General features: G+C 39.3%; 3 protein-coding genes and 1 long non-coding RNA gene across 19 annotated transcripts; 2 read left to right on the plus strand and 2 right to left on the minus strand.

Moving 5' to 3' along the window:
- The first annotated feature begins 2,640 nt into the window (after nt 1–2,640).
- LOC122230489 lies at nt 2,641–5,643 on the plus strand. The gene is made up of 2 exons (XR_006207468.1): nt 2,641–2,961; nt 5,404–5,643. It is a non-coding gene; the product is annotated as an uncharacterized LOC122230489 (long non-coding RNA).
- Nucleotides 5,644–50,519: 44,876 nt separating this feature from the next.
- Nucleotides 50,520–97,938, minus strand: CD47 (CD47 molecule). 8 transcript variants are annotated; one of them, XR_006222072.1, is made up of 12 exons: nt 97,729–97,937; nt 85,455–85,802; nt 77,164–77,253; nt 74,673–74,726; nt 64,436–64,543; nt 62,949–63,041; nt 61,583–61,675; nt 60,670–60,762; nt 57,816–57,862; nt 54,713–54,744; nt 53,300–53,324; nt 50,520–50,767 (listed from the first exon to the last, which is right to left on the minus strand). XR_006222072.1 is itself a non-coding variant. In XM_042998624.1 (12 exons), exons 1-12 carry the CDS (start codon nt 97,772–97,774, stop codon nt 50,763–50,765), a joined length of 1,020 nt encoding a protein of 339 aa, XP_042854558.1. In that variant the 5' UTR covers nt 97,775–97,938; the 3' UTR covers nt 50,520–50,762. The 8 variants fall into 8 exon arrangements, 4 of the variants coding, with proteins under 4 accessions (XP_042854558.1, XP_042854559.1, XP_042854560.1 ...); XR_006222074.1 differs by lacking the exon at nt 53,300–53,324 and adding an exon at nt 54,352–54,444; XM_042998624.1 differs by lacking the exon at nt 57,816–57,862 and adding an exon at nt 52,656–52,688 and having other exon boundaries at nt 97,729–97,938.
- Nucleotides 97,939–97,999: 61 nt separating this feature from the next.
- On the plus strand, nt 98,000–182,439 carry LOC107181218 (basic proline-rich protein-like). Of its 9 annotated transcripts, none has more exons than XR_006222075.1 (4): nt 98,000–98,860; nt 153,809–153,860; nt 161,273–161,413; nt 182,188–182,439. XR_006222075.1 is itself a non-coding variant. In XM_042998628.1 (2 exons), exon 1 carries the CDS (start codon nt 98,137–98,139, stop codon nt 98,557–98,559), a length of 423 nt encoding a protein of 140 aa, XP_042854562.1. In that variant the 5' UTR covers nt 98,000–98,136; the 3' UTR covers nt 98,560–98,860; nt 161,273–161,413. The 9 variants fall into 9 exon arrangements, 6 of the variants coding, with proteins under 6 accessions (XP_042854562.1, XP_015400423.1, XP_015400421.1 ...); XR_006222077.1 differs by having other exon boundaries at nt 161,273–161,382; XR_006222076.1 differs by lacking the exon at nt 182,188–182,439 and having other exon boundaries at nt 98,000–98,114; nt 98,720–98,860.
- On the minus strand, nt 175,483–227,567 carry IFT57 (intraflagellar transport 57). The gene is made up of 11 exons (XM_007098584.3): nt 227,239–227,567; nt 224,596–224,758; nt 223,654–223,772; nt 221,176–221,266; nt 216,845–216,913; nt 200,410–200,532; nt 180,885–180,956; nt 179,840–179,971; nt 178,417–178,479; nt 176,677–176,743; nt 175,483–175,683 (listed from the first exon to the last, which is right to left on the minus strand). The coding sequence occupies exons 1-11, from the start codon at nt 227,448–227,450 to the stop codon at nt 175,505–175,507; spliced, it is 1,290 nt and encodes a 429-aa protein (XP_007098646.2). The 5' UTR covers nt 227,451–227,567; the 3' UTR covers nt 175,483–175,504.
- Nucleotides 227,568–257,214: the final 29,647 nt, after the last annotated feature.

Consider the following 257,214-nt stretch of genomic DNA (forward strand, 5'->3'; position numbering starts at 1 on the left):
GTTTTGTGAACTTAGTGCTTTCACAGGGACAGGCTGAGCCCTGCATGACGAGACAGCCTCAGGCTCCAGAAAGATCACATCTCCCAGGTCAGATGGACCTGCCCCACAGCTCTTACCTAGATCTTGGGCAGTGATAGCAATGAACATTTGCCAAGCCCTTTCAGGAAGCCAAAGGCTTTGTGAAGTGCCTGAGACCTCACATTAACAAGCCTGTGAGGTAGGTTTTGTCCCTTCCATTCTACAGATGAAGAACCTGCAGTGGGGGTGGGGGACAGGTTACACAGCCAATGTGTGGGGAAGCTGGGATTCAAACCCAGGTCTCAGTGGTTCCTCTCATAGTGAACTCTTGGAGCTTCCATTTCCACCTCCCAGTCTTGCTGGGGATTTGATGAGACTCTGGAGATACATGTCCTATTTTATGTGTCTATTCCTATCCCCAGGAATGTGGCCTTCGGCTCTCTCCATGGGTCCTGTGTCAGCAAGCACTTCTGAGGAGACCATTCGTGATAAGGTCTCCTCCCCACTGCAACTCCCCACCAGGATCTGCACAGTGTGCTGGTCGATACCGCTGCCTCCTGGTTCTGGCAAATCATCCTAGTCCTGCACCTAAGAGGGACGTCAAAAGACTTGAAGTTGTTTCTGCTGCTGGGTAACTTTTCCCTATTCAACCTGCATTCATTTCCAATGGCTGCTGTAATAAATTACCACAGATTTGGTGACTTAGTGGAAATGGATTTTCTCACAGTTCTGGAGGCCCAAGTCTGAAATCAGGGTGGCAGCAAGGCCACTCTCCCTCCAGAGGCTCCAGCGGAAGATCCTTCCTTGCCTTTTCCAGATATGGTGGCTCCAGGCATTCCTTTGCTTAAAGTCATGTGACTCCAGTCTCTATCACCATCTTCAAATCGACTTCTCTTCTGTGTGTCTATTTAATCTCCTTTGGCCTCACTCTTCTAAGACTACTTGTGATGGCAGTTAGGGCCCCCCAGACAGTCCAGGTTGATCTCCTCATCTCAAGATCCTTAATTTAGTCATGTCCACGAAGACTCTTCTCCCCGAATAAGGTAATATGCGTATGTTCCAGGGATTGGGATGTGGCCATATGTTTGAGGACACCATTCAGTCCACTGTATCCCTCCCAAGGGAGGAAAGAAAAGCAAAGAGATATTTTCTGCTATCTTTTCCCAGGAGCATATCTTTAGACACGGGCTTTTCTCCTTCATTCCGTAGCATCTTCCTTCTAATACCTTTCAGCCAGCACCACCAAAAAAATCACAAATCCTGACACACACACTAAACAGGTGGATATTGACAATTACAGCTTTTGGTCTTCTTTGGTTGAGCAAAGTTCACAGACTCAGTCCTTGTTTCCAGTTCAGGCCAAACAACACTGCCTTTAGCTCCATTGTCAAAAATTCCTCCATGGTTCTCACCTCAGAGAAACTACTCAAGTTAGTCTCCTCCTTTCTGGTACTCTGCCCTATAAAAAACAGAAGAAAGATTTCTCCAACTAATTTATTCCTCTCTGGTTTCTTTTTCCTGGACTTTATTTCAGTAAAAACTTCTTCAGTATTCTTCAATTTTGGAATTGTGTCACGTAAATGGGATTAACATCCAAATTTTCTGTTTCCTTCCTTCCAGATCTCCACGTCTTGCCCTGCTCCACCCCCCAACATTCACTACATTTTCACTTCTCACTGTTTTCCCAGGATGTCATTAATAAAAGCATAAAACACAGGCATTGGATGACTTGGTGATACTGTACTGGCCCAGGAAGAAAGGAGGTGATTACCCTTCATTCTCACACAGTATTTGGGAGAGGGGTGGTCTCCACTCTCTGAAACTTCAGTGGAAAGATGATCAGCAGGCTTGGTTCTCTGCTATCTCCACCTGGAGCAAAGGACTGGAGTCAGTTGGCTCACCTCTCCCTATGTGGGGTTGATTCCATGTGAAATAAGACTTGCAAGTTCTCACAGCTTGGCTCCCAAGCTGAAGTAGGGGTTCCTTGCTCTGTTAACCATTTGGTAGATAGTCTCCTTCACTTTATACCAAGGACCTGGTCTCTTGATTCTCATACATCCTTTGAACACCATTTGAAGAGCTTCCATTTGTACAGCACTTCTAATTTTGCAGAACTTTGCACAGAGATTCTTATTTGATCCTGACAACAAGCCAGTGAAGCAGGTGGCTGGATGTTACTGCCCTCACTTTACAGATTAAGAGACTGTGGTTATGTGATTTGTACCAAGCCACCAGCCTATAAGTGGCAAAGTGGCCTGTAAGTGGGACCCCAGGGTAGGAACTGTGGTTATAAAAGTAGTTTGCTTTCTGCTCCTGGCCTTTTCCTCTTATTCTTCCCCTCCCCCTTCTTTTTCCTTCTTTCTCTTTTCACCTTCTCCATGCCCTCTGACTCAGTTCCCTACTATTCATCTTCCTCTCTATTCTGATTATTTCCGCCAGTCTCCTAAACCTGAGTTTCTATACTAACTTCTTTACTAATAACTGTGTAACCTTGGATATATTTCTTAACTTCTCTGAGCCTCAATATCCTCATCTGAAAACAGGGTTAATACTGACTTTCATGCAGGGCCATGGTGAAGCTTAATAAGATTTTATACATACATACATACACACACACACACACATACACATGCATGCGAGCACACCCACACATATCCATAGAGACAGAGAAAGACAGAGAGAAATTAATAATCTGGCATTTGGTTGGTAGTCAACAGACATTTCCTTTCTCTCCTTTTTTAGTAGTGTGGACACATAGCTAAGATTGTACATGCATTCTTGCCCCCATTCACCTGTGTCATCCTTATCATAGAACTGTTGGATTTGATTTAACAGAAGACCTTCGCTGTGCATCTGTGACTATGAACCGTGGCCAAATGAGAAAAGCCTGATAGATGTGGCTGGGGTGATTAATAGCAGCCTGTCCTCAGAGCTCTGAGAGTGGTGAGTGAGACGCATTGCCCTGGCTCTTCTTCTAATTCTGTGTTGTCATGTGCGGCTGTTTGCCCAAGAGGAAGCCCTGTGTCCACAGCACGGCTTCTGGCTGCAAGCCCTGGATTTCTTGGGTCATCAAGACAGATTCTCTGAGTGGAAAAGAAAAGGATACAGAGCAGTGGTATTTACCCAGAGAAGGGTGTGAACACAGGGTGCGTGTGCGGGTGGACTTTCATCCCTGACCAATCTCATCACTGAACAAAGTAGGACCCAGAGAAGACACAACAGAGCCATGCCTGTGCTGGTTTGCCCCCATTCCCATGATGCCAGTATCTCCTGCTTTCCCAGTGAGAAATTCATCATTAGGACAGAATGCCTAGGAATGGAAGAGCCCAGAGATATGGCTTGTTTTCAAACGTGCTATTTACTGATCTTCACCCATCTTCTGCAAATGAGATAGTGTTATTTTGCAAAGCCAGGTACTTACCTGCTTCTCTTCTGCATTTATCTAACTGCCTTAGCACAAGGAGGTTTAAACAGAAAGAATCTTGGGCTGTGTCATCGTTGCCTACTAAAGTTAGGATTTTCTCCCCCCACCTATGTGTTTTGAACATTGTTGTCAGGCTAGAAATAAATCTTGAGGCAGAGCATTGATTCCATTCAAGGGGAAACAACAGTGAATATGGCATATTCTTTCAAAGGCCAGTTGTCAGTTTCTAAACGGTACTTCCAGGGCTGAGATCAGCCAGGAATCGGGAAGCGGGGGTCCTGGTCTGCTGGGCCAGTGTCCCTGATATCAGCCTCACTCTGGAGTTGGATAAAACCCACAGTTCCTATTTGAAATTGGATAGTTAGATGATGTGTCTCTTGGCTTCAACTCTGAAGGCTGGTGCCCAGAGCCAATCTTTGGCAAAAGGGAGAAGAATGAAGTTTGTTTCTCCCTCAAACTTTCCCAGCTTCCCTCTCCCTCCCCTTTTCTCCTGTTCCTCTCCAAGTTCCCAGGACTTTGTCCCTCTTGTACCCCATCCACATGTGGACTCTGAGAGGATCTGAGGCATAGTTTCTACATGTGCAAGTGGATGATATCATCCAGAGCAGTGCTTCACAACTTTAAAGTGTGTACGGATCTCCCACATTATTAACATGCCGGTTCTGGTTCAGCAGCTCTGGAGTGGGCTCTGAGATTCTGCGTTTTTAACAAGCTCCTGATGATGTCCATGAAGCTGGTCTGTGGACCACACTTTGGGTAATGTGTAGGGAAAACCTCCAATCCTCCTCTTTTGTTTCTTCATTACTCTGACACCACTACCACACTGACAATGCTTCTGACACCAGTTGTGTGGGCTTTCCCCCCACCACCAGGCAATTCTGCGACACCAGCTGGGTGTTCTACAGTTTAACTCAATTCTACCTGAAGATAGTGTCCGATCCCCCAGGGTTAAGCACTCAGTTCCATAACACTGTCCCCTCTCCCCACCTGATATGCCTCTCACAAGTTGTGGGTCCCTAGGTTAACCACAACTTCTGTCCAACTTGGCTACAAACTGGAGGTTCCCATGACCTCCTCCCCTTTGGATTCAACACTTTGCTAGAACAGCTCACAGAACTCAAGAAACACTTACTTATGTTTACCAGTTTATCAAAGGATATGAAAAAAGATACGGATGAACGGCCACAAGAAGAGATACATAGGGTAAGGCCTGGGAGCTTCTGGAGTGCAGAACTTCTGTCCCTGGGAATTGAAGTGCATCACTCTCCTGGCATATAGATGTGCTTACCCACTTGGAAGCCCTCTGAACCCCACACTGCTGGGAATTTTTTGAGGCTTCGTTACAGAGACATGATCAGTTATTTATTCCATTTCCAGCCCTCTCCCCCTTTTGAAGAACGGAGGGAAGGGGCTGAAAATTCCGAGTTTCCAGTCATTACCTTGATCTTTCTAGTGACCAGCCCCCAGCCAGGAGCCCACCCAAAGTCACCTCACTAGAACAAGAGATGATTCTCGTGCTCTTATTATTTAGGGATTTCTAAGGGTTTCAGGAGCCCTGGTCAGGAACTGGGGGCAAAGACTAGTATATATAGATATTTCTTATTATTTCACAAGGACCAAAGCCTTAAACCAGCCCTAAGGGGAGATAACAGGAATGGAAAAATTCCCTCCTTTTCCTTTCTGGTTTAGGGAAGAGTGTGTGTGCGTGTGTGTGTGTGTGTGTGTGTATTTCTCACATTTCCTAGTTATTAGGTATATCTGTGTGCTTTTTTTAGATCCTGCACAACAATTGGTTTGCTTGATCAAAATTTTAAAATTAATTGTTCAGGTCAGTTCTCATTGATTCATACCCACGATAAATATAATTTTCACCTAGAAACCTCTCAAAATACCCTGATCTCTCATTTTGTTAAAGATCAATTAAATTTAAACTAAGTTCCTTACAAATTTTGTTTCCACAGTGTGTTTTCGGGGCAGGAGTTAGGAGGGAGGAATCCAGAGATGGGGCCAGTGAAGATGGCCCAGCTTATGCCTTACCCACTGCTACAAGTTAATGAATCTAGTGAACCGCCAGGGGAAATGATTTGCCTGAGAAACCGAAGAGCCTGAAGGTGGGAACTCATCTTGGAAGAATCCAGCCTATAAGCCAGACCCAGAACCAACACCTTAGTTCTCAATAAATGAGATGGGTCCTCATCCCAGCCTTCTACTGACTCAATATTCAAATCACTCTGTGAGCAAATACAAAACGCTATTTTCCTGAATTATTCTTTAAGAGATTAGCTTTGCCTTTTAACAGAATGGAATGCATAAAGGCAGAAGTCAACCTCAGGGTCTCCCCATCTCCACTGCCCTAGCAAGGGTACTCACCGAAGCTGAGCAGGGCTTGCCCAGGCTGGCAGAAGTGCCCAGCAGAGGCAGTAACAAGGCCTGTGGGATTTAGGAGCACATTGCCTAGAGCCCAAGGGGGCAACAAGGGCAGGAGGAGAGGGGAACAGACTGCATACAACACAACAGGCACATGTAGGGAGCTGAACGATATCAGTCATGATCATTGAAAGAAACTCTCTGGAGGCTTCCAAGAATATGAGGGAAGAGGTGCTGGTGAATGGGGATTTGGCTGGGGGCCAAGACTCTGCATTACCAATAGGAATAAAAGCTGAAGACCACTAACTGAATTTATGCAAAATCCCATATGTTTAGGCCTCTACTGTGTAATCTATAAAACCAGAACCTAGGACATGATGAGTGGTTGGGGTCTACACTCATGCTTTGGTCAGAGCAGCTCTGTTCTTACCTGTTTCCTCTTCTTTCTTTTTTCTTTTCTTTTCTTTTCTTTTCTTTCTTTCTTTCTTTCTTCTTTTTTTCTTTCTTCCTTTCTCTCCCTCTCCCTCTTTCTTTCTTTCTTAAAATGTTTTTATTTATTTATTTTGAGAGACAGAGGGAGAGGGAGAGAGCACAAGCAGGGGAGGGACAAAGAGAGGGAGGGAGAGAATCCCAAGCAGGCTCCAAGCTGTTAGTGCAGAGCCCAACTTGAGGATCAGACTCATGAATTCTGAGATCATGACCTGAGCTGAAATCAAGAGTCACCCAGACACTTAACTGACTGAGCCACCCAGGTGCCCCTTGTCTGTTCTTTCTTATGGGGGCATCCATATGTGATTTTATTTGATGACAGAGTTCCTAAGCTCGAATCCCTGAGCAGGATGCTCCCTAAGGGCCCAGCCAGCACTAGGACCCTCCTGCTCTTCTTCTATGAGTAAGAAAGTAATAGTGGATGGTTTGATAAGGTTTCAGAACACACAGGGCTTCTGGGAGCCAAGACCAGGCCCGGGGAGGTTGTAGCCAGAAGGGATTCCCAGAGTCTGAGCCCTTGTTAGATTAATAGCTCTAAATGTTGACCAAGTCCAATTCTCTGTAGACACCTGAGCCATTTAGCACAGTTGTGGCAGTGTTTAGGGCCAGGGGAGGATCTTTGGGACACGAGCTGAAATCCCTGGAGAAAACGAAGGTGGGCAAAGCCCCAGACCTCACAGGCTATTTTTAACCAGGAATTAAAAAGCTCTTGCTCACATTCCTAGCTTTGCAGTGTTCACATTCAGGCCCCATCACCAGCTGGCCTCAGAAGCTCTGAATGTCCCCAGGGAAGGAGGCCATTTCCAAATTAACCAGGATCCAAATCAGAGACCTTATTCTACCACGATTGAAATGTTCCGAGTAATAGGATTTTGGATAATTTAGTTATTCATCATGAGAGAGGTATTACAGATAAATACCATACCTCATTGCTATTCCAAGCTGTCCACTAGTCATCTCCTTTAAGGAGAAAAAATAGAAGAATTAACATGGTTCTGAACAGTGATCTGCTTAATGATTTCAAGGTTTTTATCTGGAGAAGATTTCAATAAACTACTTTAAAAGAAGTGGAAGCCCAAAAAAACCCCAGAAAACCCCCAAAAAACCCCTGTGTGAAGGGCTTGTATAATTGCTGAAAGGTTGGTTCTCTAGAGCTAGAAATCAGCAAAAAGGGTGAATGTTATGGAAAGATTTTTAAGTAGTTATTCAGAAGAAACTAAATAGAAAATCAATCAGGAAAATAAAAAATTCATAAATCCAATTGCTTCTAATTGGCTCCGAACATAGTACAGAATTCAAAATGTTTGCCTATGAACAGCTCTGTCTCTTGAAATTATGACTCTTATCATAGGAAAGAGCATTTAGGTTACTTTTTTTTTTTCTATCAAAGAAAATTCATCAAGGCCAAAGCAATCCTGCAAATGACTTGAGCTGAAAAACTCTTCATTATGGCTATTTATGGAGAAATTCCTACCAAAGATTTACTCAGACTAGGAAGAACATACTTTCATTTCAAGCCTTTAAACATTTATTAAACCCCTACTATGTACACACCACTAAGCTGGGCCCTGTGGGAGATAAACAAACTTATGAGCTAGGATTCCTGAGAATTCACAATTTCAAAGGGGAAAGAGATGAATGCTTAATTTAAAAAAAATTTTTTTTAACGTTTATTTGTTTTTGAGAGAGAGAAAAACAGAGTTTGAGTGGGGGAGGGGCAGAGAGAGAGAGAGGGAGACACAGAATCTGAAACAGGCTCCAGCACAGAGCCTGATGCAGGGCTCAAACTCACAGACCGTGAGATCATGATCTGAGCCAAAGTTGGACACTTAACTGACGGAGCCACCCAGGCACCTAGAATGTCTAATTTTTAAAAAATGTTTATTTATTTCTTTTGAGAGAGAGAGAAAGATATAGACAGAGAGCAAGTGGGGGAAAAGCAGAGAGAAAGTGAGAGGAAGCAAGAGAGAGAGAGAGAGAGAGAGGATCCCAAGCAGGCTCCACCCTGTCAATACAGAGCTAGAACTCACAAAACATGAGATCATGAACCTCAGCTGCAATCAAGAGTCTGAAACGAAATGGACTGAGCCACCCAGGGGCCCCGAGATGAATGGTTAATTAACTTGAGGACAAGCATTAATACAGTAAGGGTTTAATAATAGAGATATCACCACACAGTGTAGGAAGAGAGAGGGGCACGGATGGTTTCTGATGAAGGAGATCTACAAAGGTTTCTTAGAGGAGGTGAAATAAGAATTAAGAAGATACTTCACACAGATAGAACACTCTGAACGAATGTCCAGTGCAGATGTGGACTAGGCTTGAGGAACACAGAATATTTTATAATAACTGAGAAGAAATGGTACAAGGTAAAGTCCTGAAGAGTATGATATTTATGTTTAGCACTATATTCTCTGCCTCTCCCTCTCAAACTTTGGGGGGCAGCCATAATTTGTGTCCTGCTCTCATTTCTCTTGTTAGGATGAAAATTTCCCAATAAACATATACACTCTTAAATGTTACTGACTTAATAGGTTACCCCTCCCAAGGAGTATTTGCGCTTTAAAATAATTTTAATTTTTTATTATGTATTTATTGAAGGTATAGAAGAATTCAAGATATGGAACTACTCTTGATTGCTGCAACAGTAAACATACCCTTAAGAATATTCTGTTCCCCTTTTCTTTATCGTGAGCATTTTCAACGTTCCAAACCTTGCTCAGTGTTTGTTTTTAAAACAGGCGCATAAGGAAAAAACCACATTCTGTTCCAAGGTATTATCTTTCCTCTGGTAGAGTCATTTCAGGCATCTGTGTGAAGATGGTATTTTCAGGTGGGAAGATTTACCTAAGAAAGCCCTCTGGGCCTTACTTAGCATTGTGGTATGAGCACATGTTTTAGAGACAGAAAGTCCTGCGTTTCACTTCTAGCTATGCTTCTTAGAACGTCAAGCCTGAGGCAGACAGTTCTGCCAGGACTTCCATGTGTGCAAACGGGAGTGCTCTCTGGCCATTATCAAGTCCAGAGTGGGGCATAATATTCCCTTCAAACCACGACAGCAAGTCACCCCTAGCACAGGTGCAGAGACAGTGAGGGGCCGATGGAGTCCCCAGAACAGGTATAGGCCACGAGGACCTCAGGACAGCTCCCATAGCCCTCTCCCACTGCCCTTGCTGACACCCACACTCTCTCTTCCCAGCCAGTGTCTCCTAGCTGGACTGGGCATCCTTCAGATCTCAGAGGAAAATTATTTCTTCCAGGGGACTTTGTCTTATCGTCCAGAGCCAGTCTCTTGTCATTCGTGGCAGCTTCTAATTTACTAACATTTAGTGTCTACATTCCTTGCCTGACTGGAAGATTCATGAGACCAAGTATCAGATCGCTACAGTTTACTGCCTGGCCCCTGGTAGATGGCTTCAAATATTCTTGAATTACTTAATAAAAGAAAGAGAAAAGGGAGGGAGGGAGGGAGGAAGGAAGAAAGGGAGGGAGGGGGGAAGGAAAGAAGGGAATGGCAGACCCTGTTAAAATTTACTCCATTATAATCAAATTAGCCATCTAGAGGACTGAAGAAGGGTGCATTCAGACTGATGTGGCAGCCACTGAGGAAGAATTAGGAGTAGCTCCCATTAATATGCTATGATCTTTCTGAGAGAACAAAAGGCAGCACTGGGGCCCACTCATTCTTACATATGTCAGCTTTGCTTTCAGCGCTATTCTTGCTAATGTTTAAATGCCAACATCATGACCCTGGGGCCTCATGAACTGCACATGATAAATTCCCACGAACTGACACTCTTCTACGGCTTGGCAGAGAACTTCATAATATCTTTCACCTGATTTGCAAACTGGACCTCTTTTACTGAGTATAGTAGATGAATATTTTAAAAGAGTCTTTCAAGAAAATATAATAGAGTATTCCATCAGAAAACATTCTGCTTCTGTTTGAAATTCAAAATATTTTATGGGGTATAGGAACGGAAGATTTGGATTATTCCTTTCATTCTTATCTTGACTTCAGATAGGATTCTGAAGAGAAGAGTTATGTTAGAGAGAAGTAAGGGTGCAGTGATAAGAGCTTAGCAACGGGATTTAGCATTCAATTCAATGCAAGGAATATCTATTAAGTACTTATTGAGTTGAGTGTTCAAAATAATACCAAGGGTCAGACACTGCACTAATAATTAAAATGTTTCATGCAGTTATGATGTCAGGTAATAAATTGTTTCATTTAATCCTATTGGCTCTATAGTTGGTACTGTACTACTGTTTTCCCAACTTTATAGATGGAGATAAAGGCACAGAGATTAAAAACAAAAACCAAACAAACCAATGAATTAAAAATAATATCCCCCGGGGACACATAAACATTAAGTGGTGAGGCCAGGAGTCCAACAGGGAAGTTAACTTCTCAGTGTGTACTCTTAGTCACTACAGAGAGGGGCAGAGTGGGGTCTGAATGGGAAGTGTTGGTGAGAAAAGATTTTACTCTACCCTTCAAGATTCTTTGGATTGGTCATGAGACAGATTAACAGGAGAAAATCAAATTTAATTGCATATGTACAGGGTCCATAAGAATATGGAAGTCCACAGGCAGTCAGGCAACTGAGGCTTATATGACATCCAGAACTAAGAAGAAGGGGTCAGGGGCCTGGAGCCTCAAAGAGAAGGAAGACAATTCATAGAAGATGAAAAAGAGTAAATGTTTCATAAACAAATGCTTGCTAGGCCATTTAGAAACAATGAAATAGAGAACTTGCTAAGTTCCTCCCTGTCTACCTCCCCTAGTTCATATCATAATGTTGGTATCTATGGTGACAGATTCCTGTTGGAGCAAGTCCTCTATCTAATCTTCTAGGCAGTTAGGGGCAATGTCAAAGGTTCTTCCTGAGCCTTCTGTTTCCTTTTTTTTTTTTTTTTTTCTCTCTCTCTCTGTTTGTTTCTTTTTTAAATTTACATCCAGGTTAGTTAGCGTACAGTGAAACAATGATTTCAGGAGTAGATTCCTTAAGCCCCTTACCCATTTAGCCCATCCCCCCCTCCCACAACCCCTCTAGCAACCCTCTGTTTGTTCTCTATATTTAAGTCTCTTATGTTTTGTCCCGCTCCCTGTTTTTACATTATTTTTGTTTCCCTTCCTTTATGTTCATCTGTTTTGTATATTAAAGTCCTCATATGAGTGAAGTCATATGATATTTGTCTTTCTCTGACTGACTCCTTTCACTTGGCATAATAATACCCTCCAGTTCCATCCCTGTAGTTGCAAATGGCAAGATTTCATTCTTTTTGATTGCCGAGTAATACCCCATTATATATATATATACCACATCTTTATCTATTCATCTGTTGATGGACATTTGGGCTGTTTCCATACTTTGACTGAGCCTTCTGTTTCTTAAAAATAAACAGCCTAAAATAATCTGCATGCCAAGGAGACACATTTTGGGTGGCAAAGTTTGCTCCCATACAGAGAACAGAGATATTATGAGGAGACAGAATTTCAATCATTGAGAGGCTTGCAATCCATCAAAGTGTCTCATAACAAAAACCTAGATATCATCATCCTTTTAAAATTTGTTTAATTTTTTTTAATTTTTAAAAATATTTATTCATTTTTGGGAGAGAGAGACACAGTGTGAGTTGGAGAGGGGTAGGGAGAGAGGGAGACACAGAATCCGAAGCAGGCTCCAGGCTGTAAGTTGTCAGCACAGATCCCGATGCAGAGCTTGAACTCATGAACTGTGAGATCACAACCTGAACCGAAGTTGGATGCTTAACTGACTGAGTCACCCAGGTGTTCCCATCATGTTTCTTTAAATGTTTTTTTAATTTATTTTTGAGAGAGAGAGAGAGCACAAGAGTGCGTGTGGTGGAGGGGCAGAGAGAGGGGGACAGAGAATCTGAAGCAGGCTCAGCACTGACAGCAGAAAGCCTGATGCAAGGCACGAGTTCACAAGTCATGAGATCATGACCTGAGCCAAAGTCGGTCATTTAACCGACTGAGCCACCCAGGCCCCCTTCCATCATCTTTTTAATACTTCTTTGTAGTTAGAAAGTCCTCCTTCTGGAGTTGGAGACAAGTCTATTTTGTCTGCACCTGACATCCACACAACTGCCTCTGTTTACCTGATCCTGCCATCATGCCCATGGCTGATCAGAACACAGATGCAAAGGAAGGAGACTACTTTCTAGGAAGAGAAAAGAGCCTCTGAGAAATCCCTGGTATAGAATTTTCCAGGAACTGAGAAAATAGTGGTATATAGAAAAAGACAGAGACAGACAGAGAAAGAAGAGCAAGAGGTGAGCAAGGCTGGACTGAATCATGTCTAGTCCTGTGGTCCAATACGTGGCACCCTTTAAAACTTTGTTTTTTAAATATTTACTCAACATTTGTTTATAGGAGAAGCTGAGAGCTCTGCTTGGGAAAAGGGCAGAAGAAGAGGCTGTGCTCATTTGCTCATTTGCTCCATTGTCACAATTTAGCTCTGACCCCAACCATTACATCCAACTCAGCCAAACAGAGGCTCTAGGGTAACTAGCAGCTTCCTACTTCATATCGTCCCTCTCAACTGACCCCAGGTCTCATTCTAGCCATCTTCTGTTACTTCTCCAGCACACTCCTTGGGGTGTCATCCTCTCCCCACCGCCCCAGAGGGTCACAATCTCCCTGATCAGCTCCGGTCAGGATCTTGAAATATTTTAAGATCTCCAAACACATGCCATAATCTCTAAGAGGGGATATTTCTCTGGTAACGAGTTGGTGCCTGGTTATATTTTGTTGTCTCCCACAGAGAGCACTCCAAGCCTGTCCTTGTTTCTGAGATGAGGATAGATGATCTGCAGTGTCAAGTTTATAATCCCACGGGGCATTGTCCTAAGGGCATTGGGAGCATTGGAGGGTTTTATGCAGAATGAAGCAGCTTGTGTTCTAAGAAGACTACCCTGGAGGCAGTGGACAGAATCCTGCACAGGCCGTGCTTGGTGGGTCTGGAGAACTGAGGATGGAGAGGGCTGACGGGGACGACATTGGCACTTTTCAGTCTCCAGTCTGCCCAAGTCCCCCAATCTGTTCCTTTTTCTTTTCTTAAAAGTAGTCATTATTGCCATTGTGATCACCTTCATTATCATAACTTGCATGGCCCAGGATAAAATAAAAATGCATAGTCCCTTGTTTAACAGTTATTAAGAATTTCAGGGCAAAAATTGCAAGTTGAGAGTTTTTTTGAGCCCAGTGCTGTGAGACTGCACAGGTCACACATCTGTGAAGCTGGCCTTGCTGGTAGCCACAACTTCTCTGTTCTAGTATTTTCTATGACAGGAACCCAGCTACTTACTGTTTCAACTTCTTCTTTGACTCTTTATTGACTCTATTTTTTCTGCTTAATAGTTTCTGCTTGCTGTCTTCTTTCAGTATGTCATTTGGCCTCCATCCTGCTACTGACTAATGATTTTCTCTGAATATCCTGTTTTCACACCCCACATAAGAGGGTCTGATAGGTTGAAATAGATACTATCTAGGAGAGATTGTTTTTGTTGGGAAGAGCCCCATCATAATTAAACTCAAGGTCATAGGCTGACCTTGACTCAGGTGTCCACTTCTGGCCAGGCTGGCAGTGACACGTGGACAGAAGGGAGCCCTGTGTAAGGCAGGCACAAGTGTATAATAGATTCCTCTCCAATAAAAAAAAATGTAGGGTTGAACCCTTGTTCAGGTTCTAGAACTATAAAGAATTATAGGAACCATGATAGAGTCTCTCTTCCTGCACTCGCAGGGCTTATAAACTTACTGGAGGAAAAGGAGATAAAAACCTACATCACACTGTGAAAAACCTTACAGGACTGTGATAAGAAATACACCTCACTGGTTACCTGTGCCCCCATGCCCCTTGCTCTCCCAGTGGTAGGTGGGGAGTCAGATTGCCTGTATGGCATTCCTGGCCCTGCCACTTGATTGTTATGTGTCCTGGGGCATGTTCTTCTTTGTGCCTCAATGTTCTCAAATTTGAAAAATTAGGACAATAAGAGTACAGTCCCAATCTCAGAGAGTTTTGTGAGATTATATGAGGTCATCTATTCCTGGTAAATAATTTGGCCTAATACTTTCTACCATAAATCTTTCTCTTCTTTGGGATGCCTGGGTGGCTCAGTCCGTTAAGCGCCTGACTTCGGCTCAGGTCATGATCTCACGGTTCATAAGTTCAAGCCCTGCGTTGGGCTCTGTGCTAACAGCTCAGAGCCTAGAGTCTGCTTCGGATTCTGTGTCTCCCTGTCTCTCTCTGCCCCTCCCCCACTTTCTCTCTCTTTCTCTCAAAAATAAATAAATAAATAAACATAAAAATATCTTTCTCTTCTTTTATTTATAAATTTCTCCTCCCCCTCTCGGACAGGCAAATCATCTCTCTATTGGTGCTGAAGGCCCATGCTCCTTTCTGATCTTATCATTTTGCTCAGAGTATTTCCACAAGAGATTTATCTTCACAGGCCAGCTTAAGTCCCAAGGCCTTTATGCAACTTTTCTTGATTATTTCAAATCACATATGGAGACTCAGAGAAGAGCTGAGTGTTGAAAGGACTTAGAACTCAGAGTGCTGCACCTCTTTACAGCTCAGGAAATTGAGGCTCTCAGAGCCCCTCTCTCTTTCCTAATCTCCTACTTACATCACTCATCTCTGGCATCCATAGTCCTAGGACTTCAACGTCCACTTCCTCTGGTCCTCCTGCTTCCTCTCTTAGCCTATAGAGCACAGTTTGAGTGACTCTTCCTTATCCTTCCTCTCCCCAGAATAGGTTAATCCTACAGACTGCCTTTTTGCTGAGCTGCCTGTTCTTCCCCTTGGAAGACTTCATTCAAAAGGCAGTTTAGGAATTACTACTGTAGTTAGTGGTTTAATACTCCTTCAGTCACTGGAATGAAAGCTTTTTTGTTTGTTTGTTTAATCAAATATTTGCTGGGTGTCTACCATGTGCACGGTGGTATGCTGTCTGTTGGAGATTTAATGGTGAACTGGACAGGTCTGGTCCTTGCCTTCATGGATTTTAGATAAAGCCATCAGATTGAAAAGTGAAAGGAGCTTCTGGAACTTTTGGGAGCTCTCATGGACTACATGTGGCTAAAGAAAATGAACAGTACTGGAAATTTTATCCCTGCTAAACGGAAGCAAAATAGTGACGTTATTTTTACAATCAAACATAAGCTAACAGAAATATCTCAAGTGATCCGAGTAGCACAACAAAGAACAATGTTTTGAAATGAAATACTACCTTCTTTAATCTAGAATCCTCTTTCAAAGGCCAAGAATCAACATTTACTCTAGTCTTAGTTGTCTAAACCACTCTAATGCTCTGTTTTTTCCAACTGTTTGTTTCATAAAACCAATCTAGTTCCTTGTCACACAAGTGGCATGAACCCTGAGCACCTGAGCAGTTATCTTCCTTTGCAAACTAATCTCAGTGCAAACAAAGCCTTTCACTTGAAGGTCAAGAGTTTCTTTTGTCCTTTAAATAAAAAAAGGAATCAAAATCTGGTGAAATGACACTAACTTGTAAACATTCAATCCATTTAGGGTGAGACTAGTAATTTTCTAGGCTTCAAATTGTCCACTTAGGGAAACCACCTTCTGCTAGTCTGTTTGAAAATACTCTACTTAGAGACTACAACGTTCACGCCATCCTTTGAATGTTAGGTTTCAATTGCCTAATGGGCATTTCTGCTTCACTGTCTCATAGGCTGTTCAATATCAACAAGTCCCAAATTGAATTATGATCCAGTCACCCTCTTTTTATTCTTACTATGTGTTAATGACACCTCTGAACTAGAAATCCAAGATTCAGTCTCTTATTCAAAAACAAATTCTACACTTTTAACCTAAATGTCTCTTGAATTTGCCTCCCAATCCCCCTTGCCATCCTGCCTTCTGCTGCTGCCTCAGGTCTTCACATCTTCATCAAGCCTTCACTGTACTTGGGCTGTGGCTTCCTAATTTTTCTCAAGCCATCACTCTCCTCTTCCTGTATCTTACATTCCCATTGCACCACAATGAACTGTCTGAACTTCCCCTCCGGTCATTTACCTGTTGCAACCCCATCAGCGATTTTGTATTATTACCACCAGTTTTTCTCAAGATGATGGGACTCTTTTGAAAGTTTTGGAGGGACAAGAAATTCTTCGTTGTGCTGGACAGTCCACTGACACTGTAAGACATTAAATGTACCTGGATGCTGGCTACTAAGTGCCAGTAGAAACCCCCTGGTCTTTGTGACAACCAAGAAATGTACTCAGACAAGCCCTGGTATCGGCCCTGTTGACAGTCACCTGTAAAAGAAAAGCCTGTACTTCTCAATGTGGTCTAGGAAGCCCTCAAAGACCCAACCCCTCAAAGACCTAGACTTCTGGCTGCTGTACTTCTGCACACTGGGTTCTCTTACACTGATTGCTGTGCAGTGTCACCTATGTGACATCTTCTCCAGCCTTCTTATCCAGTTAAGTCCTCGTTCTTGAAGACTCAGTTAAGGGTCTCCTCCTTCCAGAGGCCTTCCATGAATATCTTCCTTTACTTTGTCTCTCTTTGTCTCTTCCTTTTGCCCCACCCCCATTCCAGCACCAACTGGACAAATGCTCCTCCTTTGAGTGCAGCCCACACCGTGGGAATACTATCCCAACACCGATCAAGTTACAATGAACTTTCCATGCTTGACTGCTCCATTAATGTTTCTGTGCACAGGGTGGAAGAGACAGATGAACCTTCCAGGTTCCCCTATATTTGTGTCCTAAGGCTGCTGAAACAAATTCCCAAGGACCAGTTGGCTTAAAACAAGAGACATGTATTCTTTCAGACCTCTGGAGGCTGGAAGTCTGAAACCAAGGTATCAGCAGGGCCAGACTCCTTCCAAATGCTCTAGAGGAGAATCCTCCTTGCTTCTTCCAGCTTCTCATGGCTCCAGGTGTTCCTTGGCCAGTGGTTGTATCACTCCAGTCTCTGCTTCTATCTTCACTTGGCCTTCTCCTCTTCTCTGCCTCTTCTGCTCTTCTGTCCTTTATGTGGACACTTGTCATTGGATGTAGGACCTACCTGGATAATCTGGGATGATCTCATTTCAAGATCCTTAACTTAATTACATATGCACAGACTCTTGTTCCAAATAAGGTCATAACCACAGATTATGGGGTTTTGGAGGTGGACATACCTTTTTCGGGGAGCCATCATTTAACCTGCTGCACTGTCCAACTGTGAGAAGTCTGTTTGGCAAATAGCCTCAGGCTGTCAGCTTTTTCAGGGACTGAGGGATCAGTTCCATTAGGAGAGCTCTGTCACACTCAGATACCACCTCACGCCAGTCAGAGTGGCCAAAATGAAGAAATCAGGAGACTATAGATGCTGGAGAGGATGTGGAGAAACAGGAACCCTCTTGCACTGTTGGTGGGAATGCAAATTGGTGCAGCCGCTCTGGAAAACAGTATGGAGGTTCCTCAGAAAATTAAAAATAGACCTACCCTATGACCCAGCAATAGCACTGCTAGGAATTTATCCAAGGGATACAGGAGTACTGATGCATAGGGGCACCTGTACCCCAATGTTTATAGCGGCACTCTCAACAATAGCCAAATTATGGAAAGAGCCTAAATGTCCATCAACTGATGAATGGATAAAGAAATTGTGGTTTATATACACAATGGAATACTACGTGGCAATGAGAAAAAATGAAATATGGCCTTTTGTAGCAACGTGGATGGAACTGGAGAGTGTGATGCTAAGTGAAATAAGCCATACAGAGAAAGACAGATACCATATGGTTTCACTCTTATGTGGATCCTGAGAAACATAACAGAAACCCATGGGGGAGGGGAAGGAAAAAAAAAAAAAAAAGAGGTTAGAGTGGGAGAGAGCCAAAGCATTAGAGACTGTTAAAAACTGAGAACAAACTGAGGGTTGATGGGGGGTGGGAGGGAGGGCAGGGTGGGAGGGAGGGCAGGGTGGGTGATGGGTATTGAGGAGGGCACCTTTTGGGATGAGCACTGGGTGTTGTATGGAAACCAATTTGACAGTAAATTTCATATATTAAAAAATAAAAAATAAAAAAAAAAAAAAAAAAAAAAAAAAAAAAAAGGAGAGCTCTGTCAGACCAGGTTACCTGATCATAGCAAATTGGGATGGGTCACTGAGAATTAGGCCACCTTATCACCTGGCACTGATTGGAAACACCCATAACCAAATTCTTTCTTCTTTACTTTAATTTCCTTTTAGAGTAGTCTCCTCCCAACACCCCATGCCCGGCAGTTTCACTTTCTGTGGTTTCAGTTACCCGTGGTCACTGTAGTCCCAAGGCAGATGATCCTCCTTCTGACGTATCATCAGAAGGTCAATAGTAGCCTCATGCTATGTCACAGTGCCTATGTCATTCACCTCTCTTCATCACATCATGCAGGTACTTTGTCATCTCACGTCATCACAAGAAGGAAAAGTACAGTGTAACAACAATATTTTGAGAAACAACATATTGTTATAATTGTTCTATCAGTTGTTGTTAATCTCTTGCTGTGCCTAATTTATAAAATCATAGATGTGTATGTACAAGAAAAAACAGTGTATATAGGATTTGGTACTACCTGTGGTTTCAGGCCTCCACTGGGGGTCTTGGAACATGTCCCTTGCAGATAAGGGGGCTGCTGTACTCATACTCACCAAGTTTCTTTCAATGAAGGTATTTGTGGAGGGCCTTCTGAACCTGACACAGAATGAGACACTGAGGTTGCTACAGAAAAAGCCCCCTAGATTCCCTTGTCCTCCTGAAGCCAACCTTCCCATAGGGTAGATGGGAAGCAGGAAGAACACAGGCAGCTGGCGAGTAAGTGCCATGAGGAATGGGAAAGTGGTGACTTCTGAGAGGAGGCAAGGTTTGGGCTCTGCCAGCCTCAATTTCTTGAGCTGTAAAGAGGGCTGCACTCTGAAGTCTAAGATCTCTTAACACTCGTTTCTGCTCTGTGAGTCTCTGGATATGGGTTGAAATAATTGAGTAAAGTTTTTTTAATGTTTATTTATTTATTTATTTATTTTGAGAGAGAGAGAGAGAGAGAAGGTAGGGGAGGGGCAGAGAGAGAGGGGGAGAGAATCCCAAATAGGCTCCACACTTTCAGCACAGACCCTGACATGGGGCTTGAAGTCATGAACCGTGAGGTCATGACCTGAGCCGAAACCAAGAGTTAGACACTTAACCAACTGAGCTACCCAGGCGCCCCTTGAGGAAAGTTTTATAAGGGCCTTGGGACTTAAGCTGGGATGCCAAGGGTAGGTGGGGCTTAAAGAAGAGGGAAGTGAAGGGAGGACAGCCCAGCCTGAAGGAAAGGATGGGGGCAGGAGAAGCATGGATATCTTTAGGGAGGGGCGTAGGATGTGCCTGCCCCAGAGGAGGAGACACGGCCTGGGAGTAACATCAGGGCTTCAGATGTGAGACAGCAGGCAATGAGGATGGCAAAATGGGGCCCATGTGCAAGGCCTCAAAGGCCAGTTTGCTGACAGTGAATGGCCCTTCACAGAGCCATTGAAGGAGTTTCAGAAAAGAGAGGAGCTGAGGTTATAAAAGTAGTATTTTTCTTTTTTTACACGTTCAAGACATGGTATAGGTGAGAAAATGTGAGAGACCAAACACCGGAAGCCAACTCAAGATGTTGTGGTAGTTGCCCGGGTGTATGACAGAGTGGGATTGGGAATTAAGGCATCGGTACTATTAGAAACCCACATGAGTTGTAGGTTTAATTGCTATGAACTTTAAAGAGAGAGGAATCCTAAGTGATTCCAAAGTTAAGATCCTGGGAAACGCCCAGAAGTAAGAACACTTGGGAGTACAGATGAAAAAGACTCTGACCTTGCTTTGGGACATGCTGAGTTGTGGTAATGTCAGGACATTCAAATAGAAATGTCCGGCTGTTTGTTAGAGATGCCTCATTGCGGCCCTGTCACTGCGGCAGCACTGTCCTGTCACAGTCTGTCCTAATGGGCATTGCTCCTGGGAAGACAGCCTCCTGTTAACTCCACAAAGGCATTCTCTGTCTTATCTTGAATGTGACCTTTCCCTCAATGTGTAATATCTCCTTCTGGATCTTTTGGTGTGTTAGCATCCGTTTTCCAGTCTCTGGTGGCTGAAAAGAGGCAGAGGAAAGGAGGTCAGGGCAGCATCTATTTATTTGGCCAACAGGTATTTATTGAGCACCTCCTGTGTGCCAGGCATGGGCCTCTGACAGGAGTAAAACAAACCGGGTCCACGTGGGGGTGGGGAAGACAGATGGTAAATGAAGGTGAAGAGGGCAAGAAGGAAATTGTAGGATTCTTTGAAGTAAGGCAGGGAGGGAGGCCTGGAGAGCCCCGAGGGGTTATGAGAGTTTCTAAAGGAGCAGCTTTTAAGCAAAATCTCAAAAGGTCCTCGGGAATTATTCAGGGCAGGGCTGCACAACCACAGGGGGTGCCTTTCACATTGTACTCTGTGTAACTGAACCCCATGGAGATAAACAAGAAACTGGTACAGGATGAGGGTTGGGCAATGTGATGGGGTGGGGGGCGGGCGGCAGGTGGTGGGATGGGACTTTTTTAGTTAGAAGAAAATCTTGGGGAATTTACTGCAGCTCAGTTCTTGCAGGGACCCTGAGCTGATCAGAGTTAAGATACTGACTCATGCTAACTAAACTCACAAGGCATTAATAAATATAAACCAACATAGCTATTTGCTCATTTCCATGAGAAATTAGAATATATATCTGTCACGCAGACCGGAGATTGACAGCTTTGAGGTGCTGATTCATGCTAACTAAACTCCCAAGGTATTAATATATGCAAGCCAGCATGCCAGTTTGTTAATTTTCTGTGAGAAACAGAGTTGATCTGGCAAGGAGACTAGAGATTGACAGCGTGTCCTCTCCTTATGTGGGGGGCTCCCTGGGAAGACCAATTATCCCAGGGTTTCGTGGAGAGCCTGGGATCAGAGGAAAGAGCAGTTAGCGACACAACTTGAAGACCTAAGGGACCTCGGGCTTTATGTCTAAAGTGTCCATCTCTTGTTGGGGACAGGCTCAGTGGGTTTGTCAGGGGAGACGGGCAAGGTAGGGGCTCAGCCTACCCTGACCTCTTTGCACCTCTCTGCTCCAAAGCTTATTAACCTTCCTGACCCTCCCACTCTTCCTTTAAATGTGTGACTGCTAACGGTAGCTTGGGATTAACCCATTTACTGCATAACTTTATAAAATCAGCCTTTCATGCGGGTTTCAGTAATTTAACTCTCTGGTACTCCCATTGTTCAAGTTCTCAGTGTCACCTTTCTGCTGTCCTCAATGCACTTTTACAAGCCAATTTGGTACCTTGGATTATTATAGTAACAGTACAGTAGTCTGTGGTTTTAGGGCAAGCTGAATGCAAATCAGCCTTTAATCAGGTGAAAAGCAGGATAACTTTGGGGTCTAGGTTAAGTCACCCCTTCATTATAAGAACTCACACTTGCTAATTTTGGCTCCACCCTCTTGTGGGTGCCTGTGCAGGCCTGGCTAAGCACTGCCCTGCCACCGGAAGCTCGGGCATGACCTACACGGGCTCCTTCTCAGTCTGGATACTCAGCGTGAAAGGCAGAGTCATAGCCCCTCCAAAAGATGGCCATGTGACCATGTCCCTCCCACAGCCAAGGAACTGACACAATTGAGGATTTTGAGATGGGGATTTGGGGCGGTGGCTGGGGATTGCTGTGGGTTATCCGAACCCAGGGTAATCGCAAGGGGCCTTATGGGGAAGACGGGAGGCCAGAGAAGTGAGAGAAAGAGACGCATTGATGGAAGCAAGAAGTCAGAGAAAGGGAGAGGTGGTGGACTCTGCTCTGCTGGCTTTGAAGATGGAGGAAGGAGACCCCAGCCAAGGAGGGTGGCAGCCTCTAGAAGCTGGAAAGGGCAAAGAAGGACTGTCCCATGGAGCCTCTAGGAGAAACACAGCCCTGCTGGCATCTTGATATTAGGATTTCTGATATACAGAACTGTAAGACAATAAACTTGTGTTCTGTGTGTGTGACACCACCGAGGTTGCGGTCATTTGTTGTAGCGGCATTGAGAAACTTATATACTCAGCTTTTCTTGTCTCCAGGACCTACCTGGCAATGTTCCTCCTGCGCTTGAGAGCCCTGAGACGGAGCAGAATATGGGACCACTTTGGCGTGTGGACTATTTTGAGCTGATGGCAATCTTAAGTCCTAATAGACTCAGAAAGAGTTGGGTTTTTCTCTCTTTCTACCTCCCTCCCACCCTCCCATCCTTCCTCCCTCCCTTCTTCCCTTCCTTCCTTCCTTCCTCTTTCTTTCTTTCTTTCTTTCTTTCTTTCTTTCTTTCTTTCACCTCTCCCTTAACTGCTTAAAAGAATTTAGATTAAGGGCCTATACCAGGAAGAGAGCTATTCCCAAAGATAACTTTTTTAAAGTTTATTTATTTGAGAGAGAGAGAGAAAGAGAGAGAGAGCACCCACAGGGGAGGGGGGGGGAGGGAGAGAATTCCAAGCAGGTTGGGTATGCACTGACAGCACAGAGCCTGATGCAGTGCTCAAATTCATGAACTGTGAGATCATGACCTGAGCAGAAACCAAGAGTCTGGAGCTTAACCAACTGAGCCACCCAGGTGCTCCCAGAGATAATTTTTAAAAAATGTTTATTTTTGAAAGAGAGAGAGAGAGAGAAGCAGAAAGAGAGAGGGAGACACAGAATCCAAAGCAGGCTCCAGGCTCTGAGCTGTCAGCGCAGAGCCTGATATGGGACTTGAACTCACAGATCATGAGATCATGACCTGAGTCGAAGTCATATGCTTAACCGACTGAGCCACCCAGGTGCCCTGAGATAACTTTTTATATCTGCATGGCATGCAAACATGTGTGTATCAAGCATTGGCTTTTCCCAGCTTTCTGTGAATTGTCTTCCTCCCCTGTGAAGTCCCAGATCCCTACCCCCTTTACCTCAGCTCAAATTGTATACAAGCCTCAGCTGCCTGGTTATCCGAGAGCCTCATATCTTTGGGGTTCCCATACATATGAAATTAGCTTTTTTTTCCTCCTGTTAATCTGCCAATTTAATCACTAGACTAGCCAAAGAATCTAAAGAGAAGAAAGGAAAAGTTTTCCTCCCCTACAGCCCCATCACTCAGGATACATCTGAGAGTTTGTTGGTGACAGCCAAGTACCCAGTGTTTATGTAGGGTGACAGTTATGCTTCTCACAAATAGTACAGCATTAAAACCTCCATCTCGCTGCTGCCTGTTGGTAAGTGGTGGTCCCATGCCCTGGGCCCAAAATACAGTTGCGCTGTCCCTGCCTGTGCTGATTCGGCCCTCCTAGGGTGCTGATGAAGACACTGGCTTCCTCTGCAACTACTTGTTCAAATCAGCTCTACGGGGGCCTCAAGCAACATGAGAAATAGTTCCAAGATTCTCATCATGATGCAGGTTTTGTATCAAAAATGCACAATCAAGCAACTGGAACAGGAAATAATTAATCAGGACATTACAGAGCAGTTAAGTATAATTAATTCATACAAAAGAATGTGAGTGTGCAGTTTTAGCTGCCAGAGTGATTTTATTTCCCTGCAAATTTAGTTCAAGATAAACAAACATCAGAATAATCTTTTCAGGTTTTTCATGACTCATGGGTTATTTCCTTCTTTCTAGTTACCAAAAATATTATTAAACTCGTACACTAATAACACCTCTAAATTGATCATAATCCAGAGAAAGAGCTCCTTGCTCCTAGGAAATGAGAAATTAACCCTGTAGTAGAAATCGCTTCCTGCATTTGTGTGTGTGTGTGTGTGTGTGTGTGTGTGCGTGTTAGAAGGTGGTGCTGAATAAAAGCTGGAAGGAAATTTGATTTCTGCCCAAGCATCTTAAAATCTAAGCAGGATGCCTAAAAGATTTATGTTGTGAAAACACCATCTAAGAAAGTGACTTAATCTCAAGGGTAAACTTACTGATATTGTGTGGATTTTCCTTTCCTCTTATCCTTTTTTCCCCCCCTGGCTGGGAGTTCTTTATAAGGAAAGAGGTAAAAAATGTAAGGCAGTGTGAGTTGGGTGCACAGCAGTGCTTCAAGTCATTTCTCCTGTCAGAGTTGGGGCATTAAAAAACCCAAAAAGACAAGACCTATAAGCAGGGTTTTATTTAGAGGTGGGAGAATTTATCATGCAGGAATATTGGAGGGAATATTTTCTCCCCTTTTTGGCTCCAGAGAGCACAGTGTGCCCTGTAGAGCTAGAACAATAGAATTGGGTCCATGTGATGGATGGTTATTGTTTAGAAGTGCAGATCTGTCACAGAAGCAATAGGAGAGGCCGGGCTCCAGATGCGCGCAGGGGCGGTGGGTTCCTCTCCCTGATAGACTCACTGCTTGGGTCAACCTAATCCCAAGTGACAACCGAAGAGCTGTCTGATCACCTGAGCTTGAAATAGTAGCGTCCTGTTACGTGACAGACATAAACATGCTCTAGCTTCTGATCCAATTCACAGTGTAATGATATTCCAGTCTCTTAAGAGTCTTAATTCTTACATTTGGAATCAGTCTAGCTCCCAAGAACTTTACTGTCACGCCCTGTGATTTCCACCTCCACTGCAGGGTTATAGTTTTTAAGATGAAAGTTATGACCCATCAGTGGGTTTTGAAATAAATTTGCTGGGCCACACCCAGCATTCTTTAAACAAAGGCATAGGATTTAAAAAATCAGAATATCTTACACAAAGCAAGGGTGATAGTGTGTGAAACTTGAGTCTGAATGATTGTATGTGTGTGGAAGTGTGTGCATTTATATATCTATATCACAACATACACTCACCTACATACCTTCATGTTTGTGTGTACTTGGCCGTGATAAAAATTTATTAAATAGTGGTCAAAAAGTTTGGAAGTGTCTGCTATATGTATTGGGCATTCTAATGGCCTGTCTCGGCCACAGAGATATGCAGAGTAAAGCCTAACGAAGCTAGTCTATACTGGCAAGAGAAGTGCACAGAGCCAAGAAGAACTGAACACGCACACTGGGGGGCTACTCTGGTCCCTGCAGCTGCCTCAGACCCAGCTGATGCCCCTGGGAGGTCTGCTCACACACTTGGCGCTTTCCCTGCATGCCTGTAAGATCCCCATGTTTCTTATTGCTATGTGTGTGTACACATGAGTTTCATATGATAAACGGAACATCACATGACTTGATTAACTAGGGGACATGCACAGACTCTTAAGACCAATGCAGAAGTAGATAATGTGGGCACAGGGAAGGACCTGTTGCTTAAGAGTATCAACCCCTTTGTTCTGCAGAGGTGAGGGAAATGTGTAAGTGTTACATAGGCGATGGCCTGTGACATTATTCTTGAGCAAGAGTCAGATGGAGTCCCATGCTGCTTTTTTATGTGAACATTTAAGTAACCTAGCTCTATACTTGAAACTATAAAGAGTGATTTTGTTATAGCGATTCTTACAGTCCCCAACGCTCTCCCCATTAAAAAAAAAAACAAAAACTGAAACACAAGTTTCCATAATGCTGTTTTGTTAGGGGAAGGTTGCCTGGGTACTGGACTTTCACATGACCAGAAATGACTGTGCTTCTGTTATTTGGGCCAACCCAAAGGAATTGCTTTTCCTTGTCATCAAAAGAATCCAAGACTGGGCTGCCTGGGTGGTTCAGTCAGTTAAAGGCCAGCTCTTGATTTCAGCTCAGATCATGATCTTTTTTTTTTTGTTTGTTTTGTTTATTTATTTTTGACAGAGAGAGAGACAGAGCATGAGCAGGGGAGGGGCAGAGAGAGAGGGAGACACAGAATCTGAAGCAGGCTCCAGGATCCGAGCCGTCAGCACAGAGCCCGACACGGGGCTCGAACTCACAGACCTTGAGATAGTGACCTGAGCTGAAGTGGGATGCTCAACTGACTGAGCCACCCAGGTGCCCCACTCAGATCATGATCTTAAGATTGGTGGGTAGGAGCACCAAGTTGGACTTTGCACTGACAGTGTGGAGCCTGCTTTGGATTCTACGTCCCTCTCTCTCTGACCTTTCTCCACTTGTGCTCTCTTTCTCTCAAAAAAAAAAAAAGTTAAAATTAAAAAGATTCTCTCCCTCTCTGTCCCTCCCCCACTCATGCTAGCTCTCTCTCTCTCAGAATAAATAAAGAAACATGAAAAAAAGAATGGGACCTAAGACTGAACAGGTAGCATATCCAGCATCTCAGACTCATTATTTTTTATGGAATATTTTTGAGGTAGTTTTAGTAAATGGAAGCCATTTCAAAAATGCTGGTCACAACTTAATGTTATGATCATTAACAACTAATAATATCCAAAGATAGAGACAACCAGGCATTATGTACTTCCTAACGCAAGTACCAAAAAAAACCCCAAAAACCAGAAAACCAAACTAAGTTTGTGCAAACCTCCTGCTCTTAGTACCTCTTTACAGGAAATACAGAAGAGAAGGAAACAAATTAAACAATGTCAAGAGGGTGTCATCAGCAGAATCCAAATCGTGGGAAACTACCAGACAAAGATAACTCTTCCCTTCAACAACAACACAGCAAATAAGAAAACAGGAGTATGCACTTTATTTGGATTCTGAGCAAAGGAAATATGAAGAAATAGAGAGAGAGAGAGAGAGAGAGAGAGAGAGAGCAAGCGAGTACAAGGGGGACTATTTATAGGATAATCAGGGGAATGTAAATACTGAATGCATATTCCATAATATTAAGGACTTATTAGTATTAATTTTAAGGAGGTCTGATGATTGTTAGAGAGGTGTGATAATGCTATCATCATTGTTTTAAAAAGGGTAGTCCTTGTCTTTTATAAATAACATGTGGTAACATTTAGCAATGAAATGCCCTGGCATCTGGGATTTGCTTCAAAACAATGTGGGGCAGGGAGGGAGCAGAGCAGGAAACAAGATAGGTCAGAAGTTGAAAACTGTGAAGCTGGGTGATGAGAGTTCATTACAATACACTATACTTTGGTATACTTTAGTATATAAATTTTTCCTATTAAATAATCCAGTGCCGGGGTGCCTGGCTGGCTCAGTCAGTGGAGTATACAACTCTTAATCTCAGGGTTGTGAGTTCAAGCCCCATACTGGGTGTGGAAATTACTTAAAAATAAATTCTTAAGGGGTGCCTGGGTGGCTCAGTGGGTTAAGCCTCTGACTTCTGCTCAGGTCATGATCTCCCGGCTTGTGAGTTTGCCTGCGCCTGCATAGGCTCTGTGCTGATGGCTCGGCTGGGAGCCTGGAGCATGCCTCGGATTCTGTCTCCCTATCTCTCTGCTCCTCCCTTGTTCATGCTCTGTCTCTCCCTCTCTCTCAGAAATAAACATTAAAAAATAAAAATAAAATAAAATAAAATAAAATAAAATCTTAGGGGGCACGTGGGTGGCTCAGTTGGTTAAGTGTCCGTCTTTGGATCAGGTTACAACCTCACAGGTTCGTGGGTTCAAGCCCCATAGTAGGCTCCACTCTCAGTGAGAAGCCTGCTTCAGATCCTGTTTCCCTCTCTCTCTGCTCCATCCCCACTCTCTCTCTCTCAAAAATAAACATTAAAAAAAATTTTTTTTAAATCTTAAGAAAAAATTCAGTGCCTATTTTATTGAGATATTGGTTCTTTTAACAACATGTATTGAAATCCTATTGCACATACAAAATAATGGGGATATTAGAACCAGTTTGTGTTCTTCTGGCCAGGCTTATCATTACTTCATATTTCTTCTTTTCTAAGATTAATTTTAATTAATTTTAAAGACACACAATTGTTTAGACTGCAGCTTTTGAATTCTCCCGACTTGCAGGTCAGAGCTCAGTTGGGGTGTGGGAGGAGAAGAAAAAAGATTGTGCCATCAAAATCACACACTGATTTTAGGGCACACCTTGATTTCAGAGTATCCAAACTATGTATCTTGGAATAAAGGAAGAACAGTAGTTTTTATCTCCTTTTGGATCTCTAGTAAATATTTGGTTGTAAAACCTGAAGGTTTCCTAAGACAAAATATGATTGTGTTCAGTATAACTGTGGGTTTTGTCCTTTATGGACCTTTTTTTCTTTTTTGTAAGTGTGTCAGAATCCAGCCATCAAGTTGAAATAGGTTAATCTGGTCTTATCACCAGCAAACTCATCTCAGTCGTCTGGAAGAAGATGCCGACATAAGAAGTAAACTACAGGTATGCTCTTTAGAAACTGTGTAGCTGGTTTAAATGCTTCCGGTGACTCAAGGTGAATTCAACAGTCTGAGACCAAAAAAGCTTTCTCCAGCACAGCCTTCCCAGGTACAGCTGCAAAGAGCAGAGCTGGGGCTTCGAGCCAGAAAGAACTGGATTGAAGCCTGGCTGAAGCAGTTACCAACTGGGTGGCCTTAGGTGTGTCTCTTACCCTCTCTGAGCCTCACATGCCTCTTAAAGAAAATAAGCTGGAGAAACCTACTGTTGAGTGCTTCAAGATTGAAATGAAGTAACAATATATAGAAAAGTGGTAGGACATAGTAGAAACTTAAGTTCTTACCATTTTTTTTCTGGAACCCAGTTCAGGCTCCATTGGTACATGTGTGGATTAAAGTTTTTTGTGGTCTTTTGACTGGTACCTAAAGTTAACTGGTCATTCTGCAAAGCTATCATTTGGTGAATTCATTGCCAAAGAACAGAGTTTGGGTGATGTTGTTGCAGGATTCTTTACCACAATACCTGGCATTCTTTGTCTCACTGCTTTGAAGAATGAACTGGTGGACATAAAGTGAGTAGCAGGCAAATGTTTATTAGAATATAAGATTAGAAAATAAGAGTAGTAGGAAAGTACTCTTTACAGAGAGGGGACATTGGAAAGTAAATGCCCACCGACAGTAGGCAGAGGTCCTTGTTTTATAAGGTTCCAGTCGCCCCCCGCACCCAACCCCATCCTTTCCTCCTCGTTCCTTCTCAGGTTTTACCTTTATTGGCTGGATAACTCTAAGTTGTCCACTCCTGACTGGCTCATTTCCATTGTATGAGGGGTGGTCTAGGGCCATACCAGTTCCTTGTGGGTCATATGTTTTATGGTCTATTTATTTTTAGTTAGATTTTTTGTCAAATTCTTGAAGCAAACCTCAGGGCGAGTCACTTGAGGGGGTTGGCTATGGTCAGACATTCTCAGCATTGTTTCAAAATATGTCTTTCCCCACCCAGGGGCCTCAGGTCCTAATCCTTTAGCTCTCTGCCTATTTCATCCTATTTTTTTCCTATCATATTCTCCCCTCTGAACATGTGACTCTTGAATGCTGTTAGGAATTGGGGTGATGATAGATCTTAACTGCTTCCTGGTGAAGGGAGGCGATGATGGGGAATGGCAGTCAGGGCAGGTTCAGAGGTCATCCAGAGGTCCTGTATAATGGGAGGGTGTTTGGAACATCTGGGCTATCAGAATTTTCTTTGATGTCTTATTTTTCTGGCATATACAATGGCATCTACGAATGACATATAAAGAGAATTAGGACCAACAAGCATTAATATTCCAAATGCAATGCCTTTTAGGGAGGAGGTCACACCATAAGAAGGGAAGTTAAATTGTAGCCATCCAAAAAGTCCCTGACACATCTGGTGATATTTTTTATTAATTTAATTATAGTCTTTCCTCCCTCTTCCATACTTATTTGGATTTGTGTGATGTTGATTAGAATAATTAAGCACCTGAACTAGTTTTTCATTCTCAATCCTCAATTTCTCCTTTGGCCATCCAGTTTCCATAGGAACAACTCCATAAGGCATATTTAGTTCTACCTTGGGAAAAGATTGATCTTCGATATCCAGATTACTATAAGTTTAGGCAATTGTTTATCTGTTTTGGACCTACTAGCACTATCATCCCAAACTTAGTCATAATGTCCCTTCCTAGCAAGGGAGTGTGGCTCTCTGGCATTCATCAAAAAAGAATGTGAAAATACCAAGTCTCCCCATATGCACCCCAGAGGCTAAGAGAAAAATTTAGTCATAAGTTCTCCAGAGATGGCTTTAATTATTATACTGCATTTGGATAGTGGTCTGGGAGTAGAAAGGAGGACTGAAAAAGTGGCTCCAGTGTCAAGAAGCATATCAATCAGTTTTCCTTCTATTTCTAGTTACCCAACTCTCTGGGTTTCCAATAGACCGTTGGTTCAGGGGAGCCATTGAAAAGAGCCCCGGGCCCCATCAATCCCTTTCAGAGACATTGGTTATCTCAGCCCTTGCAGATTGAGGACACTGAGGGTATTTAGATCTCTAGTGATGGTCTCCACACAAGGGGCATGCCTTATGGGGTTTCAACATTGGTTGTCCCCTTTGAGGACATTCTGGTTTCCAGTGCCCTAAATGGCCACATAAATGGCACTTGGTGCCAGAACCTCAGGAAGTCTAGTTTGAAATAATATGTAAGGATGCGACTAAGGCCTCAGATTTTTTTTCTTTTAAAAAAAATTTTTTTTTTAATGTTTATTTTTGACAGAGAGAGACAGAGCATGAGCAGGGGAGGGGCAGAGAGAGAGGGAGACACAGAAACCGAAGCAGGCTCCAGGCTCTGAGCTGTCAGCACAGAGCCTGATGCGGGGCTTGAACTCACAGACTGCAAGATCATGACCTGAGCCGAAGTTGGACACTCAACGGACTGAGCCACCCAGGTGCTCAGGCCTCAGATTTTTTCTTAAGCTTCCTTTCCTGTTCCTTACTCTCCTCTTGATCTTGGTTATAACATACCCAAGTGACAGCTTGAAAGAGCTCCTCCAGGATCCCTTCCAGACCTACAGCCAATTTTTGCAGCTTTCTCTGAATATCTGGGGCAATTGAGATTCTGTCCTTCAGAATCAGCTAGGCCTCAGGTGTTAGAGGAGATGGCTGTATATTTAAGGAGAGCCTCCTTTAACCTCTCCAGGAAGGCCGCCAGGTTTTCATTCTGCGTCTGTAAAATAGTGGCTAATTTAGCATAATTTATTATTATTATTATTATTATTATAATGTTTTTATTTATTTTTGAAGGAGAGAGAGACAGAGCATGAACGGGGGAGGAGCAGAGAGAGAGGGAGACATAGAATTTGAAGCAGGATCCAGGGTCTGAGCTGTCAGCACAGGGCCCAACATGGGGCTCGAACTCACAAACCGTGAGAAGCAGGGAACTGGAAGTCCCACGATAACGAGTTATTCATCCCCATTTCTTAGCCGCTGCCAGAACCCCACATTTCTCTGTCTCATTGAGTCTTGATTCAACAAAAACATTATACATTTTCAGGTCAATTAAAAAACGTACATAATACACTTCTGAAAGACCTCTATATACTTAACCAGATCAGAAAATTTACTTAGATCGCCTTTTATCTTTCTTAAATCTTGTAAACATATCATAGTGGTGCCTCCTTAAATCCCTTCTGCTGGCACTCTAGCTTCTTGTAGAGGACACATGACTGTTACATTACAGGGAGGGCCTAAGGTGGGCAGCAGGGAGCAGAAGTGCACGTACTTAAGTCTGGATCTATGGATCAAGGACCCGAGGAGGAGGAGGTGGAAGACTTCTTTTCCTCCTTCTCTAAGTCTGCTTTGGGTGCAGGCAAGGAGCCCTTAATTTCCCCTCCTGATTGCTGGACTTTAGAAAGGGTTGGCATTAAATTACGATTAACCTTACATTGCTTACACATCTCGTTGTTTTTTCTTAAGGCCCCAAAACACTGAACATAGGAGCCTTCTCCCCATTTTCCCTCACATTTGCAAAATAAGTCCAATTATAGGATAGTGTTATAATTGATATTTCCTGGGGGCACCTGGGTGGCTCAGTCGGTTAAGTGTCCAACTTCGGCTCAGGTCATGATCTCACGGTTTGTGAGTTCAAGCCCTGTGTCAAGCTCTGTGCTGACAGCTCAGAGCCTGGAACCTGCTTCAGATTCTGTGTCTCCCTCTCTCTCTGCCCCTCCCCTGCTCCTGCTCTGTCTCTCTCTCAAAAATAAATAAACATTAAAGAAAATGTAACTGATATTTCCCTCTGGCATCCAGGTTTCCTCCTATCCCAATTTTTCACAATGCATTCCAAAGGAGTACTGAACTTGGTGGGGGAATTGCCCATCTATAGGTAGAAGGAAGAAAGGTGTCCCTTATCTCAATTTCCTATAGCTGGACAGGAGAAACCTCATCTCCTGACCCCGTGTTTTGACTGGCTATGCTACTGGCAGTCAAAAGTCCTGCCAGTCTCACGAGGTGCTGGTAGTAGTCACTCTAACCGAGGCTTGATTCTACCTCTGCAAGAGCTGATTCGTCTTCCCTGATGTCTCCTATGCCTCCGTTTCCCACCTGCAGGACCTTGGGAGTAAGACTGTGACCAAGCAAGATTCCCTGGTTGTAGAAGGATGTATTAATTTTATTTTGGTCCAATAGTAATTTACATATCAATCAACATCCATTGAGGGGGGTGTTAAAAGGGCCAAAATCAAGGTCTATTCCCCTGCCGTTTTCAGCAATGCCCATATAACTATGTTCCAGCTAGGTGGATATCCATTTTTGGCATACACTGGGCTAAGTTTAGCAAAATGGCGCCCATGTATCTTAGTAAAAGCCTTTCCTATATCTTCCATCCCTTACATGGCACAGGTGTCCATTCCTCCGCTAAATAGGAACAACACAAATGTGGAGCATTTGGAGGCTGGTGCAAGGGTATTGCCACCAATTCCCCAGCTTTTGGATCAAAAGTAGGGGCAATTTTAATCTTATACCAGTGTACTTTAAAAAAACAACAACAACTTTTTTTAAATGTTTATTTATTTTTGAGAGAGAGACAGAGAGACAGAGAGACAGAGCATGAGTGGGACAGGGAGAGAGAGAGAGGGAGACACAGAATCTGAAGCAGTCTCCAAGCTGTCAGCACAGAGCCCGACACGGGCTTGAACTCACAGTGAGATCATGACCTGAGCTGAAGTCAGACGCCCGACCAACTGAGCCACCCAGGCGCCCTACCAGTGTACTTTTAAAATCCATTTCATTTTAACCTTAGTCCATCCTGACCACACATAAAGTTCCTGTCTAAAGATTTCCCTTCACAAACCTTCTACAACTTTCCTTTGCATTCAGATTTTGTCCCAAGCCATTTCTCTCCAAACAACTAGTCTCATTTAGGACAAAATTACTTTCTTTTACCTTCAACCAAAATGTATTTCCATTCCTTATATCTTTTTTACACATCTACTTTTTTACATACAGAATTGCTCTCCTTGTTTCTGTCAGTCTTAACTACATTGTGCAGAATTTTAACTCTTAGAAACCTTAATCTACAGTGAAAACTGTAGTAACCAATTGTAACCAATTGTAAACTGTTACACCAGAATTTTTAGATGGCAAATTTATGAATTAATCAAACACAAAGCATGTTTTCCCAACAGATCCAAATATCCTTAGTTTCTCTGCAATAAGTCAAAAGCACAAACCTATGTTTAGTAAGCCATGCTTTAATTTAGCATTCCATCCAATTTGGAAAAGTCCTAATGTTCAATGAATTTAATCCAGTTTATCATCCAAGCAAAACTTTAAAGTTTCAACAATTACCCATGAAAACTTTGAGACAGACAAAAGTAACCATCATTTTAAGTCACCTTTTTGTTGACAAATTGCAACAGAAATAACATGAGTTTCCTTGACCTTCAGCAAATCTAGGTAGAACAAGTTTTATATTTAATGCTGATAACTCTAAAGACATGTCTATCTTAATTAAACCAGACTTAAATTAGTTTAAATACCAATATGTTCCATCTGTGTCCATTTAAAAGTCAATTTGTTCTCCATTGTCAGGTTTACCTGGGACACCAGTAGGGAAATCTGAACCTGGGCCACCAGGGTGGTCCAAGTGGTGTGCTCTTCCCTCCCAGAGTGAGGGTGGGAGGAGGAGCCAGTGGTGCCTGAGGCACTGAGGATGTGCAGGAATCAGTTTGTAGGCCCCACCCAAGGTGGTGCTGAAACAGGAGGAAGAAGGAGAAGGCTGATGAGGTAAGGTGCCACCAAGAAGCCTGGAGGCAGATAAAAGTCCAGAGGGCAGAGAAAGAGGTCTCCTGGTCCTAAAGCCTGTCACCTCAGAACAGATGAGAAGATGCAGATGTTCTCTCTTTCTTTTCTTTTTTTTTCTTCCCACCAAAAAGTGGAAATGGGTGATCCATGTTGGGCAGGAGAGGACAGGGAAATTCCCTAAAACAAAAGGAGTTTCTGCAGCTGTTTGGGAATATTCCTTAAAGTCCCCATCCCAAGGCAGATTAACCAGAGATGGTTGGCTCTAATTATCATCTGCATCTTGTGGGAGGCTGCCAAATGTCTTCTCTCCCATCCCCACCGTGGGCATCAGGAGGAGGGTGAGCCCAGAAGATGTCGAAGTAAGTCCTGCTCTCCACTCTGCAAGAGGCCTTTGCAAATGAAAGGTCCAAAAAATGGGGACCTGGGAGGTGATCCAGGCCAGAGTGTTAGAAATAGAAGCAAGCAGAGGGCCATCTTCCACTGTAGTTGGGACCTGTGAGGAGGACCCCTTGGTAGGTCCTGAGTAGGTCACTCAGATCACTCCTGGGAGGATATCTGAGGGATCAGTTTGAGCTTCTCTACTCATTTCCCAAAGGGAGAGGCTGGCCAAGACAGAAAAAGAAAATTCCACCAGATACCCAAATGGGATCAGGTTCTGCCAAAGCCTTCAGGCATCCAGAGTAGAATTGGTCAGGCCCTAGAAGTTGCTATTTCTCCTCCTGAGTTCAGTGCATCCGGGGGTTTTTCCTGAAAGGAGATTGGGACTCCACCACACCAACGTTCCCAACTGTGATGGGGGATCAGCTGGGAGGAGATTCAAGGAGCCTGTCACCCAAGACTTGAGAATGGCAGTTGCGCTATTTGCTCTTAACTGGCTGACGGGTGCCCATTGTTTGGCTTGAGAGCTTTATTTAGGATAGAAAGAAAAGATGGGGTGCCGGCTGCTCTTTACTTATGGCTAGAAGATGTTGATATCCTGGACAAGCCCCAAAAAATGTTGCAGGGCTCTTTATCACAATACCAGGGATTCGTTGTCTGGTCACTTTGAAGGATGAAGAGGTGGACACAAAATGAGCAGTAGGCAAATGTTTATTAGAATATAAGATTAGAAAGTAAGAATAGTAGAAAAGCTCTCTTTGCAGAGAGGGGACATTCAAAAGTGAATGCCTACCAATAATCGGCAACGGTCCTGGTTTTTTAAAGTTGTGGTTGCCCCCCACCTCCCCCCCACCCCGCCTTTCCTTTCCCCTTGTTTCTTCTCAGGTTTTACCTTTATTGGCATGATAACTCTAGGTGCTGCGTTGTCCATTCCTGATTGGCTTGTTTCCATTGTATGAGGGGTGGTCTAGGGCCACACCAGTTCCTTGTGGGTCATAGGTTTTATGGTCTACGTATTTATAGTCAGGTCTTTTTGCCAAATTCCTGAAGCAAACCTGAGGGGGAGTCACTTGAGGGGGTTGGCTGTGGTCAGATACTCCCAGCATTGTTTCAAAATATTTCTTTCTCCACCCAGGGGCCTCAGGTCCTAATCCTTTCCCTTTCTTCCCATTTTATCCTATTTGTTTCCTATCATAATGTCTCAGTCACCTTGGGCTGTTATAACAAAATGCCAGAGACTGGGTGGCTTAAACAACAAATATTTATTTCTCACAGTTCTGGAGGCTAGGAAGTCCAAGATCAAAGATCTGGCAGATTCGGTATCTGGTGAAAGCGCTCTTCCTGATTTGCCTTTCCCTTTTTATAAGGCAGTTAATCTCATCATGAGGGCCCCGCCCTCATTACCTATTCTAACCCTAGTCACCTCCCAAAGGCCCTACCTCCAAATACCATCATATTGGGTAGGGCTTTGGTATATGAATTTAAGGGCGGGGGGGCACATTCAGTCTATAGCTGCTGAATTGACTGCTTTAACACTGACTTGGAACTTCAGACACAGAAGCCTCAGAAGTTAGTCAGGATTTTCTGCAGATCTCACTCATGCTCGGCAAATATGCTCTCCTGTGGATTGTGTGGCCTTAGCCGGGGATGCTGGGGAAACTGTGTCTGTCTAGGTACCTAGTACTTCGTAGGTTTTGTACATAGTAGGTGCAGAGTAGATGCATATCACTATGAATACAGTAATACACAGTAGTGCGTAGTAGGTGCATATCAATAGGGACTGAGAGTGTGACTGGAAAAAGGACCCCTGGAATCCACATCCAGGGTCGTATTTTTGCCCCGTCAGTGCCAATGCAATGAGTTGCTCTTTCTTTAGGATGTTTATATACACTCCAAGTCCCATGATATTACTAAATCTTGCTTCTCTGCATCTTGGCAGAGTGGTCTCAGCTCCATTTCTGAGCTCAGATGAGTGTTTACCCCTTTCCTGGTGCTCTCCCTCCTGAGACCTGAGTAGCACTGGGCAGCCCTACATAGAAAACTAGGAGACCTTCTGGCCTGTCCTTGTCCACATGTGGCCAGGTGCTCTGCTGACTCCAGGCCCCTACTCTTCATGGTCAGGCCTGCTTGGGGTGGCTGGAGTGGCTCCCCCACAGGCAGCAGGCCTGCGGCAGGCAGACACCAGCTGGCTCCTCTCCCCGCACTGCCCCATCTGCTGGATGAAGGTGACCTTGGGGGGGGGGGGGTGGAGATACTGGGTAGTTTACAGCCTGAGGGCTAAGTGTGTGTGCTGGGAGAAGAGAGAAGGAGGTTGTGGGGGAAGGGCACCTTGCTTCCCCTGGAGAAAGGAGCAAGAAAACCTCCTTTCCCCACACCCCTTCTAGACCAGCTGGTGCTAGAATTCCACCCTCTCAGCAAGTTACATACCTGTCTGAGCCTGAGTTTCCTCATCTGTCTGAAAGACAGGGAAGATCATAATGGAAATTCATGTTGTTAGTACTTCAAGCAAAGAAGCTAAATTAGTTTGCCAAATTCCCACCTGTCTTAAGATGAGACTTAAGTCTGTGGCAGGTGATGAAGCAAACAAGGGCTAAGGACAACCAGAATCCTGCCAAGATCAGGTGCCAAGGCAATCCTGCCATGACCTTGAATAACTCCAGAAGAGAAGGGCTGGACAGAAGTTGCAGGCTGTCTGCAGATTTCCATCCTCCCAGTTTTCCAGGGAGAGGACAAGAATAAAATGCCTTTAAGAGCCAGGCCAGGTAATGCAAACGAGTGGAGTATGTCGGGGATTGCACAGAAAACACTAGCCACGTGCTGCACTTCTACAAAGATGTGTTCTTGACTTGCTGATAAAGCAAATGGTCCTCTGGGTATGTTTTATTTTCTCACTTTTTGTGGATTCATGAGCTCAGAGAAATTCTCTACCACAAGCAAAATACTAAAATACAGGCCCAAGTAACAGCTGTGGAAAGAGCTATAAAGACCTGGGGAATGTGTGCCCCCCCCCAACCCCCCAGAAGAGCAGAAGCTGGTAGCCCAGGCTAATCCATGGGGGGTGAGCATGTGGGCTCAGGGTGGCCAGATCTCCTTTTTTAATTTAACAGAAGCTGGAAATCCAGACTTTTTAAAATCTGGAATCTCCTGTTGTTTGCTGGGATTTTTCTTCTTTTCTTTTAATGGCACAAATGTTGTTTACAACTTTGTACACACCGAATAAAACCCACCTGCCTGTGGTCCATTTGCATCCCACCTTCTACATAGTCTGCTGAATGTTGAAGTGTTCTTGACAAATTACTCCAAATTTGGCATTCCTGGGAGGGTTTGCAGCTGGGAGGGCCATGTCTTTGACCTTGAGTTGGGCCTTGTATCCTCAGGACATTCCAGGGGGCTGGGGCAGGCTGGACAGAGGGGCAATCTCCTTTTGTCAGCAGAATTTCTTTCCTGGTGTCTTTATGTCACCCTAAGGTAGTCACTGGGGCACCAGCTCCTTTTGTAGGCCACCTCCTGACCTCTCCTTGGGTGGATATTAAAGAAGAAACACTTCCGATTGTCCTGATCAACTTCACAGCAGAGACAACAGGCCAGCAGCGTTGTGGGGAGCCCTGGTGGCCTCCAGGCCCAGCCCCTCATTTTAAGCATATAGAAGCTGAGATGCAGGAAGCCCAGCCACCTTGCTGGAGCCCCCAGCTCCTCAGTGACAGCTAAGAAGTGAGTTCCTAGGCTTCCTGCCTCATTGTCCAACAACCATGCCATTGCCACCCCCACCATGGACACTTAGCCCCTTCAGGCCTTCTGTAGAAGTTACCTGGACATTGGAACAGACTAAATGGCCAAACTTCAGAACTGAGGCTGGGAAAACTTGGGAAGACCAGAAGAAGAACAGGCGTCTCTGCATGTGGGCAGAATTCACCCAAGATCCATCCAGAAGAAAGGTGTGTTGATTATTTTGTTACCAGGATCTGGGGTCACCCATGCCCTGGAACTTACTGGACCATGATGCCAGGCAAAGCCAGCAGGAGGGCAGGCCTGGAAGAGGCATTTCCCTGGGTCTGCGCAGGTTTTCCCAGAGCTGCTCCCATGGGCGGGTCAGGGAGGCAAGCTAAGGCTCTCCCTCCACCCTCCTCTCAGAGGGCTTTACACCTGCACACTTTTCAGTCTGGTGGAGGGTTTGTGTCTTCTGATGGAAGGTTTCTTGGAGGGAAGTGTGGCCAAAAAAATTGTTCATCCTATGATTCCTAACCTGTGATCTGCTATTTGATCTTAAATCACTCACTTTTAAAAATCAAGAGCTTTAGCGGCACCGGGGGTGGCTTTGTCGGTTAAGCATCTGACTTCGGCTCAGGTCATCATCTAATATGAGTTCGAGCCCCGCATCAGGCTTTGCCCTGACAGCATGGAGCCTGTTTGGTATTCTCTCCCTCTCTCTCTCTCTCTGTCGTGCCCCCCCAACCTCTCTCTCTCTCAAAATAAATAAACTTTAAAAAAATATCAAGAGCTTCGACTGTACCCACCAACAATCTTTTTGAAAAAGGTATAAATTATTAAGAAATTGGAAAATGTATTGATTTAGATTTTATTTCTTTTACTGCCTATGATTGACAGGGGTGAGTAACATTAATTCAACCCTGGTTATAGTTCCCTGAATACCTTTGTATACCTTATTTCATGGAGTATTCAAAGCATGTCTTGAAGGTGGGATTCTTATTTTTTACTTTTATTCTTTTCCTATGTACCCTTTGGGGGAATCAAGGCTCAGAGACAGTAAAAAGCTTATTAAATTATCCACCCCAGCTTAGAAGGTCTGTCTGTCTCATTCTGGCTGCATCCTCAGGCTCTGACATGGTGCTTACGTGAAGCAGGTGCTCAATAAGTAGTTGCTGATATGTAATTCCCCAGGTGGAAGTGCAAGTGGGTGATGAGACTTTCATGAACGATGAACAAAGGCCTCATGGGATGAAGAAGAAAAGAAAGAAGTTTGCATAATTAAAAAAAATTTTAATGCTTATTTATTTTTGAAGGAGAGAGAGTGTGTGAGGAGGGGAGGGGCAGAGAGAGAGGGCGACACAGAATCTGAAGCAGGGTCCAGGCTCTGAGCTGTCAGCACAGAGCCCAATGTGGGGCTCGAACTCACAAACCAGGAGATCATGACCTAAGCTGAAGTTGGACACCCAATGGACTGAGCGACCCAGATGCCCCAAGAAGTTTGCATAATTAATCTTGAAATAAGAAATGACTTTATATGTCACAACTTCTTTCTCCCAAGGACTTTGAGGTGTTTGACAGGTACCTCACTTGTCTGTCCACCCATCCTGGCAACATTTCTGGCCAGTGAGGAGACACAAACCCAACATACAGTGATCTCCTGCCTCTGTTTGTTCCTGCACTGCTGGAATCTTCAGGCATCTTGAAGGAGAGGCCCTTCACTGCCCCATCACCTAGGAGTGGCCATCACTGATTTCAGCAAGGAAGATTAACTCAAATGTCACCTTGGCCTCTTAGTAGGTGTAGAGAAAACAACTTAACATTGATCGTGGTAGGGTATTTAGAGAAAGCATGTGGGAACAATTCCCGAAATCTGCCTTCCACTCAAAATATGACCTTTAATGGATACTGTGATTCCTAGAACATTGCAGGAGATAGAGTTGAAAAGAAGCAAAACCTCAAGTAAATGCAAAACATTTCGGTAAAGCTTTTATTATCAGAAAGCAACATACTTCTAATTTTAGCTATAGCTGTAGATATAAGCTTTGCTTATATTAATTCGTCCGATATGGTATCTTTTCATCAAAATCACAGAGAAAAAATAGGGGAAGTGACTTTACAGTCACAATATTCCTGGGATATTTCTATGTCCAAACTGGAGATACAGAAACCTGTAAATTGCACATCGTGGGAAGTTCACATGAGACTCCTAAATTCACCATTGCCATGACCTGTCTTAAAAGTTGGTATGAGACACAGAAGTCTCGATTACATGCAGATGACAAGGTGTCCTGAGTTGATTTTTCTCACTTAACATTAGACTTTCTTAATTTAAGCAGCTCAGTAAGAAAGAAGACATAATAGAGTGTCTTGCTTTTAATTAAACATATAGATATATATTTTTTAATTTACTAGTTTCACTGAGATATTGCTTAATTTCCATTAATGCTGTGGATTTTTTTCCCTTTCCATAGAACACCATTCTTATTAATCTTGCTTGGATACAATTAGTTGTGCTGTGTTTATCTTCCTGGTTCCACAGTTAATTTCAGCATAGAACAAATTTATTTATATTTTTCACTGCTCAGAACATCCTTCCCACCGAAAATTCATTGATAGTGGCACAATTCACGTTGTACTTTTATTTTGGGTGGAACAAAGCAAGAGATTGGTTTGGAGGAAGAAACGAGAGGGAGGTGTCTATAAAATGCTCTTCATCCGGTAGCATGGAATAGCAATGTTCCTAATGGAGGATACTAGCGCCCACTTCTTGGTGTAATTATGGTGCTGTGATCGGCCCTCTGCATCACTTTCTGTTCCCTCGGAAACAGATGACAGACTAAGAAAAGACTCCAGTATAGTTATTGCATTTCTAAACACCCAACAAACATAAACAGCGAAGCATCTTTTAACAGACTGTGACATATTGATTCACCACACATCTCTTGCCAAGTTAGGAGTCAGGAACTAAAACATTGACATAGGACAGCTCAGATTCGCTCTCTATGGAGAGTGTATAATACTGTAAGCATTCAAGGCTTAATAGAAAACCAGGTCTTCAGATGTATCTGGGGCCTTTAACCAAGCACTGTGTAAAGCAAGTTTCCGCACTCTGCTCAAAGGACAGGCCGTGCAGCCTCACTTGGCGTCTGATTCCCCCTTGAACTGGGCATCATCCATGGCCATATGAGTAGGCGGAGAAGAAGCAAATAGAAGCTACTTCCAATTCACAGCATGTCTCCAGCTGCCTTTTTTGCTTTCTACAGCCACCCAGGATGGAGCGAAGACTCTCATCATTTTAGAGAATGGGCTGATTACAGTATAACCTAAGCCTTATCAAAATCCCCCGACTGCAATCCTTGCATTTGTCAAATAATATTTACCAGGACTCAATATTTTCAACATTCATCTTCCCTCCTATATACTTGGATTTAGTTTCTGCTGGTTATTAGCCTAAAGGCAGCTCTAAGTTCTTAATCTAAGTCTTCTATCTAGAGTGATTGGAGGGCCTGCTCTTAACACATTTCGAGAAGTCTTGAGAATCAGCCACTGACACGAATGCGTAAATGGATGAGCTGAGTAAAAGTGGCAGGAGTAGGGCTCCAAACACCCTCCCTGTGCTATAGGGACAGGATCCTCCTCTTCCATCTTTGCATTCCAGGATGGGGAATTCCTCCTTGGCCAGTGTTTAATAAGAAGAGGAAAAAGAAATAGTTTACAGTTCCTGGGGACTCCCGGTGGGTCAGGTGCTGTGCTGAGTACTTCCCATACGTGATCTCTTTCAATCTTCACATTTCATTTTTATCTTGCAGATGAAGACACATAGGCACTGACAAGTGAGTTCCCTTGCACGGGGCCACACAGCTGGTGAAGTGCAGGGTGTGGGGTGCTCTGACTCTGCACGTTGCCTCTCCCCTAAGTGCCTGTTCTACCAGGTGCTTGGATGGGACGGTGTGTAGAAGCAGAGGAAACCTCGCTACTCCACAGAAGAAACTACGAACAGGAAACCAGAAACCTCTGTGGCTCTCTTTCAAGAGTAAGAATAGATGTGCTGAACTATCCTTCAAGGCACTAATGACTGGGCTGCTGAACACTGTCATGGCTATTATTGTTTTCTAGGCTGACACTTGGCCCGTTCTCTCTCTTCTTTACTTTCAGGCTAATAATTAGATTTAAATCCCTGATAGGATTCTAACTTTGGTCACCCTGGGGGGTTCCAGATTTCTTTACTATTGCTTGCAAAGATTTTATTTAAAAAAAAAAAAAAAGCCCTTTGAAACTAAGTACGTTACACTCAGCAACAGCTTTTTAAAAAATCTATTATCTTGTTGGGTCTTTTGAAGAACACATGCTGCTCTCTCTCTCTCTCTCTCCTCTCACCTTGAGATGTCAACCCCTATTTTTATCTCCCAATACAAAGAATAAAAATACTCAGGAGTACCAGAGAAGGCAGACTCCTAAGACACTGTTTTCATCCATGACTGTGTTACTGCCAGGTTCATTTGGACAGCATCCAGGCACTTGGAATCTGTTGACTCAGGAATTTGTTTTTTTTCTTTTTTTAAAAATAAATTTGTTTTCTACATATAGTAGGACTTACCGTGGTGGTTTTGCCTCTCAGCGGAAAAATAAGGAACTGTTCTTTATATGAATGAATGAATCTCTTGGCCTCTGTGCCCAGTTACTTTGAGCAAGGGATTTAGAGGCATAGTTTTGCATGGAGCTGTTTACCCACCACCGGACACCCGTGCCGATTTGTGGCAGCTCCCAAGTGCTCGTGATCATGAAAGCAGCTTTTCTCTATGTAGGTACCTGACCCAAAAAGGTATGTTAAGTACTTTGAGGAACTAGATGGAGTCCTATAAATGAGTAGCTGGCTCGGGAGGGGATCACCAGTCTCATTAACACATGTTAAAGCAACCGAGTGGCCTCCCAGGGGATCCAGTCACTCAGGAAAAATCTGTTCCGAGACCTTCTCATTGCTATATGATGGCTCCTTCAGAGGATCCCAGATGCTTTTGAGGAGGGAGCTTGTTGGTTTCTCTACTGAGTCTACTCAGTTCATACAGCAAAGAAGAAGGATCCCAGCCAGAAGGCACAAGGATGAGGTTTGGTAATTCTTCCAGTCAAGCCCTTCAGCCGGATGTTTTCCAGGAGACTGTATTTAATACTTTGCCAGAAACATAAAAATAATACAAGAACATTTAATTTTACTAACTGGGATGCTTTAAAAAAAAACTTAGGGGCAGCTGGGTGGCTCAGTCAGTTAAGTGTCTGAGTTCAGCTGAGGTCATGATCTCACGGTTTGTGAGTTCGAGCCCCGTTTCAGGCTCTGTGCTGACAGCTCAGAGCCTGGAGTTTGCTTCAGATTCTGTCTCCCTCTCTCTCTGCCCCTCTCCTCCACTTGTGCTCTTTCTCTCTCTCAAAAATAAACTTAAGAAAAGACTTTAAAAAAATTGTTGTATAATTTTGTTCACAATTTAGGCAATGAATGAATGCCTCATATCAGGCTAAAGCAATGAACTTAAAGCATAAAGAAAAATTCCATTAATTTTCTGACAACTTCCTCTGAAAGTGAAAACAACTGATACTTGTTGATGTGTTCAAATATATCCCTCCATAGGTCCCACGGTAATATTTTCTGTTCCGATTTAGTAACAGTTGTTACCAGAACAATCCCTGTTGATAGCTAGGTATGTAGCTAAAGATAGGAGGAGATGTGGGCTCTATTGAATCCAGGATAATCAAATTAAAAAAAGATCCAAGATATATATACCCAACCAATTCAATTGTGAGAATTGAACACTTGATAACAGTGCAATACAAACGTTTTTTTCAATTAACCAAATATAGGCATCCTCTAGCTTGCTAAAATGGGGTTTATGAACATCACATTCTAAAAATGTCTGGTTGAGTTGGGGGTGGAAATTCCCAAAAGAGTGAGAAGCATTCCTGGGGGGTGGGGTGAGAGGCCTGCCACCACCCAGCTCTCACCCAAGGCGGTGGGGAAACTAGTCCTACAACTGGCAGGCAATGAGGCAAGGGCCAAGATTCCAGTACTTTCCAGTTGCCCTCAGCACGAGAGCTATCTCCCCACACAATCTGTTATGTATACTGAAATTGCTAAATTACTCTATACTTAAAAAGTAAGTAAGTAGAGTGCTCCCACGGAAGATATACTCCATATCTTAAGCAAACAACACTTATATTTTGCCAACAATCCATGTGTTTAGACTGTCTATCAGCTTCTTTATCATGTCAGTTTAACCTTGAGGAATTTCGCAGGCAATTCAAAGAAAATTAGGAAGTGAAACGACAGTTGTCTTTTCTGGAAGGCAGGGCTGTGATCAAATAAGATTATGTGAAGAGGAGGGTCCCTAGCCTCGTGCCATGCCGCCAGTGTGACAGCATCTATAAGGGAACTGCAATTTTGCAAACGTGCACACCTTGCAGGCTACCTGGCACTGAGACTGACATGGAATTGCGGTTTTTAGACTTCTAAATCATTTCTCTCCAAATTGGACTCCTCCCCAAGCATACTGCTTAGGAAGCATTTCTCATTGTCGCCCTTGGGAAAAGATACCCGGCCCTCCACGGGTGGCGGGCTATTCTCAGAGCTGAAGCGCTCCTGCATTCCAGTCAAACAGCTGACTAAAGGGATGGGTGTTCGCTAGAGTTCTAATTTCTAGGTCCACCATCACTTCTGTGCAGTCTGTACTGCTATCTTCGACATGAAACCATCAGTCCAATTATCCAGAACTCAGGGTTAAATACTTTATTTCCCCGATTCGAGCATGAAGCTTCTACATGCAAAATAAACACTGGGTGCAGAGTTCCGGCACGGCCTCATACTTACTAACACCAAGGCTGTCGAGTGTGCTCGAATCTCTGAGCTTCTGGGGAAATCATGTCCTACATAGATGGTGTTACCATAATCCAGTATTTTCTAAAGCTGTCAAACTTGAAGCCTTCAGCTGGAAAGGCGCCGTGCAAAAATGAAATCGAGTTGCATCTGGAAGGCTGCACCTCCGTGGGAGTCCTAATCAGGTTGAGTGCAATTCCGTGCTATCCAGAGCACCTTCAGTGCAGGAGGTAGGCCATTTGAATGCTTTGTGAACTCCATTAGTTACTCCTGCTGAGAGTGAAAAAGTCCTCATAAATGCATAAAAAATTAAATTGCCTATAAGGTAAGAAATGAGATGGTACCTTGCTGCCAAATATTATTTTCCATTCAAATAGTCTACAATCACACATACAATGCAGAATCATAGAGCACATACCTGTAAGGCATGTGGCGCTGACTAGGAATGCTGTGCTGGAAAAGCTAGTGACATCTCATCACCTGGTAACAATCCCCCGACTTGACTTCAAGTTTCCTTCCCCTCAGTCCCCACCCCCATCCCAGATGGCACTCCCAGTCTCCATTCCAGGCTCAACATGGGGGTCAGGCCAGCCCAGGGGCAGTGTCAGAGACGCCTGGCCTAGATGAGTGCGAGAAGGAAGCCCAGACCCTGTCAGAACTGCCAAGGTGCAAGCTGGGGTGCATGGGACTTCTGAGAGAGATGCACTCTTTTTTTCTTCCCTCTTTGTTCCCAGACCTTGGCAGAAGGTGTCTGGGACTGCAATTGCTGTTTCGCCATACACGTGCAACATGTGAAGGTAGGCAAGAGCTAGCTGGAGAGCTGGCGAGACGCTGGGTCCTTAAGACACCGTTCTGAGGCCCAGTATCCAGCTATGCATCTGAATTTTCAGTAACATTAGCCAATAAACCCCATTTTTCTTAGATACAAGTTTTCTTTCACTTGTAATCAAAACAGTCCTGACAAACAATTGAAATGGAGAACCGTTTTAACTTACATGTATCTTGGAAGAGTTTTCTCTCATTCTGCTGGTGAGGAGGGGCACAGAAACGTGGGGTGGGGTTGTCAAGTTCTGTTAGTTAGCAGTGTAGATGGGACCATAACCCAGGGTTCTTACTTTCTCATGGGATGTTCACACTAGACCATGGGAAAAATTCAACACAAGGGACTTGCTTAAAACTTTTAGTTAAACCTTTGCTCCAACTAAAAGATTACTTATTGGTGGAGTGCCTGAGTGGCTCAGTCCGTTAAGCGTCCGACTTTGGCACAGGTCATGATCTCACGGTTTGTGGGTTCGAGCCTCACATCTGGTTCTGTGCTGACAGCTCAGAGCCAGGAGCCTGCTTCAGATTCTGTCTCCCCCTCTCTCTCTTCCCCTTCCCCGCTTGCATTCTCTCTCTTAAAAATAAACATTAAAAATATGTTAAAAGATTACTTATTGGTTATTTTCTTTAAAAAAGAACTTCTAAATTAGTATCTTAACTGATCCTTTGCATCGTTACCTCGAATACGGACAACTTGAAAATACAATAAATTTCTTAGAAAGGTGCTTGTGGCCTGCTTTAACAACAATAGAAATAGCCCAACAAAATAGCTTAAAATGTTTTATTAAGTATATATAATATTACAGGGTAATATTTACAAAGTTATGTTTTTAAATAAAAAAGTATCTTGGCAAAGATTGCAGATATTCAAAGCTTCAAACGGTGATAAATTGATTTAATACATATAAAAAAAACCTTTAACGGTAACACAGCTGTAAAACAACTTTGGTCTTTAAATCACTGCAAAAAATGGCTACTGACAAATAGCACACCTTTAATTGCTATGGAAAAAAGCCCCAAGAGAGGATCTTGCACATAGCAACACTGGAGTTTTTTTTATTTAGAAATGGTTAATGGATATTTATATGATGTGGGATCTAAATCTCAACAATGGCTTTTTATAAATAATGCTCCATTTAATAAAAACAGAAATGTTTCTTTCTCTCATCAACCCTGATAACAACACTTTTAAGATTCCATTGATGTCGCCTTACAGAGAAGCTTATTACAAATGCTCTCTTTTTTTTCAAAAGGCTAAATTTATGGGAAAGCTGGTCTTAAATGATAAGTAAGAGCTGTCAAAAGCCAAAGGCAGGAAAACTTCCTGCTCACTGCTTATCTCTTAAAAGTTACCTGGATTATTATCCCTATTAGCCACAGAAAATGACTTAACAAAGGACCCCACTGGGTGATGGCAGTTAGTGATTTTGAAAATATGACACATGTAAAACTAAAGTTTCTAAACAAACTCTCCATCAAATAAAACATAATAAAAAGATAAAGGGTTGCCCAACAATAATTTCTCCAGTTTCCAATGGCAGGTAAATAAAGGAGTATGCATTTCCATACACATCCCACAGGTCTGTTGTTGAATACCCCCTTTAGGACAAAAAACATTTAGAAGGTGATACAGAGCTTAATTCTTAATGAGATGGAGGAGTTGAACATACCACTTTTTGAGCTTTATTCATTCAAATCACAATTTGGTCATTTACTAAATTGACTGTAGCATCCCAGAATAACCAAGACTCTCAAATTTGGGATACCCCATTATTTTCATCTTGACATTCTCAGAAATTTAAACAAAATGGACCTGGAGTTTCCAGGTGAAAAATCATCACCTTTTAAGGTTTTCGGAGCATGTGAAATTTGTTGGAAAAGAAAACTATCTAGATCACTCTACTGAAAATAGTAGGGCATCTACACACAGCCAACTCTCAATCATTGAACCTATGTACTGAACATCTAATGTATGCAAAACACTGCAGGAAGAGAAAGGAAAAAAAAAAAAGCTCTTGCCATAACAGAATTTCAACATCAAGTGAGAAGCAAGACAAAAAAAACCCCACTAGAACTCAGCAGACACACGTGAAGTATTAAGCAAGGTGTTAGATGAAAGAGGGGGGTGGACTACAGAGGAGAGCCAGCAGGGGAGGCAGGGCTCGATGAGAATGTTTTGAAGGAGACGGAAAAACCAGATTTGGCCAAAAACATTGGAAAGGTTGTTGCAAAAACGACAAGGGGTGTCAGAGAATGTACAATAAATAAAATTGAGTGGAAGAGTCGGTGGCAAAAATTGGGATCACTGAGTTAAAAGCAGGTTGTGTGGGGGAGGAACAGATACGTGATGCTCAAAACTAATGTTAATTCTAATTTGGTGGAACAAAAAAAATCGGGAGCCCACTACACGTCTGATTTAAAGAGAATGACCTGGCCCAATGATGGCCAAGCAAGAGGGCTCCCGCTGATGTGGTCCCTTTTCCAGAGAAGCTGACAACTAGTAAGAGCGAGAGTTGAGGTCACCTGGCATCTCTCCTGCTTCCTCTGTGCGTTGTCTAGGGCAGTGAGTGCCTCAAAAGACAGGCAGCATTAAAGAGAACACAAAGGATGGGTGGGTCCCAAGACTGAACCCCAAAGAAATGAGAGTTTATTGCATATTAAAAGGTACAACCTTAGTTTATAAAAAAGTTTACTATAAAGGTTTTCATGCCTTTCTTTTTCTTAATAGAGAGTAGGTATCTGGATGGTTTTCAAGTTCATCTGCTTTTCTCCTCCCTTCATCAAAACTGACTTCTAAAGTAACAAACAATATAGTAAAATATAAATATTTTCAGAGGGAAAAAGAGCAGCAAGAGCCATCAGATTTATATAAAGGAACACAGCTCCCTCTACATATGGTAATATTTTGGACAGCAACACAATTAGGAAAGAAAAACAAAAAAATTTTTTTTCAAGAAGAGCTGTCCTCATCGTTTGTTCGGTTTTCTGAGAAGCATCAGCAGGTCATAAAATTGAGGTTTGCCATGGGCAAAACCATTTGGTCCCAACATGAAATATGAAAATTAATTTGGCATAAAAGAGGCACATGGGAACAGTTAGTGGACTAAGAAATAACTATTAGTAATGTAACTACAGATATGAATGTCTTATTAGACAGACGGGAAGAATTACTAGTATTTTTAGAAGGTATTGTGAGCAGTCAAAAAGCTTGGCAAATTACCTAGAAGTTTTTGAAGTTTTAAATGATCAAATATTCGCATCAAATATAATTCCATCCAATAAAGATCTTTTTAAATGTTTTTACTAAGAGCATGAAATTAACATTTGCTCTCCTGTGGGTACCCACTGTCGTCCACACAGAAGATGCACGTGCCTACCTTATACATGTGCACACACACACACACACACACACACACACACACACACACACACCCACAGAGGGAACCGAGTGCTAATAATCTAAGAGTACTCCAGGTGATCACAACGGTCAGAATGTTAGTTTTCTTCTAATGGGGGTAGGAAACGTGGGGGTTTTGTTTTACTTTCCAATCTTAGGGTAAGGGGCTTACGGAGGCAGGACTACAGGAGGGAGATGATGAGTGTTTATCATGCAACACAGACACAACAGTAACAAAACCACCCTTCTGAGGGCTGGCTTGTTGGCCTGACGGTGACACGTTATATTGCCATGCAGGAGACTCACAGTTCAAATCTCAATCTTGGTTTTTCATGCCCCAGATCAGAAAAGAAGTGAAGAAACATTGTAGATTGTGCCTTCAAATCCGAGGAAGGAAATACATATGTTACAACCATCGCTACTTTTGCTGAAAAGTGTGAACATAGTTCTCTGAAAATAAGTCTGGCTCCTTTCTGCAATGATGCTACCATGTCACGTGTCACGGGACCATGTTCAAAGAGGAGAAAAGGTGCTACATCTTGTACAGCAGAAGCAAATAACAGGAGGACAAGACAGGGTTTAAAGGGTTGTGTGAATAAGAGATAAACACATTCATCAATAAAATTACCCTAACTCTGAAAAGGATTCATCACACGGTATGCTGAAGGAAGAATGTGTGAATGGCAACCCCCAAGAATGAAGACCATGGTCTCCTGCCGGAGATGTAGGCGGCATTCAAGATGTTCCCAACCAAACTCCTATCTGTACTTAAATTTGCTATTCCTTTGACCCAGAAGTTCCAGAAACCTTACTCGGCTAACACCAGCCATAACTGCCAAAGTGGCTGTGAACCTGAGTCTGCTAAGGTTCTGTGGAAGCCACTGTTCTTCACAGATCTCTCTGGGAAACCAACAGGTTAGCGTCAGGTGATTCTCAACCTCGAACCAATTCAAACTGGTAAACTACAGTCAAGAGGCCCTAAGATCTGAAAGGCATCATTCTTGGAAATTAGCCACTCTACCCTTGCCCTTTACTGAATAAAAATAACAACAAAAAACTGGATCTCAATTGGGCACACAACACAGATAATAATTCTTTTATTAACTAAATTACAAATGCTTTGAATAAAAACTTAACTGTAACAATCATTTAAGGGTCAAAGATTTACTTTCTCCCACAGATGAGAACCAGTAATTTTTCTTGTTTTCTTCTCCTGAACAGTGAATCAAGGCCATGGTGCTTAAACACAATTGTATTCCTTTCATGTCTTACTACTTCCCAAATCAGAGTCCATCACTTCACTTCAGTTACTCTGGAAAATTGAAAAATGAACATATAATCATTATTCCTGTCCATTTTCTATGCATTAACAAGTTGATGAATTTTTAAAAATTAAAAGTTTCAGATATACAGCATCTAAAAATAAAGAAAAAGTGTTTAATCTTAGATTTACAAAGGTCACAGATGTAAACCGGGTAAATCATTAGCCTTTTTAGTTGTAGTAACTAAAAGGCCAATGCCAAATGAAAATAAAAATCAACAAAGTCTGATAATCTCAGTTGGCTGGGTTGGCTGAGAAGCCAAGAGATGTTGGTTTTTCAATGCAAAAGATATTGACCACAGAATAATATTCTATCACATTCACTTTAGACCTACATCATTCATTTGATGTAAGTGAAATAAACATGCGAGTAGGTACAAGTGAAAGAGAAAACGGGATTGTGGTCCTTAGAAAGACAGTCTGAAACTGACGAGGCAGACACACTGTGAGGGCCTGGAGCCCACCAGAAAGATTTAAAAAAAGGTTAAAAAAAAGAAAAAAACAAGAACAAATTCTGAACAGCTAAATATTAGCAAAATTAAGGGAATTTCAAAGATCATCATAGACTTTGTATGCTATGAACACAGAAAAACTGCTGTATCTACTGACATGGTGGTTCCAAAAAAAGTCACATGAAATTAATAAAGGAAAATGCACTTGAGGTTCTTATACCAGTTTTCTGAAAACAGAGAAAAGGAGTTTCATTTCTTTATACAACTACAGAAGAATCACATGGCAGAAGAAAAAGAGCAAAGAAATAAAAACAAAACAAAACAAGAGAATGTAAACATGGACGAACCATGCCACAATTCCAGGTACCAGTTCTTTTTTTGAATGTCACTTAGTTTATTCCTACCAACTGCAAAATTTTTTTTTTTATTAGGAAGGTGGTGGTTGGTAAATAAAACAAACATTTTTGTAGTAAAGGCTGTGACTACAACACAAACCTACAAAAGTGGAATCGTTCTGTGATTCCTTGTTGAACACAGCCTAACCATTGTTTTAAACTTTGTCCACCAGTACACAATTGGTGTGTTTTTAATCTTATGCAAAAATTAATTGCACTCATGGGAATATAGCCTCTTGTGTTAAATGCTGCACTTTGCCACAGAGGTGAGGAGGTTAAAGCAGTAAAATAGCACACTATTTACATGATCAAGGAATGACTAAATATCAAAGGTATGAAGAAATGTTTGATAAGATAAAAACATAGTTATTAAAATATTAACAGAATTGAAGTATCATAGCATCTTCAAGCAAAATCAAAATGAATACTCATAGCACTCAATATGTCCGACTTACTTATCTTTAAAAACTAGCAAATGTCTTTGAAATATTCAATACAAAATAGAAGTGATTAGCCCAGAGTTCCAAAACAAGAAGCAAAAGCTGAGTGACTAAACATTTCTTTTTAAATCCTTTTTCAAATGGTTACAACTGAGTCCCTAGTTGGAAAAGCAGAGATATTAAGTCCCCATGAATTAAATGCAACAAATCACCAACACAAGCACAAAAGAAACCCTGTCAAGATGATAAAGATTTGTGCCAGATTATCTATGTGTCTTCTAAAAATCATTTTTAAAAGTTACAGGCACCAGACATTGTAGCTGAAAAATGTTTTTAAAAAAGCAGTAATTTCTCTTTGCTACAAGCAGTAAGACTGGAAAGTCTGATTAGTGACACCCTACAGCTTTTATATCACTGGTTTTGCAACTTTTAAGAGTAGCTTTAAGTTTTATAAATCAAAAAATGTAGACCTTTATGATTTGACAGTGTCCCTTTTATATACAAAAAAAGCATACTTTAAAGAAGCCCTTTTATTTCTTTTCAATGTTCCTATTTTAATCAATCTATAATTGCAGGTGCATTTTACACTTACCATCATTCATCATTCCTTTTGATTCTTTAAATGCTAAGAATTAGTAACAAGCCAAGCAGTTAGTAAGGTTCAACAATTAGAAATCATTTCTAAATAAATATGCAGTAATATCATGCTAACTATTCCACAGCTATGAAGACAAATTAATTTTAAGTCTATTACTTTATTACAAAAGCATGTCTGTGGCTCATATCCAGACTCTCAAAGGAAACAAAGTCAGTTGGGAACATAGATCTAGGTTTAAGGAGAAAGAAAGTGAGATGCTTGGGTCTCACTACATGATGACAGTCTGTATCTGAATTTGTAAATCAGAAACTGAAATTAATTGAGATTCTTTTCTATCGGCTAATATAAGGCAATGGTCTTCTTGCCTAAGTATTGCTTGGCCAGTGCAAGCAAGGACTGGAGAGATACTGAGGAGTGCGTTTTTCTTAGAGATAAGAACATTACAATAGTAATACTCTTAATTATTATTTTAATTATTATATTAATTATTATAATCAAGAAAAGAGAGGTCAGGCAAGAAAAAAATGGGATTTTTTTCCCCAGGCATAGATGGAGCATTCTAACTGCTTTGGGGCCAGTTCAAATTATCATCTGGTAATGGATCAAGAAGAATATACAAGTTTGTAATAACCACATACCATTAAGGGGTTCCTCTACAGCTTTCTGGAAAATATTTAAAATATATTTACGTAAAAATAGAATTTATTTCATGTCCTTTTATACTAAAATTTATATATGCTAACATTTAAACTCTATAGTAAAGAGTGAATCCTATAGGCTAAAAACAAAGTAAGGCAATAAAAGTTAAGGAAACAAAGATTGCCAAGTTTACCTGATAGTTTAATAATAACTATTAGTCTTTTAATATTTTTCTACACAGAATTTCCCACCCACTCTGCCTCTTTCAGTTCAAGAAATTCAAACTTCTCAAAAAAAGTGCAAACATAAATAGCAACACAATAATAGATAATACAGTTAAACAAGGGGGGAGACAAAAACACAATCATTTTCAAATCATGCAAGTTTGAACTCAGTAACAAGGAAAGAAAATGTGTTAAGATTTAAGGGTCCAATGGTTGGATTATCTCTAACAGAGGCACTTTAAACACTGCTGGCTGTTGGTGACCAATGTAGCTACAGCCCCAATCTTTTCAGAATAAACACCCATGGAAAGATGCACCCTCAGGCCCTCCTTGCCTATTAGGCATGTCTGTGGAAGCTTGTCAGACTCAGGAGTATATGTAATCTTCACTTCCTGCCACAGACAAGAGTCTCAATTTTGGCATTTCAGATAGAGCTACTATTATTCCTTCTAGGAAGGTGAGTACAGTATAGTCCTCTCCAGGTCTTCTTTCCATAAAATAGTTCTTGGGCCTGTCACATGATAATTCTCTACACGGGTTTTTTCACCTGCTCATTTATCTGGTTTATTTCCTAATTTGTTCCTTTTCTTGGAATTTTCTTAGATAGTTTTTAAGGTATCCAAGATAGAGCAAAAACTATAGTACAGTTTGGAGGAAGAAAAATGCTTCTAAAATGAGGGAAGAAGGGAAATTAATCATAATTCAGAACAGATATATTTCAGCAATATGTACATTTATTGCATAGATTATTATTTTTAATGAAATCAATTTCATACAAATCTCTCGCTCTCATTTTAAAAGCCTGAAGTAACATTTTGTATACCTACATCAAATGGAGCCAATAGGTGAGGCAATATACTGGAATCAGCTTCCTTCAGCAGAGATAATAACCATTATTCTTACACAGAAACTTTCCAGTTCTGAGAAAGTGAGAAGTCACTTGAGAAATTATTAGCACAATGTTAAGGAATCACTGATTCTGTCCTACTGCAACTAAAATGACCAGATATATTTTAAAGTAAGTTGGATCTACTCATGCAAAAGTCATGAAATTACTTCAGTGTTCTCTTAATCTGATGGTATACACTGAACAGAGAGCAAAAGGCTTTAGTATCTATCTCAATTATCATTTCTCAGTCAAAACCATCAACTGATCATTCCAAATTCATTTAAGAAAGTTTAACTTACCCTAGGAGGTTGTATAGTCTTCTGATTGGAAGCTGATATAATTAAAAATTGAGAAAATAAATTTAATACGTTAAGGCAATATAATGTTTAATCTCAATGACTATTAATGGTTAATTTCAAATGATTTTATGCATTGATAGAATATCATGATCAAATGACCCACCTACATCAAATAATAAACCAATACATTCTCTCATTTGTACAGGCTATATTTCTCCTAAATCAGCCATTTGTTATACTTCTTGGTGAAAAATGCTGTCTATCATCTATTCATCCCCACTGTGGACTCTATACCCCTCCCCACTCAACCCAGCCAGAATGTGGACAGAAGGTGGCAATGACCAATCTTCACCTCTACTCCACTGCCTGCCCTTATTAGCTCACTGTTCTCATTCCTTGTGACCCAGTCTTCTCTTCTGCTTCCATCTTTCCAGTTTTCAACGCTCCAAATAGCTAACAAACTGAAAAAAAATATTCAGATCCCTCAGAGTTCAATGAATTCTCCCAGCAGTTAGTTTTAGCCACAATCAACCTCTTCTCCAAGTATTCTTTCTCAGTTTTCCAAGTTACCCTTTGCACTGTTTCTGAGTGGACTGGTTAATGAAGGAATACAGAAAGAGACAGGGGAAAGACATTTACTTCAGTTGCATAGGGAGAAAGAGAAAACTTCATTACAAAAGCCAAGTGAGAAGGACCCAGCGCAGCGGAAGCCAGTCCTAAATCAGAGTCCTATATGTATGAAAGCATGAACCAGCAACATCCTGTGAACAGGCTGGTGGGAGGGTAATGCTATGGGATAGTCAATTACATTATCCTTGGGCCTGAGGAAGGCTGGAAGGCTGAATTTGCTTGTGAGCTACTGATGCAGGGCCCCAGAACCGCTCTAGTGTTCTGTGCTCTTTACTTACTACCATTCCTCCTCCACATTCACCCTTACCAAGCTTCCAAAGCTGATGGGCAATGGGAGTGAGACCCCACGCAAGGACAGCCAATGTAGAAACCAGCCAGAAGCCAACAGGCTCTCTCAAACAGAGACCATGGTGACTAACTAGCCTGAAAAGTTTTTCTCTCCTACTGGGACCTGAAGAGGAGAAAGAGAAAGTAGACCAGAAAGTTGGTGATGGAAAGGAAGGTGACAAGGAGACAGAAAGCAAGCTGGGAGAGAAGCTCAAAGATTAGAGACAAACATAAGAGAAACTACCAAGGAGAAGACAAGAACAAAATATAAGATGAGGCCATAAAGAAGAGGATGAGCTCTTAGGGGAAGAACCAGAAAGGAACTCACAGTATAATCTGCAGATGAGCACTGACTAACTCTTGTTACTCAGAGGGCAACACGATGATTCAGTTTGTAGAGATGTATCAGAACTTTCTAATTCCTAAATGGCTTACTGTCTCAGCCCCTGTGAGGTCTGGTTATATCTCAGCTCTCAAGAGATCCCCATCTCTGCTAGTGTCACGTGTGGCTTTAAAGTAAATCTCCCTTACAGGAGGCACGGGGGCAGCGGTGTGGTCCTTGCAGCCAAACAAAGAAACCACTTTCTAAAGTAGTATGGAGTGAAATGGGTTGGGAATATGGGTGAATCACATTTAGCAGCCTCTCAAAAGAAGCCAAGCAGAATTACAGAACTTCATTAGGGATCATCACAGTAGTTACATATATATACAAGTCACTTCAACTAAACCATGACTCTATGTTCTATCAAAGAAAAGAAAACTGAACAGCTGTGCAAATTTTTGACTGGTAGCGCGAAGGATCAGAGGTAAGATTTTAGAGCTATATTTTTGAAATCATAAATTTATTTACCAGGATTAACATTAAGAACTTCCAAGTAACTCCTTTTCTATCCTAATAATGTGTAAAGAATAGTTTCTGAGTTCCAATTCTCAGGTCCAAGGAACATCACATTTTGGCTAGACCGTTCTGGAAAATAAGAGCTGTGCTCTCCCTAGTAGTAGTATAAAACCCAGAAGTGCAAAAGCTAATTTGAGTTTTCACTTGAGTTAATTCTCTCCCACACACATATGACCGAGGTGACAAAATGGCTGTGGTTTATCTGTTCTTACCATGCCTAAGGCACTACACACATACATACATATGTGTATATGTGTGTGTGTGTGTGTGTGTGTGTATGTAGTCACATATATATGTAGTTTAAATACGTATATTTATTTATTTTTAAGCCACAAGCTTTAAGGATTCCATATGAGCCCCCTTGCAAGGTTTCTTCCTGATTTGTTCTTCTCTCCCTGAAACATCTGATGACATGACACAAATATATTTCTACGTTTTGAATTTTCAGAAATATTTTTCCTAGTGATAGCAGACCTACCTCTTCCTAACATCCTAACAGTGAACTATAAAATATCACTTATATATATTCATTCCATGTCATTCTAAAACAAGTGATATGTTGTGATAAATCTGGTTTTTGATTACTAGTAGGTTGATTTATAACAAAACATAATTATATGTCTTTATACTGAACTGGTAATGGCTTAAAAAAAAAGGAAAACAAAATGAACAAGTATGGACTCTTATAAATAATGGATATAAATGCCCCATATAATCAACAAGCCTAATTCTAGTGAGTTTAGTTAGCAGTATTTAATTTTCTATGTGATTCACATTATTCTTGTTTCCAACCCCAATTCATTTTGTAAAACTTAAATACTTCCAGTAAAAAAAAAAAAAAAAAAAATCCAACAGCTTAAAAAGACCATAAAAAGTGAAAGTTAAAATCTTACTTCTAAAGTAACAATTAAGGCTACAAATTTAAACTTGGAAATAATAAAAATAACAAAGTTAAAATTCTCATAGGGCCATTAACTTACTCTTAAAAAAGATAGCTTGGATTTTAACAACAACAAAATCTGAGAATTTTATTGCATTTAAGTCAAGACACATTCATTAAGCTTTTCCAAAACAGAGCACAATGAGTAAAATTTATTTTGGAAACACAATTACTTGCCTCCTGATAAAAATGCTAAAATTTGCAACCTTAATGTTACATATACTGATATTTACACACTCAGATTATATAAGAAAAACACACTAATTTTCCTATTCTACCACATTATCTAAAGAGCAACTTTCCTGTACCTTTTCTCTTCTTGCCCTTCAACTGACCGAAGGTGTGCCTCTGAATTCTGGCATTAGACAAGTTGATTTGGAAAGTTAATTTAGAATATTCTCAAAATGTCAATAAAATTGGACTAAATTCTTAACATATAAATATTTATATGCTAAACTATGATAAAGAAAAAACTGGGGGAACTCTTTTAGGATTTTACTTTCACTTCGATTTTTCACATGAGAACAGTATGTGTGTTACTACACTGGTTTCCCAAGCTTCTTTGGGAGATAAGCTATGGAGAAGGGAGAGACAGGACCCAGGAGGTGGTAGCTAGACAATGCCTATTTCCACCCGAGTCGGCATTGCAGACCTGTTGGCAATTCTACTGAACATCATTCTTTGTCAGACATGGAAGGCATGGGGAGCAAGGCAATAAAAGGGGAGGATGATCCAGGGGTGCCTGGTGGCTCAGTCGGTTAAGTGTCTGACTTCAGATGAGGTCATGATCTCACAGTCCTTGAGTTCGAGCCCCATGTCCGGCTCTGTGCTGACAGCTCAGAGCCTGAAGCCTGCTTCAGATTCTGTGTCCCACTCTCTCTTTGTCCCTCCCCCACGCGCGTGCGTGCTCTCTCTCAAAACTAATAAGCAAACATTTAAAAAAAGGGAGGATGATCCAGACAATGAGGAATAAACAGAACAAAGAGCCATCAAAGACACCTAATACTACATCATGTTGTAGGAATACTGAGGAGAACATTGTATTCTCAAACACTCACACAGAGCAATGTAACTAGCAGTATCAACTTCAAGAACCACACAAATGGGGACTGGAATACTCAACAAAAATAGAATATGTATCAACATTCATAATGTGATGCTCATGATAGCTACTACCATTGGGCTGAGAGGTCTTCATTGTATTTTATGGACCTGTGAGTCATGAACTAAGAAAATTTCATTGAGGAAACAACTCTGATTTATGAGAACACATAAACCAAAGATAGGGAGATTTTAGTTAAGTATTTTGTTTATCTAACAAGCATTAACTAGATAGGGACAAAAGAATATGTAACAAAACTGAACTCAATGATCAGTCAGCAAAAGCTGAGGTTAAGAAACACAGGTAAAGTTTCTTTGACAATATTATGTAAGCCATATGGAAAATTATTTGACTAACAATTCAAGGTTCATATAATTTTTGAAACACAGTAAAGTTCACCTAAAGCAGAACACTGATTTTTTTTTTTACTCTATTATTTGGCAACTTTTAATTATTTTGACAAATTTTTAAGAGTCTGGTTTACTGCTTAAATTAAAAAAACCAACTTTTTTAAAGGGATACTAATGTAAACCAATTGCAGGGAACATTTTTAGCTTAAATCAGACAACATACTACCTAAAAGCATCTGCCTCTATGTATAAAAAATAAGAATTTATATAGACATCTGTTATTTGAAAATTGGCAGATTAAATATGAAATTCAAAAAAATTAGCTAATTCCAACTTACTAACCATTTATTTTAAAGGTAGTAAAAACAACATGGAAGGATCCAGAGTGTATAAATGCTAAGTGAAATGAGTCAGTGAGAGAAAGACAAACACCATATGATTTCACTGATATGTGGAATTTAAGAAACAAAAACAAAGGAAAAAAGAGACAACAAAAATAAGATTCTTAATTATACAGAACTGGTGGTTACCAGAGGGGAGGTGGGTGGGGGGTGGGGGAAATAGGCAAAGGGAAGTAAAAAGCACACTCCTCATCATGAGCACTGAATAATGTATAGAACTATTGAGTCATTAACATTGTGTACCTGAAACTAACATAACACTGTATGTTAATTATACCGGATTTTAAAAATAAATAAATAAATAAATAAATTAATTAAAAGGTAGCAAAAGCCTAAATTTTAAAGCTCCATGTTTTTATTATATTCGTTTCATTGCTGTTGTTGTTGTTTTGGGAGGTTTTATTTTATTTTATTGTATTGTATTTTTAATTTTATTGAAATCCAAGTTAGTTGACATATAGTGTATTAATGGTTTCAGGCATAGAATTTAATGATTCATCACTTACATATAACACCCAGTGCTCATCCCAACAGTGCCCTTCTTGGTACCCATCACCCATTTAGCTCATCTCCCCTATTCCCCTTCCCTCCAGCAACCTTCAGTTTGTTCCCTATATTTAAGAGTCTCTTAAGTAAAAATATTTTAAAGTCAAGTAAAGTCAAAAGACACTGTTCTTTTAACAAAAGTGACAGATTTTGAATTTCAACCTGTCTACTTAGGGGAGCCAAGGTCTATAAACAATCTGCAAGAAGAGCAAGTAACAAGTAGGTCTCTCATAGAAACAATGGGACAATTAAAAATCTTTTTCTATTAAAATGAATCTTTGCCCCACTTCAGGCTCTGTGCTGACAGCTCAGAGCCTGGAGCCTGTTTCAGATTCTGTGTCTCCCCCTCCCTCTGCCCCTGTCCTGCTCACACTCTGTCTCTTGTCTCTAAAAAAGTGGGTAAACGTTAAAAAAAAAAAAAAAATTAAAAAAATAAAAAAATAAAACGAATCCTCAACATTCTCTCCCTTTAGCTAGTATAGTCTATACATTCTAAAACATAAAGCCATTTTTTAAAAAATAGTTTATAATCTAAAATTTTCATTAATTCATATTACTTCTACCCTCTTTCATTACCTCCAAATCATTCCAATTTTATTATTTAAGAAATACAGCTGCATTCATGATATATTCTCGTTTTTGGGAAAACTGAGAAATTTCTTTAGTCAAACCGTAAGAGCCAATCAAAGCATTACATTCATTATATTTCAATTATATAACTGAAATTCTCGGCACAGGCTAACAAAAAATAAGATTGACTTACCAACAAGTTTCATATAAACTAATCCAAGTAATTCTGCTAGAGCTATAATACCCAAACCTGAAATCAGAAGAGGGCCGTTCACTGGGGTGCACTCTGTAAAAACAAGTGAGATTTTACATTAAAAATCTACATGAAATAAGTTATCTTTTTAAAAGAACAAACAACAATAAATCAAGTTTTAAGGAGAGTAATTCTTTTTCTAATTATTAAGAAACAAAAACTACCTACATATATTCATCATTATTAACTCAGTGAAATGCCTCCAAATTATTAAAAGACAAAAGATTTTGTTTGCATAACATGTGCCTTATCACATCAAGACTAATAGAAAATAGTGTGTAAAGCCTTAAGTTCCAACCAATTAGAGGCTGGTTATTTAAAAAATTCTCCCACAAATATAGGCACAGCAGTTTGGCTGCTAGAATAATCAGCCCACAAGCCATATACAGCCAATATTCTCATGGCAATATGGAAAGCACTATTCTCAGTGGGGAAAAAATGAGAGTTAAAAAAAGAAAGCTCACAAAGCCCACAACACCAAATGCTGGCAAGGATGTGGAGCAACAGGAACTCTCATTCATTGCTGGTGGGAATGCAAAATGGCACAGCCACTTTGTAAGATAGGTTGGCAATTCATTACAAGCTAAATATGTTCTTAACATAACAACCCAGCAATCACACTCCTTGGTATTTACTCAAATGGAGTTGAAAACTTATGTCCACACAAAAACACGCACATGGATGTTTATAGTAGCTTTATTCTTAATCATCAAAAACTGAAAGCGGCAGGATGTCCTTCAATAGGGGAATGGATGAATGGATAAAGAAGAAGAAGGAGAGGAGGAAGAAGAGCTCTGTCCAAGAGAAATCTGTAGTAAGAAAAATTGGGATGAGAGAAGAACGTAACCCTTACCTGAGACACAGAGGCTTAGTCCAACCACAGAGAGCACATAGCCCAGTACCTGAAGGATCAATATGGCGATGGTGAAGGAAGACATCCAAACACCTGAAGAAAGAAAAAGTGGGTTGAGAGCATTTAAGAAGCAATCATACCGACTTGTATTTTGTGCAATCAAAAATAATATCCGGTGACCATAGACTGACTCTGGATTTCCTTATGAGATGCTCGATTCTTTCCCAACGATCTAAACTTTGCCTTTTCACACAAGTAGTCTGTTCCAGAGTCACACGTTCAGCAGTCTTTTATTTTCACAGTGAGCTGAGCTGGACTGGTGCTTTTTACCCCAAACCTTAGAACAATGCTGCTTTTACCACATTTGTGCATTTTACAGTATGAATGGCTATTATGCGTGACTTCACCACATGCACATAAAATTACTCTAGCAAAGAGAACTATTATGCAAAACATGCTGCTGTAAACATCGTAACCTCTGTCTCGTGTGCCTAGATCCGTGATTTTATAACAAATTAATAACTTTCCAATGTACACCAAGCCAGAGATAAGCTCAAAGACCGAGTTAAATGTGCAAATAGGAAAAAACAGACTGTAATAATAACAAAAATATGTTAGTGATTGACTCCAAAAATGCAGTGAAGATTATACCAATTACAATTTGGATACCTGCATCATCTTTTAAAACTACAATGTTGAGATTTGCCAATAACTAAAAAAGATATATTTCTATTTATAATTGATAACCCTAATTTGTAGAACTATTTTTTAAGACAGGCTTAGCACAAGAAGAGAAAGGGCATGTTTAATGTCTACTTATAACTTGAAAAAACTGAAATAAAAATATGAAGATAATCATTAAGAAATTATAGGGGCGCCTGGGTGGCGCAGTCGGTTAAGCGTCCGACTTCAGCCGGGTCACGATCTCGCGGTCTGTGAGTTTGAGCCCCGCGTCAGGCTCTGGGCTGATGGCTCGGAGCCTGGAGCCTGTTTCTCATTCTGTGTCTCCCTCTCTCTCTGCCCCTCCCCCGTTCATGCTCTGTCTCTCTCTGTCCCAAAAATAAATAAAAAACGTTGAAAAAAAAATTTAAAAAAAAAAAAAAAAAAAAAGAAATTATATAATTTTAAAAATCCACTGGCTAGCATCAAATATATATGAAAATTACTTTTTATTAAATAATAGAATGGCCTGAAAACCTAAGCTACCCTTAAAATTAATCCACACAGGGAAAGTGTTACTAAGAACATAAGCCGACTTTTAAGTTGTGAAAAAAAGAAAAAAAGAAAATCATACAAGAAATATTTTAACCAAAAATGTTTTCAAAAAGAAAAAGGTAGACAAAATCATGCTATAACATATACTTACCTATCATAAACACACAGTACTGAAGTAATATTAAAATCACTGTAGGAACCACAATTAAACCAAGTCCACAAGAATTCTTTGTTGAATATTCACCTGTTAATAAAAATAACATTAAAAATATTATCCTGTGTACTTCCTACTTTACAGGAAGTTAAAGTACTCAAAGTTACGAAGTGTATTAATCTCAATACTACTCTTACAAACTGCAAAAGGTTCAAAAATATATTTCTCCCAAAACTTCACACAAAACAACTATTTTTTAATTTTATGTTTTAATGTTTTATTTATTTTTGAGATAGAGAGAGAGCGTGAGCAGGGGAGGGGCAGAGAGAGAGAGAGACACAGAATCCAAAACAGGCTCCAGGCTCTGAGCTGTCAGCACAGAGCCCAACGCAGGGCTTGAACTCACAAAACGTGAGATCATGACCTGAGCCGAAGTCAGACGCTCAACCGACTGAGCCACCCAGGCACCCCACAACTATTTTTTTATTAAGACCAAACTTAAAACATCTACTAAATGTCAACATCTAAGTCTCAACATGTGGAAACCTTGACTTGGCTTTGCCTCAACTACCCACAGAATTCCAGTGAGAAACTTGGGAGTCCCTCTTACTATTCCCTTTACTTGCTGTGTTCAATCTGTCCCAAAGTCAAAACAGTTGTTCTTTCAAGTTATCTTCTCAACTCTTCTCGTCCTCCCGGTGTCCTAACTCCAGAGACAAACAGAGCTGCCAAATTTATGTTCCTAAACAGTACACTGTACTGTATCTAGCTCCAAAGCAATGACAGATCTCTCCAGTCTGCACTGTGGGTCCCAGCTCATATCTGCCATCTTTCCATGTGCTGCACTCCCTTTCTTCCCCCTTCCACTCCCATCTTCCAAAAACAAGTGGTTTCAGATAGAATTGTTTCCTACACCCATCCCCATTTCCAGGTCTTGGCAAATGAAGTCTGCCTCTGCAGTGGGGTGAATGATGGCCCTAAAGATACATCCACCTCCAAATCCCTGGAGCCTGTGAATATTAACTTCTATGGCAAAAGAATATTACATTATATAGCAAAGGATGATTCAGTTAAGGATCCTGAAAGGAGGAGTTTATCCTGGATTATCCAGGTGGGCCCTAAATGTAATGACAAGTGTCTCTGTAAGACAGGCAGAGAGAGATTTGACAAAGACACTACTGAGGCAGCAATGGAAATTATGGTGCCATAAGCCAAGGAGCTATAGAGTGCCAGCAAACATCAGAAGCTAGAAGAGGCAAAGAATGGTTTCTCCCCAAGAGCCTTAGGAGGGATTATGGTGTTGAGGACATCTTTAGTTCAGCTTTATGGCCTCCAGAACTGTGAGAAAATTTCTACACTTTTAAGACACCCCCTTTGTGGTAATGTGTTATAACAGCCCTATGAGCCCCCGCCCCCATCCCCCAACCGCCCCCGGGTCCTCATTTCCATCAATCCTGCCTCACTCATATAACTGTGTATCTTACCTGGGACAAAAAGAATGGCTCCAACAATGACAGCTATAGTGAGCACTAGTCCACCAACAAATAAAAGAATGGTTTTCTCCTTCATGAGACTGGATTTATATTTAAGCGCTTAAAAAAAAAACACACACAAAGAATTATATGAACCCAATCACAAAAAGTAAAGCCATTTCTGTAACATATGAAATGCAGAGATAAACTGTAACTTACTGTAACTGAATAATCTTTGAGGAACAACTCCCTCCTATCATGTGAAGCTACCTCAAATCTTTTTCATAAGTCATTATCTAAATTATTGTCATGGCAGTATAAATATGGATACTAAATTTAAAGGTGATGCTTTATTCCCCTATATTTAAAGAATGAAGGTATATACATCAGGCTTTCTAAATTAAAGCATTACTAACATTTTGGGCCAGATAACTCTGTTCCATGTATTATACAATGTTTAGTATCCCTGGCTTCTACACACTCTATGTCATGAATGGCCCCTCAGTTGTGTCAATCAGAAATGTCTCCAGACATTGTCAAATGTCCCCTGAGGAACAAAACTGCCTCAGGTTTACAATTGATATACATACACTGATGAGAAATAACCGGGTACTTAGTAAAACATAAAATTAGGAAAGCATTTGGAATTCTAGATTGTTTTGAAAAAGTAGAATAAACACTAGACACATCAGACCCTTTTGGTATCCTGAGGGTAAAACATGTTTACATTGTTCAATTAAAATAATTGTATAAAAATAAACTACGAATACTCAATAGCACTCATCATATGTGTTCCTGTTTTTGGTGCTAGCTCTATTGTCAAGTATCTAATACCTTCCTTGAAAGAATATAATGGATAAGCCTAAAAATATTAGAGTTGCCCCCCTGAAACAACACAGGTGTTGGGAGCACTGACCTCCCTCACCATCTGCAGTCCAAAATCCAAGTATAAAACTTTTGACTCCCCCAAAACTTCACCACTAATAGCCTATTGTTGACTAGAAGCCTCACTAATAACATAGACAGGTGGTTAATACATATTTTGTATGTTAGGTGTATCATGTCCTGAATTATTTTATAAGAAAGTAAGCTACAGAAAAGGAAATATTAAGAAAATCATAAGGAAGGGAATATATATATAGCATTGGACCATAAAAAATCCACATAGAAGTGGACCCACAGAGTTCAAACCCATGTTGTTCAAGAGTTAACTGTATTTCTTTTGCTATACATTCACCTTTTGAGTTCTGTTTTGGTTAATATTAATTTTTCACCAAGAAAGTTGTTAAAGTAACCTAAAAGGAGGCTGAGTAGCAGAGTGTATGACAGAAATTCTGCTGTGTTTCATACACACAATATTTTCCATGCCATTAATCAATGGGTGACTGAACTGAGGTGAAGATTTTTTAAATGTTATATTTAGCATTTAATCTGCTTCAACTAAAATGACAAACTATAATTAAATATATATATTTATACATTATTAATTATATATTTATTTATAATTAAATATAATTTTAAAAACAACAAATAAACCCTTAAATGACCATAACAAAATCTATGTATAAGGTATTATAACCTAGGATTCCATTATAATCTATAGTTAAGATGTTAAGATACAATGCAGGCACCTGAAGATTTTTTAACTCCCTACCTATTTTAGGTTGTAATCATACTTTAGATTGTAACCTCAACTTTATTCTCTTCAGGGGGAGATGGAAGGCTAAGCAATAACCAGTCCTGAAGCTGAGTAATCAAATCCACGTTCATCAGAAAAGAGAATCAATATGGCAAGTTACCCAAGATTTCATTTGACTCAATCAGCCTTGAAACTTACGTGACTATGATTCAATCATGTTCCTGACTTATTACAGGGCACCAGTGTTCACATCTTCCCTATTTTCTAGGCTCAAACACTGTTTAGGATGAAATTCCACGTATAGGTCACAAAAGGCACAAATATGGTTTAAAAAAAGAAAACTTTCTCTAGACATATGTCAGATTTCTGATTTAATCCCATGCATACTGTTATCTAAATAGAGCCTGAAAGTTCTGTAAAAGGGTTATAAAATAGAAGTTGTGTTTCAAACATACCTCACAATCAATCATTTATAAGAGACTCTGGTTTAATTCAACACATAAAAGAGTTACTAAGATCACGTAGTAAGAATTCACCTCGGAGTACAGTACAAATTCATGCAAAGAGGCAGACATATCATTCTTAACAAAAATAAGAGTGTGAACCTCATATAAAATTCCACCTTTTCAGACTCAGAAGAGCTTTAGGAGAAAAATAATGCCAACAATAGTCACAAAAATAAACCACCACTTTTCAAACCTTTGCATATAAATGCACTACATGTTCAAGATAGCTGTTGTTCCTGTTAATTAGTTCAACTACTACTTATTTTCAAGGATACTATCTTCTTCCTTAAATTAAGTAGCCATTTCTATCAAAAATATCAGTGGAGTCTACTTATGTAACCACAGGCAATGAAGGAGTTCATCTCTATATACCTTTAGTGAACCTATAAAAAGAAATTCTTTTGACTCATTTTCTTGCTCACGATGGTGCCTATGCAGGTCCTACAGCAAGTATGGAGAAAGCACCTTGTTGCTAAGTCAGCTGTCAAAGTTTTCAGTGTAGCTAAAAAGTCAGGAATCTGATATAGATGTCAGAGAACGCAATAATCTCAAGGATCTTTTATTGGTGATTTTTTCTGGCCCTTTATTAAGTATAATTACTCTTATTTATCAAACCTATCAAAACTTTAAATATATCAAAGAAAATAAATTCAAATAATTTCCCACTTAGCATTAAGATAAAAATGATACAATGTGCCTTTTTTTGTAATTCAAATCTAATAGACTTTATTTTCTTTTAATATTCTGACAATTTTGTTTCAAATTTTTATTTCAATTCTAGTTAGCCAATAGTGTAATATTGGTTTCAAAAGTAGAATTTAGTGATTCTTCACTTACAACACCTAATGCTCACCACAAGTACCCTCCTTAATGCCCCTTGCCCATTTATAGCCTATCCCCCTGCCCACCTCCCTCCATCAATCCTCAGTTTGTTCTCTACAGTAAAGAGTCTCTTATGGCTTGTTTCCCTCTTTTTTTCCCTTCCCATGTGCTGTTTTGTTTTTTAAATCCCACATACAAGTAAAATCATATGGTATTTGTCTTTCTCTGATAACTTTCACTTAGTGTAATACACTCTAGCTCCATCCACATTCTTGCAAATGGCAAGATTTCATTCCTTTTGATGGCTGAGTAATATTCCAGTGTGTGTGTGTGTGTGTGTGTCTGTGTGTATCCCACATCTTCTTTATCCATTCATTGGTCAATGGACATTTGGGCTCTTTCCATAGTTTGGTGATTGTTGATAGTGCTTCTATAAACACTGGGGTGCAAGTGTCCCTTTGAATCTGTATTTTTGTATCCTTTGGTTAAATACCTAATAGGGCAATTGCTGGGTTGTAGGGTAGTTCTATCTTTAACTTTTTGAGGAAACTCCATACTGTTTTCCAGAGTGGCTGCACCAGTTTGCATTCCCACCAACAGTGTAAGAGGGTTCCGCTTTCTCTGCATCCTTGCCAACATCTGTTGTTTCCTGTGCTAATTTTAGCCATTCTGACAAGTGTCAGGTGGTACTTAATTGTGGTTTTGATTTGTATATCCCTGGTGATGAGCAATATTGAGCATCTTTTCATGTGTCTGTTAGCCATCTGGATGTCTTCTTTGGAAAAATGTCTTTTGAGGTCTTCTGCCCATTTCTTAATTGGATAATTTGTTTTTTGGGCGTTCAGTTGGATAAGTTCTTTGTAAATTTTGGATACTAACCCTTTATCAGCTATGCTGTTTGCAAATGTCTTCTCCCATTCCACAGAGTGCCTTTGAGTTTTGTTGATTGTTTCCTTTGCTGTGCAGAAGCTTTTTATCTTGAAGTCTCAATAGTTCATGTTTGCTTTTGTTTCCCTTGCCTCCAAAGATGTGTCTAGTAAGAAGATGCAACGGCCAAGGTCAAAGATGTTGTTGCCTGTTTTCTCCTTTAGGATTTTGATGGTTTCCTGGCTCACACTTAGGTCTTTCATCCATTTTGAATTTATTTTTGTGTATGGTGTGAGGAAGTGGTCCAGTTTCATTCTTCTGCCCTTAACTGCAGGCTCTTATCAAACTTCCTGGTTGTTCAGCATAGATTTTTAAAATCTATGTAATTTTAAAAATCAGCACGTGTTAAAAGATTCTCCTCAGCTAAAAGTACTGAAATCAATACAAAAAATAAGACAATAACACTCCTTATGTTTTAAGACTTTATTTTTTTAGTATAGTTTTAGGTTTACAACAAAATGAAAGGAAGGTACAGAGAATTCCCATATATACCCTACCCCTAAACACGAGTGACCTTCCCCATTATCAACATTACTCATCAAAATGGTACATTTTCTACAAAGGATAAACCTATGTTGACACATCCTAATCATCCAAAGTCCCTAGTTTACAGTAGGGGTTCACTCTTGTTGTATGTTCTTGAGTTTATAGAAATGTATAATGACACCTATCCATCATTATATCGTACAGAGTAACTTCACTGCCCTAAAAATCCTGTGCTCTGGCCTATGCATTTCTCCTCCACCCCTAGCCCCTTCCCTGGCAATCACTCATCTTTTTATTATATCCACAATTGTGGCTCTTTCAGAGTGTCCTATAATTGGTATCATAAAGTATGCAGCCTTTTCAGATTGACTTCACTTAATAATACGTATTTAAGTATCCCCCATGTCTTTTCATGGCAACTTGAGAGCTCATTTCTTTTTATTGTTGAATAATATCCGTGTATGGATGTACCACAGTTTATCCACTCACCTGTTGTAGAACAGTAAAGCTGCCATAAATATCTGTGTGCCAGTTTCTGTGTGGACGTAAGTTTCCAACTCCACTTGGATAAATATCAAGGAGCACAACTGCCAGATTATATGGGAAGAACATGTTCAGATTTTAAAGAAACTGCCAAACTGTCCTCCAACGTGGCTGTACCATTTTGCATTCCCATTAGCAATGTATGAGAGTTCCTGCTGCTCTACATCCTCATAAGCATTTGGTGTTGTCAGTATTTATATTTTTAACAAAAACTTATAACCCTAATGCTGCCTGACAAAGGAGTACCAAGTATATGGGGGAGAACTATTATATTTTTGACAATAAATTAGGAATTCTAAAATTTTCCCCTTTTACATATTCTATAAAATAATTAAATATAGCCAGCTACTTCTCAGAAATGAGCGAGGCTGATTAATTTGTTTGTTTTAGAAATATTTACTACGTACCGACAATGTAGCAAGCCCTTTTTCTTAGCTGAAATCCTATCAATGAAATCAAGGTACAAGTAGAAGATTATGCAACAATAATGGTGCACTTACCATGTGATAATCACTATTCTAAGTGCTGGCATTGAACAAAAAACCCAAATACTTCTGCCTCAAAGCCCTTACATTCTAGTGTGTGTGTGTGTGTGTGTGTGTGTGTGTGTGTGTGTGTGTACATGCGTGTGCACCTGTATGTGTGTGTTAGGGGTAAGGGAGAAGCGACTGATGGAATGTTATTCCCTGGCCTTCTTTCCCAGTTCAGTAAAAGGTGTGGGTCTCCTCTAGCCTAAGAAAGCCCCTTTATGTATTTAATCTTCAAATTCAAATGTGAATAAAAAAATGACATGTCCCTCTAACCACCTGAAACAACAGCTAATGTCATGAATAGATAGTCCATTTAGGTTTTCTTGTCTCCTTGTGACTAACAGAAAGGACATACAAGAAAAAAATGCAGGCTGTGGTTGATAAAATATAGTGAAATTACTAGATCAACTTGGAGATCAAATAAAAGCTGTCACCCTAGTTTTCATGATATTCCAAAGACAGGATTCAATATGCCCATACAGATCTACAAAGACCTCAGTCTATCCAACCAACAAACCCCCAAATCTATGAATGCGATATCTGCTCAAAGGCATGACATTTAGATGTTTCCTCTACTGAGTGGTCAGTGAGTTAGCGGTCAGATAAGAAGGCTAACCAGCGAGATGTAATGCATACCAGATTAAGAATAAATCATAAAGGGAGACATGTCTGACTTCATTATTTTCTGACAACTTTAGGAGAGTAATTGTAAGATCTTTTTGGTATCTGTTCAGCTGCAAATCAATATTGTCTTTGATGCAGGATAAAACACATCCAATCACTTTGAAAGTGAAATTACAATTTCCAAATTTTTAATTATTTAATTAAATTACTACTTTACGAATATTTAACATACTCATAAAAAAATAACAAATGCTATGTGAATCTGGTGCTGGAGAAAACAGAGTATGAATACCCATTATAAACTGATTACTTGCCAAAAGGCAAGTAAAGGATTTTATAATAAACTGCATGCACTATCCAACTGGCTTTGATGAAACAATTTGGTAAAAATGAATCCTGACTAAAAATCACATTCCTGGTCTACAGGACGCAGAAATAAAAAAGCCCAGGCACTGTACAGAAAGTACTTTGAATACAGAAGATTAAAGAAGAGGATGTCCAACACAGTAACTTCCTTTCCTTGGTTCCAAATGTTCCCTGATCTTATGGATGGTGCCATAACTTCAGAGTGTATGCAGGAAGCTGGGATGCTTGAATTTGTAAAAAGTCGAAGGAATAACAATTACATTTCTACAAGAGTATACTGCCAAGCTACAGTTTTGTTCAGTTCTTCCTACAATAAAACCAGGGCATAAAAACATTTAATAACACAGTGTGATAATTATGTGGAAAGGACCAAGGGAAGGCACTCTAAGTCCAAGATTAGTGAATGAAATTCAAAGGAAACTTAATAACAAAGTCCTATTAATAGTATCCATCAACCAGGGCACAGAATGATTCTTTGTAATAGTATTTATTGTGCCGATATTTTACCTTCCTGGATAGAAATTTCCTGGAGCAAATTAGTATATATCCTCACTTCTTCAGAATGATTTTTCTGATCTACAAAGAAATCCCCTGTTCCATTACGTTATTTTTTTAGGTGTGCTCACGGTCTAACTACTTTCAGTATCAATAAAATAGTCCTAAAAATTGGATTCAAGGTCTTAACAGGATCTCAAAGCTGTTGTGGTAATTTTCCTTGAATTTCGCAACAATGACTTCTACAGGAACATATAACCAAATACCTCTGAGCAGTAACCAAAATCTTTGTGGAGTAATTTTGAGCAAGAACTAGAAAGTTAGAAAAGGACATGAAAGATGCCCAGAATGCATGAATATGAAATAAATTACAGTGGTCCTCACTTGGCTCAGTTTCAATATGCATGAATTTCAGTTGCCATGGTTTAAATAACACAAATGCCCCCAAATTACAGTAGAAATTTCAGTTATCACAATACCACAATAAATTAACTGAGTACTTGCATGAAGTGCAAACTTCACTGTTATCTCTTCAGTACACAAATCACCCTGTTAATATCAGATGTGTATCATGATCAGTGACCAATCATGTCACTTCTTTCAAAGACTGTTGGTGACTGCTCACTGAACACCTGTTATTCAGTTCATGCACAGACAGCAAAGCAGGTGTTGTGTAACTTCCTTGTGTCCCAGTAATAAATCAGTGTAATACTTTATGATGGATTATCAAAGCAGGAAACAGGCAACAAAGATGAAAGAGTAAAGAAATATAAAGTGGTAATGTTGGAAGTGAAATTCGAATAAAATGTAAATGGCATCATAGAAGAAACAACTGGATGAGGGAATATCAACAATACTGCCATTCCAGGGACTCTAGATATACAGTCAGAGAAACTCAGTAAAAGTGAACTTATTGGCATAAATGGGGACAGTGAGTAGGTTGTGACAAAAGGAACACAGATGTCCCAAGAGCGGTGACTCTGGAAAAAAACTTCACGTGAAAGAAATTGTGGGAGATATTGTGTAACCCTGTAAATGCAAAGGATAAAATGTTGGAAGCTGATCCCAACTTAAAAAGGAGTATGACAATTCACTGAGGCATAAAAAACATGCCTGCTCTGTATTCAAAGTTCTATAATAAGAAGGAAGTAAGTCCAAATGTCCACGGATGGATGAATGGATAAAGAAGATGTGGTATACACACACACACACACACACACACACACACACACACACACACACACCGTGGAGTATTACTCGGCAATCAAAAAGAATGAAATCCTGCCATTTGCAACTATGTGGATGAAACTAGAGGGTACTTTGCTAAGTGAAAATAGTCAGAGACAGACAAATATCATATGACTTCACTCATATGAGGGCTTTAAGATACAAAACAGATGAACATAAGGGAAGGGAAGCAAAAATACTATAAAAACAGGGAGAGGGACAAAACATAAGAGACTCTTAAATATGGAGAACAAACAGAGGGTTACTGGAGGGGTTGTGGGAGGGGGGATGGGCTAAATGGGTAAGGGGCATTAAGGAATCTACTCCTGAAATCATTGTTGCACTATATGCTAACTAACTTGGATGTAAATTAAAACAATAAAATAAAATAAATAAATGGTTAAAAAAAAATGAGGCAAGCACTGTTCCAACTACTCTTGATGAAACACTTTAATTCTCAATGTTTTTGATGTTTCAATTTACCGTCTACTAAGTATTACTTTTTTTCCTTTCCTACTAGTGTTATTACTGACAGTAAAAGTTTTAATGTTTTGACAAAAATGTTAAAGGTCGTGGAGCAATAGAAGTTTTTTGCATTTATTTTAGATTGCTTTGCAAAGTTTCAGCTTACCTGGTCACGTTTATTGTCTCACAGTTTTGTGGAAAGACTCCTTGTAAAAAGTTCAAAGGAAGGAAAAGTAAGAATGTATATGCCTAACTCAAAGAATTTCAGAATGTTAGTAAGTTCCTGATATGGAATTGAATCTTAACCCTGTAGGAACCAGAGATTTTGGTGGATAACACTTGAAACCACTTATGAAACACCTAAATGATAGAAATTACCTGGTATGTTGTCAAAGACTAAGAAAGAAGAAACCTGGAAATCAAGCCAGTACCTTAATTGTCATTAAGGGAAACTGTCAAGCAGGAAACTGTGAGTTGGTATAGTTTTAGAAAAAAACACAAAGTGCCTCAAATACAATACTACTAGGGATTTGTGACTTTGGTTGAGACTCACTGTTTGATTCTAGTAACCTCTGAGCTTGCTAAGCATTAAGATTCTGCTTAAAAGTTTATGAGTTAAAGATAAAGGCAAAGGTATTCAGGAACATTTCCCAGTGAGAAACCTTTGTCTTCAAAACATGGTCTAGGGCTCACCAAGTCCTGGCTTGGCTTCAGCAGTTTAAAAGTCTTCTCAGGCTTCTTCCTCAGTAGGATCAATGGCATCTTGAGATACAGTTCAAGATACATTTCTGGTAGAAAGTAACTCTTTCTCCTAAAAATGAAGGTACAACCTGTTCTTTACTACATGTTTAGCCTACGGGAAGTCCAAGTTTAATCTTGGGCTACCAAAAGACTGACATGCAGAACCAGAAAACCACTGAGGAAAACCTCCAGTGGTCAAATACAGACTATAAATGGTAATCTGAAACAGTTAAGGAGAACTAGCAATCTAGAAAGTGAAAGTCATGGGTCTGAGTTACTATTAATACTTCCGGGGCTACATGATACCACACTGTATAAAAAACATATAACCAAGTGGCAAGTGAAAAACAGAGGGGCTCTCCTGTTTGGTGGAATCTCTAGGCCACAAATAGGAGGTCTCTTAGAAAGCATACCAAAGTAAAAGGTAGACTTAGATTCATAACTATCCCAAAAATGTGACAGAAGGCACAGAACATGCACACTTACATGTCTCCTCAACTGAAATGTGGGTGCTACAAAGCCAGGGGCAATATGCATTTCACTTCCACATCTCGAGCCTATAGCCCATGCCTAGCAATCAGTAGGCACCCTGTCAATAGACATTTGTTGAATAAATTAAAACAAAGTAGGTCTACATTCTGCTCTGTCAGTAATAGTTTCATCTACTCAGTATGTGTACCCACATATAGGTTCACTCTTCATGGAAAAAAAAAGTTCTCAAAGTAAGTTCAAGACACGGAGGCAGTATACTGCAGTGGTAAATAGCACTGGTTCAAATACCAGTACTACCAGAGAACAGCTGGGGGGTTGTGGCCAACTGCCTAACCTACCTGCACTTCCGTATTTTTCTACAAAATGGGAATAACAATGGTACCTACCCCCACAGAGTTCTTGTGAGATGAAAATGTGACTGCAGATGTGCTCCACAGCATCTATCATACGGAGCAAGAGTTCCACAAATAAATAGGTATTCTTATCATAAACACCTTTAAATGTGAGTCCAGACTGAGCGAATCAAATATATAGGTCCTCCTCCACACATACACACACACCCCACATATACTTGTTCTAAGAAGAGCCTAAATAAAAAATTGCCATCAAAATATTTTCTTAGCTTAATTAGCATGTTCTTTAAAATATGATCAGTGGAATAAATACAAAAAAAGAGCATTCAACCTAACACAAAAATGAAAATTAAAACAAGATGGATGCTTTTTTTGTCATCAAATTACTAGCAAAGATTTTAGAATTATAATTATGTCAGGATTAGGCGGTAAAAAAACAGCACCCGGGGGCACCTGGGTGGCTTAGTCGATTAAGCGTCCGACTCCTGGTTTTGGCTCAGGTCATGATCTCACAGTATGTGAGTTCAAGCCCTGCGTCAGGCTCCGCAGTAATAGTGCTTAGGATTCTCTCTTTCCCTCTCTCTCTGCCCCTCCCCTGCTCATTCTCTCTTTCAAAATAAATAAACTTATTAAAGAAACAGATATTCTCATCTGTAGTAATTGATACAAAGTTTCTAGAAAACATTTTGGCAGTATGTATCAAGAGCCTTAAAATACCTCTGCCGTTTCCAGTCTTACCTATCTTTAGCAGAATTACTTTCATAGTATCAAAAAACTTGGAAACATCCTTAATATCCATCAAGATGAGAGCTAAGTAAATTATACTGCATCCATAAAATTTTTTATAGGCAGCTATAAAAAATTTTCTGAAAACCAGGGGGGAAATTAGGATTTAAGTATGTAAGTTACATCAGTCCATATATGGTTTTCTTTCTTAAAGAAAGGTTAACAAAAATACATAGAAAAAACAGAAAGGGAAGAAGAAAATTCACTATAACATACGAATAGTTTATTTCTAGGTTCTGGGACTTCAGATTTTTTTTTTTTTCTCTATAATTTCCAATTTTGTATAAGGGTTCTTAAAGTGGTATTTATTATTTTTTGAGTCAGAAAAAAATTGTAAAGCTTATTTTGTAAAAATAGGGCTGATAGTAAACAGGCTAACTCCTGGTTCAGTCAATGAAAAGTTATGTCATTAATGAGAATGCTATGATCAGCAAACTTCAATCAAACCAAATGCAACAAATCACACTGTTGTGAAATAATTTCATTATCTTAAAAAAAAAGGCTATTCTCTACTTCAAACATATGACATAGGCTTAAGGCCTGGGGCTACCAATAAGGGTAAAGGCTTTCCCTAACATCAATACAGACTGAATAGGTCTTGATGCTGTATCAGTCTTTTTCGTGATATAAAAGACTTACCGAAATCCTAAGAAAATTTCCATAAGAAGTCTAGACACTTTTTTGAAAATAAAAGTTGTGAAATGTCTTGACAGTTGTCACTGTTAGCCCTTTTCTTCCCTTTCTTTGCCTTTTAGACAAAAGTTGAGAACAGCTTTGAAATCACAAAGCATTTCCAGAGTGTGATACATTGAGAAGAGCCCTTAGAATATATAATCAGTCATCTCTCTTCCATTTTCAGATCACTTTAGATTTCTGAGTAAAAGTGAAATTCATGAAATATACAATAAGCCAATCCACTACCACACTTTATTATTTTTTTTACTTTTTTAAAAGTTATAGAATGAAATAAATGAAATCAGCATCATTCACACCTTGCCTCGTATAAATGCTTGCTGGCCTTCAATGACTGACCTCTCACTGTGTGAAAGGGAGATGAGGAATACATCTCACATGTTAAAAGTTTAGAAGTTTACACTGTCACCTCAGAACTTCACTAATTTAGTAAATTTCTTTTACCAAACCAGTAGGGAAATATGGTTGAGTATAAGCATCAACCAGAATACATACTACCTTTTCACCTAGTAGTGACCATTCTACATTGTTAATGCTGATTCTGATATAGCATCAAGATATTCCCTGACAAGTTTGGTCACGTGATTATTACAATAAAACACGATCCAAAACCACAATTTTCCTGTGGCCACTTCCTTACAGAATCATAGTAAGAATGACAACACACAGTTCAAATGGGGCTTTTGATGAACACATGGACACGGACAAGTGCAAACTGGGAAAATAGAAAGTATAATATTCTACCCTAACACTAAGGTGGGCTGTGACCATCTCTTTGCCAAAATAATATGTGTAAATGCTCTGAAAATATTAAACTCTACATAAGTTTGAGGTATTGTTATTGCTAGGATTCCCACCAGTCATTCTTAAGAAATTAAAAAAAAAACACTTATGAATCAAGAAGAATATTAAGACTGTATATTCTTATTTATCACATTATCACACTTTTTAATACAAGTCAGGTAAAATATTTCACTGATATTACCTCCCAGAAATAATCTTTTCATCATTAAAACATAAACAAAAAATAGAAATAAATACTTACTCACAATACCAAACTGTCCCCAAGAAAGTAGTACAGCCAAAATTGGGAAAATGACAATGAGGATATTTTCATTTGGAGAAAACCATGAAACTGGGAAGAAAACAAAAGTCGCAATTAATATTTACTATAATCATGTTAAGTCCTGCCATTGAATAGTCAACAATATATTTTACTGTAAAGATAGAATATAAAAATAATTTATTAAGCTGTGGCCTTAAAATAATTACAAATTACACAAATAATTTACTTATACAACAAATTTTATTTATGAAAAAAGAAGCTAATTTAAGTGTGTTTTCCACGTTTTCCCTAACCTATGATTTGTGGAAGAAGACAGTATGGCACAGTTGAGAACAGGGCTCTGGCTGGCTTGAAAGCTAACTCTATGTTACAAGCTTTGTGACCCTGGACAAAGTCTTAACACCTCTCTGTTCTTCAGTGACCTCAATTGTTAACCCCAGTACAACAGAATACCTATACCCTGAAGGACTGTTGTGACTATTAACAAAGCTAATATGTGAAATGGGCTTAAAACAAAGCTTGACATGTACCAAGTACTCAGTCAACCTTTACTAAAATGATTTAACATTAGGTATTAAGGAAGCTTCTGTTAAGTGGGTCACATGTTACCTAGACAGTGAAAATAACAGTCACACAGTCTATATGAAAGAAATCGTGACATTAAGATATCAAATAACTTGAGAACTTTTTAAAAATTAAATTGAATCATATCTTAACACTAATACACTGATTTTATCATGGTATTTCTTCCCTAACAATAAAGCTAAGCAAATGCACTAAAAACATTTCAAAGTTTGCCTCTACAATGGGGACTTGCTGAAGAACATTCCTCAATACTGCCCAAAGCAAGCGCTGGTGTTCCTCTGAAACCAACCCTATTCATTCAAATCCTCCCTGGCTCTGTCTTTCCATATTGGAGTGTGAAGAATCTTGCGTGCTTTCATACCACCATGATAGCCATACATTTCTTGTGCTACTCTTATGTTAAAACCTGATAAACGTTCGCAATGATCCACACAAAATAACGTTACAAATTCTGTCTTAGAGATATGACCTTTCAGAATCGAGCATTTTGCCCTGTATATACTAGAAACTCAACGGTTTACTGCTGAAGGTTTAATCATGAGATAGTTTGGTGAGTGAATGGAAGACTGTATCTTAAATTTTGCGTTTCTACCAAGAGATGGATTTTTCAGATACTCTGAATCAATACCGTAATTTCCAACTATATTACTGTGTATCTTCCTACACCAAAGAAAACCTATTTCAATTTGGCCAAAATTCCTACCAAGAAAAATCTTTGTAAATTATGCTTAGGTTTTTGTATCTAATGCCCAAAGGATTTAAAAGCTCTATGATCTAATGACCATTCTTAATCTACGTTCTCTATTATTGTGAGTTGTCTACATTAACTTTTTAATTCTCACAATTATTATATGAGGAACTGTTAGCCCCTCCTTAATGCTGAGGGAACTGAGGGACAGTGAACTAAGAATCCTAAGTATCTTAAGTTTTCATGTCCCAAACAGATTTCTGAGAGTCCTCCCCCTACTTCCCCAACAAACCTCCCCCCTAGGGTTTCCCCATTTCATCAGGCCAAAAATCTTATTGTCATCCTTGACTCCTTGGTTTCTCTGACACCCCATACCTGGTCCAATAGCAAATCCTGTGCGCTCTACATTCAAAATACAACCAGTATCTGATCAACATGAACAGTGTATGTTCAAGATGAGCTAACAATGAAATGTTCTTTCACTGACCTCCCTGCCTACGCAACAAAATAATCTCAGAACATATTGACAGAAACCTATTGAGAGATGTGTTTAACCATGGTCTGACCACTCATTTTTCACTTATTTCACAAACATTTATTGAAACTTAAGACCCACTGTGAATTTGGCAAGTAGGACCATGAGCTTGAGCAGGGGAAGGAAATGAAGATCAGACTTTTGTGGGTAGTAAGGAGAGGTCTCTGGGTGAGGAACTGGATCTGCGCCACATAAAGACAGGGAAGAAGAGACACCAAAGGAACAGCAAATTCAAGCAACAAAATGGTGGCCACTGTGGCTAGAATTTAATGATACAAGAGGGGATGGGAAGAGTCTCCTGGGGTAAGGTCATATTGGGTCTTAATAGCTTGTAATAAGAGTTTGGATTTTATCACAAGAACAATGATAAGTGATTCGAAAGCTTCATCCAGGGGAGAAAAATGACCTGATTCATTTAAAATCTTTGCCAGCCACGTAGACAATGGATTAAGAAGCAGGACTGATCATAAAGTTGCTGCAGCAATTGTGTAGTAGCAGGAAAGCAACATGTGATACACAAATACAATCTTGAGTTCATTTTCACTCCTCACATTTAAACACATAACAAGGAACTGTTCCAAAGCAAGGTGATTAGAATGGGGATCCTGAAACATAAGCAATGGCTAGAAGAACCAGGGATTTCTACCTTAGAGAAAAACAAGCTTGGGAGAGAAACACCACAGCCTTCTTCATGAGAGAAATTACAGAATGTCAAGTTCTAGCTTGACTTAAGTTACAACTAGAACTGCCTACTAATAAACCAAGACCTTTGGGAAGGAAGAGAGTTTCATCATGTCACATGTTGAGGTAAAATGTCTGAATGACCAATTACCTGGCATGTGATAGAAGTACTTCATGAGTGAGATGGTGAAAGAGACTAAATGACTACTGGAAAACTCCAAGCCTCTATGCCGAAATAATGAGAAGTATGAGAAACATTTCAGTGACATACAGAAAGTAGGATTATAGAATAAAAAATATTATTGCCTAAGAGATGCTTAACTGAAACTTACAGAAAGTTTATTCAAACTTCACACACTCTTTCCTCTCAGCTCTCACCCCAAGACTGTAATATGTTCTCCACAGCAAGAGTGTGTGTATGTGTGCATGTGTGCACATACGCACACATGTACATGGTGGTCCATCATTCTCTCAGTTTAAAATCACTGCTTCAGACCTCTGGCATAATTTACCTCTTCTCACTGGCACGAACGTGTTACCTCTCTCTAATTTGTTAAGGTGGAGAGTCCGAGGGTCACCAAAGTGGACATTCAAGAACCAAATGAGATGCTGGGGGGAAAAAGCCAATGTTTTATATAAAACCACTTATATACCCATTAAGCTATTGACCTGTCTTGGTACTATTATCAGATGACTTTAACTATTGTTCCTCAAGGGGCGAAAAGAGATAAGATACTTCTCTAAGGTCCTTCTCAATTTTCAATGTTTATGGTACTAAGAAAATAAACTAAGCTTAAAATAGTCCCTATTGGATATTTTTCCACCTTAGGAATAAGAAAGATAATCCAAAGGCAATGCTATTCCATTCAAGCTGTGGCTGACAACTCTGCCCATTACTCTTCCCCAATTCTTGTTCAGGTAGTGTGGTCTCAAGAAGATGAACTTATTAGTGGAAAAACAAAGAAATGATATTAAGAGGATATGGTCTATGAATGAGTGTTTAAATTTTTCTTCCCAGCCTAAGTATTCTAAAAACCCAGTACTTCACTCTTCTTATCACTGTATACAAAAGGGGTAACTGGAAAAAGTAAAGAGATCACTTAAATAAATTAAATGTGCCTTTCCTTCAAATATATACATGGTAAACCTTCACAAACACCAGTTTCCACAAAAGAAGGTTAAAATAAAATTTATAACACTAAAATTCAAGCCACATTTTTACGTGATGTTTCAGGACTGTGATGACTTTTTTGATGTGTTGACTAGGCTAGGCTAGTCCCCAGTTACTTAATTAAACCCATAATTCTACGGTGGCTCCCCAAATCCCTGCTCCCTACAATCAGCCTTTTATAATTCTCTCCCCTTGAAGAAGGGATGGGGAAGTGAATATGATGGATTTCATTTCCATGATTCTGTTGTGTTATGTATCAAAAGGGATCCTGATGATGTGATTAAGGTGCCCAACCAGTTGGCTTTACGAAAGGGAAATTGCTTTTGGGAGAAGAGGGGGCTGGTCTTATCAAGTGAGCTCTGAAAAAGGTCTGAGCTCTTCCTGGAAAAGAAAATCAAAATGTGAGAGAGATTCTTTGTACAAGAGGAAGGTTCTCCTTTGCTGGCTTTATTATATGGAAGAGGCTGTGTGGCAAGGAATGAGGTGACCTCTAGGAGCTGAGAAAAGCCCCTAGCAGACATCTAGCAAAGAAACAGAAGTACAAAGAAAGAAGTCCTACGATCACAAGGAACTGAATTCTGCCACAATCATGTGAGCTTGGAACAGGCCCCTGAACTCCATGTGAGAACACAGCCTGGCCAACACCTTGATTTCAGCCTTGTGAAGACTCTGTATGGAGAACCTAGTTACACCATGGTCAGAACTGTCACTAGAAAACTAATACGATAAAACTAATACGGCACTAGAAAACTAATACAAGGATCTTGCAATGCCCTCATGTCAGCATTTGAAGCATAATGTATATCACGTTGACAATAATGGAAACGGCAACTCTGCTGAATTTGAACTGGCCTTTTTTTTTTTTTTTTTAAGTTTCTGTCTCTGTGCTGACAGCAGAGAGCCTGATGTAGGGCTTGAACTCAAAAACCGTGAGATCATGACCTGAGCTGAAGTCAGACGCTTAAATGACTGAGCCACCCAGGCACCCCTGAACTGACCTTTTTAAATAAAACCTTAATAACTTACTTGGAGAAATATAAAATTTTAAGCCTCCAAGCTTTTGTATCATTAATGATATAAACAAAGACATTGATAACAAATTTTATAACATATTTACATTTAGCATTTGGTTATTTACGAGGTATTTTCAAAGAAACCATGTACTCTGTTGGAAAAATACTGGGTTTTGAAGACAGATAGATCTAGGTTAAAATCTTGGTGTGACTCAAACCTTGAACAAGTAATTTAAATCTCGCCTGTTGCCTCACCTAACAAATGGTAAGACCTATGTCTATCTCCTAGAGTTCTTGAGAAGATCACAGGACACAACATACATAAAGTATCTGGTATGCGCTCAAATAAATGTTAGGTTATTTTACTGTTCTTATTTATACTGCTATCATTTCCTTGAAAGTAGGGATCACATCTTACTCATTACTGAATCCCTAGTGCCTAGCACAGTGCCTGGGAACAGTAGGTACTCAATAAATCTTTTTAAGAAAGAGAAATATTAACTTATATACATCCCAAACAATTCTGTCATGGAGACAGTATCCCCATTTTACAGGTAAAAAATTGAGGGCCAGATTGGTTGAGTTTCTCAACCTGGTTTTCTTAAACTAGAAATGGTGAAGTATAGAAAAATCTTTCTAAATTCAAGTCCTGTGCTCCTTCCAAAAGTATACTACTACACAGAGACACCAGAGGTATATAAAACTCTAATTCATATATAATATTCTACACATTCAGTCCTAGTGCTCAGAAAAGGAACACAAATGGTCACCATTACTCCACATTCCATTAAGTAGATTTCTCTATTAAGTAATTTCTGTTCCTCATTTATGCCTACATTGGCAAAAAAAAAAGCACAACATAGTGATAATGGTTTCTCCTGCTAAATCTCCAAAGTCCACATGATGGGCAAGTAGCACTACTATAGTGACTCTGTACTGCACAGTAAGAGTCCTGCCCCAAATTAACATTTTTGAGCAGAGGAGGTTTATTTCTTCCCCCAGTCAAAAATGGGTGTAAAACAGAGACAACACCAGATGCTGGCAAGGATGTGGGGAAACTAGATGGCTTGTATGTTGCTGGTGAGAACGTAAGATGAAATAACCACTCTGAGAAACAGTTTGGCAGTTTCTTTAAAAACTAAGCATATACTTACATACAACCACTAATCATACTTCTGGGCATTTATCCAGAGAAATGAAGACTATGTCCACACAGAAACCTGTACACGATTTTTCACAGCAGATTCATTTGTAATAGCCAAAAGCTGGAAACCACCAAAATGTCCTACAATAGGTGAATGGTTAAACAAGCTGTGATACACCCATACCATGGAATACTACTTAGCTCAGAGAGAGGAAGTGTGGGGGAAACAAACTATTGATACGCACAGCAAATTGCATAGTTCTCAACGGCATTGTGCTGAGTAGAAAAAGCCAATCTCAAAATACTGTATGATTCTACTTATACGACACTGTTGAAATGACAAAATCATAGCCATAGAGAATACATTAATGTGTGCCAGGTTGGGAACAGTTGGGGGTGACTATAAAGGGATTGCATGAGGAAGATCTTTGTGTTAATGGCACAATGGTTCTGAATCTTGACTGTGGTGGTAGTTACTTAAATATACACATGTGATAAAATGACAAAGAAATATGCACACATTGTACCATTGTGAACCTGCTGGTTTTGATACTTTACTACAGTTACAGAAGATGTAATCACTGGGGGAAACTGGGCACGGTAGACAGCACCTTTCTGTTCAATCTTTACAATTTCCTATGAATCTTTATTTCAAAAAATAAAAATGGGTGCAAAGCCAAATGTCTGAAACTTCTTGTATAGTATTCAACATTCTCTGCAAGAAAATAGTACCTTCTCATTCTAATGGCCCAAAAGGTAAGTACAACTCATTTTTTTATAGGGTACTTTGAAAACAAAGAAAAATAAAATAATTGCACATGAAAACATAAACTTGGTCTTCATCTCAGATATTGGTATTTCTTTCCCATCCATCTTCACTCCATCTTCTGGCCTTTCAAATCTCGTATCTCGAGTTTAACAGTCTGTCTCTCAGGGACTGACGCTATACTCCAAAACTGCTGCTCCCCGCCCCCTCCATCTTGTTTTTTCATTCCCACATAAGTATACATTCCTTCAGAAAAATTTCAAGTAGGTGTCAGGTTACCTAATTCTAGGTAATCCCAGTGTTTGAATGGTCAGACCCTGCTGAAAGGTATACATTTTTTTTTTTAAAGCTTCTTAGTCCCAGTTAATGTCAAATTAATACAAGTTACAACACAAGAGATTTCCTAGCAGCATCGCCTTCCAAACTCTGCCAGCCCGCTCTAAACTATCTCCTACCCATTCCTTACTGCACAAAAATCCCTCTTACAATACCCCAGGCCAGCTTCAACAACTTGATAAATCTTACTTCATAAAATAAACATTCCAGGAATACAACCAACATTTGCAAAGCACTTTGATTTACAAAGAACTTACATATGAGATCTCATTTGATGCTCATTACACTGCAGAATACATAAAAGCAGGGATCTACTTTCATCCCCATCCCAGAGATAAGGGAGGTAACTTGGACTCAGAGAAGACAGTTCTCAAGATCATACGGGCAAATAGTTAAGTTGCAAAATAGGTGATCGAATTTAGATTTCCTGATTCCTAATCCTAAACACTGTCAAAAGATTCCACCAAATTAAACAGCTCATTCTCAGTCTGGTGACAGACATTTTATAATGTCTCAACACTAGGGGAAGACAAAGAGGTGATCCAACTGAACTGTTCTGGTCCCATCAAAGCAGAGGTTCTCAAAGTATGGTCTAATCCTAAAATCAGTAGTATGTCTAGTGATTCTAAACAGATACTTCAAACAGAAGGTCATGATGCACTTGTATGTGGTTGAAGAAATCAGGTGGCACAATAAAGAAAAGAAAGCAGGTTGTTTACTTCAACTAACTACTGCTTTATACAACTCACCAAGCCAAGTTTGTGAAGAAAGGGCAGAACCATGGTGCTATAATCAAGGCTGAATTCAAATACACTGAATTGGATCTCTAGTTCTTCCAAATCTTGGCAATGGAGAAAACACCAAAGCAAAGCTAAGCATAGGAAGCCTTAAGGACTTATCCATGATAATCTGATTTTTTAATCTCCTGGGTCTCCTAATCTAGTCTCTGCAGAGGGGACACGGCTGGCACTCGTCAACCCTTGGTCAAAGTGTAAGGTTAAAGGCCAAATAATTGGAAAGGGGCTGGAAAATTAATCACATGAAAGAGAGTACTTTTGATGGCAGCAAACAGAAATGCAGCATAGATGACCTTAGGACTGTTCACCCCAAAGGAATAGTCCTGGGACCAAAAGTGTGAGAACCACACAATATACAAATTAACCAACAGCAAAGGAGTTTTACTCTGAAAAGTAGAAAAGCAAGTAAGATAAAACTCATGATCTTAAAGCTGATAAACATTACATCAACATTATTAATAGCCTGTGCTTTGCCTAGCCCCATTCTGCCCCCTTTCTAATAGGATCAGGATGCTACAGGACAAATAAATGGGAAGCTTTTATAGAAATCTTACCAATACGGTATTTTAGTTCTATGATGGTTTCGCCTTCTCTGCTTAATTCTGTTACTTCACAAGTGTAGTTTCCTACAACAGCCTCTTCCTTGTTCATCTCCAAAGAGGCAATGCCATTTAGTAATTTTTGTGGTATGATTTTTGTACTCTTAAATTTATCGTCGCGAGTGGTCTTTTCTACAGCGCCATCAAAGGTGAAAATGTCTTTTCCTCTAAATTTCCACTTTACATACATTTCATTAATGTTTGTGGCCTCCACATTATTAACATAGCATGGGATGATAACAGTTTCATTGCAAGCAGTGTATTCTACAGATCTGGTTATGTTAAATATTAGCTGAGCCGAACCTGAAAAAGAAAAAGAAAAAGAAAATTGTTTGATTTCATTATAGAATTCTGTAGTTTAAGATGTTACAAATCCTTAAGATAAAGAGCAATGCTTCTCTTGTTCATTTAAGAAAACAGTGCAACTATACAGAAGACAGGCAAGGTGAAAAAAACCCCCAACTTATTTCAATATTAATGTGCACAGCTGGCAGAGAACACTGTAACTTTTCCTTATTCAACCTCAGTAATACAAAGTACACATTACCATGCATCTTGGGAATAAATTCAGCAACCCTGCTGGAACATGCAGGTGTAGTATCTGGCTTTGGAAGCTTTGAAGTAATCGTTACTGCCTACTGATATATGTAGAAAAATACTGTCCTCACCATGTGAAAATTTTGAACAGAAAATCAAACCAAACATTATATCCAATCTCAACTTCATATACTTCCTCCAAATAGAACTTGCTAAACTGATAGGAAGTTTATCTCTATCCTTATGTTGCATTTCCAAAAAGATGATGGAGTCTACTATAATATAAAAAGGTAAACCAGATGAATCACATCACATCTCTCCATGAGGATGGAAAGTCTTAGAATGCTAAGAAGAAAAAGCACTTTCTGTGGCTTTTTCCCCACTGCAAAATACAGACAGCAATACTCATTTTGTACGTATTAGAAACGAGTATATACAATTGAAAGGCATTTTCCCACCCCTGTATTTCATTAAAACTATGGAACAACAATTTCCAAATATGTATTACAGGTATTCTTTCCTCCCAGAAACCACAAACCATTCAAAAGAAGCTAAAAAACAAGTTAAAACCAAGAGCAGATACTGCTAATAAGTAGGGTCCAGAGTAATCCTCTCGTATCCATGGTCATATTTTCTGTGGTTTCAGTTACCTGCAGTGAACCAGTCTGGAAGCAGAGAATCCTCCTTCTGACACATTCTATAATTCTACATATTATACACTCATTTCATTATAAATTTCTAAATTTTAAGATGCTAGAGTAGCCTAACACTATGTCACAGCGCCTACACCCTTCATCTCATCATGTAGGCATTTTATCAAGAGAAGGTATTTTGAGAGACCACATTCATATAACTTTTACTATAGTATACTGTTGTAATTGTTCTATTTTATTATTAGTTACTGCTGTTAATCTCTTACTATGCCTAATTTATAAATTAAATATTATAGATATGTATAGAAAAAATAGTATATATAGGATTGGTACTATCTGTGGCTTCAGGCTTCCACTGGGCGTCTTGGAACATATCCCCCCACAGGTAAGGGGGACCATCATATTTTATCCAGTTCTTCTCCATATGATAAACTATTGTTGCCTTATAAATGAAATCTAAAATGTGCAAGAATATGGGGAAATTATAGCGGTCTTCCACATTGCTCAGCCATTTATCAACTCTTTTACCTAAGTAGTTAGCCGGCTCTTTCCTCAAAAAAACAAAGCACTAACAAATATAAATAAAACATCATCTTCAATAGCTCATCCTTAAGATTTCTTCTTTCTACATTCATAAAATGGGAATAAAAATCAGGGGTATAGAATGTTATTATTCTAGGAACATAATTATTATTTAGTAACTGCCCACTTAGTTAAATGCCAGGATGCATAGTGGAATATGAAGTGAACAATGTTCAGAAAGCCTGAGTACAAATCAAGCAATTAACTTAACTTTTCTATGCCCTGGTTTACTCTCTGTGAGTAAGAGGATCAAAAACAAACACTGGCTACTTCACACAATTGTGGGGAGCACCAAAAGAGAAAACTTCTGGGCAAGTGCTCTCTAACAATACCACACTCTAAATATGAGGGGCAGTACTGTACAAGTGAGGCAACATAGCCTTTTAATGTGACAATCTGGACCTGGCAGGTCCAAACTGTTATATTTCTGGGAATGTGCAGTTTGAACCAACTTTGGGATGTCCACAGCTCACCCCTTCCCACTTCTCGGCATTGCTTGCCATCCAAACATTCACAAGTGCCAGGCAAAACCTGTACTTCCAGTAATTGTCCCTAGCCTTGGGGTTGTGAATTATTCCCCCTGAGAAGGAAGCACTGGAGGTGAGGGGGAACTACAATGTACAAAAAGGAGAGAAGTAAGTATGACGTTGGAATTAGAACGGAACGTGTCAGAAAATATAATGAAAGGTTTTGAAATGGACAAAAAGATTACTGAGTGTCCTTTCAATGGAGTACTAGGAATTGTGTGACAAATTCTTTGGGAATATCTGATTCTATAGAGGGCTTGTGCCTTTCACTGTGTTTGTCTGTCTGGGCTATTTTACAATTTTGGTAAAACTGAGTAATGCAAATGATTCATGTACATAGAAGCACAAATAAACTTTGTTCTGTAATTCACTTCTCCCTGCTGGAAGAAGAGAGGATTTCAAAAAAGCACATTTTATTGCCCTGAGGATACTGACCAGTCTTGCATCTGTTTGAAAATTCACTTCAGCATTCCTGATTGCCTATAAATGTGTCTGTTCTCTCAATTTTCTTTTAAAATCAAGGTGGCTTTACCATCTTGCTGGCTTACTTATTAATTAACATGTGAAATGAAATCTTTGACACTTGGTCATTTTGTATTTGAGTCAAGATAAAAAAGAATATTTCTAAAAATTACCGTTTAATAAAAGAGATAAAAGTGAAGAGCTCGGTTCTCCTAACAAACTTTTTTAGAAGGCTCTAAGAAAGAAATGGCTGGCAAATACTCCATAATTTCATAACTTACATTTAGAGAATGAATTTTCTAAAGAATACAGAAAGCACTAATTGCACTCAATTATTTGTTGTAACAAAAGAATTTTATAGCTGAAGCAATTTAAGTAGAATAAATGCTGTCAATAAAATTCAAAGCAAAGTGACCTGGATAAGCCATAACTTTAATAACCCTTGTACTAATTAATAAATAAAAGTAGTTCAAATATACCACTCTACTAGATGTTAACTACTAGTTCCATCCCTATAAACATTTATTTAAAAAAAAAAAAAAAAAAACCTATGGGGCACCTGGGTGGCTCAGTCGGTTAGGCGTCCGACTTCAGCTCAGGTCATGATCTCGTGGTCTGTGAGTTCGAGCCCCGCGTTGGGCTCTGTGCTGACAGCTCAGAGCCTGGAGCCTGTTTCAGATTCTGTGTGTGTGTCTCTCTCTGCCCCTCCCCTGTTCATGCTCTGTCTCTCTCTGTCTCAAAAATAAATAAACGTTAAAAAAAAAAAAATTTAAAAACAAAACAAAACAAAAATAACCTATTACCTAGTAAAATTATCTGATTTGGGTTTTCTCTTTTGTGTATTGCTTTCTGATGAAACATTAAAGTGAAGAAAAGATTTAAAATAGAGAGAGCAAATAAAAGCACATAGGCAATTAACATGAATAAGTAAATTCTGATATGCCTATAGCAGTCTAAATCAGATAGGAATAGGTAAGTATAACCATCAGTGATACAAGACCTACAGATAAATTAACAAATGAAATGGTGAAATTATTTTATATAAAATGCCAAAAATACTGGACTTCACAACCTCTGTAAATACAGACCACCAACTGAAACCATCTCATACCACAGTCCTGAAAACAGCTATTATGTGTTGCTGACAGGGCTCAATACATGGTGGTCACAGCACACAAGTCTAGTTCAGAAATGTACAAATTCAATAAACATTTATTGAGAATTACCTGACCTGAAATATTTTGATAGGATGAGGGGATACAATGATGGGGGGGAAAAAAAGAAAAGAAAAAAAAAGCAAGAATTATCTTTTATTTTAAAAAAAATTTTTTTTTAACGTTTTTTATTTTTGAGACAGAGAGAGACAGAGCATGAACGGGGGAGGGTCAGAAAGAGAGGGAGACACAGAATCTGAAACAGGCTCCAGGCTCTGAGCAGTCAGCACAGAGCCCGACACGGGGCTCGAACTCACGGACCGCGAGATCGTGACCTGAGCCGAAGTCGTACGCTCAACCGACTGAGCCACCCAGGCGCCCCAAGAATTATCTTTTAGAAGCTTTCAATTCTCACTTGGAAGAATGATACATACTTTTTGTAACACAAGGTCCTAAGTGCTATCCTTTGGTATGAAGAAAGTGCTATAGATGGGCAGGAGTGTAACCAGTCTTACAGATGTCTAAGAAAATTTGCGTTGCTACCAAGGAAACAACAGAAGACTGTCATAGATGCCACCCATCTCAAGTCTTCAATCTTTTATCTTTCTATATATGCTACGTAAAGCCTCTGTCCTTTGCAACAACTCTTAAATCACTCTTCTTTTGCAGGAGATTATCATATACTCTCCAAAGGAACCCTATTACTTTTTTTAATTTAAAAAATTTTAATGTTTGTTTATTTTTGAGGGGGGGGGAGGGGCAGAGAGAGAGGGAGACAGAGAATCTGAAGCAGGCTCCAGGCTCTGGCTGTCAGCACAGTCTGACATGGGTGGGGCTCAACATAACAATCCTCGAGATCATGACCTAAGCTGAAGTCTGATGTTCAACTGATTGAGCCACCCAGGTGCTTCAGGAGCCCTATTTCTTAATCTGAGTCCTTCACATGAGAAGCCAGAAGCTTCCAATACTTCCCACTTATAAATTTACTTACAACCCCAACTATCCACAACCCCCTCTTCCTCTTCAGAATTGCATCCCTTCACCTGTTAGTTTTCATTTCTGGCTCCACACCCACTCATCTCCCTAAGGACTTTCCCTAACTGATTATCAGCCTCCTACATCCTTTATGCCATTCACATAGGGTTTTTTGTAATACTTTAAAAAATGCTTAAATATTAGCCGATGTTTAAAAAATCATTCATCTCTTCCCTAGCATCCTAAAATAATCTAAATGCATTTCTTCACCTCCCATTCACTTCTTAAATCTCTGCCACCTGGCCTCTACCTCTTCTTCACTATAATAGTTCTTGCCAAGCTCCAATAATCCCAAGTGAAAAACTGAATGTGCACGGTTTTCTCTGTATCTTGACTACTCTATAGTTCCTCAGCCAGTAGGCAGCTCCTTTCTTGCTCTTGTCCCTTGGCCTCTGCGATAGCTCCTGATTCTGAATTTCCTCCCACTGCTTTGTCCACCACACTTCATCTTTCTTTCTTTAATCTATTCCTTGACTCACAATAAGTATCAGTGTTCCTCAGAACTTCATAACCAGCACTGCCCACCTTCCTCCCAATGATCCAGGTCCAGCATTCTCCTTAATCCACAGTTTTAACATCTACACACTTTTTGTTTAACCAAGCCCCAACTTTCTCAACTGCAGACCTGGAAAGCCAACACTCTGCTGTGCACCTCCACTTGAATGCACTACACTTAATTTAAAATTTGGACAACATGTCCAAAAGCCTATTTACCCTCTTCCTAACCCCCTCCCAAATACTCACCATCCAAAGTATTTTCTATTACCTATCCATCAACAAGACCTGGACCTAGTAAGAATCATGCTAGATTTCTCCCTCTCTTTAGCCATGAAAAATTCTTGATAGGCTCAACCTATTATTTAATGGTTCCTCAATCCAATGTCTGTTGTATGAATTAGACATTTATCATCTTTCTTTTGAGATACTGCCGTAACCTCTTGACTAGCTCCTTACCTCCAGCCTCAGTGTTTTCCCATCTTAGCCTCAATGTATTTTCCACAGTTCCCAAAATAACTGTTCTAAATGCAAATGTGCACTCTTTTGCCTAATACACTTTAACAACACCCCCCGCCCCCTTCAAGCTAAATTCTAAGTGCGTTATCATCGAATGCAAACTAGATCCTTCAAGATCCTGTCCAGTCCCACCTCCTGTACTCCCTCATTTCCAAACTAAGCTCCAATCATAATGACATCTTACAATTCCATGAATCTGCAAATGCCCTCTCATCTCCATACCTCTGCACATGCTGGCAAACGTGTACAGGTAAGAGTACACACTCTGGAGTCAGACCTTGGCTCAAGACTTAGCACTTTATACTTGTATAACCTTTGGCACGTTTTTTAACCTCTGTACCTCAGTCTCCTCATCCAGAAAATGTGTAGTGACAGTGTATACATCATAGAGATTTTAAGACTTAATGAGATAATAAATATTAGGTTCTTAGTGCAGTGCTTTTGCATACATAGGAAATGTTCAATAAATGGCAGCTATAGTCTGCTACTTTTGGTTCTTCCTACTAAAACACAATGGAGATGTTCAGTCCTGTCCTCCCTTCCTCCCCTACCACTACTCAGTTGTATTCATCCCCTCCTTATTGCTCATACTGCCCCCTGTTCAAGTTTTGTCACTGCACTCAACTACTGAATCCTGCAATTAGTTTTCCTTAATCGAAATCTCCATTAGTCTCAGAAGTTAGAGAAACAATGACAGTGTCTTCATTTGGTATCCTATGTATGGATCCAGGGTCCAACAAATACAAAGCAATACATTACCTATGAATGTAAAAAAATGTAAAGTATGAATTCCAAGAAATCAAAATCTAAACACTGTAGCAAAAAGGATTCACTCTTCTTTCATATATCCAGTGACTCCTCCACTGCTTCTCACTTCAATAGACCTCATTATGGAATTGAGAAGCAACATAGTTTAGTGGACAATCTGGAACAAGTCAGTTGCAAACTGCATGGAAGAGTTTCTTAAGAATTATATAAATGTAATGATCTTCCTAGAGGATGGTATTTAAGCTAGGTCTTGAAGGAGGAGTAGGAATGGTATAGAAAAGGAAGGGCTTTCCAGGCAGAGTATGTAACATGCACAGAGGAATAAGGAAAGTGGGTAACAGGAGGCAGAAGATTATTCAAGTGAACACTAGGAACAAGGGATGGTAAAGAAATACTGTAAAGGCTTCCCTGCATGTCACTCTGAGGAGCTGGGACTGGATAATATAAGCAACAGCAAAACACTCAGGTTTACTTGCATTAAAAAAACAGTCCAGTAGTATGAAGGGTAAACTGAGGGCAGGAAGGGAGATAGGAAAGGAAGACCCACTAAGAGATCACCACTGCAATAGTCCAGGTAATTGACACCTGGAGAGAAAGCCAAATTACAGTAAAAATCTAATATAATCAACATATGTCGGATGTGGGAAACAAGGCGAAAGAGGAAAGAATTAAAGTTATTTACTAAGAGTATGTGTAACTCATTAGATTGTGGATTTTATTGAGAAAAGAGTTTTGGACATTTACAGGGGAATATTCTTTCAATATTTAATAGGCTAGGTATTAAAGTACCTGCAGTACAATGAAATGAGGATGTCCAATAGTTCCCAGGTCATATGGATCTGGATTTAAGAAGAAAGGTCAGAACTATTAATACCTGGGAATCACCAAGATAACAGCTGGTAAGTGAAAATTGTGAGCATAATCAAGATTGCCCAGAGAGTACTTGCAAAGCAAACAGCAGGAAGAAGAGAATAAAATGTTGGGGAACACCAAGATTTATGGAAAAATCATTAAAGAGGAACAAATCAAGGAAGTGAGAAAAAGAAGTGACAGCAGCAAAGAATACCACTGCAGACCACCAAAGAAGGGTCTTTATATGAACAAAATAGTTCTTAAATGGTATGAGTAAAGACAGCCTCTAGATTAAAAACTACATTATTAGCTTCTTTATCTACACCAATATCAGCAGACTAGTGGGAGCAAACATCATGCACTGGGAAGTGAATGGGTGGGAAGAAGGAAGAAGCAGTTATTTTTTTTCAATAGATTTGGCAGTGTAAGAAAGCAGACAGAGAAAGCAACAGAAAGAGTCTGGAGAAGGGGACAAGGGCAAGGTTTTTTGGTTTTTCTCCTTTGTTTGTAATAGGGGGTAAAACTTAAGCATGTGTGTAAGGAGCCAATGGAGAAGGAGAGATCTAAGATGAAAGATCTAAGACCAAATGGGGTAAAACTTAAGCATGTGTGGAAGAAGCCAATGGAAAGGTAGAGATCTAAGATGAAAGAATTAAGCTGTCTGGGCAAGTCTCCAAGATGGTGGAAGTGAAAGAGCTGTAGACAGGTGAACCTTTCCTTGGAAAGGTGAATGGGTATACTTCTGAAACTGGGGGAGGGAGGAGAATGAGATGAAGGCCGCTTAAGATATTGCAGATAAGTTTAGTAATGGTGGGAGGGAAGCTGAGCGAGTCCACACCACACATCACTATTTTTTGCAGTAGAGTAGGAAGTTAATTATCTGCTTGAAATGGATGTTCAGGAATGGGGTAAGAAGCCTAACAGTCACTAAGGTAAATGAAGCAAAGCTCATGAGTGAAGATAACAGCTCAAAGTGAATCCTACCAGTTTTTGCCATTAGAGCAAGCCCTTGGTATGAAGACCTGGAGTCTCAAACTGAATCGGGTTAGAATTAGGGTCAAAAAGGAGGATCTAGACAGCTCTCTCCCCAACAGAGACCAAAAAAGGCCTGGAGGAAAGTAGGGGTGTCCACAGGTGTTCAGTAATCCCCCACTAGATTTAAAGTGGCCTTATAAGGACAGAAGTGGTCAACCTAGAATTGCAAGGGAGAGAAAGTTTCAAGTTAGTAACATCCAGAATTATGGGCTTCTCAAGCACTTAAAATATATTAAATGTCACCAGGAGATAAAAACAAACAAAATTTCCTATCCTTTATATACTACATTTTAAGTTACTGAGAAGCAAAAGATCTGAAATTTATCTCTTATACACAAGAGGGCCTTACAAAGTGCTTAGAGCATAGCATGGGCTCATATTTGCTCAAAATGGAAAAAGTAGTTTTGACAGACCTTGCAGTTGCCAAATGCCTTACCTTACCTTTTGACTGTAAGTGTGACATGTATTCAAATATGCACTTTTATTCTCTTAATCTCAAACTCTGGGGTTGACCAGATTCTGAGTCTTATATAACTGTTCCACAGATAGCAAATGTAATATTCAGAGTTTAGAACTTATAATTTCCATTTCAACTCTATGTAATGACAAGGAAAAGTCCTTAGTCTAGGTATATCAGGATCAAATTTCTTGGGTGCTCTATGTACTTTAGTACTACATGAGTTTAACAAAATCAATCCTACACTATTATTTTTGCTCTTTTGTCATGGAACTACTATCTGCACTAGGACACAAAGTAAAAGTAGCTTTATGACAACCCAAGAGTGCACTATATTAGTCTGAGTGAGACACAAGATATAAAAATATAGAGATTTTTATCTTATATAAAAAGGTAACAGCAAAAACCTGTAAGATGGCTGAAATGGTTATAGGAAAATTGTATCACAAAAAGAACATTAAAGTATTAAAAACAATGCCTATATAGCTAAAGATGAACTAACATTAAGGAATACAAACTTGGTTTTAATAATATGAGTGATTACTGTGGACTTGATTATTTATCAAACTTGGGAAAAACACCTATTTTTCTTCTTTAGAACCTGGTCTTTCAAATCTCCATTAACAGCTCAGTGGCAAAGATAAAACATCTGCCAAAATACAGATGACAGCATGAGCAAATGTCCTAATGGTAGGCATTTAGTGTAATGCTTTAACACACTGCCTCTAGACTGCTGGGGAGGCCCCATAAATAAGTACTTTTAAATAGGCATTTACTTCCTTAAAATGGCAACTTGTGTTTAAAAATAATACATTCTTTAAGAGAAAAGAAAACATTTTCATTTAAGCAAGACACGTTACTACCAGACGTAGATAATAAAAATGTTTTTTAATCAGTGTACCCTTGATTTTAAAAACTCACTTTGAACAAAGAAAAATCATTCAACCACTGAAAAGACAGTCAATGTCCCTGCCATTATTTGAGTAAAGTTTTATTTGCCAGTTGCTGAAAACTACTGAAACTGCTGATGTGCTTTAAAAAAAAAAAAAAGTATAATTGGGCTTATAGGGGAGGGGGGAGGAAAGGAGCCTAGTAATTCATTCTGCATCTTGTAAACCAACAGGGGGGTGGCAGTTTGCCTGAAAGTAGATGAAAGGAGCATTTTAGATAACTTCTTTTACCACAAAGGTCAACTGAAACTGTAGTGTCTTCAAAAAAATGCCTTCGATTAACAGTCATCTATAAATGAAACTGAAAGCAAAATCAAACTTCAGTACAAATAAACCTATAAATATGTGACTTTCTTACTCATTTTGGATTCTAAACTCAGTCTCTTAAATACCCTGGTTGGTAATTACTCGTGTTCTGAGACTGTTAACATATCTTCATACATGTCCTTTTTAAAACCACATATTAAACACACACAAAATCTATTATATCTTATGACAAACACGATCACTTCTTGTTTTATAGTCAACAAAACTCAAAAGTATAATGCCTCTATTTTTTTTTTTCCGGGTTATTAACTAACTACAATAAAATACTATAAATTGTGAATTCTGTGACTGTGGGGACTTGAGCATACTTATATTGTATGTAAATGAGTACCAATTACATGTGATCTTAACCATTATTAAATATGGCCTAACAAAAATCCTATCTCCAAAAGTACCATTATAACAGTTCTTTCCGATCTGCTTGAAAACAGGACCTCTGTTTATAAAATACTATATGACTTACACTTCTTATTCTTCAGACTAGCTTTGATGCCAATGGTCTGAGTTATTGATATTTTATTACAAATTTGCAATTTGGTTCAACATGAAGGCTTTCTGATCCTACAACAGGTTTCTGAAAGCAGTATTATTTTAGGTATAGTAATAGTAATGGCAATAAGTCACTAATGATAACAAGAAAATACTACCTTATCTAATAACAACTCTTTAGATAATAAAGATATCATTAACAGCTCCAACAACCCAGGATGTTTCAGAGATTGAGGAAAGTGGTAACCAAGGATTTAAAGGCATAATGGAAGTGGCTTGAAGTCACAAACCTTTATAAATGACACAAGGAGGCTAATAATCGGTTTAAAATCTAATTAATTTAGCATTCTAGAATTCAATTTAACAATTGCTTCCTACTTTTACTAAAATTCAGTTCTGAATCTTACAAAAAGTTCACAGAAGACTGTACAGATGTGAAGTATGACAGGCACCAGAGAACCACAAAAATTCCTATCCCTCACTTTTTACAGAGGAAGCACACGTTTAAAAAAAAAAAAAAAAAAAGGATAATGGATTCCAAAAGCCTGGGGGGACCAAACGCCTTTGGCGTTGAAAGACACCAAATCCCACTCTGCTGCAAATATGTTTGGACTCTATAGAGGTTACAGTCTTCTTATTTCAAGCGAAATCTGTATTACTATTAAGACGCTTCGCCCAAATAAAGTAGAAAAACTTGGAACGGGCAATAGGGCGTGGGGGTGGGTAGCGAGAGTTTCCAGGTAGCTTATTTCTAGAGTTAAAAAAAAAAAGCACTCAAAATATTCTTCCTATTAAATGCTGGGTTGGAAATGCAACTTAATTGTGTCCTTTATGTTTCCTTAACTCCTATGTTCAAGTGGGAGGGCAAACAGGAGAAATCCCATCTTGCAGACTTCGCCGAAATGCGCACTTCTATCGCAAGAGGCCCGGGCCCTCCCACTCTCCCTCCTTCATCCCCAAATGCGTTTAAACACAGAGGAGGAAGCGGGGTGCAAAAGAGGGGGGCCCCCAACAGTTGCCACCCCTCGCCTCCGATCGCGCCCTTTCTCTCCACAGTTAATTTCTGCGCGAGGTGCACGGCTCAGAACCTTCTTCGGTGTGCATCTGGAGGTGGAGTACGGGGGGTGGGGGGGGGGGGGAAGGAGAGGAACTCTTCTCCCACCGAGGGGGGAAAAGGAAGAGAAGGGAAAGGAAGGAAGGGGGCGCAGGATTACCCGAGGGCCCTCCTACGCTCGCACCCGGAGCGTGCAGGGCCCGAGCGTCCCGCGCTCGGACCACCCTTTCCAGGGCGACGCCGAGCCAGCCGGGGAGCAGCCCACACACCCGCGGGGGCGCCGCGGGGGCGCCGAGACACGAGTCGCCGACCCAGGAAAAAGGGGCCACTCACCGCAGCAAGCCGAGCCCAGCAGCAGCAGCACCACCAGGGGCCACATCGCGGCCGCCGTGGGGGTCGCCGCCGGCGCCGCCGCAGGTGTCTGGAGCAGCCACCGAAGCAGTCACAGGCGGGATCTGCCGCCACCGCCGTCACAAGCAGGACCGGCCGCCGCCGTCCGTCACTGGCAGGACCCGCCGCCCAGGCTGCCTGGCCGTGCGCACGCGCGCTCCTGCCACCCCCCCCCCTACCCCCCCCCCGCTCGCTCCCCTCCCACCCTCCCGCTCTCCCGCCGCGCGATACGCGCACGCGCACTCGCCCCCGCCCCGCCGCCGGGGCTGTTGACGCGAAGCCCTTCGGCTTTGCGGGCTCGAGTCCGCGCTCCGGTCTGCTCCGACGAGGTCTGGATCCCGCTCCCCCGCAATGGCACGCGCCGGACTTGCGGGTCACGTCCCGCCACCCTCCAGTCCCCACCCCCACGGTGTATTCGCCAGCCGCCACAGGAGGCTGAGCGTGTGTTCCTACGTTTACCCGGGACCTCCTTGTCCCCGCCCTCTCCGCGGTTCTCTCGTGCCTCTCACACCACCCAGGGCCCCGTGCCCTCCCTGCAACGGTCCTCTTCCGCTCTCACTCCCACCGTCACGCTTCAGGAGCGCCGCCTGGCGCTGCTCTTCCCCGACCTGGGCGTCTCCGCCCACACGAGCCCCTCCTGCCGCGTCCTCGCCCGAACCTGTGCCTGCGCCCCCTAATTGCCGCCTCGGCCCCCCCACCCCTCAACGCGAGCGCACTCGCGTAGGGGCGTCGCTACGCTTCCCGACAGTCTGGGAGCCCGGGGCGCCTCTCTGAGTGTTGGGCGAGGGGGCGGGCCTGTCTGCGGCGAGGTCCCGCTCGCCCTCTTGGGCGCCGCTTCGGTCCACCTGCCCCACAAGCTTTTGTTTCCGGTGCGGTTGTGGGCTCCCCTCGCGCTTTCTCGCCTTGTTCTTTAGTGTGTTTCTCCTCTGAACAGGGTTCCTCCAGCACCTTCCGTCGCGGTGGTAAACATCTTTAGGTGTGGTTGACGCCAAGCCCCCAGGTTCAGTCAGGCACGGTTGTAAACGTTGGCTGACACACTCAAGACGTCCCTTCCCAGGATCCTCAATTGAGCCTGGTGAGTGACCCCAACTCCTGCAGCCCGCTACACCGTTCGGGGTTAGCGTGCTTGAAAAATGGGTTCAAAATGTGGACAAGGCCTTTGACTGTCTCACTGAATCATCATCCTTCTTCCTGAAGCGAAAGCCCTTTTACAACTACCGGTAACACTTAACCCTAAATGGTGAACTAACTCCTTAAAGAGTCCGTCTCCGGTGGCTACCTTAATGGGGTGCATATAGGTCTGCTCCCCTTGGTTGTTTTTCTCTTATCCGCTGGAAAAGAAAGCAGTTTCTCACCACAGGATCCTGCTTCTCCAAATCCTCTACCCGTGATGTCTCTTCCATTGCACCCCATCCCTGTCGTAATAAAATCCAGGAAATAACAATTGCCACCCCCCCCCCCCCGACACTGTCGCAGTATATTGTATACGTGTGTAACTTTTTTCTATAATTATTATTATTATTTTTTTTTGGTCTGGACCTCTTGTGCACAGCATTATCGATTCTTTCAGAGAATATTTTAAGTATTTCCTCCAAGACTTCCTATCGAACTGTGAAAACAGAAGGGGTTTAATAAATGTGTTGATGTGACTTGAGGCAAGCATTGTTCCAGTGAAATTTGTTTTTTAATGATTATAAAAAAAGAAAAACAGTTGCCTAGCAGATATCTCACTAAAATAATGGTTAATAATTATGGTGGTAATGATTTGAATGGCAGCCTTGACACCCTGAGGCTACCAAAGGGACTGATGGATTCTCCTCCAACTGCTGCTTATATGGATACAAAAGAATCATCCACCAGACTTTGAGCATTCGGGACATTGTGTATCACAGAGCAGCTGGTTGGCTAAATAAGGCTGTCAGCTGTCCCTGAGACCGACCGACCCCCCCAAAGCTGAAGAGTGACTGGGAAGGACTGTCCCCAATCTTCAGAGGTAGAGATTGAGGGATGCTCTATTTCATACTAGGAGCTGCCGAGGCTATGAGCTTAGTGTAGCTGTGTGCAGAAAATGCAGTAGGCTCATGTCAGGTGAATGAGAGGCCACCTGGGTGACTATTTCTACTCTTGGGAATGTGTTTTGATGGTGAAGCAAGAGGAGGCCTTTTCCACAGATAGAATCCAAATCTCTCTTAGATAACCTTGGGCTCTTCTCTCCAGTATCTAACCGCTTTACATTTATGTTTCCCTTTTAGTGCTCCCAAACCTTTTTATTTGGATTTTGAGCTCATCTTATCTTTACATAAGGGATTTTTTTTTGGGGGGGGGGTCGTGGAGGGGAGGGTGGAAGGCAAGGGAGTAATACATATTAGAGTGTTTTAAACAGAGGTAATACACATTAGATTTATCACCTAAATTAGTCTTCATAACAGCCTTGAAACAGATATTATGATCTCCGTTTTAGCAATGAAGAAACAAGGGTAGAGAGAGATAACGAGCATTTTGTCCACACTTATATGTGATAATTCCTCTCTGTCTCTCATTTATGTCTATCTCCCTTGTCCTTTTTCTATCTCTTCCAAGAAGCCTTTCCCAAATGCTACTTTTCCTCTTTTCTATAATTCTCCACCACTTAAAGGATTTAATTACCTCTTCCATCATACTTTGTTCATGCTGCTAATAAAATATATCAATACATACTTCTTTCTACATATCTGTCTCCTCTTCTATCATGTCAGCTAGGAGAAAATGAATTTTTTCCTGGGTATATTTGCATCTCCAGGGCCTGGCACAGTGCCTGGTTGGGACCTAAAGAAATCAGTGTGGTATGTAGTATATAGAAAACTTTAGTCTAGCTTTGAGTTACAGCTCCAGCCATGTACTACCAGGTAACCTTAGACAAGTTTACTTAAACTTTCTGAGCCCTAGTTTCTTCATTTGTAAAGCTAGATGATAAAGATAATAGAAATTAAATCTTCAAATCGCCTTAACAGTGTAATAAGTGAACACTTTACACTTATATGAAACAGTGCCTGGTATACAGTAAGCACACAATATTAGCTCTTAATATTATAGTCTCCTTATAGTGAGATGGTTCTCCTAGAATAGAAATGAAAATTATTATCAAAAGGATCACCAGTTGCTGGTCTGGAGCCTTGAAGAAGTACTGGGACTTGGCAAAATGTCTACATTTGATTCAAGCTAGAGGCACATGTCTGTGCCCAGTGGGTAGCCCTTAATCCTCTTGCTTTTCTGAACACTTTGTTAGTGATTGAATGCCGAGTGGCCCACATCTCTGACACCTGGCTCAGGGCCCAGTGTCCTAGGATGTTATTTCAACTTGACCTAGTTATTAAAGCATAGGAGCTCCAGTCATCAAATAAAGCGATGTAGCAAGGAGAGTCTGTGCTCTCTGGTTAAGGACTAGGTTTGGATGGTTAGGCAGCTGGGAGATATTGACATGTGGTTGGAGAGATGGATTTGGCTTAGGGGGACAGAAGGAAGGCTTTAGCAGCAGGAAATGCTCTTCATCCTTGCTTGTGCTTCAGTTAGGAGCAAATATTAGGAACAGAAACTGCCTCCATATACGAGGATGGCAGGACTTAATGGTTCCAGGTGAGAAGTATGCTACCAGAGTGCTGACAGTTGGCTCTGGTGTAACTTTCCTTCTGGATGTCAGATGTGCACAGGCGTGTTTTACCTAAGTCAGGGGAAACAGCATTTCCTCCTCCTCTTCCTCCCCCTCCCCCTCCCCCTCCTCCTGTTCTTGCTGCTGCTGCTGCTGCTGCTGCTGCTGCTGCTGCTGCTGCTGCTGGAGGCTACCCATGTAGGGGGCCCACACATGACAGCTGGAAAGCACGAGAGAAAGCCAGCTTCTAGGTTAGGTTGTAAAATCACAGCAGGCTTATTTCTTTGAGAGCATGTAATGTTTGGGGTCCTGGGAAGGCCCCTCTGTATCTTGCCTAACTCTTCCCTTTGATGGCAGATAACATACATGTAGTGGGTACATACTATGCACCAAGACCTCACTGTGCTAATGCATTTATTTTCTATTGCTGGCAGAACAAACTACCACAAATTTAGGGGCTTAAAACGACACTCATTTATTATCTTACAGTTCTGTAGGTCAGAAGTCCACTGGACTCCGCTGGTTTCTTGGCTTCCGGTCTCACAGGGCTAAAATCAAGGCGTTGCCTGGGCTGCTTTCCCTTCTGGAGGCTCTAGGGGAGAATCCATTTCCAGGTTTATTTGGGTGGTTGGCAGAGTTCAGTGTCTGAGGTCCCCATTTTCTTGCCGGCTGCCATCTGGGGTTAGGGGGGCTGCTTACCATCTAGAGGCCTCTTTTGGGTCATTGTGTGTAGTTGCATGTGGTCTCTGAACATCTCAGAGCTAGCAGTGGTACATTAAATCCTTCTTATGTTATCACGTTTCTTCTGCCTCCCCTTCCTCTGCCACATTTCTATGACTGACTTTTCTGCCTTCCTCTTCTACTTTTATAAGTGCTCAAGTGATTAGATTGGACCCCTCGGTAATCCAGGATAATCTCCCTATTTTAAGGTCTGTAACCTTAATCACATCCACAAACTCTCTTTTGCTATGTAAGGCAACATATTCACAAATTCCCAGGAATTAGAGTTTGGCAATCTTTGGGAGGCATTATTGTGTGTACCACAGTTAGGTTCTTTTCATATTTATTCCCTTTATCTTTGTAACAGCTCAGTAAGGGAAGCGTTGTTCATATCCATTGTGTATGTGAAGAAACTGAGCTCCAGAGAGGTTTGTATCACAGGTGACTTACTTTGCCCAGTGGATTAGTTTTCTTAGGTCTACCCTAAAACCAAAAAACGAGGAGACTTAAGAAAAATTTATTCTCTCCTAGTTCTGGAGGCTCAAAGTCTGAAAATAAGGTGTCAACAGATCCAAGCTCTGTCTGAAGTCCTCGATAAGAATCCTTCCTTGCCTCTTCCTAGCTCTTGGTGGATCCTGACAGTCCTTGGAGTTCCTTGGCTTGAGCTGCAACACTCTAATCTCTGACTCCGTCTTCACATGGCCTTTAACATCTCTATGTCCCTCTTCTTTCTAAATTTTTTTTTAACATTTATTCATTTTTGAGAGACAGAAACAGAGTCCAAGCAGGGGAGGGGCAGAGAGAGAGAGAGGGAGACACAGAATCTGAAGCAGGCTCCAGGCTCTGAGCTGTCAGCACAGAGCCCGACACGGGGCTCGAACACACGAACTGCGAGATCATGACCTGAGCTGAAGTCAGACACTCAACCAACTGAGCCACCCAGGTGCCCCGTCCCTCTTCTTGTAAGGAGACCAGTCATTTGATTTAGGGTCCATCCTAATTACAGTGTTATTTCCAAATACTTAACTAAATACACCTGCAAAGGTTCCTGTTTCAAAATAAGGTCACAGTCTGAAGATCCAGGAATGGACATGAATTTTGAGGGGATACTATTCAACCCACTGTAGCCAGTAAAGTGTATTACTTCTGGACAAAAGCATAAAACCTAGCTTGTAATTTACCACTCTTTCTTTCCCTACATCATGGCAATCAGCAATGCTCCAGACAGTGTCTGCTCTGTCGGCCTGGGCCCTAGAGTAAGGATGAGGCAAAGCAGAGCCCTGGCTGACCTACAAAGAATGTACAACGAGAATAGAAATAAATGTGTCATCTCTCCTGACAGATACCATCTACAGCATTTAATGACATAGTCCAGCCCTTCAGAAATATTCCCAGCAGCTAAGGCAGCTCCCCACTTCCTTGTTTGTATACAAAAATACCCTTGAATACTGGCATTAGCCAAAACCACTCTGAGGCCTCACTGTACCTCTTAGTCCCAGCTCCACTGGCAACGTTTTACTGCACTATTGTTCCTCTATGGAGCAAGGTGTAGAAAGAAATAGATTTCAAAGACTGCCTTTTGTATCCTTAGAGGGGCAAGTTTTCTAGGAAAAGAAAGAGTAAAGGCTAGAGCATATGAATGTCCTTTGAAATTAGCTGCAGAGTAGCTGTCTGCATGTCAGGCTGATAGTCTCCTCTCCAGTTTCAGAAGAGTTCCCCACCTGCAGCAGCCAGGAATGTCTGTTGAGAAAGCTTTGTTCTCTGCCTAAACAGGGCTCTCTAGGTGTGCTCTCCCTTGCCCATCCATGGCCACTTGTGCAAAATTACTCAAGACACTGTGCCTCGTCGAGTTTGCTTACTGATGCTACATGAGTTCTCTGCGTGCATCTGCCAATCTGCTCTTCCCTAATACTGGTCTAATTGTGATGGGTGTGGGCCAGTGGACTCAAACTATCATCAGATGGGCTTTAAAAGTGAAGTGGATAAACTAGGATCAAACTGCCAGACAAGACAGATGTACATATTTGGAATCATGAGAAAGGTTGCCTGATTCCATGTGCCCGTAACCTCACTTACTTGTCTGTCTTGAATGGCAGCCTGGACTTGAAGGCTCCCATGTGCCAAGTGCTATTGTTGCAGCTGCAACTTCTACCTTCTCTTCCCCAACCACAGGCCCCATGAACAACAACAGTAGGAGGAAAGGAAAATGTTATAGAAACACTATGCTTATAGGAGTAGTTCTCCAAGTGTGGTACCTGCATCAGCAACAGTTGTAGCCACTGAGAGCTTGTTAGAAATGCAATTCCTTGAGCTCTATCCTGAAACCTACCAAACCAGAAACTCTGGAGTGAGACCTAGCAAATCACTGTTTCAGGGAGTCTTCTGGGCCATTCTGGTTTATACTAAAGTATGAGAACCACTGGCTTCAGGCCTGACCTTGGAAGTCAGGTGCTCCTCCTAGGAGTTAATCCATCTTGGTAAAAATGTCATCGGTGCCTCTGTCTCCTTGGATTTGGTGGGTACAGTGTAGAATCCCTGGCAACTCCAGTGGTCTCTTGGCCCACTGGGTGTTTTGTATTAGCTGCAGGTTTCTCTAACATCTTATGGTGAAAGAGCACATGCACTACGTCTGTACCGATAGAAACCAAAGTGTGCTTCAGAGTGACTTGAGGATCACTTTAGTTCTATAGTTAGTGGGTTTACAAGTAGTTGAAGAAATTGGTTTCATGGTAGTTTACAAACTGCCTTTTTTGTGTGTTCATCCAGATATTTAGTATGTGAAATCTGAGCTAATGTCTTGTGAGTTTCCACTTACAAGATGCCATTTTTTAATAAATTCATTTATTTAAATTCAAGTTAGCTAACATACAGTGTAGTATTGGTTTCAGGAGTAGAACCCAGTGGTTCATCACTTATGTGTAATATCCAGTACTCATCCCAACAAGTCCCAATAAGTGCCCTCCTTAATGCCCATCACCCATTTAACCCATTCCCCAACCTAATACCCCTCCAGCAATCCTTAATTTGTTCTCTGTATTTAAGAGTCTATTATGGTTTGCTTCCCTTTCCATTTTTATCTTATTTTTCCTTCCTTTCCCCTATGTTCATCTTTTGTGTTTCTTAAATTCCATGTTTGAGTGAAATCAGATGATATTTATCTTTGACTGACTTATTTTACTCAGCATAGTACCCTCTAGTTCCATCCAGTAGTTGCAAATGGCAAGATTTCATTCCTTCAATCACTGAGTAATATTCCCGTGTGTGTGTGTGTGTGTGTGTGTGTGTGTGTGTGTGTGTGTGTGTACCACACCTTTATCCGTTCATCAATCAGTGGGCACTTGGGCTGTTTCCATAATTTGGCTATTGTTGATAGTGCTACTATAAACATTGGGGTGCATATGCCACTTTGAATCAGCATTTTTGCGATTTTGGATAAATACCTAGTAGTGCAATTGCTGGGTTGTAGGGTAGTTCTATTTTTAATTTTTCGAGGGAGCTCCATACTGTTTTCCAGAGTGGCTGCACCAGTTTGCATTCTTCCCAACAGTGCAAAAGGGTTCCCCTTTCTCCACATCTTCACCAACATCTGTTGTTTCCTGAGTTGTTAATTTTAGCCATACAAGATGCCATTTTGATAAAAATGTAGAAATTTTCATATAGTCACATAAATGTGTCTCTTTGTCTAGAGAAGGAAGTAAATGAAACCAAGGATTCCCTGGAGGAATGACAAATCAATACCCATTTCACCAGATGACAGATTCAGAGGCACCTATGTGGTGGTATGTGGAATAGGGAAGAAATGAGTCATGCTCTATCATAATTCAAAAGAAAATTATTTGTTCGTTTTCAAAAACCACATGGGCTAGATCACCTGCAGCTGGTTCTGATAAACTAAGATAAAAGGGTCATCTAAATCTGCTCTGTCCTAAAAAGGTAAGCAGCATTCTTGCCCATAGGTGTGCATGAATGCTCCTTCCTCTGGAGATGTTAGAAGGGTTTCTGATGGACAGATCAGTCAGATTTGGTAATGGATATATTCCTCCTCTTCAGTTGTATAGATGATTCTCTTAATTTTGTCTGGCAGTACTGGATTGCCTAAGAAAATCTGCTTTCCTTGCATACTACAAATTCTTATGAAACAGAAATTTGTTGTTGTTGCTGGTATTATTTTTTGGTGTAAAGGTTGCACTTCTCAATCTTTTCCTCCTTTCTACTCTCAGAACCCTCACTGTGTTTTGAAGCATTGTAAGTATGGCCCCAGAAGACCAATGGAACATGCTTGTAATTTGTGCTCCAATAGTCATCCGCTTTCCCTGTCTCACCTCTTTGGGGGTTGAATACTATGCCTACCCAGCTTCCTTTTCCTCCCCAAGCAGTGGCTTTGTGCCAGTGGGACCACAAGTTAGATGAAAAGCTATCAAAGCACTAAGGGAAGAAATCGATAGTAATATATGTAAGTGTGCACATATATCACAAGTGACAGTCTCATTTCCATGCAAGTTAAGATGTTCTCAGTGCCTCTAATTGACACCCTGTGTATCTGGGTGCACACATAGTCTGATGGGGATATACATGGCTGGATTCATCTTATAGAGGCAAAGTGGACAGCTGCCGATGGGCTGTGATTTGATTTTGCTGGAGGGACCTTTCCATGACTACCCTAGCTGGCCCAGGCCTTTTGCCTGCTGGGAATTCCCACATCACTGGTCGCTTTGGATTGAGGCACTGAAAGTTGTTTAAATGCAAATTATTTTCTAGGAGGTAGAGACATTATTATTCATTAATATTTGGGCTTTAATGAGTTTATAAGCTTAGACGAGAACAGGCCAGAGTCTTTTGGTAATAGAAGCCAGAGAGATATGTTTTAATGATGATAGGCAGAACAGAAAAGACTGAGATCTGAAATGCTACAGAAACTATAGCCATAGACTTAAGGAATAGAAGTATGCTAGTTACATGGTGAGAAATAAGATGGATGGAAAAGAGAAAATAGGAAAGTGGGAAATAAAGTGCCTCCCCAAGTACAGAGGTCATTTCTGCCTAGAGCTCCTGGTGATTCTTTCTCCTAAGCAGGAATGTTTACAGATACCCTGCTGAGACACTTCTAAGTATGTATGTATGTATTTATTCAAAAAGAGCTATTGAACAGCTAGTACATGCCTGGGCACTGTGGGTACATCAGGAAAACAAACCAGATAAAACACTGCCCTCACAGAGCTTGTGTTTTAGTGGGAGGGTGGGGAGAGACAACATAGGAAATAAAGGGAAGTGTGGTACACTAAATGGTGGTAGCAGCTGTGGAGAAAAGTAAAGCAATGAGAAGGGATGGGGAGGAAATGCCATTTTATTTTATTTTTTAATGTTTATTTATTTTTGAGACAGAGACAGAGCATGAATGGGGGAGGGTCACAGAGAGAGGGAGACACAGAATCTGAAACAGGCTCCAGGCTCTGAGCTGTCAGCACAGAGCCCGACGCGGGGCTCGAACCCACAGACCGTGAGATCATGACCTGAGCCGAAGTCTGACGCTTAACCGACCAAGCCACCCAGGCACCCCAGGAAATGCCATTTTAAATAAGGTGGTCAGGGAAGGCTCACTAGAAGGTAACATTTGAAGAAAAAGTGAGTAAAGAGTGAGCAAGTCAGGCAGATGTCAACATGGAGATCATTTCTGGCAGAGGAGACAATATATGCAAGGTCCTGCATTTGGAGCCCACCTGGCTTATTTGAGGAAGAGCAGGGGGAGAAAGACAGGCCTAGGGGCAGGGAAACAGACAGTGTGGTCAGGTGACAGTAAGCACAGGGGAGAATAGTAGGGGATAAGGTCAGAAGATCATGGCAGGGGCAGTTTACTCAGGGCTTAATAGGACTTGTACTCTGAGTGACAGGATTTTGAACAGGGCAGTGATACTCTCCAACTTTCCATTTAGTGGGTTATTTCAGGGGTTGGCCAGAGATAGTAAATTAGCAGGCCACAAGATCTCTGTTGCAACTCGTTGATACTGCTGTTGGAGCACCAGGTAAACCAATGAATATGGCTGTGTCTCTATAAAACTTTATTTACAAAAGCAGATGGCAGACCAGATTTGTCACAAGCTGGTCCTTGGGCTATTGCAGTAATCCACTGGGGAGATTAAGGTGGCTCAGACCAGAATTGTAGCAAAGGAGGTGGCCAGGAGGGGTTAGATAGTAGCTATGTTTTGAAGGTAGAACCCTCGGGATTTGCCATGGGACCAGATAGATGTTGGTTGTGGCCAGATAACTCCAGGGTTTTCAGCCTGTGCAACTAGAGAAATGAAGTTGCCACTACCAAAATGGGCAAACTGAGAAGGGGTGGTTTGTTGGGGAAGTGGGGGAGGGGTATCGGGAGTCTGTTAGAACATGATAACTGAAGATGCCTTTAGGATAAAGGAATTGGACTAGATGTTTCTTAACTCTCCTTCTAGCTCCAATATTCTGTGATTCCACAACTGTGAGAGAATAAACATCTACCCTAGTGGCTTCTGCTGTGAACGCATTCTTCAGGGAGACCTTCCACGCTGCATTACTCCATCTTTCCCAAATGCAATTGGTGATTATGCTGGCTAGAGATCAGTTGCTGGGAGGAAGAAACATCGAAAGGGAGGCAACTGGCAGCTGAAACTAGCAGGGGGAGTTGGAAGAGCAGCTTAAATCGTGTATGTGCCCGAGGAGGCTTTAAAGGGCTGGAGGCAAATTCCTGTGAATCTTAGTTTCCTGGAGGTTATTCATAATGGAGGGTTGTCAGCCGACCAGGCTAAGAATATTCAACTCATTTTCAGAGAAAAAGCAAAGCGTCATCTTCAACTTAACCTCTGCTGCTCTCTCAGAATGCCTACACTTCAGACCCACTCACCCCTGCATTAGGTACCCCTGGCAGTGTAAGCTGATTTGGTGGCCCCTGGAGACCCACAGGACATAGCCAAGGTCTTTGTCATTAGCTTCTCCAGGCCATTTCCTCCCTCTTCTCTCTCATCTCTCCTCACTGGGAGGTATGTCTTCTGTCTGCCCAAATTCTTTCTACCCAAGAAGTGGCTCTGTGCCAGTGGGGTTGTTTGCTGCATGGAGAGCCGGCAAACCACTTTGGGAGTGAGCTGATAGTAATATATTTAGAATATGAGCATTTATCAGAAGCAGCAGATGGAGGCAGCAGAGTGGAGCTCCCAGAACCGAGGGCAGGGAGTGTTTCATTCAAGTGTAAAGCGCATGCCATCTAGACTCGGCTGGCACCAGCTCATGAAACCAGTGAAGAGAAGGAGGAAAACAAAGAAAGGCCACCTTTGTGCTAGGTTCGATAGAGGTTACAGCATTGCCTGACCAAGAAGCTTCGGTGCCTCCAAAGACTGCATTCTCTCTGGGATAGGAAGGAAAACCCTTCGCAGTTGCTTTCCTTAACATTTTTTACTTTCCTAAAGCTTAATAAAAAAAAAAAATTCTGAAGCCCAGAATAAGTGGAAATATAGACCATTCATTTATGTATGCATGGATTAATGCATTCATCTGACAGATATTTGTTATATGCCTCAGACATGCCAGGAGCTGTGGGATATTCTGGGACAGAGAAGAACCAGGCAGATATATATGTTGTAATTCTTAACTATTAGAGCTGTCAAAAGTATTTTAGTTTTAATTTTTTACCACCATCCCCACAACTAGCCCTTAAATATACAAATGTATTCAAGACCTGTGCTATTAACTATTTGAACTAGAGGAGTATATTTTTTAGTGGTAAATTTCCTGAGGGCATAAGTACCAAATTCAGCATATTAGTGAAGAAAAAATAATATTCCAAATCACCTTTTGGAGAAGAATACTGTGATGAAACCATCCCATTTGGAAAGGCTGATTTTAATGGTGAATATCAGGTCTGTAGAAGGGCCCCAAGTCACCCCACAGAGGGCATATCAGTATACCCATAACAATGAACCTTGAGAAAATGCCTCTCTTCAGTTTTTGATTTTTGGGTTTTTTTTTTTTTTTTGAGATTTTAAGTGTCATCAGTGAATGAATCACATATTTTTTCATATAGCCTTTATATGAGAGCACCAAAATGTGAACTTTTGCACTATTATTTATAGAAGATGTGGATCTCAAGTCACCTGGTCAGAATTAATCACTCCTGGTGATTGGTGCCACAGGAGGCTAAAATAACTTCACATTTAAATATACCAAGTTGTGTACTTGGCTCTTTCTCATGATGCATCATAGATTCCTCAAAGGAATGTGCAGCTCAGTGCCTGACACACAGTTAGTACTGAATACATCAAACAAAAGAATAAAGGCTACAGAGGGGTGCTGGGGTGGCTCAGTCAGTTAGGCGTCGACCCTTGATTTCAGCCAGGGTCATGATCCCAGGGTCCTGGAATCGAGCCCTGCGTTGGGCTCTATGCTCAGCATGGAGCCTTCTTGAGATTCTCTTTCTTTCTCCCTCTGTTCCTCTCTCTTGTTCATACTCTCTCTGTAAAAAAATTTTTAAAAATTAAAAAAAGAATAAAGATTACCAAAATACTTGCAGTTATAAAGAAAAAAAAAGAAAAATTACCAAATGTTCATTTTTATCATACTATCTTCAGGATAAAATAGGTATATTAGAAAACATTCAGTTGTTATGGATGAAAATGTCTCTAATTTACATGCTCTCAAAGTTCTTTTATTTTGTTTTTGTTTTTGTTTTTTAAATGTTTGTTTATATATTCTGTAAGAGAGAGGGGAAAGGTGTGCATGAGTGAGGGAGGTGCAGAGAGAGAGGGAGAGAGAGGGAGAGTCCCAAGCAGGCTCTGTGCTGTCAGTGCAGAGCCTGATGCAGGGCTGAAACCCATGAACTGTGAGATCATGACCTGAGCTGAAATCAAGAGGCAGACACTTAACCAACAGACTCATCCAGGCATTCCTTTTAGTTTGTTTTTTAAGTCATTTATTCAACAACTTTTGTTAAGCATTTACTCAACAAAAGATTGTGTGATTTAAGATCACACAAGATTGTGTGATTCCCTAGAGGGTATAAAAGTCCTGTACTTCAAAGGGCTGAACCAGAACCATGTTTGGGGGAGCTAAGAGCACCACTGAAGCATAGAGCCAGAGTAACACCAGTGATGGAGAGAGAAACTGGGTAAACAGAGATTTGAAGGAAGTCTTAAAGTGGTTTTGGCAGACCAACAGTTCTCAGCAGGAGAGGTGTTGTCCCCTCAGGAACTTTGGAAATCTCAGGGGGCATTACTGGTGGTGGCACTGCTGAGAGGACGGTTCTAACATTTAGTGGATGGAGGCCAAAGATGCTAGATGCCCTGCAATGCGTGGGTTAGTCCTGTATAAGACAGCATCGCCCTGCATCCAACAGACATTTGAATGTCCCACCAGACATTCACATAGGTGAAAATCTGGTTATAATTATCTGAGACAAAAACCTGATTCCTGTCATGTATAGACACAAAGTATGACTTGCACAGTTTTATTAAAAACTGAATTTTGCAATATATGACTCCCTTGTGAGTCAAAGGAAGATTGTGTTTTGCTCTTGGGAACTTTGCCAAGAGTCATTCTCCATCCTGAAAAGTCGCATCACTAACTGTCTCATTGCTCATGGTATTTGTGTCACCAATGCAATACACCTGAATTGGTCTTCATTTGTATCCATTCCCAGTGATTTTAGGCAAATATTTCATTACTTTGTTATGTTTTTAAGTATAATTGTGCCCTACCATTTACATATAGAAATACATTTTATTCTATGTTACTTGCCTTTTTTCACATTATTATGAAAACATTATATTGAATTTTTTAAATTATGAGCATAGATACATTATCACAACATTTATTTCAAGATAGTAAAAGGCAGGTTACTTTTTTTTTAATATATAAAAAGGGGGCACTGGGTCTCTAAGCCTGAGAACCAGTGAGATGAACAAAGTAGGTGGAAAGAGCATTCTGTGCAGTACTCAAAAACTTTAATGTGTTTAAGAATCACCTGGGTATTGTGGTAAATGTGGATTCTGCTTCAGTATGTCTGGGTGAGGCCTGAGAACCTACATTTCTATCAAGCTCCCAGGTGATGCCGATGTTGCTGGTCCATGGACCACTCTTAAAGTAGCAAAGTTCTAGACAAAGGGATTTGTAGGTGTGAAGGTATCGAGCCTTGGAAGAGCTTTTCTGGGGAACAACCAGTAATTGTTATGATTAGAGCACAGAATGCAAAGTGTTATGTGGTGGGAGATAAAGTTAGATAGGAAGGCAGAGTCAGAGCAGTCAAGACCTCGTCCACCCTATTTGTACTTCATTTTGTAGATGAAAGAGCACCTTGAAATGATTTCAAGTAGAGGTTGTAATATTAGATCTCTCTGCCACCATGTGGGTAGGCTCTGCTGGATTCAGGGAGTCCAGTGAGGAGGCCTTTACAATTATGTTGCCTGAACACAGAAATAATGAGGACCTGAACCGAGGAAGCCACAGGAGAAGTGGAAGGAAGAAGACAGGTTTGCTTTTTGGACTTAGGTCTACTGGGACTTAGTCATTGATTGAGTGTGGGTAGTGAAGGAGAGAGGCATCAAGGAATACTTGCAAGTTCCTGGGAAGAGCTCTGGATAGATAATGATGCCACTGACCAGAATAGGGAGCAAAGGAGGAGATGCAAGTTTAGGGGCAGGGTTAAGAGAGAATGGTTTTCAGATAAATGAATTCAAACTGCCTATCCTATCAAAAAACAGAGAGGTGTCCAACTGGACTTTAATTGTGAGAATTTTTTTTTTTTGAAGAGTGCATTTTGTTTCAGAGAAAAGGGAACCCTTGTACGCTGATGGTGGGAATGTAAATTTGTGCAACCACTATGGAAAACAGCTTGGGGTTTCCTCAGAAAATTAAAAATAGAACTCCCGAATATGACCCAGAAATCCTACTTCTGGGTATATTCTCAAAGTAATTAAGATAAGGAACTCAAAGAGATGTCAGCACTGCTGCCGTGTTCATTGCAGCATTATTCACAATAGCCAAGGCATGGATACAAACTAGATGTCCATTGATGGATGAATAGATTGTAAAAAATGTGGCATAAACATACAGTGGAATATTTTTCAGCCCTAAAAAAAGAAAGGAACGCTGCCATTGTGACCACGTGGATGAACCTGGAGGGCATCATGCTAAGCAAAATAAGCCAGATACAGCAGCCATGATGCCGTTTATATGAGGAATCTAAAATAGTCAAACTCATAAAAGCAGAGAATAGAATGGTGGTTGCTGGGGCTGAGGGGAGGCTGAAACAGAAAGGTATTAGTCAAAGGGCACAAAGTTTCAGCTATGCAATATGAATAAGTCCTACTAGAGATCTACTGTATGGCCAAGTGCTTATAGTTAATGATACCATATTGTATATTTAAAAATTTGCTAAGAGGGTAGCTATTAACTGTTGTTATCACCAAAAAAGAAGAGGGCAGGAGGAAACTTTTGGAGGTAATGGTTATGTTTGTGGCATACATGGTGGTGATGGTCTCATGGATATGTACTTATCTCCAAAGTCATTATGTGGCATACATTAATTATAGACACCTCTTTGTGTGAAAACAGTGTATTATATTTTACCCTAGCAGGCATTGGCTGGACAGGTACACTCATCTGCAATATTCCAGTGGATTTCTGAGGGAGGTAGAGGAGAAATGTGAGCAATCTTTCTAAGCTCTGTGGTTGTCCAAGCCAGGTGTTAGGACAAAAAGAAAGGGACAGTTGAACATACTCATTTTATTATGGAAAGTGGCTTAAATATGATAACCTGGATGTCAGAGAGTAGTAGACACAGGTGGAATGAGTTTCCTGCTTCCCAAGATTAAGCTTCCTCTCTCTCTCTCTCTCTCTCTCTCCCCCCTCCCTCCCTCCCCCCCCCCACTTCCATCGTACACACACACACATACACACACACACTGAGTTTATAGATATTGGCGTGGCAGTGAGTTTGAGGTGGTCCTGTGAGGTCTTGGGCCTGGCATCCCATTCTTGTATTTAACTGTGTCAACCTCCACAAACACCATGAGCAGCTAGTCTTCATTGAGTACTGGAGGGCCAGTCCTTATGTATAATCTTCAATTTATGTCGTTTGGTTTTCACAGTAATTCTAGGAAGAAATTTTATAAATGAGGAAACTGAAGCTTATAGAGGTCAGGTAATTTGCCTAAGGTCATACAGAGAGAAGAAATGACAAATCTAGCCTTGACCCTATTTCTTTTCTCACTCATTCTGTAGTTTATTTCCTTTAACATCTCCCAGTCACACTGAAGCAATAGCTGTCCCTCTAATACCTGATGCTGCATCACACCTCTGCACAAACTAAGTAGTTTTGCTTGGAACCTCTCTTTTGGATATTCACTTGTCAAAGCCCTACCTGATATTGTGTCAAAATCCTAGCTTGGAACCACTGTATCTATGAAGACTCCTGACTGGGTGCCCTACACATATTTCCGCTCTTGCGTGTGTCATGCTCCACTGCAATTATGTGTTTATACGTCCCTTCCTCTCTGCTGGCTGTGGACTCCTGAAGGATAGGACCATATCTTAGTGCTCTTCCCTCACTGTGTCTGATGCCCGTTACTGTCCAGTAAGGGCTTTTTAACTGATGTATACAGTTATTAGTGGGTTCTCAGTAAATTTTACTTGATGTTTATAGTGCCTGGGAAGTACAAACCAGTTTCTAAAGAAAGTAGACACTAGCGATGGGCAAAAAGGTGACTTAGAGAATCATAATCTCTCAACACATTATTTATGTATAAATTTTTAAATAAAATATGGGTTTCACAATGGATTTCCTCCTCCCTGTAATCCCTTACCATTAATATTAGACTTAATTATTTAGGGGAGCCTAGCTGGCTCAGTCAGAGCAGCATATGACTTTTGATCTCCGGGTCATAAGTTGGAGCTCCACATTGGATGTAGAGATTACTAAAAAAAAATATATAAATAAATAAATAAATGAACTTAAAAAATAGGTTTAATTATTTAAATTTATTGAGATCTAATATTTAATTTAAAATCTAGTTTTTAATAGAGTTTTAATAAATAATAACATTCAGTAACTAAAAATGACACTTCATATAAAAACACTTTTTATCATAATTGATTTTTAAATACACTGTAGTGGAAAAATTATGCTAGCTACAATGCTATACCTTGACCAAGTTTTAGGTCTGATCCTCATCCTTGATTTTGTTTGTATTGCTCATGTTCTCAGCTTTTCTTCTTTTTCTTCCTATTATTTCTTCAGTGAGGTTTATATGAAAGAAGGTGGACTTTCTTCAGGCCTACAATAAAGTGGGGGCAATCAACACTGACTTAAGAAAAACAAGCAAAAATATAGTTACTTTCAATCTACAGAAAGATAAAAAAAATCAACAAATAAATATATTTGGGTTTGAACATTAAATTCAATTTTTCTATAGCATGTGTTTATTAAAAATTAACATGTATTTGAAACATCTAGAATATTGTCCATTCTGGCCTCTGTGAATAAGAAGAGGTTCTGGAATGGGACACACATACACACACACACACACACACACACACACACACACACACACATTTGTATCTCCCTGAGACCAACCTCTGCAGTAGTTACAATCTTCAGGGAATACTCAGATAACCTCAACTAATGTAGGTTTATTGCAAGACCATGTTTCTCAAACTGAGGTAGCCATACCTCAGAAGATTACATGAGTCATCAGCCAGGAGTTACGGGAAGGAACTGAAAAAATAAAAAAGGGGTATATCTCTAAGTTGTTAATTTAAATCAATAGGCTAAACATTATTTTGGTATAGAAACTAGTGCAGATCTCTTAAGGAGGAGGATGGAAATTTCTCATGAAATTTTGAAGACAAAAATACCATGGGACTGCAAAGAAATGTTGAACTGATGATAAACTGCTTGGGCCATGTCCCAAACTACCAATAGCACACTTTCTTTTCTTTTTCCTTGGTAAAATGGAAAAGTCAGAGAGGTATTAAATAGGATTTACAGAGAAATAAGGACAATAGTCCTTAAGGACAATAGTAAGGACTGCAGAACAGACATTGTTGGAGACTGGAATGTTATTCTGAGAACAGAGTTAGCTAAACACACCCAAGATGGCTCTGGTGAATGATTTATCTGGACACCACTTCAGCAGTTCAATGTTTCTGCCTCTGCTCTTAGGAGAACTCTGGCAAGGGCCAGTATGTCTGCTTCAGTGGTTCCTACTCCCACCCGCCAACCACGGTCCTCACTCCTTGCCATAGTTTTTGGTTTCTGCTTCCCTATGGCTTTTGCCTACTAATAATTTAGGTATATCCAGTGGGCTTTCACAGCCTCTACATCTTTCTTTCTGTATATCTTTTGCCTCTGCTCCATCTTCCAAATGCCCAACCAGTTTGTGTATTATATATAAAACTCTCCAAAATAAGCAATATAATCCCTTCAGTTAATCACCATGATCTCTCTATTTTAACATAGATTTTGTGACAAGCCGCCTCTTAGAGCACCAGCCAACCTCCACGTTGTTTGCCCTCCAGTTCAGTTTCCACTTATGGTGAGGTTGTCTGTTGTTGACTAACACAGCGTAAGGTTTGAAATCCTGTCAGCTTAAGGATTCACCACGGTTGGGTTTCCTCTGTGGGATGGTGGAAGTATGTCATGGGCATTCTTGCCTTTTCCAAAACAGCCCCTCTAAAAGATGTCAGAAATAGATGACTTCAGAAGGATGAACAACTGATATAACCAGATAAGGGTCTGAAGGCTTTTCATGGCATCCAAAATTCTGGATAAACTTATATAGAAATTTAAAGAATGGAATATTTGAAGGGACTGCCTATGTAAGGCAGGTGTCCTTTTTTATTTTTCTTTCACTTAATTTTTTTTTTTTGTATTTCGATTACAGAAGGTTGAGTTAAACATACTCCTTACTTTCTAGCCCACCATCACCACTGGTCCATGCTAGACCTCCCTTGATTGATTTATTAATTGGAATCCTCTGTTTTAACCAACTGCTGGAATTCATCTCTAAAGGGAACAACCCATACCATATTTAGAGCCCCCTAATTCTTAGATTAAGCCAAAAATAACTTTCCTATAATTTTGCCCCTATATTCTCAGGTCTGTCCTGTGGACCCACACAGAAAAATAAATTCCTTCTTCAACAACTCAATAGTTTCTCAGTCTCATATTGTCAGCTATCATGACATGTGAACATTCACTTTTCTATGTGAAATGTATTCTGTTCCTTAATTCTTCATAGGATGCGGGTTTAAGACTACTACCTAGTCACCTTCTCTTGGACACTTCTAGTCTGACAGTGTCTTTTAAAAAATTCAAATATTTTAAAATAGATGTGCTCTGCAATGCAAAATATGATGGGTGCAACCTTGCCTCTCTATTCCTTAATTTCAGTTTCTATTAATGCACCCTAAAATTTGTATGAGTTTTTTAAAAAATAATATCACATATTTGACTCTCATTGAACTTTAAATCTTTTTCAAGTGAACTGCTGTCAGTCCAGAGCTTTCCTACCTTGTATTTAAGTAGTTGATTCTTTGAACTTAGAGGCAGAACTTAACATTTAACCCTATTAAGTTTTATACTGTTAATTTCATTCCATCATTCTCCTTTGTCAAGGTCTTTTTCCAGTTTGATTCTTTAATACAGTTTATCAGCTTTTCCTCCAACTCTGAGTTACAAATTTGATAGGCAAAATTTATACTGGGGTTCACCTAATTCACTGATTAATATGTGTAAGATTTCAAAACAGAGGGTAGAGAACTTTAGTGTAGTTCTCAAACTTCAGTGTACCAAGAATTATCTGGGACATTATCTGGACATGGAGATTCCCAAGTCTCATTTCCAGAAATTTTGATTCAGTAAGGGTGTGATGGGGCTCTAGGAATGTGCATTTCTAACAAGTACCACATGTGATCCTGATGCATTTGGTCCTAGGTCAACTTTAGAAGCATCTTTAGAAATGTCCTTTGAGCCTACATGGACAGTAATGTGTTTGTTAATTCCAGTGGGGTGGTTGCCTAGCACAGTGCTGGATACATGATTGATAATGAATGAGTGAAGGGATGAAAGAATGATAGATAGAAAGGAAAGCTCAACTAACAACCCAACTAACATTTCTCCATTTTAATGACATACCCAATCTGATGGGCTTTTTCAACTACTTTGTTGTAATTAAGTTATATCTTTGATGTTCCCCACTGGGAAAGGTGTATTATGCATGACCTATTCTTCATGAACATATGTTGTCTCCTAGTGATCATTGCTTTCCTTCCTAAGTGCTCACAGATGATGTTTTTCTCTCCAGAATTTCATTGAGAATTAAAAAGTGTCTTATTTTAAAACCCACATGTCTGCCTCTATTACTTCCTGCTTGACTTATAAGAAATTAGGGCTTAGTATTAGTGTTGAACCTATTTACTGCCCTTCAGGCCATGTAGATTCTCTTTCCTGTTTTAACATGTTTGCAAATAAATAAGAACCCAAGCAACAGACATTTCAACAAGCAGACATTTCTTACTTTCCCCTGAATTTATATTTTTTGAAAATTTTCAAAATGCACAGAAAGACTCAAAGAAGAATACAGTGTTCTTGACCCAGACCAACAATCATTAGCATTTTGCCATATTGGTTTTTTATATCTATAGCTAGATAGATATTTTCCCCTTGAACCAGTTGGTCACCATATTTCTTTAGTCTCTTAGTCTAGAACAATTCCTCTACCCTGTTTCTGACTTTCAGGGTAGGCTTCTGAATTCTCTGAGAATACTTCTGGGTGTTTTGTTCATTTGTTTGTTTAAAAAAATTTTTTTAATGTTTATTTTTGAGAGACTCAGAGAGAGAGAGAGACAGAGCACAAGCAGGGGAGGGACAGAGAGAGAAGGAGACATGGAATCCAATGCAGGCTCCAGGCTCTGAGCTGTCAGCACAGAGCCTGATGCGGGGCTCGAATTCATGAACTGCAAGATCATGACCTGAGCAGAAGTTGGATGCTTCACCAACTGAGCCACCCAGGTGTCCATTTGTTTGTTTCTAGAAAGAGAAAGAGTGAGCACTCACATGCAAGCCAGGACTCTGGGAGAGGGGTGGGGGGTGAAGGGGGTGGGGGGAGAGAATCTTAAGCAGGCTTTGTGCTGGGTGTGTAGCTCAATGCGGATCTCACAACTGTGAGAGCATGGCCTCAGCTGAAATCGAGTCAGACGCTTAACTGGCTGAGCCACCCAAGTGCACCTTCTTCTTGTTTTTGTGTGTTTACTATTTTTTTTTGAAATATTCAAAAAATAAAGAGGATTGGAAAAGGATAACTTTAACATTTGTTCCTAAAGGGAGGTTGGAGCACATCACAGTGTTCACCATAAATTTTAAGGAATCAGATCCTAAGTAAATGTGACAGAAACAGAAGGTGGAGTGGAAGCATCCTAGATCACTGTAAAATCTAAGGAAGTGAATGTTCTACAAAGCCAAGGGGGTTTTCTGCAGATAAGATAAACTATCAGATCAGCCCCTGTAGTATTTCAGGGGGGTTCAGATCCCTGGGGATTTAAGATCCTAGCACCTGGGTCTGTGGGAGGAAACCTGAGAGGCAATTCACAGCTGCCATACCCGGTTCATGACTCCCTCTCAGAGTGGTCACCATCTAATGGATTGCAGGGGTATCGAGGCCAAGCACCCACTGTCCCCAAATCAGGACACATCTGGGGCCATCCCCACTAAGGCTCTGTCAAGACTTCATCACAGCTCATCCTCTCCCTCTCCTCAGCTTCTTTCCTTCAGCTACCCCTGGTGCTGATTTTAGGAGTATTCTCTAGTAAACCACCTGTACACTCATCTCCCAGCACTGCTTCAAGCTTTTATTTGTGAACATATTTAATCCTCACAATGCTATGAGGTGGGTGCTATTGGCATCTCCATTTTATTTTTTTATTTATTTTTGAGAGAGAGAGAATGAGAATGAATGGGGAAGGGGTAGAGAGAGAAGGAGACATAGAATCTGAAGCAGACTCCAGGCTCTGAGTTGTCAGCACAGAGCCTGACTTGGGGCTCGAACTCATGAACTGTGAGATCATGACCTGAGCTAAAGTTGGATGCTTAACTGACTGAACCACCCAGGTGCCCCAGCATCCACATTTTATATGTGAGGAAACTGAGGCACAGAGAGTGGCTAAGTGACTGGCCAATGGTACTTACAGTGGCAAGGCTTGACACAGGCATCTGATATCCCCACAACCCCCTGATTAGCCACTGCAGCTCTCCTCCATGACGCAGAGATTGCTGCTAGCACATTGAGTATTGTAGTTCTATTATATTTTCAAGATATTTTCTGAGCAAAGATGTAGAAGAACTTCCTGTAGATTTAGCATGGGAGAGGATTTGTCCTGATTGTGTAAGAAAGGCAGGCAAAAAAAAGCATTTCAGACCCAATTCTTTGTTCTTCCATAGAGCTTTAGCCCTAACTGGCAAGTTCATTTCACCCTCTAAGCTGATTCCCCAGAGCTCACTTTTCCTCTGGTGACATGATACACCTGCCACTCCCTCTCTTGCAAAGGGAAAGAATATGTACAGCACAAATGAAATGAGAGATAAATAGGTTTCTTTTCCCAAAGACAAGAGATAGTTCTTGTTTCCTGACCTATTTGAACACACATTCAGAGCTCGTATAATGTTGCTTAACCAGCCTATTTAGCGTTAATGCAATCTGCTTTGCTTTCAACAAGCTCTTTAAGATGTGACTTATTTAAGGGGTGCCTGTGTGGCTCAGTCGGTTAAGCGTCCAGCTTCAGCTCAGGTCATGATCTCATGGTTCGTGAGTTTAAGCCCCACATCGGGCTCTGTGCTGCCAGCTCAGAGCCTGGAGCCTGTTTCAGATTCTGTGTCTCCCTCTCTCTCTGCCCCTCCCCTGCTCCTGCTCTTTCTCTGTCTCTCAAAAAATAAATGAATGTTAAAAAAAATTTTTTTTAAATAATAAAAAAAAAGATGTGACTTATTTAAAAAGCTTCATAGGGGCACCTGGGTGGCTCAAGTCAGTGAAGCCTCTGACTTTGGCTTAGGTCATGATCTCACGGTTTGTGGGTTTGAGCCCCGTGTCAGGCTCTGTGCTGACAGCTCGGAACCTGGAGCCTGCTTCAGATTCTGTGTCTCCCTGTCTCTCTGACCCTCTCCCACTCATGATCTGTCTGTCTCTCAAAAATAAATGTTAAAAAAATTTTTTTTAAAGGCTTCATAAATCTGCAAGGTCAAAATAGCCAGTTCTATAGAGAGACTGAAGGAATTGTCAAGACTACTGTTGCAGTTTACAGTTGGGAAAGCTTGTCACTTCAGTGATTCCTTTAGGCCAAATGGTAGAATGACCAACTATGCCTGCTTTATCTGTGGCTGAGAGGGTTCCCAGGATGTGACCCTTTCATTGCTGAAACTGGAAGAGTCCCATGCAAGCTGGACAAGGTGAGCGACCCACAATGCACACTTTGTGACCCAGCACCGCTGGATTCCAGGAAATGCCTGCCCCTCTATTGCAGATACTTCTTATTATCTGGAAAAATACTTATATTGTGTCATTAAATTTGAAAATTTAGGAATCGTGGAAGCTGATAAAGGAGAAACTAAAAACCACACATGAGCTCATATTGCACAGATCGCTATTTCATCCTTCTCTCTCGTGAGTTTTCCTTGATTTGTGTATATGTGTATGTGTGTGTATGCATATATTTTACAAATCTACAATTGTGCCATATAAATAACTTTGTATCCTGATTTTCCTTTAGTGTGAGCATTCTCTCATATCAGTAAATACTTTTTGAAAACACCATTGCTAATGGCTGCCTAATTTCCATTGAGGATGTACTGCACTTTATTTAACCGTTTTCCTATTGTTCAGCATTTAGGCTAATGTTTACTGTTAAAAATAATATGGTTAGGAACATCTTTGTGTTTCTAATTATTTCTTTTGGAAAAGTTTCCAAGATGTTATTAGGTGAAAAGTTATGGGCTTCACTAGAGCTACTGAATCCTATCTCCAAAATGCTTTTGGAAAAGGTTTATATAATCAGCAGCATCTATGATGGTTTCATTGAACTGCCAGCACTGAGTATTTTTTTTATTAAATTTTTTTAATGTTTATTTAGTTTTGAGAGAGACAGAGACAGAGCATGAGCGGGAGAGGGGCAGAGAGAGAGAGAGGGAGACGCAGAATTTGAAACAGGCTCCGGGCTCTGAGCTGTCAGCACAGAGTCCAATGCAGGGCTCCAACAAACCGTGAGATCATGACCTGAGTTGAAGTTGGATGTTTAAGCCACCCAGGTATCCCACTGAATATATTTTTAATCTTTATCAATGTTATAGGTTAAAAAAAAAAGTTACTGTAAATAATTTGTATTTCTTTGTTTACTAATGAAGTTCAAACCTCTTTTAAGTCTTTCTCTTTTGAACTTTCCTGTAAATTGTGTGTTCATATATTTTCCAGATTAAAAAAAAATTTTTTTTCAATGTTTATTTATTTTTGAAGGAGAGAGAGACAGAGTGTGGGGGAGGTAGTGGGCAGAGAGAGAGGTAGACACCGAATCTGAAGCAGGCTCCAGGCTCTGAGCTGTCAGCCCAGAGCCCGACGCAGGGCTCAAAACCCACAAACCTCGAGATCATGACCTGAGCCGAAGTCAGATGCTCAACTGACTGAGCCACCCAGGCGTCCCTCCAGATTTTTTTAAAAGTGTATTTATTTGTTTTTGAGAGAGACAGAGACAGTGTGAGTTGGGGAGGGGCACAGAGAGAGGGAGAGAGAAATAATTCCAAACAGGCTGTGTGCAGTGAACACAGAGCCTGATGTAAGCCTCAAACTCTCAAACTGTGAGATCATGACCTGACCCAAAACCAAGAGTCAGGCACTCAACTGACTGAGCCACCCGGGAGCCCCATATTTTCCAGATTTTATATTGATTTTATATTTTATATATGAAAAGAATGTGTGTAACATGTATGTAATTTTGAAGAAAAATGGTAAAAAAAAAAAAAAATCCTATGAATCTACCACCCAACGTAAGAATTAAAACATGCTAACTACTCTCTGTTCCTCCCTGTATGGCTCATTTTGTGTCAACCTGATTGTACTGTGGGGTGCCCTGGATTAAACATTATTCCTGAGTGTGTCTGTGAAGGTGTTTCTGGATGAGATTAGCATTTGAATTGGTGAACTCATTAAAGTAGATTGCCCTCCTCAATGTGGGTGGGCATCATCCAATCTGTTGAGGGCCTGAATAGAACAAAAAAGAAGAGAAAGGAAAAATTGGCCCATTTTGCTTCCTGCCTGCCTACTGAGCTGGGACATTGGTCTCCTGCCCTTGGCTGGGATTTGCACCATTGGCTCCCCTGGTTCTCAGACCTTTGGAATGGAATTACAGCACTGGCTTTCCTGGGCCTCCAGCTTGCAGATGGCACATCATGGGACTTCCCAGCCTTCCTAATCACACGAGCTTATTCCTTATCATCAATCTCTTCCTATACATATCTTATTGCTTCTGTTCTCTGCAGAATCCTGACTAATATACTGCACAGTCTCTGATCTCTGCCTTTCCCAAGATGGAGCTCCCATCCTGCTTTTGCCTTTATCATTCCCTTGTTTTTTAAAAACCAATTTTATCCTGTATATGTTTGCACCTCTGAGCATATGTTTAGTTTTCATATTTTTTGAGCTTCACAAAAATAGATTAATCTTTTATCTCATCTTCTCAGTTGCTTTTTATTTTTAATGTTTATTTATTTTTGAAAGAGAGAGAAAGACAGCGTGAGCAGGGGAGGGGCAGAGAGAAGGAGACAGAATCTGAAGCAGGATTCAGACTCTGAGCCCCTGATGGCGGGCTCAAACTCACAAACCGCAAGATCATGACCTGAGCCGAAGTCAGACATTTAACCAACTGAGCCACCCAGAGACTTGCTTTTTTTATTAAGTACTATATATAAGATTTATCCATATTTTATGTGAAGATATAATCCATTAATGTCATCCCTGGATATATATATATATATATATACACACACACATATATATGCATATATATACATATATATGCATATATATGTGTGTGTATACACACATGTATTATATGTATACATATATGTATTATACATATATATATCCCTGGATATATATATATATATATATATATACACACACACACATGTATATACGTATATACATATATATGCATATATGTGTGTGTATACACACATGTATTATATGTATACATATATGTATTATACATGTATATACATGGGAAAGGAGTCGCTAGGTTGAAGTCTATGTGCCCATTCAAATATACAAGCTATTGCTAAATTGTTTTCCTGAGTGGTTGTACTAATTACATTCCCAACTGCAGAATATAAGATTCCTGTTGCTTGACTTTCTTGCCAATACTTTGATATTTTCAAGTTTTGAAATCTGGTAGCCATTTTTCATTCGGGAGATTTGCACTAAGTCGTTAGGCTTATTTGGCCAAGTTCTTAAAGTCTGAAAAGTAGTCCTCAAAAACAAGTCAAACCTTTTTATTTGGGCTTCTAGTTTCTCCTTGAGGTCAGTCACCTTGGCATGGTAGCTTTCCAGTAAAACACTTAACAAGCTGTTCTTAACGTGTCGTGCTGGGCCTAATGTTCAGCCCTTCGAAGAAGAGGCCACATCAGCTAGGACAGGTGAATAGTAGACTGAGTTAGGAATTAGGAAGCTTGGGCTCTAACCCGGTTCTGCCCCTGCAGCTCTGCATGGCAGGCATATGTCACATCACCTCTCGGCATCCCATCTGCTCACGAGGCATGATAGAGCTGACCTTCCTCCCTGGCCTGCAGTGAGGATGAAATCCTGTTGTGGAGCACTTTGAAATCTTTGGATGAAAAGCACGACAGAAGTGCCAAGTGTGATTGTTACCCGTGCCAGCAACACTATAAGACAGCATAAAAATAGGAAGCAAAGAAAATTTTATTTTACAAAAGCTTCAATGAGAAAATTGGCTGGTCAGAGTGTCATTCCCTGTTTTTGGTTCACATAGATGTTGGCTTCTATAAAATTAAAAAAAGAGTACACAGTTTTGTCTTTGCCAGGCAGAGACCCTTTGATCATCACTAGCCCTGTGACATTAGGTGAGTCACTGATGCAGAGGGAAGATCAATACCTTAGGAGACCCTGTGAAATCAGTTCTTTGTAGCTGCTCCCCCAAATAATGCCTCTCAATACAAGGCATGGAAGCCATAAAGTATAAGGGGATGTTGGAGGTTGAGGCTTAGGGAGAGGCTAAGCCTCAATATTGTTACGACATAGGATTGAAGAAGCTTCCAGCCCAAGTGGTGGCCTGGCCTCCAGTCAGTTGCTGGCAGATCCTCTGTCCTGCTCCTAATATGAAAACATGAGAGATGCAGCTTTAAAATCTTACAGGGGGCCTTTGAAACACCCTTTGGTATATCAGGAACTTCAAAATAAGGTGAGTTGTACTGATTAATGTGAAAGTACATTCTAAAAATGATTTAGCGGGGCACCTGGGTGGCTCGGTCGGTTAAGCATCCGACTTCGGCTCAGGTCATGATCTCGCGGTCTGTGAGTTCGAGCCCCGCGTCGGGCTCCGTGCTGACAGCTCAGAGCCTGGAGCCTGTTTCGGATTCTGTGTCTCCCTCTCTCTCTGCCCCTCCCCTGTTCACGCTCTGTCTCTCTCTGTCTCAAAAATAAATAAACGTTAAAAAAAAATTAAAAATAAATAAAAATAAAAATAAAAATGATTTAGCCATAGTTTTGGTAGCTTATACCCATCTAGGTATAAAGCTATAAATGAGTTGTAATAAGTTGTAATCAACTTTACGTATGAATTAAATGGGCTGTTGAGACAGTTCCAAGCCACAGAAAAGACATTTCAAACCCCAATGTTGCCACCTGACATGACCCCCAACGAATTTAGAATAGGAACTTTTGACTCTTGCCACATCTTTACCACCCAAGTTTTTTATACTGGAGTTTTACGAAGTCAGTCCCCCACACCGTGGTTTCTTTGCTATACCCCACTGAGAAGTTGAGAAAGTAAAAGGTAAGGAGGTGTAGCCTGGGTGTGAAGGGGGACGTGGGTGACTCGAGTCCACCCACAGCAATTGTTCCCTGAAGTTATGAATCACATTGTACTTGACTCCTAATTTCGACCCAGGAAGGCAAAACTACTGAGCACTATTGAAATGTTTTGTTCACAAGTTTCTCAGAGCGAGGGTCCACATCGTGTTTTGTGGAACAATTTGCATTCTAATTGGCATGATTAAATTATTTCCATAGAATTGGCATGTTGTGACTCCAGTAGGAATACTTTCCATTAGGAAATACTCCTTAGGGAAAAAAAATGTCCACTGTAGTACCCAGTCACATGGCAATATCTATTTATTCTATTCAGTAACCCTGCAAGAAGGGTCATTCGCACTGGATTTTCAATTGCTTAACTGAAGAAATTAGTTGAAAAGTGGAAATCCAACCTGCTGCTAGTTTCTTTACCTGCCCACACCTAATAATTGGTTTGGCTGATTTTTTTTTCTTTAGATTGACAGATTATTTACGCATCTGTGAATTGCAATGTGGCTAAATTCTCTGGTTTTTTCTTTAATTTTTTTTTATGTGGTGGTTAGAACTGTCATAGTCAGTCTAAGATTCTGTTCCTATCTTCATAGTTCTCATTTACATAATACAAATTTCTAACAATGGCAGGATAGTGGATTATTATGCAGCCTTGAAATATCACATAGATTAAGACAATGGAACATCATAGAGAAATGGTAGCATGTTGAGTGAAAAAGAATATGAAATTGTGTCTATACCATGATTTCAAGTACATATATTATGTGTATATGAGCACAGACTGGAAAAGGAATATGGAAAAAGGAAATATGGAAAAAGGAAACAGGTAGTTGGTTAAAATGGTGGGATTATGGAAGCCTTCCCCTTTTTTTAGTTTTCCATTAATGGTATTTCAGTACTACTTGTGTAAGTGGCATAGTTGCAAATGCATTTAGGTGCAGGAAAGATATAGCATGAAGGTAATAAATTGTAAGCTGCAGTTCCCCTCACTTGCAGGGCCCCTGTGAGTGCCTGAATTACTGAGTTATAGAGGGTTCCAGGTGGGAAGAGAGGATTGTGTTACAATCAGAAACATTTCTATGTCAGCACTTCTGGTAAATCACTTGAGATCTCAGAAGAAAGGGACCTAATTCTTCAGCATTCCTGTAATCTGTCATGATCTGTTTTCTCATTCTAAGTAAATATTCACTTCCGTTCCTCCTTTTGTATTTGTATGTCTGCATCCTTTAAAAAAAAAAAAAAAGTTGTATAAGCTTCATGCCTCACAAAACCTGAAGGTGCCTTTGATTAAGCAGGTCATCAGATCCCCACCTGAGTTCTGAGCAGTGTGAAATCTACCACAGGGTCTAATCCCAGACATTCCCTAAGAACTGCTATGAACGTGTTGGACAAACTACTGTTGTGCTCTGTGCTTTGCACATCACCACACTCCTCATTTCACTTCTGTCTCCTAAGCTATTCTCAGTTCTTTATCCTGAGAAAAGCAGCTTGAAATACCAGGTCAGGGGGCACCTGGGTGGCTCAGTTGGTTAAGTGTCAGACTTCAGCCCAGGTCATGATCTCACACTTCATGAGGTTGAGCCCCATGTCAGGCTCTGTGCTGACAGCTCAGAGCCTGGAGCCTGCTTCAGATTCGGTGTCTCCCTCTTTCTCTGCCTCTCCCCCACTTGTACTGTGTCTCTTTCTCTCTCTCACAAAGAGACATTAAAAAAATTTGAAAAAAAAAAAAAAAAGGAATTCCAGTTCAGAATTTCAGGGTAAGAAGGGACTTACCTGATGATGATGCCCAGCCATTCCTTGGACACTTGATTCTCTTCTTCAAGGCATTTGGGCCAAAATGTGAAATTAACTTGGGCCAAATGTCTTTGGAGAAGAACTACCAAATTGTAATGCATTTTACATGACAACCTCATTATTTTTATTTATTTATTTTTAAATGTTTTTATTTATTTTTGAAGGAGAGAGAGAGAGAGACAGAGCATGAGTGGGGGAGGAGCAGAGAGAGAGGGAGACAGAATCTGAAGCAGGCTCCAGGCTCTGAGCCGTCAGCACAGAGCCTGACATGGGGCTCGAACTCATGAACCATGAGATCATGACCTGAGCCGAAGTCGGATGCTTAACCGACTGAGCCACCCAGTGCCCTGACAACCTCATTATTATGCCCATTTTGGAGCTAAGGAAATGAAAGTTCAGAGCCCGGCAAGTAGCAGCACTGGAATCCAAGCCCTGGCCTTTGACTTTATTTTTTATTTTATTTATTTTATTTTATTATATTTTATTAATTTAATTTAATTTAATTTTCATTTTAATTTTATTTTGAGAGAGAGTGAGAGAGAGAGCACACATGCATGTGAGCAGGGGAGGGGCAAAGAGAGAGGGAGGGACAGAATTCCAAGCAGACTCCATGCTGCAGGGCTCAACCTAACAAACCGTGAGATCGCGACCTGAGCCAAAGTCAAGAGTTAGATGCTCAACCGACTGAGCCACCTAGGTGCCCCCTGCACCCAATCTTTGACTTTAAAGCTCACTTTTCCCCTCACTATATGATACAATTATGTCATATCTCCCTCTAACCCAAGCAAAATGTGGAATTAATTTGTCTCTAGAGAAGAACTCCCAAAGCTATTCAAACAAACAAAACAAAAAAAAAAAAACAAACACTCTCAGCTAAGGAGGAAATCCCCAGGACCTACTGGTCCATTCATTTGACATTGTAAGCAGAATTCCTGGTGAGAAACTAGCAAAAACTTTAGCCAAGAATGAACACTGGAGGTGTGAGGTGACCCTAAGAAAGGGACTAGAACAGTGAACTGAAAGCCCCTTCCATTAAACAGCTATTTCCAAAGACCTCTGGAAAGCACCCTTCTTTGTCACAGCAGTGATGGGAAAAGGGAGGCTGGGACCCTGTTGCACACCTTTCCACCTGGGTGTCACAAAACCCTGTTGTCCTAATCATATTTCCCTGTCACCTCTCAGCACTGATTTACTTTCTCCTCCCATTCTACATGCTGCAGAACTAATTGCCTGCCTAATTGCCAAAACTAATTGCTGTGACATTCATTGTTCATCTGCTCTCTTCTCTGGCTTAAGCTCAGGCAGGTGGCTCATATGAAGGCGAGGATGAAATTATTCCTGGGTTGCTTCGGGGACAGTGATGTCCCAGCAGTTGTTTTTCTCATGGAGGTAGACCAAGGAACCAGCTTTCTCACTGCAAAGAGGATGGTAATTCTTGGCAGAGGTTCACCTTCTTCTGGCTTGAGATGGGGTTGCTTTGACTGGTTTTAAGTCTGTTAAGTTGAACTTCTCAGGAAGTCCCTCTTCCCCATTTAGATATTAGAATTAGATTTGCTGATTAAAAAATTGAGACCCAGAGAGATGAGCCTGCTTCCTGTTGGCCACAGAGCTCATTAGTGGAAGAGCTGGGTCTGATGCTCTGTTTTCCCAGTTCATAGCCTAGGATGATTTCTGCTGCATCACACTGCCAATGTTGGAGATGTGGTAAGTATTCTTCTACATTTCCTTATAAATTTTTAACACACTATCAAGTAGTAATCCTTATCGGTAGCTATAATAATAATCATTAGTATTTATTGAGTTGTTATGAATACCAAGCCCTTCCCATGCATTATCTCCTTTAATCCTCAAAAACAGCAGCATGAACAGGTGCTATCAGTATCCTTGTTTTGTATATGGGGAAACTGAGGCAGAGGGAAGTTAATAACTTGCATAGGTTTGATGCCAGAGCCCATCCTCTGGCCACCACAAGGTCACATGCATGATCCTGCTGACAACGTCTGGATTCTGATACATGAAAGAACTTTTTTTTTTTAATGTTTATTTATTTTTGAGACAATGCGAGAGACAGAGTGCAAGCAGTGGAGGGACAGACAGGGAGACACAGAATCTGAAGCAGGCTCCAGGCTCCAAGCTGTCAGACCAGAGCCCGATGTGGGGCTCAAACTCACGAACTTGAGATCATGACCTGATCTGAAGTCGGATACTTAAGGGACTAAGCCACCCAGGCGCCCCCATGAAAGAACTTTTGAAGACAGATTGGAGGTTGGAGTTGGAGAAACTTGAAACTAGTCAACCAGGCTATGTAAATTATTATGTAAATTCATGTTGCTGAGCCAGGAGTCATGACATTCTCTTTTCTCCATACTGCTGAGATAAACACAGATGGATTACATTTCTACTTTGGGATGAACCTGGGAAGTTCAGGAAGAATTCCTGGGACTTACCGGACAGTAGCAAAGACGGTGTGTTGGGAGGGAGGCCCAAGGTTTGGTTCTGGGTCTGCTGCTATGCCACTAGCTGGCTGTATGGTTCTGGGATGACCTGATTGCCTTGGATTCTTCTTCTGTGGAATGAAGGGAGTAGACTCTGTGGTCCTGAGGATCGCTGCCATTCTGTGCCTCTTGATAGCACTCCCAAGGTGAAGCACACAATGGCTGAGGCTTGCCATGACCTTCAGGACAGCTCTGCAGTGGCTGTATATAAAAGTCTTATTGTTTGGTTCTTGATCTTTACCCCCTCAGAGATAGGAATAAAAGCAATGGCACTATTGTGTGAAATAAGGGTTTTCTCATTCAGAAGAAAACTGACACATACAATAGCAAACCATTTGGAAGCTGAAAAAATAATTGTGCAATTCATTGAATAGGATATGAAAAGTGATTTAGGAGATGGGAGAAGGACTAAGGGTTAAAAGATGATTAAAAAACAGTTTTGGAATTTTATTTGCTAAAAAGGGGAGTATAGTGTGATTAATACATACGAACTATTTTAAGGATGAAGGCCTAGGCACAATTAGAAGAAAACCAGGAAAGAAAAAGAAAATTATAATTTCATCTGAGTGGAAAAGCCATCTTCATGAAAAAACAGACATCTGTCAATTGCCTTTTCAATTCTTCTGGGTAATTTTATGAGGCTCTTGTGACCTTTCAACTTCTAAAAGCATGTTTGAGGGAAAGGTGGTAAGGCATGAATTTAAAAAATTAAGTTTCTCACTTTAATTTTCATTCCAGTATAGCTAACATACAGTGTTACTAGTTTCAGGTTAAAAAACCTTAATTTCTATTGTGTGGATTTTATAGTAGAAACCTCCTTAGCAGGTAGCAAGGGAGAGAGACCTCTGGAGGAGAAGGCAGGATTTGAGCCCCAGTCAGCTCCTTCCTGATGTGGGACTGTGGGCAAGTCCCATCTGCTCTCAGGGCTTCATAGTCCTATCTACATGACGTGGTAGGCTTGAATGCCTCCAAGGCCCTATTCTATATGTTTGCGTTTCTCATTGTAAAGCATGGTTTAAAAAAAAACAACACCCAAAACCAAAGAACCCAACATTTTATAGTCACTGGTCTATGGGATACTAGACATTAGAATAAAAAAACCAGAAAATCTATTTTTAAAATTGTGAGTGTTGGATATAGTGAAAATGTTCATATTCTGGACCAAGAAGTTCTGTTGATAGAATGATTCTAGAGTAGTCTGACTTATTCTCATGCCAAAAAGGAAGTGGATACAGGCTCTTCTTCCTCTTCTGCTTCCTTCTTTGTTCATGGGAGTGTGAAAATTGGGGGGGGGAACCACAGGAGTAAACCATTTGAGAAGGTACTGGCATAATTCATTACGGCAGTAACTATTTTTCCTCCCAGTACCCCCTTGCTGAGCTACTCTGGGTTGGGGTACGGTGTGTTCAGCAGGCCACTGTGACCCAAGTTAGAGCTGTAGCTGCAGGCTGGGAGTCCCTGAGTCCCTGCCTGGTGGTGGGAGGCAGAGACACCTATCAGAGGGAAATACCTGCCAGAAAAGGTTCACTGAAGAGGGAGAAAATAAAGATCAAGGGCTCTGGGCTGTCCCACCTCCAGCCTCTACCATTATTCTAGGGCAGACTGCACCTGTTGGATCACAGTGCTGGGAAGGAAACCACAAAAGCCACAATTGTGAGCACTGGCCTGTAGAGATAATGGCACCATTGCAATAGTTCTGAGACAGGGGCTGGAGGGGCAGGGACAGAGGGGGCAGAGAGTGTGGCTGGGGAGATCGAAGGGGCTGGACACAGTAGTCTAGTGCCTTATCTCATTCCAGATACATGACCTGAAGATCTGTATGTGTGCAGGGTAGTGGTCAGGGATGTGACTGGAGTGGGAGCATGGGGAAAGAGAGGAAAAATAACATTTAAATCAGGACATGATGATAAAGATCTAATTACCACAAAATGTTCTGAGGCTTTGTCCACGGCCATATTTTCCAAACCTCAGGTCCTGTCTTAGCAGTTGGTTGTGAAATCAATTTAGTCATGCAGGGTTTCTTAATCTGGGGTCCATGGACGTGGCTCCCTCTACCCCCAGAGGCTCAAGGATGGGACTGTATTTCAAAGTAATTAATTACGTTTGTAATCCTATGAGTTTTGTTTTATTCATTTAAAAACATTAGTCCAAGAGGGTGTCCTTTACCACATTTAGTACAAATGGCACCAAAAAATAAAAAAATCCTAGGGTCAAGACCAGCATTTTTAAAAAGCTATTATGATAGACTAAAAAATAGAACAATTTGAGCTCCACATGTAGTAAGGGTAAGTAGTGTTTTGTGAAAATTTTGTTTCAAATATTTAAATACGTGTGTGTACAAATATACATATGTATATATGTGCCATATATATATATATATATATATATATATATATATATATATATATTTCTAACAGTACAGCATGGTCAAAAAATTTGACAGCCACTGATCTATATAGGCTTCTAGACACTAAGTTAAAAATTAAAAAATCCATTTTATTTGTTTGTTTATTTTTAATGTTTCATTTGAGAGAGAGACAGAGAGCATGAGAGGGGGAAGGGGAGAGAGAGAGAATCCCAAGCACTAGATCTGTCAGCACACAGCCTGATGTGGGGCTCGATCTCATGAACAGTGAGATCATGACCTGAGCTGAAATCAAGACCTGACACTTAACTGACTGAGCCACCCAGGTGCCCCATAAAAAAATCCATTTTAAAAATAGTGGGTGTAGAATGTGATGACATATTCATACTTTGGACCAGAAGGTTCTGCTTTTATGCAGACATTTGACATTATACACTCAGCATAGCTACATTTCAGCCAGCCTCTCAGTGGATAGCAACCAGCTGGCCCTGACCACAGCCTGCAATGGATGGCCACATCCCTCTTTGCCTTGTTGAGCCCTGAGTTAATTTGAAGTGAACAGACCTCTCAGAGACACATGTTGATTCCTGTGGCTACAAGGCTCCAGGAAATGTTAGAAGCAGAGGTCTTGTTTACTGAGAGGTGTGTCTTCCTGTTTTTCTACCAGGAGATTTGCTCTCTAACCAAAGGACAAGGCCATCTGAAGAAACAGCTTCTCTCACTGAGGGTGACAGCAAAGGGGAAATGGGAAAGTGAAGAAAAGAGAAATAGGGGCCGAGAGGTGAGATGTAGCAAAAATTCAGGTGAAGGGGGTTAGGGTCATAAAAAAGAGAAAGACAAAGAGAAAAATAGTAAATGTAGAAAGCAAGTAGCTGGGCCAGCTGAGCCCTGGGTGTAGTAAGAAGCTATCCCTGGCCCATTAGTCTCCTGCAGGATTCACAGCATCAAGAGTGGTGAAACTAAGAGAAAGAAAGGCCGTTCAGCAGGAAACATTAACAAAGACAAGTCCTGGGACAAGACCAAACTGCAATTAGACTTGAACTGACACAGACATGGCCTTCTCTGTTTGTGAACTGTTGCTAACTTATTAGTATTTTAAAAATGAAATTTGTATGTACTTGGTTCATTTAGAAAATGTAAGCTTCACCAGAGCAGGGACTTTGCCCACCTCATCTCCTAGGTCAGCACCAGTGTCATGGTAAGGGCACAATAAAGATTTGTAAAAAAAAAAAAAAAATGTTAATTGATCAGCTGGTAAGTGATATTTAAGATTACTTGGAATAATAATAACAATAGTGATAACTAAAATGTATGTACTGCTTAATGGTTTAGAAATCAATTTCATGTTATCATCTCATTTAGTCCTCACACAGTCCCATCAAGTATCACCATTAGCATCCTTATTTTAAAGATGAGGACATGGGGTACCTGGGTGGCTCAGTTGGTTAAGCGTCCAACTCTTGATTTTGGCTCAGGTCATGATTTCATAGTTCATGACAGTGCAGAGCCTGCTTGGGATTCTCTCTCTCCCTCTCTCTCTGCTCCTTCCCTGCACATGTGATCTCTTTCTCCCCCAAAATAAACAAACAAACATTTTTATTTTAAAAAAATAAAAATGAGAACACTAATTTGATGTCACTTATTGATAAGTGTCTGGGATTTTAATCTGCACTCCCTAGTGCCAAAGCCAATAGAGCACATTGTGTCTTGTGGAATGTTGTACATTTAATATAAATGCCTGTAAATCTAAGTAGCCATATCCAGAGTAGGTGTGTGTATCAGCTTGGGTCCTTCAGGAAACACTGATGGAATTGGGTGTGTGTGAAGAGGACGGAGTGCCACTTGTGAAAGATAAAGGGGGAAGGAGCAGAGTAGGGCAGGGATGCTGGAATGGCACTTGTGAAAGGAAAGGCAGAAAGAAGCAGAATCAAGTTAGGAATGTCTCAGACAGATGATATAATGACACAAATCTTATGAAGACTTAGCCAATACTACATGAGTTCCAGAACAGAGATTGCCTGTAGTGGAGCCCTGCATTGGCTATAAATGGCCAGGATGTAACCTCCCTATCTCCACCATGCTCAATGTCTGGGTCTGCCTAGACATGCACATGGCCTTGGCTTGAAAGTTGAGGTGAGTTGTGCAGGAACTGTATTGGATGTTGTCAGCTAATTGCACTTCTTACAGCTGAATTGCAAGCTCTTTCCTAAGAGAGAGGAAATGGTACACCCCCATGGCCAGCACAGTGTATATTAAATTTTTCTTAATTGGAATTTCTTTACAATTCCAACTTAAGTACCCTAGGTGGATATTGTTTTATTTAGGATACCTTCACTTTCTAGTTAGTAAACTATAGCCCACATAAGGACTATGAATGTCCCAGCTTGAAATGCTAAATTCCTATCAACAGGATTAAGAGAAGAGAAAGGATGGTAGTAGGTTGAGCAATTAAAATTTGATACCCTGGATCAGATCAACTATTAGAAAATACAGGTGCTGCCAGCCCATTTTTCACATTCATGGAAGACTTAGCCGATTGATCACAACACTCTTCCTCATGAGTTGTGTTGTCTGCCTCAAAATTATTCTCAGCATAGTGATCCAGACAGCCACTACCAATCTATCAATGTTGGTGCCTGAGATGAAACCAATTTATCATCCCAGCACTAGGTAATAGGGGCAAATATAGGTCTTTGAGCAGGTGTGTGTGCACAAATGTGTGTGTGAGTGCTAGCAAGAGCATGGAGGTAAGGGAGACATAATGAAAATGAACACTTGGACTTGTTTATCCTTTAAGGGAGTTATGCTCCAAATTTTTTATTTATAAGTCAGAACACTCCCCTCACCCAAAAGCAATGTTACAAATAAGAATTATACACAAAAGTCAACACCTAAATTCCTACTTGCTTGTACATAAGCATTAGTGAAAATGCTTTTGAATCCTAACACAAAACAACACCCATTGGCCTTAATAAATAGGGGTTATTTTTTTCTTGCATAATAAGAAATTTGTAGGTAGGCAACTGCCAGCATAGGTTCAGGGTTTTAACAATGCATCCCCATAATCCTGTTGCTATTTTCCTCATGGTTCCAGAATGGCTGTTGTAATTACAAGCATGTCATCAATGCCAGGGGAATGTGGAAATGGGGTACCCCCATTCAGCAGGAAAGTAAAGCTATTTAAGTAGCCTCCCCCAGAAGACTTCCATTTTCATCTCATGGGCAGACAAGATCATGTGCCTATCTCCAGCTTTAAGAAAAATGAAGAAAGCACATACTTCATTTTCCAACCTCTATGGTGGGAGGCAGCAGGGAAAAAGGGGTTAGGAGCGGTTCTTGAACAGGTAGCCAGTAGTCAATGGCATTTATACTTAAAGGTTAGCAGTAATCATATTTTAGAGGTTAAAGTGATGCTCAGATGTTTTTGAGCAAAGGTGAAAATACTCTGTGTTCATTCTTCTGCTTTTTCCCACTTTCCAATAAAAAAAAAAACTTCATAAAAATAATAATGTGTCTCTTTACAAGTACTTTTGTTGAGTAAGGGTCGATTCTACATATAACAGCTTTAGCAAAATAAATTCTTATTTTGAGCTTCTGTGGACCTATGTCTTAAAATCTAGTCATTGGATAATTTTGACCCAAGATACTGTTAACACATTAGCACTCACGATAGGATTAACCCAACAACTCACCACAAACTAAAATGAAAATTCTAAAATTAAATGGACAATGAATTATACTTAAAGGTGCAAATGTCAGAAGTTGAAATCTCTAGGCTTCTCATGATTAACAACACTCAAAATGTACAGCATATTTACTACAAATTCCAGAAGTTCCAAACTATCTCTATGTCTTTAAGTAGGTCACATGCCAAAGTGACAATCCTTTGGTGCTATTCAGGCTTCTTATTAGAATAGAGAATTAAGTCCTTGGTAAACTCTAATAATGTGTTAATTTTAGATCATGATACCATATTTTAGTAACATACTTTGTGGGTTGCTAGAAAGTTTGTCTCATCATATGTAAAAAAAGATAATCTAGGGTGTTGAACACCATTTGCTTCTAGGAGCTAAAGGAGGGAAATTTGGGGAATTAGTTTTTGGTCCATCTATAGGATAGAATGTTCAACCATATTATAAAGAATTAAGATGAAGTAGAAGAGAACTCTGGTTTGAAGTCAACAGCTGAACTGAATTTTCATTCCACTTCTGACTTCTTAGAGCAAGTCTGTTTAACCTCTCCAAAGCTCACTTTCCTCATCAGTAGACTAGAAATACTAATATAGAAACTCCTCTACTTACAATCAAGTTGTAAGTGAGTCTATTTGTTGAAAAGTCCAAAGTGACTAAGCTTGCAGTCCCAAATGCATTTCCAAGAATAGGAGCATGAATCAGTTTCTTAAAGCTTTTAATTAAGGCTAGTGTTCTTGTTCATACATCTCCTATGTCATGTGGGCCTAGCTAAGCGAATAATGCTTGGCACAAAGAAAGATTGAGTGAGTGACATGTTTTCCCCCAAATCATCCTAATTAGCATCTACTGGAAGTCTCTGGAGGAAGACAATTGCCTTCCTTGGGGGGTCTCCTAGTGTCTGGGGCTGCTTTAGCAGCCCAGCTTCCATTCTCACCACCTCACCCCTTGTGTAGATGGAAAACACATTGGAAGAGGCCAGAGACTAGAGTTTTAGCAGCAGGGCCTCATCTGCTAATCCTTAAACTTCTCTGATGCTTGGCCCCTTCTGGAATTAACATGAGATTCCAACAGTGTCCCTATTCCATTCTCTTGTTGGTATTGCCCATTGGCATAGGAACAGCACTTTTGTACTTTCCATGATTTGTTCTTTGTCCTTCAGAATCATTTCTACTCTTGAATAATTCATTCAATATTCACGTGAAAAATTCTTCCTTTTCTGACCACTTTTAATTTTAAAAAATCTCTTCTGTTTCCATGGTAATTATATATCTTGACAAGGGCGTCTAACACTACCACTGCTCTTGGACTGATTAGACCTGATGTGGTTAATGATGTTTGGAAAAAATGTCTCAAAATAAACACAAAAACAGCAAAATGTATTGATGGCAAAAAGTGCAGTTTTATAATCCAAAAGGCAGCAGCAAACATTATCTGCTGGTACCATGTAGTGTGTTCTCATAGGAGAGCTTTATTTTTATCTGTGAACATCCATAAGTTGAAAGTCTGTAAACAGAGAAGCATCTGTAACTAACCTCCTTTCCTCAGAGGTTTGATGTTTGGATAAAATAAAAGTGAAAGTGTAAAATGTTATTCAGATCTTTGTTATAATTTCTATGAAGCATGCCTCATTTCCACACTTTCATGTTGGAACACCAGGGACAGATCTTTGTCCCACAGCAAAAGTGGGAACTCTAAACTTAATCTCTCTTCATTCCAAACATAAGAGCATGTGTGCATGCATGCACTCACCTACACACACACACAAATGCACACACACACACACACACACACACACACACCCCACTATCAGGAGGAGAGATAGAGATCCTGGCTCACAGAGTTCACATGTCTCCCAGCAGGAAAAGGAGTAGAGTGAAAATTCTTAGTTGCTAGTCACTTCTTTTCATTTTCACAAGACCAAACTTCCTGTTGTTTGGAAACAAATCACTTGAGAAATGTTTTGAATTGGATTAAAAAAAGACACAGGTTGAGATTAGGGTTAGAGATTTTATTATATCCTAGAGTGCCTGTATAACTTGTGCTGCAGTGATGTTTAATTGAAAGCTTTTCTAGAAATAAATAGGAGACTCATTTACTGGCACTTCTAAAATGCTATAGGAATGAGTAATGTAGATGCCAGCACATGTTCATGTAATCAAATAATGAATGACCAATTTTTATGTTGAATTTTAGAATCACACAGTTATAAACAATTTACATAGAAGGAGGGGTCATAGAGATAACCTTTAGGAAAACAAGATGGATTTTTCCAGCCAAGCTTGTCTTGGCGCACAACTACCTTAGACATATTGTCAGATTTTATGAAGATATTTTTCCTCTCACACTTCACTTTCACTATCTAGAAGCCAAGTTGAAGCATTTTCCGTGATGAGTGGGACTTGCAAGGACTAGTTCGAAAGTAGAGTAGGCTTTTAGCAAAACTTTAATGTAGGGAAAATTATTGGTTTAGCCTGCATCCTGTTTCAGTGTCTTGAGGCTTGTAAGCCCTATCCTCACCCCTAGGCACCCAACTCTATGCAGACGCAAAATTCCCCCACAGAAGCATGCCTTGAGGTAATAAATATTAAAATTGTTAAATTTTAGATGGCTGCAAAAGGAAAATTAAGCCCAGGGCTTCAGTTTGTGGACATTAATCTTTCCTAATGCTCACAGTTTTTATGTTTGTTTTAATCTAAAAGTCTTTTTCTTCTGAATAAGTGGTTTGCATTTTAACAAGAGTAAATAAATGCCTAGTTCAAAAGAGTGGCACCATAGGATTGTTAAAATACCACTTCCTCCAGGAAGTATCTCCAGGCTCCCTCCATCTCCACAGGCTAGATGTTCCCAGTAAGACTCCTAAGCAAGGTGTACTTTTTCTGTCATGGCACTTAGCACCCATTATTGTGATTATTTGTTTGTCTCTCTTGCAGTTCAACTGTGAGCTCTGTGAGTGTATAGACGTATATTCATATACATATACCATTATATGAATTCCTACTACATAGATCTGTGATTAAATACTTGAAGGATCTCAGGGCACCTGGCTGGCTCAGTTGGAAGAACATGCAACTCTTGATCTCAGGGTTGTGGGTTCAAGCCCCTCATTGGGTGTAGACAAACAAAAAATACTTGGAGGACCTCAATAAATACTTGTGGATTGAAGACTGAATGAACAATGCTAAGAATTTCAGACCTCTAGAAAAGTGATAGAGTGAGGGAAGAGGCATGAAATATTTTGGAATTCAGATGGCTTTCATTAATGTCTCCTACTTAGTTATTTTATAATGCTAGAGGACCTTGCTGACAAACCTCTGAAAATGCCACCTAAGGTAACAGGTACAGATTTCAGTATCCCTTTAAATGCTTTATAAAGCTACTCAGCATTGAATGTAAGTGGTTAAGGAGTATAGTCTTGATCTTCTAGAACCACAGACACCTCTAATATATGGAAATTATACAGAAAGTGTCATGGCATTCTCTATAAATCCTGTGGGAGTCTTCAGTTCTTAGGAGGAAGTGTAACTGTTGGGGAGGAAAATTTTTTCTTTACACTTCAAGATTCTTTTGGCTGGTCTAAGACTTTAAGTGGCATGAAACACATTAACACGAGAAAATCAAATTTAGTTACATAGCTAGAGGGACTCCAGAAGAATATGAGGCCCACAGCAGTTTGGCAGTTGAGGTTTCTATGCCATTCAGTGATAAGAAGAAGAGAGTAAAGGTTTGGGACTTCAAAGGGAAGAAAGACAATTCACAGGAAAATGGAAAAGAGTAAACAAATGTTTGCTGGGCCATACGGAAATAATGGGACATAGAAATTATTACAGACTTTGCTAAGTTCTTCCCTGTCTACCACCCCTAGTTCATATTATACTATAGGTATCTATGGTGATAGCTCCCTTCCTGGAGCAGGTCCTCTATCTATATTCTTCTAGGCAGTTAGGGGAGTGGCAAAAAAGAAAAATTTCTTGAGCCTTCTGTTTCTTAAAAGTGATCAGACTAAATAATCCACATGCCAAAGAGACACATTTTGGGGGTGGCAAATTTTATTCCTCTATAGTCCTGCCTTTGTAACTGGAAGTTCCAAAGTCCAGAAATTAGTTGGTAGATTGTTTCCTCTCATCGAACCAGTCTCTTAGTCCAAACAGTAGGTCAGTCAGTTCAGTTAAACTCATTTCAGGAGGCAGTGATGGAGGTGTGCTCCCAAAGTTAGGCCTATGGTTCAAGTAATCAGGTATTAAATAAGAGACATCTATGTGGAAAATTTAAAAAAAAATTTTTTTAATTTATATGGAAATTTATACAGAAATAAAGCAATGGTTAATGATTGGAGCAAATTATAAACCCAGTTTCTGAGTTCTGAAGATAGCCAGTCAAGAAGATTTATAGATGTTTGGCTTAGAGCATTTTTAGATGAAATGAAGGCAAGCAGTGGCAATCTTATATATTTTCCTGGTTTGCAGTTTTAATGTCTCTGGTAATCTTTCTGAGTGGCCACACAACAACTGCTATGAACATGCTGCTTTGGTAATTTCTCTGAAGTTTGTATCAAAGCATTCATATTCAGTTTGTGCGGCTTTAGGAAAAGGCAGTTTTAGTTCTCAATGATTGCAAGTCAAAAGGGTGGGAGAAAAATTGAAAATGTTAGTTTAGAGAGTTGTAGCCAGGTATCAGAGGAAACTAGAAGAATGCATAATGTAGTCCAGTTTAAAATGAACAGTATTAGAATTTGATATCCACAAAGGTGTGCTATTGGAACAGCGTTTCCAATACCTCCCACCTCATTCCTACCAAAGGTAGCCAAAACAATACTAATCTGTTTGCAAAATAAGTCTAATTTTACTAAGCCTGGCCTGATTATCTGTGTAAGTACAGCAAGGATAGTAATTGATCATTTAGGCTTTTATATTTATTTATTAATTTTTTTTTTTCCATATAGACTCTTTTAAATCTGCTTTGCTGGAACTTTTTATAAAGAATCTTGAGACTGAACTTTTATCAGCCTCTTGAGCCTAAGAAGCCAAGCCAAATACTTACCATCAGACTTTGCGTGCAATATCTATAGATTTGGGTTAATTCCTTTTGAGGTTCCTGCAGCTGCTAGCAAGTAATCTTTTTATTCACTTGGGAATGCTACTGGAAACTCCGTAGGCAAGGTATCAGGTTCATATTTCCAAGGGGCTGTATTGGCTCCATAAAGTCAACCTTAGTTCCTTAAAGCTGTCTGGTCACGTCTGAGTCTATACCCATCTGTCTCAACTATGACATTCCAGTCAAAGCCTTGGTAATATAACCAGTGTTTCCAATTGTGTCAGTTTGTTCTCAAAGATACACTTTATCAAATTGCTGTAAGTCATAGTTAGCTCAAGAGAAAAAATATGCTTAAATCTAGAAAGCAAAACATTTTAATTTTTTTAATGTTTATTTATTGTTGAGTGTGTGTGTGTGTGTGTGTGTGTGTGTGTGTGTGTGTGTGTGTGCATGCGTGCTGGGGAGAGGCAGAGAGAGACAGAAACACAGAATCTGAAGGAGGCTCCGGGCTCTGAGCTGTCAGCACAGAGCCTGACATGGGGCTCAAACTCATGAGCTGTGAGATCATGACCTGAGCCAAAGTCAGACACTTAACTGACTGACCCACCCAGGTGCCCTGAAAGCAAAACATTTTTAAAAATCAGCAATAAACATCACCAAAATTGTAATTATTCTTATCAGTTGCATTCAGCCCCATATTATTTTGTTCTGCTGGAATCCAGTTTTTTCCATTAGTTCTGGAAATTCTTATCCACTTCGGTTTTATGGTCTTAAAGTTATCAGAAACCTGTTATTCTACAGGCTTTCCCATGAATTTTTATTACGATGAGCATTTTTGTAGGAATTCTTTTTGTAAAAGCATCTGAATAAATGAATAAATAAAAAAAGCTTAAAGGTAGTATGGTTAAGGGTCTGATTAGAGTTCATTACAATGCAACTGATGAAGAAATTTGGTTATTTCTATGACACAACATTTTAGGATATAACTAGAATTATGATTGATAACATTATACCAGGATATTTAAGAATTTTAAGAATTTTATGCAATTTCTAGAACACTTACATTAATAATATTTACCTATTACAATATAGGCACTTGACACTGCTTCCTATGTAATTTAACATATCAAATACATCTACTCAATATCAAATAAGATATTAGTTTAATATCTAAATCTTTAGTAAGGAGAAAGAACAAATCTTTTATGATTTCTCAGGAACCATCTAAGAAATCCCAAAGTTATTTTGAAGTCAAAAAGACTTCATCTAGATTTTGATTTTTGAGAAGTTTGTAAAAATATCAAAAATGTAAAACGCTTTGTCAAATTGGGTCATAAATCTCTGTGAAACAATACTTAGTTATCCACTTAACCATGATGACAAAGATTTTTTAGGCAAATGCAGAAAGTTAAATGACCATAAAAAGGAAAAATTTAGCTCTTTTAAAATTAAGAAGAGTCATTTTCTTAAATAATCAAGGACCTGATTAAGACAACATGAAGCACAGGACATTATTTTGATAAAACCCAGCATTTTTGTTTTCTAGGCAGATTACTTTAAGAAAAAAGAGAAACCCTTTATAATTTCTTATTATAAAGAGCAGACCAATAGTCCAAGAAAACTTGGTTTTTTTAACAGATAGGAAAACCAAATTCTAATTGTGCACTAACGTACTTTTGATATTAAAACTCATTCTTAAATAAGTTTATTTTTATTTTAGCCAGCTGGACTATACATTAAAATTCCTTTTCAAAGATCCCATTTCCACAAACCTTGTACAACTTTCTTTTTTACATTAGATTTTGTGCTTTCCTCTTTTCCATAACCAGTTTTACTTTAGGACAAATTTACTTTATTTTCCTTGACAAAAACAACTTCATACCTCATACTTTTCTTCCCAAAGTATATCTACTTTCCTTGTAAATACATTCTACCTCCCATATTATTTCTAGTAGCTTTAACCACATATATTAATTAGAATTATTAATTCTTAGAAACTTTAATATCTAGTGAAAACTAGTAATCAATTGGGAATTGTTATATCAGCATTCTTTATTTTTTTTTCTTCCAAGATTTTACTTAAATTCAAGTTAGTTAACGTATAGTGTAGTATTGGTTTCAAGAGTAGAATTTAGTGATTCATCACTTACATATACACCCAGTGCTCATCACAAGTGCCCTCCTTAATGCCCTACCACCCATTTAGCCCATCGTCACACCCACCTCCCCTCTAGCAACCCTTGTTTTGTTCTCTATCATTAAGAGTCTCTTGGGGTGCCTGGGTGGCTCAGTCGGTTAAGTGCCAGACTTCAGCTCAAGTCATGATCTCACAGTTCGTGGGTTCGAGCCCCATGTCAGAGTCTGTGCTGACAGCCTGGAGCCTGCTTCAGATTCTGTGTCTCTCTCTCTGCCCCTTCTCAGCTCACACTCTGTCTCTCTCTCTCTCAAAAATAAACAAACATTAAAAAAAATAATAATAAAATTTAAAAAAAGAGTCTCTTATAGTTTGGCTTACTTTTTTTATTTTATTTTTCCTTCCCTCTTCCTATGTTCATCTGCTTTGTTTCTTAAGTTCCACGTATGAGTGAAATCATATGGTATTTGTCTTTCTCTGGCTGACTTATTTTGTTTAGCATAATACACTCTAGTTCCATCCATATTGTTGCAAATAGCAAAGTTTCATTCTTTTTGATGGCTGAGTAATATTCTACTGTATTTATATACCACATCTTCTTTATCTATTCATCAATCAATGGACATTTGGGCTCTTTCCATAATTTGGCTATTGTTGATAGTGCTGCTATAAACATTGGGGTGCATGTGCCCCTTTGAATCTGTATTTTTGTATTCTTTGGATAAATATCTAGTAGTGCAATTGCTGGGTCATAGAGTAGTTCTATCTTTAACTTTCTAAAGAAACTCCATAGTGTTCTTCAGAGTGGCTGCACCAGTTTGCATTCCCACCAACAGAGTAAGAGGATTCCCCTTTTTTTGCATCCTTGACACCCTCTATTTCCTGTTGTTAATTTTCACCATTCCGACAGGTGTGAGGTGGTATCTCATTGTGGTTTTCATTTGTATTTCTCTGACGATGAGTGATGTTGAGCATGTTTTCACGTGTCTGTTAGCCATCTGGATGTCTTCTTTGGGGAAGTGTCAGTTCATGTCTTCTGCCTATTTCTTAACTGGATTATTTGTTTTTGGGGTGTTAAATTTGATAATTTCTCTATAGATTTTGGATGCTAGCCCTGAATCCAATATGTCATTTGCAAATATCTTTTCCCTTTCTTTAGGTTTATCAGCATTCTTTAGGTTGGCAAATTTATGAATACATTTCATAATTTCTAGAAACATGCATCTTCATAAAACATATTTGTTAACAGACCCAAATTTATCTTAATTTTTCTGTAATAAGGAAGCCAAAAGTAGATAAACCTATGTTTAGTAGTTAATGTTTCATTATTTTATCTTCTTTGGAGATGATCTAGGTATTCAATAAATTTCCCTCATTTAACTTAACTAAGCAAAATTCTTAAGTTTCAGGTTGTCAAAAAGATTTTGGAAATTATTATTATTATTATTTTTTAATGTTTGTTTTTGACAGAGAGAGCACAAGTGAGGGAGGGGTAGAGAGAAAGGGAGACACCAGCTCCCTCCAGGCTCCCAAGCAGGCTCCAGGCTCTAAGCTATGTGCACAGAGCCCGACACAGGGCTCAAACCCATGGCCTGCAAGGTCATGACTTGAGCCGAAGTCAGCTGCTTAACCTACTGAGTCACCCAGGCTCCCTGGAAATTATTTTTAAGTACACATACTGTAAAACATAATTTTTGCTAAAAAGTTCACCTGCAAACTCTTATCTCACATCTCTCTAAATCATTTGCTCCCAAAAATTATGTTTAGATTACCCATGAAACCTTTATGAGACATTGGACAAAATCAGCCATCATTCTAAGTTATTTTTTGCTGACAAATTTTACAACAGAGATAACAAACTTATTTGACTAATAGACACAAGTAGAATAAAAAGTTGTATGTCTCTATTATAGTGAATGGTGATAACTCTAAGACATGCCTATTTTAATAAAACTAACAACCTTAAGTTGGCTTTCATACTGAATATTTTTCTAAACCGTATAAACCTGAAATTCATTTGGATTAAATTTCTATTTTATTTTTGAGAATTTTTATGAATACTAAATTTATATAAGTGTTTAATTTTCTTTAAGCCAGTTAAATAGAGAGCTCTTTTACAAATTAATTTTGGTAATGCCATCTAGAAGTAGAAAAACACTGTATTTTTAATATATAGACATAGACATACATATAGACAAGCACAGAGATTTTATAGTTCTATTATTATTATTATTACATTTAGAGAGAGAGTGCACATGAGCTGGGGAGAAGGGAAAAGAGAGAGAGAGCAAGAGAGAGCGAGAGAGAATCTCAAGCAGGCTCCATGCTCAGTGTGGAGCATGACCTGAGCCAAAATCAAGAGTTGGACGCTTAACTGAATGAGCCACCTAGGCTCCCTGTTATTGTTTCTGTATTGAAACAATATAGAATTACTAGTTTCTAAATAATAGTTGGGATAATTTACGTTACTCACTAAAATGGTTAAAATCTTTTACTATTTGTAGAGAAGACTTTTAAGATTTGTATTTGTCCCTGTAAGTAATCTTAAGGAGGCTATGGTCTAGAGTTTGGGAAAGAGAGCCCTTTTCGTAGTTTGTATTTTTAAAAAAACTCCTTTTCTTTTCTTTTCCTTTAGTCTTAGGTAAGTGTGGACATTGTTTTAGATACCTCCTGGGGTGTTACATTTCAAAGACATGGTAAGATTTATTTTTTCAAGAGACTGAAAAAGAATACAAGTTCCTCCAAGAAGGACTTTGGTTTCCTAAGGCCAATAATTGACAAACCTTTTGAGATGAATTGGTGAGGTTTTAGAATTGGTAAAAAGGCATGGATGGACTTTGGATTGCCTATAGAGTTGATTTTTTTTTTTTTTTTTTTTAGTTTTGCAAACATTTGTAAGATAAGGACAGTTGCTTTTATTATTTTTCTTTTCTTCTCCTTTTTTTTTTTTTTTTTTTTTTTACAATACTTGCAAATGTCTGAAGGCAAATAGGAGGGGATCTGAGTGGACTTTGATTTTTGTTCTATGTCAAATTTCTGTTCTTTCATCTTATTAAGTGGGTCCGTAAGGCTAGCCATTATACCAATAAGACAATTGTTTAGGATGGGAGCTCTCCAAAACTTTTTCTTTCAAATACAGTCAACTTAAGAGATCTATTGTCTGGCCATTGATGAGAAGAATCTTATATTAATCTCAATAGTGACTTAAACCACTAAGCCTGTTTATGGCTTGACCATGGATGTAAGACATGTCCCCAAAGGAGAGTGAAAAACAAAAACAAACAGTCCTCAGAAGATCCAGAAAGTTTGCTCCTAAATTTAGCCTAAGAAAGATCTAGCCACAAATGGAGTGACACTCAGATTTCTGTCCAGCCTTATCTAGCTGCAAATAAAGTGCAACCCACATTTCTGTCTGGCCAAATTAGTGACAATGAAGGTTGAAATGGAAAAGAACCTTTATGAACTGGATCCCCTTATGACAAATTCCCCTGAGACTGGCACATTTGGACAAAAAGAATGCTGGCTATTGGATCCACAATCTATTGCGCTGCCTGCCAGATGCATGCCAGTATAAGCATCCTCTAGATGGCAGATACCAGAGAGAATATTCTCACTGGTCATAAAACTAAGCTCTCAATACATAGAAAAAGATGAGTGGAAAACTTAATCAGAACTGTGGTTCACCATTTCTTGTGACAAATGACACAAAAAACAGAGACAAAAACAACAACAACAACAACAACGGGGCGCCTGGGTGGCTCAGTCGGTTAAGCGGCCGACTTCGGCTCAGGTCACGATCTCGCGGTCTGTGAGTTCGAGCCCCGCGTCGGGCTCTGTGCTGACAGCTCAGAGCCTGGATGGAGCCTGTTTCAGATTCTGTGTCTCCCTCTCTCTGACCCTCTCCCGTTCATGCTCTCTGTCTGTCTCAAAAATAAATAAACGTTAAAAAAAAAAAAACAATAACAACAACAACAACAAACAGTGACCATCTTTGGGAGGAAAAGGATCAATAGAAAATAACAATACTCATAAAAAATTTTTGCCAAAGTCACTATACCCAAGGAAATAGTTCCATAAATACTTTCTCCTAATCTAAATTAGATAAAGAAAAGGACTCTCACTACTCCTGCTTCCATTAGACCCTGCAGGCACAGATCGGGAGACTGGTGTGGTAAGAATCTTACCTTCTGCTGGCCTTTTTGTTAGAAGTTCCAGAATCTCTCAGCTGCAGCAGTCCTGGAGTGAGCAGCATTCAGTCAGTTAAAGTTTATCCTGTTGACTACACCAACTGTTGGGGAGGAAGAATTTTTATCTACCCTTCAAGATTCTTTTGGCTGGTCTAAAAATTAAATTGACATGAGACAATTAAATTGACAGGAGATGAACAAGAGAAAATCAAACTTAATTACATATGGCTGGTGGCTCCATAAGAATATGAAGGCCACAGGCAGTCAGGCAATTGAGGCTTATATGGCATCTAGAGCTAAGGAGGGGGAAGTGGGGGAAGAGGGGGAAGGGAGCTGGGACAATTCACAGAAAAGAATAAAGACAATTGACAGGAAGAGTAAATGTTTGGTAAACAAATGTTTGCTGGGTTATACAGAAGCAATGGAACACAAGAAGGAATTTTAGCAAACCGACTTTGCTAGTTTCCTCCCTGTCTTCCACCCCTAGTTTATATTATACTGTAGTTATCTATGGTGATAACTCCCTTCCTGGAGCAGGTCCTCTATATTCTTTCAGGTAGTTAAGGGAGTAGCAAAAAAGAAAAACTTCTTGAGCCCATGTCTTAAAAATAATCAGCCTAAAATAATTTTCATGCTAAGGAGACATATTTTGGGGTGGCAAATTTTGTTCCCCTACATAAATTGTATCAGAACTACACTGTACATAATTATGTATATGTATATGTAGTTTATCAATGCAACTGTAGATCTTAGTAATGTGGCATTCAGTAATTTTTAGTTCCTTTTTTTCTTTCTCCTTTCCCTTTTTCTCTTCCCCTCCCTCTCCTTCTCCCTCCTCCTGTTTCTTTTGGCTTTATGATATTTCAAGTTAAAAAACCTCTTTTGATGCTGTTATAGGTAAATATATGTAGACCAAGTGGACCAATACATAAGTTAATACATGAAGTGGCCAAAGCCCAGTAAAAGTGTCTAACTTCTAGGAGTTTATTTCAATCCAAATGTGTTACATGTTTTATTTACACACACACACACACACACACACACACACACACACACACACACACACACATTTAATTCCCCCAACATCCCTACTCTATAATAATTTTACTGCTATTTTTTGGATGAGTAAAGAAATTCAGGTAAGTTAGGTAGCTTGGCCAATGAAAACTAAAATGTGGAGCATGAATTTAAAGCTAAACTGTCTGGCCCCAAAGCCTATAGTCTTTTCCCTGCATATCTTGGGAAATAATAGGTACAAAGTAGGATGAAATCAGTGTTGTAATTATTGTTTAGCTTAAAGATGTAATGTCCTCATTCATAATGGAGTACACATCCCTACTCTGGAAGAGGAGATTGTTTTAAGGCTACAAGATATTGGGGAGGACTCAGAAGGGATCCATGCACAGATTTGAAAACCCAGTTGCTTCATGGTTTTCTTTTTTCTTTGGCTGCCAAGTGGATACAATGACCACATTCCTGGCATGAAGATTTCATCCATACTGGGTATTCCTGAATTGGTGCCTGAGGCTCCAAGGCTTAGGTGGGTTTTTCTAGGATGCTGCCTACCTTACATACTTCCACAGGGTACCTGCCCAGGTGAACAGCATGCCGATGATGGCAGCCAGACTATTGCTCTATTTCTCCATATTTTACTTACAATATGACTTGGTACAGGGTCAGAATGTTGATATATTTTAATATGCTCATATGCCAAATCACAGTGTTTGTATTTGCAACTCTGAGAATTAATGGAGAGAATAAATAAAGTTAGAATTCATATTCCATGAAGTACTTTGAGCTTCACTAAAAGGGGAGATGTACAAGACATTACATTTAGAAATTGTTTAGGAGCAGCAAATGGAAAGAAGCAACACTTTGCTTTAAAAAAAAACAACACATCCCAACCCCTTCATTATGTGCAGCACACAATTTAACAGGTGTGTGATTTATTCATTTATTCACAGACTCATGGACTAACCATTCCATCACAGCACTATTGTCTGTGAAGCAAAACACATTTACAACAAACTGTATCAGCTTATTCAGAGTGACTGAATTAGCTGATCTCCAGAAATCCTTCACTGCCAGTTGAAAAAAGGGTTAATAATCACCAAAATGGTAAACATGAATAATTAAACTTTACCTCATTAAAGTCCTTTCTATCCTTGGATTTCTGGGTCATCTATAACCAGTGCTTGTTATGAAAGGGAAACAATTGTGTATTATTTGCATTGGAGAAGTAATGAAATATAATAGTTTCTCCACATGGATCTAGAATATCAGTGGCCCTCTTGGGAAAGGTGCTATATAGTCTGCCCCTTCCTGCTTCCTTAGTTCTTCTCTTGAGAAGAAGATGGTTTTCCTGATTGATGAATGTAGGGACAGCATGCCATCTATTTGGCCACATTTCTTTACTGGGCAAATTTAAATGTTGTGTCATTTGTTCTTTTTCTCTTGGTCTCTCTGACTCAATGCTCCTAGGAGCTGCATGTGCCTATCTCAAGTATCCACATGGTTAGCTTATCACTGGTGGGTCCAGCCAAGACTCTTGTTCTTGCCTCTCCACTTGTGGCTGGATAAGAAGCTATTGTCCAGTGGGTGTCCAGGTGTAGACCTGGAGCAGAGAACTAGTAGGTTGGAGCTGCACTTTCTGCAAAGTGTAACAAAGTGCCCTGTGTTCTTTGGCCCATAACATAAAGCTGATACTGTGCTTGGATTGTGCAGTGTTATTCAATCTGGCTTTACTGCTGGTAAAGCTGATAACTGTGCTATGATCCTCCACTTGCTCCTTTTGCCAGGTTCTTAACTGAGTGGAAATAGAAGGTGAGGATTGAATGAGTGATTTTTACCCTGCTCTGAAACTCCAGTAAAAACCAAAGATTCCTGAAGAGAGTCAGGGCAGCAAGAGGGAGCTGAGAGGGTGGGGGGAGGATGAGGAAGAGAGATTATTGTTGAAGTATATGTATGCATATGGATGTGTGTGGAGAGATAGTTACTTTTCACTTTCTGCCTGACTTTAATACATTATAATGCCCTCATTAAAATAGTTTAAAAGCCGCATTCAAAAATGATCCCTGGGACTGTAATGCTGAAAACACCATGGGAGATATGCAATCAATAAGTAAACAGTGTCAGCCTGAGACCTTTCAGAACAACATTCCTACTCAAGAAAAAAAATTAAGGTAGATTTAGCCTATTTAAATATTTCCCAAGATATTTGTTAAATTTTAGTAATAGTGTTTCTTCCTTTGAATAAGCTTACATGGTTGTCTTTGAGATTAGCCTGGGCTAGAGACCATTTGATATTCAACCTGTGACTATTGTAGTATTGAGGCTGGACCAAAAGAAATTTATACTCAATCAAATGATTTTCACTTACTGATACAAATTCACTTTTTTGCTTTCTTCAGCAATTCATCAATCTAATGGGAGAAATGGAAGCTATCATAATAATGAGAATAGACTTACAGGAGCATGAGCCAATATCAATACTTTAATAATGCAAATTCTATTGCTATATATTTGGTGTCAATCCAAATTTGCTTTTAATTAAGTTTTCTTGCCATTGTATGCTCCTCTCTCTCTCTTACTTTCTCTCTTCTCACCCCCAGGCCCCCTCCACATGCACCCCACATATACATATATACCTTTTCTCATAACACAGGTGTCACATTTGACCGGATCCTATTGTCACTGGACAACGTTGATAATGACACTGATGACACCACTATTACCACTGTCATTATCATCATATCGAAGAACATTTTGAGAACATTTTGAATATAGCTGTCTGATGTCTGATATATTATATCCTCAAGCAATAACATTAATCAAGAATACCAAAGAATACGTATTTTTAAGAATAATGTAACATAATGTGTAAGCATCAAAATTTCATACTGTGTCATGACTCAACTTATATAATGTAGGATACTCTTAAACACTTGAACAAGAAGAGCTATTAAATTCTGTTATTTTATTGTTTATATTTAGGACAATTTAAAATATTTTTATGGTAGGTGATTTTGAGCAGCAGACATCTATCTACTTTAAGGATCTTATGAAATACTGGGACTTCTCCCATCCTGCTCATCTACCCTTAATAGGATGCTCTGGGCATCCCATGGTTAGCAGCCATTTCCCAGCCCCTAACTCCCTAACTCCCTGGTTTCTGACCTGCCGCAGGCCTATTTCCAGCTTGTTCCTGACTCTGCATTATTATCTCCCTCTATTTTTAGACCTTTTAAGGCCTTTGACTTTGGGCTCCTTTCAAGGATTCTGGGCTCCTTTTCTAGTCACTTTGAAAAGGTTAACCCATCCTAGCAACTTCCACATGGGGCTGCTGACTTAGTTTCTCTGGTGGGTAGATTTGGACAGCACAGTTTCTGACCATGAATTGGTTGTTCTTCATCCTTCTTTATCCCAGCCATTAAGCATTGGATTTCATCAAGGCTTAGTTCTAGGTCCTACTTACTAACTCTGTGTGCTCTCTGGAAGAACTAAAGTCCACATTTAATGACTGGTTAATAGAATAGTTACTAGATTCTGAGAACCATATTAAGAGTTTTAAATCCATCCTGCCACTTAATACTCCCAATGGTGTTATAAAATAGGGAATATTATTGTCTCTGTTTTATAGAATATGAGAATTTGGGTTAGAGTATTTGAGTAATTTCTTCATGATTGCACAGCTAGAAAGTGACAAAGCTGGGTTGCAAATCAAGACAGTTTTACTCCAACACCCCTGTTCTCAACCACTATGCTATATTGCCATTGGTTTATATGGAATCGCTGAGAGATCTCATCCACGCTTGTAAGTTCACTTGTCACCAAAGTATGGATGGACTGCTAAACCTCAGTTGCCTACTCAAGGTCTCCACTTGGATGTCTCAAAAGCACTTCAAACTAAATACATCCTAAAGGTACCTCAATTGTGGTTGACCCTTGAATAACATAGGAGTTAAGGGTGCAGACCCCTGTGCAGTTGAAAATGTGCATATGACTTTTGACTCCCCCCAAATTTAACTGCTAACAGCCTACTGTTGACCAGAAGCCTTACTGATAAATATGAACAGTTAGCATATTTTATATGTCGTATGTATTATGTACTGCATTCTTACAATAAAGTAAGCTAAAGGGAAAAAATGTTATTAAGAAAAATCATAAGAAACAGAAAATACATTTATAGTACCATATTTTTTAAACAAAATCCACATGTAAGTGGGCCTGTGCAGTTCAAATTCATGTTGTGTAAGAGCCAACTGCATTTGCCCCTCCAAACCCAGTCCTCTTAAATGCACCCTCCCTCCATCAGTGAAGGACACAATCCTGCATTTAGTGGTACAAATCAGGCACCTGGGCATCATCCTTGACTCATCCCTTTCTTTCCTTCAACAGTGTCCCATCCATTATTAAGTCTTGTCACTGATATCTCTGAGATGAGTTTCAAAACCATCCTCTTCTCTCAGTCTCCACAGCCACCTCATTTGCCCAAGCCATTGTTATGTCTTAACTAACCTAGTGCCATAGAACCCTGACTGGTCCCACATCCAGCTTTAGCCCTCTTCATCTGCTCTTGACATTGCAGTCTAAGTTGACAACACCATCACCTGCCTAAATGCTTCCGTGGTTCTCATTTTTCATAGCTAAAGAACTATCTACTTAGCAAGACCAGCAAGGTGCTGCAAAGTCTGGTCTGTGTCTGAAGTTCCAGACTCATGTTAATCTTCTTCTCTTCACTCTTTGTATCAGGCATACTTGCCTTCTTTCATTTGGACATTTTTGGTCCACTTCAGGGTCTTTGCACATGTTATTCCCTCTGTCTGAAATGCTCCCACTCTCCCCCACCAAGTCTGGTTAACTTTTATGCATTCTTCTCTTCTTAGGTCACATGTCAATTCTCCAGAGACACCTTCCTGGCCCTTCTTCCCAGACTAGGTGAGCTTCTCCTGTAATATGTCCTTATAACACCACAAGGCTCATTATCAGGACATTTAATGCAGTTTGTAGTTATGCTTTTGTTTATGTAACTATTTGCTCAATGATTCTCTTCTCTAGTGGAATAGAAACCCCATAAGGGCAGGAACCAAGTCAGTTTTTGCTTAGCATTGTATCTCCTGCAGTCATTGATAACTATTCATTGAATGAATAAGATGAATGATTCTGAAAACACAAAGGAATTAATTTTAAATGTAACAGATTAAATAGTAAGAACTAAATCTTTATTGAGTGATAGGTCATATATTAAATTTTAAGGTAAAATTTTTTTGACTCAAGACTTCCCTCTTCTATTGTAAACTTCTTAACACACTCTGAATATCTCAATGTATAATCCTTTTAATTTTCTCAGTAGCCAATAACAAAAGGGTATGATCTGGTCTTGAAACCCATCCTGGGTCTTGAAACTAGGCCCCACTGCAGTGCGAGGCAGCCAGAGCCTGCTGCCCTGGGATATTGGCCTGGCTGCTCCCCTTCCCACCATACTTACCACACTCCCTTGCATCTATGACCTTCTGGTCTTCCCAGCTACCTTGCCTTCAAGTCAGAGCCTATCACTGACGCTTGCTTGAGGCAATTCTTCAGACTTTTTTTGCTTCACCCTTGGATTTTGTATCCCTACAGCTTCAGCAGGACTGGTGAGTGGGGAGTGGGGTGGTGATGCTGATGGCTGAGCTGATTCCTAGTCCCTGGCAAGAGCAGAGTTTATGTAGCTCTGATTTGGAATCCAAACTACCTAGAAGAAAGAACAGGGAGTGGGGGAGCTGTGTGGAAGGATGAGATGCTAGTATTATTTCCAGTGTGTTTTGGGGAAGTGATTAAATGCCAGACCTACTTACTCTGAATTTCTGAAACTGGCCCAGAAATCTGCATTTTAATATGCAGCCCAAATAATTCTGATGCATGTGGTCCCTGTATAGCACTTTGAAAAAAGCACTGCCATAGAGACATAATTTATTAAGAGCAATGTTAACACTTTCAAAAGGCCCCCTATATTCTATGCTGTACTGAGTTGCTTGGAACAAAATACACACATGCTATCATGTAGGCTGACCCTCTGGTCCCTTCAATTAAAGTATATTAATGGATATCATTGTGTTTTTATGCTAAGAAGCATAGAGGGACAGTTACCTGTTTTTCTTTGTGAATTCCAGGAACATCTGTTGCCTAACACCTGGCGGTGTCTGTAACAGGTGTATGCTCAAGATAGCAGTGATAAAAAAATCATATGATTTTGGCCCAGATCACAATTTGCAGCCTGTCATTCCTGCCAAATGGGTCAGTTGAGATGGAAACCACAGCTGTGTGTTAATAATTTAGGGGAAGTGTCACCATTTAAAAGAAAGAGTATAAGAATATGGAATAACTTGGGGAATGAGAGAGAAAATTTTCAACTGCTCAGGAACTTAATTTTCTTTCTTGCCCTCTCATCCCCTCCTTACTCATCCCCCCAAAGCATTAACTACTTTTAAGACTTTATGACAGAGGTGAAAATTAGGAAGTTGTTTGAACAAAAGAAAACAGTTCTGTAAATGGTGGAGACCTCATTTGGGAGGCCCTCAGATTGTCTGGTTCAAATCCTTCATTATGCAGACGAGGAAATGGAGGCCCAGGAATATTATGTGATTGAGCCAGGTGACAGGCTATATTATCTTTTATCTGTCTGGAACCCAAAGCACAGCTAGAGTCCAGGTGTCAGATGTAGTTCATTATTCTTCCCATACTACCACAACATGTTAGCTCAGAGTTCTAGGCAAGGGAAGTGACTAATGATATTCCCTCTGCCACAGTGGAAGTTGTATGACAGCAGGCACTTTGCCTATCTTTTCCTCTGCTGTAACCTCAGCATTTAAAGTTCTTCAAGGCACTTTGTGAGTACTTGGTAAGGCCTAGTAGCTTCTACTTTTTGTTTCTGGGAAACCTAAGGTGCCTGGAAGAAATTCGGCTATTCTGATGGAGAGACCATATGGAGAGATCATGTGCACTCTTGAAACCTATGAAAAAGACTTATTTGGAAATAGGGTTTTTGCAGATGTCATCAAGTTAAAATGAGGTCACACTAGATTGGATGCAACATAAATCCAATGGCTGGCATCCTTATAAGAGGACCATGGGAAAAACACACACAGGAAGAAAGAAAGCTGTGTGATGACAGGGGCAGAGATTGTGGTGATTCAGCTGCAATCCAAGGAATGTCAAGGATTGGCAGAAATTTCCAGAATCCAGGAGAAGTGAAGAAGAATTCTTCCCTAGAGCCTTCAGTAGGACCATGGCTGCACCGATACCTTGATTTTGAGTTTCTAGCCTCTGGAACTGTAAGAGAATAAATATCTGTTGTTGTAAGCTACCCATTTGTGGTACTTTGTTAGGCAGCCCTAGGACACTAATACAAGAAGAGAGGTCTTGAAACTACATGGGGAGAGAATGAGTCTCACTATCCAGCGTTCTGCTGAATCCTTCCATTCAGTCTAGCCCTAGCTGCCATTGACCACAACCACATGAGAGACTCCAAGTAAGACAAGAAGTTCTGCCAAGGGGTCTCAGACACATTCATGTCGATGGCATGGGACATCTTGGACATTCCAGCCCCATAGAGCATCCAGATAACTGCAGCCCCAGCTGCTGCCATGTGGAATAGAAGAACCACCCCGCTGGGCCCGGTCAACCCACCAAATTGTGAGATAATAAAATGGTTGTTTTAGCTGTGACATTGTGGGATGGTTTTCTACATAGCACTAGATGACCAAATATATGAGCTTCCTAGAAACAGACTCTGAGATAATGAAGTGATTTATTAGGATGTTTTCCCAGGAAACAAATGGTGGTGGCATGGGCAAGTGAGGCAGTAGAGGAAGACAACCAAGCAAGGATGTGACATCAAGCGAAGTCCCATGGAGGTTAAGTGTGATCTAATCCTGCCAGGAGCTCTGGATATGGTGTAATTCATAACTCAGTATTGTCCCCATCAGGGTCCTAGATACTGGAGTACCAAAACTCCCTTACCCTTCAGTCACTGGTTAAGAGCTTTCCTGGGGATATGTAAACTGTCAGTCACTTCTGGTTCTCAGGAGGAGCAGGTCAGGGGATGGATGTTAGCAGCCTGAGGGCGGCTCTCCAGCAAGGATACACTAGTGCTGGCCTTCGGGAACAAAGGTGTGCACAGAAATAGTGTGTGGAATGGTTAAAAGCAGGGTGACCAGTGTATCCCCGTTTGCCAGGGACTGTCTTTATTTAAAATGGAAAGTCCTGGGCACCTGGGTGGCTCAGTTGGTTGAGTGTCCGACTTCAGCTCAGGTCATGATTTCATGGTTTGTGGGTTTGTGCCCCGCAAAGGGCTCTCTTCTGTCAGTCCAAAACCTGCTTCAGATCCTCTGTCCCCTTCTCTCTGCCCTTCCTCCACTCACGTTCTCTCTCTTTCTGTCTCTCAAAAATGAATAAACATTCAAAAATATAAAATGGTAAGTCCCACATCTGAGAAATCCCCAGTCCTAGGCAAACCACACAGTTGGTCACCCTAGAAAGAGATTATGGGATGCATGAGCAGAGCCTGATGCTTCTCCCCCGGTAAATGCATGAATATCCCCAGTTGGGTAAGTGGGGCCTGCAGGATTCATTGGAGGCATCTTCGCCAGGAATGCTGGAGGTCAACTAGCTGCCAAGGACCCTTTTAATGTTAAGAACCTGTGACCTATAACAGGTATAAATTGTTTCAAACTTTTTTACACACTGCGGAGGGGCTGAGGGGGATCAGTGTGGGGAAACATCTAGCTGGGCAGTGAGAGGCACGAGTAAGACAAGAGGGGCAGGAAGCACATGGGTACGACTAGGAGCTGGGCTGGAATGTGAAACTCAACACAGAGCACACAGCACAACGTCATCTACAGATCTAAGGGGAATGAGAGGCTGAAAACCTGGAGTCAGAGGAAGGACAGAGCTGGGAAGAGATCAATTTACTCTCGTCAGGATTTTTTTTTGAAAAAAAAAAGAAAAAAAAATGTTTTGACCAGAATGATTATTTTTTGGAGGCTTTCTGAAGGAAAGGAGTTTATGGATACAAATGAAGGTGAAAGTCTGTCTTGGGAGGGGTGAGGCTGGTGTCTCTAGCAGGGCAAGAAGTGGAGCCCTGTGGCCATGAACTGAAGGAGTTCTCAAACACTAGACAGAGTGGACGTTCAGGCTGCCTCTGTGAGAGAACAGCAGCGGCAGCAGACTGCAATAGCCTTTATTTCATATTTCATTAGATAGAAGCATCAAAGAGTATCAAAGCAAGGAAAGAGAACACAAAGGATCTTTAGACATTAGCCAGACATACGTCTGGTGGCTACGTGAAGGCACGAAGGGGGTGCGTGCGGTTTCAAGGAATGTCAGGGAGTTACAGCAGGGGTTGTATCTTAACTGTCCTTTGGGGGATCATGGGGCTCTGTCCTCATAGTGCTATCTCATTTGACAGTCTTGAGACCAGAACATTGCTGATGTTTCAACTATTACCCCATTCACCCTTCAGGACTTACAATAGAAATGGTCCTCCACAGAGCCCCAGTCACCTCAATTGCAAGCAGAGAAGCTAGTGTATGTAACTAACAGCATGGAAATAAGGAATTTCTTAGCAAGAATGGGAAGTCTTCAATGAGGGAAGGCAACAACAATGGGGAGATTCTTTAAGTGTTACAGATTAATGAATGGTTTGAGAACAATAAACATAAATATACTCATTTAATCGCAGAATATTAGATAAAAGGGGCGTTTTGAAAGCAAGAAGGAAATGCCTGTAGGATAAATAAAGGGAATGATATTTTATTTAAATTACACAAGTAAATATATGGAAGAGGCTTACAAGAGAGTGTAATACTAGCCTCAATTGGTAAAGAGGTTCAAGACAGGTTTGGACAGTTTAGTGAGTGCGAATCCATCTCAGATTAATAGGGAAAGGTATTTAAGATTTTCCTGTTTATTTTTTTAATTTTCCTTTTATTCTAAATATTTAGAAAATATAAAAGATCATACAGTGAAAACTTGCTCTCTTGCACTTGTCCCACGTCTGTCCAGTCCCTGCCACAGTCCCAATAGGTGATCACGGGTTTCTTATATGTCGTTAAAAATATTTTGTAAAGTGCATATAAAAGCAAATAGGAATAAGTCCTTTGATGGCAGGGGGTTTAGTCTGTTTTCTTCAGTGACTATTATCCCACTCCTAGAAAAGTTCCTGGGATATCAAAGGTGTTCAAAAAGTATATGTTAAATGACCAAATATATTCACCCTCCGAATTTTTAAATAGTAGGATCCTATACTCCCTCATTTGTATCGCATCTTGCTTTATTATGTCCTCAAGATCTTTCCTTATTGGTACATAAAGACCTCTTTCATCCTTTCTTTTAGAGCCCAGTTATGTTCCACTGCATGGATGTACCATAACTTATTTGACCAGTCTCTTATTAATGGCCACTTAGTCCCACATTTTTGTTATTTGTTATTTGTTATTTTGTTACATATGGTGATGAATAATCTTGTGTGATTTTTGCACCTGTAGGATAAGTTCCTAGAAGTACAACCCCAGTTTTTATGAAGTCATGTCCTCCCCCAAATGTCTCAGATATTAGTGACAAAATTCTCAATCAACTGGAACACTAATCCGCCTGAAAGCAGGCATTTCTTATGTTCTTTTCAGGGTCACTGGGGTTTACTAATGCCAGGTGTCTTTGGTCTGCTTTCTGAAAAGCACAGAGATTTGTAGAAAGAGAAATAGTGAGCAGTGTTGGATGCAGTGAAATTGACACATGGGTGCTCAAGATGGTGCTGAAAGATCATAGTGGGATCAAATATAAAATCCCAGAAATCCCACACAAATCTTGTGTGGCCAGTGTTGTAAGCTGGCTGTTTTCACTGTGAGGCATAGGCTTTAATTGCTATTGTACAATAATACACGTCTGTAGTTTCAATATTTTTCTGAGGACGTTTGAGGATCCAGGCCAATACATAATGGCTTTTTTGCCAATCTTCTTTGCCATAGCCTTTCGTTTTCATCATAGCCTTGGGGCTTTGATTTTATTACTTTGGTCAGACTGTGACACTGGGGACATCAGGCTGAAATGACAGCTTCCCATGTGCTTTATCTCAGTGTTGTTTCTTACAGGGGAAGTAACTGCCGAATTGGACATGGATGATGGTGCTATAAGAAAACATTCTCTGAATCCTTAACCCAGGCACACATGGCTGTGCTTCTTTTCACTGCCATATTTCCATCTGAAACGTGAAGATAATGATACATGCCTTGCACCCTTTGAGAATGTGGTGGTGAATATTAATGACATAAGCTTCAAAATACAGTTTGAGCTCTTCAGGCCTGAGGTCCTTGATAAAAATTGGGTTATAGAACTAGGGAGATAAAGGGGCACAGTCCAACCATGACCATTTTTCATTATAGAGTACCTTGACAGCTGATCTATGCCTCTAACTCCAGTACAATACCTGGGAACTGTCAGTATAGTGCATATGGATTTTTAATACTTTGCTTTATCTTCCTATGTTCTAACTGCCAGGGACTGTGGGTTGTTTATTCAGTTAGCAGATATGTTTCAAATGTTCACTGGATTCTGACAGAGGTGCCTGTCTTGGGAAGAGCCGTGGGTTGCTGGCCAGGAGGCCTGCTTTGCTCAGACTCCATCCCACCCACGTGGAATGTCCTAAGCAGCCTACCCTACCTGAGCCTCTGTTGCCTTTTCATTAGAGCCGAGTGATGATCTCTGCCCTGTGTGTCTCTGTGTATGAATAGGAACATTCAGCAAGAATAGAAATACAAGCTTGTTCAGTAGCATAAGGCCTGTTAAAGATGAGTATGATTATTAATGTCTATATGGGGTGCCTCCTCAAGATGGAAAGAAAACAGATGTCAGGAAACAAAGACTGCATCCTGTAAGCCAGGGCTTCCTGTCTGCAACTGAACTATAAACCAAGAACATATCCACATTTTCTACTGTGATATATCAAAATGATATAGGTCTGCATATGTGTAAAAATATGTATGTAGGATATTTGTAAAATATGCATATATGGATTATAAAATACAAAGCTATCAATTCTTCAGTTATGACAACAGCAAAAAGAATCTTCCTTTCAGGTGGCTCACATTGAACTGTCCTATGAGGGAATTGGTCTTCTGTCCCCTGGAAGAACCAGGAAATGTCAAAGGGGCCCAGTGCCAAAGTCAGAACCCTGTCAGCATGCATTCCCACCCTGGCAATAGTCCCGTGGCCTTGGATGGCTTTAGGAGCCTGGTACAGATTCTATTCCAACAGCTTCAGAGGCTCAGTGAGAGGAAAAATATCTGTTGATTTTTTTTTTTTTTTCCTGAAAGTGGATGGGTAAACAGAAGCTGGTGATACTGGATGCTGGTGGATGTGGTGGTGATTCGAGTCTAGAGGCAACAAGAATTCATCGCTTCCACTTCAATGCCTGCTGAGCTAGGTGAGCCATGCAGACAAGGGAGGTAGGCAAGGTAAGAATTCTGATAATCCAGTAGCATTATATTTCATATTCAGAAATGCCTCATTTCAGGAATACAATCGGGAGTGGTGAGGACTGAGGTACAATGGAGAGCAATATTCCACTTGATCTGATTATCATAGGTACCAATGAAGGCTTCGAGTTGGGGTATCTTCCAATTTTTGGTTAAGGTCTATAGTCTGGATCTTTTTTTTTTTAATGTTTATTTTATTTTTGAGCGAGCACATGAGTGGGGGAGGGGCAGAGAGAGAGGGAGACACAGAATCCAAAACAGGCTCCAGGCTCCAAGCTGTCAGTATGGAGACCTATGTGGGGCTTGAACTCATGAACTGTGAGATCACGACCTGAGCCAAAGTTGGACACTCAAGCAACTGAGTCATCCATGCACCCCTGGAGTCTGGGTCTTTATGTAAAATTCTCATTTTTGAATGTTGGCATGTGTACAGACATACACATACATCCACAGATCATTCTGTGAGAGAAACTGGAGTGGTCTCTCTAGGGGTCCTTGGAGAAGGAGAGGGTGTCCTTTCTAGAGGAGAGGGTGGTACCAGCCAAGAGGAACAGACATGTTTAGAACCTAGCACTGTGGCAACATTATCGTGTTCTCTCACCTTCTGGAGCTCAGCCTGACCACCAAGGTGGGGATGGGTAGGCCACTGTGTAAACATCTATCACTTTCCTAGGGACTGGCTGTTAAGGAAGGCCACTTTAGCACTGTTTTAGATTTCCCATTTGGTTGGTCAAAGTTCATGGGTCTCCCCGGCCATTAGGGAGTTAACATGTGAATCATGGAACTATGTTCTAAAAGCCATGTGAGTGTCTAAGATAAACTACAGGAGCCACATTACAGGAAAGGTGGATCCATGAAGTGGAACTAATGGTGACCCCTATAATCATAAACCTAGCTACTTCTAATAAGGGGAAAAGGTAACAGGCTGATGATTATCATCCTTGCACTTGTAAAATGGCAGTGCTGAAATCTAATTGCTAAGCAACAGATTTCCTATAAGGTGATTCCTAGGAACTGGTTTGCTCCAGAATTGGGAGGATAAGGATAAATAATACCAAATGAGGGGCACCTAGGTGGCTCAGTTGAGAGTCCGACTCTTGGTTTTGGCTCAGGTTATGGTCTCACAGTTTTGTGAGTTGGAGCCCTATGGTGGGCTCTGTGGTGATGGCCTGGAGCCTGGTAGAGATTCTCCCTCTCTCCCTGCCGCTCCCCTGCTCACACACTCTCTGTCTCGCTCTGTCTCTGTCTCTCTCAAAAAAAAAAAAAAAAAATCCTTTCTAACAGCTAGGAAAAGAGTTTTTAAAAAAATAATAATAATACCAAATGATTCATTGTCTTGCTTCTTTTGACTCCCTGGAATTTCCCAAATGCTAAGCAACGGGTGAGAAAGTGTCTGCCAGGGCACAGGATGCAACTATGAATTTGGAGAGAGCACTTCTGTTCAGCTGATTATTTCAATTTTCTCATCCATAAAAGGGGATGGCCAAAGAACACTTTTTCAATGCTCTGCAAAAGCCGATTTGGAAACCAAAGGCTTAACTCTTTTCTTTTCTCTCACTGTTAAGCCTGTATGTAGAAATCAACCACATCTAATTTAATCACACCTGCTTCTATTTTGATGATAAGATCAGATTATAAGGTAAGGAATAGAAGCCCAGGGAAGGAAGAAGGTGGGCCAGAGGTGGTGTGTTTGAGCACACATTGAACACCTAATACGAGCAATCACGTACATTATCCCATTGTATACAGCCTCCCCAGAGGGAGGAATCATTTAGCATCGTTTTACAATGAAGCGAGTTTCCTTTTTGAAGGTTTGTTCCAATTACAAATCAGTGTGTAAAATAAAACTCATACACAAGAAATGAAGAAGGAGGAGAAAAGGGGAAACATTGGAAGTTTATTCTCACTTACTTTTAATTTATTTGATTAATCCTTCTTAGTTTCCTTCCTCTGGCCAGTTCTTAAAGGTAAGCATTTCCATACATTGATTTTGTATCCTGCAACTTTGCTGAATTCACGTATCAGTTCTAGCAGTCTTTTGGTGGAGTCTATCGGATTTTCCATGTATAGTATCATGTCATCAAGGTAAGCGTTTCCAATCCTTGGTCCCTTCCCCAGTCTCAGTTTCTGCTTGAGGTACAGCCTCTTGATAGATGATTCCCATCTCTGGTCCTGATTCTGCCCTACATTCTAGAGCCACATCAGCCTTGCTCGCTCCCAGCTAGCCACCTGTACGTGTAAATGAGTGGGGCTGACCTGCTAATGGTCAACTGGTGTGTATTGGGCTAAAGTCACTCCAGCCTTGTCCATAATCCCAGTGATATTAGGACTAAATATCATCTCCCCAAACCAAGAAATAAGAAATCTGACTGAAGGGAGCCGTTTTGGATCAGCAGTACCTTCTGGAAATAATACTTGGAGGCTGCTGACAGGTTTCTGAAGGGCCATGAGGTTTTCTGGTATCTTGGGCTTTGGGGATTTCCCTCCAAGGTGTGGTCACTGCAGAGAGAGTCCCACCCAATATCCCTACCTACTTCCACTTTCCCTACCAGCCCAGGCCTGAGGAACACCAGATCCTGCTCTCACTCTCCGTGACCTGACATTACCTAAGTTAGTGTTTGGTATCATACTAACTCTCTCTGATCCCTGGCCCGCAGCCCCTGGATGACACTCCAAAACTGCCACTTCCTGATTCCAGACTGGACTAAATCTTGACATCCCTGGGCAGACTTGGTCTTTGCCATCCTAGTCCCCTCCAAGGAAATAGAAGCTTGGTCCTTTTCTCATATTCCGTTTTAGTTTCTAGGCAGTTTCCTCCACCATCTCCCATTACAAAATATCCCATGCCAAATTTGACTGACAGTTTTTGCAGCTATTTTTTTTTGGGGGGGGGAGGTTTACTTATTTATTTTGAGAGAGAGAGAGAGAGAGAAAGAAAGAATACATGAGGGAGGGGCAGAGAGAGAGGCGAGAGAGAGAATCCCAAATGGGCTCTGCACTATCAGAGCGGGACTTGATGTCACAAACGTGAGATCATGACCTGAGTGGAAATCAAGAGTTGGACACTTAACCGTCTGAGCCACCCAGGCGCCCCAGCAGCTGTCTATTTAAGTGTATCCACATGACGGTTTTAACATGTTTCAAATACAACAGGGTTCAGAGCAGCTAGGGTCTCTGTCCTGACCTTGAATCTGGCTCCTCCTTCACATGTATTATGTAAGAAGGGTCAAAGGGAGCAGGCATAGAATAGTGTAGTTGTCAACACCACTGCCAAACTTCCTTGCATTTCTTCACTGATGCTTCTCTGCACAGTCATGCCTGACATCCTGTCTCCCTGCTCTTCTCAGCTCCCTCTGTACTTTTTGTGTGGCAAGAATTACTAAGGTTGCTACTAACTGAGTCATTTGGGTCCATTTTTTCCTTCAAGGCACTGTGATGAATCATGTATTAACTTCCTTGCGACATAGTAGCTGGTCAATAAATGATAATTGTGATTTAAAAAATTATTGCACTCTAACCACCTTGATTTACTGTTACCCTTCAATGTCATATCATATATCATATTTCTCAGATTGAAGGTTTATGGTATAGTGCCTGAGTCCACTACTATGTGGCTTTGGGCTTGTTACATGGCTTCCCTGGATCTCAGTTTCATATCTATGAAATGGAAATATTAACTCCCACACTCAGGAGCAAAATAAAATGTGATAATATAGATAAAATGCTTAGCACAGTGCTTGGCATCCATAGTGATAATGCTAGTCATCATTACTGTCTTTGTGCCTCGGCTCACGTTGACCCCTCTTCCTAGAGTGCTGCTTCTCTCTTTTCCATTTTGCAAAATTCTGAAAGACCTGGATGAAACATCCTTTCCTCTCAGTGGATTCCTGTCTCCTCAGTTGTGTTGCACTGTATCCAGGTCTGTTATTATGTTTTATTGTATCATGCCTACTTGATTTACCACTTCTCCTGCTTGATTCCTTATCTTGACATTCAAAATCTTCCGTTTCATCTTCCCTCTTTTCCTCCTGGTGTACCTTTAATCCTTCCTCTCTGCCACCTGATCCCTTAATGCCCTTCTGCACCCCCTGACTTTGTGTCTTTCCCTCTGTGTGGCATGGCCATTCCTGTTTTAATTTGCTCCTGGGTTTTTACTCATCCATCAAGGAGCAACTCTATAAATTCTTCTTTGTTTTCTCCAAGTTAGAATTACTTCTTCACCCAACTTCAGTACCATTCAGTTTATTTCTCTATTATGAGACTTACCAGTATAACATTTTAGTTAATGCATAGATCTTTAGACTGGGAGCTCTTGACGGGAGAGATTATGTCTGATTATTTGTTTCCTTCAGCACCTACTATTATGCCCAAAATATAGTAGTTATCCATCCCATTTTTGTTGTATTTGTATTCCATGAGTATACTAAATAGCATCTGCCTAAACCAAGTGGTCAGAAATATGAACGAAGGTAGCACTTCCAGATCATCAGCACCTTCCGTAAAGCTCATGGATTGCTGAATGGTTTCCAAGAGTCAAATGAATAAGTAGTTTAAAATCTGTCACAATCTCTATCTGAAATAAAATATCCAGTCATGAACGTAAGTATAGGCTAGCATTTAATGACTAATGAAGCCCAGGAAGCATAAGAGAAATCAGGTCATATGCAAGGGAAATACATCAGTGAAACCAAGAAAAATGTAATAAACTCTGGCTACGATTTTTAGTCTCTGTGTATTATGTAGAATCATTATTGAAATTTATGGTTGTGGAAAACTGGCCAGTTTCAGTTTCAGCATGGTTGAGTCAGGGACATTTCCTGTTATCAATAGGAAGCTGCTATACAATTAAATGGATCAATGATGCAGTGAACTGAATTAGTTGTTTTTTTTATAGCAAGTAATTGGACTAGTTGTGCATTCTACATTTTTTTTCAGTTGTACAAGCATGATCTTTGAATCTATCGTGAGGGAGGATGCTTGGGCTGCTTTAGCCTATTGATTTGAGAGGCAGTAAAAGGAACTGGGTTTAGTTAGAAAGGCAGTAAAGTTACATCAATAAAATGGTACAGGGGATGCACATTTGACACACTGAGTGGCTTTATGGAGACTTAATGATTTTTTAGAACAATTTGCAAATCTGATCTAATTCAATTAGTACTATAATAATCTACCTTAAAATATGGCGGAACATTCTGTTATGTATTTACTGCATTTGGTTCTGGTCTAGAGAACATTATAATACTGCCTATAAGTGGTGTGCTGGTAAACTCGCTTTTTGTTTTGTTTTTGTCTTCTTTTTAAAGCCCTAATTTTTAGTGTTTTCCTATTTCCATGGTGTAAATACTCCCATTATGTGCTGGCTTTAAGCTACCAACAGTTTAACAACTGCTCTCAAAGTTTCTAAATATCTGACAATCAGCTCTTAGGAATTGGTACAACTTTGCAAATTATTTACTATAGGAGAGCCTGCTAAAGGTTTAAATTCGCACAATTTTAGGACTAAAATCATTCAGAATATTCTAGTCCTACTCCTAACTTTCCACAAAAAAACAACAACAAAAAAACTGACACTGAGGGTAAGTGATGTCCTAAAAGTCATGCAGAAAGTTACTAGCAGACTTGTGGTTGGAATCAAGGTGTCTGGATTTCCCATCCACTATTCTATGCAAAAGCCTTTGTATAGGGACTGGAGAAAAATAAGTACTCATTGGGCATGAATGGAAATGTGACTGTATATTGTTGCTTTGGGATTCGGATAGGAAGCATACGTGACAGGAGCTGTGAACATGAAGTTCCCATAGAGCTGCTCCAAGTGCATGGAGAACCATTTAGGAAACTGAGGTTTGTAATCTTGGTTTGAAAATGGGCAAGCCACTTAACCTTTTTGGACATTGGTTTTATGATTTTTTTTTAATTGGCAGTTTTTAATATTCGTATGTCTCAAACTCTAGTATCTTTTAAATAATCTCAGGTACCTATTAAAAGTCACCCCAGGGGCGTCTGGGTGGCTCAGTCGTTAAGCGTCCAACTTCAGCTCAGGTCACGATCTCGCGGTCCTTGAGTTCGAGCCCCGCATCAGGCTCTGGGCTGATGGCTCAGAGCCTGGAGCCTGCTTCCAATTCTGTGTCTCCCTCTCTCTCTGCCCCTCCCCCGTTCATGCTCTGTCTCTCTCTGTCCCAAAAATAAATAAACGTTAAAAAAAAAAAATTTTAAAGTCACCCCAGGTAGGGCTAATGTTAAGATAGTCCACGGGCCAAACGTTAAGAAACACTACTTTAGGGGCACATGGGTGGCTCGGTCGGTTAAGCATCAGGCTTTGGCTTAAGTCACAATCTCACAGCTCATGAGTTTGAGCCCCACATCGGGCTCTCCATTCTCAGCACAGAACCTGCTTTGGATCCTCTGCCTCCTTCTCTCTCTGCCCCTCCCCAACTTGCACATGCAATCTCTCTCTCAAAACTAAACATTAAAAAAAGAAAAGAAAAGAAAAGAAAAGAAAAGAAAAGAAAAGAAAAGAAAAGAAAAGAAAAGAAAACACTAGCTTAGATCTCTTTTAAAGAGCTCTTCAGACCTAAGATGCTTTATCTGTTTACTTGTAGGCAGGGACAATTTTTGCAGTGATAGCTCCCCAAAGTAGTTCTTTGATTAGCTGCATCAGAGTCATCTGAGGAGCTTTTTCTTTTTCTTTAAAATGTTTATTTTTTTGTATTTTTAAAAAATTTTTAATGTTTATTTATTTTTGAGAGAGACAGAGACAGAATGCAAGTGGGTTGGGGGAGAGAGAGGGGGAGACACAGAATCTGAAGCAGGCTCCAGGCTCCGAGCTGTCAGCACAGAGCCTGACGCGGGGCTTGAACTCACAAGCTGTGAGATCATGACCTGAGCTGAAGTCAGACGCTCAACCGACTGAGCCACCCAGGTGCCCCTAAAATGTCTATTTTTGAGAGAGAGAGAGGGCAGAGGGACAGAGAGAGAGGAAGTCAGAGGGTCTGAAGCTGACAGCAGAGTCTGATGCAGGGCTCAAACTCATGAATCATGAGATCAGAACCTGAGCTGAAGTCAGGTGCTTAACCAACTGAGCCACCCAGGTACCCCTCACAGTCATCTGAGGAGCTTTTTAATATATCTGACTTCTCAGTCCCACCCAAGAACTATCAAAGAACTATCAAGTAAGATTGAGGGGTAAGAGGGCTGGGAATTTTTTTTTAAGTTGTCTATTTGATTTTGATGTCCAAGCAGAGTCAGAAACTTCAGAGGTTGCTAGCCTAGAGAATGTTTTGCAGGGTAAGAAAGTTGTAACTAGTTGTTAACTCTGACCCATAGAGATGGGGCTATGCACAGGAGCTTGGGGCCTCTCCAGTAGCATCTCAAGTAGGGGATGGGAAGGAGCAGGTGATGGATTCTGGGGTACTGATGGTCAACTGGAAAGGGTCCTTGCAGTATGAAGCAGTACAAGGACAAAGTATGGAGGGGCCCAACACAGCCCTGAAATAAGGTGCTGATGGTGAGTCAGTGAATCACAAATTTGAACTTTGCATGTCTGTATCAAATGTGCACAAATATGTAAATCTAACACTTGGGACACATTATTTAGGACACATTTAGATGAACCCGGTTCTTATTCTCCTCTCTCCTGTATTTAAAAAAAAAGTTTTGTCAAAACAAACAAACAAACAAACCAGTGAATCCAAATTGTTTTCACTCTTTAAAATGCCATTTCTCCTTTTAAAATATAAAGTTTTAGGATTTAGACTTGGTTGTTAGGCACATTGTTTTGAAAAAGGTAAAGCTATGATAATGGTTACTATTTGACCACAAAATAGAGCAGTACATTCTAACTACTATAATTATGTTGTTATTAAAGACTGCTTTAAAGGAAAAACAAAAAGCTGTTTTGGCCAGCATAGAAGAGTTTTAAGAAGAAAAACATTTGGCCATGTAATCCTAGTTCTCTATAAAGTCTCCCAAATCCTCAAAGTCCACTGAGATTCGATGAGCATTGCATACATGTTACCATCCACGCAGGAGAGTTGCGAACTCGTCTTCCTAACAAAAGGTTGAAAATAATCTTAAATTTGTATACTGATTTTCACGTGCTCATTTACCTAAATCTGCACTCAAAGAATGTTCTTGGATGCAAAGGTGATTACATATTAAAAAAAAATAATAATGGAACTATATTTGCTATTTGCAGATTCACAATGCAGATGAGAAGTTCTAAAGAAAATGAAACTCGTTTTTAACATTTTCAAATTTACTGGTTACAGAAATTTGTTTTTGTGTAAAACTCATGGGAAATGCTGACCTAGATTAGCTAGAGGGCAGGAGAAAAAACTTCCTTAGAATTGTCAAAAACTATTCCCTATGAATCAATGATTATGAAGATATAAGATGTGTTCAGTGGGCCATATAATTTTATTGGGGAGTTCATATTATTTTAACAAGTTGATTTTCTATTTGATTCAGAGACAGGCTAACTTCTATATAGAGCATATAATCTCCAAGAACCATCATTTCTTAAGCTTTATATTTTAAAATAACTTCAGCTTTATAGAAAAATTGGTAAAAAAATACAATGGAAAGGGTTTAATATCCAAAGTATATAAAGAACTTAAACAATTCAACATCAACCCCCCCCCCCAAATAATCTGATTAAAAATGGGCAGAGGACCTAAGTAGACATCTTTTCAAAGGAGACATACAGGTGGCCAAAAGACATAAGAAAAGATGCTTAACATCACTAATTACCATAGAAATGCAAATGAGGTAGATACCACCTTACACCTGTCAGAATGGCTAAAATAAAAAACACATGAAATAATAAGCGTCAGTGAAGATGTGGAGAAAAAGTAATACTCGTGTACTGTTGGTGGGAATGCAAGCTGGTGCAGCTACTGTGGAAAACAGTATGGAAGGTCCTCAAAAAATAAAAAACAGGGTTACCATATGACTCAGTAATTCCACTACTGGATATTCACCCAAAGAATAGGAAAACACTAATTCAAACAAACAAAAAAAGATATATGCACCCCTATGTTTACTGCAACATTATTTACAATAGGCAAGATATGAAAGCAACCCAAGTATCCACAGATAAATGAATGGATAGAGAAGATGTAGAATCTATATCTATACACACACACACACACGTGTGTGTGTGTATATATACACACAATGGAATATTACTCAGTCATAAAAAAGAATGAGATCCTGCCATTTGCAACAACATGGATGGACCTAGAGGGTATTATGCTAAATGAAATAAGTCAGATAGAGAAAGACAGATACCTAGGATTTCACTCATATGTGCAATTTAAGAAACAACAATAACAAAACAAACAAAGAAGAGACTGGCTAAAAAACAGGGTCTTAAATACAGAGAACAAACTGGTAGTTGCCAACGGGGGCACAGAGAGAGGTGACGGGTAAGATAGATAAATGGGATTAAGAGTACACTTATCTCCATGAGCACTGAGTAATGTATATAATTGTTGAATCATTATATCGTACACCTGAAACTAACATAACACTATATGTTAATTATACTTCAATAAAAAGCTGCACCTCCTAAAAAAATACAATGAATTTCTATATGCCCTTCCCTCAGACTTCCAAAATGTTAACAACTCACCCATTTTCTTTATCACCCTCCTTCTATTCATATATATGTGAATATACAAAAGCACACATACATTTACACTTTTTTTTCTCTGAATCATTTGAGAGCAAGTTGCTGACAGGATGCACCTTTACCTCCAAATACTTCTATATATTGGTAAAAACAAGGATATTCCCTTACATAACCATAGTACAAATATGAAAACGTTAACATTAATTTGATACTATTATCCAATCTACAGAGTTTATTCAAATTTTACCTGTCATTTTACAAAATGTTTTTTCTGGTCCAGGAATCCAAACTGGAATGGTTTGTTGCATACAAGTATGTCTCTTTTGTCTAATTTGGAGCAGTTTCTCAGTCTTTCTTGTTTTTCATGACCTTATCATTTTTGAAGAATATAGGCCATTTTGTACAATGTCCCTCCACTGGATTCCTCTGATGTTTCCTCATGATTAGATTCAAGTCATGCATTTTCAGAAGGAATCACATAAGTGTGTGCCCTTTTCAGGAGACACCTGGTGTCTATTTGTTCCACTACTACTGATGTTAACTTTTGATCACTTAAAGTGGCGTCTGCTAGGGTTTTTCTTTTGTAACGTTACCATTTTTTTCTTTGTGGAATAGTTTGAGACTATGCAAATATCCAGATTTTCATTAAACTTTTACCTAGTGGTTTTAGCTTTTGTCAACTTAAATAAAGAGGTAAACTGAAGCAAACTCAAATTACCATAAATTGAGTTTATTCAGGAATAGCAGAGGAACTACAATTCAGGACACACATGCAAGCTACAGGTGAATCTGTTGAGAGTTCAGGGAGGGCTGTATTTTTGAACAAGGAGTGCACAGACGGGAAGGCCAGAATCTGAGCAATCAGTTCACTGGCTTAAGGATGGGGAGAGACTCTTGGCATATGTTCACTGTTCAGGAGATAAGACTGGGTCTTCTAAATTTTTTAACGTTTATTCATTTTTGAGAGAGAGACAGAGACAGAGCACGAGTGTGGGAGGGGCAGGGAAAGAAGGAGACACAGAATCTGAAGCAGGCTCCAGGCTCTGAGCTGTCAGCACAGAGCCTGATGTGGGGCTCGAATCCACAAACTGTGAGATCATGACCTGAGCCAAAGTCAGACACTTAACCAACTGAGCTGCCCAGCTGCCCTAAATCTGGGTCTTCTATAAATCAGGCATTTAGGAGAAATCATTCTCTCAGTTCTTAAATTATGTTCTGAGGGTGCATAGCATAAGTGAGAGTCCCGTTTCATATCCTCTGGCTTTATTTATTTATTTATTTAGAGTGCCTGTGCATAAGTGGGGGGGGGGGGAGGGGCAGACAGAGAGGGAGAGAATCCCAAGCAGGCTCCATGCTGTCAGTGCAGAGCCCAACCTGAGGGTTTGATTTCACCAACCTCAGATCATAACCTGAGCCAATACCAAGAGTCAGAAGCTTAACTAAGCCACCCAGGTACCCCCTTCTGGTTCCATTTTAGATTGAAATACTTTCACATATCCTTTGATGATTCTTGCCTGAAACAATTACTATGGTAATCGCTAGATGGCAATTTCTAAATGTAATATTCTTTTTACATTAGCTATCATTCTGTTGTAAGGAAGACCTCTCTTCTTCTATTGATTTATTCATTTTGTCAACATTAAAAATAAAATACCCACTTATATTACTAGAAAAATGAGTGTATTTGGAAATAGCAGGGGAATTGCAATATGGGACATGCAAGCTATGGTGAACCACAGGCAAATCTGAAGAGACAAAGGGAAAGTCAGCTTTTACTAGGTTAGGAGGAAATTGGGGAGGGTTGTTTTGAACAAAAGTTCATTGCAAAGAGCAACAGTTTAAGGTTGTGGCAGTTTCTCACTGGCTGCAAGCAATGGTTAGTGCTTTGTTGCTGGGCCGGGAGAGATTTTCCTTTTTTTTTTCTTAAAAGCAGAAAATGAAATTCCTGTGTGAAAAAAATGTCTTTCCTTGTCAAGATAATTCTTATCTTCCTTCTCTCTGCTGGTCATGCAGGTGCAACAAGTGGGATGTGCATGAGAGCTCCCCCCTTCAGGGCTTTCTGATTCCATTTTAAGTGAGGTTTCCTTAATTTTCATAATTCCTATCTGAATGGACTCACGATTTCTTGTTTTATTCTGTGGGCTAGAGTTCATTACTATCATTATTTAATGTCCAGTTGTCCAAGATTGGCTGGTAGGACACCCCTCAATCTGTGTCCTTTAGCCATTTTCCCATCATTCTTTGAGCCCTTCTTTACTTTCTGGCAGAACGAAACATTCCCGATTCATATTGTGCTTTCCCTGCCCCAGCCCAGAAGTCTTAGTTTTTCTAAGAAGGCTGTTTTTGGTTTTTTTTTCAGTAGAAAAATTAAAAACCAAGATCTGAGTGAAACATTCTGTTACTGAGCTGTCACTGATTCTAGGCCCTCTTAGACACAGAAATCGTAAATGCATGCATATATGTACACATGTGTTTCTATATATTTATATATTTGTTAATCTGTATGTATTAAAAAACCATGAGTCCATACTGATGCTTCCAACTCCACTCCAATACCACAGGGTAAAAAAACCCCATCATTTACAGTTACTATCTCAAAACTGTGTCAAAACTCATAGGCTTAAAGTCATTAAATTTGCCATGTTGTGGAATAGGAACTATGAGACATTCTGGCACTGGGTAATGCCTGTCATCCACCCATTCCTTTACTAACCTGTGCTCCGTGTGCTAGGTACTTGAGTAGAATTATGGAAATGAAAAAGACATTCTCCCTCTCCTCAAGCAGCTCGGACTATTAGGGTAGAAGACAATAGATAATCCCAATGCAATACAACCAATTCTGTATCAGAGGTATTCAGTGTTCTATGAGAACACAGAGGAGGAGTAACCAGCTCAAATGGAGTAAACTGGATTATTTCAGAGAAGAAATAAAAATAGGTTGCTCACACTACTTATTGGAAGAGTTCTTAGATTACTGCATGTTTACACAAAGTGAAGAGTGTACTTTGCTTCTGAGCAAAAGTATATTTTATGGAGAGCTCTGATTTATTCAGAAGGATTCTCTGCATTGATTGAATTCATCAAAAAACTGTGCAGCCATGACAGTACCTATGCGAGTAAGTTCCAAGGGACTCAGTGTTAGCTTGTGGGACCAAAGTTTGGGTTTCCCTCTTTCTTCTAGGCCCCACTCAATAACCATAAAATAAGGGAAGGAAAATTTTGGAGTTTTTCAAACTGCCTATTATCCCAAACTAAATGAACTGACTTCTTTGTCATTGTATTGATTATCACCCTCTTGGGTCATAGAAAAGTTTATACATACTCCTTTTCTTTTAACTAAACTTAAACTCAAGAAGAGTATGAAGAAAAATATTTGCGTGTGTGTGTGTGTGTTACCTAATAAAGTAAAGACTAAGACAAAAAATTGGGGAGACAAATATTACGATAAAAATCGAAAAGGGGATTTTATTATTTTTGTTGTCCTATACAAATATAGTACTCTTATCAAAATTCACCAGATTTTCTTTTCTTCTTTTTAAAACATAAATGCAGGCTATCTTCTGGTTTGTGCTCTCCTCACCAGTTTCCCCCAGATGTTAAGTCTGGTCATGCTAGTATTGCTTATTTTAGCAATTTAGCAGTCCCAGAGTAGAATTTTGCTCAGTAAGATGTGGAAGGAAAAATCACTGACACTGGGAGGCTGATCTTCACGTGTCTTGCTGTCTCCCATTCTGCTATAAATGATTCTTTAGTATAGCCGATACCACAGAAAAAACTGAAACTGAGACACGTATATACTTTTTTTTGTTACTACAGAGTCAAACATGCCTGAAATGTTTATTAGGTGACCTTAGATCAGAGAAGATACAAAATCGTTTTAGTCATGACATACTCATGATAGATAATAAGCTTCAAATGTTAATAAGTACACTGAAGGTTTTTCATATGCTTTTTAAAAGAAATGTGATTTTAGGTAACCATAAAGCTGAGGCAAGGGTAGTCTGGGTTCTTAAAAAAGAATCCCCAGCCATCATTAGCTGCCACTGGGCACAGAGGCAACTGTGGTCACTGCAGAGGTGGACCAAACTGAAGGTGCCAGGCTCGTGTCAAAGGTCCATGTGGTGTCAGCAGCAGCCGCACTACAGAAGGCATGGGTCATGGACATTGGCTTACATAAGGAACAGTAAGAAAAACATGCCACCAGGTGGGGGCTTTAACATATGTAGTGATTAGTGAAAGTTTCTTTCAAAGTGAGAATTTTTAATCACATTATATTCAATTTAAAGGCTTTAACCATCCATTATCACGATACAATAGGTATGTGTATATATGTAAAAAAACACCCACTGAACGTGCTTTGTGTTTTGAAAATCTATGCAACGTGAAATATACTTTGATATAAAAAAACAACTAATCAGAAGCATGAAAAACAGTGTATTTTAATAAGAGCCTACTGCAGATTCTGGAATGACTGTCGCATGCATGTCCCTAGTCATGTTAGATTTCTCTTTCAGTTTTGATTGGAGTAATGTGTGTTCTACAACACCAATTCTGATGTCCATCTGAACAGTTTCTTGCTTCAGCTTTGTTAAACTCTGTTTAATCTTCACCAAGGGAGCTGCAGAATGAAAATAACATGCAATAAAAATGTATATCTGGAGTATCAGTGTATTACAGAATTGTATGACATTTTCCTCACTTTGTCTGAAGACAAAAATGGGGTTAAAAACACAGCCAACAACGTACTGGCATTCACACAGTTTTGCGGTGGTATTTTAAACACCTGAGATTTTTAGGATGGGAAATGATGCAGCATTTGATGTGCTACGGCTGAATTTCCTTTCTTTTCTAGGGGAAGAGTTGTTAAAAGGGTATTTGAGGATGTCTTTTAATATTTTTTATGGGCTAGAATATTTGTCTGAAGGAAAACAGATACAACTGGAGAAAAAAGAAAGAATTACCTGTGAGACACAGATAATGGGCTCATTCAAACATAGCAAAATCTTCATACATCCCCTTTTAAAGGATCCCTCAGTATATACAATCAGAGCTCTAGAAAATCTTTCTAGAGCACAGAAGGGCCTTAGGCAATCACCCAGGGCCATGTCAAAGTCACTAGCTCATGATGGAGCATGATTAGTAGAGGATTATTAATTCTTCTCTATTTGACCCCTGCCCAGTCAGGTCTACTAGGGGGAGAGGAAGAAAAACAAAGGTCGTCCCATCCCTGCCTCCATGCCGTGTGGGCACGCACTTAGTGCTCTTTTGTACATAAAATGGAATAATGAAGCTCATTTGATGAAAACAGAAAATATTATTTTCTAAAAACTGGAATAACAAAGTATTACTAAATATTCCCCACTCTATCTCTGAATCAGTATAGTTTGAATCAAAAAATCTTAAATGAGAGTAAAAAAAAAATGACTCTTTTCAGCTGATTTATAAGGAAAAACTGATTATCAGATGCCATCTCTGTACCATGTACTTACCTCTCCTCAAATTCACTTTAAAAAGCAGATTCCCTATTTTCTAATACCATTTTGTTAAACAGATTTCTTGAAGACATATTCTCGTCTTGCTCATTTTCCCCTTAGGATGAGTGTGCACTCACCGCCGTCAGTCATGCTGCTGCCTTTTTCTTCCATTTCCTGCTTTACTTTTTCTAGTTCTTCTGTAACCTTTAATTGAAAAAAAAAAAAAAAAGTCTTCATAGGCTCTGAATTTTAATAAAATCTCCAAAATTACTGAATGATGTATTAAGAACATTTGGATATAATACATCTGTAAAGGGATATAAAGATCTTAGGACTCTTCTGGACATAATTAGAATAATAAGATAAAGTATGCAGACACACTAGGCTTTTTATCTTCTGAGAGTGCTCCTAACATTAACTTCACCAAATGACTGTCTCAGATTGTCATGTGACAATGCAAATGGTTCGGTTGTCATTAATGGCATGTAAAGTTTGCCGTTATCCCCTTGCATCTACCATGCCAGTCTTTAATAATCAGTTACTAATTAAAATAGTATACACATCCAGAGAAGATTTTGGATTTCCGAGGTTTACTAGGTATCTTAATATTATAGTCTTATAAGAAAAGATGCCACTTTTTCCTGTACAGGACACTAAAAATAATGTTTATAACATATGGCTGCATATAAAAATATTCTAACTGCTCTATCCAAACCAAGAACTCCAAGAGGCACATCGTGCTGTCATATTGGCTCTTATCTGTACTCTACGTCATACTCAAAATTATACTACTATAACTTCTATTAGCAAAATTCTAATCTAGTACGTTATCTTTAAAAAATCAAAAAATTTTTAAATGACTAGAACTAACCCATACTTATTGTAACTTAGTAGGCTTTATTTTTATCATACTGGTGAGTAAAAACTTCCTTGGGAATCAAGTGCTCATTCAAGTAAAGCAAATTAATTTTTTTTAGGCACCTGCAATGTTACAACTGGGGATAACTACCTCCTGCAAAAGAACTAAATGGTTCCCTGGACTCCCTTCAAGTGTTAATTTACCTAACATTAAGTGAGCACTTTACTTCTACATAACGTTTTATTTGCCTAGAGGCACCACAGGATTAGAGTCTAAATATTTCTAAAGTTATATTTTTAGTATTTTAAAGTAACTATTTATGCCTCAAATAATCCCTATAAAAGGAGCTTAATTCTATTATATAGAAAAAGCCCATGACAATTACACTGAACTGTAACCAAAGATAATCTTGTACACTGGTTACTGATCTTGTAAGATTTTTTTTCCTCTCAGCTCTTCATTAAAAAAATTGGAATATATATTAGATCTTACTCTCTTGCAAGATAGTGAAAATAAATACAATAATATATGCAAATGTTTCAGAAGTTCCCAGAAGGAAAAGGTTACAAGCCACTTCCAGTTTGTGGGCAGAGAAATATTCAGGGTCACACACATCAGGAGCAATCACTAAAAACAAATCTTATATCTTACAGACTAACATTAAAACTTGTTATAAGCCATTTAAGCCAGTGCTTTACCTATGCTTCTATATATTAATTATGAATGTTACGTTTTTAAAAAGATTAAGGAGGGTTATAAATGTGCTAATATTATCAGCACGTTCTATGTTAAAGTGAATAAAACAACTTCAGGCATTTTATGGAAATAAGTAGTACATAAATACATCACTGGATTCACTGATAAGAAAACTAGGGATTTTCTCCTAAAGGAAAGGACTTAAAGCCACAGGAAGCAGTTACTGAAATAACGCATGGTTGTAGCAGTATTAAACTACCAATGGCTCTGAACAGCCAGGGCTTGGCTGACGGTGGGAAAAGGGCAAGGGCACAGTGTGTACCTCAGACAGGAGCCTGGTCCTCTCCGTTACTCCGCCATTACCCTGCTGGTATCGCTCCCTTGCCTAAGGGAGAAAACATTTTGTTTAATGACAAATTCAAGACAGAAGCAGATTACTTAAATATGACCTCTTTGTGTTTGCAATTTCTGCGTATCATTTTATGACACCCCCCCATTTGTGAATACATTTGTGAAAGTGACATTTAACTGTAGCTATTTTATAGCCCTAATAGGCACCATGTACTTAAACTAAAGTACTATAAAATGATGAATGACCTTAACCTTCACATACTGATGGTGTAACTCACATGGGTATGGTGCACAATAAAAACTGTCCTCGGCTATTCCCAAACAGTTTAGGAGAGTAGCTCTTGGTCGATCTAATTTGCATGCTATGCAGAGAAAACCAGTTCTAAAAAATCAATCATAATAGAGCATCAGGATGAGCTATTAATAAGGATTAACAAATGGTATGACAGTATGGAATATGTTCTTGGGAACTAATCTAACAATTATTTAATATCAATGCTTGACAGATACACAGTGGTTTTAATCAGAGACTTTTACAGCATTTTGGAAGTAAAAACATCCATGGGTAGTTGTGTATATCAGGGAATCATTTGTTAAATAAATAACGTAATAAAAAAGTGAAGATTATTTTCTGTTTGGTCTTTGAGAACTTCTGAAAGTACAGAAGTTATCTCAAGTTTATTTCCATTTTTTTCCTTCTTCTACCCCTTTTTGCTGAAAGAAAAAAAAATGTCTTCAACTGACATTTGCAGGTGTTCTTACTAGTCTCCCTTCAACAACAGAAAAGAGGGGCATCACTCCCAAGGAAAGCCTTGAGATCCCAACTGGGGTACAAAGGACTGCTGCTTTCAAAGGCTGAAGGTTTTATTTTATTTTTTTGGTGGAAATTCTAAAACCTTGAAAGGATTAAAAAATTTGCTCATTAAATTAATTAAACTGCTTGTCTTTGAACGTGTCTTGCTTTCATATTCCTTATTATGTGGCTGTAAGCCATTAAGGCAAGGATGTCTTTTCCCTCTGACACATGTAAATGCATACTATTCTTTTTCCTCCTACTCATACGGTAAATTAACGGCAGACTTAGAAACAAAACCAGGTGTCCTGACACTCTGTTCCTGTTCTAAGTAATGTTCCCCAACAATACATGCCTTCATTTATTGAAATCAAATGAAGAAACACATTTAAAGACTTCTAGGAGATAATTTCTATTTCATGTAACATGAAGATGACAAGTCCTATTGCCTCACGTGGCTTCCTAAAGTAGGCAGAGAATCCATGTGTTGCTATTTGTGAAAAGCATTTCACGATTCTCAAATGAAAAGTGCCGTATCAAGTTTGGGAATTGGGGTCACCAACTGAAATAAATCCCTGGGGATCTATCATTCCTAAGTTACCTCACTCAGTTGGGCTTGAGCTGCACGATATTCTTGAACCAAGTGCTCAAGCTGATTGTTGATGTACTTTTCTCGGCTGCCGATCTTTTCCAGAGTCCTGCTAATTTCATTATGAAGTTTATCCAAAAATCCCTAGAAATTCCATAGGATTTTAGTAGATAAAAAAATTCACAAATATATTTTTCAAAAACAGTATGAGACGGGCTAAATCTCCTTCAATCCATCCCACAAATTCTCAATCACTTGTGAAAAAGATAGCTTATAATTTTCAATAGCAAAAGAAGTCTGTAATGAGAAATATTTTAGTCACACATGGCAGAATGTTAAAATAAAAAGGCACCTGGTAGTGTTAGTCAATTCATTAGTCCTTATGCATATCTATATTGTACGTGAGTGGAATCTGCTTTATAGTTCACAAGTAGGTAATGGAATAGCATGACTTTCTTGTAGCACAGTTCAAAGATGACTAGAATGTTCCAGTTGGAGGAAGGTCTTTAAATTTATAGTTCTAGCCTGGGACCCATAACTTCTCATTCCAACTTTGCTTCTTTGTGACATCCTCCAAAAAGTCCTTATTTCTGGCCAGAGCAGCCGCAAGCCTATGGAAGTTGGAGGTTCTAAGCATTGCTGGGCTGGCATTCTGTTATCCTTTCGGATTCAGAGAGGAAAGAATGATGAAATGTTGAAATGATGAAATATATATATATGTGTGTGTGTGTGTGTGTGTGTGTGTGTGTATGTGTATATACATATAGTGTGTGTATATATATGTGTGTGTGTGTATATATATATATATATATATATATAGTGTGTATATATATAGTAGATATATCTCTAATGTGTAATATAGTATATGTTATATTTCTTTTGAATAAAGTTACCTTTCTTTAGTTTAAGTGTTAGGGCTGTTGAAATGTAATATGGTACAATATGTAAGATCCTCTAAGGCAAGGATTGTCTTTTTTTCCTTTCACGTTTTCCTTTAGTAAGTGTTCAACAGATGAGTAAAGTACATTGATTGATTCACCTGAAGTAATTCACATACCTTGGTCTCCTTTAGAGCAGATTCAATTCCACTTTTATGTTGGTGCATTTGGTCAACATGAATTCTCCAATCCTATGGGCACAAAAGCATATAAAAACAAGTAAAATATATATTTCCTTCTTTCCTCTACTTTTTTTGTCGTCATATCCTTTATTTTAATTACTTTGGTTGTTGCCCTATTTCAGGTAGCAGTGTCCTATATATAGCTTGCAATCTGATTATAAAGGAATATGTGTAGAGCACTTTAGGATAAAAGGCTCTAAATAAATGTAAATTATTTTGTGTGTTCACAGAGTGATGTCTGACAATTTGAATATAAATTATTCCTGCACTGCTGGTGGTTAATATTTATGACTACCCATCAAAATGAAAAAAAAAAATCTAATTACTAGAAAAGAAATACTTGTTTAAATAGTAACAACTGCCAGAGGCAACTCTGGAATCAAGTATCATATATCAAGGATTAGTTTGTCCCCTGAAAATTAAGCGGGGGCCCTCTTCAGGAAGACTTTTCTTTCTTAAAAAAGGAAATCTATAATGATTATTAGAATTCATGTATTTTGAGAGAGATCGGAGTACTACTAGGCTGACCCAAATTAGTGTGTTGAAATCTATGCCAGTATTTCAATTACAAGATATCTTCAAAATTTTTTTGTTTACATTACTAAAGGTAATAATTTTAAGACTGGAGAAACACCCATGAGAAAAAATACTATGGTATAAGCTGAAGTGATGGAACCAGGAGATTCCTCAATTACACATATCTGTTTGCATACCCTGACACTCCACTTTGCTATCTACACTATTTTGTGAAGAGAAAATTATATTGTGAATTGTCCTGTTCTACTGATTCCTTAACTTTGAAACATGGGCTAGTGACTATAGGGTAAAACAACCTTTGGATACTTCACACATACCTATTATAAAATTACAAAATATTAGAAAACCTCAAAGAGCATCTCGTGTCACCTTCATCATTTCACAGATAAGCACTAACAGGCCCAGTGACAGAAGGGGGCACACCCAAGGCCCCACAGGTAGTGGTGCACCTGGATCAGAAGCCAAATGCATTAATTCCCACACAACACATTTTGGCAGCTCAGAGTTAATCAAAGGAGCAACTGGCTACTTGACACCAGTGAGGGTGCTACAGTGGAGAACAAATCAGCACTTTCTTTTGTCCTTAAGCATTTTTCTATCTCATGAGCAAAAAATATCTCAGACTATGAGAGCCGGAAAGGACCTTAAAGATCATCTACTCATCCATTTAACAGTCATCTGGTGCAACGTTTTCATTTTACAGTTGAGGGGACTGTTCATCACCCGTGACTATGACTAGACAGATTTGGCAAGGAAACAGGCCTCTCCAACTCAGCCAGTCAACAGTGGAACAGGGAGGAGACGACACTGCCTGGCCTGCTGCACTGGACCAAAGATGCTTCAGCCTCAAAATGGAAACCTGTTTAAGCCCAAGCAAGCATCCTTATGAAAGAAAATGAACCTAAGAAGTTAAAATTATATTAGTAATTTTTCTTAAAAAGTACTCATCCTGCCTGATTCCAAAAAAAAATTCGTAAGCTTAATAAACGCCAAGCTTAAGTATTCCTACAGTCCTGGTAGACACGTATGTATATGTATAAACACATATCTACCTACATATACTTACATATATAATATTATTTATAGTAATTGATGTGTTTCATATAGTTTGTGTTCTGCCTTTTCTACTCAGCATTCTTTTTTTACCCAGCAAATGTCCTGTTCTGACAAAGTATTTTGAGAGAAACAAACATGCCTGGTCATGTATGGAGAACTACGATGATTTACACTGATGTTAACTCCATGGAGGAGCTGGCATTTCAGTGGAACCTTGAAGCATGGGTAGCATTTCAAAAGGCTGGAAAGGGGTGGGAGAGAAAGGGTATTTTAAGTTGAGGGAGTAACAAGAAAAAACAGGAAAATAAATAGGGAATAAGTAGCCCAGACTGGCTAGAGTATAAAACACAAAGTTCTTGGGGTGGGGTGGGGTGGGGTGGTGTGGGGTGGGGAGGATGAATCATGAGGAAGCAAAGCTGGAGAGTAGGTTAAGTTAGATCGAGGGCTTTAACTGAGGAGTGTGGATTTTATCATGTGGACAATGAAGAGTTATTAAAGATTTTTGGTCTCAGTTTTAAAGACAGGTTTGTGTTTTGAGAAAAAAAATAACAGAGGGAAGGACTGGTTAGACAGGCAAGAGACTGAAGGCAAGAAGGCAACCAGTTAAGAGGCCATGTAATGGTCCACGTGACAGGTTAGCAAGGTTTGCGGTAAAGCAGTGCCTGTAAGAATGAAAGGGGAGGGATGAATTCAAGGGACGTGGTAGAGACAGAACTAGCAGGAATTGAGGACTCAGGGCAAGTGTGTGGTGGCTAAAGTGGGGGTGGGGTAGTAGCCAGAAGGTGTCTTTAAGGTTTCCAGCCTTAGGAACTAAGAGAATGGTAATAATACAGTGTGATAAGAACAGAGTAGATTTCGGGGAGTCAAAATGGACTTTTTAATATGATAAGTCACTGGGGCATTTGTGTATTCTTACTGCCTTTTAAAGTGGGAAGCTAGTAATGATTTATCATTATCTGCCACACAAATGTGAATGTTCGTTTTATTAAAATCTAGATGGACACATTTCCTGATGTTCAGTCATAAAAAAAGCCTTACAAATGTTCTAACCTTTTAACCCGGCAACTTCACCTCTAGAAATTATTCTCAAAGAAATAACTGGGGATGCACACAAAGATGGATATGTAAGTTCTTTGTAAAACAGCTCCCTAAATATTTAACTTTCTACATATTTGCCAGCAGAAGACAATTTAAACTAATTTTGTAATTTTTGTAAAGGAAAAATCATGCCATATGATATCATTTTTATAAAGCTCAACATGCAGCAAAGTTCAGTGATACACTGTGTGCAGATGTACACTTACGTGAAAACACTTAAAAAAGGAAGAGAAAGAAGAAGAGGAAGAGGAAGCAGCAGCTAATGACAATACACAAGACACAAGCTTGAGGACAGTGGTTACCCATGGGAGGGAAAGGGCAGCAGCAGAGGAACACAGGTGCTTCAAGGGCGTTGTAACAGTCTAGTGCTCAAACTGAGTAGTGGGTTCATGAGTGTTTGATATATTATTGGGCTTCGTAATTATATATGTATTGTATACTGAAATGTTAAGTTCATGTTTTCAAAAAAATTTACTCAGCAAAAATGCATGCTAGCTACATATAGTAAAGTGGAAAAACATTCCCCACAGAATACACTGTTAGGTGTCCAATTTAGTAAAAATTAATATTTGTGTATATTTGTATGTGTGTGTGTTAGGCCAGGAATATGAATATTGATGTTTATGATTTTTTCTTTATCCTTCCAAAGTTTTCCAAATTTCCTACAAGACAATTTTTAATCATCAGGGAAAAATAAAGTCAAAAACCTCCTGGATATCCAAGAAGGTCTTGAAAGGGGTTTAAGATAGCAGAAAATATAAGTGTAACATTTTAAAATCACAAATATAAAAAAACAAATATGTAGCTTTAAAAAAACTACAACTGTGATGGTTAGAAAGTTTACAAAGGCTTGTGGTAAGAATGAAGACCTGATGGGTTTTAAATGGTATGTAAGGACTTGATCCTCAAAATAAAACAGTAAAAGAAACTGTTCAAAATGATAGCAATTCTTACACTGGTAGTGCATCCATTAGGTCACAGTGCACTGGTGTATGCCTTTCCTTATTTGAGACTCACACAGGTTTGGAGTGCTGAGTAGATTTCTCATCCCTTCTTTTTCACTTCTCTGCTTCCCTGTAAGAGCGTTCTGTGATTTGCTGGCTGGTTGTATACCACCCTGCTCCACTGATGCTGACCTTAGCCGTGTGATTCTCATTGGCCAATGCGACAGTGGTGGACATGGCCTATGCCAGGACTGTGCAGATGCTGTAAGAGGCATCCATCAGCTCTCTTACCCTTTATTTCAGCCATGATAATAGACATACCCCACAGAGGGGTTATGCTTTCCAGCCTGGGTCTGGGAATAAGAAACACGGCACACAGCAGGAGTAGACCCACAGCTGAGCCACACGTGAGCAGACGTGCATCTTGAGTGAGCGTAAATGTATTATTATTACCGTAAACCACTGTCATTTGGGCGTATTTCCGATACAGAAAAACTGACTATATATACATTTGTATAGGAGGAAAACCAAGAATCAGGTAAGTTAAATAACCTTTCCAAAGTTTCATGTCTGGAAAATGGAAAGCACTCCCAAACCAGTGAATTTCCACATACCATGTGATGAGGGAAACAAAGGCAAGAAAAATGTAGTTTAAATTAAATCTCCTACAGCTTGCATCCCAGACAGATACCAGAGACATGCGGCGTGTAACATTCCTCAAGGAGTTTATGGCTGCCTTAATGCCTTAGTGTTTACATTTCATTAAAAACTAAAAGCAACCTTATCTTACCATAGCTGCATCTCCAGGGTCCTGTAAAGCCCTGCTTTCAGCATATAGAGATTCCTTAGAAAACTATGTTGTTATCTCTATCCCCCTCCCTCCACAAACTTAAAAGTATGTATTCAGTCACTCCTCACAATCCCGGTGCAGTTTTCTGCCCATGGGTCCAGTTCCCGTGCTATAAAATCACCTTTTTGCAACAAAAACGTCTCAAGAATTCTTAGCCATGTGCTCACGAACCCCACTTCAAATTTCATCACTATATACTGCTTTTCTTTGTGATAAAATGAACTACAGAAGAGTACCTAAGGCAAACCAGTAGTTCTTTTTGTTATATATCAAGTGGGACCACCTGGGCTGCTGGAGTTTACTGGTCACCTGTTCCGAAGCGCTCTAAGTGTGTTATTAAGCTCGTTTCTCCTTTCTATTGAAGTTGAGCTTTTCACTAATCCAGCACATTTACCCTCTCTGAGGAAATGAGAAAACTAATAATGCTGCAACATATAATTTCTTTAGACTTTCTATTTTTTAAAATCCCTTCACATAAAATCTCATATACTTCTGTCACTTGTGAGGCAGACACAAAGGTACTGTGGTAACCATAACCTCCTCCCCACTACAAATTCTTTACTGCCAAATTATGCATCTCCCTTTTTCAAAGCCCGGAGAATTACGATGACATCCTTGCAGATGGCGAGTCACAGGATACCATAAAATCAAAATGTAGGAGATTTGGTTGCAGCCACGAAGGTGACTGGCAAGACTATATAGATCTCTGGGTTTTACTTCAACAGCACCTGAATGATTTCCTTTGCATATTCCCAGACTCTTTGTTTCTTTGTCTGGGTCTCCAACTCAATGCGTAAAGCTCTTCTCTGAAATGGCTGCTGAGATAGAGACTGAACCACCAGCTAGGGATGGCAAATGCAACTTTTATCTGTGTGTACATTTCACTAATTTACAACTTGTGAAATGTCAAAGTTTCTTCCCCAAGTTTGAACTTCTTTATGTGTGGAGAGGCAGAGTGCCAAAGGACTCTTGACACAAAAAAGCTGAGGAAGGCACCTTTGATGTCTTTTCCTGGGCTCAGAAGTCTGTGCTCCAGCACAGCTGAGGCTCAAGGTCCCGGCTCTAGTGGCACCATGGCTGCGGCCCCCGAGAGCAGGAGCGGTGTGTCAGGATTCTCATGTATTCTGAATCGCTCTCCATCACAAAAACGTTACTTCTGCAATCTACCCTACCTTTTCCTTCTATTCTCACTGGTTCTTCCCCAATTCTGTTATGAATAATTACTAATGGAATGTTCTGTTTTTCACTTTTGTTCTAGTAAATATAAAAATAGTTACGAGGGTTTCTATGGGCTTTTGCATATACGCACAGACACTTTGGGCTCCCTCCATTTAAGATACCTCACCGCATTTTTCTCATTAGGCCTCTGTTTCAACTCTGAATTCATTTTCTCTGTGGATTTTCGAGATCACTCTGGGGAAGAAATCCTGTACCTCCATTTCACAGATTGGGTAACAAATTGATGTTGTATGATTTTTACCATGTCAATTACAAAATGAATAGGAAACCAAATGTCCTTTCTCTCACTTACAGATTTTCCATTACACTGAGCTACTTCTTTCATTTCCTTGCTTTGTCACCCAATTTCAATAAGGAGCACAAGCAACTGACAACTTTCAATTCAAGTCTGCACATAAAAATTAATGTTTCTTAGCTTGGTTGTTTTGCTACAGCATGGATGCTACAGGAGATTTCCTGCTTCTAATCTGCTGTGGGTGAACAATCTGTTTAACCAACCTTGTTAGAATAATCTCTGAAACAAACTATATGTAAGTTCCAAAGAAAGATTTATCAGACTCTCCTATAAATAAAATACATAGTTTTATGTGATTTCTATTTTGGCTACTTAGAAACCTTTTTCTATTTCCTTCCTTGGGGATAGAGTAGTAGTTCCCCAATAGTCATATCCAGTCTGAGGTCTTTTTACGTCTAATAATAGCCTCAAGATTAACATTCAAATAGTGTCTAGTATGTGTCAGGCACTACATCATCACATGTAACTCTCTTAAAAACTCTAGTAAGATGAGGAAATTGAGACGGAGCTACTTTAAAGTAGCTCACAGGCAAATCTTGCAAAGACACTATATCAGTCCTTATCATTTCCCTGAGGAAATGCAGTAAAGTAGAACTAAAAATTTTAAGGGGGTAATGGTTAAAGGAGACTTTAGTTTTATCTGTAATATTTGAATATTCCCAAGAATGTATTTATATATCAACTGTATAATGAAAAAATGAGTTTAAAATGGTTTTAGGGTAAACATATGCAACTGAAAACTTTCTCACAAAGAAATACCCAGACCCAGACAGCTACATCAGTGACTTTTCTCAGACATTTAAGGAATAGCAACAACTTTATACAAATACCAGAGAACAGGAAAAAAAAAAAAAAAAAAAGGAAAGCAACTGCCAACTTGTTTTATGAGGCCTGCATAGCATGACACTAAAACCTGACAAAGACACCTAAAAGAGACGAAAAATTACAGATAAGTATTTTTTGTAAACATAGATATAAAAATTCTCAACAAAATGCCAGCAAATCAAATCCAGTAATATATAAAAAGGATAATACATCATGATTAATTTGCATTTAATCCAAAATGCAAGGTTAGTTTAATACTCAAAACTCAATCAGTATAATCCACCATAACAAAAGAGGAAAAAAAGAAATAAATCCTATGATCATCTTCATAAATGAAGAAAAAAATCATTTTAAAAAAATCATTTGAAAAAATTGACCATCCATGCATAATAATAACTCTCAGCAAACTAGGAACAAAAGGGAAGCTCCCCAACCCAGTAAAGGATAGTTATAAAAGTCAAAGTTAACATCATACTTAATGGTCAAATGTAAATTTTGAAAGCTCTCTCTCTGCTAATAGCACTTATATCTAATATTATATCAGACAAGATAAAAGAAATAAAAGGGATAAGGCCTATAAAGAAAGAAATAAGAGGGGCGCCTGGGTGGCTCAGTCGGTTAAGCGTCCAACTTAGGCTCAGGTCATGAACTTGCGGTTTGTGAGTTCAAGCCCCGCGTCGGGCTCTGTGCTGACAGCTCAGAACCTGGAGCCTGTTTCAGATTCTGTGGCTCCCTCTCTCTCTCTGACCCTTCCCCGTTCATGCTCTGTCTCTCTATGTCTCAAAAATAAACGTTAAAAAAAAAAAAGAAAGAAGATTGATGTTAATTGTAGATGATATAATTATATACACTGAAAATGCAAAACAGCCTATAGGACTATTGTTAGAATGAATAAGTGATTTTAGCATGTTTGCTGGAGATGTACACACACACACACACACACACACACACACACAGAATTCTATGTTTATATACCAGCAACAGACAGAAAATAAAATCTAAAAGCCACTATTTTCAGTAGTATGAAAGAACAACACATAAAAGTGTCCAAATACAGACCTACACATACATGCTCACTTTTTATGACAAAGCAGTGCACTGGGGAAAAGATAACCTTTTCAGTAAACTGGGTCAGCTGAATATATATATATATATATATATACACACATACACATATATATGTATATATATACATATATGTATATATACATATATACATATATATGTACATATATACATATATATACATATATGAAAAACAAATACATCTTGAGTTCTGCCTCACACCATACATAAGAATCAATGCTAGGTGAATTGCAGATCTCAATGCAAAATTAAGACAATAAAGCTTCAAAAAGAAAACACAGAATACCTTCATAGCACTGGGGTAAGCAAAGATTCTTAAATAGAACATAAGTATTAGCCACACTCCCTTCTTCCAAAAAAAGATCATTTTGAGTATATTCAAATTAGGCCACTGTTTATCATCATACACCAATAAGAGTGAAAAGGAAAGTTAAAGAGCACATATTTGCAATACATTATGTCTGACAAAGGATTCATATCCAGAGTATAAAAATAATTTCTATAAATCAAAAAGCAGATAACCCAATAGCAAAAGACAAAAGAGGATATCCAAATGCCAAAAAAACATATGGAAAGGGCTCAACTTTGGTAGTCATCAGGGAAATGCAAATTAAAATGACAACAAGCCCACAACATATCTACTATGACAAAAATAAAACAAAATAAACTCTGTAGTGAATTCTGATAAAGATGTGGAGCAACTGGAACTCTCACACACTGCTGGGAGGAATACAAATTTGTAATAACCACTTTCAAACCCTATTTGGCATGTATATACACTGTGACCTAGCAATTCCACTCGTAGTGAAATTTCTACTGGAAATGTGTACATATGTTTACCAAATGACATTGTACAAGAATTTTCAAAGCAGTATTATGTGTAATATTATAAACAATTCACAGAAGCCCAGGTGTGGGATACTCTGGAAAGGCGTGACCTGGGCTAGGCAGCTGCCATCAAAGGAGTGGACAGCTAGAGGCTGACTGCTGACCACACTCTCTGTGGTTGGGCAGCAAGTCCCTGCTTATAAGGGGATCTGGACATTTTACCTCTGTCTCCACCACAGGGAGAGACTCGGTTACTGATGTTATAACTGTAGCTGCAGAGGTAGAGAGAGGTAGGGCCAAGTCTGAGTGGCAGTCCAAAAGTGATTGGTCTCAAGATTTCAATGCGGAGTGATAATGTTCCTGTGGCATGTTTAATACCCCATCCATGGCCAATGACCAAATTCTTTGAGAATGTGATGGCAGGAAGTCACGTGATGTGAAAAAGGCTTGACAGTGGTGGCTGCATATGCCTAAGTTCACTGTAGTAAATGTTGCTGGGGTGGGCTGGTAACTCATCATGCTTTCAAAGCAGGAATGTGACCAGTGGATCTCCATCCTCCACCCAGAACACTCCCTTCCCTAACAACAGAGCATTAACTAAATTCTTTTTTGTCACTTTGCACAAGCAAGTTTGCAGTCTCTATTTCTTGTTCTAATTATTAATTTTTCAGCTTCACCACAGCTCACATTTGTGCACATATTTGTGTGTGTGTGAGAGAGAGGGAAAGTGTGAGATTGTCCATTAAATATTTTTTTCATGAGATTGAATTACCTTCTGTTTAAATTTTTAAAAAATGTTTATTTTTGAGAGAGACAGAGAGCAAGCGAACACGAGCTGGGGAGGGGCAGAGAGCGAAGGGGACAGAGGATCCAAAGCAGGCTCTGCGCTGACAGCCCGATGCAGGGCTTGAACTCTCCAACTGTGAGATCATGACCTGAGCCAACGCTGGATGCTTAACCGCCTGAGCCACCCAGGTGCCCTGAGATTGAATTACTCTCTTAATGAAAAATGCCCATCAAGTTGTGAGATAATTACAAAATGTAGCTTTCCTGAATTTTTAAACATGACATGTTTTTTTAATTGCCAGCAGCTTAGTTTTCTGTGGTATACCCTTGTAATATGAAAACATGAATTTTCTTTATAAGTGTTCAAAGAACTAAACATACGACTTAAGAGGAGGGGAGTATGTATGTATGGTATGTCGTATGTGTATATTTGTTGCAGGGAGTAGACTATTTTTCCACTATTGCTGGAAATACATGTTTCCTCAGGAAAGTTCCTGCTTTCCAGATATTCCTCCTGTTGTAGAGAAAAATAGAGGGTAAGTAAAGGCTATCATAACAGTCACTAGTATTCTCACACCTGCCTGTAATTGAACTGAAACTGGAGATCTATAATCTCTAAATAAAATACCTTGTTAGTTAAATAACTGCCTTTCTAATGTGTGCTCAGAGATTATTATCTTTACTGACTACCATCTGTTACTAAAGTGTTTTCATATGTTGACTCTGACTTACTTTTCATGCTTATTCCACCCGCATCCCTTTTATATGGCCATAAAAATCTCCTCAGTGAGGGTTTCCAGACTTTAGAAGGAGTTAGAAGCCAGAGAAGAGATCTGGCAAGGCAGAGTGGGAGTGAATGGGGCCCTTCTGACAATACAGGAACACTCTTAGGCCAAATCAGAATGTAATTATTTCATTGCGAGTAACCACAATGGATAGGCAGAAGAGATAACCTTGACAGTTGCTCTCAACTTCAGGAATCTACTAATCAAAACTTTGATCCCTTATTATACTCAAAAAACAAAACAAAAAACCTGAAAAATAAATAGAGCCATCTGCATATCTGAAGAACCAAGAAACATAAAAGATTGCCTTGGCATAAGGAAAACAGAATCAAATGTAATGGGATAAAGACTATGGGAGCAAAATGTGTCCAAATATTAAGAAATTTAATAATAAAACAGTGATAGTGAGAACTCCTCCAATATCATTGATTGGAAAAATGAATCAAACCAATTAAAAATTGCATTTCATAGGGAGGTCCATTTGACAAATGGTTTCTGTTTCAATTTATATTCTACGTTAAGTAATTTAAAGGAAACATTAAATCATACTTTGCAATAATGAAATATTTAGGCAGTCTAGAAATTTTAATTATAATCAATATGTATTAATTCACTGCTCTCAATCACAAATGTCTATTTGAGGTATATCTGCTGTGAGGCATTAGTAACTTTCCTCTGCAGTGTTTACATAACATGCAGTCTTTATTGCTTATTTCCTTAAAATCTGCTACCACTGTCGATGCTCCTTAGTTAGAGCTGATGGTAATCTCTAAAGCAAAAACACTTGTTCTCCTATTTCAACTTGTGATAAATGAAGCCTTTCCCCCGATCCAGTTGAAGCATTTATCACACTCAGGATAAATAGGAAGGAAAGCATCATCAACTATCTTTAAACAGAGTATCCTGAATGTTCAACAAGACCATGACAGAAGCAGCTAAAAATCTTTTCCAGTTGCTTGAGGATGGGTGGGTTTTTCTCCACCCCTTTGCAGTAGTTTTACATATATAATTTTAAGCACAGTATTCTTTTCCACAACCCTGATATCTGTCTGTGACCCATATGCTAAAAAGGAAAAAAACAAAAAACAAAAAACAAAAACCCAGTTTTATCAGCTTAAGAAAAAGAAAAAAAAAAAAGAAATGGAGAAAACAACTATAACAAAATAACACCATATTTTAAAAATAACACAAAAATCCAAAGCAATATTCTGTTTTTTTTTGTAGTCTCCTTTAAAGAAAGCTTGCCTGTAAAAGTCCATCAGTGAATATTTCCCCTCATTCTCTCAGACAAACGTGGCAGTTGAGTAATCATGCAGGCTGCTCTAAAAATGTATGTGTCTAGTTAATTTAGGCAGTTTATTTTGATAGCATTCACCTCTTTTTGATTATAGCAGGTGTTTCAAGGATAAATTTGCTGAAAATTGTATTTTGTTTAAACAACAGCAGCATGTACATTTATGGCCTTACTATATTAAAAAGCATTTATTGTCTGGCAGCAATAGATACAATTACAAACATTTGTGACAGTAATTGGAGCTATTACTCCTGCATGGAGCCTCATGGAGACCAACTTATTGCCACCTGTATTTACATTTGTTACTGGTAAATGTAAGAGCTGATTTTTTTTTTATTTGGTGCCTTATTTTTTTTAAATTATGTGAATATTTTTCAACAAAAGGTCTGTCTACCAGAAAATCTTTAAATATTGTAAATTTCTCTATTATTCAAATAACAGGCAGAATCTCATTTTAATGACTAATATATACATAAATGTATTCTTGTATCCCAGCCCACAGAATATATTCTACCTGTTTGCTCATGGATCCAAGAACCCTATCAATATAATATAGCCTTATCCAGCAACTAGAGTACAAGTCTTAAGAAATGCTCTTTATTTCCAAACTATTACAATTCATAAATCCCTGCAGGTCAGAAATATTAGAAAGCTCAATTTTATTAACATTCTTCTTATACTCTATCCAAACACAGCAATGGCAGAAGGTCAAAGCAAGTTACTCTTCTCCACTACTCTGGAATGAGAAAAATACCCCTCTTCTCTTGCTTCCAGACACAGATTCCTCTATAACAGTAAAAAAAGAGAAAGCCTACTATTGTACATTTTCTGCAGGACTTGGCTCCCAATTTGAAGAGACTCGGATCTAATACAGTAATTCCGTAGTCCCTCCAGGTTCATTTAAATGGAATTCCAGCCGCTGATTAATAAAGGCCTCTCTCCTCCCTCTTAGGTTTTAGCTCTCACAGTGACTGGACAGCCCAAGGGCTCAAGACTATTGCAACCATTCCAACCTTAGCACAATGACTCTTCCCGAAAGGTTTCTTGCTGTGAATTACCCAAGGCAACACCTTATGGTTTATTTACGTTAAAAGAAAATCCAATTGTTTGGAGCTGAAATTTAAAGTTTAAGGTTTTGTTTTGTTTTGTTTTTTACAACTGTACCCTGAGAAAGTCAGACACTGAAAAGCAGGTAAGGATGTAAAAAAGCAGTTCAGTGAATGAATCAAACGCTTGAAATAATTAGAAACACATGCTGTAGTACTTCCAAAGCCTTTCAAAAAATATATAATCTCTTTATCTAAATTCTTGTAATGAACCTGAAGATTTACATAATGAGTAGGAGACATTTTGGAGGAATGAAGGAGGTACTTAGCCAACTATCTTTTAAAACAACAAAGCAGGAAACATTTAATTATAATTTGGAAAAAAATCAATTTAAGTCATTAATCAAAATTTTAATTACAATATCCACAGGGCATTAAAGCATGATAGAACATTTGTTCATTGCATTAAATACCTCATATTAAATCATTATAATACATAATTGTTTAGGAATAAATACTGTATAATTGAAGAAAAGGGCCTATGTAAGGTTTAGTTGAAAACTGATTTCACACTTTCTGCTCTTCCTGATTTCTGGGGAACAGGAATAAATATTATTAATGTTTACTTTGTTTCTATTATGGTAAAAATCCTTGAAAAAAGTCCTTCAGATAAAGACTGATAAGACTGATCATTAAAGAAGCCACTTTCCCTCAGTTCAATGGATGACACTGAGAGACTGAAAGTACAAATAAACAACAAAGGCCAGATCATCACACAAAAGAGAATTCTGACCCACAATCTGCAGCAACTAGTCCAGGAAGTCAAACCATAACCTCCTTGTGAAGTAAGCCCATGGCAGACTTAGCAGCTGCCAGCTTCCTGAATGTTTCTCCCTAAGCCCCTGGCTTCCAATGCAGGACCAACCAGACAAAATCACATATCTTACCCCACCCGGTCACCCAGGAGGCCCTGCTTCTAGTTAGTTCTGCCTCCAAATCTCCAGTCATATCTGAACATTTCTGAAGCCTTTGCTTTCTCCCACTATGTATCTTTTACCTTCTTCTGCCCGCCTTTAAGTCTCTGCCAAATGCAGGCAATGGTGGCTAACTCCCCGGCCATAGCAAGCTCTGCATAAACAGTCTTTGTCCTAATTTACGTGGTCTCTGTTTATTTCCACGCAAACATGGGCTTGTTTTTCCATAGTAACAAGAAAACTAAAAATGATAGGTGGATTGTCTTCAAGGAACAGCATTAAATACTGAATGATTCAAAATTAATAAAAAAATACAGAAAGTGAAATTTATATGAATCTGCAACCACATCTTCTAAATCCCCAGAAATTATGGGACATGAAGAATTCTCATCTTCAACTACTGTTATTACTCCACTCGGCAACTGTCAACTGACTCACTTAAAAGGTTTTTAATTTTTTTTTTAATGTTTAATTTATTTTTGAGAGCAAGAGAGACAGAGCATGAGCGGGGGAGGGGCGGAGAGAGAGAGAGAGAGGGAGACAGAATCTGAAGCTGGCTCCAGGCTCTGAGCTGTCAACACAGAGCCCGATGTGGGGCTCAAACTCACGAACTGTGAGATCATGACCTGAGTCGAAGTTGGACATTTAACTGACTAAGCCACCCGGGCGCCCCTCACTTAAAAGTTTTTTTTAAAAATTACTATTATGGATTTAAAGATATTTCAGTCATGAAGGAAAATATTATCCTTCAATAAATGTGACAAAGTGCTTCTACCTGCAGTAACCACTTGTTTCTTTAAAATGGCTAACTGGCAGATTCCATTTCTTGCTATTGGTCTGTATTCTCAGATCTCACAGTCCTTACTTATGCTTGCCCATATTGTAACTAGCTCTTGCATGACTCTATCTGGCCATTCCTCCTCCCAGATCTTAGACCTGGTCTGACCCCAACCTGCTGGGCTTGGCCAACCCATCTCTGCTACATGCCACTCAGCTAAAGTTATGTCCATGATATACTATTATGTTTTATAAAACGTATAATCTCAACTATATACATAAGAGCACATGGAAATAGTGGTCAATATATATTAAGTGAGTCTTCTGGCAACATTCTAAGTGCTTAAGATAGGTTAATTCATTTAATCGTTTCAATAAGTCTTTGAGGTATGTTTTATAATGAGCTCCATTTTACAGATGAGGAAACTGAGGCACAGAGTGGTTGAAACTTGCCCATGGGGTCCAATGGCTTGTAAGTGTTAGAGCCAGGATTCGTACTCAAGCAACCTGGATTCAGAATTTGTGCTTTTAACCAGTATGCTGTACTATCACTAAGTGAATAGGTAAGAGCCTGGGTGGTAGGTTCAAATATCACATCTGTGACTTACTAGGCAAAGGCAAGTTAACCTCACTTCACTGTATTTCAGGTTCCTCCCCTGTGGTAAAAGGTACCTGCATCTAATAAGGCAGTGGAAAGGATTAAGTGAGCTAATATATGTGAAATGTTAAGAACTACACTTGGCACATGGTAAACACTTAGTAAATGTCAGTTATTATTATCATTTTATATATAACTTTACTAGGGAAAAAAACTGGAAAGATTTACCAAAGTGATACTTACATGAAACTGATTACATCCCCATGTAAGGATATAAGGCTTATGTTTTAAAATATTCCCTTAAATGATGGAAGCATTAGTGCAGAAATTTTGTTAAATTCTTCCTGAATACTGATACAGGAACTGAATACAAGACCTCCGTGACAGAACACAATATTATAGTAACAATACTATAATTTAACAATAATTAACATTTATTATTAGGCATTAATTATGTCACAGACACTGTTCTTGGTGCTTTACAACAGCTTTGTGAGGTAACTAATATAATTAGTCCCATTTTACAGGTTAGGAAAAGGAGGGACAGAAAGGTTGAGTAGCTTGCCCTGGATTGAACATGTAATAAGTGGTAGAAATATGAATTGAAGGTGCCAAGGGAAGATGTGTGAGATAGGCTCCATCTTCTCCTGGTCTTTGTGGCTGCCACAGTTCCACTAAGCTTCTGAAGCTTTGGCTCAGTAAATCAGGAATTGATAGTGAAACTAAACATGGAATTGACAGCTTCTATTTCATAGCACACTGCCTAGCCCCTTTCCCCTTGAATTGTTTCCATATTATTTTTATAATTAAAAACAAGAGTGTATTTGAAAAAGACTCAGAGTTTAAGATAATTCTTGACCAGTTACAGATTTAAATTTAGTCTGATTATAGTCACAGATGTTTGCTCTTAGTTTTAAATTCCACCAGAGTCCTTACGTAACACTTGTCACCACTCCTGGGTCTAATAAAAAAATAATAAAAATAAAATAATAAAAAAGAGATAAAAACACAGAAGAAGAAAGGGAAAGAGATATAAAGAGAAAAATGAACTAAGGAGGGAAGGAACAAAAAGTACAAGATATACAGTCTTAGTACACTAATAATACTCGTAGACAATTTGATTAGGTGGCACTCATGTCTACTCTAGTTTAGCTGTCCTCAGACTGCCCTTCTAAGGAATGGACTCCAGAGCCTTACTCACTTGGTCATAACTGAGGCATTAACTAGAATGGAATGACCCAGGACTTGGCTGGCTTTATTGACTTTCTTGGCAGAACTTCTGTGTCTTTAGACACATTATTCCAAGTTGGGGCAATATGAGTTGGTCTCTGGGTATATAACACTCTAGAAGGAATCACCAGGAGCATTCTCTAAACCAACTCTAAAAAGGGAACTACTAATATAGTTCATTGAAGCTAACATATGACAAAAGTCCTTCACCTTCAGTTGTGGAACAGATCATTTGCATTTTTGGCAACATTTTAATTTCCCCAATTGTAATTTAAGCCAATATTAAAATTCGTTTGCATTCTTCGAAAACTGGCAACAGTAACGAGTGCTGCCAGAAAAAAGAATAACCTCATCTTACAATAAAACCTAATTACAACATTACAGAGAATATAAAATAAAATATCAGTATACGAGAGCATCTCATCAAAACAACAAAAAGAAAAGGAGATTTACTTATTATTTATTTATTAATTTTTTTTGTTAGTTACCTGCCAAGAAGCACACAAGCACTGAACTTGTGAGGAAAAAAAGCAAAACAAACATTTGATCCAGTGCTAAAGAAATATGGGACTTATTTACTGCTAACACAAGGTCATTTTAAAGAACTTTATAATGGATTTAAATAATGGAGGCCCTGTATAGTTATCTCCCACATCTCTATGCTACTTAAAAATTAATCTAATAATGATTGGTAAAACACACTGATCTGAAAACAGCTCATTTCCCTCAAACACAAAGTTGAAGTCTCCAAATGTCCTAAATAGCCTGTGTCGAGTGAAAGGTAATTATTTTCGCCAAAAGTAAAGGAGAGGGTTTGGTTTTGGTCGAGTCAGGAGTGGAGGAAGAATGGGATGTACCATGAAGCTGGAGTCAAACTCTTCTGATGAAGGAGGATGGTGAGCCCATGAGAAACCTCGTATGTGACCAGATTATTTTTATTTCTGTGACATGAAAAATATCTCTTTATTTACTAACCCTTTATTTTCTCAAATCAACATACAATTTCATTTTTCTTAAGTAAGCTGAATAAATTGACCCCAAACCTGCATTTCCTATTTGATACCGCTGAAATACTTAGAAGGGTTTGTGAAATACTAGGCACAAAGACCAAATGATCTAGAAAAGAATTCTGAAAAAAAAAAAAAATCAGATGTAACTTTAGATCAGCATATTTTACCACAATATTGAGATTGAGCCCATCGAGCCCTGCATCAGACAGCACAGAGCCTTCTTGGGATTCTCTCCCCCTGCCGTCACCCTTTTCCAGCTCACACATGTGCACATGTTCTCCTCTCTCTCTCTCTCTTTTAAAATAAATAAATAATGTAAAAATAAAAAAAATTACCAATGCTATCAAACAGAAAAAAATGGAAATAAATAATTTTTTAAAAATCTAAATTCAAAATGATATTCATATAAAGAAAAAAGCCCTCAAAACTTTATGTGACATTTTGGAATGTTGCCTGTAAAATCTGACTTTTTATTAATTTGGCACAGTATATCCTCATAAGATCAAGGCTGGTAATGTATGGCACAAGACTAACAGTCCAACTTTCACCTAGTTAATTCTTCTCCAATCAGGAGATCACTGATTCTCTAAGAACACAGGATTCTGATTACTACAATATTAGTTTGTAGTAGAACTTAACCTGTACTTAGTTTTGCAAAACTGTATGTGTTAGCTGTTACATTTATATTCTTCCTTTATTCAGTTACTCCTGTTATGTAGAAATCAATGACCATGCTTTAAAAAACACTCTTGTGTGATCAATCCTATTAGGTTCTAAATGAGATGCTGGATGTCAAGAGTTAGTTAGCTTGAAAGTTAAATAAATTAAAGGCTTCCGTATGGAATTAAGATGTACCTGAGAGTTCCTAACTACACAGTTATTTTAACATGTCATTCTAACTAGAATCACAATAATAATAATTTTTAATTTTATGAGTTCTGCTCTTATAAAAATAAAGAATTAGAAATTACATTTTTACCAAAAACTAAAGAATTAGAAGTTACATTTTTACCAAAAAAAATTACATTTTTGCAAATTACAACTTTTAGCAGAGGTTGAATCAGTGAAGAAATCTGATTCTTTCTTTGCATATCTCATATGTAAATATGTATTAACACATATGTATTAACACAATATAACACAATTGTAATAACACAATATGTATTAACACATATTTACATATGAGATATGCAAACAAGAATTTACCCCTAATGTAGTCAAATAATGGCTACATAATAGTGTCTGGGAAAATACATGGTAAACAGGCTGCAGGATTTGCCCACTTACCTTTAAGTTTGTTCCACAGCTGTTCAGTCTAGTAAGACCTTTGCTGCCTTTATCCTATTGTAGGACTGCCCTAGGAGTCTAGGCTACTTCTACCTTCTCCAGGGCACAGGTTTACAAGCCCAAATCCAGACATTCTAAGAATAAATTCATTTCTAAGGCACTCTGAAAACAGCAGTCTTTGGGGGTAGATTCAGGACCATATTTTCAGAGTAACAAGCTTCCCTAGAACCTTGTTCTGTAATGCTGGTGCTCTTCTCCTGCCTCCAGGGATGGAAACTCATTAGTTTCTTTACCTAGATGTCTCTCTCTCCAGTCTCTTTTGTAGACATTATTATAGTATTAATGAGAATAGGATTGTCTAGTCACCTGATAGTTTTTTCTGACGTTCTTGTAAAAGGAAGCAGAAACTTGATTATGGGCCAGTTCATTCATCTGGCCCAATCTCCAAAACTTAATGCAAATGCTTTGATTATTTTCTTACTATCTTTTAATCATATGTACTGAATAGATTATGTAAGGCAACTTCCAGGATGTCTTCTGTTCTGCCATCCAGCAGAGCTCCAAAACCATTTTCTAACTATAATCAGTTGCTATACAGTCATGAAATTCCAATTTCATTTACTATTTACCTAAACAAAATAAGATTTCTAAGAAAATACATCAAAGTATATTAAGAAAATACCCCTCAATCCCAGGGAAACATGACGTGTTCCAAATCACTTTAAAGATCTATTCCTCTCTTTCCTTCTTTAATAGTATGTTATTTATTCATTCAACAATTTACTAAATCTCTGTTAAGACAAAACACTGGAAACCGAATCCTACCCGCTTAAATCGTTCGTATAATTAGTAGTGCCTTTGACCCTGAAATTGCCTTGTGAAGATCCATTTGAAAAACTGCATTCTATCTTCTCTACCTTATTGTCAGTCCTAATCGTGACTTTCAGTTGTGGTAGTACACGTTCCACTTCGAGACTCCATTCCGCAGCATCTGTTGTGGATTCCAAAATATCTTCTTGTTTGGCAGACTCGTTCATATCCTAAGAAAGGAAAGATATCACAAGATTGAGCGTTTATAAAAAGAAATGGTAAAATTTTGAGGCATTTTAGCAGGACTGCACAATTTATATCAAGTATGGTAGTGTTAAAATTACAGTGACAGAAGAAGTTATTATCTGTCCTCCTATCCATGTTGAAAGAAAACAATGCTCAAACCTGGTAGAATAACAAAATAAGTATTTTCAAAAAGAAGCAAATATAGGATTCAACCATTTTGACAAAAAACAATGCTTTTGAAATATCAGAGTGAACTCAACGGGAATATTGTCAAATCAACAAGCCATTTAGGTAGTTAATTGGTAACAGTAAAGGAGATACAAACATTCACACATTTGATAAGAAAACATTGTCTCAGTTTGAATTTTTTTTTTAAGTTTATTTATTCTGAGAGAAAGAGAGAGAGAGAGAGAGAGCAAGCAGCAGAAGCAGGGGAGGGGCAGAGAGAGGTAGAGAGAAAAAATCCCAAGCAGGCTCCATGCACTATGAACACAGAGCCAGATGCCGGGCTAGACCCCACGAACCATGAGATCATGACCTGAGCTGAAATCAACAGTCAGAGCGCTTAACTAACTGAGCCACCCTGGCACACTGAATTTTCCATACTGAAATATAAACGCCAAATCTGAAAGACAAAAAAGATAAGATCCCAGAAGCCAAGAGGCCATTACTTAGACATTTTTTATTCATAATTTAAGTGATATTTTGGTTAGGTCAAACTATAATGTAGTTTAAAAATGTAACTTAATATAGATCTACTTGAACTCAAATAGGGTGGGGCCACATTTTTGCATTTGGTTTCTGCTGTTGAGTGATAAAATCAATTCATGTCTGTTTTTGAATTACAAAAGGAAAAAATTTTTTTTTTTCATTTTCCTAGACTTTCACATGTCAGCATTAAGTATGTATAGATCTGAAAACATAAAGAATGTACAAATTAATGATTTAAAGATAAAGCCTGGGGTGCCTGGGTGGCTCAGTCTATTAGGTGACCAACTCTTGATTTCGACTCAGGTCATGATCTCACGGTTCATGGGATGATTGAGCCTGGCTTCTGGCTCCTGAACTGACAGCGAGGAGCCTGCTTGGGATTCTCTCTCTCCTCTCCCTCTGCCCCTTCCCTGCTGTCACGTGCAAAGATAAAGCCTAGCACATTAGTTTTGGGAGCAACTTTTCCTTTAAGCTTCCTTGATAAATTGTAAGAAAATGTAAGGAAAACATAAAAAAATTTATTACCATACGAAAAAAAGAGATCCGAAGACATAAACAGCCAAATACAATGTATAAACCTTATATGGATTCTAGTTTGAACAATCTACGAAAAGATGTTTTTGAGACAATCAGGGAAATCTGAATGTGGAAGAGTATTAGAGGATATAAGGAATTATTACAAATTTTATAGGTATTATAATAGCATGATGGTTATGTTTAAAAACAAGGCCCTATAAATAGAGATAAATGCTGAACTATGTATAGGTAAGTGGACATGATGTCTGAAACTTAAGATACTTTCGATACTTACTAAGAGCAAAGGAAAAAAGTGGGGCCTCTGGAGGAATCATGGCTGACAAACTATTAACTGCTGAAGCTGGGTAATGTTACATAAGAGTTCACTATTTTGCACTTCTGTGTATGTTTGAAATTTCTCATAATGCAAAACTTAAAAGTAAAAGATTATATAAATAACCTCATGGTGAAATTACATTCTCAATGTGAATTTATGTCACTTAAAGACATTTCTTAAAATGAAAGCTCATTAGACAAGTCTTTCCAATCCAGTCTAACACTAAGTATAAGAATAACCTTATATCAGGATTTGTATTTTGGTGGGAGATTGAGGTCTTTAGGGGCTTTAAAGTCCCGACTGAGTCTCTAGAGCACTGTTGGTATAAGAAAGTCTCTCTCCTACCTCCTAGTTCATGTTAGCAAGTCCTGAACAGATTCAGAGTCTTAAAAGGAGCATATATTGCTTTTTGTTCAGAAATTCAGGGGGGCTATATAGTTCTAACCACACAATTAGAGGATGGATAACTAGTATGTGCTTTTACATTTTACAATATATAGTCTGAATTTATTCAAGTACATTCTACTTTAAAAAAAACAGAAGTATAAAAAAATATTAGCATTAGTTTAAGTAAAATGTGAAAACTAAGTGAAAAATGTTCAAGATTCTGTTTTAAATATTACTCACTTTAATATAGAAACATTGTATTACTTTGAGTACTAGCAGAATGCTACCACAGTATTCACAAAGCAGACATGTGAACTTTTCTGAGACATGTGTGACAGCAGAAGAGACACGGAGTCTCCCAGTTGAAACCTAAAGCCATGGGGAAAGTTCTCCATCATGTAACTCCACCCTGGCACCCACAGCATGCATATAGACTTGGAGGAGCCGGGGGCTCGCTCACTCACTGGCCTACCCCAGTACCTGTACCTGGCTCTAGGTGGCCCAATTCTGACTGGCTCCTTTTCTGGGTAGACGGATGGGAATGGGGGTGGGATGCGGTGGGCGGATGTGTACACTGCCAGTGTGCGTGAGCCCTGACGTTTGGGGTGTACGTGTGGTATATACACAGGCTCACTCTTGCCAGGGCTATGGGGCCCCGCATCCCATTCCCACTGAACCAGGGTGGGCCAAAGGGGCATGACCTCTCAGCAGCAGTGTTGTAGGATTCGTAATAGAAGGTAGATGTTCTGATCACTGATTTAAAAATAAGATTGCTTTATGGAACCACCATTTGGGTGATCTGAAGCTGGGTAGTCCTGATTAAACCCCAGAGCCAGTGCTCCTCAACCCCATCCCTCATTTCCCCTCGGTCTTCCCTTCCCTATAGGAGGGTGAAGTCGGTGGAGTCCAGAATCACCAAACAAGGCTGGAGAAGGTACCCATCCACAGCCCCACTTTCTTCAAGCCTGAACTCAGAGGATTGTTCAAGTTGTCCATAACATACTCAAAGATTTTCCTCAAGGAAGGGCACATGTTTCTCATTTTCCCCAAGGCAAGTGGGTCAGCAATGGCCCTGTCTGACTCAGACTAGAATCTAAGAGTTAGTAAGATACAGGGGTACACTTACAAACATTGCATTAAGGCATCCCAGTGCATAAACTACTACTTGCTTTATATTGGGTCCTTTAGTAAGTTGCATTTATTCTTCCTAAGTTATTATTTGGTTCCTTTAAGCAATGATTTGCAAACTCCTACTTCCAAAATCATAAAATGATTTAATATAGCAGCTCAAATGTCTTCACTGCCTCCTAGGCCACAGTTAATATATTGGGGGGAAATGGCCTAGTTACTAAATGAAGAAAGGGCAAAAAGAGAACATTAGGCTTGGTAGAGCGGCATTAACTTATTCAAACTATACAGTCTCCTTCTATTTCCATATTTGCACATCTATTTCATAACCTCGTTCCTCAGTCACATTTTCCTAATGCCTAATAAGTGGATACATTAACTGAGCAAGGCCTACATATGAAGTAGAAATCATTTTAAAACTATTCCATGCCTTGGTTAATAACTTGAGAAAACCTTTCCTTTCCAATTGTACCTCCATTTAACAAATGGTATTTTATGTGGAGATATTAGTAAAAAGAGAAATAAACTGCTGTTTTCATTTAATCAAAAATTTATATCATCATGACAAAGTCCCAGTCCCTGTCTGAAACAACACTAAGATAAAACATACCTCTTGGGAAATTGCATTTTCTAGTTAATGCTGAAGAAACAATTAAAAGCTCAATGAGACACAGGCTACCCAGAAGTCTCATTTATAATTAATTAATTTACCAATAAGCCATTTGTAAAGCTCCTACAACATGCAAGGTAAGAATCCAGGTATTGTGTTTGGCGTAGAAAGATAAAAGGATTTAATCCCTGCCTGCAAAGAGTTTATAGCCTGCTAGGGAGAATCTCAGGCTAGTTTATGGAGGTAATAAATGGTCCCAAGGGAAAGAAAAACTTATGAAAAGTGATCCTAAGACTGTCAATGGAAGAATTGAAGATAACAGTCTAAACCATCCTATAACATAAACTTGGGCTCCAACAGTGGGCATATCACCAAGTCAGTTCAAGGATCAAACATGCAATGTTAAAAGCCTGCTCAGAATTCTGTTCCAAGAAGTAATCTCTCTTTCAGGTAATATAATGGGATGGTTAAGCATCTGAAAAACACTATATTCTGTATATCTGTGTATATATGTAAACACATAAAATTGGATGTGTGTATATATATATATATATACACATAATTTTATATGTATGAATGTATATATATACATGTGGTTAGTCTTAATGGTTACAGGGGTAGGTAGAATAAGGGAAAGCCTCACATATCAGTGAAGGAGGCTAAATAAATAAAGCCCTTTGCAGCCTGAGCTGCTGGATAACCTATGTAGTGCTGCAAAGCTGTTCTGTCACACTAGGTTCAGTGGAATACAAAACTTGATATACCTTCAAAATATCTTCACCTCTTAATTAACCCTGGGGACTCCAGGTAGACCATGACTACCAACATCGGAAGTAATGAACCTGATACTAACAGAGGGGGACTGGCCCATTAACAAGTCTTAATAGAGAAAATGTTACAGGTGATGCAGTAGAAGCACTGATTGCATTTTTGGTATAATCTGATGAATTACCATCTTGAGCAAGGAACTTAAAAAAAAATCTCTTTGGGGTAAAACTATTTCTAATATGTAGTGTATGCTCATTATTGGAAAGCCCTATAAAAGAAAGGGGGCTAAACATTACTGGAAAAAGCAATGTTGACGAGGGCTTCCTGACACCAGCAATATATATTCTTTTCATCTCTGCTATAGTAACAAAATTCTGGTACTATAGGATCTTTTTGATCGCAAGGGTTCAAATTAGGTTGGGCAGTTAGCTCTAGTTAAGACATTCCACTGGGAATGAAGAAGGAAGAAAGCTATGAGTAGGGTAAAGTAGAGTTTCTAAAACTTGACTAATCATGGATACCCTACAATACTTCCTCTAATCATTGACTAAAGAACACCTTGTCTGCTAAAGGGAACATATATGGCTCATCGGAAGACCCAAGAGTGAAGCTCAAGACTCAGGCATCCATGAGAATTTGTTTCCTTGGGAATGGAGACCCTGCATCAGTAGTTGTAGAGAGATCATAAGTTCAGATGACAGCTTGGCCAAGAGAACGTAGATCGTGAAGGCCTGGGCAGAAACTGGATCCACAGACTTCCAGGTGAAAATGGGAGATAAAAGGAGGATCAGAAGATCCTAACACTGATCTAATGAAGCAAGACAGCAAATGGAGGCACTTGAATCTTCAATTACCAAGCCTGAACCCCTACCTCTTATAAGAATGAGGCACCACCATCAGACTGGATACTGGAGACTGATAAATGCTGACATTTACTGACTGTAATTTAATATTTTCATGATGTCCTTTATTGTATTAATTCTGTAATACAATCGTTCTCTAGGGGTCTGAGGAAACTGGATATGACTGATCCTACATCAAATGACCCCAGATGGCTATAATTTTTGCATTCTTATGTCTGCTTTTAAAGTTCTCCTGCAGCCTCTCTTGTTATCAAGATGCCAGTGATCACCTCTGGCTGTCTGACTGATTGCCTGTAGCAACTCCTCCTCCTCCTCAACTTCTGGAGGCTTAGAAACCTAGCATCCAAACATGTTGGAGTCTAGGCAAAATAAGAATACAAGGGAAATACGTGAGAACTGGTGAGGGCGGTGGTAGTGGTGGTGAGGTTGGGACTCTTCATACATTTTTTTTTTTTTTTAATGGAGGTGGTTATACTTATTTTGGTTCCTCAGAGGGCTTTTTTCTAACCTTCCTAATTTGATGCTTTGGTTCAGATAGGAAATAGGATAGGTGGCCAACAAGCTAAGTGCTAAATATAATATTTATTATACATTACTATGTATTAAGCAAGGTTTCTCCTAAGGGTATTTAGTGTCCCTCTTTCTTTAAGTTTTTTAAAATGTTTATTTACTCTTTGAGAGTGAGAGAGACAGAGCATGAGCAGGCAAGGAGCAGAGAGACAGGGAGACACAGAATCCGAAGCAGGCTCCAGGCTCTGAGCTGTCAGCACAGAGCCCGACACAGGGCTCGAACTCAGGAGCTGTGAGATCATGACCTGAGCCAAAGTGAGATGCTTAACCGACTGAGCCACCCAGGTGCCCCTAGTGTCCCTCTGTCTTTATCATTGATCAATAAAAAGCTAGAGGGATAAATAAGGTATTTTAATCAAGAAGTGTTCCCTTGAAATCCAGTGATTTTAACAAATCATATTTAAAGCACAGAGCTAAAACCTTTCATGTCCCTACAAGTCAATTCTTCTTCATGATTAAAGAAGCATAAATCATGAGTCTGATTCACTATTTTCTTTTCAAATTAGGTTTTAAATGATTTAGCACTATATTACTATGAAGAAAAATGTTTAATACCATACAAAAAGTATTTTCAGATTTGTTCTGAATAACTAAATTAAACCTTGGCTGTAATCCATCAAAAGAAATAGAGAGATGGTAGCCTCTGTCTTTAAATATACGAAGTTCATAAAAGTTTTCAATTCAATTTTGAGACTATCAAAAGAAATTTTATTCTGTTATCATGTGAACTAAAATTTGAATAAATTATGCTCACAAATCAAAAAAAGTTTAAAAAGCTCCCTAAATTAAAAAAAATCAATTTAACTTACTAATAAGAAATCTGAAATTATTTTTGAATGAGAATGCAACTTCCAGTATTATTTCTGTTTAATATCTCAAACACCTGTCTTTGCTACTACTTTAATTTAATGTCCATTAAGTGCTAAGGTAAAATCAGTCCTGATTTTTTATTTTCTCAAGATAAAACTGAAAGAAAGTACCCTAACAAGCATGTATGGAAAAACTACCATAGACATTATAGTTGGTGTTATAGAGTATGCCAAAGTAAGTTTAATTCTTTATGTAATGAATTTCTATAAGGCTTTTTTTCTCTGAGATGGCAACCTAATACATTTGAAGAGCTCAATTCATACATCTACTGAGAGGGACATGAAAGTCTAATTAACTGTCAAGATTAAAGAGTCTCAAGACTCAAGGAAAAGAAAACTAAAATGTCTTGAGAATTGCCACAGTATGGTGTAAATGTCAAGAGGATGGGTCTGGAATCCCATCTCTGCTCAAATCCTACCTCCACTGCTTCTTAGCTATTGGTCAAGTTATAAAACCTCTATAAATCTCAGGGTTCTCATCGGTAAGATGAGGATAATAGTACCCTTCTCATTGGAAGGGTTGTTGTGATGATTAAATTATACATTTTAAAAGGTTTGCACAGTGCCTGGCACATAGTAAGCCTCAATATATTTTAGCAGTTACTATTACTATTATTAATGCCAAGCATGGTTCTCAATGCTTTCACCTATGTTAAATGCCCAATAATAGCACCATGAATCAAGGGAGTCTTATTCCCACTTTTGCAAATACGAAAGGTAAGGTATAGAGCAGTTAGCTAATTTTCCCAACGTCACATCATTAGTTGAGTGGCAGGGCCCAGGGAATGTTACTATAGAACACAAACTCTTAGATACCTTACCAAATGCCTATCAATCCTTGTGTCATACAGGTTACAACTATGTTTCCCCAGTTTATCACTTGTCTTTTAACTTTATGGTGCTCCCCACCCCACTCTTTCATATATAGCCTTTAATTTTTATGCATTCAGATTTATTAGTGCTTTTCTTTTATGGTTTTTAGTATTCTTGCCAGGCTTTATTATGTCAATTTCAACCCGTGAGTGTAACACTTGTCAGTCATGTTCTTGTTTTCATACCTTATCATTTTCTAATGTGTTGATCCATGTGGGGTTTATTTGGGTGTATGATATGAGGAAAGAGCCCAACTTTTTTCACCAGATGCACAGCTTATTATTCTATCACCAGTTAATTAAACAGTCCAGTTTTCCCCCCACGTATTTGCATTGTTTCCTATATTATTAATATCACCATATTATTTGGATTATTTTATGAACACTATACTACTTCATCAATCTATTTCTGGGTCTGTATAATTTGTTTAGACCCACAAATAAATTACACAAATAGTACAAAGAATTCCCATATACCCTTCATCCGGATTCACCAAATACTAGCATCTTACATAACCTCAGGGCAATTATGCATAAAGTGATACAGTATTTATATCTGGGTGATGAGATTTGGGGATGTTTTCAAATTTTTCTTTGCACTTTTTTGTGGCTTCATTCAAAAAAAACAACAACAGGTGTATATTTCACTTTTAAAAAGAAGTGTTTTCAATAAAAGCAGGTAAAAATAAGAAGTTTGATTAACTTCCAGAAACTAGCTGGTATAGGTGTAAATGCTTTAGGAATTCGAATGAAAGGGAGAAGTGTGTTTTAATGGAGACGATGAGATCTAAGTTTAACCTTATAAGGATGTATGGAATGCAAATAGGCAGAAAAGAGACAAGCCAAGTGTTTATAGTCAGGAAAAGCATCATAAGCCAAGATACTGAAATAGAAATGCACATGGCTTGTGAACACCACATCAAGAGCGACTGGGGGCTTAGAAAGGCGAATACTGGGGAGCCAAAAAAAGAGTTAAATACTTTGTGAAAGACCTTAGAAGCTAGGGTGAGGAATATGAATTTTGTCTTCTAAGCCAGAAGGGAGGCCAAGAAGAGTTACAAGCAAGGTAAAACAACTTTATTTAGCCAACAAATCTTTTTTTTATGATTTTTAATAAATGTTTCTTTATTTTGAGAGAGAATGCATGTGTGCACAAGTGCTAGTGGGGGAGAGGCAGAAAGAGAGAGAGAGAGAGAGAGAGAGAGAGAGAGAGAGAATCCCAAGCAGGCTCTGCTGTCAGTGCCCAGTCCAACATGGGGCTCAATCTCACAAACTTTGAGATCATGACCTGAGGAGAAATCAAGAGTCAGATGCTTAACTGACTGAGGCATCCAGGAGCCCTGTATCCAACAAATCTTTATTTGGCACCTACTATATGCCAGGTACTATTCTATTTCAGGGACAGTAATAAAATGATAAAAATCCTCATGAAAGAACCTTCTAGAATGTTCTAAATATGTTTTATGAATAGTTATGTGTTGTAGATTTGTGGGCCACAGAATTGAATGGGACTGGGGCAATTGGGAAAGTGTCACTAAAAAGACAGAATTTGAGCTGAACTCTGAAGGTTTAAGAGTCAAGTAGAGAAAGGACGAGAAGGGATGAGAGAAAGGACCCCTATCTAGGGGTCAAAGATGAGAGCAGATATGCTCATGAGGTGTTTGAAAACTTCTGAGAGGATCCATTTATCTGGAAAAAAGTTACTCCTGCAGAACAAAATAAGGTTGGCTATATGGACAGTTGTCAAACTGCTAAGAGTCTGGAAATCCAGACCAAAAAATTATTGTTTTATAATCTATATACATTGACCTATAGGCACTGAAAAGCCATCAAAAGTTACTGAACTCAAAATGACCTGATAAAAGTCATTTTGGTAAGCAAGATAGAAGAGTAGGGTGAAAAATATTTTACAAAAGGGTGAGGGTAGGATTGAAGGGTAAGGATCAAAGACAATTCAGGCCATTATTGTTACATAATCCAGACAGGAGATGAAGAGGACTTGTCCTTGAAAGACAGCTGAAGGGATGCATGTGAGGGAGATTTCAAAGTCAGCAGGTCTTAGTGCCCAACTAGATGTCCTGGATTAAAATGAACCATTAGACAAACATCAAAGCACCAACACTGCTAGAGACGGATGGGTGGGGTTTGGTGGATTTAAAGAATATAGTTTATAGAGGACGGAAAAAAGCACACATTCTTGGTACCCATCTAATATACTGAATTACATAATAAATATCTGCTATTGGCATTGATTCAGGAAATATAATCTATCCATTTATAAAATGACAGCTCTCAAATGAACTCTGGAAAATATCCTATTAACTATTCATCAAATTCCCAAGTCATTTCTGTAGGGGAGACCTTACGTGATAGCAGATTTCGTCTCGTGGGCCTTCAATAAGCATCCATGTGACAGATTATGAAAATAAAGACATGACATCACCAAGGCTTCCCAAATTACATAAAAATGCAAACTTCTTGATAACTTATATCCTATGTAAGCTTCTTACTCAAAAATACTCATGGTAATCTAGAAACTTATTTGTATCGAGAGATGGGGGCTTTTTCTAACTCTCCTACAGCACATGAGGATGTTGGTAACATTCCAATCTCTTAGTTCCAACCTCTAGGAAAGATGAAAAATTATATAAAAGAAGAAATGCATCAAGCTAGTTAGGTTATATTAATTTCAAAACAACCCTGGGAAGAATTGTGTCACCACTGCACAGATAAGAAAGTGGAGTCACAGGTTAATTTACTAAGTGTCTAGTGACATGCAGTCAGAATTTTTTTTTTTTTTGGGGAGCGAGTGAACAAGCAGGGGAGGGGTGGAGGGAGAGAGGGTGGGAGGGGGAGAGAGGGAGAGGGAGAGGGAGAGGGGGGGAGAGAGAGAGAGAGAGAATGAGAATCTTAGGTAGGCTCCATGCCCAGGGCAGAGCCCAAGGTGGGGCTTGATCTCACGACCCTAAGATCATGACCAGAGCTGAAATCAAGAGTCAGGTGCTCAACTGACATGCAGTCAGAAATTTAGCCAAGGCTTACTCTTCACCATGGAGCCAGTGTTGAAGGTATGGACTCAGATCTGGAAAGGACCTTGAAAAGTCCTTGCTTCCTACTCCTTTTTAGACTCACAATAAAATCAGGATGGAAGGAAGAGTCTTTCCTATTCCAAGGGTGGATTCAAAAGCTACAGTAAAAGATCAAGCAAAACTCTCTTTTACACCCAGCAAGAACTGCCATTTGAGCTCCTTCTGAGCAGTGTGGAGTACAGCTTCTTTTCTCTAACCTACATTTTCTATTCACCTCCAGATATAAAACTGATGGGGTGGTACAGGTTAGTTACCAGAGAAATAAAAGCATTTACTCAGTCATAAGGCATTCCATCACGCTCAGACATGTGGTGCTTTAATTGTTTCTCCTGTGAAACACCAACCACAGACTTCTCACAGTCACAACACAGGAGGACAAACACTCAAATGTTTTAGGAAAGGAGAAGAAAAACCATTTTCTTCAAGCAGGAATCAGAACCAGTGGAAACCCAGGGGGCAAGTTATATTTCAGAACAGTGCTTTTTTCCTATGTTACTCAGAAAGGACATTGTGTCAAGAAGTGAAATGTAAATCCAATGTAAAATGAAGAAAATTTAAAGTATTTAAGATATTAACCAAAGTAGATACATCTTCTTCCCTTTTTTGATTACAATATTGTGGGCTTGCCACAATGACACTCAAAAACTGAGATGACATTTTTATTCTAAGCCCAGATTTTTGCTTCCTTACAGCTTTTGCTTTTTAAGCTAAAAATTCTCTCATTCTTGGTACAATGAATTTTTTGCTAAGTAATTAAAAACCAATTGTGTTTAAACCTTTTGAGATAGTTGGTTTTATGCTGTCTAACTCAGAATTTGGTTTCTAAAACCTCAAATTTAGCATCTCAAGGAAGAATGGTATCTATGGCATGTTTGAAAAAATGTTTTGAAATGAAGTGATGGACATTTAAAAATAGAACTCGAGCACACAGCTTCCCTCCCATCTTTTTTCCACTGGGGGAGGAGAATGACACATCTGTGTTATGCTGCCACAACACTGCTGCTATGACTCCACTGAGCTTCAGAATGGAGGGGAGCAACAAAGACCACTTGTAATTACAGTGTAGCTGCCACAACCGTGCAGGCAGTTTCCAGTTAACATACTCGAGACAGAGCTAGAAATGGCCTAAACACCTGCCTAACACCTTGCCGCCAGGGCCTTCCTTTCCTGCTCCCGCCCCTCACATCTCTGAAATTCTACTGTCCCCCTACCCATCAGGGGCTCTGCCCAACTGTGAGATCTTTAATACGACACCAGTGTCTTCCCCATGACCACCCCCAAGGAGTTTTTGGCTAAATTTTGGATTTCAAGACAATTCAGGAAATCAGAGGGGCAGAGAGAATGTAGAACTTTGTGGGCTAGCCTTGAAGACTAATATTTATATCTTTTTTTCTTCTAAGAAAAGCTATATCAAAATTCAAATAACCTATAAATAAAACCTTGGAAGATATAGCAATCCCTTGCTAATTGTAAAAGTTATTTTCTTGCAAAGTATTATATTTGACAAAGCCATAAGGGGTGTAAGAGAATTGGGGGGGGGGCACAGAATAAAGTAACTTTAAAACATACTTTTTAAACCTGAGAGTAAAGAAATGTTCTGAAAAACAAGTGCTTCCAAAACAAACCAGCTTCATCACTGTAAGCATACACCAATGATCAGAGGAACCATTTTCTTAGAACAACATTTTCAGGGTTCGTGAAACACTACTGCTATGTCACGATCCAAGTAGACACTTCAAAATTTAGTCAGTGGGTACATAGTATCTCTTTACAAATTCTTCTAATTAGCAGCTGCAGGATTTAAATATGTTGTGGTAGTCAGGAAGATGGACCACCAGGTCCCCTCTCAAGGAAGGACGTGGCCAGCAGACAGCTTGCTGCTGTCAGCCCCCTCAGGCTGTCTTACCTGCAGAGAGCCACCTCGACCTGGCCGCATGTCCTTCCCAGGGCAGCCTGCCTCCAGTGACGGGGCCAAGCAGGCAGCATTTGGTCCAGAGCTCTTCAGCAAGTTGCCCCAGGTTTTGTCAGGCCTGAATCACAGCTAGGCTTCTCTCCCAGCCCAAGTCTTCTCCCTTCCTTTCATAATCAACATCTTGCACCACAAACCCTGTCTCAGTGTCCACTTTCAGAGAACATCATCTGCAACACGTCTTTTCCATTTACATTCTCTCTCGCTCGATTTACCACAAATCTCAAGAAGATGCTGTACAGGCTCATCTTCTTGCATTATCACGATCCTTAAGAGCAAGCACACTTTTTAGTATCTAGGTATCACTTTATTTAGTGAAAGAAGGGAATATAAGTGGATTTCTCCCTGCATTATCATACCTGGTACATAGAAGAGGAAGTAATTATAGTTGAGCAGTTCTTTTCTCTATGAAAATTAAGCTATACCTTGCCTATAAAATTGTAAATGTAAAATAGCATTCATTTCTGCACGTATTCCTTCAATATTATTCAGTACTGAGCAGTCTCTACACACCCGGCACAGGTGAAAAAGTAGTAAAGAAAGCTCCCACTCAGAGGAGAGAGCACTCTAGTGACTGAGATAGACAATAGATAGAAATTAATATGTTGCCAGGGTCTGTAAAGAAAAATAAAGCAAGGTGAGAGAACAGAGAATGACTGGAGAAGCATCTATGTTTTCAAAATCACAGGTAGAGAGGACTGTTATAATCCATAAATGGCTAGAGTGGCACAGTCACATCTACATTTAGTACATCAATTTCCTAGAGAGTACATGTCATTTCTATTCTAGCAAAAAACTCACTGCATGCAACTTTGCTAAAATAATATTTCCTCTGCATTGTGAGTCCACCTGCTGCATGAAACATAAAATCTTAAATCTATGTTACTAACCTATATAGCAGTTCTGTCTTGGGGAAAGAGCAGCCTAAGCCATCATAAGGTAGAGTCAGATACAGCTGTCTCAGGCAGACGGCTTTAGTGGGCAACATCATAAGCATGCCAGATTTTTTAAAATATGAAAGGGTTTTCTGCCTCATTAGAACTTTGTGGCTGACCATCCACAAACACCTGGTGTTCAGACTTCTTCCTCTTGTGAAAATACAACCACACATAGCCTCAGCTTGAAGGGGTTTATGTTATATAATATTTGTCCAAAGAATCTAATACCTAGATAACTTACAAAGGCATAGGTAGGGGAAAACTTAAATAGTTTAAAGTAAAAACTGAAATCAGGACAAACAGGAACTTAGAGTAGTGATAGAGGCAAATGAAATTACTTAAACCCCTTCTAATTCTCAAACTACTTTATCCAGAGGGAATCCCAGGTGGCCTTTAGAGGTTCTATTTATACTATCAATGGAAGAATGAATAACACAAATGACAGTTTCGTTCTGAGAATAATTGTATATCCATCACTTTTTTTCCCCCTCATACTTTAGGAGAACTTCATTATCATCTTCAGCACTTAGGAACATCAAGCACCACAGTGTCCTTGTTTAAGGTAGGAATCAAACAAACCATACCTACCTGCTGAACTCTTGTATGGTGTAAAGGGAAAAAAGTAATAGACTTGGGAGTTTAGAACAAACAATTCAAATTCAGCTACTGCAATCTTATTAGTTTTTTAAAAGAGTAAACTGTCCAAAGATTATAAATTTCAGTTTTTGTATCTGTACAATTAAGATAACAACATCTACCCAAACCCTTCACAAGGTCAATAAAGGATGTATTTTAAAGTGCAGTTGACCCTTGAACAACGCTGGAGTTAGGGGGGTGCTGACCCCTACATAATCAAAGATCTGGGACTAACTTTTGACTCCCCAAACCCTAACTTCTAATAGCCTACTACTGACTGGAAGCCTTAGTGATAACATAGTCAATTAACGCACATTTTGTATGTTATATGCATTACATACTGTATTCTTACAATAAAGACAAAAGAAAATGCTATTGAGAAAAACATAAAGAAAGTACATTTATAGTATTGTACTGTATCCATTGTGAAAAAAATCCATGGGTAAGTGCACCTGTGCAGTGCAAACCCGTGTTGTTCAGGGTCAACTGTACTTTGAAAACTATAAAGTACTACCAAAGTACTGTTACAACTGGAGTTTATCTGTTTGAATTTAAATGTTAACATATTATTCTGATATACTGTATCAGATTATATTATATTCTCAGTTTTCAATTGAGCAATAAAAATACACTAATTCATTTAAGAATGAATGAATGAATTCATGTATTTGGCATCTTCTGTGTTATGCTATGGAGAATATAAATGTATTAAAAGTCAACTCACACATTCAGGCAAGTTAGCCACAATATTGTACGTTATGTTTTATTGCATCTCAAGGTGGGCAGAAAACACACATATCATTAACAATTATAAATAATGCTGACTAATGATACTAAGGCAGTAAATGATAAATGAAAAGATCGTCCTGGGGTGGGATGGCCAAGGAAGTTTCAAACTTGTTTGTAGAATTTAGACAAGAAAAGTTAAATAAAGGGCAAATAAGAATATTACATTCCAGGAGCATCTGGGTGGCTCAGTCAGGTGAGCGTCCGACTCTTGATTTCGGCTCAGGTTGTGATGTCACAGTTCATGGGATTGAGACCTTCATCAGGCTCCATCCTGACAGCACAGAGACTGCTTGGGATTCTCTCTCTCTCTCTCTCTCTCTCTCTCTCTCTCTGCCCCTATCCTGCTCGTGGTCTGTTTCTCTCTTTCTCTCAAAAATAAATACACTTAAAATAAAACAGTTAAAACATTAAAAAAAAATATTATATTCCATGCATACCTTTTTGAACAATTAAGTATCATTTATTTGAATATATATATAATGAAATACAAAAATCCTACATGTACTTTTGAAATATCTCATTGAGGGGCTCCTGGGTGACTTAGGTGGTTAAGCCTCTGACTTTAGCTCAGGTCATGATCTCTTGGTTTGTGAGTTCAAGCCCTGCATCAGGCTCTGTGCTGACAGCTCAGAGCCTGGACCCTGCTTCGGACTGTGTCTCCCTCTCTCTCTGCCCCTCCCCTGATTGTGCTCTGTCTCTCACTTCTCTCAAAAATAAACATTAAAAATAATTTTTTTAAAAAAAGGAAACATTTCATTGAGTGGGTTCTCATTTATAGACTACATTTATTTCCTAATTAACATAAACCTACACTGACTTAAAGCAAGGTCTGACTACTTTATCCATATACCAGTCTTAAAATAATCCATTTTAATTTCAAAGAATTACCATTTAAGTATTTTCCTATAATCAAGACCATTCAATACTAGTCAATTAGAATGGAAAATAACTTGAAATCAAATAATGTCTTTCTATAATAAAAATGACAAATGAGTTATTTTCAGTTTATATGAGAAGCAGTATGTGGATTTTCCATGGTACAGATTAGAGGCTGTCTCACTCGACCCTCCAGATTTTTTATTTGCTATAATTATAACATTTTATATATAGGAAACAACTTTTGAGAGCTACTTTTCACATCATGCACAAAACAATGGCAAACAATGGTTTCTACTTGTTTCAACTTTCAGCAGAACAAGTATACTGATTGCTTGTTGGTCCTGTGTGTATTCCATGTAACTTACCAAGCGATATGTCTGGGCCTTCAAAACGTTGAGATCAATAAAGTTTTCTTCATTGTCTGTCTCCTCTTCCTTAGAAAAATAAGAGTTTTAAAAGTTAATAATTATAAAAAGTTACAATTTAAAAAATGTATTTCCAGTTTTTACGTACACAATATACTAAGCTCAATATAAAGACCAATGCAGGAAAGGGTATTTAAAAGCCTGGTAGTGTGTGTAAACTAGGGCATAATGTTATTAACAGGTCATCTGTTTTTAGAGGTTTTAATGGTGTCTTTTACAACAGGGCCTTTTTATAGTTACTGAAAAAAGAAAAACAAGGAAGAAGGAAGAGCCATTACTATAAAACTAGGGATAAATAAGCATAAGAATAAGAAACAGTACAGAGTGGTATATATGAAATAGAAAGATAATGGAAGGAGTTAATGTCAATTTTGAGTAACATGACTAAAATGGACAAAAATGAAGTTGACAGACACAGAATATTCTCACCTGCACTGTGGACCAATCCCATTAATTCATATTTTTGACATCTCATCTCTTATATGTTCAAGTTTAATAAATTACTAAGTTTAGTCATTAGTACTCTTTGGCCCATGGGCCCTAGGTCTATTTAAAGATATTAAAATATTAAATCTATTTAAAGATATAAATATATATTTGAGATACTAACCTTGTATCTTAGATATTAACTATCTTAAAGGATAGTTGATGTAGATTCAAAGTTGGTTCTGACCCCTGGGCCAATTGGTGTGGGCTGTAGGGTCAGAAGTGACCCTTTGAGAGGCAATCCCCTCCCCAATATACAGCAAATATGAAGTCTTGAGCAGGTTCTAAAGCATGAAGGTCAAAAAATTAGCTCCCCTTTCTCTTCAAATGTCTCTGTGGTGATAAGTGACATAGCGGGTGAAACAAATTTAACAATAACCCAGGCTTAAGGACGTGGTAATACAGCAAATGGAGCTTGGTCCTCAAAGGAAAAAATTATTTGTTGGACACTTCCACACATACAGTGATTTTAAGAATTTAGAAGGATGTAAGACAGTGGTTCTCAAAATGTGGTTCTGAGACCACAGCATCAGCATCACCTGGGAACTTGTTAGGATGCAAATTCTAAGGTCCCATCCCAGATCACTCTGAAACTCTGGGGGGTGGGGCCACTAAGGTAAGTTATGAGAACTATGCTAATCTTTGGGGAACTGGAAAGATTTTTGTAAAATATGAACCAATGTAAATGCAGAGTATAAATAGACTCAACTGACATTTACTTTTTTATGTTTACATTTTTTTACATTTACATTTTTAGGGAGGAGGAGCAGTGGAGCATAGAGGTGTACACAAAATTGATGTAACTGTTTACATCTTAAATCTTAACCATAAATGCAGATGCACACCTTTGAGACGCGGCTCAGTTTATTGTGTGTTTGCACTAATGATGACCTACTTAACAACGAGAGTAAATGACTGAAACGCCAATGACTTGATGCCCATGGGAGAGAGACAAGTTTATTATGCTTTTACAATAACCTAATCAGTACAGTTTACATAGGGGATCAATAAATACTTGTTGAATTAGTACTGGATTAAACACTAATAGGCAAAAAGCTTTAATAGTAGGCAGTCAAAAAAAAGATTTGTTACTAAATATTATTAAGACAGTATTCAAAAGCAATTTGAATATAAACAGACTTACCAAAAAAGCTTTAAAATAAATGGAGTATTCTGATTTTGGTTATTTAGAAGACACTGAACAATTTCCTACTGTTTCTTTGCTTAGCATATACCCTTTTACTTCTCTAACTGCCAATTACTAAGTATATGATTATATACAGCAGGTAAAAATATTGTTTTGTGACCAATACTTGTTTTACCTTTTTAACAGTTATCAGTGTGTCCTACCTTGATATGACAAGTCTAAAACTGAAGGATTCTAGTTTCTAGATGATTATAGCAGAATTTTACTCTGTCAGAAATTAATCTTTTCCATCCTTGAGCCACCTCAAACTCTGGCAACAAAATAATGTAACATCCCACTGTCCAAATGCTTTTTAGCACTGATCTCCTTAACAAAAGGAATGGGAGAGGTAACTGAGGGCTCCTTAGAATATGATAAGAAAAAGAAAGAAAGAAAGAAAGAAAGAAAGAAAGAAAGAAAGAAAGAAAGAAAGAGAGAAAGAGAGAAAGAGAGAGAGAAAGAGAGAAAGAGAGAAAGAGAGAAAGAGAAAGAGAGAGAGAAAGAAAGGGAAAAAGAAAGAAAGAAAAAAGGAAAAAATTCAAGAGACTTGACATAAGGGAACTAACTAACAGCCTCAGGGCTTTGAAGAAGGCCTTCAGTTTGGTCTTATGACAGTAGAAGGACTTTACCTTATAGTTGGGAAGAAATGTGCAAAGAGGCTGCTTTCTAGTTTGTATCTCTAATTTACATACCTAATGATGCTGCTTTGGACTTCAAAGGGTTCTCAGAAAAAAATCAGCTATAATTTCTACAAGTTACACAGCAATTTACTGACAGCTGATTTGGTAGTCAAATATTTAATGAATATCCACTTTGCACCAAGCACTGTACAATAACGTAGAGGTACAAAAAAAGTGTAAATTTGGTTTCCACCTTCAGAGCTTTCTTTCTGGCTAGTAGGTTTTTGTACCTTTTTTTTTTCCCCTGACTGGCAGGTTTCAGTTATGTCTCTGAAGCTAAAAGTTGATGCGCTAGGACCAGGTTTCTGTTCATAAACCATTAACTAATAAACAGTTACTAAAAAGACAAGATGAGGAAAATACCTGAGTAAAATTAATGAGGTGAACAATTGGCAATATGTGAGAACTTAACATTCTCTGGGCCTGAATGAAAAGATCTATTACACAAGAAAAAAGTCTAAACTCCTTAAAAATGGCGAAAATGATCTGGACTTGGTCTATCTTCCTTGTTAATCTTATCTCACACACACACACACACACACACACACACACACACACCCGCCTCATTTAGGGTATCTGGCCCCAGTGGTCTTTTCTCAGATCCTTGATCAAGCTAAGCTCCTTCCTGCCTCAGAGCCTTTGTACATACAGTTCCACCAGCGTCTTGCCCAATAGGTGCTCAATAAAACACATGCAGAATGAATATACATTTACCTTAATTTTTTAAATGTGTCATATTTAAAAAGATATCTATTAAATTCATTACTTTTACAATGGTCTTTTTCCTTCTGTAAATAACAGAATGATCTTTTTTATATTTACAGTTTAAAATATTTATGCTCTGATAAGACACATTAAAAACTTTGATAATACAAAGAAGCACAGAAAAGAAAATAATCATCCATAATCTTTCTATCCATATGTAACTAATGTTGACATATTGTTATTTTTTCTTTTTTTGTATATTTTACATACTTGAATTTATGCATACAGCATAAGTTATCATCCCTATGTCAATAACATTTCTTTGTAAACAATCTTAATGGCTATACAATATTCTACTATTTGGATATAGTCTAATTTATTTAATGGTTATTTTCAGCATTTGCTATAAAATGATGCAGTGATTAATATCTTTGTAGTATATAATCACATAATAAATTAAGCTGAAATATAGAATATACTTATTATCTACTTATTTAAAAATTCACCTTGAAAATGTAATTGGTTTATGACAGTAAAGTACACTTTAAAAAAGGGTTTTTTCCTGCTATTTCAATTTCAGATCACATTATACTTCCTAAAACACCATGGTCAATCCATCTCTGGTTATGAGAAAGTGTTCTTTGTCTCTACCATGTTAGTTGTCTAATCTGTTATAGACTTGATTATTTAGTTTCAGAATATAAATAGAATGTTAAGAATGGTAAAGGCCAAGATACTGCCCAACAATTTAAATAATGTTGGTATTTATAAGTATTTTTAAAAATTCCTAACGGGTGGTACTTATTCTAATTTTAGAAGCATACAGAAGTCCCTGAGAAATGAATACTGTTCTTATGAAGCAGAATATATTAATCCTAAATACTACTGTTCTTTTTAAGTTCTTTATTATTTATAGCCTATTTAAAATCAAGAATGGTTGCTAATAAAATGGTTACTCATATAACTAGCAGTTCACTATTTCCTGTCTATAGTTTAAGAACCTTGACTATATCAGACCTCAGTCATTAGAAACCATGAGCATTAACTTAACCAAAAGTCTAAACAACTGATACTGGGTACACTATTTAAAAGCTTTTCTTCTCTAGAAACAATGAAACAAAATATATTCCTGAAAATGGAAATCTGGGGGAATTAAAGGAAGGGAAAGAAATCCAAAACAAAAACAAAAACAAAAAGTTCAGCAACACACATACCACAAATTCTTCATCCACTTTATTTAATGTTAATTCTGCATCATCTTCTGGGACAGTTTCTTCTTCTAATTCTTCCACTGGGTATGTTGGTCTAAAATAATAAAGCTTAGTATGAGAGGAGAGTTAAAAACAAAGCATTTTAGCATGACAAAAAGGTATAATGTGAATATTAAGAATCCCTTCTACACCAGATATTATCCTTTTCTACCTGCCTTCCATAATCACCATTACATGTTTGATGTACTCTTTCTGAAACTTTCTACATAAAGAAGCAAAAATGTTTCTCTCCAAATTTAAAGAATAAATTTACACAATTAGGATGGTAACATGCATATAGTTACCCAATATACTTTTTTCACTTACTAATATACCACATTTAAGTACATATACATTTTTCTCTCCCCCCCACCCCCCGGCACTGTATTCCATTGAACTGTTAAATAGTACCATAACTAATTTAATTAGCAACTATGGATGAACATTGAGGTGGTTTCTGGTTTTCTTTACTAAACAATTTTACAAAGATCATCCTTGTACATTTATCTTTACGTCTATCAATTACAATTAATTTATACCAGTAAAACGAATAGCTGGGTCAACAACTTTGTACATTGTATTGTTTTGACGTATATCACCAAAAACCAACTTCCAAAATGTTACCCTACTTCACATTCCCAAAAACAGTGACTCCATTTCCACATGTTCACCAATATTGTAAATAAATGTTAATCTTTGCCAATCATATACATGAAAAATCTCTCTTGTTTTATTGCATTTCTTTCACAGGAGAATGATTGAACACTTTTTCATGGTTTAATCAGTTATTGGTGTTTCTTTTCCAGTGAAATGTCTATTTATGCCCTTTGCCCTTTTGTATGTTAAGAAAATGGGTGCTTTGCTTAACTTGTGTTAAAACTATTTTTTCCAGTCTATTACTTATATAATCTTGGCCATTCAGGATTTTTACAATTCTTGTTACATAGACTTGGCAACCTCTTCTTGCATGGATCCTAGCTTTTCCCTCACATGACACATCTCAACCACCTTTGACTTTTTAGTACTCCTACAGTTTCATTTTTCACATTTACACCTTTCATCAATCTGAAATTTATTTTGATGGAATAAGAAAGGCTCCAGCTTATTTCCAAAATCTAATCAGTGGTCCTAATACTAAGTATTGAACAATCATTTCTCCATCAAGATTAGTGACATGTATTTCCCATATTAAAAATACCCAAAAGTACTTAGGTTTATTTCTGGAAACTTATTTTAAAAATCTATACCTCAGACAGGTTAACAAAATATAAAAATCAACATTTAAAAAATAAATTTCCTATTTTTTTATTAATTAGAATTAGATAATGTCTAAAAGGCAATGTTCTTCTAGGATTTGTTTTGACATATTTAATAAGTAAAATAGTCATCTATAAATATGTAACTTCTATGTAAACTACACATTACATAGCTGACATATTCTCTGATGCCTGTTTTCAATATTTTCCCCTCTTTTCCCTCCCCATATATTTACAGTCCTTATAAATTATCAAAATCACAATACGTGGCCAAGAATTAGATATGCCTACAAATAAAGGAAGTACAAAACTGAATAATGGTTGAGAAACGGATCACTTCAGGTGAATTTAGAACACATTGGACAATAAAATTAATAATATTTAAAAATGCCAAATGGAGTATCACATCTCATAACTTTTCTTGGAGTCCAATAAAGAAGTAATCTGAATCATATAGTTATTCCTTATACCGCACTAACTCATAATATTTAGGTTGAAGCATAAAATTGCCATTTTTTAGTTCATTAGTAGATGAATATTAGTTATTTCATACGGTTTAAAATGCTGTGAGCATCTGTGATATACAAAGTGCTATGCTAACTGCTATACAGTATATATGAAGAGTTTATAGTTTCTGGCAAGAAAGCCTGACCTGAAAACAAATGAGTTTAAAACCAAGGGATAAATATGATCATAGAAATATAAACAACACATCACTGTCAAGTCAGAGAAAGAAACAATAAACAAGATCTAAGAGAATGTCAGGTGGCTTCTTCAGATGGCTATTATTCTTGGCCAGTATCTATAAAAAAAGGGAAAATCCCATTTTAAAGTACTATATTAATTTCCATTTTTTCCTTAAATCTACAGCTATCAGTTACCACCATGTATATTCCATCTTTGTGTATATAAATAAAGAGATCTTGAAAAAATTTCCTTCATTGATGAAGATATTCATTTACAGTTGAACCTTTAATAATTACTTAAATTTGAATTGGGCAAGAGCATGATAAAATCAGATATTCCAGTTTTGTCTATACACAGACATTTTTAATCACTTGTGGCATTTTCAGTTTAGAATAGTCAAGAGGAAGTACTCCCTGTCAGTTCAATTAAACAGCTCTGAACCCACAGAGGAAAAAGCTATCCACATAAAATTACCATTGTCAGGTTGGGTAATTTTTACCTTTTCCAGGTGAAACCAATATATTTTAATGCTTCTTCAGCTAGACAGTCAAGAACATAGCATATATGTTCTCCAAATCCTGACTTTAATTTTGAAGGAGGAAAATCTGCAGTTCTACCCTGAAATACAAAAGATATACAGTGTCTTATTTGTTATTTATATTCCATATGTCAAAATATTTTAAGCAAAGTACTCCTGAAAAAGTCTATTGCTTCTCTATTTCTCAAATATGGTTTAAAATAATGAACTATATTGCTTCTTAGAAGTCCATCTTTTCTATCCATTGATACATACACTAAAGGAAAATGAGGATGTTTTATTGTCAAAGGTATCAAATTGAAAGGCAATAACCCCATGACAGAACAAGTAACTGATCCTATTAGGGTGAAAAAACAAAAACAAAAACAAAAAAAACAGTAAAGCTACTAGCTTGGTATCCTATCATTAAACAACCATAGGAAGGACAGAATGAATCACTTGTCAAAAGTTAATAACATGTATACCAAAAGTTCTTACTGAATGCCCCCCAGGAAAAGTCAGAAATGAAAAGTACAACCAACCGCTATCATGGTCTATTAAATCAAAGTTCCCTTTCAAAATACAATGTTTCAGCTTCCTACTAGCATTTTTTAAAAGGAGAACTAAGTATCCATAAATTTACCTCTGAGACATAACAAGATTAAGAAAAATATTATTACTTTGGGCTACAAAGAGTACATTGAACATTTTTAGAAGTGGCATTAATATTATAATACCAACCATTCTGAGGTTTTATCTGAAAAAAACCCAAATATAATTTTACATACGTATGTATTGGGTGTGTATAGATATTGTTATTCATAGACAATTCATCTAAAAGGGTAGCATCTATGTTGTTGAATTACCAATATTAAAATTCATAACTTGACAACATTCTGAAAGAAGACAGTTATTTACACTTACAAAGGATCGAAGCTCAGATAATATGTTAGATATAGTTGCATTAGGGTCATCATATTCTTGAGGTTGCTCAAAGGGGCGTCCTGCTTTGTTAATCAACCAAGCAGCAAGAGTGCAAAACATGTAGAACTGTTCACCAGGGTTGGTAGGCAGTGCAAAATAGTGTCTGTTTCAAAACAAGGGGGGAGGATGGAATATGAAATATTTTAATGGCTTTAATTTTAATTTAACATTTTTTAAATTAAAAAAAAATCTGCAATTCACCCTTTGAAGTTTCCAGTAATCCACAACACTCATATTAAAGTTTTTAATCAACAGGACTAGGGTAATTACTACTGTACACAAAATATTAGATCAAAGAACTTACACTCAAGTAAATGCAGGGCATGTTAAAAAACTGATCATGTACAACTTTTGCCAAAATCATTTATGTCAGGAATAATTAATAAGAGAGTACCTCTTGAAAATGGTAATTTGGAATTAAAGAGAATTTCAGAGTTTAACAAAAGACCTTTATGATTATTCACTATGCATTTTTACATATTTTACAATGTCCCTGGTATCTTTACATACTGTTCCTAACCTATCGGGTATGTTAAACAGTTGTTCTCATCTTGGCTGCATAGCTGAATCCCCTGAGGAGCTCCTCAAACTATAGCTACTGGACCAAGCATTGCTTATTCCCTCATGAATTAAATCAGAACTTCTGGGAGTAGAGCCCCAGTACAAGTATGTTCCAAAAGCTTCGTATATGGTTTTGAGATGCAGCCAGCCTCAACAACCACTAAGTAGCATATCCACAGTCTAACAAACATTTATTGACTTTTGCTAAATCCCTTAGCCTACTAAAAACAGTCCTAGGAAGATCAATATGATTTATACTTAAATAGGTTAAGAATAAAACTTGCTAACAACATTTGAGTCAGCTGATCAACGATCTAATTTTGCCCTTTTATGTGCAGTTATTGCCATTATGTTCATAACTGTATTTATAGCTATTATAACTATTTTAAATAAGAATCAGCAGTCTACTCTTTCATGTTTTCCAAAGTTTGTCCTGCAGGGTAAGTGTAAATGTTTTGAAAGGTAAGAGATGGCTGGGAAGAAAAAGGTAATGAAGTTCTTCCAGGTATATGTTCACAACCCCTTCAAAGTACCCACTGCTAAAAATTCATCTTTTCCTTACTGGCTGATGACAAGTCCATGACACAGGACTGGATACTGAAAGATCCTCCAGACCTAGTAGAGCGGTTTGCAAACTTTAGCATGCATCAGAATCACCTGAAAAGCTTGTTAAACACAGACTTCTAGGCTCCACCCCTAAAATTTCTGATACAGTAGACCAGGGAAAGGGCCCGTGGAACTGCACTTCTAATAAGTTCCCAAGTGATACTGCTTTTGGTCTGATGACCACACTCTTGAGAACCATTAAATTAGGATATTGCCACTCAAATCCATGATTCAAAATATCCTGCTGAACTCCTGAGGAAATAGTACTGAGGTTATATCACTAGAGCCTTAAAGCCATTTTCTTTTAGTTTGAAAAATATACTTGGGGGCAAAAATGCATTTTTATCATAGAAAATGTTGGTTATTTATATTATCCTGTTTAATTCATTTATGTAATAACTCTCAATCTCACAATTTCTATCATGGATCAAGCAACACTACTTTTTCCTCTAACTTTTATTATAGACCGACTTAGCAATATGGGCAGTTTACATAGAGCCTACATATCTTAAAATTCAAGCTATTGGAAGAGATCGACTAATGAGATCAAAACTGTCATGGGAAATTATTTTAGCCAAGCTATACCCATTCAAAGAAATCACTACAGATTTTTAATCTAAATTGCACTTTACACAATAAACAAATCTAAGTATTAGCTTATTTATCTGACTATCACTAAGCTACACTAACTGGAAGAGAAAGTGCTAGCTGTGCATTACCCTCAACAACTAATGGCATTGACTTCAGGATATGATGGACTGTTCCCCACCAGAACAAGGGCAGAATTTTAGGTTGTACGATAGACACAGTTCCAGTAGCTGTCGTTTCATTTGTCTTTTCCACTTCTTAGTTTCTGAGAGTACTGTTACTGCAAAGGCAGGAGTCTTTTAAACCATAACAATTAATCAACAAGTTTACTTACTGCATATAAAGTCGAGCAAGGTCCTAGGTACCCGCAGTTAACCACTTGTAGAGACAAATTATCTCAGAGGAAAACAAAAACTAGAAGCAGCTAAAGTGATATTCATCTTTGGGAATGAGATTATGGGTGATTTCAGTATTTTTTTTCTACACCCTTTCTTGTGTTTTTTTGAGTCCTCTACAATAGGTTCTTTTACAACTTTTATAATCAGAAAAAACAGTTTGCATTTTGTGGAGGTGCGTGGGTGCTTTAAAGTCTAGGAAAGCCGTCTTCCAGTCTTTTCTGCGTTTCTGAAACTTTACTCTCTCTAAAAAACACCAAGTCTCAACTCTGTGAACTCCGTGGCCTCTGTCGCCAAGTTCGGGGGGAAGTGCCCCTTCCTGCCTAGGAAGATGGAGGCAAGTGCAACTCGCGTTCAAGGTTCCCCAGAAGGCGGAGGAGGCATCTCCCCGGGCCTGGCCGGCTCCCAGGCGCTGGAGAACGAGGGCACCCACCTGGACGGGGGCTTCAGGTTGTTCTTCCGGAGGAGTTCCTCCTCGTAGTGGAGTAGCTTCAGCTTCTCCACCAGGTCCTCCATCACCACGAACATGTGGTAGGCCGCACCAGGCCCCCGCTCCACGACCACCTCCCCGGCCCCTTCGCCGCGGGACCGAGACACCCCATCCTCCAAACCTGAGGGCGTGACCACTGCCGTCGCAGCCGCCATCACAGAGCAGGCAGAAAGAGCCCCGCGTGGGCTTCGGCCCACAGACCTCGGCCGCCTGAGCCGCCTGCGTTGCCGCAGACGGGACCGCCGCGACCGGTTACCAAGCGACCGCCGAGCAACCCGTCTCCAGGGAAACTAGACTCCGCCTCCTTCCCGCCCTGTTTTCTTCTAAATTCCCTCCAACCAGGGCGGGCTTTCTGGATGACGTCACGCCGGGACAGCGCCCCGAGCCTCTGGGGAGGAGATGGCTGAGAGGCAGTCCCGCCCCTCGTGGGGGCGTGGCCTTCCCCCCCCCACCCCCCGTCGGGTGCACGCCTCCTGGCAAAGGAGGGGCGGAGCTCATTTGTGCTGAGATCTCCCTGTAGCTCTTAGCTGGCTGGGAGCTGGTTGGGCCTGCTGGTTAAGGACCGCTGCCCCGCGGGCGTCTGAGTTAGCCACGGGTAGCCTTGAAAAAAATCAAACAGAAAGGAAGACGTGCACTGTTGAAGGCTAAGGTAGCCCACGACTATGATTTGCTTTTTCTTCTCAAAATTGGAAGTTTTCGAAGTTGCAACAATAGTGTCGTAGGTTTCCCTTCATCTCAGGAACTTTCCAACAAGAGGTTTCTGTATTTGCTGCATTTAACAGTACAGTATATTATAAACCTTGAAATATTATAATTCCCGGTTGTTACTCTGGCGCTAGAAAAAGGAAGGGGTGGGGGAAAAGAAGGGCAGGAGATGAGCAAAAAGGAGGCGTTGGGAAGGATTTGTTCTACCTCCGAAACATGAATTCTAAGTTCACATCCCGTTGATTAATCTGTTTCAAGCCCATTACATGTAACATAAAGTTTTGAGGTTCCTTGTTAAAAATCAAGATAAAGGGGATTGTCTTGAATTTCTCTGTGCCACAGCTCTGTGTTGCAAAAGTTACTACTGTACTCTGCAGCTATTAGAAAGACATAGCTGACCACAGCTTTACAGTTTTCAAAAAAGGCTTGTGTATCAAGCAGTTTTCCAAAAAGCTGCATAAAAAATGAGGTAGATGGTGGATGTGTGGAGATTTCGTGGGAGAAGAAAATGTGTAGGAGGAGGCTGAAAATGTGTTTGTGTTTATAATGTGATTTGGGAAAGATCTCTGATGTATTATACCTGCTACTGGAGAATATGGAAGACTCACATTTTTTGACATAACTGAAGTTTGAAATTTATCTGTAATATATTTTTGTTCTTGTTAGAAAATGGGTGGAGGAATACTTTTCATTTTAATATCAGTCTAGACCTAACTTCTCTCTGATACTAATAACGTGAAAAATCAGGCAAATAAATACTTTTTTCCACTTACCAGAGAAAGGAAATACATACAATAACTTAGAAATAACTCAAAGAGCCACAGATAACTTTAATTTTTTATTTTTTTTTAATTTTTTTTTGAGAGGGAGAGAATGCATGTGTGTGCACATGTGGGAGTGAAGAGGGGCAGAGAGAGAGGGAGAGAGATAATCTTAAGCAGGCTCCATGCCCAACCCAGAGCCCTTGGGACTCACTCTCATATCTGTGAGATCATAATCAGAGCTGAAATCAAGAGTCAGATGCTCACTGGACTGAGCCACCCCGGTGCCCCAAGTCTTGCTTTTTAAATGAATAACATTTTACTGGCCTACTGCAAGTCATTAACCAGTTGATTTTAATAAAGATAGGTTGGAGGGGCCCCTGGGTGGCTGTCAGGTAAGGGTCCTACTCTTGACATTGGCTCAGGTCATGATCTCACAGGTCATGAGTTCAAGCCCCACATTAGGCCCTGTGCTGGTAGCCTGGAACCTACTTTAGGATTCTGTCTCCCTCTCTCTCTGCCCCTCCCACGCTTGCTCTCTATCTCCCTTTCAAAATAAATAAAAATAAACTTAAAAAAATAAAAATAAAAAAGATAGATTGGAAAGTTGGATTTGACTGTACTCCACTGCAGATTTGATCTTTTTCTTTGCTAACTTGGAAGAGTGTTTCTCACTCATACATCCCCACTCCAGCCACCACATATATGGGCGAGGGATGCTATGGTAACTTTCAGTAACTTTCAGACTGCAAGATAGATGTTACGATTGGAGAAAAAAATGGAAGTTCAGGTCCATGCTTTACGATGCTTGGTTAATCAACAAACAACCTGTGGCTGTTTAAATGACACTCAAAAAGGCTATGGGTAAATTAGTTACACCCAGGGAGATAGATGTTTACTCAAGGCATGCTGCCTGCATAAGATGTTTTGACATTTTCAGAAAGTTATATATAGCACTCAAGATGAAATAGCCAAACATTGTTTTTTGGCGAAGAAACGCTCCAATAACATATGTATTTTGACTGAAGGGGAAAAAAATCCCACCTGTCCCAGAACTTAGCCATTTTCTTCTCAGGTACAATACTGACGCATCCTGGCTTAAAAGCAGTATGAAGAATTATTTTTCCCCTTCATTGTTGTGAAGAAGAAAAAAAGACTAAATTATAAAGTGTCCCCCAGTAAGTGTGGCCCAGAAAGAATGAAAGAAACAAAAAAGCCAACTATTCAACATTGTGTGTTTTCCCACAGAAAAAAAAGATGGGAAACAACACCGAAATGTCATTACATTTTTATAAGGCCCAGGGATTATTTTTGCTGACTCTTTATTTGCCCACAATAGTTGATAACACTTCTCTTTCCCTGGCGGAAGTAGTTTCCTTCACACATGTGAGATGCACACTTAAATCCTCATCTGGCTGTTTCAGCCACTTAGAAACTTTGGATTACATTTTTGTTAGCAGTTTTGCAAGAGTAGCTCATATGTTGACCAGGGAATTAGAGAAGAGCTTGAAGAGAAAGGAATGCTGATGCATATTCCTACTTCCTTTTAAGAATCTTAAGAGATTTATCCCTGGCTCTATGTGTTGACTACAATTTTGGCCAGACTTCTGACTTTGATTTTTATCTCTTGCAAACTGTGAAATGATTGGAGGTAATTTTTAAGGCCCTTAAGGCCTTTTTGTGAGTGAACGAGCTGATCTCTGGAAACTGAACAGTATCTCTATCAAAGGTGATTTAAACTAAATGGATTTCCCTGAAAGATGCTGAGCAAGGCTGGGGGTGATTAGGAATCAGGTTCAAAGATGGAGGAAAGCTTTCTAGCTACATCTCCAAATACAAGAACGAGTCCTTCAAGAAGACTGGGCATGCTTAAAGAACAACCCTCTTTCTGTTACAATTGGCTTAGTACCACCCATTCAAGATGTTAAAAACTTAGAAAGGCACTAATTGAATAAAACTTTCATAGTCTGACAGAAAGTATCTGCCAAAAATCTAAAAAGAAAAGAGTCATGTTTAAATGTGAAGCATTAAAAGCAATGCCTTTAAAGTCAAGAACAAGATGAAGACACCCACTCTTCTAAACTGTACTAGAAATCAGAGCCAGTACATTGGAAAAAGATTAGTAAGTATTGCAGAAGAAGAAACTATTGCAGGTGATAACGATTAAGTAAAAACTCCAAGAGACTCTACAGACAAGCTATTAAGGCAGCTCAGCAAGTTTGCCTCATACAAGATCTAAACTAAGAAAATAGTTACTAGAAAACCAAAAACCATATATAGCACCCAGCAATAAGTCTATCATTATCATTATGGGGAAATTGTTAAACTTCGTTGAAAGTCATAGAAAAATCCAAATAGGGATACAATGTTCATGAATAAGAAAAATTAGTTATCTTTAACCCCATCTTTAAACTCAATGCATTTTTGAATAAAATTACAAGAGGGCTGACACTGAAAATCATACATAAGAATAAATTTAAAGAAGACTGGGGAAGGAATCATGATATCAGATAGTAGTTTCCTAATCAAAGTGTAATTTAAATTAATGACATCACAGGAATAAAGAGAAAATAGAAAATCTGGAAATAGGTGGGAGTTTATTTGGAAAGTCAATATACAACAAAGTTGGTGTTACCAATTAGTGGAGAAAGATGGACTATTCAGTAAATGCTATTGAAGCTATGGGTTATCCATGTAGAAACAAAATTACATCTCTGAATTCTAACACATAAATTCCAGATGGATTAAAGACATAAATGTGAAATACTCATAGGACGTTTAGAAGGGAACAATGTAGGGAAGGATTTCTCGAAGGAAATAAAGAACAAATTTTTTTTTTTTAATTTTTTTTTTCAACGTTTTTTATTTATTTTTGGGACAGAGAGAGACAGAGCATGAACGGGGGAGGGGCAGAGAGAGAGGGAGACACAGAATCGGAAACAGGCTCCAGGCTCCGAGCCATCGGCCCAGAGCCTGACGCGGGGCTCGAACTCACAGACCGCGAGATCGTGACCTGGCTGAAGTCGGACGCTTAACCGACTGCGCCACCCAGGCGCCCCAAGAACAAATTTTAAAGGAAAGAGAAACTCATTAAAATTTAAGAACTTAGATACAAAAGAAGACTATATAAACAATGAAGAAAAGAGGTATTTGCGACCCATATAATGTCAATGGATTAGTCTCCAAAATACACAAAGGTTATCGCAAGGCCTCTGTGCCATGTTGGAGGATTTTAGATGTTTTCTTAGAGGTCAGGATTTCTTAGCCTTTAACACTGTTGACATTTTAGGCTGGATAACTCTTTGTTGTTGGGTGCTGTTATGCACATTGTAAGATGTTTAACAGCATCCCTGGCCTCTATGCACTAGATGCCAGTAGTATCCATCCATAGTTGTAACAAAAATGTCTCCAGACTTTGCCACCTGGGCCTTGGGGAACAATATCACCCCTTGTTGAGAACCAGTCCTCTAGATGCATGAGTTGAAATAGGAAATTCCTTTATAAGGACCAGGCATGTAAAGGGAAATGAGTAACTAAGCAATGTGGCTGGGGGGAAGGGGAGGAGCAGGGAGTGAGAGAAAGACTGGTGAACTAGAAAACTCATGCACCATCTCAAGGAGGGGGCATTTTTGTCATGTAGGAATTTGACCTAATTTTGTCATGGTTTATGATTTTGCAACAGTCTAAATCTGGATTTGTATGTCAATATGAGGTCCTAATTAATACTCTCCATACAAAATATTATTTCAGGGGCTACTTTAGTTGTTAAAGATACTTATTAATGCACTGAAGTTCAAAATTGAGAAGCCTTGTTCTTACCTTTTATTTTGATAGTCAAATCTTACTCCATTTGTAAATGTAGGAAATTTGTTATAGTCAAGTTTAAGGAGGGGATTTACAACTTAAATTTCTATAGAACTTTTAAAACTGTTCATAAACTTATCACATTTGTTTTAATATTGTCTGACAAACCATTCCAGATTCTGTTAAATTTCCTGAATTTAAATTTTAAAAAGTGGTGGGAGGGAAGGGGAATATATTCTGTAAGTCTTCCAATATTATTTGTAAACAAACTGCAATGTAAAACCAAGTCTAAATCAGTTACACGATTACATATTATAAACTGGAGTCACAAGTCAGTCTATTTCTGTAATGGGCCAAATTTTCAAATATTAGATACTTAAGTATCAAAGATGCACAAATTATTCTTTAGCATTATTATTACTATTCGGGGTTTGACTTTCATCGTTAGTGTATTTAGTGTTGCAGTTTTCCAGGTTTAAACTATACTCACCCGCCTGAGAACCAGTCATCATCCCAACCTGAAACTGAGAAGTTTCCCATGCAATGTATCAAGAGATTCCTGGCCCAGAAGGTAGAAGAGATTCTTGCCCACCAAGAACATCAGTGGGACATACTAAGTCCTAACTTGCCATAACAAACTCCCTAATTTACAAGGGGAATTGTTTTTGTCACCCATTCCCCTAGGTTTACTTCATTTTCTAGTTCTTCTCTACTAATCAAAGTCTTCTAACTCAATTTAAGATTATAGTTAACTGCTTTAGCTAACTTTGGTTCTCAAGGTAGGTAAATGTAATCCAATTATATTGTACGTATCTCAAGGTTTTGCTTTGCCTCATGGTCTCATTTTCTTTGGAGAGAAACAATACATTTGTGAACTGAGTTCAGTTTACTGCCTCTGTGTAAGTGATGGAGATAGTTAATGAAAGGTGTAAGTAGGGGTGTGTGTGTTAGAGGAGGGGGAGTGAAAGACGATTATATTTGCATGTTGGAGTGTTCCAGCAATATTGTAGAGAAGCGACTATAGGTGAATGTTGATTCTGAAGGCTGTTTGTGTAGTCAGGTGAGAGATGGTCCTGAACTGAGTGGCAATTGGAGTAGTGAAAAAGTGATACTGAGATATTAGGAGAGAGATTCAACAGAACTTTGTAATAGGCATCATGAGGTGTTCTCTAGGGCATGAATGGCACTACAAAGATGCCCCACTTTAAGGCAAGAAAACTGGCCTTTATATCCATGTCTCACTGGTTCATTGGCTATGGGCTGTCCCAGACGTCTCTGGGTGAGGTGGCTTCTATCGGCCAAGGGTAATTTTCTGGAGAAGGATGCAGCTGTGAATACCAAGTGGCCAATATTTGTAACAACTGGAGAATGGGAAAATCAGTCTGGTAAAAAGAAATCTGGGTAGGCATCAGCAGCTTTTACTACAATAGTTTACATTAAAATGCAACACTTCTGAATTTCTTTATGTGGGATATGAACTGAAATAGTGAAGATGGTCTTGAGCTAACATTTTCAAAAAAGTAAGCCTGCGAAAGCTATAACCTATTGATCAGCTATAGTGTAAACTGTCAGGAAAATAGCAGATAAGTAACTGAAAACAATACAACAGTCTAGTTTTTTTTGATAAGAGTTCTATTCCATCATATGTGATAGCAACACTTTGATTTGATACATACTGGCTACTAACAAGAATGATTGATCTGATTTTTCAGAGTTTTGAAGATTAAATAGAAATAGGTTTATTCTTTAGGGCCAGATTAAGAAAATTCAATTTATTTTACAGGCAGGGATGGGATTCTTTCCCCCAAGGAAAAATTAAATTCAAGCAGAGTAAACAACACGCTTACTTAATCGGGCTTTCTAGAGCCTAATAAAAGCAAAATCTGCTAGATGCTACACCTTCACGGTACAACTCTGCATCTCAATGCATAGTACGCCAGCCTTTCTGATGACCAGTTTCTCAAATGGTTATTGGCACCTTGTTGTGGGTGGAACCTGGTGCCCAAACCATTACATGATAATAAAACATTGAATCCAATTGCCTTATTTTTGTTCCTAGCTATTTAGTAGAGATGATTTCTACTCCATATCTACATATTTTGTTTCATGAATATAAGAAGTAATACATTCTGTCTTTACATTTAGTGAGACTTTGATAATGAGATAACATTTTTTCCTTTCTTTCTGAAGGTGTGAATGTGAAAGCGCAAACTAATAGATCCAGAGATCGCTGTTTTGCTCTTGACAGCCACGGAGAGTATTTTCTAGATTTTTTTTTTTTTTTTTGCACAGCAAATATTTGCATACATATAATGTGTTAGGCACTATGTGTGGGCATAGCGATACACAGGCTTATAAGCCTGGTGTGTGTGCTGAAATATCACATGCACTAATGCAGGATACACCTGTCAATTGGCAAGTGCAACCTATGATATAGGGAAGTAGGGTGTGCTTCGGAAAAAGGCTCTCCAGCCTTCTTTCTTCCTGCTCCTTAACAGGACAGAGATAGGTGGGCCTCCTCTATATTCCTCATAGTCTATTATACATTCTATGTCTCTAGTATCATTTTTGCCTAGGCTCTGAAAGGTTGGGAAGAATTAGTGAGGGGACACCAGTAGGAGAACCAATATGACTGCAGTAGATCTCTGGTCTGAGGAGTCAAACTTCAGAGCAAAGTTGATGGCTCTTCTCCTTTGTGTCTAACATGGGGGCTGATCCCCTTTAGTCTTCTGTTTAAGTGTGCAGGAGCATGAGCTAACTCTTTGCCTAGGGATTTTAGCAAGGGGTCTGCTATATATAATCAGATATTTTCAGAATCTGGAGAAGAATATGCACCTATAGCCCATTTGCTAAGAATTGAAATTGGAATGTGCTTAAGTAAATCCCAAAGAACTCATCCCCAAAATAGTCCTGAATCAAGAGTGTATAACTAAAAACTCTTCCTATGACTTTCTAACAACTTATCATTTTCAATAAGTCTTTGTGCTTGATCTACATGGCCAGTGTATGTATACGTGTGTGTGTGTGTGTATTTAAATTGTAACTGTAGAATTCGCAGGAGTACTCGTAAACTTAGTGTAAAACTTTTTTTCCTTTTCCCCAGTACCCCAAGTCAGAGTATGAATTTTTTTTTTTAAACGTTTATTTTATTTTTGAGACAGAGAGAGACAGAGCATGAACAGGGGAGGGGCAGAGAGAGAGGGAGACACAGAATCCGAAGCAGGCTCCAGGCTCTGAGCTGTCAGCACAGAGCCCTATGCGGGGCTCGAACTCACGGACCGTGAGATCATGACCTGAGCCGAAGTCAGACGCTTAACCGACCAAGCCACCCAGGCGCCCCAGAGTATGAATTTTTCATAGTAACTTTCTGAGGAAGTTACTGAGGAAGAGTAGACAATTAATGGTACATAGACTGTGTGGTTGTCTCCCCCTAAAAGGGGAGATTTTCCCCCATAGTTCCCCCACAGAATGGAGTTGATGGTTTCCTCTTCACCCCATACTGCTGTGAAAAAATGACTAACCATCTACCAGCCCATTTTTTTACTATTAATGTGACATGTTTATACTTCTTTAGTCCATTTCCAGACTCCACACTTTGAACAGACTTCTCTTTGCTTTTTCTCATGCCTCTAAAACTGTTTTTGTTTTCATGGCTTTAAAATAAGGTTTACTCTCTGGTAGAACAACCCACCTTTCTCAATCTTGATTATTATATTTTTATTCTTCCAGATGAACTCTAAACTTGTTTAATATTAAAATGTGTGCTCTTAGGGTATTTTTTTAAAATAATATTGAGTTTACCATCCAAGGATTTGGCACATACTTTATTTGAATCTCTTATTGGAATAAAAAGGTTTCTGAAAAACTGTTCTATTTTCAATTTTTAAACTGATAGTCAATTTTAAAACAAATTCTTGCTATTTTCCTTATGCTTGTAATTTAGCACTGTTGAGTATGAAAATTCCATATTTTACTTTCTGAAGGCAAGGACAGATTGTTACATTGCAAAAGATTTGAATCTCCTCAGCTTCTTGGAGGAAGAATAATGCTTCTGAAATGGGAGGCAGAAGCTTTTATAAGTAAAATTAGAAATGCCCTAGAGGATCTTGTTCTTTCAAAGGAAACACCAAGTCCTTTTATGAAATAAAAAGAAAAAGGTCTTTATTCTTGCTTGGAATACAATGATGGCTTCCTTATAGTTGTCTCTGCAGACCTGGTCCTTTTTCACAGTTTTGTCTACATTGTTCTCAGAGTAATCTTTCTAAAATGCAAATATGGATGTGTCACTGTCTTACCCGACATTCATATATAGATCATCGTTTGCAACAATATCCAAATTTCTCAGCCTGCTATACAAGCTTCCTGGGACAGATCCAGGCTTTGTGGGTCCTGAAGCTTATGCAATTTATGGGAAGTGGGGATCCCTTTTAATTAAAAAATATGAAATTTTGAATTCAAAATCAGCAATTTTGAATTGCTTAAAGGAGGACCTTAAAGGAGGCAATGCATAAATTTCACTCATTTCCTGGAATATCTGCCTCTAGTAAGAGAATTATTTTATCATCTCAAACAAGTTAAGGTTACTGGCTCAAATAAATAATGATCAAAATAACGCATCTAACAAGTTGAAGTTGAAAAAACTTTTTTCTTCTATCCTAGATTCTCTGACTGTGGCCCTACATACTAGACTGACAAAAGAGAATAACAGTTTATTAATGTGCAGTGAGTATACCTGCAGGAGAAACTTAATAAGAATAACTCAAAGAGGTGGTTAAAACTTGGGCTTACATAGCATCCCAACAAAGAATAAGTTTGTAGAGAAGTGACATAACAAAGGAAAGGAGTCTCAGGCTTCCAAGGTAAGTATATGGAGGAAATTATTGAAGATAAGGATTATTTTGGTGAAGAGTGTTAAGCAGATTTCTCTCAGTGCTGTCTCTGGGCTCCTAAGAGTCTTTGGTGACTGGGAGTCCAAGTTTGATTTTAGGCAAATATGGGGAGGGCAGAGAGATTTTTTTGGTACCTGCTATTTCTCAGTTGTTTTCAGCTCAAAATAACCCTTATGCCAAAGTTGCATATTTTTGTGTATCATATGATCACCTACAGCCTACACATCTGACAAAACAAGGTGCCTGTGTGTGGCCAGGATGGTTCTTCCTAACATGAGATAGACATGCTGAGCCCTTTTTATAGTCATCACAAGAAGGAGAATATTAAGCCCATAGATTTCAGATGAGGTTGTTTACAGTTAGGTTCAGGTTTGTGTCTTAAGTCATTAAATTAAATAAAGTGGATTCAATTACTTACCTGTGCTTTCAGATTGTAACTCTCTACCTCATAGTAACTAACTTCCTTCATTAATCCTTAACTGCCTGGTTTAAATATCGATTTATCAGTCTTCTTGTCTGGTTGAGCCACAATTCTTAATGACATTTTACTAATGGCTGATTGGATTCTCTGTCTCTGATATCTTTGTTTGGCTTTGTAGTCAATACCACCAAAGTCATTATTAATAATAATACCATTATTAACTCTTCCACACACCAGACCATGGTCTCTCTTTAGTTGAGGGTGGAGAGGGTAGAATGATGAGAAGTGCTACACAGTCTTGTTTTTCATACCCAAAAACCCATCCTACCCTCACACTGTAAATTTGGTTTCCCCCTTTTATTTCCTCTAGAGATTCTTTTAAATTTTTTTAATGTTTTATTTATTTTTGACAAAGAGAGAGAGAGAGAACATGAGCAGGGGAGGGGCAGAGAGAGAGGGAGACACAGAATCCAAAGCAGGCTCCAGGCTCTGAGCTGTCAGCACAGAGCCTGACGCGGGGCTTGAACTCAGACCACGAGATCATGACCTGAGCCAAAGTTGGTCGCTCAACCGACTGAGCCACCCAGGCACCCTGCTTCCTCTAGAGATTCTTAACAATGGTAATGATTCCGTACTCTTTTTCTTAAAGTTTATTTTGAGAGAGAGAGAGTGTGTGCATACACGTGTTGGGGAGGGGCAGAGAGAGAGGGAGAAAGAGAGAATCCCAAGCAGGCTCCACACTGTGAGCATGGAACCTGACACAGGGCTTGATCCTACAACCATGAGATCATGACCTGAGCTGAAACCAACAGTCTGATGCTTAACTGACTGAGCCACCCAGGTGCCCTGATTCCTTATGCTTTAGGTGACTTTTCTCTATAACACTTGTGTTCGCCCAAATCTTCCAAGAGTCACAGGATAAATGGGATTAGGCATGACAGAATTTTATTAGGCTATATGCCTGGGATTGAAAATGGGAAGGGAGCTGGGTAAAGACTGGGTCAACAGTCAGCTCTTGGTACAAGATTAATCCCAAGTGAAGAATAATGGGGAGGAACGTTGTGTGGAAGTACTCATTTTATACTACAACGCAATCTAAGGCCCCACTTAAAGCTGGCATCCTTTTGTTGTATTGTTATGCCCAGAATTCGTGATCCCCAAAGACCACCAGGGAGCAGAGTCCGATGCAAAAGCAAAGAGCCTTTATTCGAGCTAGCTCAAGCTCAATCCCCTACCTGCACCAACGCAGCAGTGAGATACCGGGCGGGGGGGGGGGGGAGAGAGAGAGAGAGAGGGAGAGGGAGGGGGGGTGGGAGAGAGGGAGAGGGAGGGGGAGGGGGGGTGGGGGAGAGGGAGGGGGAGGGGGGGTGGGGGAGAGGGAGGGGGAGGGGGGTGGGGGAGAGGGAGGGGGAGAGGGGGAGAGGGGGAGAGGGGGAGAGGGGGAGGGAGAGGGAGAGGGAGAGGGGGAGAGGGGGAGGGAGAGGGGGAGGGGGAGAGGGAGAGGGAGGGGGAGAGGGAGGGGGAGGGGAGGGGGAGGGGGAGGGGGAGGGGGAGGGGGGAGAGGGGGAGGGGGAGAGGGGGAGAGGGGAGAGGGGGAGAGGGGGAGAGGGGGAGAGGGGGAGGGAGAGGGAGAGGGAGAGGAGAGGAGAGGGAGAGGGAGAGGGAGGGGGAGGGGGGAGGGGGAGGGGGAGGGGGAGGGGGAGAGAGGGGGAGAGGGGGAGAGGGGGAGAGGGGGAGAGGGGGAGAGGGGGGGAGGGGGGGAGGGGGGGAGGGGAGAGGGAGAGGGAGAGGGAGAGGGAGAGGGAGAGGGAGAGGGAGAGGGAGAGGGAGAGGGAGAGGGAGTTTCAAAAGCACAAAGGTTTTATAAGGATCCTGGCTCTAGCCGATTGGCTGGGGAAGAGTTGTGGCCTCAGTCGATTGGCTGGGGAAGGATAGAACAATGGCTGCCAAGGTGTGGTCCCAGATCAGCAATTATCAGCATCACCTGGAACTTGTTAAAAATGCAAATGTTGGGCCTGGTTGTCAAAGACCCACTGAATCAGAAACTCTGCGGGTGGGGCTCAGCAATCTGTGTTTGAACAAGTCTTCCAGGAGATTCTGATGCACCTAAAGTTTAAGAGCCACTGTGTCTGAGGATCTCTAACATGTTTGGCCTCAGTGTATACAGAACGTTTCTCACTGGTCACCTATTAACCATTGGCTGTCAGCCTTGCTGTGTGCTATATAAATACCTAGCACCAAACACCATCCCCAGAGACTCTGATTTAATTGGTTTGGGGAGGGGTAAAATGCTCCTAGGTCATTCTAAGCCTGGGCAGGGTTGAGGGCTCCTGCCTCTGGCCCCTACCTGAGAGAAGCCCTTCCTCTTCTACTCACACTTTCCACGCCTCTCACACTCCCCTTCCTCCCACCTTAGACTTCGGAAGAATGCATCAATCGGTAGCCTGCTTTCTTAGAAAACATAAATTACTCAAGGGGAGGAGGCATGGTCTGAGGTTTGAGCGGGAACTTCTTTCTGCGGCCATGTCGGGGACATAGTCACTAGTCGGCGGCCTAGGTCTGCTCTTTCAGTATCACCCTGTAATATGGATGGAATGAATATTCCCAAGTTTGGAATATGTTGCCTCCAGAAGCCAAAGACACCTTCGAAATGCTTTCCTTGCTTCTTTGTGTAACGAATGCAAGATACAGTAATTTGTCTTTTACTTTGGAGCATGTCCCAGCATGCCCCTGATCACTAGGTTCTCAAAACTTCACTGAAAAGACTGGCACCTGAATCTTTGCTCCTTCATTCTCTAGAGTGAATGCATCTTACCAAGGTCTTCAACATCCTAATCATCTCTTACTCCTGTTTAATGGGCATCAAATCATGGATGTAATAGATAGGTGTGATGTTCTGTGGGGTTTCCTGAAGGTCTAGATCTCTCTGAACTATGATCGAGGGCAGGAGAGTGAACATAGCCCTGAAGGAAAATTTTGAAGGAATATTATATCCATCCATGTGAATACAAACTGTTTCTGATCCTCTTTCCTGATGGGATTGAATAGAATACATACATTCACTAGATTAATGACTGCATATTGTGTACCTGATGCCATATTGACTTTCTCTATCTTCTATACCCTGGCTGGAATAGTAGCTACAAACTAGGATCTTGGTTGGCATTGTGATAGTCTACAGTTATTCTCCAAGATTCATCTGACTTTTCAAGGGGCCTGAGTATCAAATTAAATGGATATCTGATAAGAGCCACTCTTCCTGCATCCTTCAAATATATAATGCTGGTGCTCATCTTTGCCACACCCCTTCATGGGATATTACAATGTTTTAAATTTACTCTAGGGAGGATGATTTCAGAAGTTTTCAAAAAAAAAAAAAGAAGAAGTTTTCATCTGACTATCCTGCTATGATGATAGCTCTTATTTCAGAGGCCAGGGACATAATGTGGGGATTACTCCAACTGCCAAATGTATCAATTCAAATAACGCATATAGGCATTGTATTGTTATGGTACCTGCTTACCATGGTGTGGTAGAGTCCTTCCTCCTAGGGACTTAGCCCCTTCTTTAGCAAATTGGTTATAAATATGAAAATTTGTTCTGATCTGGGAACTGAGCAAGTAATTATGACTTTGTTGGGCAACCACTCGGCATCTCGCTCCTCTGTTCTTATCTTTATTTGGTTGTAATGTTAAGTAACACCCTTGTTAGCTGTCCATCTGTTTTGCCCCTAGAGACACTATGCTCTATTAACCATCTCTACAACTCCCTGTGGGTCAAGCAGCCTTGGCTGCCCCGCGGTCTTGCCAGTCATTATGGTAATTACAGCCTCCCAGCTCCTGATAGACAAGTGCTGCCATCTGGCCTCTATTACTTCAAGACCCCATCATCTCCAGGGATGCTAGCCAGCCCAGTTATGCAACTGTTTCTAGTACCAACATTTCCGGCCTGTAGAGGAAAGCCATCAGAGAATTTCTTAATGGTACTGGTTCTACTCTTACCAGTGCATTACTGATGGTCTTGGTGAATGGTGTGCTATCTGGACCCTCCTGTGAAACATAATCTTCTGATGGGTCTTCTGGCCTTATATATCCACACCACATGCTCACTTCTTTCAGCTACTTAATCCCTTCATTTGCCTTCTGCTAGGGCAATTTGGACATTTCTACTGAGAGTCACCCAAGCTTCTAGGAGCCACCCCAGCTGTGAGTTTACCTATCCTCTGGGTCCTTGGTGGGCTTTTAAATCCTGAGTCTTAATAAATTATCCCCAAGTCAATGGATTCTGGCTTATTCGGTTGTACACTTTGTCCCCATTGATCAAGAACTTTCAAAATCTACTTCCAGGAGTAATTTCCTGATTCTTACTAGGATATGCCAGCTCATTCATATAATTCGTTAGGGGGATAGTCTCTTTCCTCCTTTGTAAGGCTCAGCACATCTCCAGCTGTGTTAAGCTGAGATTTAACTCTAATTGTTGTCTTGGCAACCATGAAAGGTAGCAGGGTTAGCCCGAGTGGCCATCATCTGTTGCCTTGTTAGGGTGAATTGCTTCTGGGAGATGCTGCAGAAATGCTAGTTCGTGCCAGGGAGGGGTGTGTTACCTCTGCAATCCCAGAGTGTCTGGAAGGAGGCAGAAGCAACATCCTGTAGACATTCAAATGTCCCTATTCTGTTTCAGAGTCTCAGGTTTTCCCCACTAGGGCCCTGACCTTCCCATGGCAGACCTTTTCTGCCAGAGAATTAAAATGTCTCAGGAGCTCTGATACTTTAGCAATCAAGTCTTCAGCCTGCTGCTCAACTGGGTCAGCCCCCCAGCAGGAGATGGGCATCTTTGGAACCTACCTTCCAGAGTCTCTGGCTGTCATATTTAGGTGCTAACTGCTTGTTCATAGCCCTCATCACCCATTATCCCTCTGAAGGGTGTCAGTACAATTTAGCAGTGACCAGTCAACTCCCCTATCTCTGTAAGCATTGTTCCCTCCATAGTTTTCAAATGCCAATGCCATACCTACCTATCACAGCATTTATCTCCACTTGAATGTTTCTGAAGAGCCCAATATTCACCAAGACCATCAGGAATGCACTGATGAGGAGTGCCTGGGTGGCTAAATTGGTTGAGTCTGACTCTTGATTTCAGCTCAGATCATGATCTCAGGGTTTTGGGATTGAGCCCCATGTCAGGCACTGTGCTAAGTGTGGAGACTGCTGGAGATATTCTCCCTTTCTCTCTCTCTCTGTCTCTCCTGCCCTTCTCCCCTCCCTCTTTCTCAGGGGGAAAAAACAAAAAAGGAATGCACTGGTGAAAACTAACTGAAATCTAGCAACTTAGTTACTACCTTTTGGCAGAAACTGTGTGCTTCACCTCCAAAGAATACAGCATCCTCTATTTGCATGGTGATAGGTGAGCCATTACCAAACCCATGGCTTACTGACTTTTTGTCTGGGTCCTCTGAGAATTAGACACCAAGACTGGTTTAAACATCAAAGGATTTTATTAGGGAAAATGCCTGTATGAGAAAATGATGAGAGAGATGGAAAAGGCTGGAAGAGCTTTCAGACCATGATCGAGTCTGACCTTGAGCGAGGAGGAAATGGAAGGGTGAGTGGAAGCATGCTGTTACTGTCTAAGGAAGGTTCAGCAAGGCCACTGAGGAAGCCCTCAAACCAAGATCAACCATCAACCCTTGTGTTCTCCAGTGCGGTCATTGCCCAGCAGCAGCCCTTGAGAAGCACTGCCTTTGGACAAACAAGATAGTGGTTTTCAGATTCTAGCATTTGGAGCCTCTGCTCAACTCTGCTTGTTCTCATGGCCACCACAGCTTAATTAGTGTTTTGATCACTGTTTATGCATAGCAACACACATGAAACAGCAGCTCAAGACACCATTCTATTATGTTTGCAGTCAGTGTTAAAGAAAAACCCAAATGGAGGTTACAATTTGGATATACCCCTTGACCAAACACTCATAGTCATGTAACCAAAACTTAAACTGTCCTAATTTTCCTTGAAGTGCTAACTCTGACCTTAAACAAAACTTAAGCTCTCTTCAGCTTCCTGCCAATGAGCTACAAATAAGTAAGGTTATACAGTGTTCCTACCCTAAAAAGAATGTAAGTTTCTAGTAACCAATCATAACAGAAAACAATGTACTTTGTCACTCATGTTTTGTAAACTGAACTGTAACTCTGAGACCCGAGCTTCATACTGTTAAGTTTGGGAGAGTCTGCACAGGCAAAGGTTTGCCTGAGGATCCCCCTTGGAATAAAGATGAGCTAGAAGGAAGGTAGCAAGCACAAAGCAGTTTATTAAGGACCATACACTCAAGGTGGGAGAGCAGGCAGGCTCAGAGCTGACAACTGCCTTGAGGTTACTGGGATCCTCCCCTTTTACCTGAGTGGGTCTTAAAACATGGACAGGGTGGTTTCTAATGGAGGCTGCTTCCAATCATTCAGGGAACTCCTCCCACAGGTTGGGAGGGGGAGTTTTTGACCCTATAAAGTGCGTACCAGAACTGTCCAGGCAGCCTTTCTCTATGGGGTGGGGGAGAGGGGCATAACTGCAATGCAAATGCATTATAATTAGTCTATGGGTTATCCTGGGGCAGAGGTGGAAGAGGAGGGCACGTAGCTCTGCACCTGTGGCTCTTGATCTGTTAATCTTAGGGTCTTGGAAGCTACAAGGTCAGAATTGTGCCCTTAGGCTTCTAATGTGTAATCTATCGCTGTCCTTCCCTCCAGCTCTTGTCTGACCCACTGCCTACTCTATCATTCTCCCCTCAAGGACTTGGGAGTCTAATCTTTCAGGTCAAGGAAGAAGTTCCTCAGGGTGTTCCTTCCACTGCTCATATCTAGCTTCTACCTAACAACACCACTTTTGGTTTTAAAGTCTTTGCAAACAGTTCATTTCCTGTTCAATAAAATATTCGTATCAAGTAAAACTCTGAATTTTCTTTTGACAGTAGATTCTATTAGCCAGGAACTTAAATACAGCGTATCAAGCATGGATTGTCTTTGTAATGTTTCGGGACTCAGCTAGGAAGGCTCCAAGGTTGGGGTGATTCCATGGTTGGGAGTTGGATTCCTCCAGAGGCTTGTTTGCTCATAACGGGGCAGCTGGGCTGGGAGGGTGCGAAGATTAGGACTGCCCACTAGAGGGCCTACACATGGCCTCTATGTGACTTGGCTTCCTCACAACTGATGACCTCAGGGTAGTCAGATTTCTTACAGGGTGGCTTAGTGCTCCAGGTGTAAGCGTTCTAGTGAACAAAAAACACTCTTTATGATCCAGCCTCGGCAGTACTGTACTGGTCAAAGTAGTCACAAGTCTGCCCACGGGAAGAGGAAAAAGCCACACACCTGTTGATGGCAGGGGTGACATAATCTTGTGGACATTTTTTTTAAGCATCAGAAGCAGTCAACAGGTTCCCGTAAGGAAGACTAGAAAACCTGCAGCTTAATTTGTTGCCATTTCTAGCTCCTGGATTTGTGCTCATCATAATATTCTTCACCTTGTAATGCAATTGCCTGTTTACTTCTGTTTCAGTCTTGTTCCCCTGCATCTGGCACACAGGTGCTTAATAGGCATTCGATGAACTGTTCCTTCCTTAAACCTACTTTGGGAGCAAAACCAAATTATAATAGTGTACAATGTAGGACAATAAAATCACAAGTTCATATGGTTCAAGTTGTTCTATAAGAGTTAAGTTTTCCTTGCTCCCTCATCTGAATTAAATCCAGGTTGATAAAAAACCAGGAATTATCCAAACAAACTATAGGGAGCTATTTCAGGATTCTTTTATTTCTGAGGTGGTTGATAAACATTTTGACTATGGTCTGACATAACATTCCAAAATAATAAAATCCGAACTTGCCTCCTGAAAATGGCTTTTCTAAACTGGGAATTAGGGAACTGATTTCCTATCCAAAAGCAATTATGTGGCCTTAATAAGTACTTAATGACTTTTTAAGGACATCCTCGGTTTATTCAAATGCAGTGTGTTTGCCCCTGTAAGAGAACTGTAAGAGAATTGGGAACAATGGCAGCACTTGGTCCTGAAGGATATTCAGAACAATTCTCTAACTTTTCCCTACTCATATCTCCCTTTAAAAATATTACCAAAAAGTAAATGAAGAATATTAGATAATAAAATTGATTAAAACAGTTAATCTGTATCTACATGGTAGTTAAAATACAAAGTATCAGAAGAAGCAAGAGGGAAATGAATGAGACCAAACTGAAATACATTTGATGGCTGTGTGTCAAATTACCCCTGAGTTTTTTTAATCTCTGTGTGATTTATACATGAAGAGCTAGCTAATTTGTGATATTGTTTGGAGAACTCAGAGGTATCAGAGTGAAGGCAGTTTTTCCAAACTAAAATGAGTTGGGAAGATAAGACAATCCACCATTTAAAATAAATTGGTTTAGGGACTAGCGAAACTCGGTACAAAGCTATATCACAAATGAAATCCTTATTGGAAACTTAGCTTTGACCTATCAGTAAATACAAAATTCTTATTTCAGTCTTGTGCAGCAGTAGACATAGTTTATTTATAATTTTGATTTCGCCTGTGACAATAGCTTTGCATAACTTGGTAACTTAAGAAATTTATAGAATTTTGAAGAAAAAACAAAGATACGTTGAAATTAGAAAAACACCTTTCCTACCAATCCACGCATTTCATCGTTGAACAGACTCTAATTATTGGTCTTGGGACTCTCTTTCTTGAAGATCAGTAGGATTTCACTGTTACCTTGTTTGTATTCCCCCTTGGTTTTTGCAGACTAGAATGGAACAAAGTAGGCTCCTTCCTCCATGATTTCTCTGTCTTAATTTGGGTAGGCCTGCTCAGAGAGAATATGTATGTGGAGATGAGAGGTAGCTGTTTAACTCTGCTTTAGCATAACATATTGGGTTGAAAGCGTAAAATAAAAGTTAAAAGTACCATGAATCCAGAAAGATCTGGTTAGGTAACTATATCCTAATTAGAGATCAGTTCTAAGAGTCATGGGGAGCGCTTATATCTGTCAGTTAAGGCTACAGAGCTAAAGAGAAAGTTCTTCTAGTTTGAGAAATTAACTTATTCAAGTCTGAAGAGAACATAGTCATGCAATACACATCAGTAATGCATGTCTTTTGTGATACCTATTTGTCATTGACAGTTTCTGGCTATAAAGTCAAGGTAATTAACTGAAGATTAATCGTTTTCCATACCAAAGCTAACATTTTATGGGAGTCTTCTTAAATGCGTAAACTTCATGATCCTGCTCTATTAAAAACTAGCTCAGTGAACAGCAGTTAGGCTGCTGATCTGCAGATGCCCATCCCCCAACCAACAAGACATTCTAATTTACTGTGCTTGGATGGAGCCTGTACGTCTATGTGTTTACAATCTACACAGATAAATCTGAAATGCAGCTAGTAGTTATATCATCTTCCTGGCAAAGTTACTGCTTCTAACTTGTGTCATGTGCCTCTGTATAAAAATTCAGAACTACCTTCTTTCTTTTTCACAAAATACTGCTTGTCAGATTAACTACCCTATTTTGTGACATTTTGCAATGTGAATTTTCCTTCCTTAGTTATCACTTCACTCCATCCATCTTGGACTTCTTGTTAATAGCGTTCTACCTTATAGTAGAGATGTTTCTCCTTTATGAAGAAGAAATAAAACCAAAAGTAAGCAGTTTTTCCTCCTTTCACTGGATGATTTTTTTAAAAATCATATTCTTTAAGAAGCAGGGTCTATCCAGTCTTTACTGCTGTCTTCTTTTGCAAATCTAATTTTGAGTGACTTCCTGATGCAGTCCTTTATTAGTTTTGGTTATACGCCTGTTCCCTGAATCTATAATCTGAGTTGTAGAATTTATATATAAGTCTCCCCTTTTTCTTTCCTCTGTTACCTCCCAAATGATTTGGGTGCCGGAGTTAGTTCGAGGCTCCTATCAGGCCCAAAACCGTCTTTCACAATAATAGACTGTCTGGCATTTGACTGCTCTGACTACTTTGAAATAAACCTTCTAATATCTGGCATACTTTTCACAATGTGCTTGACACGCTTTTCTTTGGTTGTAATAGATTCTGGGGTGTTTTTACTTTCTCCCAAAGTTTCTATTACTTCTACTGCAAAAAGCATTAATTTATGATGGTCAGAGTGAAATTAATTCAAGAAAAGCAAATGCTTTATTCCAGCAAAGCAACTTCTTAAAATTCCTGCTTCATTCTTTTCTGAAGGATTTGGCAGGCAAATCATTTTAAAGAGTATATTCTTTTTCTCAATACCCCCTCTATAGGAAGCATTCCTATATCAATAGTCAACTTAGACAAAGTTTTATTAAATAGAATTTTTCTATTAGTTTCTATAATAGAAAGAAATTGGAATTAACTAACATGTCAATGGTATAGTTAATATTCTACTGTATTCATGGGCTCTAATTTAAGCAACATTGAAAAGATGTTTTAAGATATTTAATAACATGGAAAAATAGTCATGCAATCACAAAGTAGGTTTGAAAATTATATATAAACAGCATAATATCAGTGTTCTAAAAATAAATGCATATAAAAATAAGATTAATCATCATGTTAACAAAGTTATTCTGTAATGATGATTGCATTATCTGTGTTTCTTTTAAAATTTTCCTGTCTCTATAATCATATACTACTTTAAAAATGGGGAAAAGTGGGGCTTAGTCAGTGAAATGTCTGACTCTTGATTTCAGCTCAGGTCACGATCTCACGGTTTCTGAAATTGAGCCCTGTGTGGAGCTCTGTGCTAACAGCATGGAGCCTGCTTGGGATTCTCTCTCTCTCTTTCTCTGCCACTCCCCCCCCCCCCCACGTGCACACATGTGTGCACGCTCTCTCTCAAAAATAAATAAGTAAACATTTTTTTTAAATGAAAAGTTATTGGACCATTTTTTAAAATTTACACACGTTTTTGTTAATGGATATTTGCTTACTTGGGATTCTATATCCCCTTTATACTTTGTTTTAGATATGTTTAGTAATACTTATCAAAGTTAATAGAGGGGTCACAGAAAACAGTTTCTTGCTAGATGATTGGTTTTGTTCTTTCTACTTCATGATACCTAGCATTTGAGTACTTTGTGGAAGGCACAGTGCCAAGGGTGTGATATAGATGGTGTTTTATGTATCTAATTTAGATCATCCCTCATGGGAGCCTTTAAAAAAAATCTGGTGTTTAACAGGTGAGGACACAATCTCAGCTTGTCCAGGGTCACACAGCTCATATGTGGTAAGTTATAATTGATCCAAGGTCTCTAAAGACAAAACTCATAGTCTTTCCACTGAAAGGGAACATTATCATGCTTCTTCCGTGGTACTTGTGTGATATAGCAGCCCCTAACAGAATTGTATGACTATGCAATGAAAGTTCTCTTTGCCCTGCTTTTCAATTAGATTTCTTGTTATTAAATTAAACTTTATTTTGAGGTAATTGTGGATTCCTATGCAGTTGTAAGAAATAATACAGAAAGATGCTTTGTACCTTATACCTAGAACACTCCATTGGTAACATCTTATATAACTATGGTACAGTATCATCAGCAGGTTATTGACATTGATACAGTCAAGGCACATCACCACAAAAATCCCTCATGTTGACTGTTTGTAGCCACATCCGTGTCTCTCCCCACCCCATTTAACCTCTGGCAACTACTAAACTGGTCTATGTTTATATAATTTGTCATTTCAAGAATGTTATATAAATAGAATCAAACAGCATGTAACATTTTGGAATTGACTTTTTAAACTCAGCATAATTTTCTGGAGATTCACTCTGGTTGTTGTATGTATCAATAGTTAAGTTTCTTTACTTTTTTTTTTTTTTCTTTTGGTTGAGTAGTATTCTGTAGCATTGATGTACCACAGTTTAATCATTCACCCATTGAAGAATATCTGGGCTGTTTTCAACTTTTGACTATTACAAATAAAGTTACTGTGAACATTATTGTACAGGTTTTTGTGTGAACGTTAAGTTTTCATTTCCCTGGGATAAATGCTCAGGGGTATAACTGCTGAGTTGTATGGTAGTTACACAGATATTTTTATTAAAAATTTTTTTTCTAATGTTTATTTATTTATTTTGAGAGAGAGCGGGAAAACAAGGGAGGGGCAGAGAAAGAGGGAGAGGGAAACCCAAGCAGGCTCCATGATGTAAGTGCAGAGCCTGACACAGGGCTCAGTCTCACGAATGGGGAGATCATAACCTGAGCCAGAATCAAGAGTTGGACTCTAAACCAACTGAGCCCCACAAGTATATTTTTAAAAGCAACCACCAAACCATTTTTCCGAATTGGCTATCCCATTTGACATTCCAATCAGCAATGTATGTGTAATTCAGTTTCTCCACATTCTCATCAGTGTTGATGTCATTATTATTTTTATAGTTGTCATTATTCATTTTATTTTATATTATTAATTCTATTTAAAATTTTTTTTGTTACAATAGATGTGCCTTTGCAGTTTTAATCTGCATTTCCCTAACGTCTAATGATGTTGGTTGGACATCTTTTCGTGGGCTTATTTGCCATCTCTTTATCCTCTTGGATGCAATGTTTCTTCATTCTTTTGCCTATCTTCTTATTGAATTCTTTGCTTTTTTACTGTTGAGCTTTGGGTGTGCTTCACAGATTCTAAATACTAGCCCTTTGACAGATACGTGGCTTATAAATATTTTCTCTGTCTGTGGCTTATCTTTTTATTCTCTTAACAGTGTTTTTTATAAAGCAGAGTTTTAAGTTTTGATGAGGGCCATTTTATAAAGTTTTTCCTTTTATGGATTATACTTTTAGTGTTGAATCTCAGAACTTATTGCCTATCCCTAGTTTCAAAAGATTTTTTTCTTACTTTTGTTCTAAAAGTTTCATAGTTTTACATTTTATCTTTTAGTCCAGGCTCATCTCAGTTACTTTCTGCCCAGTCCTAGAATCAACCACTTCTCCAAGGAGCCCTTGTTCCATTGGAGGATGGTATCAGAAACGAAGATCTAGGCACTAAGTATACTTTTTGCTACTGGAGTGTCCTTGACTTTAGGTCCTCTCAGCCTATAGAGCAAGGAAATGTGCATTACACTAACCTATGCACTAAAATTTGCATATACATACCTATAAATATTTTTTACATGTAGGCATCTATATCTATATTACATTTTTTTCTTTTGTTAATTTATATTTTAATTAACAGACAGTGCAATATTGGTTTCAGGAGTAGAATTCAGCGATTCATCACTTAGGTATAACACTCAGTGCTCATCATAACAATTGCCCTCCTTAGGACCCATCACCCACATCTCCCACCCACCTCCCTCCGCCAACCCATCAGTTGTTCTCTATCATTAAGAGTTTCTTGTGGTTTGTTTTCCTGTCTTATCTTTTTCCCCACCCTTTCCATATGTTCTTCTGTTTTGTTTCTTAAATTCCATATATGAGTGAAATCATATGGTATTTGTCTTTCTCTCATTGACTTATTTCACTTAGCATAGTACATTCTAGCTCCATCCACATCATTACAAATGGCAAGGTTTCATTCTTTTTGATGGCTGAGTATTCCATTGTATATATATACCACTTCTTCTTTATTGATTGAACAGTTGGTGGACATTTGGGCTGTCTCCACAGTTTGGTTATTTTTGATAATGCTGCTATAAACATTGGAGTAGCATGTACCCCTTCAAATCTGTATTTTTGTATCCTTTGGGTAAATACCTAATAGTGCAATTGCTGGATCTAGGGTACTTCTATTTTTTGTTTCTCGAGGAACTTTGATATTGTTCTCCAGAGTGACTGTACCACTTTGCATTCCCACCAACAAGGCAAGAGAGTTTCCCTTTCTCTGCATCCTCCCCCAAACCTGTTGTTTCTTGTGTTGTTAATTTTAGCCATTCTGACAGGTGTGAGATGATATCTTATCATGGTTTTGATTTGTAATTCCCTAATGATGAGTGATGTTGAGCATCTTTTCATGTGTCTATTAGCCATCTGGATGTCTTTGGAAAAATGTCTATTCATGCCTTCTGCCCATTTCTTAATTGTGTTGTTTGATTTTTTGTGTTTTGAGTTTGATAACTTTTTTTTTATAGAGTTTGGGTACTAGCCCTTTATCAGATGTGTCATTTGCAAATATCTTCCATTCTGTAGGCTGCCTCTTGTCTTGTTAATTGTTGCCTTCACTGTGCAGAAACTGTTTATCTTGATGAAATCCCAATAGTTCATGTTTGCTTTTGTTTCCCTTGCCTTCAGTGATGTATCTAGTCAGAAGTTGCTGTGGCCAAGGTCAAAGAGGTTGTTGCCTATATTCTCCATGATTTTGATGGTTTTCTGTATCACATTTAGGTCTTTCATCCATTTTGAATTTATTTTTATGTATGGTGTAAGAAAGTGGTCCAGTTTCATTCTGCATGTGGCTGTCCAGTTCTCCCAGCACCATTCGTTGAAGAGACTGTCTTTTTTCTGCTGGATATTCTTTCCTGCTTTGTTGAAGATTAGTTGACCATATAGTTCTGGGTCCATTTCTGGGTTTTATATTCTGTTCCATTGTCTATGTGTCTGTTTTTGTGCTAGTACCATACTGTCTTAATGATTACAGCTTTGTAATATAGCTTGAATCTGGAATCATGATGCCTCTAGTTTTGTTTTTCTTCCTTAGGATTGTTTTTGCTATTCAGGGTCTTTTGTAGTACCATACAAAGTTTAGAATTGTTTGTTATAACTGCAAAAAATGCTGGTGGAATTTTGATAGGGATTGTATTGAATGTGTAGACTGCTTTGGGAAGCATAGACATTTTAACAATGTTGTTCCAGTCCATCAGCATGGAATGCTTTTCCATTTCTTTCTATCACCTTCAATTTCTTTCATAAGCATTCTATAGTTTTCAGAGTATAGATCTTTTACTTCTTTAGTTATGTTTATTCCTGGGTATCTTATCTTATTGTTTTTGGCACAATTGCAAATGGGATTGATTCTTTGATTTCTTTTTCTGCTGTTTTGTTAGTGCTATATAGAAATGCAACAGATTTCTTCACATTGATTTTATATCCTACAACTTTGTTGAATTCATATCTTAGTTCTAGCAATTTTTTGGTGGAATTTTTCCTGTTTTCTGCAGAGTATCATATTGTCTTCAAAGAGTGAAAGTTTGACTTTTTCCTTGACAATTAGGATCCCTTTTATTTCTTTTTGTTTTCTGATTGCTGAGGCTAAGACTTCCAGTACTATGTTAAATAGTAATGGTGAGAGTGGGTATCCTTGTCTTGTTCCCAACTGTAGGGTAAAGGCTCTCAGCTTTTCCCCACTGAGGATTATATTATCTGTGGGTCTTTCATATATGGCCTTTATGATGTTGAGGTATGTTCTATCTATCCTTACTTTGTTGAGGGTTTTTTTAATCAAGAACAGATGCTGTGTTTTATCAAATGCTTTTTCTGCATCTATTGTCAGGATCATATGGTTCTTATCATTTTTTATTAATGTGGTATATCACATTGATTTGCAGATACTGAACCAGCCCTCCCTATAGCCCAGGAATAAATCCCACTTGATCATGGTAAACAATTTTTTTAATGTACTGTTGAATGTGATTTGCTAATATCCTATTGAGAATTTTTGCATCCATGTTCATCAGGGATATTGGCCTGTAATTCTCCTTTTTAGTTGGGCCTTTGTCTGGTTTTGGAATCAAGATAATGTTGGCTTTGTAGAATCGGTTTGGAAGTTTTCATTCTATTTCTATTTTTTGGAACAGTTTGAGAAGAATAAGTAATAACTCTTCTTTAAATATCTTGTAGAATTCCCCCTGGGAAGCTATCTAGCCCCAGGACTCTTGTTTGTTGGGGGATTTTTTTATTACAAATTAAATTTCTTTGCTGATTATGGTTCTATCCTAATGTTATATTTCCTCCTGTTTCAGCTTTGGTAGTTTGTGAGCTTCTAGGAATTTGTCCATTTCTTGCAGATTGCCCAGTTTATTGTCATATAATTTTTCATAATAATCTCTTAAAATTATTTGTATTGCTGTGATGTTGGTTGTGATCTCTCCTTTTTGATTCACAATTTTATCTATTTGGGTCCTTTCTCTTTTCTTTTTGATAAGTCTCACTAGGGGCTTATCAATTTCGTTAATTCTTTCAAAGAACCAGGTCTTAATTTGGCCGATCTGTTCTACTGTTTTTGTTTGTTTCTATATCATTTCTTTCTCCTCTAATCTTCATTATTTCCCCTTCTTCTGCTAGCTTTAGACTTTATTTGCTGCTCCTTTTCTAGCTCCTTTAGGTGTAAGGTTAGGCTGTGTATTTGGGAACTTCCTTGCTTCTTGAGATAAGCCTGAATTGCAATATACATTGCAATATACTTCTATCTTAGGACTGCCTTTGCTGTATCCTAAAAGTTTTAGATTGTCTTGTTTTCATTTTTATTTGCTTCTATGTATTTTTTTTTATTTCTTATTTAACTTCCTGGTTAACCCATTTATTCTTTAGTAGGATGTTCTTTAATCTCCATGTATTTGAGGGCTTTCCAAATTTTTTTCATGGTTGACTTCAAGTTTCATAGTGTTGTGATCTGAAAATTTGCATGGTATGATCTTGATCTTTTTGTATTTTGTTGAGGGCTGATTTGTGACCCAGTATGTGGTCTATTCTGGAGAATGTTCCATGTGAACTCAAAAAGAATGTGTATTCTGCTGCTTTAGGATGAAATGTTCTGAATATACGTTAAGTCCATCCAGTCCCGTATGTTATTCAAAGCCATTGTTTCCTTTTAGATTTTCTGCTTAGATGATCTGTCTATTGTTGTAAGTGGGGTGTTAAAGTCCCCTACTATTATTATATTATTATCAATGAGTTTCTTTATGTTTTATATATATATATATATATATATATATATATATATATATATATCTCTTTCAAGTTGGGTTCTTTCAAGTTGGGGGCATAAATATTTACAACTGTTGGATCTTTATGGATATACTCCATAATTATGATATAATGCCCTTCTTTATCTCTTGGTACAGTCTTTGTTTTAAAATCTAGTTTGTCTGATATATATATGGCTACTCGGCTTTCTTTTGACATCCATTAGCATGATAGATGGTTCTCCATTGCCTCACTTTCAATCTGCAGGTGTGTTTAGTTCTAAAATGAGTCTCTTATAGGCAGCATATAAATGGATCATGTTTTTTTTATCTGTTCTGATACCCCGTGTCTTTCAATTGGAGCATTTAGTCCATTTACATTCAGAGTGATTATTGAAAGATACGAATTTATTGCCATTGTGTTACCTGTAGACTTGGTGTTTCTGGTAGTGCTCTCTGGTCCTTTCTAGTTTTTCTTGCTTTTGGTCTTTTTTTTTTTTTTTTCTCCACCCAAAGAGCCCCTTGAAATTTCTTTAGGGCTGGTTTAGTGATCACAAACTCCTTTAGCTTTTGTTTGTCTGGGAAACTCTTGATCTCTCCTTCTATTTTGAATGACAGTATTCTGGATAGAGTATTCTTGGCTGCATATCGTTTTCATTCAGCACACTGAATATATCTTGCCACTCCTTTCTGGCCTGCCAAGTCTCTGTGGACAGATCTGCTGTGAACCTGATCTGTCTTCTTTTGCAGGTTAAGAACTTTTTTCCCTTGCCACTTTCAGGATTCTTTCCTTGTCTGTGTATTTTGTGAATTTGAGTATGGTATGTCTTGGCGATGGCCAGCTTTTGTTGACTTCAGTGGGAATTCTTGGTACTTCTTGGATTTTAATGTCTGTGTCCTGCCCCAGATTAGGGGAATTTTCAGCTATAATTTGCTCATATGAACCTTCTGCCCCCTTTTCTCTCTTCATCTTCTGGGACTCCTATGATATGAATTTTATAATATTTTAATAAAGCACTGAGTTCCCTAAGTCTGTCTTCATAATCCCTGACCTTTTCTTTTCCATTTTTCTTTTCTTTTCCCTTTTATTTTCAGCTTCATTATTTTCCATAATTTTTCTTCTGTATTTATGGTCTCTATAGTTATATCTTTTCCAAAATGTCACATAATTGGAATCATTCTGTATGTAATATACATTTAACATTAATCCATGTATTTTCCTTGTTTGCTAAACTTGTTTCTTTTTTTTTTTTATTCCTAATATTTCATTGTATAGTTATATCACAGTTTATTTACCTATTCACTAATTGAGGGAAATCTTGGTTGCTTTCAGTTTTTTATAATCATGAAGAAAGTTGCAACAAACATTCAGGTACAGATTCTTGTGTGGACGTAAATTTTCAAATCAGTTGAGTAAATATCTAGAAGTATGCTAAAGAGTATGCTTGCTGGATTGTGTGGTAATACAATTGTATATATGGTAACACAGTTGTATGGTAATTATGTTTAGTTGTGTAAGAAACTTCCAAACTGTCATCCAAAGTGACTGTACCTTTTTGTATTCCCATCTGCAATGAATGAGAGTTCCTGATGCTCTGTACTTTCACCAGCAATTAGTTTTGTGATTTTTGTTTGTTTGTTTGTTTGTTTTTAATTTTAGTCATTATGCTAGATGTGTGGTGGTCAGAAAACAGGTAATTTTTCAATGTAGGATAATTAACAAAAGGCAGTGATACTGTTCAAAGACACTGATAACCACTGACTTTGCCTCTTCCTCACAGAATAAGGATTGGCCTCACTCCTAAGAGGTCTATTTCAAGACCCAGAAGAACTCGTGTTTATAAATGTTCCCTTGAATCAGTGATTCTCAGTCCTATCACACCCAGTGCTCCCTTACACCAAATGTTTGTAATGTCTTCTTTTCTATGCCAAAGTGAAATTAATCAGTAATATAACCTAATTACATGTTTTTTAAAATAAATATAATGTTCATAAAGAAGAAATTTTTAAAGTTAGATATTTCAGAATATAAATGTATAGTTATAAGTATATTAAAAGACAGTCAAGCAGTCAGGTATTAGTATCTTCTTGAAGAATCATGTGAGAAGATCAGAAGTCATTCTATACAAGACATATGGGGATATTGAAACAGTCTCATGGGTGGACACTAAAATAAAGTCTAGGATTATTCTTGTGTATAAAAGAAAGAGAGCTTATTTGTATATAATGGAAAGGAGCAACCCCAGTTGAAGTAGGAATAACATGCCAAGATAAACTACAGACTGTTGAAATAGAAACAATGAGGATTTATGATTCTTGCAAATGAATTCAGTATTACAAGTATGGTGTTAATTTCCTATATTATGACATAGGGTATGATAGTGACAAAATGTCACATCTCCTATTCTGAAATCCCATTACGTGTGGGCATATGTTTAATCTCAGCTAAAAGGGCCTGGAAGGCTA

This window comes from Panthera tigris, chromosome C2 (assembly GCF_018350195.1).
Source record: "Panthera tigris isolate Pti1 chromosome C2, P.tigris_Pti1_mat1.1, whole genome shotgun sequence".
Classification (NCBI taxonomy): Eukaryota; Metazoa; Chordata; class Mammalia; order Carnivora; family Felidae; genus Panthera; species Panthera tigris.

What these genes read in the sequence shown, in the direction of transcription:
- IFT57 (XM_007098584.3), bottom strand. Translation starts at nt 227,450, where the DNA reads ATGGCGGCTGCGACGGCAGTGGTCACGCCCTCAGGTTTGGAGGATGGG. An exon ending in AACCTGAAGCCCCCGTCCAG is followed by an intron (nt 224,759 to 227,238) that starts GTGGGTGCCCTC and finishes GTTTTGAAACAG; the next exon opens with ACACTATTTTGCACTGCCTA. An exon ending in CAGCAGCATGACTGACGGCG is followed by an intron (nt 175,684 to 176,676) that starts GTGAGTGCACAC and finishes TTCATTCTGCAG; the next exon opens with CTCCCTTGGTGAAGATTAAA.
- LOC107181218 (XM_042998628.1), top strand. Translation starts at nt 98,137, where the DNA reads ATGGCACGCGCCGGACTTGCGGGTCACGTCCCGCCACCCTCCAGTCCC.
- CD47 (XM_042998624.1), bottom strand. Translation starts at nt 97,774, where the DNA reads ATGTGGCCCCTGGTGGTGCTGCTGCTGCTGGGCTCGGCTTGCTGCG. An exon ending in ACTAAGCCTCTGTGTCTCAG is followed by an intron (nt 60,763 to 61,582) that starts GTAAGGGTTACG and finishes TTGTTTTTACAG; the next exon opens with AGTGCACCCCAGTGAACGGC. An exon ending in TGTAGAGGAACCCCTTAATG is followed by an intron (nt 52,689 to 53,299) that starts GTATGTGGTTAT and finishes ACTAATTCTTAG; the next exon opens with CATTTAAAGAATCAAAAGGA.